This window comes from Carcharodon carcharias, chromosome 14 (genome assembly GCF_017639515.1).
Source record: "Carcharodon carcharias isolate sCarCar2 chromosome 14, sCarCar2.pri, whole genome shotgun sequence".
NCBI classification, from domain to species: domain Eukaryota; kingdom Metazoa; phylum Chordata; class Chondrichthyes; order Lamniformes; family Lamnidae; genus Carcharodon; species Carcharodon carcharias.
Window position 1 is genome coordinate 38521835 of NC_054480.1, and position 288358 is coordinate 38810192.

The 288358-nt window shown below is 42.3% G+C and overlaps 1 protein-coding gene and 1 long non-coding RNA gene across 4 annotated transcripts; one reads left to right on the forward strand and one right to left on the reverse strand.

The window, feature by feature from the left end:
- Positions 1-37306: 37306 nt before the first annotated feature.
- Positions 37307-198791, reverse strand: znf512b (zinc finger protein 512B). 3 transcript variants are annotated; one of them, XM_041204067.1, is made up of 17 exons: positions 198693-198791; positions 183623-183733; positions 117815-117894; positions 107877-108005; positions 101599-101771; positions 98961-99175; positions 86688-86780; positions 85917-86045; positions 77422-77546; positions 62294-62386; positions 61934-62032; positions 61397-61564; positions 60116-60310; positions 57160-57261; positions 53015-53077; positions 46088-46186; positions 37307-44981 (listed from the first exon to the last, which is right to left on the reverse strand). In XM_041204067.1, exons 2-17 carry the CDS (start codon positions 183729-183731, stop codon positions 44712-44714), a joined length of 2142 nt encoding a protein of 713 aa, XP_041060001.1. In that variant the 5' UTR covers positions 183732-183733; positions 198693-198791; the 3' UTR covers positions 37307-44711. The 3 variants fall into 3 exon arrangements, with proteins under 3 accessions (XP_041060001.1, XP_041060002.1, XP_041060000.1); XM_041204068.1 differs by lacking the exon at positions 198693-198791 and adding an exon at positions 198375-198426 and having other exon boundaries at positions 86709-86780; XM_041204066.1 differs by lacking the exon at positions 198693-198791 and adding an exon at positions 198375-198426.
- On the forward strand, positions 198717-199730 carry LOC121286875. Its single transcript, XR_005945095.1, has 2 exons — positions 198717-198796; positions 199514-199730. It is a non-coding gene; the product is annotated as an uncharacterized LOC121286875 (long non-coding RNA).
- Positions 199731-288358: the final 88628 nt, after the last annotated feature.

A 288358-nucleotide genomic window follows, 5' to 3' on the forward strand; every position in this document is an offset into this window, starting at 1 on the left:
ATTATTTTTAGTAACATCTACAAGCTGAGCATGCTACAAAAATGGGCCTGACTTTTGTCTGGTGGTGTATCTGTTTTACATGTCTAACCACCACTGCTAATCTGGCTCGAAAAATATGCTAATTGCACTGGAGTTTGGGGGGTCAACTTCTTTGTATAAACATTCACGGATCTAGGTGCAAATTTGGGTGGGTGCATTCCAGAAATTTGGATGCAAGTGAAATCTGATGGGATAATGCCAATGATAAGAAACCTTTTCCAGAGAGACTTGACATAATGGGACGACTTCCAAATGAAACAACCAGTTGATTTGGTAGCAGGTTTGAAAATTAAGACAGGTCAGAATTTGATGTCAAATTAATGATGAGGCGAATGGTACTCACTGCTATATATGTGTAAATGATAGAGCAAATTCAGGAGACAAAAGGTGATTGGTTAAATGCAAGAATTGAAAAGTTGCAACCCAGGTTGCATTATTCCACCATCAGCTTTGCAAATACACCTTTTCACTGTCTGCCTCATCATTGACACATATAGAATGGTACGAAGTTGCTGTATCTGTGTAATAGGTAAAAATTAAACATGCTGCAGAGATTTAAGGTTAGTAATTAGTCAGGTAGGAGGTCTTGTGGCGCCGTGATAGGGTCCCTACCTCTGGGCCAGAAGCTCCCTTTCCCCCTTTCCTATTTCTACTTAGTTCTGTCAAAGGGTCACGAGGACTCGAGATGTCAACTCTTTTCTTCTCTGCCGATGCTGCCAGACCTGCTGAGTTTTTCCAGGTAATTCTGTTTTTGTTTCGGATTTCCAGCATTCGCAGTTTTTTGTTTTTACCCTGTTGGCTGCCCTGTTGTCCTCGCTGTGCTATTATAGGTTGACACTTTCAGCAACTTTGTGGGCAATATTGTTTTGAATTGGAGGTTGCAGGGGCATTTCTAACGAACAGCAGCTGCTGTTAGATTCCCTGTTGCAGCAAAATCCAATCCTGTGACTTTTGAGAAGGTGAACAAGGAAACATTATTTTGTTTGGCTGAGAAATTAGTGAAGAGCAGTGATCAATTTAAAACTGCCCCTAAGAAAGTGGGGAGATAGAAGAAATTTCTTTTTTCTGAGTATGCCTCACAGACAATGCAAGTAGCTTGGTCCCCACAACAAGTAGAAAGGGAATCCTTTGCCAATGTGAAATTGAAAAAATTATCTGCAGTCTGGACTCCACCCACTGTATTTTCCTATGAAGGAGGAACCATGTGCAGTGAATCATTTGGTCATGAGGGTGGACCAAATTATCTTCTCTCAAGGGCTTTGTGCAATCAAGATGCTGGATAAAGGATTTCTAGGGTGCCTGGAGGGTTGACCACCTGACATCTGATCATGTGACAGTTGATCACATAACATTTTCCCCACAGTTTGTAAACATTATTGCACTGGTCAGCCTGCATGTTAGTGCTCGGCCTGTCTTGCTCATTGACAGTTCTACTGGACATCATTTTGTGCCAGGGTTATGTTGTTGTGGTTCACAAACTTTTTGGAATGCATGCAAACTAATGGAAAGGAAACACCCAACAGGTTTCAGCCTGATCCCCTGATGATTTTTCTCCTCCATAGCAAAAACTCTTTGCTGGTAGAGCGAGAAGTCCTGCAAGCACAAAACAGCCCTTGAAACAATAACTTCTTCACCTGTAACTCTATAGCAAATACCGAATCAACAGTTTATTTTTGGAGGAAAATAGAATGAAATATTAAACAATGATTCTATATGATCACAAGTTAATGGTGAAGTAGAGCAACAAAGCAGGACACTATGAACATTGTTACAAGCTGCTAAGGCAGAAAGGAAAGAAATGCAAGCAGGAGATTGTAACATTCCCTTACAGTATATTGGAATACCGTGCAGGCAAAGATGGGTTTGGCTCCAGTATTGTTAATATTTGGAGTGAGGAAGTACAAAATTGACGGGAAGGCATAGGTGGATGGACAACCCTGGTTGTAGTTAAGGCTAGCAGTCAACTTCTGGTGCAGGCATTGAAAATAAACTGATGGTGAACTTCAAACCTGAACCTTACACTGTGGTGTGGAGAGAAGGGGAAGTCAGCACCTAAGGTGAAGTTTAAACAGAATGGGTCACTTGTAAAGAAGTTGAAAGGAGAGGCAAAGTACTTGCAGGGTGGTAAGCCTGAAATTGAACTCTTGGTTTACAACACATATATACATTTCGCACCTTTTATATAATGAAACATCCCAAGGCACTTCATAGGAGCATTATAAAACAAAATATGACACCAAGCAACATAAGGAGATATCAGGTCAGATGACCAAAAGTTTGGGTGAAAGACTCTTAAAGGAGATAAGCGAGTTGGAGAGGCGGAAGGGTGTAGGGAGGGAAATCCAGAGCTTGGGGCCTAGGCAACTTATAATAATTATAATACTAATCCTTGGAAATCCCTACATCAGGTATTCTTGCTAATTAATGAAAACTCACTTAAATAAAATGCCTGGTTGTACACTTAATTAATTTCATTGTTACACTGAGCACTTTTTAAAAAATGCTCATGGGATGTGGGTGCTGCTTGTCAGGCCAGCATTTGTTGCCTATCCCTAATTGCCCTAGGGAAGGTGGTGGTGAGCCATCTTCTTGAACCACTGAAGTCTAGTGTTGTAGGTACACCCACAGTGCTGTTAGGAAGGGAGTTCCAGGATTTTGACCCAGCGACAGTGAAGTAATGGTGATATAGTTCCAAGTCAGGATGGTGTATGGCTTGGAAGGGAACTTGAAGCTGGCTGTGTTCCCATGCATTTTCTACCCTTGTCCTTCTAGATGGTCGAGGTCGTGGGTTTGAAAGGTACTGTCAAAGGAGCCTTGGTGAGTTTGTGCAGTGCATCTAGTAGATGGTACACACTGCTGCCACTGTGTATTGGTGGTGGAGGGAGCAAATATTTAAGCTGTTGGATGGGGTGCCAATCAAGTGGGTTGCTTTGTCCAGGATGGTGTCAAGCTTCTTGAGTATTGTTGGAGCTTCATTCACCCATGTAAGTGGAATACGCCCTTTATTTACTAAATGAATAAAAGACAGACTTCAATGGAAATCTATCAAGATTGAGAACGACTTGTTGACTGGGAACAAGAAGATAAATAGCTCCCAGTAGACAGAGAAAACAATAGTGCCTTGAATCCTAGACAAGACAGCTGGCTGTCAAGGTCGCCATGTTTTCACTACTTGGTATTGATCTTAAAAGTTTTACATAGCTTGGGCAGACACAAAGTGTTCAGTGACAAGTTTTGTCATTGATCCGTTTGAATGATAGCTAGGCAATGGTTGGATTGAATTAGTCTCCATAGACTTTGCTGTTTAAAAATGGCACAGAGATTTGTGGAGGTTTTACATATGCATTGACTGGTACCATGGCATCTGGGGCAGACCAGGGAGTATGTACATGGAGATCACGCTTCTATCCAAAGCAAAATGATAATACTGCTGCACTTTGATACTACTAATCAGCTATTAGAATGTACTAAGTCTTATTAGTACTGGATAAATTATAACCACTGTTACCAATAAGGGTTATCACCTCAATCATTTCAGAGTTTGGGAAAAGGGATGAAGTGTCAATTGACTTCCTGAAGCCCATTTTCCAACAGCACGGCAATGATTTTTGAAGATTCGGATTTAGATATTTGTGGTGACAACCAGTTTGTTTCTTATGGGATCTGGTCATTTATTTCCTGATAATCAAGGCACTGAATGATGATAATCAACAGTCTGTATTAATTGGTTTGCTAAATTTCACAATCAGCATTGTGCAGCTTAGAAGAAAGTGCAACACAACTGTGTGCTCATAATATTTTTGCCTTATGCAAACACTTCCTCCATAAATGACTGAAACTAGAATATCAACTTTCAAGTACTGGACTCCTCTTACCTAGTAGATAAAGGACTATATCATATTTCTTTTCTCCACTTAACCATAGGATATTATCATTGCCCCGCCTTCTCTGGCTCATTCTGGACTAGAGATGAAGCATTGTCTGTAATCTGTAAATGAGTTGAGAAGAATCTTGATGCACCGTTTGCAAGAGCAAACATCAGAGCATTTCCCCAATGAGTAAGAAGCAACAACAGGAGAGATCTGTGAGGTTTTTTTTTCCATTTGTCTGGATTCCCTACAGTCCAGGTTGTAAATTAGGACACATATAACCCTTTATGTTCCTGCATACAGCAGTTAGGTATTTGTGAATTGCAAATTCCAGTTGTCTGTGACCATTTGCGCAGGATAATGCATGTGAAATTCATGTAGGAAACTGATGCAAAATAGGCATTGCACCTGGAACACTAACCTGAAGCTATCGAAAATTGCATCTTGGGCCTTGCTTCCATAAATCCAGTGAGCTGCAGATGCCAACCGGTTGCTCTGATGCAGCTTGCCAGTCGCATCCTCAGGACAATCAGCTGCCTCTGAGATTGAGCTGGCCAACAAATAGATCCTGGAGTGGGGAGGCTAACATGAGGGGATGGGCCCACTCTGGCAGCAACCCACAGTATGGCTGTCAAGTCAGGAGATTGTGTGTTCAAGTCCCACTCCAAAGACTTGAGCACAAAATCTGGACAATACTCCAGTGCAGAACTAAGAGTCTGTTGGAAGTTCTGTCTTTTAGCTTTCGTGTGTCTCGTCTGTCCCCTTGGCTGAATTAACTCTGTGACATATTTTGAAGAACCGTAGGGGAATTCCCCTTGTGTCCTGGCCAACATGTGTCCTGTCCCTCAAATTAATGTCTAAAACAGATCACCTGGACACATATTTGATTGATGTTGTGGGACCTTGCTGTGTACAAATTTGCTGCCCCATTTCCTACATTACAACACAAGCACTTGATAGGTACTTAATTGGCTGTAAAGCACTTTGGAATTTCGTGAGGGCACAAAAAATGCTAAAAAATGTATTTTTTTCTTTCTTCTCCTGGTTCTATATAAATATAAGTTTTAAAAAAGTTACTATCTTTTTGGTGGCGACCTCCAGCAATCCCTTTAAGGAACATATTCATGGTTTATGCTGAATCTGGTGATAGTGTCCTAAACAGGCATAATAAGCACATGATTAGCATAGTTAAGGGGCATAATAGTGATTTAAGGTGAGCAGCGGTGTTGCCTCTTCCAGTATAGCAGCTGGTACCCTTCTGGGCCCACAATGCAATTCTTTGCCCAAAAGAACAGGTGGAATGGAGATTGATTCTCCCCTTTCAACTTCAGTCTGGCCATCCGCTTTTCAGGAAATGAAAATGAGAAGGAACCTTCTTTCCAGACATCATAGATCAGAACAAAGGAGCTCTGAAAGTACAAAATACAGGCTGTGCACATTTTTCAGATTTCATAATTACTGAGTTAGCAACAAAATAAACTATGATAGAAAATTACTTGCAGATTGCCCACAATTAATTCTAAGTGAGATTTTAACGTTTTAAACTTTAGTGTCTGTTAAGATATCTAAAAATAACAATGCTTGATGTTATCCTCAATTGCTTATTAACTATTTTTAATCCATGTGTAAAATATACATCCATCCATTTCTGGTTTTATAAATACTGGCAAAGAGTACAAAAAAAAGGAAGTTATGGGGACTATTTATAAGACACCGGCTTGGCCTCCATTGGAGAATTGCGTCCAAATCTCTGCAACACACTTTAGGAAGAATGTTAGAGAGGGTGCAGAAAAGATTCAGGAGAATGATTTCAGGGAATAGAGACTTCAGTTACATGGGTAGATTGGAGAAGCTGGGAATATTCTCCTTTAAGGGAAGGTTGAGAGAGATTTGATAGAGGGGTTCAAAAATCACGAAGGATCTGGACAGAGTAGAGAGGGAGAAAGTGTTCCCATTGGAGAAGTGTCAAGAAACCAGAGAACACCAACTTAAGGTGAATGGCAAAATAACCAAAGGCGACATGCAATTTTTTTTTTGTGTGTAGCAAGTGATTAGAATGTGCTGCCTGGGAGTGTGGCAGAGACAAATTCTATCATTGTTTTCAAAAAGGAATTGGATAACTTTCTGAAGAGAAAATGATTTTCAGCACTATGGAGAAAAGTTGGAGGAGTCAGACTAGCTCAGTTGCTCTTGCAGAAAGCTGGCATGGACACAATAGGCTGAATAGCCTCATTCTGTGATGTAAACATTCTGCGATTCCATAACACATATATGGATGTGAGGAGGATCTGGAAAAGATAGCAGCAGACTTCAGATGCACATAGACTGATAAAGTGGACAGACTCACGGTAGAGATCAAAATGGCTCCTGTGGCATGCGCAAATTGTGCCAGACGTCAAAATGAGGAAGTTAGTGCACGTGCTGTGAACAGCTGCAAGATGCATGCAAAGCAGGAACAGCATGATGTCAATCAGTGTGCAATGCAGTGTGTCTGACGATCCATCCAATATGTTCTCTTAACTCATAGCTGAACATGTGTTCAGCAGCAATAAGGACCCCTCCACACACAACTTAAGCACAACTTAAAAGGATCACCACTTACAGTTAGGTGCTGGTTGATTTCTTCTGGTTGTGCCTATGATTCTGCAAGTGTTTGGTGTTTTCAATAATTGTTTCAAGCTGCAGAACTCTACTGGGAGTGGTATGGCTGAAGGCACTTTTGTTGAATTCAAACTTTCTGCACAAACCAGTGGTTCCCAGACATGGGTGCACTATTAGGGATTTCCCTCGGAATAGAGCATGACTTGGAGAATAAACAGAGACCATGCTGTTGCCGGAAGTCACCAGTAACGGTTATTGGCTTAGTACACAGAGAAGAGTCAATTCTTGCTTAACGCTAAATTCGCTTTATTCACATCGTTAGATCATCTACATATAGCTTACACATCTGCTTAAATATAAACATGCAGTTTACAGCAGATTATACAGTTTTATACCCAAAACTAGGGTCTAAACGCACACCCACTAGGTTTCACTGACACTCTCTGAGTGGTTACAGAATACAAAAGCTAATACCCAAAAAGGAGAGCTGACGCAGGCCAGGCGTTCCGTCCTCTCTCTCTTGCATCTCTACATTGCTGATGTAGGTTCTTCTGCTTCTGCGATGGTTGGTCTCCTGAGTTTCGCTGCCCACGTCCAAAATCCTCTCAGTATTATACTGAATTGTATCTCTTAAAGCTGTGCTGTCTCTCTTCCCGTTGGTTTAGGCCTGCTTGCCTGATCTGTGACAGCTTCTCCATTGGCTCTGTTCCAAGACTTCAGGATCACCTCGTTTCCCCCTTTTCTAAATAAGGACTCATCACATTTCCTTTGTCTTCAAGACAGTCAGCTACTTTAGAACTAATTCCAGCCAGTTCGGACCCAGTGACTGGAGACAGGTTGCAAAAGTCAGGCCAGCAACTGGACTCAGGTTACTTCACGTCAAATGTTGCTTTTGCCTGTGTCTGGCAGTTCAGCTGCAGCCCCTGGCCAACAATGCAAACTGGGACAAGCTCTGGAAGAGTGATGAGGAGGATGGGAGAAGTGTTCTCAGCAGGAGGACAGATCCACCCAGAAGTGTTCAGGGAGCAACTCTCCAACCTGAACATCAGTGAGGAACAATGTGTGAAACATCCATGGTTCAATAAGGATGTCCTCACTGGAAATCTGCCACCTGTCACAGCCACAACTGCAACCTCAGAGCATAGCAAGGAGTGCATTGCCAGTGACTGTGAAGTAGAATGTAATGATGGGCTTTTGTGTGCCCAGATTCTTTTAGGATGGAGCTGGAGATATTTGCAACACTTCACAGTTTGTCACCCATTCTTGTATAATGAAAGTCAAAGGCTTTTTATTCAATGAGAGTTAACAACATTTCATACTCATTTGCTAGAGAGAAGCAGGCAGAGCAAACATGCACATCACAAGGATTGCATGTTTACCCATGATGCAGGGTGCCATTGACTAAATGTCCATCTTTGAGGGACTCTGCCCTACACTGCAACCCAAAGGGACTCCATTTCTTCATTGTTAGCTGGTGTGTGACTTTTGTGCAAAGCAATGCCCAATATCCTAGCAGCAATCATGATACCTTCGTTCTGTGGCAGTTCACTGTGCCAGCTGCATTTGAGCCACTACGACAAACTGGCAACCGAGAGACAAGGGCTATTTGCTGATTACATTGTTCTAATTCATTGTTCATTCACTGAGCAAAGGAGGAATCTGGAGCCAGGCTTTCCTTAACATAGGTTTATTCACAAAACCCAGAGAACACAAGTATGTTTCTCTTTTCCTTCCCCCTCCACAGGTGGAAACCATTTATATGAGGAGGAATTACTATTCTCAAAGGGTCTTGAACCTGTGGACTTCACTACCTCAGAGAGCAGCAGATGCCAGGACGCTGAATAAATTTAAGGAGGAGAAAGACAGATTTTTAATTAGTAACGGTTATAGGGAGAGGGCAGGAAATTGGAGTTGAGGCCGAAATGAAATCAGCCATGATCGTATTGAATGGCGGGGCAGGCTCAAGGGATTGAATTGCCTACTCCTGCTCCTAGTTCTTATGTTCTTATATATAGTTAAGAATAATGCCCCAACCTTTCCCCTATTTGTAGCAGCTGCTCTCGCTTACAACTAGACCATGCACTTCATTGTGACAGGATTGCAATATTAACAGACTCCTTTCTTAAAAGATAAAAAACAAGTACATATTTACAGATGTAATTTCAAAAACACTGAAGAAAGAAAAATAAATCGTTTACTCTTGAGACTCACATCATGAGTTGTTCTTCTTCTAAAACTCCCAATAACTTCTCAACGGAAACGTTCCTTTTGGTAAAACAACCAGACAATTGATGGCTTGTATCTATCCATTTGAATTTGAAGATTTCCTTTTGCTCCAACATTTGTTTCAGACTCACGATATCAATTAGAACATAAGAAATAGGAACAGGAGTAGACCATTCGGCCCCTCGAGCCTGCTCTGCCATTCAATAGGATCATGGCTGATCTTTTTGTGTTTCAATTTCCAAGTTCCCATCTAACCCCATTAATCTTCGATTCCCTTGCCTAACAAGAATCTACCTCTGCCTTAAAAATATTCAATGACCCACCTCCACCACTCTGAGGTAGAGAGTTCCAAAGTCGCATAGTCCTTAGAGAAAAAAATTCTCCTCATCTCTGTCCTAAAAGAGCGACCCCTAATTTTAAAACAGTGCCCCCTAGTTCTGGACTCACCCACAAGAGAAAACATCCTTCCGACCCCCACCTTGTCAAGGCCATTCAGGATCTTGTATACCTCAATCAAATCACCTCTCACTCTTCTAAACTCCAGTGGAAACAAGCCCTGTCTGTCCAAATTGTCCTCATAAGACAACCCACTCCTTCCAGGTATCAATCTAGTAAACCTCCTTTGAACCGCCTCCAATGCATTTACATCCTTCCTTAAATAAGGAGACCAAAGGTGCGGTCTCACCAATGCCCTGTATAACTGAGGCCTAACATCCTTACTTTTAGGCTCAATCCCTCTCATAATAAAGGATAGCATTCCATTAGCCTTCTTTATTCTTAACCTCTTCTCATTCACACACTTTGTGGAATGTACATTATCCCAAAGGAAACAGTTATCAATATAACATTCCATTTGTATGGTTTCTTTGGCATCTCCATGATACAGAATTTCCCCTTTTTTTTAAAAACAAAGAATGCCATGTCAACTGCCATGACAGGTGCAAGAGTTTCAGCAGCCAGGATACTTTTTACTATTCCCCTTTATTTTCTTGGCTTCCCAAGTCAAGGGACAACATTTCCCACTTTCTCCCATAAGAAATATTATAAAAATGGCAGCGACCAAGAACCCATCATAAAGGTTTACATAAGAGGCAGTACTAAAAGCAATCAATTTTATACTCTTAGAGTCACCCAAAGATGGAAATTTCAGCACACACTTCTCCATCTTTAATTTTCTTTTATGTTTTGTTTACGGGTAAAACGTCCTCGACCTTGGGACGTTTCATTACAGTACTCAGGTTCTAAGACATCAAAACTTGCATCCAGCCTTGTCTACGTGCTCAGCCAATTCAATTGTCCAATTAGACTTCACAGCTGCTCCATCTCAGCTTTGGAAGCATCTGCATCATTTTTTTGTGAGGACCTGGCACATTTGACTGTGATAGGGTTAACACTTTCTAAAGAAGATCAGCCCCATACTTATTTCCAACCCAATATATTTAAAGGCCCTAGAATCCTGACTCCCAAGCTTGAATTTTGTTCTAATCCTGTCAAAAACATTGTTTTGGAACTCGTTAGCACCACCTCATAAGAAGTCATCAACATGAATTATAAAGATGCCTGAGGGTTTCTGGCCATACCAATAAAACTTGGCAGGATCTTCCTTCAGCTGGAGACAATCCAACTTAAACAAAACTGATCAAACTGAAAACTACCATACTCTGGAAGCATCATTCAAAACATAGACACACTTATTTAACTTCCAAATCTTCCTTCGACATCTGGCGTCTCCTTGGGAGGTTGGAGAAACATTTCCCTCTGGAGCTGATCTCCTGCAGAAATGCAGCTTTTATGCCCATTGACTTACATTCCCAAGAAAATATTGCTACAAGGGCCAAGAAAAAAAATGAAAATTATCTTTCCCGCTATGGCTAGTCCACTCTGACCTCATTATCTCCTAAGGGTTCTTCAAAGCCCTGGGCCACTTAACCTAGCCTTGGCCTTATAAGTTCAATCCAGTAGGATTTTTTCTGTGCAGATCCATCTATGCAATAATGCTGGTTAACTCCCATCTGGGACCTCTGAATACATGCCAAATTCTCTCCAACTACCTAACTCTTTCTTTTAACCTCCCGCATGGCCTTATCTCCTAATTTGTTGGGAGCTACAAAACATCTCAGTCACGGAGACTTCTACTCCTGCTATTTCGTTGAGATGGTTCTGCATTCTCCATTCTACTGTATCATCTCATCAGACTGCAACCTTAACTTGCCTGTTAAAATCTTTCCGGGCTATTACTGTTAGATCCCCTGTATACCCTCTCTGAGGCCCTTTCCACCATATGTGAACATTTCCTCAACTGAGATTCATTGCCCAACCCATTATTGGAACTTGAACTATGCTTCCTATTTTGCATTCTTATACTCCATTCTCCCAGTCCATAGCTTTCACAGCTTGTTCATCATCCTGGACATTCAACTAAATCTTATATTTTCCAGTAGATTTCCCTGCCAGTCCCACTATTGTTGCATCTCTCCAGTTATTCAATCCTTCTAGACAGTACAACAGACAGGAACCCATTATAGGCAGTTGGCCTCTAGACAAAATGTCCCTTTCCTGTCATCACAATCAGTTTCTCTACTGACATCTAACCACTGATCTATCATATCTTGTCCCTCAGGCTCTACCCTGCAAAATATATGAGGAGGCGATGCACAAGGTCACATTGTCAGTATCCGAAAATTTATAATTCATTCCGATAACCCATGAGGAATGGGCTATTATTGTTTGATTTCCATGTTGGATAATCATACCACTCCTCATGTTTTCCCCACACATCCTATAACATGCCCTGGGCCTTTCCATTCTCTATGCCCCTCTCTCTTGTAATAAACAAATCATTGGAAATAAAATCTGCCTCAGGCAGTCTTATGTGATGTTGCATGCTCTCCAAATTCTTTCTGAAACTTTAACCTTGATAAAAGCTTTCCTAACTGCATGTAATGCATTCAAGTGGGCAGATAAAATAGAACTAATGGCAGTTCCTTCGAGGTTAGGGGGAGCATCAGACAGCACCAAAGGCAACGTCAGATTCCTTCCATGTACCAGTTGGAATGGGCTATACCCCCCAACCAATTGCAAAGAATTTTTGGCATGGGCCGTCCACACCAGCACTATTTGCAACTTGCAGGCCGGGTGGTTGGCCAGTATCTTATGCAACATCTTGTCAGTTACTGCACGATTCCTCTCACATAAATCATTGCTGAGTGGATTCTCAGCCACAGTATTCGTGACTCAAATTCTCGCACATGCCCCAAAATTCATCATTTGCGAATTTTCCTCCATTATCCGTCAAAAACTTTGCTGGTGATCCTAGTCGAGTCGCATTTTTCTATGACTTTGTCTACAATGGTCTGTTTGTTCTTGCCATTTATTACTGTATGTAGGCCAAATCTAGTTGCCATATCCACAAAGTGTAACAAAAAAAACCTCGATCCTGGTCCCATACATTTAGATCCATTGCCAATACATCATTAAGTTCTCTGGCCAGTGAAAGACTTACAACAGGATGTGTTGGTATCCTCTGATATTTGACACATATGTCACATCAAGATGCAGCTTGCTCAATAAGAGTTTCACATTCCCTATCAACCACTCCCAATATCCCACAGCAGTGCTTTTAATTTCTGTGATGAAGGATGTGAAAATTGTCTATGTAATTTTAAAATAATAATTTTCCCCTGTGAGCAAACTGTTATCCCCAATGTCAACAATACTGCCTGAACTTCTCAATGAGAAACATTTGGTTTCCCCAATGGTATGCAACAATGTTGATCAAGAGAAATACAAACCCATGGGTTTCCATGTGCTTTGTCAGTATCCATATCTCATTTCATCTGTGCTTTTTTCACTGAGGACTTGCTCAACAGTAAAGGTGTCACACCTGGAAACCACATCGGAATTAATAAAGAGACTTATCCCAGCTATTTGGCATGAGATGAACACTCTTGAAAGACTTTAGTGTATTTTCGTCAGGTGGAGCTTTCATATTCTTTAACCTTAGGTCGATCTTCCTTGTCAAGAGATTTCAAGTACAATTGAGCCAGTCCACCTCGCACATTGTAGAGGTGTAAATGTATTCCAACACCACACAGTTAGATGAATCAGCGACCAAAATGCTCATCTCCAGACTCAAGCTTCCAGTGACCAATAATTCCTTCAGTCCAGTCATCCTCATCATTCTCAGCATTGGAATTGTCCATTTCAAGCGTCACCTCAAAGATTCAATTTTTGTGCTTTGGCCAATTCATTATGTAATGATATTTGGAATCACAACAAAAACACGTGTTAATTATTCCCCATGCATTTCTATGGTTCAAGCACATGCGGTCGCCATCCCAGCCCCATTTTCGTCTTGATTCTCAAATTGGCTAAAAGTGCTTCAGACTGCCTATCAGCAAACTTGTCTTTGCCTGAATACTAGATGCAGATATCAGTACAATCTCAAAATTCAGCAACTATAGAGACCTCCGCTCTTTGAATCGCAGCAAGGTTGCCTGTTCTGAAAATGGCTGGAAACAACTGCTTTCCCAAATTATTTTTAGGGCAGCAGCCATTTGGTCTAAAAGAGAGTCTTCTCCATGAAACTGAACTCCCGTTAGTACCAGTCTATCTGTATGTGAAATCTGTTCACAATCCAGTAACTTGAATGCAAGCAGAGACTCAGGGATCTCTAGGTCAAACTTTGTCCAACTCTTACACAGTCTATAAATCTATGGACTGATTGTCTGCCTTAAATTTATCAAACATTGACCATGCTTCATAGGCTTCCAACAGATCATCTTTCTTGCAAATCTTATCCATAAATTTTAATAGAAGAGTCAATCCTTCTTCAGTATCCAAGTCACCCACATCCAGTTCCAAAAATATTTTACTTACAATCTTACTTTTTCCAGGTAGTGACAAAGCCAAAGCCATACCTTCCATCCTCCTGGATAACAAGGTAACTTGAATGCATATTTCCATCTCATTTTTCCACTGCTCACATGATTCAGATTCTGAGAAAACCAGTAGATAATCAAATCTTGAGAATTTGCATCGGGCCTCAGCCATTTCACACCAGAGATTGCTAGGAGCAGTACTTTTTTCAGAAGATAGAGACAATAATTCCTTATTCAGCTTCCAACCACCACAGCTCAATGTTCATCCTCTGCTACCATGCTCTAATTTGTTGTTCATTCACTGAGTAAAGAAGGAATCTGGAGCCAGACTTTCCTTAACATAGGTTTATTCACAAAACTCAGAGAACACAAGCACAGACTTGGAAACTTGTCCTTGTATGTACTTAAGAATAATGCCCTAGCTTTTCCCCAATTAGTAACAGCTGCTGTCACTTACAACTAGAACATGCACTTCATTGTGGTAGGATTACAGCAAGAACATAAAATAAACATTCAAAATCAAGTTTATAAATGGAATCATGCCATATTTCATTCAAACGTCAATAATTGCCTTCATGTGTTCCCTAGTTTCTGTCTTCCATGTGGCCTTGCCTGTTCTGAAGCTCCTATGTTGTGCTGCCTCAGTGGCTGCAGCATGATTGATGGAAGCCTGCTGACTTTCAATGAAGGACACTGCAGATGACCTAGAAAAATGACCTTGAACAACTCTGGCCCTAGAAGGCCTGGCCATGGATTGCACCATACCAGTATAGGCTACGATTAGATAAGTAAGAATGGAATCAGCTGAGAGCAGTCTCACCCAGTTGGATGTCAGTGGAGAGGAGTTGGAGGAGGCTGGTGTGATCAACTGTGTCCAAGGCTGCAGGTAGGTCAAGAAGGACAAGAAAGGACAATTTACTTTTATCACAATCACACAGGGTGTCATCTCTATCTTTGGTAAAAGCTGTTTTGGTACTATGGCAGGGTAGAAGCCTGATTGGAGGGATTCAAACATGGGGTACTGGGAAAGATGAGCACAGATTTAATTAGATTCCACCTACGAATATGTACATTTTATTCAGCTTGGCAAAAGGACAGTCAGGTCTTAATCGGAAAACCAGAGTTTGGAGAACTGCTAGCAGCTACTGCTTACATGTTCGAATTCCTTTGCTGCATTTATTAGCAATTCACATGAAATGATGCTTAAGCAGCTCATCAAACATGAGAAAAGGATGATCTGTATATCTGGCGACAAATGAATTGTTCCTGTCAGGCAAAATTATTGCATTAATGAGGTACAAGTGTTACTAAAGAAAATCAAGTCCATCTAACAAGAAAAATATTTGGTGATTGTAGAAAGAAAAAAGTCAGTATGTCCATACACATTTAACTGCAGCCACTATATATTGTCAGCTAGGTTTTCTGTGGTAGCTCTATTGGGATGCACCTTCAGTAAAGCAGGACTTATGCCTGCCTCAAAGATTCACCACAGATCTTGGCTCCTATGCCACCCTCAGGATTATTTTCATATTGTAGCTGGACTCCCTGTTACCCAATGGAACTTCTGCTGGAATTGTTCCCCACTTGCTGTCTCCCATTAAATGAATCCCACAGTGAGTGTTTACATAGGATTCGGCACCAGATAAAACTGACCAACCCTCCCTTCACTTCATAACAATGCTGAACACCAGGGACTAACACAAGCCTCTCACATCCACCATTGCAAACATGCAAGTGATCTCCCATTGAAAGATGGGATTCCATCATTTTCATCTTTTTATATTACAACCAGCCAAAATGGGTCAGCATATTGTACATTGCCAGGCCTGCACAGTGCAAAATGGGGAGGGAGGCTTCAAAAAAAGAAACGACGACCTAGCAAAGTGTGTTAACCCCAAACAATTTTCTTCCTCCACCCCTACCAATTCCACTGAAAAGTCAATGGATGGTAGGCAGGAAATCAATCCCAAATTTCATGGGTGTTGTTGATAAAATTGCCTACTGTATCATGTGAACTATAATGTACCCAAGAGAGTGGGAGTGGCATACTTACTGATAACATCATATAAGTTCTCCAAATTAGATACAGAGAACTATGATCCTTTGTAAGGGTGTTTAACCAATTTATTAGAGTTCTTTGAAGGAGTAACATGTGCTGTGGCAATAGGGAAGCCTGTAGACACACTGTACTTGGATTTCCAGAAGGCATTTGATTAAGGATTTTTCAAAGATTAATGTGGAAAATAAAATCTATGGTGTAGGGGGTAACATATTAGCCTGGGTAGAAGCTGGCAGAAAAAAAAGTGTACATAAATGGATCTTTGTCTGATTGGCATGATGTGACTAGTGGAGTCTATTATGACACAGCCGATGGTAAAGGCTGAGTTGTTCAAATCCCAGAGGGAAAATTGAAACAACTGTCATAACTCATTTTTTGCAAATTGTATGTTTCGAGTTGCAGGCTTTGAATTGAATAATAATAAGACCACCGAGTCTCAAGAGGTTTTATTAAACTAAATCAAACATTTAATTATACAAGAAGATGGTCGGAGAGTATGTTGTGAAGAAGATATAAGGAGTTTGCAGACAGGTATAGATAGGTTGAGTGAGTGGGCAAAAATCTGGCAGATGGAGTATAATGCGGGAAAATGTGAAGTTGTTCACTTTGGGAGGAAGAATAAAAAAGCAGAGTATTACTTAAACAGAGAATGACTGCAGGATTCAGATGTGCAGAGGGATCTAGGTGTTCTAGTGCATGAGTCACAAAAAGTTAGTATGAAGGTACAGCATATAATCAAGAAGGCTAATGGAATGTTATCCTTTATTATGAGGGAAATTGAACATAGAAGTAAGGATGTTATGCTTCAGTTATACAGGGCATTGGTGAGACCACATCTCGAATACTGTGTGTAGTTTTGGTTTCCTTATTTAAGGAACGATGTAAATGCATTGGAGGCAGTTCAGAAGAGGTTTACTAGATTGACACCTGGAATGAGTGAGTTGTCTTATGAGGGTAGGTTGGACAGGCTGGGCTTGTTTCCGCTGGAGTTTAGAAGGGTGAGGGGTGACTTGATTGAAGTATGTAAGAACCTGAATGATCTTGACAATATGGATGTGGAAAGGATGTTTCCTCTTGTGGTGAGTCCAGAATTAGGGGGCACAATTTTAAAATTAGGGGCTACCATTGTAACACAGAGATGAGGGGAAATGTTTTTTGTCAGTTGGTTGTGCGACTTTGAAACTCTGCCTCAAAAGGCAGTTGAAGTGGAGTCACTGAAAATTTTTAAGGCAGAGTTAGCTAGATTCTTGTTAGGCAAGGGAATCAAAGGTTATCGAGGGTAGATGGTAATGTAGAACTCAAAAAACAAACAGATCAGCCATGATCTTATTGAATGGTGGAACAGGCTCATGGGGCCAAATGACCTACTTCTGCTCCTATTTCATATGTTCGAATGTGTGCATTTTTTCTTGCTGTGTTCAGAGGCAGCTGCTGCATTGCAGAAGTGGTTTTTATAGCATCAACCAGCAATAAAAAGTTCATCAGCAAGACAGATTGTAATACACAAGTTGCTTTTATTCTACAACAATACAAAAGCAAAATACTGTGGATGCTGGAAATTTGAAATTCAAACGAAAAATGTTAGAAATACAGCATTTATTGAGAAAGAAACAAGAGTTAACATTTCAAGTCGATGACTTTTCATCAACCCTTTTCCCTAAATCCTTTACAAATAAAAAGGACCTTTATAACATATTTTGTTTCATAAAAGTAAAGGCTGCTTCAATATAGCTTTATTGTCAATATACCATTAACAGACCATCAGTAATTGTTACTTCAATCTTAGGGCTGATGCTTGTTTTTTACATTTAAATGCACAGATCTATCCATCTCAATGCTGTCGTATCATATGAACATCTCAGTGATCTTACTCTGCTGTGGGAATTATGTGTCATTTATTATATCAGTTGTATTTTATGATTCACTGCAGTATTAATTTCCTAAATTACTAAATTTCAAATATATCAGAAGACCTTGCTGTAACTGTAATCGCTCTTATATTCAGATAATTACAATGGCATTTGTGGACAGTGATGAACTCCATGGCTGTGATGGTCTTTAGAGTGCTATAATTAATTCACTTCAAAATACAGCAATATTGCTCTAATTAACAGTTAATCTGTAATCATGATGATGTTCCCAAATTAAATGAATATAAATCATAGGTGTACAAGTTTCTGAGGACCTTGATTTTACTGCAGCCTTGTAAATGCAAGTGTGCGCCTTAATGTTTTTTCATATCTTTACCCTCTCTGGTTTAGGTTTCAAACTGATCCCCAAAAAAATTTGGTTAAATCTGTGTGGATGTATCTTCCTGTCATACTGGTGGCATACATTAGTATTTGAAAAATTTGCGATGATTAATATGCAATTTCTGTTTTTAACCTTCCACCTGCCTTATTTATACATATTTATATTGAATTACATCAGGGAACATAGTGACAAAAAAGTGTGATGGTTTTAGAGGCAGGACAACTTGTCACAAAGTAGCTTTTTTATCCATGTTGATGATGAGTAAGTCACATGACAACAGTCATTACTTAAGTTACAAAGCAACTTGAGGTGTTAATTCTCCTGCGTTAGAAAGAATGAGAAAAGGCTTGCATCTGTATTGCTTCTTTCACATCCTCAGAGACCCCTAAAGCACTTAACAGCTAATTAATTAATTTTGAAATATTTGGTGTTGTTTAGTAGCCAATTTGCAGACAGAAGGGTCTCACAAACAGGAACGAGAAAAATTACCAGTTGATTTGCTTAATACAATAAATGAATGTTAATAGAAAAAATGAATGGAGACCAAGGTTGGGGAATAAATATTTCACGGTACACAATATATCAAAAGGACAGAATGGCAAAGGAAGAAGGGTAGCCCTGATAGTAAAGGATGACATAAGGACATTAGTGAGGGCAGATCTTGGCTCAGAAGATCATGAAGTAGAATCAGTATGTGTGATGATTAGGAACAGCAAGAATCAGAAAGCACTGGTGGGATTAGTCTATAGGCCCCCTAGTTACACTGATGGACAGAGCATTAAACAAGAAATTATTGAAGTCCGTAACAAAGGCAATGTAATAATTGTTGGGGACTTTATTCTTCATACAGACTGGACCAATCAAATTGGGGAGGGTTGTCTAGAAGGTGAGCTTGTGGAATGTTTTTATGACAGTTGCCTGGAGAAATACATTGTAGAACCAACTAGGGATAAAGCTATTTTAGATTAGTACTGTGTAATTAAAGCAGTGTTGATTAATAATCTCATAGTAACGGATGTGCTGGGAACTAGTGAGCATAATACAATTGAATTCCATGTTAAGTTTAAAAGTGGCATACACCAACCACAAACAAGAATCTTAAACTTAAACAAAGCTTCTTACATAGGTATTGGGGGGAGAAATGGCTAAAGTTGATTGGGTAAATAGTCTAAAAGGTATGACCATAAATAAACAATGGGAAACATTTAAAGAAACAATTCAAAATGTTCAAAAAAAATACATTCATTGAAAATCAAAAACTCAGCAAGGAAGATCCATCCTTAGCTTATTCAGGAAGTTAAGGATAGTATTAGATTAAAAGGAGAGAGTTATAGGGCAGGATTTTACTGTCGGTGAGTGGGGAAGGGCCCGCTCGTTGACGTGTAAAATGACTCGCGGTGATGTCGGGTGGAACTCCCAACGTCACCGCGCCCCATTTAAATTTTCAGGTAGGCGGGGGCTCAGCAAAATCAGCTGTGTGCCCACTGACCTGTCAATGGCCAATTAAAGCCATTGACAGAGTCAATTAAATAATTAAAGGACCTGCCCGTCCAACTTTAAGGTTGGTGGGCAGGCCAGGAGCCCCGGCGGGAATTAGAAAACGCATGAAACCTCTTCCACGGGCAGGATGAGGTTCCATGTAGGTTTTAAAAAATTTAAATAAAGTTTTTGTAAAAATTATGGACATGTCCCAACTCATGTGACAGTGTCACATGAGGGGACATGTAAGGGAAATTTTATTATTCTATTTTTAGCTTTTTTACATTTAGAGCTGATCTCCCTGAAGCAGCACTTAGCCTCAGGGAGATGAGTGCACTCTTTCATGTGGTTTTGGGATTCCCCCCTCCCCTCCTTGCAGGGGGCGCATAGCGCTTCTGTGCGGATGTCATGCTGGGCGGGCCTTAATTGGCCTGCCCACATAAAATGGCACTGCGCCCCCAACTGGGGGCACTGATCGTGCCTGACCTTCAACTGCGCCCCCGATGGGTGGAAAATCCTGCCCATAATGTTGCAAAGCATAGTTGCATGTCTGAAGATTGGGAGTGTTTTAGAAACCAGCAAAGGGTCACCAAAATGCTGATAAAAAAGGGAAAAAAGAGAATATCTAAGTAGCCAGGAATTTAAAAACAGATTGTAAGAGCTTTTGCATGTATATAAAAAGGAAGAGAGTAAACATTTACTTAAAGTAAACATTGATTCCTTAGAAGCCAAGACAGGAGAAATTATTATGGGGATCGAGGAAGAGAATTGAACGAATATCTTCATAGTAGAAGACACAAGTTACAAAACAGAAATAGAGAGTAACCTAGGTGCTAAAAATTTGACGAAATTAAGGTAATTAATATCAGCAGAGAAAAAGTACTGGAGAAACTTAAGGGACTAAAATCTGACAAAATCCCAGGGCCTGAGGGCCTACATCCTAGGGTTCTAAACGAGATAGCTGAAGATAGTGAATGCACTGGTTATGATTTTCCAAAATTCCTGAGATTTTGGAATAGTCCTAGCAGATTGAAAGTTAATAAATATAACACTGTATTCAAGAAAAGATAAAAAGAGAAAACAGGGAAATACAGACCAGTTAGCCTGACATCAGTGATCGGCGAAGTGCAAGAACCTGGTATTATTGAAAACTTAACAATGCAGTTGGAAAATCATAGCATGATCAAACAATGTCAACATGATTTTATTAAAGGGAAATCACATTTGAAGAAAATTATTAGTTTCTTGAGGATGTAACTAGTATGATAGATAAAGAGGAACCAGTAGATGTAATATATTTGGACTTCCAAAATGCATTCAACAAGGTACCGCACAAAAGCTTAATAGGCAAAATGAGGGTTCATGGAGTTTGGACTAATATATTAGCATGAATTGTTGGGTTAACAGACAGGAGGCAGAGATGGGGCTTTTTAAAGTTGGTAGTGACTAGTGGAGTGCCACAAGGATTGTTTTTTTTCATATTCATTCATGGGATGCGAGGCCAGCATTTATTGTCCATTGCTAAGTGCCCTTGTTCAGAGAGCATTTAAGAGTCAACGACATTGCTGTGGGCCTGGAGTCACATATAGGCCAGATCAGATAATGGCAGCAGATTTCCTTCCCTAAAGGACATTAGTGAACTGGATGGGTTTTTACAACAATTGCCAAGTGTTTCATGGTCGTCATTAGACTTTTAATTCCAGATTTTTTATTGAATCCAAATTTCACCATCTGCCATGTGGAGTTTGAACCTAGGTCCCCAGAGGATTACCCTGGGTTTCTGGAATACTAGCCCAATGATACACCATTATGCCACCGCCTTCCTAGCTGAGGTCTCAGTTATTTACAATCTGTATTAATGACTTAGATGAAGAGGCTGAGGCCCAGATTTTCATCCTCATGTCGGGCTCACTGAGATTTCCTGGCTCAGCAAACCTGACCTTTGGAAATGGCCATCAGCAGGTAGGATTTTTGGTTGGGAGGGGATGGGGGAGGCAAGCTGAAACAGGAGTTGTTGTGGGTGACCCCGGAATGAATCTTCAGGCTGCCGGTCGCTGAGGTAGGCTGACCACAATACCTGCCTCTGTGACCCGGCCCTGTGTTTAAATAAATTAAAAATAATAAAACAAAATACATTCCTCCAGCCCTCACCACCTAATCCCCCCACACATTCCCTATGCCCAGTCCATGCCAACCATGACCCCCCCAACCACCCCATGGACCTGTGCACCCCTATGCCAACATAATTCCTCTCTACCTAGCCCATTTCCACCATACCTCCTATGCGAACTTAATGTCAAATCATGCCAACCCATGTCTCCACAAGACCTTGCCCTTACCCCCTCCATACCAACTCACCTTGTATGCTTGGACAGTCCCTTGACATCCTTGACACTTCCTAGGTAACTTAGACAGATTTGACAGCTGAACAGCTCCTCAACATCTTGACAGCTGGATATTTCCATGGCAGCCGGACATCTCTTGGACAGTTGGGCATCTCCTCAACAGCTGGACAGTTTCTGGGCAGCTGGACACTCTTTACTTCATTTTAAGTTATTTTACAAGTACACTAAGAGTAAGAGGATAACTAGGGAAAGAATAGGGTCCATTAAGGACCATAGTGGTCATTTGTGTGTGGAGCCGGAAGATGTAGGTAGGGTTCTAAATGAATACTTTGTGTCAGTGTTCACAAGTGAGAGGGACGACGTGGATATGGAAATCAGACAGAAGGACCGTGATATAATTAAAGAAATTAACATAGAAAGGGAGGAGATTCTAAATGGTCTGGCAGGCTTAAAAGTAGATGAATCTTCAGGCCCGGATGAAATGTATCTCAGCCTGTTGAATGAGGCAAGGGAGGATATAGCAGGGGTGCTGGCAATGATTTTCAATACCTCTCTGGCCACAGGAGAGGTGCCAGAGGACAGGAGGACAGCCAATGTGGTACCATTATTGAAGAAGGGAGGAAGGGATAAACCAGGGAACTGGGACAGGCCAGTCATTCTAACCTCAGTGGTGGGAAACCATTGGAAGCAGCTCTGAGGGACAGAATTAATCTACACTTGGAGAAGCAGTGATTAATCAAGGACAGTCAGCATGGTTTTGTTAAGGGGAGCTCATGTCTGACCAATTTGACTGAATTTTTTGAAGAGGTGACCATGTGTGTAGATGAGGGCAACGCATTTGATGTAGTCTACTTGGACTTCAGCAAGGCTTTTGATAAGGTCCCGCATAAGACCATAGGACCATGAGACATAGGAGCAGAAATTAGGCCATTTGGCCCATCGAGTCTGCTCCGCCATTCAATCATGGCTGATAAGTTTCTCAACCCCATTCTCCCGCCTTCTCCCTGTAACCTTTGATCCCCTTACCAATCAAGAACCTATCTGTCTCAGTCTTAAATACACTCAATGACCTGGCCTCCACAGCCTTCTGTGGCAATGAATTCCATAGATTCACCACTCTCTGCCTAAAGAAGTTTCTCCTCATCTCTGTTCTAAAGGGTCTTCCCTTTACTCTGAGGCTGTGCCCTCGGATCCTAGTCTCTCCTACTAATGGAAACATCTTCCCCATGTCCACTCTATCCAGGCCTTTCAGTATTCTGTAAGATTCAATCAGATCCCCCCTCATCCTTCTAAACTCCATCGAGTATAGACCCAGAGTCCTCAAACGTTCCTCATATGTTAAGCCTTTCATTCCTGGGATCGTTCTCATGAACCTCCTCTAGACCCTCTCCAGGGCCAGTACATCCTTCCTGAGACACGGGGCCCAAAATTGCTCACAATATTCTAAATGTGGTCTGACCAGTGCCTTATAAGGCCTCAGCAGCATATCCCTGTTTTTATATTCTAGCCAATAGGAGACTGATAACGAAGTTAAGAGCCCACGGGATCCAAGGCAATTTGGCAAATTGGATCCAGAATTGGATGAGTGGCAGGAAGCAGAAGGTGATGGTCAAGGGGTGTTTTTGTGACTGGATGCCTGTGTCCAATGGGGTTCCACAGGGATCAATGTTGGGTCCCTTGCTGGTTGTGATATATATAAACGATTTAGACTTGAATGTAGGAGGGTTGATCAGTAAGTTCGTGGATGGCATGAAAATTGGTGGGCTGGTAAATAGTGAGGAGGATAGCCTTAGATTACAGGAGGATATAGATGGGCTGGTCAGATGGGCTGATCAGTGGCAAATGGAATTTAATACAGATAAGTGTGAGGTGATGCACTTGGGCAGGACAAACAAGGCACGGGAATACACAATGAATGGTAGGATGCTGGGAAGTACTGAGGATCAGAGGGACCTTGACATGCATGTTCACCAGTCCCTTAAGGTAGCGAGACAGGTAGATAAGATGGTTAAGAAGGCAAATGGGATACTTGTCTCTATTAGCTGAGGCATATAAGAGCAGGGAGGTTATGCTGGAACTGTATAAACATTGATTAGGCCACAGCTAGAGTATTGTGTGCAGTTCTGGAATCCACATTATAGGAAGGATGTGATTGCACTAGAGATGGTGCAGAGGAGATTTACCAGGATGTTGCCTGGGCTGGAGAGTTTTAGTTATGAGGAGAGATTGGATAGACTGGGATTATTTTCCCTGGAGCAGAAGAGATTGAGGGGGGACTTGATTGAGGTGTTTAAAATTATGAGGGGCATGGATAGGGTAGACAGGAAGGAACTTTTCCCCTTGGTGAAAGGATCAATAACCAGGGGGCATAGATTTAAGGTAAGGGGCAGGAAGTTTAGAGGGGATGTGAGGAAGAATTTTTTCACCCCGAGGGTGGTGGGAATCTGGGACTGCCTGAAATGGTGGTAGAGGCAGAAACCCTCATAACATTTAAGAAATATTTGGATGTGCACTTACGATGCCATGGCATACACAGCCAAGGGCCTAGTGCTGGAAAATGGGATTAGAACAGTTAGGTACTTGTTTGACCAGCACAGACTCATTGGGCCAAAGGGCCTTTTTCTGTGTTGTAGACCTCTGTATGATTCTTCTTTCAAAATTCCACTTCAGTGGAGGCAGCTGGTGATTTAAATAGCCAGCTGCCTTTGCAAATGATGCATGCGCAAACCCAGCCCAACTTCAGTCCTGTTCCCACAAAGATGGGAAATTCAGGGTTCAGGGATGGGACTTAGAAATAAATCAGGGCCAGACGGTGTTGTATCTAAGTTTGCTGATGATGCAAAGCTAGGTGGAAATGTAAGCTATGAGGAGGACACAGAGAGGCTGTGGAGATATAGAATGGTTAAGTGAGTGGGCAAAAAGTTGGCAGCTAGAGTATAATGTAGGGAAGTGTGAAGTAAGAAATAGGGGCCTTTAAGGAATAGTATTTTATAGAATTGTATAGAACTCTAATGGAATTAACTGGCACAGCATTAATTCCCTAAACAATTCTAAGGAGTCAGGGACCAAGGCAATGTAGAGATAAAGGTCACAAAGATTGTGCTCCACACACTGAGGCCACTAGACTCCATAAACGTTCTGGAACCACTATCAGGAAGCCTTCTGGCAACCTGTCTGCCTCCACCTTCACCTCAAGTGGATGTGAAGTGCCGTCACCAATGTGCACCGAGATACTAGATGGTGATATGGTATCTGCTCTGTGTGTGCTTCAGAGAGAGGATGTGACGTAGGTACGTGGGGAGCATGATGGTCCTCCAGGGTCAGGGCTGGCCCTTCAGGGTCCTCAGTGTGAACACCTGCTGGTGAGCCTAAAAGGAAGAAGGAGAACATGTCATTAGTGAGAGTCATCACATTGTCACTGTGCTTGCTAGGCACCCTTGTGAGACAACAGACATCTGCATCATGGTCCCCTCGTCTTTTGATTATCAATGGGGGCTCCAGGTTTGAGGCTCACATCAAAATAGATACTACATTAGAATGGTTGCAATATCTGAAATTCTCACCTCAGTGCACTGCACTCTTACCTTTGTCTGAACACCCCAAGCTCACCGTGGCCAGTTGATTGAGGTGCATGCTGCTCTTAAGCTCCAGTGCCTCCTGCTCATAGCGGGTGAGTATGAGGTTCCCCGCCAGTCCTCATTGTGGCTGTTCACCCAGGCTGCCACCTCCTCCCATGCCCTCTTGGTGAGGTATGGTGGCCTCCTCCTCCTATCTCTGGGGACAAGGGCGTCCCTTCTGGCAGCCACCTCCTCCAGGAAGGCCGCGAGGCACTCTTGGAGAAATGCCCCGCCGACCTTACCTCCTGCATGGATTCTCCTTCGCGGATTGCAGCCGTGTCGCTGCTGCAACTCCGACGCAGGCAGCCTCCCAGGGGCTGCCTGAGCCGCTTTTGAATCAGCCGCCGGGTTGCCATTGTACCCAGCAGACAACACGCCCCCGTGCCTGCCCGCCCCTTCTTGGAGCTACCCAAGCTGCCTTTCGCCCTGGGTGGGCCTTATTTGGCCAGTATGAAATTGCCTTATGGCCCCAATCGCAGGTGGCAGGCGGCTTCCCGACCGACCCTCCCCACCCCGCCCCCCAACCCCTGCTAGCCCGCCTGCCAAGGGCAAAATTCTGCCCTTAGGCTAGATAGCAGAATGCTACCATCACAAGCTGCTGAGACCAACACACTTCGTGCCAACCATCTGTTTGTCCTCTGGGACCAGTGAATCATTCTCAACTGCCACAGGTTATATACTATTTACGTCTATTTAGCTACTGCATCAAATCTAAACTTTTGCTTAATAAACTTAAGTAATTTTAAGGTAGTTTATTATGAACACCTGACTGCCTGTCTTAGGTAACTGTGGCCCCTGAACCCAAAATCTTTCAGGTTGGTGTCTGAAGTGGGACTCACAGTAGCCAAAGTATTATTGGCTTGAAATTTGAGAAGCAGCAGTTTTGGGTTATAGTTAAATGCGCGTGGAGTAGTTATCAAGTGAAGCCAGGGGTCACAACGCATTAACATAGGCTAGGAAACAACTGATAGAGAGCCTGATGGAGAAAACAGGCATGTGTGGAACGAGAGATATCCTAGGAACTGTAGAAGAAGGTGACAGAGATCACAAGTATATCTTTGATAGGTCTTGTAAAGAAGTTCAGAAAGGAAATAAAGTTGAAAAATGTCTGGAATAAGTTGGCCTATGGTGCACATGTGCTTGCCTTAGAGCTGAATAAAAATGTACAAGGAGTTGAGGGAAGGGGTCAATAAGTTGCAAAAGGTAAGTGCTGGCTGGCAGGAGAGCATTGCTTTCCTACACAGTCAGTTATGCTGGGAACAGGAGGCACATGATAGACCTCTTTACACAAGGGAAAAACTAGACCAAATACTGGAGCCTGTGAGGGTTTAAGTGACTCAGGAGAAGACACTTGAGTCAAAAGAGGCTGAGACTAGACCAGCCAAGTTAGAAGAGGTCATGATAGAACCCAAGGGTGTGAAAGGGGCCAAAATCAGGCCAGTAGAATTAAAAAAGGTCAAGGAGGGACCTGTGGAATTTAAAAAAGATAAAGGGAATGACCCAGAAATTGGTTTAGCAGAAACTTTATTTTCAGAGTTAAACAGGGACAAGGGAAGTTCCAAAACAAGCAGAGAGACAGTCGGAAAGATGCCCCACTTAGCTGAAGAGTCTGAGGGAAGTCAAATGGTTAAACCAGGAAAGATATTGGTTGAGGAAGATTTGCCTGAACTGTTACTCACGGAAACCTTTCCAGATTTAGAGGGAGGCCAGGGGAATTGTCAGACAAACAGATATTGACAGAGATGCCTCACCCAGCTGAACAGCCACAGGGCAGGGCAGCAGAACATACTCCACCACCTGTGAGCAATGGTGTCCCGAAGGGCATAGAACAGACGGAGGACCAACCCATTGCCACAGTAACTAAACTGAGAAAATCATTACTCCTTAAACAAAGCCACACTTGTAACAGCCCAAAAGGAAATTCAAGTGTTGCTGACACTTTTCAAAACTTCAAAACACCAACAGGGCATTGCTAAAACAGGGTGCTCTGCGAATACAATGAAGTTACTGGGTGAAAGTATGACTTTAAGTGTGAATTAAAATGTACTTGTACAGCTGTGAGAAGAAACCCTACGGCTTGTTTCCCAAAATATAAAGGTAAGCCTGAAGTTTTGAGGAAGTTTGGCAGGAATCCAATTTGAAATTTTAAAAACATTTTCACCAGAATTAAAGAACTGCTAAAATTAAAGAAACATTTTACTGACTGTTTCTTTCAAATTTGGCTAAGTAGCAAACATTAGAACTTGAAACTTGTTTTAAAGAAGGAGAAGGATAAACAAAAGAGAAATGGGAAAGATTCTGTTCCTTTTCTACAGTTAGTCTCTAAGGCTGTAGTGTTGTCTTGTAAGAAGCTGGTGTCTTTCTCTTTAACCCTTTTGGTCTTAAAATCCTGGTTGTACCAAAAAAAATAACCCTGGGTAAGAAACATCTTACAAAATATAAAAGGTTTTGAAACAATTGGAATTTAATATAAAGTTGGGCAAAGTTGAAGTAAAGATAATGAAAGAATTTAGTAAAGCAAGTTTAAAATGGAGTTTGGTCCTTTCAATGGGAAAGTTTTTGAAAAGTTACATAAAGTGATGCAATTGCATTGCAGGTTTTCTCCAACCCTTCCCCCACCCAAAAACAAACAGCAGAGTTAACCCTTTCTGCTGATAGCTGTTTTTTTTAAATTCACCACACAATTTTCGTATTGTTAAATGTATATATTTTGAACATTACTAACTATTAAGTTTCTAAATTTAGAGATGTGATTCAATATCACTAACTCATTTGGTTTTTTACACAGAGCCTCATTGGATTTTGGTTTTGTGTTTATTAAGAGGTTTCCAGGATCACTTGTGTACTAGTACCACAGCAAGGGACCACAGTCTTGCAAATTCAAGAACTTATTTATAGACAGCAAATTTGGACTTAATGGCTTTGCCTTTCATAGACTTGGCTTTAACCATTCAGACCATTTCTTACCATTTGTTATCTTCTGAGACAAAGGGCAAATTTTACGCCTCATGGGCGGGCGTGTGCCCGACCCAATTAGGCGTAAAATAGTGTGAGAAGATGTGGGACGAGCGTCATCCCACACATGCGCATTCTTCAGGTTGGCGGGTGTGTGCGGGTGTTGGAGCCGAGCCCACCATCAATTAAAAGGCCACTTAAGGCCATTAATGACCCAATTGAACCTGATTTTACATTGCCCATGCGATTTCATGTTCATCACATGGGCAAAACGGGCAGGCAGGCAGCCCACTTTTAACGAAATCTCATCCAAGGGCGGGATAAAAAGGGTCAGCAGCATTGCCAATGTGAGTAGTGAGGAGTTTAGGAGATAGTTTGCTGCTGAATGCTTATTTGAACTTGACAGCTTCATATCAGTTATGAGCTTCATTCTTAGCAATTCGAGGCTTCATTTCAGGACTTGTTGGTATCTCCAAGACCTCCAGAGGATTTTGACCATATGGACCCTTCCAGGTATCAGGCAGCTGGCTGTTACCCTGGTAATGGGGATTGTAGTCTCCATTGGAGGAACCTCATTTGAGGAGGAAGAAAGGGGCAGAAGGGAGAGGAGGCCAGGTGTCCCTATGCACCTTCCAGGGGAGTGACCTGTGGGAGGAGAAGCATAGGCACAATGGGCGGAGGGCCTGCAGGTAGTCCAAGGTGGAAGGGGCTGCAGAAGACACCACTATCTTGCTGCCAGGGTTTACAGGCAGCAATGTAGCTATCTCAATATGTCTGAGGTGCAATGCCGCAGGAGGCTTCGCCTCTCCAGGGAGACAGTGACTGCATTTGTCAGATGATTGGGCCTGAGATCACCTCCAACTGTGTAGGTGGACACCCCATGCCAGTGACTCTGAAGGTCACAGTGGCCCTCAACTTCTGTGCCTCTGGCTCTTTCCAGGGGTCAGTGGGGGATCTGTGTGGAATGTTCCAATCAGCTGTCCACTGTTGCTTCAAGCTGGTGACAGAAGCTCTGTTCAGGTGGGTGAGGATATTTATTCATTATCGTACAGACAAGGACAGCCAGGCTGAGTGAGCCAGAGGCTTTGCGGCGATTGCTGTGTTCACCCGTGTCCAGGCTGAAATCGACTGCACACGTGACCATCAAGGCGCCAGTGGGTCAGCCAGGTGCCTTCATCAACAGGAAGTGATTCCTCTTGATGAATGTGCAGATTGTGTGTGACCACAAGACACAGATTCTGCAAGGCTGTGCAAGGTTCCCTGGCAGCTCCCATGACACTTATATCCTGAGGCACTCCCAGGTGCCGAGGCTATTCAGTGCTCCAGCCTGACTGGATGGGTGACTGCTGGGTGACAAGGGCTATCCGTTGAAAAGGTGGCTTATGACACCTCTCCACTACCCAAGAACAGAGGCAGAGCAGCGTTATAATAGGAGTCATGTCTCCACAAGTGATAGGGAGGACCATAGGTCTTCTGAAGATGCATTTCAATGCCTTGGCCGTTCAAGGGGAGCACTACATTACCTCCCAGAGTCTCCAATGCCACTGCCAGTGAGGGGGGGAGGTGGGTGAACCAAGACGTAGCACTTGAAAACGTAAGTTTAAGGCACCATGAACACAAGAGGGACTGGTCACGGGTGATCTTCTGTTCTCTAATGTTTTGTTTATGTCTACTGGTCTGGAAATGAAGACCAGAGAAGATTATGTTTCTTTGTTTGGATTGTGAAAATGACATAAATTTTGTTTTTGTTGTAATGGCCTGAGGATGCTTCACCTTTTCATTCCCAGGGTGGTTGCATGCTGCACTCTCCACATTCTGGCACTGGCAAGGGGGGGCCCACTGGAGGGACAGGATCTTGACGCAGCTGCACAGGCCACAGAGGATGAATCTAGTAATAAGTCAGAAGAGGTTAGGAGAACACTGAGAGCATGGGGGCAGACCTCTGTATCCTTCAGGGAGTCAGGGTCGCCTTGATCCAAAGCTCCTTCAGCTAGGCTGCCAAAGATCTGCTTCCACCTCTTGCCAGGGCTGCTGCCTCCATCCCGGATGTTTGATAGGACCCTTTCATTGAACCCGAAGTCCACTCAGTGCCTGTGCAATAAAGTTTGGAGCCATTCACATCCAGCATTACACACTGGTGTACCCTACACCAAAAAAATGAAAAGGTGAAGCATACTCAGGCCATTACGACAAAAACCAGCTGACTGAGGTGAATGGTGCCTCAACAGCTCCAAGGCCTCCTGCTCAAATCTTGTAATGATTAGGAGTTTTGGGAGACCTCTGCCTGTCTGGGACCTCTCAATGTTGTTATGGGCCATCTTCTCCTGAAAGGACAGAGGACTATTGATTAGTCCACTCTCCACCCGCAATGCCACTGTAGGCTGGCCAACCCCACCCGAGGAACACTTTGCAGGACACATCAGATTCGTGATCCTCAAGCTGCAAGGCACTCAGCCCAAGTAGCCAGGGCTCACCCCCTTGGCCAGCTCCGGTGTCATTGACAGTTGGCACTCAGACTCTAACACCCCTGAGCTCCACAGGGGGACTGCCAGACATTAACACTTCAACACACATGCCAACACAGTACTCACCCTTGCCAAGCACAGCAGGTTGCTAACCGTTTTGCGGCACTGCATCCATGTGCGTCACACAACGTCATGGTTGCTGGCCTCAGTTGCCACCTCCTCCCAAAGTCTTTTTGTCAGGTATGGTGGCCTCCTTTTCCATCTCTGGGCACGAAGGTGTCCCTCCTGGCAGCCACCTCCACATGAGGACCACGAGGCACTCGCCTGAAAACTGAGGGGCCAAGTGCCCACCCGACCTGCCCTCCCACCAGGTGTCTCCAGCCACATTTGAGGCCATAGCTTCGATCTTCAGCTCACAGAATGTATGTTCTTCCCCGGCAGCCTTCAAGGAGGTGCTTACGCCGTTTTTAAACTGCCTGCCAGGTCGCCAGTGGACCTGGCGCCCTACAGGCCCCCAGCCCCACCCGTCCATTGGGAAAGAGCAACTGCCAAGGGTAAAATTCAGCCAAAGTGTTTCAGTATGGGAGATATGGAGAGGCTTACCTCTAAACTGATTGCAAGCACTATTGGGTGGAATTTTCCATGCCCGCTGGCATTAAGCGTGCTGGCCAAAAATCGGTTTCACAATGTCCTGAAACCAGTTTGCGATCGTCCGCTCAGCCCGCCAATGGTGGGCTGCATTTCCTGCCATCGGATGTTGGGAACTTCATTGTAATAGATCTGCATATCATTATAAAGCTAGCCCACGAGACTCATCCTCTCATGCTGGATCATCCGCCCACGTTGGCATGATGCACACTGATGTGTCTCACAACTGCACATTCAAACAGAAATTTACCTGAAATTTAAAGGGATTAACAAATTCTAACTTTCCAAAAAAAAAGTCCAAAAAAAAATTGATTTTTTGGCCCAGCCTGCCACCGGGATTGTCCAGGCCCACCATAAATCCATGGACTTTTGGTTGGGCTGCCACATCCCCTGTGTTGGGTCCACTACAGCAGGATTGGAGAATCCCGGCCTAAGTGGTTTCTGTGTAGCTTAAAAAAAGTTTGTTTTTGGAAGAAATGAATTGAACACTGACAAAACCTATCAGCCCAACATTGCTGCTATTTGAATTTTAGATAATATTGAAATGCCAGACAAAAATGTCAGGCAGAATCTAATGGGTTACTTTTGGGAAAATAAATGTTAAGAGAAAGAACAAATCAGCAAAGTATACTAATGTCAGCAATCAAGTGGTATGTTTAATTCTGTTTTAAAGATATTATGATATTTTATTGCACTGTAAAGTTTCTCCAGCACTCATGAATGAGTAGAGATGCTCATGTAAAATGGTATGAGGAAGTGATTAAGGGTAGTAGGTAAAGTTAGGGAACGAGTAACTACCAAATGGGTATATGGATTTTATTACAGAAAATTTAGATGAGACTAATAAGTTGGCAGCTTTCTCCTCAAGATCTTTGTGTTTTTGCCTAAGTGAACTTTTAAGAGAACTGAATTTGATAGTTTGGCCACCGCTGTGCAGGGAAGGATAGCAAAGATCTTGAGACAGAGACCCCCTTTGATCTTTTGAGAAGATTACCTGAAAGTCAGGTAGGCTTAGTGCATGGAGCATGTGTGGTTGGATATGGATAACTTCAGCCCAGAAGGAAATAAATTGGATGATGAAGTTGATTGGCAGGATACATGGCACAATCCCTGTGGACCTGATAAACCTTGGACAAACACAAAACAAGGATTTGTGAGAAAGGGCAGAGAGATTACCACCAAGCATGATGGATGAAAAGGAGCTTTTCAATTGAAACTTTGGAAAAAAACACTAAAGATCGACAGATAGGGAACCGTGAAAATGACTTAAGAATGTGACATTCCAACAGACGATTAAAGAAGGAATTGGGACAACAGTATGAGTGTGCAGAAGTGATTTGTCATGTGTGAAGTATACGTGGGAGTGCATGGTGAAGCTGCACTGAAGAACAGGTTTCCGACATGCTCAGCTACCTGACAAACAACATGACATGAAATGGTTAATATGACCTGAAGGGTAAGAAGACATTTTAAATGATCGAGGCACTGACACATTTTCCATAGAGAAACTGACTTTAACACAATTAGGTGGTAATGGTCAGAAAGAGTAATATTAAAGTAAAATGAATTTTGGGTTGGGACAAAAGATGGCTAAGGAGAAATAACACTTAATCAGAATTATCCACAAGATAGATATAGATGAATGGAGACCTGAAGAATCTTTTAAGTCCATTCTTAATCTATTGCTTTAATAGTTTGTACTTATACTGTTAATAGCCTAGAAATTAACAGCACTCTTGCAAAAGAATAAGAAATTAGGAAAATGAGCTTATGCTTTAGAAATAACTAAGGAATACCTCTAAGTGAGGTGATCTGCAGGTGGGGAGTGCTAATCTAAGTCAATGGTGATTAGATAATTCTAGTAGCTTTAATATGTTATCTATGATATATAACCAAGAAATTAGAAAAACAGCTTGTACTTTAGAAATAATGTTAGTTAAAAATTAATTGTGAGGAGTCAATAAGGATATTTTCTTTTCAAAAGGGTAATTGGAAGAAATGGGGGTCTTTAAGAAATAATATTTTTTAGAATTTTATAGAACTTTAATGGAATTAACTGGCACAGCATTAATTCTCTAAACAATTCCAGGAGTCAAGGACCAAGACAAGGTAGACATAAAGGTCACAAAGATTGTGCTCCCCCCCACCCCCGTTGAGGTCACAAACATTTCTGAACTGATAGCATGAAGCCTTTTATCTTGCAAACGACCCTCAGCATGAGATAAACTAAAAAGCGACCTTGAGTTAAATAGTGGACGGGGGTGACCATTCTGACATCATGAGTATCTGTCCTGTATTCATTGGTTAGAAAGGTTCAAGCAAATGATTGACATAGGGTAAACTACCAGCCTCTAGAAATAAAGTATATCACTGAGTCCTCATCAGTTGGTAGTCCTTGTCAGGCATTTTTTAGATGGAAGATGGACCAGGAAAGAGTGTGGAAGATGGGTGAAGAGTTCCCAAACATTTTGGCTAGAGACCAGAATGCTGCCATTGCAAGCTACTGAGATCAACATACTTTGTGCCAACCATCTGTTCATCCTCTGGGATCAGTGAACCACGTGCAACTCTTCTGGGTTGTATATTATTCCTCCTTATTTAGCTAATGCATCATATCTAAACTTTAACTTCTTAAACTACCTTAAAATTACTTACGAGTGCTCAACTGCCTATCTTAGGTATCTGTGCCCCACCCCCACCCCGAACCCAAAATCTTACAGTGAGGTTATTGACTTTGATCAGAAGAATAGAAAAGTAGAACACTTTTAAAAGGCTTGAAACTTGTAAATGTTGTTTTCAGAGAGACTTTGGTATGCTCATGCAAGGAACACAGAAAGCTACCATGGAGGTATAGCAAGAAATTGGGAAGGCAATTGGATGTTGGCCTTTATTGCAAGGGGATTAGAGTACAGGAATAAAGTCTTGCTACAATTGTATGGGGCTTTGGTGAGGCTAAACCTGGAATACTGTGTGCAGCTTTGGTCTCCATATTTAAGGAAGGATATACTTACATTGGAGGCAGTACAGCAAAGGCTTGTCAGATTGGTTCCTAGGATGGTTCCTTTGATGAGATGCTGAATAAATTGGATTTATTTTTTCTGGAGTTTAGAATAAATGAGCATTGATTTCATTGAAACATACAAGAACCTGAATGAGCTTAACAGGGTAGACACTGAGTTTGCTTCCACTGGCTGGGAACTAGATAAGGGACAATCTGAGATGAGCAGAAATTTCTTCATTCAAATGGTTGTGGATCTTCAGAATGCTCTGCCCGAGAGAGTTGTGGATGTTCCATTGTTGCAGTGTCTTTTTTAAAAATTTTCATTCATGGGGTGGGGTCTGGGCATCACTGGCTATTATTGCCCATCCCAAATTGCTCTTGTTCAGAGGGCATTTAAGAGTCAACAGGGCAGACCAGGCCACGTAAGGACATCAGATTTCCTTCCAGTGAACTAGGTGGGTTTTTACAGCAATCAAAAATGATTTCATGGTCATCATTAGACTTTTAATTCCAGATTTTTATTGAACTCAATTTCCAACATGATGGGATTTGAGCCTGGGTCCCCAGAGTATTACCCTGGGGTCTCTGGATTACTAGTCCAGTGACAATACCATGACACCATTGTCTCCCCCAATGAATGAAATCCCTATTTGTTACTAAGAGGTTGCTTAGAGAAAGGCTATACAAATCTCTACTCCATCCTAGGTTCACCCATTTAGTCTGTAAATTCACAGCATACAACACAATTTGTGTGACAGATTCTGGGGGAAGGGGAAACAATCCAGTTCTTGAGTTAAGACTGTACTGAATTCATATACCTTGTACCATTCTTCTCTGGAAAAATTCTGAACACAATTCAATCTACTTTTTTATGAGCTGCTGGTAGAGGTCTGATTGACAAATCCTGGGATAGTGTCATTTGCATAAAAGAAGCAGTTGCCATTTATGATAAATTGTGGAGTGACACCAAAGAAGTCAGAATGGTAAGGTTGTATAAGCGACATAGTTGAATTGCTTTGTATATTTATTGATTTCTTTGTAGCCACTTTACTAACATCAGTTGATTGTTCTGTGATTAATTATCCTTAGAGAATCAGCATTGGATATTCAATTTCACCATTGCTATAATCACTCTGCTTACTGCATACAAGTGTAATGAAAGAAAGACAAAGCCTACATTTATACAACACCTTTTATGATGTCTCAAATCTCTTTACAACCAATGAAGTAATTTTGAATTATAGTCACTAGTATAATGTAGGCAATATTATCAATGGCGGAGCAGGCTCAAGAGGTCTGCTCCCAATATGTACATTTGTATGTCATTTGGATGGATGTGATGAGCTGTTCCAGATGGCCTTTGTCATCCATAATTATCTTACAAACAGAGGGTGGAATCATAGCAACAAAATAAACGGAACTCCAGCTAATGGAAGTTTACTGTGAGCAGGCTCTGTGGGGTGAAATTACCAGGATAAAAGTGCATAATGGGCTCATAGTGAATCAATAGTAACCTGTTTTACAATGCACATGATTCTCAAGACTCTTTTCCATTGGCTTCAATCTTGTGTCTACTTACCTGTTATCCTACTTTATCTTGGTGCTTAATATGAGTTTTTTTGAGGTATTGTAATATCGAGGTAAAGTTGTGGTGCATAGTAGGAATTGAAAATATATTCTAGTGAGCAGCAGTCTTCAGACTTGCTAACAAAGAAAACACCAATACAATTGTGAACCATTCAGATTTTTGCCCCTTAAAAGTTGTTTTGCACAAAGTCATCTGAGGGCTCCAACACTCCTCACTGATTTAGTAAAGACCTATGTTATTCAATCATTCCACTTGGTTGCCCAGGAATATCTGATCTTTCAACCTTGTAAAGTTACTGATAAAATAGAATCCAAATTACACCTCATGTATGAAATAATTATATTGAATAATATCATGCATCCAGGCAGCAGAATGTCTTCCACTACTTCTACAGAATGGAAAAGATCTTGTGCAGTTTATCTGGGTTGCAAGAGTTGAATCTTTCCCCCCAAAGTGAATTTACTGTCACCATGTCCATATAGTACAATGTAAAGAACATTTAATGAGAGCTGATGCAGTCATCAAAATCAATGTTACTGTCCTCACAGTGATATAAATAACTAGTGGGATATTTTCCTGTCAAATTAACAATGTTGCACGATGCTGTTAAAGTAATATTTGTACTCTCTGGTTTAATAGTCACAATGGGATCACCTATACAGCACACGCAAACTAACTCTGCGTTATATCATTGCTGCTCTTTAATATTAATGACTCATGCTGTATATATAATCAGATAATATTTGTAATCAGATGCCAGCAAAAGATGTTATCATTTTACTAGGACCTCTCTGTGATGGTTTAGTGAATCTGAAAGGAGAAAAAATATCATGCATGATTGAGGGGGGTTAAATGGGGATGGGTGGGGAATAAGGGGCCTGGAAACAGGAGAAGCACCAGGGCCTATGATTCTCTCCCTGGCCCTGCTTCCCACTGTCAATGATTATTTTCCATACCAACCTTCTGCCTAAGATTCAGCTCCATTAGTTTTCCAACCTCACATAGATCATTCTTCCAACTTGTCTAGGCTTTCTTCCCTCTTCAAGATTGACTTTGCATTTATAGGAATCTAGGGTAGTTGTGGTGAATAGTTTACTTATGATGCTTCTTTTGCTATTCATTTTTTCACAGAAGGTTATTACAAAGGCAAGGTACAATCACCCAAATAAAATGTTGTACAATATTTAATGCAGGGAAGGTTTGTAATATTTTCAAAACAGGTTCAAAGCAGTTGGGGTAAGTGACCATTGAGTGCAATATGCAAGTAAAGAAACATTCTCATTATTTAACATCACTTTATTAAGGAGTTGTGATTCATAATGTAACAGAAAACTATTTTATGATTTTTGAACAGTCTTGAAATTATGACTTAAATGTATTTAAAAGAAAATGAACAGTATATTGGTCACAATTTGTATGCCACCCTGTAACCTAGCACTATCACAATTATCTTTCATTTTCTAGCTACGCTTTAGAAACATACATGACACAGTAACATCAGTATAAATTGTTATGAAGTAAAATCTTTTGTGTGCACTTGTTTTGTTGCATATAAATAAACATACATTTTTAACAGGATACAAAATTGTGGTTAAAAAGCAATGCAGACTAGCAAAGCAAACTATGGGAACACAGAGCCCACTCAAATGAAATACTGTCTAATGGCTATAGCACAGGCACTGTTAATGATTTTAGCCAGTGCTGTCAATATCCTTTGACATTCTCTGACACTAAAGATAAACACCATTTCATTTAACAGAAAAGAATCTTTAAACTCAAATCACCTTGTCTTCAAACTTTAAGATTTTGATGTGTCCTCTTGATGAAACTCTGACTTCCCTATATATTTGGGTATTCCAACAGCATGGTACTTGCTCTTATATATTTAGATGCAAAAAAGGGTTTCCCATGTCTTAAAAAATTCATTCAAAAACAAAGTTAGGCATGTACAGCATTATATATCATCAAGCAGTACTATAAACTAAATTGTAGGTAGGAGAGGATCCAGTACTCTTTTCACAGTTGGAATTAAGCAGGTAGAAAAGATCAGAAACTAGAGTTGTGTGATTTTTTAAAAAAAATCAGAGCACAAGTTCACAATACAATATATACATCTCAGTTTGGCAGTAATTGGATAAACACATTGAGACAAGTTCATGAGCAGTAAAGTGGAAGTTGATGACAGAGGTAACAAAATTTGATGCTCTAAGAGATTCTCTTAAGTTTGATGTGCATTATAGCAGTAATGTGGATTTTATGCCTTAAGTATGCATTAACTACCCTAGAAATGTTAGATGGTGTCAATTGAAGAATAATGTCAAGCAATTGTACCCAACCTGTGGCCTGTCACCAGAATTTTATGTCTATCAGTCAATGTGAACAGAACTAATGAGCAGCTGTGTATTTGAGTGAAGTGAACACTCTTCATGAATAGCACTCACCTATGTAAAATTCATCATCAGAAACAATTGGTCTGCTATTGAAAAATAAAATAATCAATCCATCAATCAGACAGTATTGCAGCTTCTCCCAGCAAGAGGGCACCAGGCTGATACACTCTTCTGCTTCCAGCAGCATTCCTCTGCTCCTCCACTTAGGACTTGTGCTAGCGATCGAGATTACTGTGTGTCACAACTGAAGGGATATTGCAGCAATGCTTGGAGAATTAAGTGAGTATTACAATAATGTGCAATAAAAGGGTCCAAGGATGTTGTAGTTTATAAAATAATTCGTAGCTGAAATTTTTGCTAGCAAATTATAATCACTAATCGGTACAATACTGTGCTCTTTACGTTTTTTCCCAACTCAATTTATCGCTATCTCTTTTCAGGAAGGTTGTTACTTTTGGGCGGACTGAGTTCTAGTGGCAGAGTGTTGAGTGGATGAGAGGGTATGATGGCACTGGGAGTGAGTACACAAACGGATACTGCAGTACGGAAAACACAACAAAAGCCGATTCCATGACAAAAGCTCAGGCACACTGACCCTTGCTAAATGGTCAGGTTGGTTCCTTTGCATTGTGCAGAGAAAGAGTGTTTGGGGCAGAGGGTCCTGAGAATTTACCAGCTGAGGTAGAAGGAAAATAGAGATTTGTTTTAAAGAGGCTCTAATGGACTATGCTGCCAAGTCTCTCAATGGGACCCCAAACAATTGCCTCTTTCTTCCATCTACTCCAGAGGGGAGAGTCTTGGTAATCCAGTGTACTGCAGGTCCAAAGTGGAGGGGAAGAGTAGCTCTGCAGAAAGCAAGAGGTAGTTTTCAGCCTTTTTCATCCCACTGAGCAAGCAGGCAATGCTGCCTGCTTTATTATCCAGTGGGTTCTTCTGAAGCTGAGTGCTTTTCATCTATAGTGCTCATTCGTACTACTCTGTGGCTCTTTGCTGGAAGCAAGAAGGAAAGCACCCCAAGAGAGCAGCAAACTTTGAAAAACAGCCTTGAAAAAGGCTCACCTAATGATTACATTGTAGGTTATTCAGCCCATCCAGTCCATGCCATTGCTAATGATTTACTTAAACATCCTCCCATCTTTCCTCAAATAAATCTACTATCATAACCATCTATTCCCTTGTCCCACATATACTTATCTAACTCCCCCATAAATGCATCTATAAAAATCTCTCCAAGTCTATTTGCTATATCTGTTCTCTCATTCCATCAATTAATCCTTTCTTGAGTGTGGTTGTACCCTAGGCACCACCAATAAACCACATCCTCATAGAAAACCATCCACTCTCACAGGCAAGCAGCAGAACATGGCAGAGATTCCAACATCCTTTCACATTAAACCTGAGAAATAATAACCTCTTACTTGCCCACCCAAGTTGTTGATGCCACTACCTGTGTTGCTGCTTCTCCCTGCTTATTGCTGCAGAAAAAATTGGGAGACCGATGAAACGGAAGGTTAAGAAAGTGAAAATAAATAAAAGATGTAAAATAGGAGGGAGAGAGAGAGAGAGAAATGGAGGAGAAACTAAAAGGTTGATTTTTTTTGGTGGAAGCAGCTGATAATCCCATGTAGGAGTTAAAAAATATTTAAACATTCTTAGTTTAAGCTATTTGGTGCTGAAAATTACTAGGTAGATTCCAAATACATTTATACTGAGAGGGATCGAAAATGAGAGAGATTCATCATTACTGGCTATCTCATCTTCTTCCCGGTGTTAAAGCCAGAGTGGCAGTAGATAGCCTGTCACTATCAATGCAGGATTAACATGGCCTGAGAAGATCACAATGCAGACAAAGCAAAATGAGACAGCTGAATACTCCCCAAAATAAAAATGACTCTGGATCCACTCAGCTAGGCTCTGAATGTAACAGAAGCTAGCAAATGTCAAGAGGACCAATAAAATGTTTCGTTAGAACACCCATTATTAATGGCTGATAGTGGATTAAAGGAGTAGTAAATATAATTTGAACGAAAAGACAGTTAAATTTTCTTAAAGATTCTCAATTCCTATCATCGAAACATTTAAACATCTTTTCTGCATTTTAGGTGCTTATGCTATGACTCTTGACCAGATCTGTTTTACTTTTAAATTTTCATATGAATGAGGGAGATAATGTGTTCTAGGACTGAACAATATCCCTATTCTTTGTGTTTGAGTACTGAAGTTATAGTTATTCAGCAAGAGATAGGTCTCTGGGTTCTGAATGCTGTGTTCACAAAAATCAAAACTAGTAGAACTGGAAAACAATATTGTCTCAAGTACTTGTAATACAAGAAACTTTCAGTTTTTTGTATTTAGGTTTTCAAATTTCACTGTTATGCATTGCCTTACACTTCAGTGCTATAATATTTGTAAACCCTGATAAAAAGGCAATTCTGCAGAGAAGTAAATTGTAGGTGTCTTTCCATTTGTAAATTGGCAGATTATTTTTCTGAGCAAAATCAGTTTTCAGAACCTGTTGATTTTAATTCCGTGATGAAGGTAATCCTTGGCTTTTCACTTTCCTCTGCAAGGAAAAGCCTGAGTTTCACTCAATCTGATGTTGTTCCCTTGGCACTGTTGAGTTTAGAATTCAACATGTGAAGAATCACAGGAGCAATTCCAACTATCAATCTTTGGAGACCGATGCACTGCATCAGTGCCTCATCTTATTTCAATCTCATTTTTAAAATCAAACATGTACTATACTTTATTTAATAGAAAGTGCATTGATTAAAACTTGTACATGAGATTTCAATTTTATTTTACACTAAAGCCTCTCTTAGGCCACAATTAGGTAGGATAATATATTTAACAAACAAAGGCTTTATTTAAATTCTTGGCAATTTACTTAAAATGTTAGTAGGTTTACAACAGACACAGATGGAAACCTATTGATTTGGCAGCAGTGTGCATTTCTATCCAGCAATAAATCTAATCAGAAGAATGTAGCTTAAAGTGCATATGCTATGTACCCATTTGGACTAGGATGTGTATGACCCCAAACTTAATATATACATTCGTATTCCAGCTTTACACCATATATAAAACCACATTTATCATTCTAAATTGACGCTTTCACTGACTAGTTCCAACTGTGGACCAGTTCTCAATACAACATTATTACAAGTGATGTATGTTTATACTTGAAGGTGTTGCTGTCTATGATTTTACTTGTAAAATATTTTTTCTAAAATGCTTAATCAATCGGCATAACAGTATGTACAATTCAATTACTGAATCAAGGAGTTTTAAGGACTTCACGAAACACAAAGACGTCAGTCCAAAGAAATACATGTTAAGATGAGTTAAGATGTGTTGTTTTGAAACTTTATTCTAATGAAGCAGTATGGGGCGTCAAGTGTACTGGAAACCAAAGTGTTTTCTCATGCTATTTAACTGCATTAAATATATTTTCTTATAACTGTTACAATGTTGCATATTTTCTTAAATTAATTATTGGAATTTATTTCTTAAAGCAGTAATTCAATAATACATATACATTTGCACTGAGTGCCTGCCTTATTCCTATTTTCAGTGCGTGTAGAAGTTCTTCCATATGTTCCAACTCACTGTGTGTCTTCCTCAGCTGCTGACTGGTTTCAAGAGTAATGACCAATACAGTGTCAACATCAGGAATTTCCATACTTTTAGTCTTTGTGAGCTGCTTACATGACTACCATGGAATATAGGGGGCCACATAAGGCTTACAGTTTCCTGCTCGGCACAATCTGGAAGTTGCACCCAAAAATTACACCCAAAGTTGCATCTAATTTGATGTTAAGTTACATAACTTCCCAATCTCATTAGAATACACCTAAACTTAACATGGGTGTAAATGAGCATAAATCAGCATAAACATTCCGATCTCAAAGAAACACCAAATCCGCACCGGTATATTTCTTCTTTATGTCTTAAAATTTAACTTTCAGCTTACTTAACCATCATTTATATGCACATTAGGCACATCATTTTTAAAAACCTGTTATCGAGGAAAGTTTGTAATTTTTAATGTGGCTTATGCCATAATAATGCATTAGGAGAACTGTAAATAACAGAGCAGATCAGAGAGCGGAGGGCTTTTTAAAAAGATGTAAAAAGAAGAATTGTAATTAATTTCCTGTTGCACCTGAAACTCTGGCCGGAATGTTGACAAATGCACACCACCCCTAATATCCAAGCCCACCACTTGCAAACAATTGCAATTGGAGGAAACTCACATTTCAGAGTTGGGTGTGTCCATTTTGGGGATGGCGATTCATCCAAATAGAAGGCTCAGGAAGACCTGAGCATAGTGCAGTTACGTGGTAGACTCACTTAGGCTCAAGATTCTGCAATATTTTAAGCCCATAATTTGTTTGTGCTCAGGTCATGGGTGTATCTGCAAATGCAAAGGAAACTCCAGGCCATAAAGTTATAATCCAATTTCTCATTATTTTCCAAATATCTCAAATTGCTAATACCATCCGATCTTGGCTCTATGATTTAGAATTAAATCAACAATGAAACAACAGAATCAGAAACAACTCCTTGCAAACCTCCATACCTACAAAATTCAAACAAGACAAACCAATGAATAAGAAATGTAACGGCAAATAGAACTGTGTTTCCAGGGATTTAAGGACCAGTTTGCCTGGCGTCCCCATGTGGCCTACTGACTTTGGCCTATTATGATTCATACCAAATATTTGCATTTGTCTCCGACAAGGCATACCATTCTGATTCAAGACATTAACACATGATTTCATTGTGGAATTGCAGAAAATTACTAATTATTATCTTCCTGATGGAATAATTCAGTCATCCACAGAAAATTTACAATACCAGATATCAAGATTACACACAAGAAAGGTAACACCTATTTCTCATGTCTAACTTTTGCTTCAAATAGAACTAAATCAAGCCGTACAAATAAAACTCATTACAAAGCCAATTAAGAGTTGAGACCAGAGCCTAGATTTTCTGATCTGCAGCCACTGCAACTATACAATTTCCTGTGCTTTGGCCCTGGTGGATGCTCCAGGTTCAGGCTCATTTAAATGATTGCGGTGGCCTCCCAACAGTGTTTCTGATTGGGATGAAGATGGGGGAAGGAAAATCACTGCAGGCATGTGGGTGGCTGAAAAAAGTTTTCTTCCCATTTTTGCTTAAATCTCTTGCATTGCGTTATTAACTTGACTGTTCTGCAATGCACCAGGTTAATGAAAGAAAATGTCATATGATGCATTTCCATCGTTAACCTAGCATTTGTAAAAGTCTGTCCAAATGCTGAGGTGTTAGTGGAAGCTTGGGTCTCAGACTGTCTCCCTGTCACATTTCACATTCCTGCCTGCCCAGAATCCCCTAAAAATGGGCAGTAAATTATTAGAAAAAAATCCGTTTATGAGTCAAAACATTATGCAAGTATTTCAATGCACTGAAGGAAGGAATATGGAGAAACCTACATTTACCACATATAAGGGGTCATATCACAAGTCCACATTACCATCAAGGAAATTTGGATGTGTGCTACCCACAATTATTGGTACAAACATCGTGCATCAGCTGTGCAGACCTATAAAATTACCCCTACAGTCTTAAGCACCAAATCATTTTTTTATATATATTTATATATATAATATATGGATTGTAAGATTTATTTTGGAAATATATACATAGCCCAGACTCTTATATATAAACATTAGTTTATATTGATAAATAATTATAAATATAAACTAATAGATATGGATTGCAGTTTGTTTATTAAATTTTTTTATTAAATAGCAAAGGAATTTGAACAATATAAATAAATAACCAATTTGATTAATCAAGGTGCAATCCAATACTACGAACATACTACCAACATCTTTAATCTAGTTAAAAAGCATAACAAATCTTTTCATTTGACACCTCGCACCCCATAATAGTCTACTTTATAAAAAAACATAAACAGTAAAGTCAAATAGAGCAGTATATAGTAACAAAGCGGTATTAAATAGCCATATAATTCCTTGTGCTAAATGATTGTGTCTTGCTTGTGTTCAATTTTAACCCAGTTACAAGGATTGGCTTTTATCTGCACATAAACAGCTTTATTCCCGGGCCAGTTTTTGGACCCATATATATTAGGAAATATAACAAACTTAAGAGCTACTGGTAGGTAGTGCTATCTTATGTTAATCCATCATTCACCACTTACGATATACGAAGGCTGATGTAATACTCTTCCAGATTATAGAAGCTTTACCTTCACATTGGCTTTCATTTGCAGCTCAAGGCATTTAGCCTGACCCTCCTTTTTTGCTACTTGGTAATATATTCTTCCTTTTTATTTTGCTATTTCTCTTCAAATCTGCAGGACATTGTGTGGTTATTTGATCAGCAGTCTTTGTTCCTGCCACCTCCTTGTCTTTTATAGAAAGCTCTGAAGTTCTTTCCTTGGGTTTTCTTCCTCTCTTCTTCCCAGTTGTGTTTTTCTTCCTCTCTGATTTTGTAACCTTCAGTTCTCTTTTGTTTCTTGCAGGTTTTTCTGCAGAGGCCCTAAACCAGTTCTGTCAAAGGACATTTTAACCTTTAAGTGTTGATTGTGTTTTGAAGTTTGGGAAAACTGCATAGCTTAATTGTCACTCCAACTATTTTCAGGATAAAACATGAAGTATTAGCGCAGTGCGTGTATTTCAATTACATCTTTTTGTTCTTTTTTTAATGCAAAATTGTGATGGTCCAAATTCCTCTAACTTTTCCCCCAATATTTCCAGTCTCCCTCTGACTCACACTAATTAAAGTTAGGTGCAGGTGGGAAGACAATCTGTTCTCAAGCATTCACCAACACTTCTCTGATCTACCCAGGCATATCATTTTCCCCAGTTTTCCTTCCCTTTTGATAGGTAGTGTTTAGCCCACTGTGATCACCACCGCTGTGATCACACAAGCTTGTACATCAACACCCAATTTAGTTTGTCATTACAGGGTCTTGATGAATAACGAGGCATTTACCGGTAAGAGCTGTGCAAATAGTCAATAAACAAACAGCTCAGAAACTATGCCAAACTAAACTTTAACAAATGGGAAAGATTAAAGTAATATTTGTTCTTTTCAAAATATTTAACTGTCATTAAGAAATTAAAATGAAAAATCATTTTGGTGAATCCCATCATCCAGAGTGTAACATTTCAAGTCAACAATTGTGGCAAATGAACCAGTTAGGTGTCCTGCCTGTCTAAACTTATACTGGATGATAAAATTATATAGCGGTACAGCTGTCAGTTTTGACATTCATCTTCCTAATACCATTAGAATAGTCAACTCAAGACCACATTGTCAGAATATTTGAAGGAAGCTGAATTTTGCTGGTCTAATTAACCTACATGATGAGGCAACACTTTTCCCCTTTTCTCTCATGCATGGTGGGTGCACTCAATGCACACCCAAGAAAATGTCAAGTGTGTTGTGGTTTAACAGCAAATTTGCTGTAGTTTTTATTATCAGTCATAAATGTAGTCCTTCAATTCAAACCCCTTTTCCTGTGATGGTGACTTCAATGTGTTGAAAATGATACAACAAAAGCAGGGACAATTGTTACATTAATACTGAAAGTAGCAATTCTTTTTGCTGATTTTCTTGTTTTAAGACTTTTTGTGAAATGATGTTAGCTTACCTCAGAATGAGAGTTGTTGATGTGGTATTTTACTCCACTTTCCGAGCTAAACTCCTTCTGACAAATCAAACACCTGTATTTTCCAACTAGATGCTCGCCCTGTCATAAAACATTATGTCATTAAATCTCAAAGAGTGGCTATTGAAAAGAAAATGGCAAGTCTTCACTTCTCAGGAGAGGCTGCATTTAAGAGGCAATTTCCTAACTTTGCATTTTGGCAGGGGTTATGCATTCAAATTTCAATATGTTCTCTTTGTTGGCAAGGTTCACCACTAGCAGCATGAAGTCAGAAATTTACCTCTTATGTGTAATACAAATACAAAACCGCAGTCATTTACAGTATGTTTTTGAACAGTCCAGCCACAAACTGTATTTATATAGTCATATTTACACAGGAAATGTGCCAAAGTGTTTCACAGAGGTATACACCAATCCATGACAATGAGGAGCTGAGAGTTCAGCAGTACAACGGCATAAAGGGACACAAGTTCAGTCTCCAAGCCATTAAGTTTTGTTTTCAGCAGTGCATTACAGAAAGGTGCGAAACACAGTCCAGACACAACAGGAGTTGAGTGAGTTGCATGACCAGACCATTGTCATGTGCCTTCTTGTGGCTGGTGGGAGGGACACCTCTTAAATATTTCTTTACACAGAGGATAATTAGAATGCGGAATGATCTACCATAAACTGTGCATACTTTTAAAAGAGAAATATATAATTGCTTGAAAAAGCGGGATGTTTAGAAATTTGGGGCATGAATAGAACAGTGGGATTAGACCAAGTGTGGCTCAATGGCCCGGATCTTCTGTGAAGCAGCAATCATCATTGGATTGCCGCTCCACTTGAACTTTTCCATGCCTAGATGCTGATTTGCTTTTCTTGCCAGATCTCTGGCTTCTCCAGAATTGCAGAGTGCAGTGTCTATTAGAGAGCTCCATCACAGTGCTGTAGCATCGGAGAAGAGGAGAAACCCCTTTTTACAGCACTAGCTTCCATAAGTTTAAGTGTCCAATGTAAATGTTAGTGAGTGGATAAATGGGTCAGTGGATGAATAAGTGGGGTGGGTAGGTGGGTGTGGTAGGTGGAAAATTGGGTAGAGTGGCAGATGGATGAGGTGGTAGGTGGATCAGGAGGGTAGTTGAGTTGGATCTGGAGAGGTAGTCAGGTCAGGGCTAGTCAGGTATGGGTGGGGGGGTAGTTAGGTGTGGTTTGGATAGGTCAGCAGAAGTAGTTAGGTGTTTGCAGGATAAATTGTGGGGGGGGGGGGTTAGCCTAAGTGATTGGGAAGTCAGCTCTGTAGTTACTCAGGAGTTAGACGAGGACTCTTCTGTCTAACATTTCCTGTGTAAGTTGCACGGAACTGTCCAAAGTCTCCGATTCTAGAGTCTGAGACATTAGTGGAGGGTCCCTGGGAGCAGGTAAATTGCCTGTCGGAAGTTCAAACTTCCTGCGCAATTCCCACAGTGGTCAGTGTGTCAGGACTTCTGCGTTGTCCCAATGTGCATCTTGGGTTGTATGTCTGGTCTCCAACGATCTGGAAATCAGAAGATCTGGGCCAAAAACAGAAAATTACTGGTGCAGATTTCGTAGGCTGAATGGCCTGTTTCTGTACTGTGACATCTTATAATTCTGTGGGTGATATAATACTTTAGGGGCACCAGCTGTCATTAAAACTAAAAGGCCAACAAACTATCTGAACATTGTCAGTATGTTTGTCACTTTTCCATACACCCTATGTCACAGGAACGTTCCTCCATTTATAAATATTAGGAATGTTTTTCTTTATTCTTTCATGGGATGTGGGCGTCATTGGCTAGGTCGACATTTACTGCCTATCCCTAATTGCCCAAAGATACTTGGTAAATGCGTACAAAAAGAACTGCGGTTCATTTGTAAGAGAATCCAAAGTTTGCCATTTTAAGGGACCCATTCAAATCAAATGAAAAATCGGGAATTTCCTCAGGGTGTTTCCTGCTCTCCAAATCTAACTTTGGCATAAATCCTATATATCCCACGAACTTTACACTGAAGTGACAACAGTGGAACAACACGATTCCAGAGAAAACTCCCAGGAAAAGTGTTTCCAATGGTGAATTTATACCACAGTTTGAACCAGTAGCTGCACTATAAATTCCAGTTGATTTATACTGCCTATCCCAATTGTATTTTCCCAACAGGGAGAGAGTTCTGTATAAACATCCTCATAGACAATTGCAGAGCTACACTAACAATGGTTAAAAATTACATTAACATTTCAGTATACATACATCTTAAGGTAGTTTTTAATCACTCAACAGGAAGACATTTAGAATAGAGCAGAACCCAAATCTCACCACGAACGGGGGAATGCAAAGTCTGCCAATTGACATACATGCAACTGAACAGCATTTAACCCACGAACTGTTAGTGTTTCTTAATGATGCATCAATTAAAAACAAACTTGCTTAAAAAAAAGAACAAAGCAAGCTAGTCAGTAGGCAAAGACCTGATTGGAATAAAATGCTCACATTATTTGTGGGCGAGGAAAGTTGAAAAATCTCCTTGGGTTGCACATCAGTGCCACCTACTGGTGCGCAATACAAGAGCCGATTCTGCAGAAGTGTCAGTGGTCATCCACCTGCACAATCAGCTGATGTCCAGCATGAGAAGGGAGAAAGTATATGATGGAGAGAAATAGAGAAAATAACGGGTTAAAAAAAGAACCCTTGTTTGCTAGGCATTGTTAATTTGTTTATATCCATTTTTTCTGCATTATCCATTTAATTCATAAAACACTTCCATCAGGGAGCACTACAATGTCAGAGGTGCCATCTTTCATTTAAATCAAGGCCCCACCTGTCTGCTTGGGTGGATGTAAAACATACCATGGCACTATTTCAAGGAGGAACATGGAAGTCATCCCCAGTGTCCTAGCCAATATTTATTCCTCAATCAATATCACAAAAAAATACACTATTTGGTCATCATCACATTGCTGTTTGTGGGAGTTTGCTGAGTGCATGCAAATTGGCTGCTGCATTTCCTACATTACAACAATAACTACATTTCAAAAGTTCTTCATTGGCATAAAGCACTAGAGACATCCAGTCGCTGTGAAAACTGCTATACAAATGCAAGTCTTTCTCTTTAGCACAACACTACAGCTATGAGTTTGAATGTCTATAAGGGCCAAGTCATCCTGCAGATCTACATCAGGAAAACGGATGTTTATTAGTCTGTATGAGGGAAATACTTGACAGCCAGCATCTTAAGGAATACTATCAATGCTCACCTGAATAGGGTAAAATCTATAAACAGTCAACATTAGGTCAAGCTGTACTGTTATAGTGGGATTCTAAATTCATGGAAAGAAATATCTGGTAAATGAAGTTTACTTTAATTTTGAGAAGAAATATGATGATCTGCATCAGAGGTGTTTGAAGAAGGTAGAATTAATGGGAAATTTAGTGAGCTTGATTGAAAATTTGCTGGCAACATAAATCAGGGATATGGTAAAGGGCAGAGATTTCAATAAATAATTAATCCTTTATAACTCCTTGATAAGGTCATATTAAATGTAGTTTTAGACACAGTTGCCAAGGACAATTTATCCATTGGGTAGATTTTTATTTGAATGGGAAAGAAACAGGAATAATGTGGGTATCAGCAAAATGCTTAACTGATCATATAGCAGGAGGACATGAAGATATCATTAATGAACTTCAAATTAAGTCAAACAGCAGAGGATTTTTTTCCAATGGAATGGGTTCCTTTTATTAATTCCTTTAAAATTCCTAGTTAAGAATGGAATAGATAATTTAAAGGCTATCTACTGTATTTGCTATCGAACAACAACTTACACTTTTATGAAGCCCTTAACATAGCAAAAGACCCCAAAATGCTTCATAAGGAGTCAGATTTGGATGCAAACAGGAATGGAGGAAAAGTTAAAGTAAGTGACTGAAACTAAATTTAAAGAAGTAGATTTCTGAGCAGGCGTTTGAAGGTGAAGAAAGATGGACCAAGATGAACAGCTGAAAGGAATTGCAGATCTATGGTGGCTGAAGGTTCTACCACCAATGGGAGAGCATAGAGTTTTGGACAGTAGAGTGTCCTTGCAGGGATAACATGGCTGGAGGCAGAGACAGAGAGAGGGTGGACAATATGAAGGACTGTGCATTCTGGACAAGTAGTGAGGGCTGGATGATTAGTGAAATAGACTTTGTGTGGGATTAGATATGAGATTCAGAGTTGTAAATGGGTTGGAGTTTGTATAGGATTGAACTCAGAAGGTTACCCACGAGTGTGTTACAAAGGGTGAGCCTGAGGGTTTCACAGTGATGGAAGCAAGGCAAAGATGAAGGAGGGTGACAATTCAGAATTGCAAATGGTCCGGCTTAATGATCAGTTGGAACAATGTGATTGCTATACTGCTGCAAATCATAATCAATGGAAAACAACTAGAGATAGTTAAGTACTTTAGCTTGTGAGGTTAGATCAATACTCTTTGGTTTTGTTTGATTAGTTGGTGGGGTCATGCAGAAATTACATAGAACTACCTTCACAATGTTAAGTGGGTTACGTTGATTACACGTTAATACAAATAATGCCCAAGTCTGTAGGGTGGGGTGGACAGACTGCAATTTGAAAATGGCCTTTAGTGTTTGTTTTTTGAGTCCTAATTGGAATTTTCAATTGACTTCAGTCTAAGAAATCAAAAGGTAAACATTTATAGATCAGCATGGCTCAGTCTAAGAGCTAAAAACAGAAAATGCTGGAAACAGCAGGTCTGGCAGCATCTGTAGAGAAAAAAAGAGTTAACATTTCAGGTTGGTGACCCTTTGTCAGAGCAGATCAACTTTCAACCCAGGACACCCAGTTCTGCCAGAACTGCTGAGTATTTCCAGCACATTCTGCTTTTGCAACTTTCCAGCAACATCAGTACTTTGCTCTCATATTAGGGGAGCTCCCTCACTCACAACCACCTAAACTCTCTCCAACATGAACTGGCTCAGAAAATTTGCAAGTGCCTCTAAACTAGGGTGCCAGTAGGTTGGGTTGGTTTGGGGGGGGGGGAATAGATTTGATTAAAATTAACCAGAATGTATATTTGTAAACTAAAAATTCTAAATTTAACATGGAAATGTGAAAACAAGTAGTTATGTCGGTCTGAATTTTCGTGGAGGTGCAGAAGCAGGTGTGCCAGCACGTGCTACCAGCTGATGTGATGGTCTGCCAGCATAATCCTTCTCTAGTGTATTTTCATGGGCTGCTTCAGAGGGTTGATGGCTACCACCTTATTAGAGGTGGTAATCAATTAATATGCCTATTAAGGGCACTCATCAACATCGTCTGGAAGTTTTGCTGAGGCCAAAGTTTGGCTGAGTGATGGAGACAGCCTCCCGTCAGCAGGTTAGAGGTCCAGCGATGCCTCAATTAGTTTCCACACTCCCGTAGATAATTGCCAGAGGGTCACAGAGGTTTTCTCTCTACAATATGGGCATGGCAACTCTGGCCACATTTTATTTTTAAATATTGAAATGTCTTTAAAGGGTGCCTCCAATTTGAGGCGCTCTCATGGTCTCCCACCTACTTCAGCAGTGTTCACCTCTGAAGGTGGGGCTGCCAATATTTCAGTGCTGGACTGCGTCTTGTTGGTTCGCTACTCTTAATTAGATGGGGCTCCTGCTGAAGGCCACTTAATTGGCAGCCTCCTCCAAAATCTCTCTCTGAATGCCAAAGCCAGTATTTGTGTGTTTCCAACACACATTTCATTCTAATACAGGATTGGGACTCAGGGAACACAAATCCTGCCTATGGTACCCCGCACGCCACCAACTGAATCTTCAGGCTTTTATGCACTTACTTCCTTTTTCTCCAATACCAGTGAAGGAATATTATATACAGTAAGTCCTTGTTTAACGCTGTAGTTGCATACCTGAAGAGTACAACTTTAAATGCAACAACGCAAATGCAAATAAGATTTTTCCAATTATAACCAATGTAAAAGCTGCAGTTCTGTAGGATCTCTCTCATCAGAAAGAAAAAATTAAATCATTATACCCTGTCAGTTGAAATACATTGCTAAATTTCTATCATCATAAACTAAATAACTTTTTAAAGAAAATAAATTTTAAAACATAAAAGAAATATGCTGACTCTTTCTACTTACCTCTGGCTCACCATCTCTTCTGCATGCCAACTCTCCCACTCCCCAACCCTCTGGTTTGCTGTATTTCCCACTCACCGATTCTCTTGGTTGCCACCGATCATTCTTGCTGACCCGCCCTCTCACCGACATACCCTCTCGCCGACCTGCCCTCTCACCGACACACCCTCTCGCTGAACTGCCCTCTTACTGGCACTTCTTCTCATTGCATCTCCCTCCTGCTGCCGAGGGCTCACGAGATGAGTGGCAAGAAGCAGAGGAGCAGCTTCGAGTTGCAAGATTGCAGAGCTGAGCCAAAAGCTGGAGGGTCAGCGAGATGGAAAGTCGGCAGCGACCCAAAGGATCAGCGAACAGGAAAGTCAGCAGTGACTTGGAAGGTCGGCGAGAGGGAAGATCAGCAGCAACTGGGAAGGTCGGCAACGACAGGGGGTTGGGAACAGGAGAGGCTGTTCCAAAATGGCACTGATTAAAAAACGCCCCCACCCCCCAATTAACTGACTGACACTAAAGTGGAATAACTTAAAACGCAGCAACTTAAAACAGGGACTTTAACAGTATACCTAAAATTCAAGCTGCAAATTCCATGTTACCACTTAGCATCACACATCTTACGTTTATAATCTGTTCTTGAGCTGTCAGTCTTTTGGGGACCGTTCATATATTTTTGCCACTGTTACTCAGTTGTCGTTTTCTCGGTTGGAATATACGCAACTGAAACAAGTGAACACTTTTAAACAACTCAACTGCACATTAGCCATTAGGGTATCTTTCCAACTGACCTTAGTACACGTTGCTAGATGAGCTTTAAGTCCAGAAAAACTTGAGTAAATTGCTTCACAATGCTGTAAAACAGAATATGTAAGTGAAAGACCTATTTCTTCACAGCAACCACAATAAGTACAGGAGAAACACAGTGTGGCTTAGTGAAGCAGTAAATAGGTGAGGCAGAAGACACTTTCCTCTGCTCTCTGACTCTAAAGCCAATCCGAATGTTGAAGGGAGCAGCACTGCAATAGCTAATGATACCAGACTATAGATTCTAATGTACCATTAAATCTGCTACCTGTAACTGACTGGATTATTGATTGTATTAGTTAGGGATTATAAATCTCAAAATAATTCTAATATTATACGTTCAAGATTTTGGAATGTGTGCACACCTTTTGAGTTGCAATAATAATATTGTAATATGAAAAATGCCTAAAATGTAATTCTGGCTGATTTTTCATGCATATATTTCATATTACTAGTTATTTCCATTGTTAACAGTAAAATAAAAGTTTTCACTGAAATACTTGGCAACATAGTCTGAATATTTCATCCAATATATATTCAAATAAACATAATAACTGCACTCACGCTAAATTACCTTAGTGAGATAACTAGCAATGGGAGGTTATAGTTAAAGAAAGGCTTGAAAAATTGCAGAGGATGGGGAACTGAAAGGAACTAATATTTTCAGAATTTTGATAGATTTTTGGAGGGTAAGTGCTAAAAAGATTGTTTTTATAGGTTATCAAATCAATAAGGGTATAGGCTGAAGATAATCAGAAGAAGAATTAAAGTTGAAATTAGAAGAATATTTTTCACATTAAGGATTATTAGAAAATGTCACAAATAGCTAACTAGGCAGAGGCTATGGGGGGCAGGGGTGGATTTTAAACCTCTGGCTGTTAAGGATGGTGGGGGTGGGGAGGGGGGCATTAAAATGGCAGGTAAGTTGTTTGCACCAAATACCCAAGGTCCCCAATCAGGCAGGGAAAGGCCACATAATGGCAAAGTCGTATCCCAAATGTATAATCAAAACACGCGAGTCATTTTAACTGTAGGATAAATGCTAAAATGAATCATTTGGGCCAAAAATGCTCTATTTCCATGCTGTACTTCAATGTATTTATATGTATTATGGGGGAGCAAGCTGATCCCATGTTCACTGATGACACAACCAAGAGGCAACATGCATATGAGGTAGAGGATCCATGGTAGACTCCTGAGGTGATTATCCTGGGATTAGTAGAGAAGACATTGGGAGAAATGCTCTGGTTCTGAATGGATACGTAAGATTGGAACTAAGAGAGAGCAATCTGATCAAGAAAATCATGTAATCAAGTGTGTTGAGAGATGGAGGATAATGGAGGAAAGATAATGCACCACAGTAACAGATAATACTGTTTGTGACAGGTTTAGGATTATTTTGCCACAGCAGAAATTATGGAAACCTGACTGGAGAGTTTCAAGCAAACTGGCAAGGATCTGGGAAGTGACAGTGAATTCAAGTACCTAGAAGAGGAAAGCAAAAGGGAGTGGAGGTGCAGTAATTGTTTACAAGTATGGAGTGGGTGCAGGTGTAATTTTGGGGGCAGGTTCATGTCAGCATTCTTGAAAGGGGAGGTCGGCGTCTAGGAAAAGGAAACTATTTACAAAGTTAACTGGGGAAAGAAGTTGTGTGGTCAGCAATTTATTTATTTATTTTTTTATTCCATCATGGGATGTGGGCTTTGCTGGCTGGACCAGCATTTATTACCCCATCCCTAGATGCCCTTGAGAAGGTGGTGGTGAGATGCCTTCTTGAACCGCTGCAGTCCATGCGGTATAGGTACACCCACAGTGCTGTTAGGAATGGAGTTCCAGGATTTTGACCCACCAGCAGTGAAGGAATGGTATTATATATCCAAGTCAGGATGGTGTGTGGCTTGGACAGGAACTTCCAGGTGGTGGTGTTCCCTTCTATCTGTTGCCCTTGTCCTTCCAGATGGTGGTGGGCATGGGTTTGGAAGGTGCTGTTTAAGGAGCCTTGGTGAATTCCTGCAGTGCATCTTGTAGATGATACACACTGCTACTACTGTGCATTTGTGCTGGAGGGAGTGAATGTTTGTGCATGTGGTGCCAAACAAGCGGGCTGCTTTGTCCTGGATGGTGTCAAGCTTCTTGAGTGTTGTGGGAGCTGCACTCATCCAGGCAACTGGGGAGTATTCCATCACACTCCTGACTTGTGCTTTGTAGATGGTGGACAGGCTTTGGGGAGTCAGGAGGTGAGTATTCATCGCAGGATTCCAAGCCTCTGACCTGCTCTTGTAGCCACAGTATTTATAAGGCTAGTACAGTTCAGTTTCTGGTCAATAATAACCTCCAGGATGTTGATGATGGAGGATTCAGTGATGGTAATGCCATTGAACATCAAGGGAGGATGGTTAGATTCTCTCTTGTTGAAGATGGTCATTGCCTGGCACTTGTGTGCCATGAATGTTACTTGTCACTTGTCAGCCCAAGCCTGGATATTGTCCAGGTCTTGCTGCATTTGGACATGGGCTGCTTCAGTATCTGAGGAGTTGCGAATGGTGCTGAACATTGTGCAATCATCAGCAAACATCCCCACTTCTGATCTTATGATGGAAGGAAGGTCATTGATGAAACAGCTGAAGATGTTTGGGCCAAGGACACTACCCTGAGGCAGTGACACTACACCACAGTGATGTCCTGGAGCTGAGGATGACTGACCTCCAACAACCACAATCATATTCCTTTGTGTTAGGTATGACTCTAATCAGTTGAGAGTTTTCCCCCTGATTCCCATTGATTCCAGTTTTGCTAGGGATTCTTGATGCTACACTCGGTCAAATGAGGCCTTGATGTCAAGGGCAACCACTCTCACCTCGGGGGTTCAGCTCTTGTGTATGTTTGAACAAAGCTGTAATGAGGTCAGGAGCAAATGTTTCAGCCTAATCTTTTGCACTGATGTGCTGGACTCCCGCATCATTGAGGATGGGGATGGGGATATTTCTGGAGTCTCCTCCTCCAGTAGAGTTGTTTGACTCAGGACTGGATGTGGCAGGGCTACAGAGCTTAGATCTGATCTGTTGGTTGTGGGATCGCTTAACTCTGTCTATCACTTGCTACTTATGCTGTTTGGCATGCAAGTAGTCCTGTGTTATAGCTTCATCGGGTTGGCACCTCATTTTTACGTATGCCTGGTGCTGCTCCTGGCATGCCCTTCTGCACTCTTTACTGAACCAGGGTTGACCCCCTGGCTTTATGGTAATGGTAGAGTGGGGGATATGCCAGGCCATGAGGTTACAGATTGTGTTCAAGTACATTTCTGCTGCTGCTGATGGTCCACAGCACTTCATGGATGCCCAGTCTTGAGTTGCTTGATCTGTTTGAAATCTATCTCACGTAGTACGGTGATAGTGCCACACAACACAATGGAGGGTATCCTCAGTGTGAAGGCGGAACTTTGTCTCCACAAGTACTGTGCAGTGGTCACTCCTACTGATACTGTCATGCATAAACGCATCTGCAGCAGGCAGGTTGGTGAGGATGAGGTCATGTATGTTTTTCCCTCTTGTTGGTTCCCTCAGCACCTGCCGCAGACCCAGTCTAGCCGCTATGTCATTTAGAACTCTGCCAGCTCGGTCTGTGGTGGTGCTATCGATGGACATTGATGATTCCCACCCAGAGTACATTCTGCGCCCTTGCCACCCGCAGTGCTTTCTCCAACATAGGGGAGCATTTATTCATCAGCTGAGGGAAGGCGATACGTGGTAATCAACAGAATGTTTCATTGCCCATATTTGACCTCATGCCATGAGACTTCATGGGTTGCAGAGTCGTGCTGAGGACTACAAGGACAACTCCCTCCCAACTGTATACCACCGTGCCACCACCTCTGCAGGGTCCATCCTTCCGGTGGGACAGGACAAACTCAGGGATGGTGATGGTAGTGTCTGGGACATTATCTGTAAGCTATGATTCCAATGAGAGCGGGAAAGGTTAATGAAGCAGGATCTGGGGCCCATGTACAAGATGAATTTGGAAACAGCATGAGAAGAATTGGAAGAGAAATTTAACCCTTCACAAGACATACTATACAAGAATAGTGCTATGGGAAAGATCTAAAATAACACTTATGGCTGCCTTTACTTACATTATTAGGGCAGCAGATCTGACCATTTTCTTTGACCTCATTTTTCCAGCTTTCCAGCTGTTTGGGGTTGAATGATGGTAGCCCAGGACGAGTATATTTAAGCTACATCAAGAGAGAAAGACTTGGATAAGAACAGTCTACATAGCTTGTTCTCAGACAAACAATGTCTAGCCTATTAATCATGCAATAATTTTTAACGTTATGTGATTAGGGCTGCAGCAATTCTATTGAGGTTAATATCACACCAGCTGTTACAATCATTTCTGTGACTTCTTCAAAAGCTTGACAATAATTCTTTTTGTCCAAACTTTTGGTGTTACTTCTTTTTGAAATAGAGAAACCAAACGTGCATACTGTACTCCAGATGTGATCTTACCAGAGCCAAGTATGACTTTGCTGAATTTAGATGTTATACTCCTTGCTATGTACCTCAACATTCTGTTTGTTTTTTTAAGCAGCTTGGGAACATTATGTTGATGGTTTTTATGACTGGTTCGCTAAACTCCCCAGATCTTTCTTCTCCTCTGATACCACAAGTACACCTTTTCAATTAGGTCAACTGCACTGAAATGTTGCAGGAAATTTACCAGGCTAATGTCATAATTCCAGCAAGAGACTAGCAGAACCCCAGGAATGTGGCAGTTTCCAGAATTTTCTTCAATGTCTTGTAACAGAAGAAACTTCTATCTATTCCTCACAAAGACCTATGTCAATCCTATCAGTGACGTCAAGGCCCACTAAGTTGACCCTAAGGACTACCTAAATTCTTCTTAAAAAATACTTTTATAGATTGGCTCTCTGTTCAGGAGGCAATAAAGTGATAATGGTCAGGGCCAAGGAATTTGAATAACACCAATCGGTGGGCAGATATCTGGATTTCCAGCTGGAATGCATAATTAAGCATTGAAGATGCTCCCAAAGAGACATTTTTGCTCACTTGCTGCATGCAAATGGGATGCATTCCCAGTGAGTGCACAAATCCTGGCAGAATTTCTGGAGGTCATGTATGATTACAACCAGAGGAACTTCAGGACCATGTGTTGAGCAGTAGCAAGCTAACAGAGGTCAGCAAAGGTAATGGTGATAGGTGATTGAGCTCTAGAATGGGATAGGATATAGATGGCAGAAGTCTGGATGATTGGCTGTTGGTGTGATAAACCATTTTGCATTCCTTGCTGACTTTAGGCTTAGCTCCTCTGGTCCTGTGTGGGACAATATGCAGCAAGGCTCCACCACTTGCCCCACCACTGGCCAAAACATTGCAACCTCTTTCGCTTCAGCTCAGGTGGTGTCCTGTTCTTGAAGGTCCTCCTTAAATGTACTTCACCAGGTCTTCATTGGCTGGCCCTGTTCTCTTCTTCCATCTGTGATGTCCATTCTACTGCCACTGTGGCAGTACGTCTGGAAGGCGGAATATGTGTCCTGACAGCTGTCATGATGTCCCACAGGCATTTCGGATCAGTCCTCTGTAGTTTTTCCTCATTGGTGATGGTCTCCCCATGTTGTGCCCAGGATCTTACATAGGCAGCGCCGGTTAAAGCTGTCCAACTTATGTGACACCTTTGTTATTTTCTTCCATGTCTCGCTAGCATAGATTGCAGTTGGTACAACTATGGACATGTAGATTTGCAGCTTCATGGCTGTTTTGAAGGTCTTGGCTGCCTACACTGTGTAGAACTGCTGAAAAACAGATGCTGCTTTGCCAATTTTTGTGTGGACATCGATTTCTATATCATCTTCACTGAGGAAGTTGTTTCCTAGGTAGGGGAAGTGTCCAAAGTCCTCGATGGTCTGTTAACTGTTGGTGACAGGAGGCCTTTGTTGCTGTCTGGTTGTCGTTATCTTGGTCTTTTCACAGCTGATGCGTAGACCAACCTTGGCACTGCTACTCTCAAGACTGGTGATCATATCTTGGAATGCGCACGATTCTTTGGCAAGCAAGGCAATGTTGTTTATGAAATCCAGGTCTGTTAACTGGTGGTTTTGCCATGGGATGCCAATGGATACCAGTCTGCACCCACCATTGCATCCCTCATGATGAAATCAATGACAAAGAGGAAAAGGAACGGGGAGACTACACAGCCTTGCCAAACTCATGATGATGTCGAAGGAGTCTGTGGTACCCGTGCTGGTCTTGACGCAGCAGATGAAATTTCCAGATCAGAAGTCGAAGGAAGCATAAAAAGTTTGAAGAAAAACAAGGCACCTGTGATTGATAAGATACCAGCAGAGCTTTTGAAACATGGCAAGAATACTATCACAACAGAGCTCACGGACCTTGGACTGCAGAGGACATCCTGGATGAATGGAGGCAAGGAGTAATCGTCAAGCTGCCAAAGATAGGAAACCTCAGCGATTGCAACAACTGGAGTGGCATAACACTACTGCCAGTACCTGGCAAGGTCTTCAGCAAGGTGTCCCCCAACAGAGTGAAAGCAGAAGTTGACGGTACCCTTTGTGAAAGATAGGCAAGTTCCCAGGGCGGTAGATCATGCTGTGCGCAGATCTTTTCACTCAGGAACATCATAAAGCAGAAACTAGAGTGTCAGAAGCCACTTGGTAACAGCTTAATTTATTTCAAGGAGGCTTTGGATAGTATCCATTGGCTGTCACTCTGGTACATTGCAAGACAGTGCGGCATCCCATCAGGGTATGCTAACATCTTCAAAGCCTTAAACCACAACTCTAGCTGCTGCGTCAAAATCTTTTATTAAAATGAGTATAATCACATAGCTCTCTGTGTAAGAACTGCTGCTTCTTTCAATGTTTTTTATTGCATGATAACTTGTATATAGAATTAAAGACTTCTACAGGAAATAATGTGTGTAACTACTGAGAGGCACCACAATCCACATCACAATGTAAAATTACAAAAATAAAGATGTCAACACAATTTCAGTAAAAGGCCTTCAATTTTCTTCAAAAGTCACTTTCATTGAAATAAATATTCCCTTACCCTCTTAATGTCAGGGACTAAGTCATCTTTATTTCTTCTTCTGGTCCAAAGTTTTGATAGTTCGTCTTCTGCAATTTCCTGGAGATGGAAAACAGCTACTTGCGCAGATCTTCGGCGGATGCGCCCGCTTGGTGTTTTCTCAAACAAATTCTCGAAGTCTTCCTCAGCTGATTTCTGATCAGAATCTTCAGTTGCCTAAACAATATTTTGTTGGTGTTGTTATCATCAATGTTATGGTTAAAAAGATGCAATTGTCCTTTCTCCCTTTTTACAATCCATGAATTGATACATTACAACAAATGTTAATGACTGCAAAGGAGAAGGAATGTAACTTTTAGAAACATGATCCTTCCTTGAAGTAGACAGTTGAGAGTAAAGAAAGTTTACAAGAATAATGACTTCAGAAAACTTCCTGCTCTTTTAAACATGCACTTATGTGTGTCATCAGGGACTAAGGTGGGAAAGGATTTATAAAGAATATATATGAAAGAAGCGGAATTAACTGTGCAGGTAATTGTACAAGTTGTACAATTTGTGCTCTTGTCCTGGAGTACGGTTTGAACCAATAAATTTCTGATTCAAAAACAAGTACTGCCAATTCAGACAAGGTGACATAAACACGTACTTATGTTTTTGTTTTAAGGATAAGGCTTCAGCAAGGTAAACTCAGAACTGCCAAATGTAAAAGCTCCTTATATTCTCCAGAGTCAGCACTGAGTAAAAAGGTTGCAGATTCGAGCCATACTTAAGCACATCATCTAGGCTGACATTACTGCAACACTGAAGGAGTGTTGCACTGTTGGGAAAAGATGAGACATTAAGCCAATGCCTTGCCTTTACAAGATTCTGAGGCACTATTCAAAGAAGAGCAGGGAAGTTCTCATAGTTCCCTAACTAGCATTCACTACTCAACCACCACCAATAGAACAGATTAGCCAGTCATTTATTTCATACTTTTTTGCTATACCATACTGTGAACAAATTGACTGATATAATTCCCTAAAATACAATACTTCAAATGAACTTAATTAGCTGTGAAGCCCTTAAGGGCTTTCTGAACACTATACAAATGCAAGTTCTATTTTTATGTAATGAACCCCTAATAGTAGCCTTAATCATCACCAAAGACATTCACAAAAACATCAGATGAATGCTTGGGTATACTGAGGCTAAACTTAAAGAAATGTTTGCACTATAACATTTACACATTGCTCATAAAAAAGTATGAGAGAAATGAAAAGTTTTTAAATTACATATTATTTGAAAATCATGAAATCTTACCATTGTATGTTCTGATTTTACATGATAGTCATGACCAGCCTTCGATTTATACTCCTTCCCACAATGCTCACAAATGAAAACAGCTTTTTCAATATCGGCAGGCTCTTTCCCACATCTTTTTAAATGGTACTGGTAGCCCATTAGGCTGGCAAAAGTAGCTGTGCAGCCCTAGGTAAACAATAATTACAAAGTTTATGTACTAAATCAAGCAGCAGGGATACACTCAATTTCTCAAATTACTGTTTCATACAGCTGTTATATATATTTCCACAATGGTATCCAGTTAGGAACTACCAAATGATGAAAGAGCATAAATCTCCAAAGGGTTAATTTTACAGAATATCTCCTATTGCGTGCACATGTCAAGAAATCATGCGTGAGTTTTCATTATTTTCCGCTATGCACTTCCAACAAACAAGACTCTGTACCAGGAATGCATGGTTGTAAAATTAGTCCTAATGACTTATCAAAATAAAAAACTTAGGGAGTAAAATTCAGCTTCAACCTGCCAATATTAATATTTAGAATGTATTTAACCTCATTAGGACACTTCAATTTTCCCATTTGTTTAAGCACTCTCCGGAGTCTTTCACGCTCTTGCTGTTCATCCAGCAGCTTCTCTGCATTCATCACAGGCTGCAAGATAAGGGACAAGAAAATGCTATTTTATTTGAAGTTCATAAACGCCATCAGGTAACTTATATTTCTGCATAGCGAGGAGCCTTGTCTACTGTAAGCTCATGTTGGGAAATTCTGCACACCTTTGACTTCCTAATATGTATTCCCAACAAGTAATATTCCTTATTGGGTGCCAATGTTTGTGAAATAAAAACTCAGCTGTCAAATTGGAGTTGGAGCTTTAATTAGTGTAATCAAGAATTGAGGTCGTTTACTCACCTTATTGTTGTGCTCTGCCATTGTGTGATACTTTAGCCCAGCTTTGGATTTAAACTGCTTAGCACAATGTTGACACTTCAAAGCATCTTGCAGCTGCAAAGATTAGAGTGGAGTCAATCTTTCTGAATTGATAAAACAGTGCTTAATATTACAAAATCTTAGGAAGTCACCTCAAAGGATTAATTTTTATGTAAATAAAATTTTAGAGAAAAGACATTGCTTAAAAGAGCTAACTTTTAAAACATCTAGTTAATTTGAATATTATATATATGTTTATACATTAAAAAACAATTGTGAACGTCTGATGCAAAACGCCATGTAAGATCCCCTGATAGCTTAGTTGGATTACACCAATGAGTAACTGAATTACATTACTTCTTTTGATCACTATCCTGCTCAGCCTTCACAAAGGAGGTGGATTTTCAGACCATAGAATTACCTGAGATGTGCATAGTGATTGTTTTCTGTGGCCAGCAAGATAGCAATAGGACAACACAAATTGAAGATAATCTCAAAAAGGAGGAGTTGAGAAAAAATTTCCTCAAGCAGAGGACAGTTGGAATTTTCTGTGTACTGTAGTCCTTTTATGAACTGGAGTTGCTTAAAAAAGAGAAATACCAAAGGATATGAGGTAGCAAACAGGAGACAAGATTGGATTGGGAAATCTTTGTGGAGAAAACACCTGCACAGACTAGATAGATCCAAGTCCTCCTCCTATGATGTGAAATTCATTTCGGCTGTTCCCGTTGATCCCCTCAAATGATGTCCATTCTTGTGCGTTTATAATCATAGCATAAAGTGTGCAAGAATGGATATCAAGTGAGGCGTTCAACGGCAACGGCTGAAACAGTTCCTTAGTCAAATAGACAACATTGCTGAATGTCCAGACTGATGCAACAGGAATGGCACTTCAACAAGGTAAAGAAATCCTCTGGTGTTGAATAGCATGCAGAGGCGTATTGTCAAGGTTTAAAATGTATTTGAACATGGAATGGGAGGGTGACAGACATCTATGGTACCACACCTCAGTGATGTGTGAAAGCTTTCAGGAAAGAGAAGATATGAAACAGTTGTCGAGTAAAAGGTTATGGGGGACAAATATATAATGGTTCACAGAGACAAATGCACATGCAAAAGTGCAGCTGCCATCAGTCAGATCCAATTTTCATTAGTGGGATATCCAAAACACGACTTGTGCACTTTAAACCTATCAAGAGAAGATCTAAAGTTAATTGAATTCTTTGAAGAGGTAAGGTAACCTTTTGGTGAGGTAGGGTACTCTTTGTGATACGTCCAGGGACAGCTTTGGGAGAGGTCAAGTGCCCTTTGGGATTGTTAAAATTAGACATGAATCTGTGTAAGAATTAGATAAGCTCAGTGGAACTGTCAAGGGAGGTTTCAAGCTGTCAAGGCATTTAAATCTCCGGCCTTTTAAATATTTGTTAAAAAAAACTGTCTGCAGTGTTAAAAGAATCAGTACTTACTATTTCACTCCATCTGAGGATTATCATAGGATTAGTGCTACATGACTGGTTTCACAACTTAAAATTATCACATTGGGGTGTCTGTCTGTTCACAGTTTGATTGACAGCTCCAAACGCTTATAAAGTCTTTGAAGTGAGACTACAAACAAAGAAGAGGAGTCGGTAATTTTGCCCCTTGAGCCTGATTTAATAAAATCATGGCTGATCTGATAGTAATCTCAAATTTGCATCTGCCTACCCCGATCACCTATCACCCCCTTGCTTACCAAGAATCTATCGACCTCTACCTTAAAAATATTCAAAGACTCTGTTTCCAATGCCTTTTCAGGAAGAGAGTTCCAAAGCCTCACAACCCTCAGAGAGAAAATATTTTGCCTCGTCACTGATTTAAATGGGAAATGCCTTATTTTTAAACAGTGACTTCCAGTTCTAGATCCTCCCACAAGAGGAAACATCTTCTCCACATTCACCAGGTAACCTCTCAGGATCTTATATGTTTCAATCAAATCACATCTTACTCTTCTAAGGTCCAGCGGATACAAGCCTAGCCTGTCCAACCTTTCCTCATAAGGCAACCCACACATTCCAAGTATTTGTCTGGTAAACCTTCTGTGAACTGCTTCTAACGTATTTACATCCTTCCTTAAATAAGGTGACCAATAGTGTACATAATATTCCAGATTTGGTCTCAATAATGCTCTGTATAACTGAAGCATAACCTCTCTACTTTTGTATTCAATTCCCCTTGTAAAAAAAGAAAACATTCTATTAGCTTTCCTAATTACTTGCTGTACCTGCATACCAGCCTTTTGCAATTCCTGCACTAAGGCACCCAGATCCCTGTACATCTCAGGGCTCTGCAATCTCTCACCATTTAGATAATATGCTTCTCTTTTATTCTTCCTGCCAAAATGGACAATTTCACGTTTTCCCACATTATACTCCATTTGCTAGATCTTTGCCCACTCACTTACCTATCTATATCTGTTTGTAGCTTCCTTATATCCTCTTCACAACTTACTTTCTTACCTAACTTTGTGTCATCAGCAAATTTGGCAACCATCCCATCCATCCCTTCATCCAAGTCATTTAGATAAATTGTAAACAGTTGAGGTCCCAGCACTGATCTCTGAGGCACACCACTCATTACATCTTGCTAACCTGAAAAAGATCCATTTATGCCTACTCTCTGCTCCTGTTAGCCAGCCAATCTTCTATCCATGCCAATATGTTACCCCCTATATCATGAGCTTTTATTTTCCACAATAACCTTTGATATGGCACCTCATCAAATGCCTTCTGGAAATCTAAGTACACTACATCCACTGGTTCCCCTTTATCCACCAGACATGCTACTTCATCAAAGAACTCCAATAAGTTAGTTAAACATGATTTTCCTTTCACAAAACCATGTTGACTCTGCCCAATTACCTTGAACTTATCCAGGTGCCCTGCTATGGATTCTTTAATAATAGGTTCTAACATTTTCCCTTTGACATGTTAAGTTAACTGGCTTGTAGTTTCCCCCTTTCTGTCTCCCTCCCCTTTTCAATAATGGAGTTACATTTGCCGTCTTCCAATTTAACGGGACCTTCCTCGAATCTAGGGAGTTCTAACGTATCAGAAAATTAAAACCAATACAATCAACTGTCTCATTAGCCATTTCTTTTAAGGCCCTAGGATGGATTCCATTATTACCCAGGCACTTGTCAGCTCACAATTTCAACAACATACTCAGTACCACTTCTCTGGTGATTGTAATGTTCCTGAGTTACTCCCTCCCTTCAATTTCCTGAGTTATACCTGCTTCTGGCTTCTGTATCCTTTATGGTAAAGACTGAGGCAAAATACCTGTTCAATTCATCTGCCATTTCCTTGTTTTCCATTATTAATTCCCCAATTCACTTTCTATAGGACCAACACTTACTTTGTTAACTCGTTTCTTTTTAAAATATTTATAGAAACTCTTACCATCGGTTTTTATATTTCTGGCTAGCTTTCTCTCGTACTCTAATTTTTCCCTCCTTATTAATCTTTAAGACATCCTTAGCTGTTCCTTATATTTGGTCCAATCTTCTGACCTTCCACCTATCTTTGCACAATTATATGCTATTTCTTTTAAGTTTGATACTATCTTTAACCTTTCTGGTTAACCACAGATGGTGCGTCCGTCCCTTGGACTTTTTCTTACTCGCTGGATTGTATCTATTCTGTGTATTCTGAAATCTCCCCTTAAATGTTTACCACTGCATCTCAATTGACCTATCCCTTAACCTAATTTGCCAATTCGCTTTAACCAGCTCTGCTTTCATGCCCTCATAATTGCTCTTAATTAAGTTTAAAAACATAGTCTCTCTCCCTCAAAATGAATGTAAAATTCAATCATTTTACAGTCGCTGCTACCTAGGGGTGCTTTCACCATAAGATCATTAATTAATCCTATCTTGTTGCACAATACTAGGTCTAGTATAGCCTGCGCTCTGGTTGGCTACAGGACATGCTGTTCTAAGAAACTATCCCGGAGTCATTTTATGAACTCTTCACCTAGGCTACCTTTGCCCATCTGACTTTTCCAGTCTATATGTAGATTAAAATCTCCCATGATTAACACTGTGCCTTTCTGACAAGCTCCCATTATTTCTTCCTTTATGCTCCACCCTACCATGTGGATACTGTTACGGGGACTGTACATGACTCCCACAAGTGACTTTTTGCCTATACCATTTCTCATCTCTACCCAAACTGTTTCCACATCCTGGTTTCCTGAACTTAGGTCATTCTCACTATTGTGCTAATACCATCATTAACAGAGTCACCCCTCCACCTTTTCCTTGCTTCCTGTCCTTCCTAAATGTCCTATACCCTTTAATATTCAGCTTCCAATTCATGTCCTCCTGCAGCCATGTCTCTGTAATGGATATCAAATCGTACTTATTTATTTCTATGTACACTCTCAGTTCATCTGTTTTGTTTTGAATGTTTCATGCATTCAGATACAGAGCCTTTAGTTTTATCCTTTTATTCTTTTTATAACCTCCAGTCTCATCTATCGATTTACTGTTCGATTTGTACTCTCTGTCCCTTCCTGTCACAGACTGTTTTTCATTTCCTGTAATAATACGTTTCTCTTTGACCATGTCTCTACTCTTTGATTTACCCCATCTTCCCAAATTTGATCCCTTACCCACACTACTTAGTTTAAAATCCTCTCTGCTTCCCTAGTTATGTGGCTTGCAAGAACACCGGTCCCAGCACGGTTCAGGACTGATGCTCCTGCACTCCTGCCCGCTTGGTCCCCTCACCTACCTCACTTGCAATCACACTCTCCTGTCCTTGACCACTGACCAAATCAGAAGACCCTACCCTAAGGGGTGTGAGCATCTCCAGGAATAAAGTGTCCAGGTAATTTTCCCCTTCCCCGATGTGCTGCAGTGTCTGTAGCTCAGCTCCAGTTCAATAACTTGGAGCCAAAGTTCCTGCAGCTGCAAACACTCCCTGCAGCTGTGTTTGCCCTGGATCACACCGGTATCCAGAAGCTCCCACATCCTGCAATCACAGCACATCACCTGCTCCGCCATCTCCAATATGCTAATTAATTATTAATTGCTAATTAATTAATTATAATAATAAAGTCTACACTTCCCAATAGGTTTTGGCACTGCTAGTAAACTTTACAATACTGATAAAACAATACAATACTGAGAATACTGATAAAATTAATAATACCAGTTACTGGTTCACCTGCTCCTTCTGCTGCACCAAAGTTGAAATCAAACACTGGAGGCTGAAAAAGAGTAGAAGGAAAAAAGCACTTCCTTCCTACCGTTCACCAAACTCCCCATTCAACACACTTTACCTCTTGCTAAACCTTACCTTAAGCACCTTTTTCCCCCTATGCAGCGAATTTTCACTTTGAAGCAAACTCTCAAATAATCTCACTCAGTCTCTGTCTTACTCAGGCCAAAGTCTCCCCTCACTGAACATGTGCGCCTTACTGTCCATGCGCTTTAAAAGTCCCTTTCTTATATAGAGCTGTGATGATTCACTCTCAAGCTTAAAGTTCCTGCTACAGTAATCAACACCTATTCAGGCAAGGGCTTTCAGGCGATTGACAGTTAACTGTCACTAAGGCAGTTTCCTGTTTAACCGGCTATTTAACTTACTTAAAGGCTGCTAGTTCTAGGTTGGAATCTGACTCTTAGGGCAGAATTATCCCAGATTTGCACAGGTGCGGTAGTGGGTGACTAAAATGATGGTTTAACTGCTGGCTGCGATGGCGGGTTTTCACGCAGTATCATCCCAATCCCGACACATTATTTATGCATTTCCCGAGAAACACGCCATTTCAATGGTAGACGGGATCTCATTCACTCCCCGCCATCACCTCACCGCTTCATTATGCCAGGCGCCATATTTAACGTGCAGCCGCATGCACACATCTCAGTGCTTCCAGGTCACCACTACTGCAGGGAAGGTGTCCATGAAAGGCAAGAAGACTGCAGCCCCCAAGTTTAGCAACACATCACTGGAATGTCTTTTGGATGCCGTGGAGGCCCGTCACGATGTCCTTTAGTCCCACTCTGGCTACAGGATGGGCAGCAGTATTACCAACCAGGGTAGGGAGACGATGGCAGTGGTGGTCAGCGCCAATGCCCTGCAAAAGTGGACGCCACCCATTGCCACTACAGGATGAATGGTCTCATCCATTCCAGCAGGTTAACTCCCTTTTCTCATCACTCTCAACTCTCACACTCACAAACCCATCACACACCCACAGGGATCTTGCACCTCAAAAGGACAACAAAACTAACTCTCACACACGCACTCACATCTCCATCAGGCTTATATCCTCTGGAGCTCACATCCTCATTCCTGTCCATGACGCCGCTCACTACACAAACATTCCGTGCAGTGCCATGCGTCCTGCTCACACTCCCTCCATCTGTTTTCATGGAGAAGCCTGCTCACCATCTGCAGGGAGAGGACCCAGACCGGGGGTGAAGTGGCCCACATTAGGCCCCTCACTCATTTTGGAGAGCGCGCCATCGTGCTGATTGGTCAGGATGTGGACTCTGCCTGCAGCGACAATGAGGTTGGCAGCGAACACACACCTGAAGATCCTGCACCACATCATCCCTCCGTCAACGCAACTGTGAGTGCTCTCGCTACTGCTTTTGACTCTGCTGCCATGTACTTCTTATTTCTACTTTGGTTCACAGGGAGCTCTACAAACAGACCAACACCCTCAGCTAGCCAGTCCGTCAGCTCTATCCATGTCCTCATCTGCAGCCAAGAAGACTCCTCCTCCAGTGAAGAGGGAGAAATAAGCAGCCCAGAAGACCCATCACCACTGAGGGAGTAGCCGGTCCACGAGTGATTCTGGAGGGAAAAGTTGTGTGTGTGGCAGGGCCTTTCGGAGCCTCATGCAAGCACTCTCCCATGCATGCAGATCCTTCAAATTTCACACTCATCTTAATGTCCTGATCATTTTGAATGCTGTCTGCTGGTCGTCCATGTGAGTTGACCTGTTTCTCCACCCACTCACTGAGTACATTCCCATGCAGCACATGATCTCTCCCACCATGGCTCTCATTCCACTTTAGATTTAGTAAGCATGGTCTGGTTTCACTGTATTGTGTACTCCCCTCTCCTGGTCACCCATTTCCTCTCTCCCATCACAGTTGACGCCCCCATCCCGGCATCACCTACCACCTCCCCTCTGTTACCCACCAGCCACAACCCTTTTCCATTGGGGATGTCCAGGTGAACGTGCACATTCCCTTCCTTCCTGAAAATCCCAACCCCATCCACATTCACCTCCCGAACCTCCTCCTTCCCATCCCAGATCTGTGTCTGCCTCCGGGTCCCCACCAACCACCCTCAACGTCCCTTCTATTGCTACCATTGAACCCTCACTCGACCACTTCACTTTTTGCCCTCGGTCATTCTCACTCTTCCTCCATACCACACCCTCCCTCAGTTCACTCCCCAGGAGTTAGACATGGACCTATCTGACCCCTCCTGTGCACGTTCACCTGCACTTCCCCCCCGCCTGCACCCCTTCCCCCCTGGAACACCTTACACCCCCACTTCTTCCACCATCCCCCTGGACTCCCTCCCACTTAGTTCCTACCCTTTCCTGACGCCTTCCTCCAGAATTATCTGTTCCTCCAGCCTTACTCCCTCTCCTGTCCATACCCCTTCCTCCCTCTGGACACCCTCCCCTCTTCGCATGCCCTCCTCCCCCAGGACACTCTGCTCTCTCCACATCCCTTTGTCCCCCAACCTGGACACCCTCCCCTCTTCGCACCTTTCCTCTCCCCCAACCCCTGGACACCCTCCCCTCTCTGCACCCCTTCCTCCCCCACCCTGGACACCCTTCTCTTCGCACCCCTTCCTCTCCCCCGTTGCCTGGACACCCTCCCCTCTTTGCACCCCTTTCTCCCCCCAGACACCCTCCCCTCTCCTCTCCCCTTCCTTCCCCTGGACACCCTCCCTCTTTGCATTACTTCCCTTGCACCTTCCACCTACCTCTCCAGTTGTCATCTTCTCCCCCATTTCCCCCGCCCCACCTCCCCCCCAGCACCTTCATTCCCCCTCCCAAGCTAACCCCATCTTGACACCTTCATTCCTTCCTCCCAACCTCGCCCCACCTGACACCTCTTCCTCTCCCAGCCACTTCTAGCCTTTCCTCTCCCACCCTCTCAACCATCACCCGTTGTGAACATCAATGGTGATTATCCAACTTCTGTGCGCTGCTTCACAGCAGAGACATGTCCATGAGAATCCACCCAGCATGCCAAGGACATTCCTCTAGTGTGCCATTGGTGTCGGGCTCCAGCATCTTCTGCTCCTCGGATGTCCGCGATGTTAGCAAAGTCCTCGCGGCTAAGTCCCGACTTCTGCATGTCACAGTTGACATGGTGTGTTCTACACTGGCATGCTTTCCCACCAATGTGGGCAGACGATCCAGCGAGGGGTGGGTGGGGGGCATGATTCTGGCGGGGCATGCCTAATAATGGTATGCTGATGTATTACAATGAGGTTCCCGATGTCCGATAGCAGAGAATGCGGCCCGCCATCAGCGGGCTGAGCGGACAATCACAAACTGGTTCCACATCATTGGGGAACTGGTCACACCATATTGTCTGTTCATGCCACCGAACATGCCCAACCATGACGGGCAGAGAAAATCTTGGCCTTACTCTAAAATTGAACTTAAAAAGTATTTACCAGTTGAATTCCCACTTTGAACCAAATTCCCAATTATACTCACTCGGTCTCTGTCCCTCCCAGGCCGAAGCCTCCCCTCACTGACAGTGTGCCTCTTACTGACTATAAATACAGGTGCTTGTTGTTATAAGGGATTAAGTGATTGAAGGAATTTAAATGTACTGAATGGGTTTTTATCAAGGAGAATTTTTTTTAAAATAGTGAATTTGTCAATAGACACTTACAGCATGATTTTATTTCTCCTCAGCATTGGTCCTGAGGTCTGCCCATGGTGGATAGTGGGTGAGTTAGCATGGAGGGTGGAAGGACAAAGGGTGGTGCAATGAGTTGGCACTAAGTTAGCATAGGTGCTATAAAGGGCCAGGGATATGTAGAGGGGCATAGGTTGGCATGGAGGGTATGAGGGACCATGGGGGATGTATGGGGGAATGAGGTAGCATGAGTTGGCATGGATGGGGCATGGGAGTTTTTGTGAGTGTGAGGGGCTGTGAGGATGTGAGGAGTAGAGGACTGTTTTTTGTTTTTTTTTACAGCTGGAACAAAGAGCCTGATAACTTGGCCTTTCGCTCAGAACACCTCCGCATCCAGTAGCTCCTGTATTACCACCGAACTTTTTCTGGGGTCTGTGGGCACAATTCCCATTACACCCTGCCCCTTAGGAATGAAAATCAGAACTTCTGGGGCAGGTTTTCAGGATTTGGGTTTGCAGAACTGGGAGTTCTTCCGACTCTGCACTCCCAACCCGAAAGCGAAAATTCAGGCCAAAGAGTAGGGGCTTCTCCCAGAGGTCAGGCCAAAAATGATCCCTTAAGCAAAACCACTAAGGGTTGGGATAGGGTTAGGTCATTCATCCATTTGCTGTATATGAAACACTGGTGTACATAACTGATTACTATATTTGTCTTTGTATCACAGTGACTGCATTTCAAAAGTAATTAATTGCTTGTGCAGTGTTGTAAGATGCTCTGAGATGTGATAAAGCACTATATAACTGCAAGCCCATTCGTAGATCCCCTTGCTTCGGCCCACTTTAGGCTGGAGTTTTTCCTTTGCGTCATGAAAGATTTTCATGTGTGTTGGCTCACCTTATTTACTTTTCTGAGTTCCTTTCTCTCATCCTAGTGGCAGAATCATAGACCTACTTTTTGTTGGATAGAGAAGCCAAATTCGGCAATAAAAACGTGTGGAGCTGGGTATATGGATAGCAATTTTCTGTGATTAGAAGCAAACAGGAGCGAATATAAAAGTTAAACAAATAATTGCAGGATGCCATAAAGGAGCCCAATAAATTAGAATATCAACCTGTCTGATTAATTCAAGAAAAACTGAGATTTATCCCTGGACAACTCTACTTTAAATACTCATTAGCTTCCTGATATTCCGTCCCCCTATTTTCTGAAGCCTCTATTTCTGAATGAATCATTGCAGTGTTAGAGATGAGGCAGGGTGTAAGTTCCACCTATCAGAAGATTATGGCAATGACCTTGTTGTTTATTTAAAAAATAAGGTGTGTGGGGTAGCATGGAAAACACCTTGAGGAGAGACGGGGTCTCAGCACAGCAGCAGGATATAATATCAGCTGCTGGTTAAAGGGGAAATGGCAGAATTGGAAGAAACAGATAACCTGGGCATTAAAGATGGCAGCCAATTTATGACACACAGCAAGCCAGAGCCAGCAGTCCTCCAAATCTGTTGCCTTTAACCCTTACTTGCAGTACGTAATGACATTCTTTCTTCCTTAATTTCACAGCATCAGAGATGAAAGTGGGATAAGAAAACAGGTAGCTGAGACTCTGCAGAATTCAGAAATAAAAACAGATTGCTGGGAATATTCATCAGGCCTGGCAGCAGTTGTGGAGAGAGAAACAAAACTCTTGTTTCTCTCCACCAAAAAATGCTTCCAGCCCTACTGAGTATTTTCAGCACTTTCAATTTTTCAGGTTTCCAGCAAAAAAAATGTCCCTTTTTCACCAATAACAGGCATTTTGCTTCCATTTCTGCAGAAGCCAGACCTGGCTCCTAAGCCTGAAGATCCACATCTCTGGGATCTTGCTCTAAAAAGGATATTGAATGAGTGTTCCACCTACATGAGACACGTGGGATGATTTTGGAGGACCTGAGACAGATGTCACAGGTCATGGCACAACTCAATGCTATCCGTGGTGTCAATATTGAAGTATTCAATATAAGACAACTTGACTGGAATGAATGATATCATTTAACCCAGTGGTAAAGAGGCCTCCAGAACGTTCAGAAAATGCTTTGACCAGTTGTCTTTAGGCCTTGGAAAAACACTTGGAGAGAATGATAGAAAGTGGCTTTCCTGAAATTTGGGGCCCCATCGCTCAAGGTCTGGTATTTAACTGATGCCGTTAATTCTGGCCTCCCATGAGCCAGTGGGCATTCAGATCCAAGATCTAGCACAAGTGGCATAGCTAAAATGTGCTCTTACAATGCTTTTCTCTCTTAATGACAGTTGATATAAACTTTAAATCTATGTCAACTCCTTATATGCCTCCTTTCATTGGTGTCAAGATACAGATCCAAATTGCCCACGCACCTTCAATGACATCACAGTTTGCCTGAAGAGTGCTCCCGGGACTCAGAAGCCTAGACAAGGACAACCTCAGTCCCAAGAGGTTCTTGATACCATAAGCACAAGCAAGCATAACAGATATTTGGTCATTTGGTATAGTACAGAACTTGAATATTGCTGAAAAAAGAGACATTTTTTGTCAAGGCTTTTCGTCTTGCACTCATCAGGACAATTCGCAAGAAAATACCAATATCAGGGAAAACAACATATTCTCATACAGTAAAATATATGTTGTTTTCCCAGACATTGGTATTTTCTTGCAAATTGTCCTGATGAGTGCAAGATGAAAAGCTTTGACAAAAAATGTCCCTTTTTCAGCAATAACAGGTGTTCTCAGCCTTCAGGTAGCACCCTGCCATTGCACCATGAAAGGTTTAAAAATAGCACAAAGAAACACCGGGGTAGAGTTGGTGGTAGAAAGAAGCATTTTTGTACCCATATACATATGTGATATGAAGTCCAGTGATCCGAGGTATGCCTGTTCTTTGCTGACTGCTCAGCAAAGGACTCAATTTCATATCCTTACGCCCTCACCTCAATGAATTTCGGGCTTGGCACGATGCTGAACTCTTCTTCCGCCGCCTTCGTCTCCGTGCTCACTTCTTTGGGCATGAGTCCTCTCCCTGTTCAACGGATCCTTTTACCCGCCTCCAATATTCTCCCTCCACCTGGACCCCTCTCTCTGGATTTTTACCTGCTCTTGATCTTTTCATTGAGAACTGTCGGCGTGACATCAGTCATCTCAATTTCTGTGCTCCTCTCACCCACTCTAACCTGTCTCTTTCTGAACTTGCCGCACTCCGTTCTCTCAGGTCCAACCCTGACTTTGTCATCAAACCCGCTGACAAGGGTGGTGCTGTTGTTGTCTGGCACACTGACCTCTACCTCACAGAGGATGAGCGTCAACTTCCTCCTACCTCCCCCTGGACCATGACCCCACTGAACATCAAGCCATTGTTTCCAGGACTGTCACTGATCTCACATCCTCTGGAGATCTTCCCTCCACAGCTTCCAACCTCATAGTCTCCCAACCTCGGACAGCCCGCTTCTATCTGCTACCCAAAATTCACAAATAGGACTGTCCCGGCAGACCAATCGTGTCAGCCTGTTCCTGCCCCACAGAACTCATTTCTTGCTATCTTGACTCCATTCTCTCTCCCCTTGTCCAGTCTCTTCCCACCTACATCCGCGATTCCTCTGATGCCCTACATCATATCAACAATTTCCAGTTCCCTGGCCCCAACCGCCTCCTCTTCACCATGGACGTCCAATCCCTCTACACTTCGATCCCCTACCAAGATGGTTTGAGGGCTCTCCACTTCTTCCTCGAACAGAGGCCCGAACAATCCCCATCCACACTACTCTCCTCCATCTGGCTGAACTTGTTCTCTCACTGAACAATTTCTCCTTAAACTCCTCTCACTTCCTCCAAATAAAAGGTGTGGCTATGGGTACCTGCATGGGCCCCAGTTATGCCTGTCTCTTTATGGGGTATGTGGAACATTCCTTGTTCCAGTCCTACTCAGGCCCCCTCCCACAACTCTTTCTCCAGTATATCGATGACTGCTTCGGTGCCGCTTCAGGCTCTCATCTGGATCTGGAAAAATTTATTAATTTTGCTTCCAATTTCCATCCCTCCATCATTTTCACGTGGTCCATCACTGACACTTCCCTTCCCTTCCTTGACCTCTCTGTCTCAATTTCTGGTGATAGACTGTCTACCAATATCCATTAGAAGCCTACCAACTCCCACAGCTACCTCGACTACAGCTCCTCACACCCCGCTTCCTGTAAGGACTCCATCCCATTCTCTCAGTTCCTTCGCCTCCGTCACATCTGTTCTGATGATGCCACTTTCCAAAACAGTTCCTCTGACATGTCTTCCTTCTTCCTTAACCGAGGTTTTCTACCCACTGTGGTTGACAGGGCCCTCAACCGTGTCCGGCCCATCTCCCGTGCATCCACCCTCACACCTTCCTTTCCCTGCCAGAAACATGATAGGGTCTCCCTTGTCCTCACTTATCACCCCACCAGCCTCTGCGTTTTCTCCGCCATTTCCGCCAACTCCAGCGTGATGCCACTACCAAACACATCTTCCCTTCACCCCCCCGGTGGCATTCCGCAGGGAGCGTTCCCTCCGAGACACCTTGGTCCACTCCTCCATCACACCTTACACCTCAACCACCTCCCATGGCACCTTCCCATGCAACTGCAGAAGGTGCAACACCTGCCCCTTTACTTCCCCCCTCCTCACCGTCCAAGGGCCCAAACACTCCTTTCAAGTGAAGCAGCACTTCACTTGCACTTCCCTCAATTTAGTCTACTGCATTCGCTACTCCCAATGTGGTCTCCTCTACATTGGAGAGGCCAAACGCAGACTGGTGGCCGCTTTGCGGAACACCTTTGGTCTGTCTGCAAACATGACCCAGACCTCCCTGTCGCTTGCCATTTCAACACATCACCCTGCTCTCATGCCCACATGTCTGTCCTTGGCCTGCTGCAATGTTCCAGTGAAGCTCAACGCAAACTGGAGGAATAGCACTTCATCTTCTGACTTGGCACTTTACAGTCTTCTGGACTTAATATTGCGTTCAACAATTTCAGATCATGAACTCTCTCCTCCATCCCCATCCCCTTTTTCCAATAATTTATAATTTTTTTACAACTATATTTTTTTCTTTTCCCTCCTATTTTTAAATTTATTTCGATCTTTTGTTTCATCTCCACCTTTTAGCCCATTTCGATCCCTTCCCCCCACCCCACCCCCACTAGGGCCATCTGCCACTAGCTTGCTTCCCTTAATGTCCCCATTAGCACATCTTTTAGATAATATCACCACTGTCAACACCCCTTTGTCCTATTTTCTATGGCATCGTTGGCAGTCTCTTCTTGGCATCCACCTATCGCTGGCCCACCTATCGAGCTCTCCTGACCCACCCCCCTCCACCAGCTTATATTTCATTTAATTTCTATATGTAACAGTCCTGATGAAGGGTCATACGGACTTGAAACATCAACTGTATCCCTCTCCGCAGATGCTGTCAGTCGTGCTGAGTTTTTCCAGGTATTTTTGTTTATGCCTGTTCTTTGCTTTTTATATTTGAGAGGATGTTTGCAATGAGACAAATGGTTCCTTCTACTCAAAAGAACATTTGCCTCCTTAAGGAGGTTTCATCAGGGGAAATGCGTGATATATAGACTCAGCTCTTTTCTCTTGCAGCTTTATCCTCTGTGACCCTCTTATTTCTTCTCTTGTTCTGTGTATGCGAATGTCCATAATGAGTCCTATGGTAGGGGCTTCATGACGGAAGAATGGAAAGCAAAAGATTTCCCTGATGAAATTGCAGAAGTACAGCTTGTCGGTTCACTTCTTAGTTGCAAAGCTGAGTAAAGTTATTTTGTATTTGCTCCAGTCAAAGCTGATGTTCCTGATAGAGTTTATCAGCAGTCAAAGCCTGTGAGCTCAACCACTTCCTGGTGTGACAAGGCAAGTGGGTAACTTACCAATCTTCTACAGGCTTAATTCAAGTCAAGTGCAATTCCTGCTTAAATGGGTGAACTTTGGAGCCAGTAGATTTTGTCGTCATTATCCCGTCATTTGCAGACATGCACCATGGGGACAGGCACATCTTCCACTGACAAGTTCTACTGGAATGTAGTGTGTCTCTTAGAATTGGTGTTAACTCTGGTCTATTTGACCTGTACCTCAAATGACAGAACGACTCGATTTCAGCCCTCCTCTACACCCCCATAAAAAAAGCAGAATTATAGGTTCTGTGTATTTTCTAACATTAGTAGAATTAAATCTTACATACCTCTTTGCAGATTTCCAGGTGTTTCCTTAAACCTGTTACTGTCTTTCTGTGCACAGTCATACAGTTTGGACAGACAACCTCTCCTTTCTCTGTAATCTCCTGATGCCACTTCTCTTCCTGGCTTCCTGTTATCAACGGTATGAGTATAAAATTAAAAACAACAGTGAAAGACCTAGTTCCAGAACTTTAACTGGTTATCACACATTTAATGTCACACTATTCATAAAATGTAACATTGTTTGGAATCTCCCAACAATGGGAGTCTCATGCTATTGAAAATAGAAGGCATTTTCAATTCTATTCTAGCGTAAGACAGCTTTTACCACAACTACTCTTTGCAGTTTCTGTTGCAACTGTTTAAAGCTGTTTATTTTACTGGCCTTTGTGTGTGTTCATACTGCAAGTTGCCAATAAAAACACAGTTCTTTGCAGCAGCCAGATTTAGCATGGTTATACCGTCACTGCCTCTGGTTCCTCGAAATCAGAGCATTGGGAAGCAGTGGCATTAAGTCCAATGCAAATGCAGCTTAACAGCCTGAAAAATCTATTTCCACTCTAATAAATCCATTAAATCAAAGCAGCCCTTTTGTAATAGCTATTAGTATATCTGATTCTCGAGGGATGATTTTAACTCTAACTGCTCGGTAGAATCCAGGAAAGCAGTTAAAATGGCTGACTTCCCACAGGTTACAATCTTAACCTGCTCTTTTGACAAGGCATATGTTTGGAACCCAGCAAAAGGGAATGGATTCCTTCTTTAAATATGGCAACCTTGCGCCGTTGGCATCATCGGGGCTTGACAGCAATTCTGATGTCTCTGCAGGATAGTCATCGTGGCCTCAGAGCCAGGTCAGCCTGGTGGCAAGTGGCTCTGGGAACCTGGGAGCCGTAGAATGGTAAGTTATTTTAAATTGTCTTTTGTTTCCTGCCACCAGCTGGGAAAAGAACTTCCCTGCTTGCCCTGAGCTCTTACCGCAGGACCTCCAGAAAGAACCTGGGGGCTTGCCTTTAACTCAGCTCAGGCTTCTTGTTATAGCACTCCAATAGCAAAATCTTGCAGAAGAGTTTGCATTCTTGCTTTAAATAGACCTCTGCTGACTGACTGCAAATTGCACTCCAGAAGTGGGTGGGCTGCCTGCTGGGTCAGTAAATCAGCATAAAGTAACCAAAGCTTATTTTTGGAAGCAAGCCTGAATTAAACTCCACATTAGTAGTTTTGTTACTGTTATATTAATATTTCAGTTTGCGAGCTGGAAACCTACAAAGCAATCCAGTCCTTTCTCTTGCCCTTCCTGCAGCTGAAGGCACAACATTTACACAGCACAGCTCCAGCAAGCAACAATAAAAACAGATCTCTGTAGAAATCTATGGATTTTCACTGCTCTCTAATGCATTTGCTGGAACCTTGGGCTGAATTTTATCAGTACATAAGTGCGGAATCATCTGGTCCCATTGGCAGCGGGCATCATGGAGGGCTTGAGCAGACAGTATGGTGAGAAGGCCAAAAATCAGTGTCACACTGTCGTGAAATCAGTTTGCGATCGTCCACTCTATCTGTCAATGGTGGGCTGCGTCTCGCCACCACACGCAGGAACCTAATTTCAATACTTTAACATTTCATTATAAGCCTGGCTTGCCAGAATCATTCCCACCTCTCCATGTCAAATTTACCATCTATGTTGGCGTGACTTCACAATGGCGTGCTTCACGGCTACCTTTAATAGGCATGCACCTGGTGAGCTGAACTTTGAGGGGAACTTGGAGATGAGTGCACACAACCTTGCACAGCACCTGTGAGCATCGCCCATAGGGCATCAAGGAAGAGGCGCTGCATACTGGGCGGGGGGAGCGGTGTTGGTGGGAGCAGGCAAGTGACTTTTTCCCAGCTGGCTTTCAGTATGGTGCTGGGGAAAGGGCTCCAGGGCGGGTGAGGCTGAGGGAGTGCGGGGGCAGGCAGCAAAGACTGAAAGAAGTACACAAGCACATGTTTGGGGGGGGGGGGGGTGTAAATGGAATGGTGGGGGGAGGGGTGAGTGAAGTGGCCACACACTTGGAAAAGCTTGTCAAAAGTGAGCATTATTCCACAGCTAAGACTGTTCAGCAGCAGCTCCATGGACATGCTTGGAGTTGGGCCTCTGAAGTTTTTCTACCCACTAAAGCAATACAAAAGCATGAATGTGCCACCAAGTGCTCCAGAACTTTTCAACTCTCAAGTGCAGATTGCAAATTAATGTCCGTTTTAGGGATCAGCATATTAATTGGACGACTGGGCAAGTTGTAGAAACCCCTTGAGGAAGGTGGCCATAGCGTAGTCACTGGCAGAGGCACTCACAGCCCCTTGCAATGTCTTTATTAAAATTTGGACTAGTATCCCTCATAGTTCAAGCTAACAGCGCAGCCTTGCAATGCGAGTTAGCAAAATGCCTGCGCCTGAGCTGAGAGCACAACGTGCAGTCCAGTGGCCGAAGCTGCCCCCAGTCGGTCAAGTGGAGTTAGGTGGAGGTGGGTGGTGTTTCCATCAGCTAATGAGCGCACTACACACTGGCTATCCAAACGATAACCAGCACTCTCTTACATGCACAAAGGAGCCTTCAGACTTAATCGAGAGAGGTTCTTAGGACACATATGCTAATCCACATGTCTCCATCTTTGATCCTGCGGGAGGAGAACATCAGGATCATGAAGCCTGGTGATTTAGCAGTGTGTCTCATGGCTTACAGTGAGCAGAGAAGAAGAAGAGTGCAGCAGAGGGGCCCACCTCGGCAAAGGGAGGAGCACTGCCCTCAAGATGAAAATGTTACAGGACCTGCTGTGCACACAGCTGAAGATCCATTGCTCGTAGGCCTTTTGCTAAACCCAGTGTCAAGAGACAGCGGTTGTCATTCCTGCAGATGACCGAGAACCAGTGTCGCTGAAGACTGTGTAAGTCCAGGGAACTCAGCAGTCACATATGCCGCCTGCTGCAGGGTTTGGTGCCACGGGGACATGGAGGGCATCCACTGTCAGTGACCTTGAAAGTGACTGTGGTGGTCAATTTTTACACCAGTGTCTTCTTCCAGGACTACACAGGTGATCTGTGTGGGATCTCGCAAGCCTCCGTGCATAAGTGTATCCAGGAGGTCACGGGCATCATCTTTGCGAAGGCACAGAACTTTACACATTTTGACTGGGATCAGGAAAGCCAGGAAGAAGACCATTGGGATTTGCGCAGATCTCATGTTTCCCACAGGGATAGGGTGCCATCGAATGCACTCACGTGGCACTTAGATCTCTATGACAACAAGCAGTGAACTACATCAACCACAAAGGGTTCAACTCGCTGAGTGTTCAGCTGGTGCGTGACCACCACAAAAGCATCCTACAGGTCTGCGCACAATTTCCAGGGAGCGTTCATGACTCCTACATCCTTAGGTCTCAGATCCCTGACATCTTCCAGGGTCCAGAGAGGCTGCAGGGTTGGCCCTTCGGGGACAAGGGCTACCCACAGAGGATATAGCTGCCTGTGCAGCAGCCTCAGATACAGCGAGGCTCATGCTGCGATCCAGACTTTTGGTGGAGCAAAAGATAGGCATCTTGAAAATGAGTGCCTCAACAGGTCTGGTGGAGCACTGAAATACACTCCACACAGGGTGTCGTACATTGCTGTAGCTTGCTGCATGCTACACAACCTGGTGTGCAATGCTGGTGGGGGAGGTCCTGGCTGAGGAGCAGATGGGAGAGCTGTACATATCCTCCGATGAGATGGATGTTGAAGGGGATGACGATGATGAGATCCTCGAAGGCAAGGATGCCTGCGATGAGGCCATTCCACTGGCCACATGAAGCAGGCACACTCGGGAGGCCCTCATAGCCACAAGATTTGTGGAGGATGATGACAAGGTGCAGCGAGGACAGTCTTGACATCCTCACCCATGCATCTGTGAACGTTTGATTCCTCTGTCGCTAATGGTAGCGCACATACCCTCAGTGCTCAGGCTCATGTCATAGAGACGCAGCGGAGGCCCTAATAATCACTAGATTCTAGCAGGATGATGACGACATGCAGTGAGGACACTCCACAGATCTTCACATTGCCTCTGTGAAGGTCTGACTCCTGTCTGGCTGAGGGCAGCTCGCTTGCCACCTGTGATCAGGGTCATATCATGGAAACACATCACTGCGGAGGGTGTGGGTGTGCGCCGTGGCGGGTCTTCATTGGTGCTGCCTTCAGGGTCCTCATCCGAGGTGCTCTCGGCACTGGGGTTGGGCTCAAGGTTGCCTGAGGGCTACATGTCAGATGTGCCGAGACGAGAAAGTGGAGATTATTAATGCTTGGCAGCCATTTTGAACACAGAACAGTGGACTCAGAATAGCATTGAGAGAGGAATGATGTGGTGCAGGATTCTCAAGTGGCTGTTTGCCACCAACCTCACCATCGCTGCAGGAACGGTCAATGTCCTCTCTGGCCAGCTCCAAAGAGCGAATCTCGAACAGAGTGAGGACTTTGATGTCCGGCACTCCAACCCCGGTCTGGGACCTCTCCTGGTGATTGTGCATGATCTTGTCCTATATAAAGACAGGTGTGAGTGAGTGTGAGCAAGGCGCATGCCAGGCCAAATAAGAAGGATGTCAGGCATGCTTGTGTGCTGAGTGGAGCCATGGATGAGATGAGGAGGCGATCTCTAGAGGAGATGAGGCCAGATGTGATGGGTGTGTGTGTGAGAGAGTGATTGGTGATGTCCCTTGAGCTGGTTGTGAGTGAGATGCCAGTGAATGTGTGATGGGCTTGAGAGTCGGTGAGTTCAGGTTGATGGGATAGTTCCCTTACCCTGGCGGCGTGGATGAGATCATTCATCCATTTTCTGAACTGGATGACCGATCTCTTGTGTGCAGCATTGGCACTGACCACCTTTGCCACCACTTCCCAAGCCAGAGTGGTGAGACTGATGGGCCTCCTGCGGCCAGGGTAGAGTTACAGGACTTCGTGGCAAACCTACATGGTGTCCAGAAGACGTCCCAGGGATGTGTCATTGAGTCGGGGGGGCAGAATCTTTCTGGCTTTTGGGGCCTTGTCTTCACTGGAGCAGTCTTGGGCTGTAAGCATTGAGAAGTGGGCACACGGCTGCATTTAAATATGGTGCCCTGCCTGAGGAAGCGGCAAGATAACGGCTTGGTGAGCCAATTAGAGGCCACCCACCAGCAATCTGGTGTGTTTCCTGTGACTGAATAATTTATGAGGGGGGAAGGGGATGGTACAACATGAAAGCTCACCATTGTGGCTGGCGGGCAAAATGTCTTTTTTCAAGCCCGCTAATGCAAATCTGGGATGATTCTGCCCTAAGCCCAGCCACCAGAACCAAAAGCCAGACTTGACCCCGCTCCAGCTGGTGCCATTTTACCGATAGTGGTCTGACTGCTGTCCAATTGAGGACAGCAGCCTTCCTCCCAGATCTGCCAGCCCGATCAGAGGGTCAGTGGCTTGGCAGAGCCATCATTCGAGGTGAGCACTGCTGAGGCTGGAGTGCGTAGTGAGGGCACACTCAAGGACCAGGTAAGTTTTCTCTTTAGCCTTGTCAGGACCTGGTAGCCAGGCCCCAGCAATTGGCAGCAATCCATTGTTCCACTGGCATTGCCATGGCCACAGGGACAGTCAGTGCCACTGAGGAGCCAAACCCCAGCCCCCAGCTCCCAGGAACACCCTAGGAGGCCACCAGGGTTTACTTGGCAGTCTCCAAGTGGCTATGGCCCCTTCAGATGTTGGTAAAAAGCCGTCGGGGGCAGAAGTGGCCCATTGTTGGACTCTTCATTGCCCTAATAAAAATCAGGAGAGATGCAAAACAGGCTGCCGATTGGTAATCAACCATTTTACATTAATATTGCGTACACTTGTCTTCAAAGATCAAACGAAAACCTTAAAAATGTCGCAGCCAAAACAGTCTTTTTGAGAAAGAATGCTGTAGAAAAGGATCAACTCAACCGTGCCGCAAATTCTTATGATTATTTATTAGAAGGTGATTAACTATTACCAAATATGGGAATTACGTGAAACTCCCTTCCTTATAGGATTATGGGAGCACCTTTACCGCACAGACTGCAATGGTTCAAGTGAAAGAAAAAGCCCCATCTTATGAAGGACAATAAAAGCCTTGCCACATACACCCACATGTCAAATGAACAAGAAAAAAGACTCCATAAACTTTGAATTCTAGACACATTTTAAAAAAAATATAAACATTCCTGGCATAACCGTATTTTTGAAATTGGCTATGGTTTATTTTAAACTGTAAATTTTCTTCATGCTGTGATGGCTGCCTATAAGAAAATACTTGTAAAATATAAGCCATGGTTATAATTGCTCTGTCGGCTTTACAGGAACTCATCACGACTAATCATTTAGGACTTGTATTAAGGGTATCAGAAAACTAAATAAAAGTATTTCTCACTGGACACTCTCGTGATGACAGGAAACTATAACTGAGTGAAAGCTACCTACAACAACATCTGCTAATCACAGCCCTAATGACCTGTTTAAAGACCTATTTTTTTAAAAACATGTGAGAAAAGACACTGATCAAAAATTGACTGCCACTAATCTCTTGATGGCTGATACTGTAAAGTTGACCACTTTCTGGAAAGTTTCTATATGAGTTGCACTGCAAACCTGTTGCACAGAATTTCAGGCCTTGGGGGTGTCGAGGGTCACTTCAAACTGGGACACTCTTGAAAGGAAGGTATTAAAGATGCAAAGTGCTGGACTTTGATCAGTTGTCGTTCTATCAACATAATGGGAACTGCTAACCAGCTAGATGCTGATCAGACATTCAAAACCCTGGTGGGGAACAAAATAACCCCCATCTCCTGTTGATTTATATCTTGAAATGTGTCAAAGGTTTTGAAGATGAAAAGATCAAAAAATGGGATAACTTGGTTTACAATAATGACTGTAAGACATACTAATTTAATTCCTTTCCAGGAATATATAGAGAGGGGTTTTAAAAACTGGTTCTGTCAAGCAGAATCAGAGAGAGAAAGCAGGTGGAAAAGAAACATGACAGTCTAAAAAAGCGTGTTCAACGAAGTGCAGACCTGAACAAAGTCAACTCCAGAATTCTACAGGAAACCGCTCAACTTCAACCGGCCGCAACATTCAACAATCTAGACCTCAATGACAAGCGAAGGACTTAATCACATATTCCTGTAGCTTTTATTGGGCTCTAACCTTCTGGGGTGTGTGTGTTTGCGTGCGTGAGTGTGTGGCATTTTTTTTTTCCTCCAGTTTACTAACCAGTAAACTTACTCTTTCTTTGACTCAAGAAATCCTGGTTTGATTGGCTCCTTATTAACAAATAAATACATTTGGATTGGAAAAGGCATTTATGGAGCAAATAAATTTTAAAACCTTTGTTGTGACCAACCAAGGGCGCTGAATAGAAGGGGATCCAGCTCACTCCCCCTCACCCAATCGTAACAATGGGTGGAATTTTATCTAGGCAACAGGGGTTTCACTTGCTGGCTGGAGAGCTGGCAAGAGCCTTGTGTTGCATGCTATGGGGAAGGTTTGCCATATTAAGTGCCAGTCAGGCACTTAAGTGGCCAGCAGTGGGCCTTCCCTAGGATCAAGGACCTCGGGAGCAGAAATTTCATCCCCCAAGAACTGCTAGCCAATCAGAGGCTGGCAGCTCTCCATTGCAGACAGCACCACCGGGAGCAGTGTGACAGCTCCTGGCAATGCATCAGAGGTCTAGGAACAGCGAGGGAACTAGGTTATAGATAAGAGAGGGCGGGATAGGAGAGGGGGTTGTTGCTTGAGGGAGGAGGAAGGGGATGGTCAGGAAAAAAGGGCAGAGGGTGGTTCTCAATGGGCCTCCTCCCCATTCCTGATGCCAGGTCCCTTGATCAGGCACTGTGTCACAATGAGAGACTCTCCTCCCTCCTGCCTCCTCAGGAGCATGCAAGCAAACCCAACAGGTTGTTCCTTCAGTTATTCATAATAGGCAGAGTACAGACCATACTCAACCAGCCTGTGCTTTCAAAACCCTAAACAAAATGTTAAATGTGATTCTGCGATTGGGTAGCACTTGCTTAGCAATCCTAGGTGCGCTAATAGCTACTGTAACAACCAATTTAAGGTAATCAGTTGAGCTTGTAGCATGTGATAGACTTTCAAATGCGGGGATCTGTTCTCTTGAAACAAGAGGAATATGTTCACACCTTGCATCTTTTTTGAATTATCGGAGCTTGGGGAGCCTATAGTTCATTGCTTTCTCCATGCCAATGCCTCAGCCAATCAGAGTTGACTTGTCAACCAATCAGTACCTTTTTCTCCTGTGGCATAAACTGTTGGGATCATTTGAAATTTGGCATTCTTGCATTTGTCCTGATAAGTGCAAAGTGAAAAGCTTCGGCTACATGTCTCTCTTTACAGCAATATAAAAAATTTTAATACTTTAGTTTCACAATGTTGCTGAATAATTTTGGAACAGATTATAGATGAAACTTTGAATTTTTTATTTTACCTGGCAAATATGTGACAGCTTCTTTTTTTATGTGAACTCCCAAAGGTTTCCTTTGCAATTCTTCAGTGCTTGTGATATTATTTTTCTTCTTGCCTCTACCCCTTCCCTTGTCATCTGGTTTTGACAGGCCTTTAATTAACAAAGTAATTAATTCAGGGAGCATAATGAAACCACCACAGGAAAATCACTGTCTTTCATCCAACACAATGATAATTAATTAGTCTTTTTGCTATTTTAAGGTTTTTTTTATTCTCTACCATGATCAGATATAATTTTCAGCAGACATATTTGTTAATCTTGTTTACGATGCATCTTGCTGAGTCATGTAATGATATAACATTTAAGATGTTCCCTTCATTGCTCTTTACTAACAGTCCTCAATTCGAGTTGACTATCTACCCACCAACAAGTGGAGGGGAAAAGAAAACTGTATTAAACTCTCCTTGCAATAAGTAAATGTACCTGAAAAATCCCACAGTAACACAGAAATCAAGGAGGCAGAAAGAAATTAACTCTACGTTGAATGTGTAATAAAAGTTTCGCTTTTTCAAAATAATGAGGAATATTTAAAGAAAAAACACCTTCCTGAGAAGCTGTTTACCCAAAAAGGGAAATAGTGCATTTTTCTACAGTTGCACCACAAATTCAATATTCTACATGATTGGTTTCGGTGGGAGATAAAATTTCCAACATGTTATTACTGTATATCTTCATAATGTTTCTCAAATGTAATACTGTTCAACTAGATTATTTAAACTGTTTTTTAATTACCTGATTGTGGTGTTGGTTTACCTTTTAATCCAAAGGTTCCTGATATAGATGGTTGCTCCCCTGTAAACTTCTTAGGTGTCTTCTGTTTCCTTCCTAGCTCAAACAAATTATTGCAAAATATCAGACTGAATTACTTAATTTTTAGAATAACCTGCATTTGACCTAAGGAGTACTGAAGTATGATTTGGGAATTAATGGTCAAAATTGCAGACAAAAGCTTGTTATAGTATGATGTTCTTTGTCTATTTAACTAGATCCGTTAAGCTATTTAAAATAAACCATCTTAAAATAACAGACAAAGGAAAGTCATCGCCAATATCAACTGTAGTTTTTTTCTCTTTGGAATTGGTTTTGTGGAATAGCACTTCTCACATAACACGCCGGCTTCAGAAAATTGAAGTTAATTACATTTCCTGTGATTCAAGAACAGCAGGATATAATTTCCTGAGATTCCCAATCGGGAGAACAGTGGACATTTTAACTGGCAGCCGAGAATGTGGGGAGCAGATCCGAGGTTAAATTGCTGGCTTTCCACCAAATTGGGATCAAAACAGCATGGGAAAATATAGTCAAAGGCAGTTGTGCAAGATCTGATAAAGGACGCAGAGAGAGTGAATAGACCATCGTTTAAGACAAAGTCAATTAAGTTGGACAGAAACCATAGACCAGAAAAGTGATATTGAATGCACTAACAAGAACATTGTGGCATTTTATTATTTTCTTCATGACAAAGAGTCCAATTGGATTAAATCAAAGCACAGCGAGGTTTACTATAAATCTTACAATTCTCGTTCAGTTAACATTTGTTAAAGAAACTAGCTTATTGGTTATCATTGACCAACCTCTTTCTAAAATGTTAATCAGTCCACCATTTGGGAGACTGGAGAAACAAATATAGGAGACTTGCGAGATTACAGTGGCCAATTCACATACCAAAATGTTTTATTGTTACAGACCCAAGACCTGCTGTCTTTGGACTAAACATTGTGCAGGAAAGATAACTCATGACCGTAAGGTGCATAAACTCTGCTCATAGGAAACACTGGTCAAATTGAGAGGTTTTTTAAATGATATTTTGTAAAGCCAATGCACAGTTTTGCCTAATTAATTATGTATTCATTTTTCTGAAAGAAAAAAGGTAAAAACTCTTGAGATATTAATTCTGGCCTCAAGTACATTTTCTGAAGAGTGCCATGTTTATGTTGTCCAGAGAATGCCATAAATATTGTCATTTTCTGCAGTTTTATATGATTGTTTAATATGTGTATAATATTCAGGCTCATAGGAATACTTATGTTCCAGGTACAAATCACTGTAATAGCAGAGGAGGCTGGTTATGCCAGAGCTTTGTCCCTTGTTATTGATGCAGGACTTCCCTCAAAGGAAGGGTGGAGTGCATCTGCAAGCGCAGGCAAAGACTGGCCAATAAATAATGGGGGAGAGGGCATTGTTTGCACCCCTGCAAACATTTTTGTCAAAGCTCATTGGGATGGCAACCTGGGCAGAAGGTATGAGGCTGCAGACAGAAAGGGAAGGAGAACCTGGAAAATTGAGTTTCTCTTCCAGCTTCATCATGGATTTTCAGAGATGTGAGGTCTTGTTGCTAAGCAGAAAATTGTAAAAGCCCAAAGGGCCTACACAGGGAATATGAGCAAAGCCATTTAAATCAGTGGGCTGACCAAATTTCAGCTTGGTCAAGCTGGCACAAGTTTAATATACTGCAGGCATGGTGCCTTATCCAGTGTCAGGGGAAAGGGATATGGACTGGAGGGAAGGGGAAGGAAAACTGAGGCTGAACTTTGTTTAACTTGAGGCAAAATTTTTGCATCCTCCCATTTTTGCCCCTGGTCATCTGGAACTGGACACCTAGATGTAGCCAATTAGAAAATAGAATTAGTGACTTTGTTGCTACAATTGCTGATTTTGCTCAAAGCAAGGTGTAAGGGAGCCCAAAAAACTGCTGGATTAAACTCGAGGGACAGGTTCTAATTTACACATCCAAAATTCACAGAGGCAACTGCAACCACCTCAATCAGATCTGATTTTGGCCAGTGGTATCTCTAAAACATGACCTGTGCGATTCAGACCAGATAGAAGATCTAAAGCTGCTGGAGTTCTTTGGAGAGGTAGGGTACACTTCTGGATGTGGCCCTGGGGCACCTTTGGGAGTGGTAAGGTGCCCTTTGGGAGAGGTAGCGTGCCCTTTGGGATAGGTAGCATGCCCTTTGGGATTTGTAAAATTAGACATGAATGTGCGTAAAAAGTGCATAATCTCATAGGAATTGCTAGGAGAAATATCAAGATAGCTGGCAAGGTAACTGCCAAGGAATTCAAATCTCCTGCCCTTTAAATTAAAAAAAAGTCTGCAGTGTTGCAGACACTATTGCTTGCTATTTCACTCTGCCCATTGGCATAAGTCTGAACATTGCCATTATAGGATTAGTACTGCACGGCTCTTTCTATAATTTTTCATGACAGCAGCTATTAATATCAGTTGGCATAATTGATCTGGTCAGGTTCCAAAGGAATTTTTCTACCCAAGCAAGAGTTCTTTAGGCTTGCAGGTACAAAGCCCATTTGTCAATGGTTAAAATTTACATATTTTGGTACTGGGATGAATGCATCTATACTCTTTGAATATTTAAATTAGTAGATACCCAATTGCCTTCCCATAGTTTTCCAAGCTAACTCCGCTGATTGCTTTCTGCCACAAGGCTCTGTGAGGATCACTGTAGATTTCTTCCATGGAGCTGTTTTTCCCTCAAAATCCAAACTGAGATTAAGCCCTACCCACATTCCAGGCATTAAACAATGAAGGGAGTGTTTTCCCACTCACATTCCATGCATTAAATAATGAAGTGAGTATTTTCTCTGCTTGACGTGCAGGCCTAACTGTCTAGCATCTCTTCCTGGCTCTGTCAATCTGGTGAGATGCAATACACAGCATGGCAAAGCTGCAATGCCTCGGCCTTCCCCAAACTGAACTGCTTGCTTCTGTCAGCAAACACACACATAGGGCAGAATTTTCTGCTTGCCGGGCGGGCGGGCCCGACCCAATCTCTGGCGGGCGGGGAGACGATCCCCACCAGAGAAGCCAGCCCCACTGCCATTTTCGTGGGCGGGCCAATTAAGGCCCACCCAGCGTGACATCTGGCGGGAAGCGCTATGCGCTTCCTGTGCGGAGAGGGGGTGGGGGGGGGGGGGATTCCCCAAAAGCGAGGGTGCACTCTTTCGCGCATGCGCACAAAAGAGCACACTTCTCCCTGAGGCTAAATGCCTCAAATTTATCTGCAATTAAATCAAATCCCATAAAAAGTTGATGACTCAAAGGACTAATCTCCCAAAATCAAAAATAAATTTATTTCAATAATATCCTTTCTTAGCTCGGACAAAAACAACAGAAGCAATTAGTTTTATAAAAGTCCATTAGGCTGACTTCATGGAAATAGCTGCCATTGGATAACCTAAAATGTTGCAACTAAGGGTCACTGCTGCACAACCATATCTGACCTTGAAATTTCCTTAGAATGTTACATGAAAGTTTGAGGGAAGAAAAAATATTCAGGAACATAATACAGATTATAATCAGTTCAGAATCCATTGTATGTCTTGTTTATTTTTTTAATGATGCACACAGTCTGTCGACATTGTAGCTGAGCTAACTTTATTGATAACACATTTCCTAACATGAACACATATCCGCAGTATCCACTCTATCAAGACGTGATCCAACATGTACTATCTGACCTTCAACCCTCAGGTCAGGTGACTCCGTATATAGTCCAGAGTACCATATAGTATCTAATGCTGCAGTCACAGAATCAAGGCATCACACAGTGCAGAAGAGACCCTTCGGCCCATCGAGTCTGCACCGACACGTGAGAAACACATGACCTACCTACCTAATCCCATTTAGCAGCACTTGGCCCATAGCCTTGAATGTTATGACGTGCCAAGTGCTTATCCGGGTACTTTTTAAAGGAGGTGAGGCAACCCGTCTCCACCACCCTCCCAGGCAGCGCATTCCAGACACAATCAGCTATTAGCATGGTACTTCCCTTTTTCAAAAACAAAACTTATATGCAACTCAAGTACACAAAGTCTCTTATCTATTCTTTCTCACTCTGTTTTGATCAGTCTGTTTTGTCTTTTACTCATCTCTGTATCTCTTTTTTTCACAATTCTTCCACTGGATGTTCTGAATGGTGACAGAGATGATTTTGAAGGACAAGGGGCCTTCTCTAGCTCTTGTGTCACTATCACCCCTTGGATAGTTTTCAGGACACTCAGGCTTTGTTGGGTTATCTGTTGCTTCACTGGTGCATTCTGGTTTTTGATCTTCAGCTACACTTCCTGGTTCAGAACAGGGTTGCATTTCATTTGTTTTCCATTAAGAATTTCTGGTTTCTCCTGTACTATTGTCCATCTGGAGTCTGCACTCTATGTAACACCTTGGTTCTCCTGTGATTCCTGTGACAACCCCAGGATTCCAGATCCCTTCATGCTGAATCCTCACTGTCTCTCCCATGTTCAGGTCAGGCAGAGGTCGGGCGCCTCGATCAAAGTACTGTTTCTGCTTCTGCTGTTACAATTTGAGCAGGTCCTGCACATGTAGCTCACTGGTTGCAAAAATAACAGTTGGGGCACAGTTGGAAGCTTAGTTCTAAGTCTTCTCCTCAACAGGAGGTCTGCTGGAGATGATCCAATGCCCTCTAATGGAGTATTCCTGAAATCCAGCAGAGCAAGGTACGGATCTCTTCCATCCAACTTTGCCTTCTTCAAAGGCTGTTTTAAGGTCTGCACGGTAGGTTCCACAATTCTGTTGGATTGTGGATATTTGGGACTTAACGTAGTGCAGCAAAACTCCCAGTCCTGTGCAAATTTGTGAAACTCAGTGCCTGAAAATTGTGGGTTATCTGAGATGAGCTGTGTATGCCGTGGTGAGCAAAAATTGATTTTAATTGATTTATTACAGTGATGCTCTTACAATCATTTCTCAGCGGCACAAACTCAAAAAACTTTAAGTAATAATCTACTGCTAGTAGGTACTCACTGTTGTCACATGTGAACAAGTCCACTCCAATTTTCTGCCAGGATCTCTCTGGAACCTCTCTGGTTTTTTTGTTGTGATTTACTGTACTTTTGGCACACTGCACACACATTCACCATTTTCCCGATTTGTGCTCCCACTCCAGGACAATACATTACATCTTGAGCTCTTCTCCTGCATGTTTCTATGCCGAGGTGACTTTCATGTATGCACCGCAGCATTTTTTCTTCAGTGTTGCAGGAATTATGATCTTTTCTCCCTTGAAAAGTTTCCTTCTGCTACATGAAGTTCCTCACAAAAATTCCACGACTCTTGTAAAGCAGAAGGGGCTCCGGTCCGATGTGTGGACCAGTCAACTTGCACAATCTACTGCAGTTTTCTCAGGGTGATGTCATTCTTGGTCGCTTCCCTGATCTCATCCGGTTTGGACACAGCCACAGGTGAGTTCTTTGTCAGCATGTGAACCGGTGCTTCTGTTTCTTGATCCTCTTCCTCGGTGATGGGTAGGTATGCACATGACAGAGAGTCTGCCCGGTTTATATTTAACTCTGACCTGGTACTTTTGCAGATGCATTAGTAATCTTTGAATACTTGGTGGTGCAAAGTTCAGGGGCTTTTTATTTATAGCTTCCAAAGGCTTATGTTCAGACCCTACCTCCACGTCTTTGTCATAGACAAACTGGTGGAAGAGTTCTAAGCCAAACACAATTGCTTGCAATTCTTTCTCTATTTGGGCTGTGTTACAGCTGCTGTGTTTCAGTCATTGCTTTTGAAGCGTATGCACTGGATCCTTATTTTACAAGAGGACAGCTTCCAGGCCAGTCTTTAAAGCATCTACTGAGATATTGACTGGCTGACTGACATTGTAATACTTTAATACTGGTGCCTGGGTCAGTATTCTCTTCAGACTGGTCACTGACCAGAAACTGAACTGGATTAGCCATATAAATACTGTGGTAACAAGAGCAGGTAAGAGGCTAGGAATCCTGTGACGAGTAACTCACCTCCTAACTCCCCAAAGCTTGTCCACCATCTACAAGGCACAAGTCAGGAGTGTGATGGAAAACTCCCCACTTGCCTGGGTGAGTGCAACTCCCACAACACTCAAGCAGCTCGACACTGTCCAGGACAAAGCATCCCGTTTGCTCAACACACATCCACAAACATTCACTCCCTCCGCCACCGACGCACAGTAGAAGTAGTGTGTACCATCTACAAGATGCACTGCAGGAGCTCACCAAGGCTCCTTAGACAGCACCTTCCAAACCTATGCCCACTATCCTCTAGAAGGACAAGGGCAGCAGATAGATGGGAACACCACCACCTGGAAGATCCCCTCCAAGACATTCACCATCCTGACTTGGAAATATATTGCTGTTCCTTCACTGTTGGTGGGTCAAAATCCTGGAACTCCCTTCTTAACAGCACTGTGGGTGTATCTACACCACATGGACTGCAGTGGTTTAAGAAGGCAGCTCACCACTACCATTTCAAGGGCGACTAGGGATGGGCAATAAATGCTGGCCCAGCCAGTGAAACCCACATCCCATGAATGAATAAAAAAATGCTTCTTGGTGACTTTGTTCCCAGTACCATTGCACATTATTTTGTAGAAGTTCTGTGAGAGGTGCTGGCAGTTCTGACATTTGGAATGAATTTCCCAAGATAGTTCACCATTCCCAAAAACTTCTCCAAGTCTTTCTTACATTCTGTGGGTGGCATGTTCACTGCTTTGATTTTACTCTGGTCTGGCTTCAGCCCCTCGCTTTTTAGTACATGAATCAAGTACTTGATTTCATGAAGACCTATTTTGCACTTTTCCTTCTTCAACTTGATGTTCCTTTCTCTAGCTCTGGCCAGCACCTGTCTCAGTTTGTGGTTGTGTTCTTCTCATGAGGCTCTCCAGAGCAGCACATGATCGATATTGCTTTCCATGGCCTCTAACCCTTCAAACAGCTGCTTCATTTTTCTTCAATACCTCCGGAGCTGAATTAATACCAAAGACTAAGCGTAAAAACATGTATCGCCCACATGGTGTGTTGAAGGTGCAGAGGTAGGAGCTACGTTCATCCAGCTTGACCTGCCAGAAGCCTGAACTCGCATCCAAGACTGAATAGTATTTAGCATCAGCTAGCTTATACATGATCTCTTCTACTGTGGGCAGCTGGTAATGCTCTCTTTGTACTGCCTGGTTTCGGTGTCTGGGATCCAGACAGACTCGCAGGTTCCCATTGGTTTTTCTACAATTAGAATACGATTTACCCACTTTGTCAGTTCTTCAATTTTTTTGATGATGTGAAGTTTCTCCATTCTCTGCTTCCAATCGGTCTCTCAGCATTACTGGCATTTTCCTGGGCGGGTGTACTTTGGATGTCACAGTTTCGTCAATCTTGATGGTGTGTTTTCCTTTTAGGCAGCCAATCCCCTGGAACACAACTTTATACTCGCTCAGGATGTCATCAGTGGTAACAGTCATTATCCTCTTAATTAGCTTCAGATTTTCACAAGCTTTGTTTTCAAGAATGGAGTTTGCATCAGTTTTCACCACTATGAATGGAAGTGCTTGAGACTGTTTTTTTGGAGTTCACTTTAAGTGTGCACTTGCCCTCTACAGCAATCTTTTTACCTGTATAAGTAGACAGTTTCACTTTTGTTTTAGTTAGCTGCTTTTCTTTGCTTATTTTACAATATGGGCTTATGGGAATGACATTTGATTGTGCACCTATTTTAAGCATGAAATTCACTATAGCGTTGGCAATTTTTAAATCAACCTTCCATTCATCTTCTTTGGAATTTGTTGTTACTGCAACAACGAAAAGTTTTGTTTCAGTGTCTGTGTCATCATCTGCAATTGTGTGCACTTTCTTCAATTTACACATTTTAGTGAAGTGATTTAGTTTACCACAGTTTTTACACTGCTTTCCATAGGCTGGACAACTATGTGGTAAATACTCTGTTCCACACTGGCTGCATTTAAATGTTTTAATAGCAGTTTTGTTCTTTTTACCTTCAGGCGGCCTATTTGTTCTTTCCCAGGGCTGTTTCTGTTTAACTGCATCTAACTGTTTGACCATGTGCAGCTTACCATCTTCTGTCATCTGTTTAATCTGGCATTTCGTTGTCTCTGCCACTCTGCAGATATTTATTGCCTTTACCAGTGTGAGATCAACTTCTCTCAAAAGCCATTATGGAGGAGCCAGCGGTGTAGTGGTATTGTCACTGTACTAGTACTCCAGATACCCAGAGTAATTCTTTGGGGAACCAGGTTCAAATCCCACCACAGCAGATGGTGAAATATGAACTCAATGAAAAATCTGGAATTAAAAATCTAATGATGACCATGAAACCATTGTCGATTGTTGAAAAAACCAATCTGATTACTAATGTCTTTTAGGGAAAGAAATCTGCCGTCCTTACTTGGTCTGGCCTACATGTGACTCTTGACCTACAGCAATGTGGTTGACTTTTAAATGCCCTCTGAAATGACCTAGCAAGCCGCTCAGTTCTCAAGGGCAATTAAGGATGGCCCAGCCAGTGACGCCCACATTCCATGAACAAATTTTTAAAAAATTCTTTCAGAGAGTCATTTGTGATTCTGCAAATTAATCCAACTCGAATGAGTGACTTTTCAAGCTCTCCAAATTCACACGATTTAGCTTGTTTTCTCAGCTCAGTTACGTACTGACTAATGTTGTCACTGCCTTGCATGCATGTAAAAAATCTGTATCTTTCATATGTGATGTTTTTCTTAGGGCTGCAGTCAGCTTCAAATTGTTTCCATTATTTCTTTCAAGTCATTTTGTTTCTCATCACTTTCAAACATGAATGTGTTATAGAATTCTAGGGCTTCTTCCCCTGTTGCATGAGGAAAGATGGAAGACTGTACCTGAGGCTCTTTATTATCACTGCCCATCGCTGTGAGGTACAGCTCAAATCGCTGCTGGAATCTCCTCCAGTTTTCAGCAAGATTGCCTTCCAAACTGAGCTCTGTCGGTGGTTTCAGAACCTCCACAGTTGTGTTTACTTTACTTATGACACCATGCCTTGTTTCTTTTTTTCATGATGCACACAGGCCAGCGACATTGCAGCTGAGCTAACTTTATTGATAAAACATTTTCCTAACATGAACACATATCTGCTGTATCTGTGCTCTATCAAGACATGTTCCAACCTTCTAACCCCAGGTCAGGTGACAGAGTACCATATCGTATCTAATACTGGAGACCACAACAACAATCAGCTTTTATCATGATATTGTAGAACAGTAACTCCTTCAAATGGATTAACCCCATCTCATTCCTCTTAGATTCCTGAAATTATAGGCAGTCTGCTGGTCAACAGAAATATCTAGAGCTGTAAACAGAACATTTGGAAAATGCTATTTTCCTTTTAAATACCTTGCTGCAGATAAAATATGAAGGAATACAAGGCAGGCCAGGCAAAATTTCTAATTAGAACAAACTGAGGCTGCACTGTAGGTTACCACCACCAAGACCGCCTATTTCCACCTCTGTAACATGGTCCGACTATACCCCTGAAGCAGATCATCTGCAGTTGAAGCCTTCATCCATGCCTTTGTAACCTCTGGACTTGACTATTCCAACTCACACATGGATGGCCTCCCACGTTCTATCCTCTATAAATTTGAGGTCATACAAAACTCTGCAGCTTCCTGCCATATGATAACTTGCACCAAGTCTCATTCATCTATCACACCTGTGCTCACTCTCTTACACATCCTCTCCATTAATCACCACCTCAAATTTAAAATTCTCATCCCTGTTTTCAAATCCTTCCATGGCCTGGCCTCGCCCTTCCCTGACTCTGTAATCTCCTTACAACCTATTGAAATATCTAAGCTCCTCTAATTCTGGCTTCCTAGGCATCCGCGATTTATTCGTCCTAACATTGGTGGCCTTTGGACTTTACTAATATTAAAATGACAATACAAACCACCAAACACTTCTACTAATTCAGCGGCTGCCAGTAGAAATTATTCAGATGTTAATTGTATATTAATTGCATTCAATTGTATGCTGGTGGTGAGCATTAACTGGGGATTTACTTGTGTCCTATGTTGTTGTTATGATGAGTTAGGAGATGAATGCTGGTAATGTGTAAATGCTAATAAAAGGGTGTAAAGATCAACTTCACCAACCGGCTTTCTAGAATATAACATCAGCATCTAAACCGGAGTGATTGATAATCCCTTTAAATAGCACTGGGGGATCTTTTCCGATGCATTCAGCATGTCTAGCTGTGTGACGCTAAGAGAGGGCAATAGCTAGCGCATTGTGGTTGAAAATAGAAAACTAGTGTCAAATCAGCATTACAATTTGCCTGCTTTGTATATTTCAGGCACATGATGCTGATCTACCCAAAATGGCATTTGGCACCTCCCATTTGTCATGGCTGCCATTCTGAACATGAACCAGCATTCTTAGCGCTGAAAATGTGGGTAATATGGACCCAAATTCTGTGGCTCAAATTCCTGAATGCATACAAGCCTTTCCTGTGTAATAAATGCATCAATTATAGGTATTATATTTAGTTAAGCTTAATGAAGAATTTATCCACCTCAGGGACAATGGGCAGTCATTTTGACCTTTACATTGTTATCCTAGAAGAATTGGGGCAACACCATGAACCAGCATAAATCAGTAATTGATATGAATTGGCCTATTATTGCCATGCAAAACAACAAATAAGAATGTTTTGGCAGGCACTGGCAACTTTCTTGTTCATAGAAACAATCAAAGGACTCATCCTGTGTTTTGAACATGAGCTGCTATGAAACCATTGCAATAGTTGGACAGAAACATTCTTAGCTGGCCATTCTATTGTCATAAAGCCTTCAATAATGTTAATTTACACAGTGCACACTGAAACCACAGGAACAATCTAAAGTCTGCCCACTTGTTCAGTTCAATGCATCCCAAGGGAGCTTGAGAACTGAGATAGTAAAAATCATTTGAGCTGTGGCCAAACCTAAAGAGCAACAAGGGAAACCAGAATTTCCACTTTCATTGGGTCATTTAAAAATTTCTCATCCAAGATCCTTGAACAATCAGAGGACACACTCTCAAAGTTAGCAACGGTGTCAACAATAATAATCCTGGTAATAATTTAACAATCACTGAGCTGAATGCAATGGTATCTTTAATCCACAAAAAATTTAATAAGAAGCCGTTAGTGTCAAATATGTTTGGTCACCAATACATAAATCTCCATGATAACAAATAGATTCAATACTGTACACAAGTAGGAGATCTTATGAACATGGCCAAGGACAAATTCATAAAAAAACACAAAATCAATATTATCGAATCCAAGGGTATAATTCCTACCAGAGATACAAACACAAATCACTACTTCAAACCGAAGATAAACTGATAAGACGTTTGTTCCCTCATTATTGAGTTTTAGATCATATTAATACCTAAAAAAAACTTACAAAATTGTTTAAGGGCCCTGGATGATCTCAACATAGAAATCAAATAAGGGAGATTTTGCCAGACAAGCAATGGCCATTTAATATTCCAACAGTCATTATTTGGTTGTCCCAAACAGTAACATTGGGTTACATAGAATTGCTTTAAACAGAAGCAAGCTTTTAGCCTCTTTTGTATTGGTGGTTGCTTAGATTGGCTTAAAGGTGGCAAGAGTTCATGCATCGACACAAATCTGACTAAATCTGACTCTTATATCTTGGAAACAAAATTATATTTACTTTTCATGAGTCTACAGTTAATACTACATATTTGTATGATACAAGTTTAAGTGCTTGAAAAACATTCATGTTGTTAAAGAATTCAGCGGTTGCTTAGTCATCATGAAAGTCACCAGAAGGAAAGCTCACTGGGAAAGGGTGGATAAAAGTGAGAGAAGATTGGGAATCGTGGAAATGTTATAGGTCACAGGAATCACAGGTGATGATTGGAATATGGGAAGGAGGTGTGAGGACTGAGGTGTGTTCAAAGCTAGCACTATAGCACCAGTCAAAGCATACAGCTTATGTGAAGACAAGTAGGCTGCATGTGAGGCCCAAAAGTAGGCAACTATAAATTATCATTGAAGTATCAAATAAGATAGCCTTTGTTACCTCCTGATTTTTGTTACATAACTGGGGCATTAAATAGACCCTAATTAAAAAAAAATCTTTTCCCAGACAACAGCAGTGAAAATAAATATCAGACTACTATTTTGAATTGTTGTAGGCTTACTGTGTTTTGTTCGCTCGGGATCTTCCTCAGGAAATGATATCTGTTTCTTGCCTTTGCTTAGTTCATTAGATGTCAGAGTTCCTTGAGCTTCTGTAGTGTTTGTTAATTTGTTGTCTCTGTTCTGTGTTGCACATTCCCCATTCTCAGAGTGCTTACTTAATTCCCTCTTCTGTTGCTTAGACTTTTTAGGTGAAGTTTCTGCATTTTCAGTAACTCTGAAACATAAATAAAATCTTTGCCCATTAGGTCACTTATGCAAATAGCAGACAGCTCAATAACAGTACTTCCACTCCTGGGCTTATCAGATCTAAGTTTCTTCACAAAAAGAGCATATTAATTAATATTCTGTATTATTGCAGAAAAACCTCAAGACCAAGTGAAGTATTAATTTAGAGGGGGAGTGGGGTGGTGGGTTGGGGGAGGGGTGGGGGGTGGGGGCGGTGTTGGTGGGCAGTAACTGGACCTAAACAGGGAAAAGGAGAAGGCAGATGGGAGGAAGAGAGGATGGAGAAGAAGATGTAGGAGGAAGAAAATGGCGATAGGACAGTAGCGGAGAAGTGCCGGAGAACCATCAACCAGTGAAAGGCGATCTTTGGTATGCTCAAAATCTCGCTGGATTTCCTGTGCAAAAAGCTGTTGACAACCGAGTGTTGCAGAATGACACATTCCAAGGTCCAGGACCAAGTGCTGAGGGATGCACTAATGCTGCTGCAGAGGCTCAATGGGATAATTCCACTGTCTAAGAACCTCCTGCCATAGCATACCAAAGGGCTGGAAACCATGTAAAACACCTCAGGCTGTATAGATCACAGAATGTGTGATATGAAATGCAAATGTACATCGTAAATATAACTTGCAACGACAAATGTAGTGAGGCACCTCATGTATTATATTGAAAGAAGGTGATCTGTATTGCATTTAAGGTGATGTCAAATTTGGACAGTTATGTAATGTACTTCTACAAATTTTATGAATAAAGTATATTTTTGGGAGGGGTGAGAGACAAAGGAAAACATGGGAGAATGGGAGGAGAGGGAGGAAAGGGAAAGGGAATGGGAGAAAAAGGGAGAAAGTGATTGAGGAGAATCAGTAGATAAAGAGGATAGGGAGGAGCAAGAGTGGGATGGGAGGAATGGATGTGGAGGGGGCAGTGGCACAAGAGAGAGGAAAGGAGGAAAGGCATGGAAGAGGGAAACTAGGGTGCAACAGCCAAAACATTGCTCACTGGACAAGGGATTGGCAAGATCCAAAGGTTTAGTCAGTGAAGGCAGTCGTAAGTGCTGAGAGGCCAATCAGTAGTGGGGAGCAAAGACTGAAATGCTGTAAGGTAATGGATGGGCTGAAATACTCCTCAATACTCGGTCACTGTGGGAAGGGAATGGACCAAATTGCTGATCTTTGGTGGCAGGGTAAGGTTTTGGGGCCAAAATGTTGCTCAATGGGGAGTGGGATATCTGCCAAACCGGGTGGAGGCGGCGCAGGGGAGGGTGGGCGTTAGGAGTTGACATTGTGTGATATGCTACAATGTGGATGGTTTCAGGGCTCGAAAAGCTGATCGGTGAGAAAGGGTAGGGGCCAGATCTTAGCACCACTAACCAAGAGAACCTAAACGTGTCTGAAGGACATCTGAGGTTAGCGGACCGTAACGCATGCAGTCATCTGATTAAAAGGCCAGCAGAGGAGTGGGATCGGATGGAGAGTGTAACTGCTCGAGGTCTAATCATAAAATGAGCTAATGAGATTTTTTTAATCAGGTAGATGCTGTGGTGGACCTTGGGATCACAGGCCAACGGTTGTTCTGAAGAATTATCAATGTGGAGAAGAAGGCCTCTTTAATTACCTTTACCAAAATAGCTGCTGGTTGAGCCAACCATGACTCAAACAGTTAAGGGTGCTCCACTGTGGCACTCGATGGTCAGAAGCTCCAATCATATGCAGACTCAACTTTTTTGGTCTTAACTCTCCATACATTATGTTGGGATTGGTGAGATCAGGTTAACTTTGGCGATGGTGTAAAACTGCCAATATCAACAAGCTGCCTATTATACACCCTACACAATGTCACTTTTCATTGACTTCAACGGAAATTCATCCAATATTGCCTGTTTTACTCCCTCACCAGTCTTTCAGCTACTAATATTATGTGACATTTAGCATGGAAAAACTCTATAAACAGTAATGCAATTAACTATTTACAGTTTTATTATAAGTTTTGCAGTGACAGATTTTTCAAAGCATTTTGAAATGGAATGTGCATCCCAACTTAGCACTTTTAATACAATAGATATACAATACCATCTGATTAAATGTCAACTATACTTTTGTGAAATGCATTAAGCAAGAACATTGTTACTTGAATATTAAATTAAAACAGAATATATAATTTAAGTAGAGGATCAAGACAAAAGTTGTGATTATGAACATACACTCATTTTTATTTACTTTACATGAAATGATTTTGACGATATGTAAAGTCCCTTAAATATATAATAAGCATAATGGTGCATTAGGCTGCAATTATGTTATGCCTCAAAAGTTTAAAAAAGATAAGTATTAAACCCAATAAACCCATTTCCAACCCATCACAAACCTTATAGAAAATTAGTGTGATACTAGATGCTCTCCAAAACGAACAAACCTTTTTCTACCTCTACCACGACCAACTGCTTTTGTAACTTTCTCATCCACTTCTGTTGCCTGTGTTCTTTTATCTTCATGTTTCCACTGTTTATGCTTTTCCAGTTGGGATTTAGATACAAAGGAAGCTTCACACAGAAGACACTGATGATTATACTTCTTTGAACCAACACCCTACAGTAAGAGAGTCTGGTTATAACAATTTCTGCCATTATTATAGATCGCTCAACAAACAGATTACTACAGTTTATTGGTGTCAATAGGGTCAAATCTCAAGTACAGCAGTTGCACCATTATGAATGAAAATAATACTGAACGTGAATATAAAATATTGAATGGTTGCGAAAATACCTGAATCTTTATGTTAATGCTATGCTTTTAAATTCCCCCAACCATTTCACCAAAGTGAAAATCTGTTACCTCTGAATTTACTTACATGAAATAAAGTTAGATTAAGTAACTGAAAAAGCTCAACTTCTGGAGCCTGCATCAATATAAGTTATGCCACTGCCGGTGAAAATGATGGCACTCAATTTACTTTCCACAGGTTCATTTCAGGTTCAGCAAACGAAGCTGTTGCAACTTAACAGAGTGACAGAATTCCACAGGTGCAGAGGGTTATCGACAGGACACATGTCTCCACACATACACTCTTCCAGAATCCAATAAACCATGTGAACAGGAAACAGTTTGACCCTTAAGCTCCAGTTTAAAAGCAATGCTTGGTACAATATCATGCATGCAAATGCTTGCAAACAAGGAAGCAGTTATGATTCATACACTTTCAAATAATCAAGAATCTTAACACTGTGCGCTATCCCAGGCCAGGTGTCCAGTTGTCTGCCTGGAGAAAAGGCCTATTGCTTACAGCAGTAGCTCTTGACTGCACTGAAAAATCCCAGAACACCTGAACAGGAACAAGTTGTGGGTCTGCCTAAATATCCTGGTCATGCCCTTAAATAGGCTGAGTATGCCCATACTGCCTAAAGTAACTATGATACTGTAACCCAGGGATGTAATAACATAAACCCCATGTGATCTTAATTGGATAGAGACCCGGACTTTGCTGTAATAGGAACAGCGAAGCTTACGGTGCTTGCTGTTATTGCAGGGTAAATCTGACAGCAAATTCTGGCGTCCATACATAAGCAATTAAATGTAGAAATCCAGAAGTTAATGTCAGAAATACCCTGCTTCTCCAAAAGGTGTGCTGCTGCAGTGTTTGCTGATTGACTCATCACTGAAGTCCCTATAAATGCATGAACTTAGGATAATTCCCACTAGTCTTGCATGAAAGACAGATGAGAAAGATAGGGCTAGTGGATTCAGGAGCAAAACTTTAAGTGTAATAAGTGATAATTACTCATGAACAACATCTCCAACTCTGCAAATGTAATCTTACCAGTGTAAAGTCTCATTTCTTTGGTAGAAAATTAATGGCACAAATTTAAAAAAAAATTACAGGTTTTTTTGTTTTTCTGTTTTTTCTTTTTATCTCTCTCCTTTAATCCATGTGTATGTCCCAATCTTTATTTTACTTTCTGAATAAATTTATATTTCTGTTTTTTTCACTTCCAGGTTTGCAGTCTGCATCTCTCAGAGAAGTTTCTTCAATCTGATTGGCTGAAGAGCCTCCCCGCTGTTTTTCTTGCTCACAGATATATATATATATATATATATATAAAATGATTCCTAGATCTCCTGTGGAGGGTGTTGCACTGGATCAGATATAGGATTTGTGGAAATTATCTCTGACATGCTGGTGAAAAGTCTCTGGGCAACTGTACATGTCACATCCTAAATTACATCCATAATATTTATGAGTCACTGTCTGTCTGCAGTGGAGGATCTCCACACTCCTGAAAGCCTGAGAGTTAAAATTGCAGAGGGCGAGATTCTGCTGTCTGCAATTGAAATAGCCTCACCCAGGTGATTCTCATCAGGCTGGCAGAGCTAAAGTTGTACTTATATAAAAACAAAAAACTGCGGATGCTGGAAATCCAAAACAAAAACAGAAATACCTGGAAAAATTCGGCAGGACTGGCAGCATCAGCGGAGAAGAAAAAAGTTGATGTTTTGAGTCCTCATGACCCTTCAACAGAACTAAGTAAAATAGGAAAGGGGTGAAATATAAGCTGGTTTAAGGTGGGGGGGGGGGGGGCGGAAAGAAGTGGGGGTGGGTTGTTGGGACAAGCAAACAGTCATAGGAGTAGATAACCAAAATATGTAACAGACAAAAGAACAAAGAAGTGTTAAAGGTGGTGATATTATCTGAAAGAATGTGCTAATTAAGATTGGAGAGCAGGACGAGCAATGTTGCTCTAGTGGGGGTGGGGTGAAATAAGACTAAAAGGGCATAAAAGGTATAGATAAATGATCGGTGGAATACATTACAAATAATGGAAATAGGTGGGAAAAGAAAAATCTATATAAATTATTGGAAAAAACAAAAGGGAGGGGGAAGAAACGGAAAGGGGGTGGGGATGGAGGAAGGAGTTCAAGATCTAAAGTTGTTGAACTCAATATTCAGTCCGGAAGGCTATAAAGTGCCTAATCGGAAGATGAGGTGCTGTTCCTCCAGTTTGCATTGAGCTTCACTGGAACAATGCAGCAAGTCAAGGACAGATTTGTGGGCAAGAGAGCAGGGTGGAGTGTTAAAATGGTAAGCGACAGGGAGGTCTGGGTCATCCATCTCTTACCCACATGTCTGTCCTTGGCTTGCTGCATTGTTCCAGTGAAGCTCAACGCAAACTGGAGGAAGAGCACCTCATCTTTCGACTAGGCACTTTACAGCCTTCCGGACTGAATATTGAGTTCAACAACTTTAGATTTTGAACTCCCTCCTCCATCCCCACCCCTTTCCGTTTCTTCCCCCTCCCTTTGTTTTTTCCAATAATTTATATAGATTTTTCTTTTCCCACCTATTACAATATTTTTAAATGTATTCCATCCTTGGTTTATTTCACCCCGCCCCCACCAGAGCTACCTTGCTCTTCCTGCTCTCCAATCTTAATTAGCACATTCTTTTAGATAATATCACCACCTTCAATACCTCTTTGTTCTTTTGTCTGTGACATCTTTTGGTTATCTGCTCCTATCACTGCTTGCTTGTCCCAACAACGGCACCCCCCAACTTCTCCCCCCCCCGCCTTAAACCAGCTTATATTTCACCCCTTTCCTATTTCTACTTAGTTCTGTTGAAGGGTCAAGAGGACTCGAAACGTCAACTTTTTTCTTCTCCGCCAATGCTGCCAGACCTGCTGAGTTTTTCCAGGTATTTCTGTTTTTGCTAAAGTTGTACTTAATGTATCAGTACCAAATATGCTGGAAGTTATCATAATCCATTGCCTTCACTTTGCACTTAAGGACATGTCTGAAAGACACAATGACCCAGATTTTGCTCTAAGTGCATAGAAAGGTCTTTTGCCATTTACCTCAAAGTTCAATCTTGGAGCTGCCAACAGAAACAGTCAGCAAGCCTGGTCAGGTCAGCAGAGGCCCATGTCAGTTTTTTAAAAATCTTTGTTCCTTGTAACTCCAAAGGAGGATGATAGGTCGTTCCAAATCCTCCATCTACCCCATCCACCTCCACATAATTATTTACTTGCCTGCAGCCATGTGATTTCCCACTCCTACCAGCTAGCCTCTATGTCAGCCTTGCTGGGTCTGACAGGAGTCTATGACGTTGGATTAAAATGAGGCTGTAAGCTAAAATTGTCCAGGTTTCAAGCTCCAAGGGCCAGAGAGATTGTCTCCGCATTCTGTTCCACATCAGCAATTAGTGCACCAGGTTAAAATTGAGGCTCCTTCGTAATATCTTCTATATATTGAGGGAGTGAAGGTTGAGGGGAAGTTCTGTAGGACCATGCAAAGTAAAGCGGATGCTATCAGTCACACCCTGGCTCTTGATCCGGCCTGTAAACTAGATTATCCTGCCTTGCTGCAATGCCGAAAATGATGAATTCCCCAACTTTACTGTGAAGTGCATCAGTCACCCAATGAATATATATCTATACTGCAGCATGGCTGGTAGCTTACGGCAGGCTGAAAAAGTCTGACTCCTCTTTGCTTCAGCCTGATCATCCTCCTTATCTGTGACAGTGTCATATAAGGGTATGCCCAAAGGAGTGTCATACCTGTTCCTGAGATAACCTAAGTGTGATTAAGGGGGTGGGAGCTGAAAGTCTGCCAAGGGTCTGACTCATTCAGAAGCAAATCCGAATCTGTGTGGGCAGAATGGATTGTGTGGGGGTGATGCACAGCTGCTAGTGCAGGGAATACTGCAACAATTGTTAATGCAACTCCCCAGCTTCAGAAATTCCTCACTTCAATTTTTCTTAGCTGGCCCTGGGAGCATCCATAATGTTTAATTGCCAGTCTGAATTAAGCTGAATGCATTGCGTGTGTAAAATCAAAAAATACAGAGCTGCAGTACCACTGGTCTTTGTTATAACACAGAATATACAGCACAGAAACAGGCCATTTGGCCCAACCAGTCCATGCTGCATTTATGCTCCAATCAGTGTTCCTCCCATTCTGCCTCATATAATTAACAGCATAACCTTCTATTCCCTTCTCCCTCATGTGCTTATCTAGCCTCTCCTTAAATGCATCTAAGCTATTCATTTCAATCACTCCCTGTAGTAGTGAGTTCCACATTCTCAACTGTCTCTGGTTAAAGAGTTTCTTCTGATTTCTCTATTTGGTGTCTTGGTCAATCTTATATTGATAGTTTTATTCTTCCCCACAGGTTGTTTGTGTTTACTTTATCAAAACCCTTCACAGTTTTAAGGATCTCTATAACGTTACTCTTCAGCTTTCTCTTTATAAGCTAAAAAAGAAACCCATCCTGTTCATCATCTCCTGATAGGTATAAGTAAATAGGGACACTCAGGGCTTGGCGGATGTATTGCAGGAAAGAGCAAAATGCACAAATGAAATCAGGTGTGTGATTGTATGGCAGAAAATAAGCAGCAAAAGCTTCTGTAAATATTCCTGCCACAGGAGATTTACTTGTCCCAATCATGCCATGCCACAAAAACAATGTGGGAATACTTATGCAATCTTCTGTTCCCCCCAACTCTATCAGGAGAATGCAAACAATACCTTGAGTTCAGCCAAGTGAACTCCAGCTGGCAGTAAAAAGCCTCCATTCAGAAAAAGCCTCTTGGCCGGATGGCTATTCTGCTAAGTTCTTCAAGACCCCACTCCTGTCCCGTACATTCTGGGCTGGAGAACTAGACAAATACCATCAGGGCAGCCACAATGAAAAGTACTTTTAAAGCCCAATATTAAAATTTAAAAAAAAACTCAAATCCAACCCCGAACCACCTCCAACCTGCCAACCTATGGGTTTAACAGGAGGAGGATAAAGAGCAAGTAGCCAAATTACTTCCAGAAGGTGGAGTGGCAATTTAAATATTTTAGTTAGGCTGTCAATCTCTGATTTAACTTGTTTCACTGTGGCCTGTGAATTGGCCTTCACATTCAGAAATCATAATCCTAACCATAATCAATGTCAACTATAAATTGCTGTTACACTTTAGCCTCCAGACAAGATGTAATCAAATCTGGGCCAGTCCATGCTGACTAAACAGATGTTGTGGAACTGCCATAAGGGAAACAGGAGGCACCAACACACTTTCCTGGATGCAGAAAAGGCACTTGACTGAGTGGAGTTGAAATTCCTCCTGGCAATAGTCAAGAGACTAGGCTTTGGTAACACAATAATGAGGTGAATTACAATCCTGTTTTCACACTCTGTATCCACAGTGTGCACCAAAGGCCTTAGCTGTCCAGCATTCCCATGATACTGGGGAACCAGTCAAGAATGCCCTTCTTATTTTCCCTGACCATAGATTCTCTAGAAATATGCACCAGGTGAACTTTGGCATCGACAGAGCACAGGCAGAAGGGAATGAAAATAAAATACGTTGATGACATACCATAACCAATGTAATTATATGACAATTCTGTCTAGTATTATATGGGAGTTTAATCCATTTTAAAAGAAATTGGCTCATGGCAGTCTCCAACTATAAATGAAAGGAATGTAACATAAAGGCATTCAGTACTTGACGGCTAATATCAGCAGCAGTAAAATCTACACTCAAGTGTGAAGATTCAAAAGTTACTAGGCCTACCTCATCCTTAGTTCTTCTCCTTCTGTAATCCAGCCTACATCCAATTCAAGGTAGCACATTACTGGCTCATTATTGTTTAAACACAAGAGTAAATTTATTTTTTAAAAACGATCTACCACAAGAAAATATTTCTTACGCTCTGACAACGCTGGTAATGGCACTTCAATCCATAAATACTAGGAAACTCCAGCCAGCAACCAGAGCTAGGACATTTAACTCGAGAATGTATCTTGAACTCTTCCTTCCATTTCGCCATCACACCTGCCTAGAAGCAGAAATGTTCTATTAGTAAATTTAAGCTTTGTGCGAAATAATCAGATGCAAAAGAGTCTCTCTGAATGGAATTGTTTGAAACTTGACAAAGATATGGTGAACAATGGCAAAACACTATTTTTTTTTAATACAGTCTATGCCCATTGTGCAGCTTTGATTTAATTTAACAGTATCATTTAAATGATGATATATTGGGAAATGTGGATGTACATAGGGATCTGGCTGTGCTTGTACACTAGTCAATTAAAAAAGCAGGTGCAGCAAGCAATTAGGAAGGCAAATGATATGTTGGCCTTCATTGCAAGAGGAAGCTTGGCTTAAATAGCCAAGTGGTTATGGTACTGGGTTTGTAACTCTAAGATCAAGAGTTCAAATCTCACAATGGCAAACTATGAAACAATGTAACTTCATCTGAAACAGATGGAAATGGGTTTGTACTCGAAAGAGTTACAGATCAAGAGTTCATTGCAAGAGGATTTGAGTTCAGAAATAGGGATGTCTTACTGCAGTTATACAAGGCTTTGGTGAGACCACACCTGGCATATTGCATGCAGTTTTGGTCTCCCTACCTAAGAAAGGATATACTTGCCACAGAGGGAATGCAGCTAAGGTTCATTAAGCTGATAACAGAGATGGCAGGACTGTCATATGAGGAGAGATTGGTTCAACTGGACCCGTATTCACTGGAGTTTAGAAGAATAAGAGGGGATCTGACTGAAACATATAAAATTCTAACAGGGATGGACAGACTAGATGCAGGGAGGATATTTCCCCTGATTCACTCAGAGGATGGTCAACCTGTGGAATTCTCTACCATAGAAGGCTGTGGAGGCTGGGTCACTGAGTGTATTCAAGAAAAACATTGATAATTTTTTGGATATTAGGGGCATCAAGGGGTATGGGGAGAAAGCGGGAATATGGCGTTGAGATAGAGTATCAGCCAAGATCATATTAAATGGTGCAGCAGGTCCAAAGGGCCGAATGGCCAACTCCTGCACCTAGTTTCTATGTTTAATTGCATTGGTCCTGAAATTCAATAGTATTTTTTGGCATGTCTGTAATGTTAATCAGTGAAAGTGCTTTTTACAGACAGTAAGTTGTGACATAAGCCATTTATAGCAGTTTTCCAAAGCAAAATTAATCTCCCTGAATTTCTTAGCACAATTTGGCTCTTGCCACAATCCGATTGGCAAGTTGTATGCTTCCTATACCCCTAATTATCATGTATTATAATGACAGCAGTGACATTGCAACTTTAAATTTCACATTTTATGTTCACAATGCATTAGGGGTGAATTAGAATGAAAAATATTCAGACACTATTGCCAGGATCAGCTAATAATGAAGGAAGCCAGGAATTTAAACCGAAGGTTTATGCTGTGATTATTCCAACTGGAAACAACTTTTTCAAGTTTTTTTGGGGGGTTGGATTTGCTTCTGACTTTCTGTGGCGTGGAAGATCACCAGGAGATTTTGATCCCCTCTTTCACCATGCAGCTTGTCATGAGCAGACTTCCACATGGGCATACTTTTATATGCCATTATCATGGAAGAGGAAGAGAAGGAGCAGGAACTGGAGAGAAGAAAGGAGAGTGAGGAAATATTAAAGGAAGATGCACCAGATATACCCTCCTCCTTAGTAGCGTGCACTTCACCAAAAGTGCAATGGGGAGGTCTGCTAGCTACTGCAAGGAGACCTGCAGTTACAGCCATCTGCCAACACTGCTTTTTCCTGTGGCTATGAAGATGAGCTCACTCTCAATCTTCATTGCACCAAGCTTATTTCAGGCAACATAGGAGATCTCTACTATCGGTCAAGGTACAGTACAGGCATGTATTTGTCAGATAATTGATGCATTTTTCAGGAGAGCTGTGAATTCATCATCTTTGGCTCTGCAGCAACAAGAAAACAGTATCTAGTTTTACACAAATCTTTTCTCTCAAGTCCACGGGTGAAATGGAAGGGACACAGGTTGCTTTTTGAGCTCCTTTAACTTCCCCGACAGAAATGGTTCCCATTTCATGAATGTACAGATTCAGAGAACATGCAAAAATTCTGCATATCAATTCAAGATTTTCTGGTAGTGTGATGAATTTATTGCTTAGAATTTAGCCTTGCCTGAGCTCTTCAAGGTGGAAATGAGATACATCCAAGCATACTGTATGAAGTGAGAGTGGAAATTGTACAAGTACTAGCCATAATTTTCCAACCTTCTTTAGACTCAGGGGTGATGTCATGTTTAATAGGTGGATATCCATTTACAAAATCAAGCAACAAAAGACATTCTGTGAATCACAACTGTTTTCTTGTTAAACTATAGTTCAGTACAAATATCAGTTTCTATTCTTCCCTTCTGGATCCTTTCCCTGTCCAGAAGCAAAAACCCCCTTAAGCTCTTAAGTATAGATTCAATGAGCATCACCTGCTCTCAATTCACTTTGAAGCTTGTCCTGGCTTACTCTTAAAGGGACCTACATTTCTAACATTGTCATAGCAGAGGAGTGGAGAATTGCAAATGTTACACCCTTGTTCAAAAAAGATGTAAAGCTGAGACCAGAAACTATAGGCCAGTCACTTTAACCTCAGCGGTGGGGTAACTTTTAGAAACGATAATTCGGGACAAAATTAATAGTCAATGTGGATTAACTAAGGAAAGCCAGCATGGATTTGTTAAGGGAAAATCATGTTTAACTAACTTATCTGAATTTTTTGATGAGGGTACTGCTGTTGACATGGTGTACATGGACTTTCAAAAGGTATTTGATAAAATGCCACACGACAGACTTGTGAGCAAAGTTAGAGCTCATGGAATAAAAGGGACAGTAGCAACATAGATACAAAATTTGTTGAGTGACAGCAAACAAATAGTGGTGAACAGTTCAAAAACAAAAACAGAATTACCTGGAAAAACTCAGCAGGTCTGGCAGCATCAGCGGAGAAGAAAAGAGTTGACGTTTCGAGTCCTCATGACCCTTCGACAGAACTTGAGCTCGAGTCCAAGAAAGAGTTGAAATATAAGCTGGTTTAAGGTGTGTGTGTGGGGGGGCGGAGAGAGAGAGAGAGAGAGAGGTGGAGTGGGGGTGTGGTTGTAGGGACAAACAAGCAGTGATAGAAGCAGATCATCAAAAGATGTCAATAACAATAATACAAAAGAACACATAGGTGTTCAAGTTAAAGTTGGTGATATTATCTAAATGAATGTGCTAATTAAGAATGGATGGTAGGGCACTCAAGGTATAGCTCTAGTGGGGGTGGGGAGAGCATAAAAGATGTAAAAAAAAAAATAAATAAATATTTTTTTTCTTTTTATAATGGAAATAGGTGGGAAAAGGAAAATCTATATAATTTATTGGAAAAAAAACTCTTTCTTGGACTCGAACTCAAGTTCTGTCGAATGGTCATGAGGACTCGAAACGTCAACCCTTTTCTTCTCCGCCGATGCTGCCAGACCTGCTGAGTTTTTCCAGGTAATTCTGTTTTTGTTTTTGTTTTGGATTTCCAACATCCGCAGTTTTTTTGTTTTTATCATAGTGGTGAACAGTTGTTTCTCAGACTTGAGTAAGGTTTATAGTGGAGTTCTCCAGGGAATAGAGGCAGGACCCCTACTCTTTTCCTGATACATATTAATCACCTAGGCCTTGGTGTTCACGGCACAATTTCAAAATTTGCAGATGATACAAAACTTGGAAGTATTGTGAATTAATGAGGAGGATATTGTAGAACTTCAAAAGGAAATTGATAGGTTGGTGGAATGGGTGGGCAAGTGGCAAAGTTAATGCAAAAAATTATGAAGTGATTCATTTTGGTAGGAAGAATGCAGAAAGACAATATAAAATAAAGGGTAAAATTCTAAAGGAGCTGCAGGGGCAGAGGGACTTGGGTGTATATGTGCATAAATCATTAAAGGTGGCAGGACAGGTTGAGAAAGCAGTTAAAAAAGCAACCTGGGCTTTATCAATAGGGGTATAGAGTATAAAAGCAAGGAAGGTATGTTAAACCTGTATAAAACACTGGGTCAACCTCAAATGAAGTATTGCATCCAGTTCTGGGCACCCTGCATAGGAAGGATGTAAGGAGATGAGGGCATGCAGATAAGCTTCATGAGAATGGTTCCCAGGATGAGGAACTTCAGTTATATTGATAGATTGGAGAAGTTGGGACTGTTCTCTTTGGAGAAGGTCTGTTCAAGGAGCATTTAGAGTCTTTCAATGCCCTAATTCCTTCATATACTGCCTGTGCCAAATACTCGAGGGGAAGACATTCTTGAAAAACACATAGGCCAGAATTTTCCGGCCCTGTCGTGGTGGGACCCACCGCAGGAGATTCAGTGGCGCAGCCAAAAGTTCGTTGACTTTGGCGGGGCTGGAAAATCCTGTCCAGGGTAGGCCTCCAATGCAGCTGCCTAACAATGAACTCAATGCTTCACTTTCCTACTTAAATTTTGCACTTTAATTTCCAAACACCCCAGCACATTACTCCTGCTGTACACCAGATTTGGACTGGAGTTACTGCCATTAATTTTTAAGTAAGTCAACCAATAAATTAAGGCACATTCATTTCTGCAGAGCATCTGCAGACAATCCCCAGACCCAAATTCAATGGAGTAAAACTAGCACAATGTATGTTGATTGTATATTAAGTGTGTTTAATTGCAAGCATTAACTGCTGCCCAAGTGGTTATGGTACTGGGCTTGTAACCCCAAGATCAAGAGTTCAAATCTCACAATGGCAAACTATGAAACAATGTAACTTCATCTGAAATAGATGGAAACGTGTTTGTACTCGAAAGAGTTACAAGCTAGGGTTGTAAGCTTGGCCTAAATAGCCAAGTGGTTATGGTACTGGGTTTATAACCCCAAAATCAAGAGTTCAAATCCTACAATGGCAAACTATGAAACAATGTAACTTCATCTGAATAGGAACAGATGGAAATGTGTTTGTACTCAAAGAGTTACAAATGGGACTGCAACTGTAATAGTTGAAGCTAGGAGGTGCTTGTTTGTAACTTGTAACTGTCTAAATAAATGCTTATCAAAGTGTGCAAGGATTATCCTTAGCCAACTGGCATTCTGGAATATAACAACCTGCTGCATAGAATTGTGAAGCTACTAAATTTTCAGACGTCTTTTTGTTTGAGTTTAGTTTTCTGAGAACTCTCAATGTCTCTCAAAATTAAACACCTTGCTGGAGAATTTCTAAACTTATTCACATTGTCTTTTGTGACGAATATCCACTTCATGGTTCATGCTAATATTTTAGATGTAATTTTTAGTTCTGGGAAGGTTAAAGTTTAACTGTAGAAAATGGGATAAATGCAACTAAAGCAGACTGGAGTCTATTATGCTTAAAAGGTTGGGACTTAAGGAGTTAACATTTAGAAAGATAAGAACCATAAAACAGCTAGAGAACTGGAGATGTGGTGTCTACACTGCTTGCAAAGAAGTGCAGTATAGAGAGATGTTTTGTTTTGGGACGTAAAGGTAAATTAGTTTAGAAGCATTCTAAAGGCTGCATCATCATGGAGATGGGTGGAGCTTAAGAAGGTTCCCTGATTTCAATATTGGTGTGCTTTCTGGGAGAGTGGGTGTTCTGCAGCAGGGGAAGAGGACACCAAAAAGCTGCTATTAGAAGGCTCCAGGCAGTTAGGCCTCAGAGAAGTCCTGGGCAGCTGAGAAGTAGGTGGAAGGTCACTGGTGCCATGCTGAAGGCAGTCAAAGCTCAGGAAGCCCTGCAAGCCATTTTTAGCTTGGTGCAGCCATAAGAGTGGAGTTCTGAGAAACCCAGGGGCAGTGCCAGCATAGTAAAGCTAGTGGTTTGTGTAAGAGCTGGAGTTGTGCTGGTTATTAGAGGCAGGAATGCAGCTTTGTGAATCCTGTGGAATGTAGTCTCAGGTGAAGAGACTGAACCCTCAAGAAGTGAGCAGTCATTGAGGCATACAAGCAGGAATTAGGAGCATGAGTAGGCATTTGGCCACTCAATCCTGCTATGCCATTCAGTAAGATCATAGCTAATCTGATTGTGGCCTCAACTGCACATTCTGTCTACTCCTGATAACCTTTGACTCCCTCAATAGTCAAGAATCTGTCGATCCCTGCCTTAAAAATATTAATTGACCCTGACTCCACCACCCTCTGGGGAAAAGAATTCCAAAGACTCACGGTCCTCACAGAAAAAAATTTTCTTCTCATCTCCATCTTAAATGGGAGGCCCCTTATTTTTAAACTGTGTACCCTGGTTCTAGACTCTCCCACAAAGAGATACATTCTTTCAGCATCCACCCTGTCAAGTCCCCTAAGGATCTTTTATATTTCAACATTCCTTCTTCTAAACTTCAATGGATACAGGCCTAGCCTGTTCAACTTTTCTCATAAGATAACACCCCCGTAACCCAGGTATCAGTTGAACGAACCTTCTTTGAACTGCTAACATATTTATAACCTGGATCTTTCGGTTCACCAAACTCAATGGACTTTTGAATGGCTCACTGCATTTTCCGGCCCCACCCCTACTGCGAGGGGGCCATAAAATTCCGCTCCAAAACTGTACACAGTACCCTAGATGTGGCCCAACCAATGACCTGTACAGTTCAGATCAGGGCAATCTTTGAGGGAATTTAAAGGCTAGATCTTTGAAAGTGAGAAGTTGAAATCTTTCAGAAGGGAGATATAGTTTTATTGGAATTTTGTGACTCAAAATGGTCACTGACATCTTGGTGGGTTGCTGTGATCTGTCTTGGTTATTTAATGTGCCGTTGGTGTGTTCAACCACAGTTTGTTTGTTAATTTGTATTTACTTCATGTTAATTCTGAATTTTAGAGTCTAAGATAGATATTGTAGATTGTTTTACATTTCTGACTTTCTATAGTAAAGTTTATTTTGTTATTTAAAACCGTGGAATCCTGTGGCTTTATTCTTTTAGTGGGTGACTGGGGTTTCAAACTTTGTCTACTTTAAACAAGTTGTTAAAGGTCCCTAACTGGATCTTAATATGTCTATAAACACATTCAATAAGGTGCCACATAAAAGGTTATTGCATAAGATAGGAGCTCACAGTATTGGGGGTAATATATCAGCATGGATTGAGAATTGGTTTACACACAGAAGACAGAGAGTCAGGATTAATGGGTCTTTTTCAGGTTGGAAAGACGTAACTGGTGAAGTGCCACAAGGATCTGTCCTAGGGCCTCAATTCTTTACTATCTATAGTAATTACTTGGAGGAGGGGACAGTGTAATGTATCCAAATCTGCTGACGATACAAAACTAGGTGGGAGGGCATGTTGTGATGAGGAAATAAGGAATCTGCAAGGGGATATAGATAGGTTGAGTGAGTGGGCAAAAACTTGACAGATGGAGTTTAATGTAGGAAAGTATGAGGTCATGCACTTTGGTAGGAAAAATCAAAACGCAGACTATTATTTAAATGGAGAGAGACTCCAGAAAAAGTGCAACACAGAGGGATCTGGGTGTTCTTGTGCATGAAACACAAAAAGTTAGCATGCAGGTGTAGCAAATAATTAAGAAGGCAAATGGAATTTTGGCCTGTATTGCTAGGGGGTTGGAGTTTAAAAATAGGGAAGTCTTGTTACAACTGTACAGGGTGTTGGTGAGGCCGCACCTGGAGTACTGTGTACAGTTTTGGTCCCCATATTTAAGAAAGGATATACTGAGCATTGGAGGCAGTTCAAAAGAGATTCATTAGGCTGATTCCTGGGATGAAGGGGTTGACCTATCAAGAGCGACTAAACATGTTAGGCCTTTATTCATTAGAGTTTAGAAGAATGAGGGGTGATCTTATTGAAATATACAAGATTCTGAGGGGGCTTGACAGGGTAGACGTTGAGAAGATGTTTCCACTAGTGGGTGGATCTCGAACTAGGGATCGTAGATACAGAATAAGGGAACACTCAATTAAAACTGAGATGCAAAGCAATTTCTTCTCTCAGAGGATAGTGAATGTCTGGAATTCTCTAACCCAGAGAATTGTGGAGGCTAGATCACTGAAAGTATTTAAAGAGGAGGCAGATAGATTTTTGAAATATCGGGGAATTGAGGGCTAAGAGGAGCTGGCACGAAAGAGGATTCGAAGCCTGGGGCAGATCAGCCATGATCTTATTGAATGGCGAGGCATGGCCTACTTCTCCTATTTCTTATGTTCTTTTGTTCAGCACTTATACATATCCAAATCACATCCTCAGAGGTGAATAATATTCTACTGAATCACTTGAAAATGAAAAACATGTGCTGAGATTAAATGTATTTTCCAATAGAACTTATATTATTTACTTGTGTAAAACTCCATGATTAGGAGTTTGGAGCTCAAAAGAATATCCAGTTTCCATGCTCCTATTATCCATCAACCCACTTATCTATCAGCATTGTCCTCCTGTCTTTGAATACTATATAATTTTTTGTTACTTGTATTGTACTAATCTTTATTCTCACATCCAGAGAATTATTCTGCTGTTTGTTTAATAGCACATTTTGGGGACTCTTGATTATCTATAAATGTCTATTAACCATAGAGGCTGTCCTCTACTGAAGTGAGTATTAGAGGTTCCATTATATGAACATTTCACTAATCTGACATTCAATTCAATTGGCTTCAACTTAAACATTATTTTTGTTGAGCAACATTTGTATTTGTGTGTAAGTTGTGAACATTGTGTTAAATTGTGTATTGTCAAATATTGCATTATCTGAAAAACAAGTGAAAAAAACTGGGATCAGCTCTGAAAAGCTATTTTATATTCCAAATCTATTTAAATTACCATATTCGCTCTGATTTATCTCAATTGGTTCTGTTGGGCTCTGGTCAGAGACACCAATCCTTAAAAAGTCAGTTAAGGATTGTAGTTTAAAAAAATCTTGACTTGATCTTCAGAAAGGATTACAATAAATGGATATTAATATCCAAATTCAGATTTACTTGGCAACTATTATTATTTACCAGACATGCAAATCTTTTGTCTGCTTGTATAAATTATTGAACAGCACCATATGTCTGAGTGTTGCCTAATAATTTGGTGCTTTATTATTAGATATATGCCATTTCACTTTCTGGTCAGTTTTGATAATTATATTTTATGTTTTGTTTAGAAATTATTAGTTAAATGGCGTTCTGGAAATTATTAGTCAAATGCTTGAGGGAAATCATACTTTCTAATTATTCTTCTCTTTCATTCCAAATATAACTAAATTCAAAGAGTTAATAGATGAAAGATGTGGTAATAGTTCTATCATGTATAGGGATAAAACAACAAAGTGGATGGTATCTTGTAACACAATTCACAGCTGGACTGTGAATTCATCTGAAGTGTCCCTTTAAAACTTACAACCCTACATATTTGTGTTCTAGGTTTAAAAGCTCAATCTTACTAGACTAAGAGGTAGAACATATGATAGGCAAAATTTAAGTGCAAACATTTTGGTATGCCCTTGTGAGATACTTGCCAGTAGTACTTTTATGCAAGTGTTAACCCATTTATTTTAAATGCCCATTTATTTTAACTAAGTTACTACCTGCGTTAAAATAGCACACACAGGGATGCAGTGCAAACTTGTTCAATGTTCATACATAATCTTGACTGAGTGAAAGCTATATCCTTAAATTATTATTTAGCAAAAACATGTAAAGTTAAGAATGATGTAATGCTTACACAAATGTAATTATCATTATTAATACAATTTAATGTATTTCTATCAATATCTACAATAAATTGATAGTATAACAATCTCAAAGAGCAAAGTATTTATGTGTATGTTTAGGTTTACAATACAAGTGTAGCTCAAACTACCTACTGGGATTTCCTTAAGTTCTTGGTCCTCTGATTCATGTTTTCCTTTTTGTCTGCTTTCTATTTTATCACTTTCAGCACGTCCTAGACAATAAAAAAAAACAATGTTCAGACAACAGTTACTTTCATCAACCTCAAACATTGCACAACAAACATTTATTGGCATCCCTGGAGACATTTACTGGCAGACTCAGTTTGCTGATTCAGTGATTAAGCCACTGACCCTTTCAGATTATTGGACCTTAAGACTTCTGTTCATTTTTTGACTCAATTAGAATGAAAATGTGACAGGATAGTTCTATGTTTTCTACAGTACTGAAATATACATTAAAAAGGCCAGGCCTACAAAGAGAGCAGTTTGTGATAATTAAAGAACTGTATGCCACACTAATAGAATAAGTGAGAATTTTAAAACTTTTATATAATTGCTCCTTACAACTACTTTCTGAAACTTCCCATAACAATAAAATAATAATTCAATTGGTGAATGCACTTCCCTGTGTGGAACACGCCCACACAAAGCAAGAAGATTCCAGCTCTGATTGTGGCCTGTGCTGCGTTCATTGATCTCAGCTGAGATGGGCAGTTGGATGAATGGTACAACTGACCTTAATGCAGCATTTAGGTGAAAGAGGAGAAAATAACCACAGCTGTTTATGATTACTGTCTAGTGACTCATGCGAGAAAGTGCATATGTGTATATATTGGATGGAAACAAGATCACCCTTTATGATAGAACAGTTTGCTGACATTTAGCATCTTAGAATGTTAGGGCAGAGAAACAGTTTTTTTTGGATCAATCAAATTATTTAGCATAAGGTAGTGATTTTTAAAGTGTAAATATTTATATTCAGGATGCACCAGTTGCAAGTTAAAACAAACTGGCAACTCAACTGGGATTTTTGAAACATATTGTTAGTGAACATGGATCCAAGTGCAAAGGATATAACTCTCAAATTTGAATAGTCTAGTAGCACCATACCATTCGTAAACAATCTCTGTCTAAAAGTTGCAATTTTAAGTGTCTGGCCATAGAGGGAGACCACACGTAACTAACCATGTAATGTTGGGTGGAATTGCACTCAATTTAGTGGGCCACATAATGTTAAAGTTACAGCTTCTAGTACATAATAGATATGTATAAGCACACCACTGAAACTGAGCAGTGCTCCACATTTGACACTCGGGGGGTAATTTTCATCTTGGCTCTGGGTGGAAAACTGGAAGTTACAGATTATACTTGTTGTACCCCTTGCCCAAATTTTTCCCAACTGACTGATCCATAACCAGCAGTTTTCCACCCATGCCTAAAGTGAAAATTAATCTCACTTTGTTACTCCCAATAAGGCACAACACAGATGCAGAACTCACACCCTCTCTGTCCCAAAAATGCATTTAACCCAAGCCACAAAAGGTCCTTTACTTTTATTTCTGATAAAAGAAATGCAGAGTGATATCAATTCAATCATATCATAGAGCCTCAGGAGACTTGAGCCTCACATTGGAATTTGAATCAATGTCCAAAGTTCAAATTGAGATTTCTCAGTGTATTTTCCAATTTTATACATGGGTTCACTCAATATCTGTCTCATCCTATCACACTTGTTATATGTAACAAGGGAAGTTATCCATTAAAATTCATTATAATCCATGTCTAACAAATTGGTTCTTATCTAAAATGAGCCAACCAATGTTTCAGCCACTGTTCTTCACCACTCAGATCTATAATGCTGTAAGTTGACTAGTAATGCTCAATCCAATAAACATATGAAGTCAGAAAAGGTTTCAAAATTTAAGAAATCACAAAAAGAGCATGAAAACACAGTGCAAATCTGAGACAATACTGCCCTAATGCAGTAGTGGGCGGGTACTATTGCAATGGCAGCTTTTCACGCCGTGTCATCCCAAACCCGCCTCATTATTTATGCATTCCTGGGAAACATGCTGTTTCCATGGTGGGTGGGCTCTCGCCACTTCATCACATGGAGCGCCACATTTAAAGTCCAGCCACATGCACACCTTTCAGTGCCTCCAGCCCAGGACTGCCTCACGGAAGACAGGATGGCCCCGAAAGGCAAAAAGACAGCAACCCCCCACTTAAGTGACGTGTCCCTCGAGCACCTTTTGAATGCTGTGGAGGCCTGCCATAATGTCTTCTACACCCACTCTGGGCAGCTGCATCACCAATCTGGCATGGGAGGCAGTGGCAGCAGTGGTCAGCGCCAATGCCCTGCTAAAGAGGACAGCCACCCAGTGCCGCTACAGGATGAATGGTCTCATCGGTTCCATGGAGGTAACTCAGTCTTCTCATCACTCTCAACTCACACACTCACAAACTCACAAACACATCCACAGGGATCTCACACCTCAAGGGACAACACCACGAACCCTGACATCTCTATCAGGCTCATACCCTCTCGAGCTCGCGTCCTCATCCTGTCCATGTCTCCACTCACCACACAAACATTCAATGCAGTGCCATGTGTCCTGCTCACACTCTCTCCATCTGTTCTCATGCAGTAGAAGCCTGCTCACAAAAGCAGAGTAGTGGAGTAGCACACATTAGGCCCTTCACTCACTTTGAGGAGTGTGCCATCGCACTGACTGGTGAGGACACGACCGTGCCTGTGGTGACCGTGAGGTCAGTAGTGAACACCCTTGGAAGGATCCTGCACATCATCCTCTCTCAACGCAAATGCATGTGCTGTCTCTCTCCTGCTTTTGATTCTGCTGCCATGCACTATTTATCTCTACTTCGGTTCATAGGGAGCTCTGCCAAGCAACCGACACCTTCAGCCAGCCAGTCCCTCAGCTCCATCCAGGTCCTCACCTGCAGCCAAGATGACACCTCCTCCATTGAAGAGCTGGAAGTAAGCAGTCTGGAAGACCCATCACAGTGCTTATCCACACCCTTCACCAGCACAGAGATACACCTTGATGGGACCTAGATCTAGACCAGGCTTGGGTTCACAATCTCGTAGTCACCGCAAGGGTACCTGTCCGCAGCTGGAGGAGGCAGGTTCAACCAAGCTTCCCGGCTCTCAGAGGACTGCTGGGGAAGAGTCATCTGTCAGGTCCGAGTCAGATGAAAAGTTTCTGGATTTGGCCTCCCAACTCATCCTTGAGAGTCAGTGGAAGGTGGGTGAACATCACGCAGAGCTGTTGGAAGCCCTCAGCACTGGCACGCGAGTCAGAGGAGTGCATCCACCAGCTCTCTGATGAAGTGGTGCCTACAAATGCATGTATGGAGGTCTCCATACAGAGGATGGTGGACACCATGGAGACCCTAGTCCAGCAGAACACAGAGATGTGTCCCAGACCTGCACTCCATCACGGGAGCTATGGGTGAGTTCCTGCAGAGGCAACGTGAGACATCCCCCCAGATGCTCCTTCCTGTCAAGCAGTCAGGCTGGGGCCCCCAGGCACCCGAAGGGAGGCGGAACAGCATCTGGACACCTCTGGGTCATCCAGTCAGGAATCTCAGAGGTCCCCCCTTGGAACCCCTTCCTGTCCTGCCTCCAAACTCCTTACCTTACACACTCCACACCCCTTACACCTATCTCCCCAGTTGCCGTTACTCCCTCATCTCTCCATACTCCCTTCCCCCTCCCATCCTACACCCTGATACCTTCATTCCCCCCCTCTCAACTTCACCCCATCCTGACACCTTCATTCCCCCTCCCAAACTTACCACATCTTGACAGCTTCATTCCCTGCCTCCCAACCTCTCTCTCTCACCACCTCTTCCTTTCCCAGTCGATCCTAGATCTTCCTCTCTCCTACCCCGGTACATCTTTCTCTCCCAAACACAGCTGGACCTCCCTCTCCACTCCCTCGACCATCATCCGTTGTGAGCAGACCCTCAGTGGTGGCTTTCCAACTTCAGTGAGCTGCTTCACAGCAAAGCCAAGTCCATGAGAATCCACCCAGCATGCCATGCACATTCCTCCAGAGTCCCGTTGCTGTTGGGCTCCAGCATCTTCTGCTCCTCGGATGTCTGGAAAGTGAGCAAAGCCCTGGCGGTAAGTCCCGACTTCAGCATGTCACACTCGTCAAAATGTATTGTGCACCGGCGTGCAATCACATCAATATGGATGGACGATCCAGCTGGAGGGTTGGTGGTGGGGGGGTGAGGCCAGTGGGCTGGCCTTATAACGCTCACGCTGCCGACCACGCTCAACGCCAGTGGCACAGATGATGCCACCCTGAGTAATGATAAATACAATATTTTCTTTTTGGAAATAAAGAAATATCTGTTTATTACCTATGCATCTTCCAGGAAGATTTAAGGTCATGACTATCCATAAACAAACTAACTTCTTTTGCTAGAATATCTATCTAGGGCAATGTGTGAAAACAGGCCAATGTGTCTCTCAAGGTCATAAGAAAAAGTCAATTGTATAATGATTTTTTAATTAAGTCTGACAATTACACATGCTAAATTTGCTCAGATTTAGTGACAGGAGACAGTGACTTATAATATGGTACATTCTATATTACTGGTTGTCGAGAGTGAATTCCCCCCCAAGGGACAAGTATTTAAGAATATGATTAAATTACTGCTAAGTTCATTTCATGCATAGCTATAATTAATCAGTTCTGACCAGTCACAAGTAATATACCTATCTTATCTGCAAAGTAGAGAAATCTCAAGTGGGCAATTGTTATCTGTGCAAACAGAGGGAGTATTGCTGACAACAAGGATTAGACCTCGACTCCAATCTGTTCAGATGCATGACCATCGTTTATACATGAATATTGGGTCCAATTTATACATTGCAGGGTAGGATCACTGCATAAATTGCCCTTGATTGGAAAAACAGCAGCAATGGTTTTGTAGCATTGGATTGTTATTAATAATTTTGTCTACTCTCTGACCAAAGCCAACATTTTCATTGCAATTCAGAAAAGATACTTCTAATGTTTTAATTTTGTTTATTTTCCTTAAAATTCTGCACCAATAAATATAACCTAAGCCTTTGTTAAATATTTTTGTCTATAGTCACATTGTGAAACATTGTCAATAACCATAATTGTATGAAACTTCTCTTTCACAAAAGCATTTGTCATTTATTTTAACTATTTACTTCCTTTGCTAAAATAAAATGAGTCAATTTCTTGCTATTACCTGTAAAGTAAAAAGTTAACATCAGAAGCATACATGATGTTGATGTAATAATGATCTCAGATCACATGACTGAGAAGAAAGCAAGATCTGGAAGGGGGAGAAGCTCCAACCTTGTCTAGAGGCCCAAATGTACAAATACTTGCTGTGAATAGAGTAATGGTTTTGAGAAACTACAGGTTCGAGCAATATATTTTGGTAGAATAGACAATTCCCAAAACCTCCATCTAGACCCCAATCACACAATGAAATATTATCACATCGGGTCATGTTAAAGTATTTCTTATATTCTAAATAAATCTGGTAAAATAGTCAACATTGGGTGAAGATGTAATTCTACCTTTTAAAGTAGACTGGCATGGAATTGCTCATGTTTAGTTGAACGGACACGGATAGAAATTCACTTCTGCTGCTAGGGTAGTACAAAACAAATGCAGGGAACCACCCATGCACCCAAACAGATATGACAAAGGCCTAATTAAAATTGGGCCTTGTGCCTCATTTGGATAATTGGGGCAAGCAAACAGTGCTTCTTCAGCTTCAGCTGAACAATTCCTGCTCCCCATATTAACAGTTAAGTCCAATATATCTCCAGTTCTTCCACCCTCCAAAGACAAAGATTGACATTCATTTCAACTAAGATCACAGGGTTGCTAGTTCCTCATGAGTACTCTCTGCATACAGCATACAAAGATTTCAAAAATGTTTTTCGTATTACTGGCTTACAGTAGGCCACATATAATGAAAGAACATACGTATGAACATACAAATTATAAGCAGAAGTAAGCCACATGGCTCCTGGAGCCTGCTCGACCATTCAATAAGATCATGGCTTATCTAATTGTGGCCTCAAATCCACTTTCTGCCCAGTCCTGATAACCTTTGACTCCCTTGTTAGTCAAGAATCTATCTTCCTCTGCCTTAAAAATATTTATTGACCTTGCCTCCATCACCCTCCAGGAAAAAGTATTCCAAAGATTTATGACCATCAGAGAATAAATTTCTTCTCACCTCCATCTTAAATGGGAGACCACTTATTTTTAAACTGTATACTCTAGTTCTAGTCTCTCTTACAAAGAGAAACATCCTTTCAGCATCGACCCTGTGAAGTCCCCTCAGGAATTTATATGCTTCAATAAGAACACCTCTCAATCTTCTAAACTCCAATGGATACGGGCTTTGCCTGTTCAAACTTTCATCATAAGATAAACCCCACCCACCCCACCACATCCCAGGTATCAGTTGAGTGAGCCTTCTTTGAACTGCTTTTAACACATTTATATCCTTTCTTAAATAAGATCAAAACTGTACGCAATACTCCAGATTTGGTCTCACTAATGCCCTGCACAACTTTTATATTCTATTCCCCTTGCAATAAATGACAACTTTTCATTTGCCTCCCTGATCATTTGCTGTATTTGCACACTAACCTTTCCTGATTCACGTACCAGGACACCCAAATCCCTCGGTACCTGAGAACTCTGCAATCTCTTTTTAAATAATATGCTGCTTTTCTATTCTTCTTGCAAAATGGACAAGTTCACAATTTTCCACATTATACTCCATCTGCCAAATTTTTACCCGCTCACTTAACCTATCCACGTCTCTTTGCAGTCTCCTTATGTCCTCTTCACGAATTACTTTCCTACCTATCTGTGTGTCATCAGCAAATTTTGCAACCATACATTCAGTCCTTTCATCCATGTCATTTACATAAATTGTAAATAACTGAGGCCCAGCACTGATCCCTGTGGCACTCTGCTCACATCTCGCCAACCTGAAAATGATCCATTTATGTCCACTCTTTGTTTCCTGTTAACTAACCAATCCTCTATCCATGTTAATATGTTATCCTCTACACCATGAGCTCTTATTTTACATTCACAGAGCATCAATGTGGACCTCTAATGCTCTTTTATCTAATCTAGTTCTTCTCCAATGGCTGCAGCATGGAAGCTAGAAGACTGTTGTGGTTCAAGGGCTTATGAGATGCTCATGGTTGGTGACATCCAATGCCCTAAGACAAATCACCAGAGAAGCAGAATTCATAACATTTTTCAGAAGATAAATATTTGAAAAATAAATATAAAGGAGGGTGTAAAAGCACAGCAGAATGGGGCTAAGTGATCAGCTCCTTCAGAAAGCCACTACAGCAGTACGAACAAAATGGCTGTCCTATATTCTGTAAAACTCTATGGCACAATTTTCATCTGCTTATTGCCTTTTCCAACTCAAATTTTGAGTAGGCTTTGAAATGGATAGCCAGCGCTCACAACTTTAAGACTTAATAAAGTATTTCACTCGGGGTCCTAGGATTGCTGTACTAGATAAGCAAAAATTTCCTCCAATTAAATATTGGGAAGACCAAAACCATGACCTTTGGTCCCCACCACAAATCCTGCTTCCCAGCCACTAACTCCATCCCACTCCCTGCCAAGAGTGTGAAGCTAAACCAGAATGTGCGCAACCTTGGCATCATATTTGACCATGAGATGAACTTCCAACCACATATGTGAGCCTTTACTAAGACTAACTCTGCTTCAGCAGGTCTGCTGCTAAAACCCTCATCCATGTCTTTATTAGGTCTAGACTTGGCCATTCTTATATATTCCTGGACAACTTCCCACATTGTATCCTTGTAAACTTTATAGCGCAGAGAGGATCTCTGTCATAACAAAAATAGTGGAAATGCCTGAAAATTGGAAGTCCCAACCCCAAACACTGTATTTCTCATTTTCATGGGGGTAGGAATGGGGTTGGGGTGCATTTTGCATATGTGTGATTTACAGATGTAGTTGGCCATTTAAGTCATCAGCTTCCACCACTGAAGTGGAATTTTGGTAGGCTACGAGTGTGAAACCCAACATGTACAGATTAGAACAGATAAGAACAGATCTAAACTTAGTGGATTCATTTGGACAGCAAGGGTACCTTTGCAGAGGGAAGGTACCCTTTTGGGTTTGGTCCCTGGACAGCTTTGAAGGAGGTAAGGTGTGCTTTGGTAGAGGACAGGTGTCCTTTGAAGTAGGTTAGGTGTCCTTTAGAAGTGTTAAAAGTAGGCATAAATGTGTGTAAAAAGTGCATGAACTCATTACTGTCAAGCTCATTGTTCCTGTTACCGGACCTTTCAAAATCAACTGTCAAAACTGTCAGAAGCACCTTTCAAAGGGGCCTGTCAAGCTGTCAAGGCATTTAAAAGCCCAGTCCTTTAAATCTTTGGAAAAAAAAAATCATTGCTTGTTGTTTCAATCTGTCTATAGGGCTACAATTTCTGGATTACTGTTGCATGACTGATTTCACAACCATCCATTATCACAATAGAGTGCCTTCTATTTCACAGTTTGATTGACAGCTACAAGTGATTATAGATTCTTTGATGTGAGACTATGAATTCCAATGCTTGTTGTTATAAGAGATTGTGCAGCTGGATGAAATGTTAATTATTATAAGGCTTTATTTAGTTGAAGGAATGAAAATGTAGAAAATGTTCTTTTATGAATGAGCGTTTTTTTCAATGTAGTAGTCTGCAATAGACACTTAGAACTTTATTTTGTAGAACATTATTTTACCTCATCTCTGCATTAGTCCAGATGTCTGCCCATTCTGGGTACTTGGCATGGTGGTTCTGAGGGAAAAGAGTGGTGGGTGGGCAGGCAAAGGTTGACAGAATTGGCACTAAGTTGCTATGGGGGCTATAAAGGTACATGGAAGTGGGTACAAGGACATAGGTTGTCATGGAGGGCATCAGGAGCCATGGAGGTGCTACAGAGCATGAGGTAGCATGGGTAGGCATGGATGGGGCATGGAGAGTGTATGGGGGGGGCGTAAGTGGGTGGCGAAGTCTGGAGGGTTGTTTTATGTTTTAATCTTTATCTTTTATTTTTGAACAGAGCACAGGAGCCCCAAAGCAGGCCTTCCACCCAGCCTGCCTCCGCACTTCTCCTGGAGTCACCCCTATTCTGGCCCACACTCACCCGGACCAAAAATTGACAGGCGGCTGCCATTTTTAAGGGTTGGGCTCGCAGAGCTGGGAAATCTCCCAACTCTGTGCACCCAAACCGAGAACAAAAATCTGGGCCTAGGTCATCCAAAACTCTGCTGCCCATGTTCTAACTCACATCAAGTCTGTTCATCTGTCACCCCTGGCATACACAGGCTTCTGGTTAAGCTGATTTTACATGATTTTAAAATCGTCATCCTTGTTTTCAAATCTCTCCATGACAGCGCCTCTCCATTTCTCTGTAATCTCCTCCAGTCCAAAAACCCTCCAAGATATCAATGCTCATTTACTTCCAGTCTTTTGAGCATCCCAATTTAATTGCTCCACAATTGGTAGCTGTGCCTTCAACTGCCTGTGCTCTGAATTGCTTGAAATTCCCTCCCTAAACCTCTCTGCCTCTCTACCTCACACCCTTTTTTTAGGATGCTCCTTAAAATCTACCCCTTTGACCAAGCCTTTTGTCATTTGCTTGATATCTCTTTATGTGGCTCAGTGTGATATTTTGTGTTATAATGCCTCTGTGAAGCACCCTGAAGGATATTGTTGTTGTAACACTAATGTGTACAATTTCAGTACCACAATGTGCTCTTCATGGAGAAATGAAATTAATCCCCTTAAAAGTACACGACAACACCACTGATGTCCTTTATATCTTGTCATTTTCCAATATTTTTGCCGATTAGGCCATGGAAAAAATTGAGAAAATTTATACCAGAATATTACCATTAAGTTAAATTCCGTACATAGGATTTAAAATTTTGGTCCTTGTGGATTAGATCCAGAGGGACAGACTGGAGAAATGCTACTTACTACATACCATATTTGCTTGAGACAATGAGACTCATTAAGACGCTCTTTTAAACATTCACACATATGTTGAAATGGCTTCATTCTGATAAGGCCATCAGCTGCTAAGAATCCACACTTAGAACAGGTATTATTAGCAGCTTGGCTGGCCAATTTCTGGACATGACATGCTGGCAAAAGGTCAGAGCTCAGATGTTCGGCTCCCTGCCTAGTTTGGACACAATTCAGTCTAAAGAAAATAAAGCATGTCAGCCCCTAAAAAGTATAATGTGGTGTGCTCTGTTATTTTCTATATTATGACAATCGTGTGAAAGAGATTTACATTCACACTCAGCACTAATTTATTCATTTATATATTATTAATATATATATTTTTATTAAATATATATATTTACACAAAATATATATATTAATAATTTATATTTAATATATATATATATAGTGTAAATAAAGGTATCCCATGTAGCAATGACCACAATATGATTGAATTTTACACCCAGTTTGAAAGGAAGAAGAGTGGGTCTAAAACTAGTACCTTAAACTTAAATAAGGACAACTGTGTCGGGGTGAAAGCTGAGCTAGCTGAAGTGAACTCGGAAACTAGTCTAGAGGATTGATCAATAGAGAAGCAGTGGCAGACATTTATGGAGATATCAGAGTATTCAGAAAAAGTACATTCCTACTTTAAAGGAAAATGCTAAGGGGAGGACCCACCATCCATGGTTAACTAAAGATGTTGAGGAAAGCATCAAACTTAAGGAAAAAGCATACAGCTCTGCAAGGATGAGCGGCAGGACAGATGACAGAATACAGAGAATAGAAGAGGATGACTGAAAGGTTTATCAGGGGACAGAAATTAGAGTATGAGAGGAAGCTAGCTAGACATGTAAAAACCTGATAGCAAGAGTTTCTACAGGTATTTAAAAAGGAAAAAAGTAAAGTGAGTGTTAATCCTCTAGAGAGAGACAGTGGGGAGTTAATAGTAGATAATAAGGAAACGGCAGAGGAAGTGAACAATATTTTGCTTCTGTGTTCACTATAGAGGATACAAAAGACATTCCAGCAATAGCTGCAAATCAGGAGATGAAAGGGAGAGAGAAACTTAGTGAAATTGAAATCACTAGGGAAATTGTACTTAGCAAATTGATGGAGCTGCAGGCTGGCACATTTCCGGGTCCCGATGCCTACATCTAGGGTCTTAAAAGAGTTGGCTAGTGAGGTAGTTGATGTGCTGGTGTTAATTTTCCAAAATATGCTAGATTCTGGAAAAGTTTAATCAGATTGGAAAGTAGCAAATATAACCCCTCTATTCAAGAAGTCGGGGGGGGAAGGCAGAAAACAGGAAACTATAGGCCAGTTAGCTTGGCATCCGTCATGGTAAGTTATTAGGATCGATCATTAAGGAGGTTATAGCTGGGCACTTAGAAGAGCTCAAGGCAATGGGGAAGAGTCAGCATGGTTTTGTGAAAGGAAAATCATGTTTAACCAATTTAGTGGAATTTTTTGAAGGAGTAACATGCACAGTGGATAATGGAGAGCCTGTAGATGTACTTACTGTACTTGGATTTCCAGAAGGCATTTGATAAGGTGCCACATCAAAGATTATTCCAGAAAATAAAAGTGCACGGTATGAAGGTAACATATTAGCATAGAAAGAAGATTGGCTGGCTGGCAGAAAGCAGAGAGTATCCATGAATGGGTCTTTTTCTGATTGGCAGGATGTGACGAGTGGAGTCCTTCAGGGGTCTGTACTGGGGCCTCAAGTTTTTACGATTTACATCAATGACTTAGCTGAGGGGAGTGAAGACATGGTAGCTAAATTTGCAGATGACACAAAGATAGGTAGGAAAGTATGTTTTAAAGAGGACATGAGGAGGTTGCAGATGGATAGAGATAGGCTGATTGAGTGGACAAAAATCTGGCAAATGGAGTTTAATATGGGAAAATGTGAAGCTGTTCACTTTGGCAGGAAGAACAAAAAGGAGAGTATTACTTAAATGGAGCACAGCTGCATAATTCTGAGGTGCAGAGGGATCTAGGTGTTCTAGTACATGAGTCACAAAAAGTTAGTATAGTCGTTCAGCAAGTAATTAAGAAGGTTAATGAAATGCTATCCTTTATTGCAAGAGGGATTGAACATAAATTTTATGCTTCAGTTATACAGAGCATTGGTGAGACCACACCTCGAATTCTGTGTGCAGTTTTGGTCTCCTTATTTAAGGAAGAGTGTAAATGTATTAGAGGTGGTTCAGAGGAGGTTTACTAGATTGATACATGGAATGAGTGGGTTGTCTTATGAGGAAAGTTTGGACAGACTGGGCTTGTTTCCACTGGAGTTTAGAAGAGTGAGGGGTGATTTGATTGAAGTATACAAGATCCTGAATGGCCTTGACAAGGTGGACGTCAAAAAGATGTTTCCTCTTTAGGGTGAGTCCAGAACTAGGGGGTTAAACTTAGGAGTTGCCCTTTTAGGACAGAGCTATGGAGAATTTTTTTCCTCTCAGAGGGTTGTGTGACTTTGTAATTCTCTGTCTCAGACAGTGGTGGAGACGGGGCCATTGAATATTTTTAAGGCAGAGGTAGACAGATTCTTGTTAGGCAAGGGAATCAAAGGTTATCGAGGTTAGATGGGAATGTGGAAATTGAAACACAAGAAAATCAGCCATGGTCTTATTGAATGGTGGAGCAGGTTCGAGGGGGTGAATGGTCTACTCCTGTTCCTGTTTCTTATGTTCCTATTTAAGTCAGTTTGTTAGTTTACAGTAGGCCTTATCTCACCAGAGCTTTCAATCGTCTGCCTTCATGGCGAGGGCAGAAACACACTTGAGGGTGTAGTATAAGGTTTGGCACATATAGGGTTAATTAGGACTGAGTACAGTACCGCCCACACAGTGATGTAAAAGTACACATGACCACACCTAGGGGTCAGTTTCGTGTTGGACAGAGCTGTGTGTACAAGCAAGCACGGAGGCAGCTCCTAGCTTGAACCCTTTACTGTATATATGTACATAGTTCTTGTATTTAATAAATGCATATACTTAACTTGTGTAAGACTTCAATAAGGCATACCGAATGGTATCCAACACCCTACAACATGGTGACAGCGTATGGAAAAACCCAAAATCTTCCAAAAAATGCAGAGAGAAGTGAAAATTTTGTAAGATTAAAGAAAATTCGAAAAAGCATTCTGACCTGAAGAAAAGCTTGAGAAACAGACGCGTGAAGGAAAATCACCAGGAGAAGCTCCAAAGAATGATTTGGAAGCTATAGGCTGAAGTTTAAAATTTCTCACGGCAGCAGGAGACTTAGAGGTCCATCTTCAATTGCCAGAGTGCACAGTCAGCAGACCTAGCAGATGTCAGCTAAAACTTTTGAATTCCGGGATACAGCAAGTCCTGAGAAACTTTTAAATAGCTCAGTGGTCAGAAATTGCTGTGTAAAAAGTCCGCTGGAAAAACCTCATTAACGAGTCGGCACCTGCGCCTTTGGCCTCCAAATGTTTTTTGCTTTTTGGAACAAAAGCAAGTTAATTAAGTTGGAAGAATCGTTGCTAAAGAATCAGCTTTAAAGACCAGCATTCGACGCTGTTGCAACGCTAAAGAAATGGCGCTGAAACAGAGAAGTCGCAGCCAGTCAATCCAACCAGCCACTGTTTAAAATTTTCCAAGGCCAAGCACGAGCGTCATTACAACGGAACCCGCCAAAAACTGGCGAGCACAGGTAAACCCTTTGCCCTCAAAATGAACAGCAGCTCCAACTTGAATTTCAGCAATTTCTTAAAGCTGAACCTACGTTTCAAAATTTTTTAACCATGGATCAGAAATCCACTCTTCCCGATCAATTTGGACTTATCCAGATCAATCACATAATTGAGGAGTTTGAAGAAAAAGATTCCTTAGATACAGGATTGCTTCAGGCCTGGATAAAAAGACAGAAACTCAACAAGTTAACACATTGCTTTATTCAGTAGGCCCAATAGCAGACCATGTTATTCCCAGACAAGGAATCAACTAATCATCTGCTAAATTTGAGAAGTACTAAAATCAATTAACATTTATTTTAACCTGAGTAGTAACAAAATTCTCAAAAGAGCTAAATTTAATAAGCGTGTCCATCAGCCAGGAGAACCTGTCAACTCATTCATTAATGATCTGTATAGAAAAGCTAAAGGCTGCAAATGCAGAGACCTAAAATCTGAACTTATCAGGGATAGAAGTAGCAGTAGCAGACAATGCACTGATAGGTATGGTGCAAGCAAAGGACAATCTAACCCTCTAGAAAGCTACCCAGATTGTTAGGCAATCTGAACTGTGCGCGCAGCACAGGCCCATTTTAAGAAGAGAAAGTAAACCTTAACAGAAAGGAAACCCCACAGTCCAGTTAGTTAAACAGCAAAGACATAGGGACACTCCAGGCCAAGGGAAGCAATACCCTAACTGACCAGTAGAGTGCCAGACAAGATCAATGTCCTGCAATTTTAGTTCAATGCTTTCAATGTAACAGGATTGGAAACTTCAGCAAACTGTCCAAGGGCGAAAAATCCAAACACACAGGAGACCCAAAGTTGATTCATGAGGACACACTGCCATGCTTTTTGGATGAGGTCAAAGATCCAGCATTTTCATATTGGAATGCAGATATTTTGGTTAACGGTCATCTCACAAACTTTAAATCGGACACAGGAGCCAGTGTTATGGTTCAATTGGACAAAGAACCGTGGCTGAGAGACTTCTGGCTTTGAACAGCAGACACACCATTCTATGGTCCTGGCTTCCGGTCATAGGCATAATTCTGGAACCACTAAGGTACGGCGGTAAACAAATCTTCGAGCTGATGTACATCTTCCGTAACCAGTCTTTTACTCTCTTGAGCAGAGATGCCAGTGGAGCCCTCAATCTCCCCAAAGCAGCAGAAAATATCAAGACAGCCCACTGTCGTAAATTATACAGAACTGCAAGCTCAAGAGCTCAAACAAGAAAGAGAATCCTGACTGGGACTTCAGCTCTGAACTGTCTTCTTTATTTGCAGAGCAGGTTTGTCCATCTTCATTACATTCAATGGGAATCCCTCATTGGTCAGACCAGCCAACCACTCAGATGGTTACCATGATGCCTCCAGTGGAGGATGGACAAGAGAGCAACCAACAACCAGAAAAGCCTCAACCTCCAGCTCTGATGACTGTTGATGAGGACCACAGAGCAAATGCTGCAACTCCCAGACAGCATAAATGGGCCACAGACAATGCTGAAACCAAGTAGCAGCTGTCCATTGCCATCAGCACACCACACAGCCAAACACAAAGGTGAGCTTACTAAAAAACCACATCCTCATAACAGGAATGGCCATCATCCGTCACAAAAGGCATCACAACAACCCGCACGATGAAGGAAGAAGAGGAAAAAAATGAACAGAGAGAAGCACAATGTTCATCCACCCCACAAGAAATGGGACTGAACAACAATCACCCATCACCACAACTACTGAATCAACAAAGAGTGGTTCAAAACCAAGGAATGGGAAAAGAGTATAAAATGATATCCAGATGCCAGAACAACCTCCAAATCAACAGAGTTTACCTGCAATGACAGAGCCTACTACTCCTCTGATAGTAGTGTGAACAAGATATGGAAGGGTTATAAGATGTTCAGACCGCCTGAACCTATGAACTCAGAGACTTGAAGGGGGACATAAGGTAGCAATAATGATGTAAATACATGGGGTAAACTAGAATAACGTGAAATACATTGGATAAAGACTTAGGGGAGAGGTGTAGGACAAAGGGACGAGCATATATATATATATATAGGATTAATATGGGACTGAGTACATTACTGCTCACACAGTGATGAAAGAGAAAACATGACCCACACCTAGGAGACAGTCTAGTATTGGACAGCTATGTGTACAAGCAAGCATGGATATACATATACAAGTTCTTTTAGTTAATAAATACAGTTAACCTACTTAAGACAATGAACACTTAATTAAGATCTACGAAATGATATCCAACACCCTACAATACAACAAGAGGCAAGTGCAAGATTACAAGATCCAGTTCACATGAAGAGTGAGCGCAGTTCATAAAATCTCCAGATCACACTGTTAAATGAGTGGATGCTGGGGGGCAATAAAAGCAATCTCCTAATCATAGGGAATGTGAGATTCACTTACAGGAGATACCCAAGAAGCTAAACATGATAGAGTATCTATTTAAGACTTGAAATTTGCAATACTTGTATTCAATGATTCCAGTTGCTAACACTTGTAGTGTACCAGTGGGACTGTCATGTGATGTATAATTGAAGAATGAAATCAGATTATTCCTTGTTCTATACATTTGTATCTGTGCAATGGCTAAAATAATGAGATTTTGATCTGTGATCGATATTGTACTGTCAATTAAGTCTTTTTAATGTTTTCCCACGAGATTTTGGTGGCTTTTGTATTGGGATAGTAAAATTCTTTCTCAAAATTAATGAGGAATGCTCTTGCAGAGCATAGTGAAAGAGGGGGATTAAACAAAATATTCACAAAAATATAACTGGAGGTCATGATAATGGCCATTTTAATGACAAAGACATATTACATCATTTATAACAAGGTGTTATACCATTTTAATGTTGTTCCTTTACCTCTCCATGAGCTGCTGCAAGTAATATGTGCTGTTACTAAAGAGGAGAAAGGTATACATCATTTGTATGGCATGCAGCTTCGCTTGAACAAATGTGATGCTGCACAGAAAGAGAACCCTTTGTATTACAAAAGTATTAATATCAATCTGCTTTCTGTAAAGCAAATGCTCTTTCTCTTGATAAACAAGCTTTCTAACTTAATTTGCTATGTCACGAGCCTCACCAAATTGCTGCTAATTAAAGACATAATTATACATAATACAAAATCTTTTAGGTTTTTAATAAGCCTGACCTAATAGTGACCACAGGGGGAAAAGTAGCAGCACTGGAGCAAGGCTGAATGAAAGTGAACATGTCTACGATGCAATGTATTGGAAGTTACTACAAATCAGCCTGATTAAAATCATCTCATTAGCAGATGTAAGTATAAAGCAATGAACAAAAGCAACAGTGTTTAACCAGTATGTAGTTACCAGAACTATCTTTATGAAATAAAAAAAAGCTCATGCTTTAGAGGATTTAAAAAAAAATTATCTCATTTTTTTGTCAAAGCCACTTTCAAATTTGCTTGTGATGGCTTCCAGCATTTGTGATCTTACATGTTCCAAATTCAAAAGCAGCTAAGGAATCATTAAGGTTCTAGAGCAGCTTGGGGGGAAAAATAAGTGGAGTGACAATAAGTAAGGTAATAAGGTTGGCTTCTTAACGAATTGACCACTTAAGGGTTTCAACAGGCCCAAGGGCAGGCTGGCCACCTGACGACCACCCCCACCCTACCCATTTTCCTCATGTTTAATTCATGCATTTCCTACCTCTTCAGTAATAGTTTGATGCTGTTTTATGAATATTTAATTTGATTTAATCAGATACAAGTGTAATGCATTGTTTTCATATCAAGTGTGACACAGGAAATATGACTTCTGAAGCATGAGGGACAAAACACACACCCAATGTATACAAACCAATGGATCTCCCATGGTATTGCTCAAAGCAAGCTGGATTATGCATTACTTTGTGAGAACTGAAGTGCTATGTAGCATAAAATGGATTATTCTACTCAGTTCCCTGGGCTGTGCCACAGGGAAAGGAGTCCACATCTTTCATGAAGGAATCTAGAAGGGAATTTTTGCATGTTTCCCCACAAGTGTTGAAGCAAGTTTTTTTTATAATGGTTTCAGGAAAAAGGCATTTTCCTCACACAATGAGCAGCAGCAAAAGCTACAACAATAATATGTACTATATAACACTGTTAATACAAAGATAAAAAAGCAAGGAAGTGTTACTTCAATTATACAGAGCACTGGTCACATCTCAGTTGGAATATTCTTTCAGTTCTGGACATTCACCAAGGGAGAATACAGAAGTTTTGGAAGTACTGTAGCAATAATACAACAGGATGATGCCTGAGAGGATACAATATAACGATGATCAAATACTGGATGCCATTGGGTTTTATATTTTTACGATTAAGACTTAATGAGTGATCTGATCAAGTCATTTAGAATAATGAAGAGATAGGCAGGGTAGACAGGGAATGTTACTTCCACTGAGTTGGGAAATCAAAAAAAATGTGTCCAGATACATCACAAATGGAAAATAGATGACTGTTGCCGGATGCCAAAATATAGCGAACAACAGATTGGTAGATATAACCAAAAGCTGGATTGAAAAGATGATTTTTGAAAAAGGAAAGTGGAATTTATAAGTTTAAAAGTTTAGGCAGGGAGTTCCAGAGAGTTGAGCCAATGATGAATCAGAAAGAGATGGGATGGGTAAAAGATCTAGTCAGATAATGAAGTGGGGTGGGGTGGGCATAAGTTTGGAGAAGATTACAGAGATATGGTGCAGTGATGCTCTAGAAGGATTCAGACAGAGGTATGGGGATTTCAAGATTCATTGGAGATAGAATGCCAAGGTAGGTTAGCAAGGTTAAAATGATAAAAGGATCTGATAGAGTGGATATAGATAAATTATTTTCCATAATTTCAGAACAAGTGGCATAACTAAGCATTGGAGCTGGGCCAATTAGGAGTGAAACCAGGGAGTACTTATTTGACACATTGGGCAATGGAAATATGGAACTCTATTTCCTTCAAAGGCTGTGGATGTTGAGTCAATTTAAATTTTCAAGACTTGAAATCAATTGAGTTTTGTAAGATAAGAGTATCAAAGGATATGGAGAAAGGTGAGAGAATGGTGTTGAGGTACAGATTAACCATGACCTAATCGAATGGCTTGAGGATATCAGATAGCTTAAAAGGTAAAAGATAAAATGGGAGGATAAAAGATGGGAGACTATTAAAGAACAGCAACATTAAAATATTAGATAAAAACATGGCTAAGATTTTCAGTGGTGGAGAGAGGCAGATGGAAGTAGAAACCAATGTTGCAGAAATAGAAATGAGTGATTTTGGTGATTGCTATGATGTGGGGTTTAAAGCTCAGGACAAAGGCACATAAAATTTGCATTAATGTGGTTAAAAACGAATGCAATAGAAACTTATTCACAAAGGAGTTGTGATGTCACATAAACATTCTACCACTGACATTGCTGACAGAAAACAGATCAAGCCTTTAAAAACTTAAAAGAACAATTCAAATAAAAGTAGAAACTGCAATCAGGTGTCTTAGGCAAAGCGGACCCGGAGGGAGAGGACAGGCTCTGAGATTCCTCACCCATGGCTCCCGCGATTGAGTGATGGTCTGCATACATCTCTACGTTCTGCTGGACCAGTGTCTCCCTAGCATCTGCCATCCTCCCCATGGAGACCTCCATACACATATGTGGGTACCACTTCATCAGAGAGCAGGCAGATGCACTCCACTGCCATTCTGTTGAGGGCTTCCAACAGCTCTGTGATTTTCCCCCACCTTCTGCTGACTCTCCACAATGAGTTGGAAGGCCAAATCCAGAGGCTCATCATCTGACATGGACCTCACAGATGCCTCTTCCCCAGGAGTCCTCCAAGTGCTGGGAAGCTCGGCTGACCTGCCTCCTCCTGCTGTAGACTGTGTCCGTGTAGTGACCACCAAATCGTGAACCCGAGCCTGCTCTAGAACTAGGTCCCACCAAGGTGTGTGTCTCTCCACTGGTGCAGGGTTTTGGTAAGCACTGTGGCGGGTCTTCCACTGTGGCTGCTTATTTCCAGCTTTTGGTTGGAGGTGAGGACCTGGATGGAGCTGAGGGACCGGCTAGCTGAGGGTGTCAGTCGCTTGGCAGAGCTCCCTGTGAACCAAAGTTGAGATGATTAGTGCATTGCAGCAGAGTCAAAAGCAGGAGAGAGAGAGCTCTCATGTTGCGTGGAGAGAGGGATGAATGGGTGCAGGATCCTCATGTGGGTGTTGGCCGCCGACCTCATCATTGCCGCAGGCATGGTCCACGTCCTCACCAGTCAACGTGATGGCACACTCCTTAAAGTGAGTGATGTAGGCCTGGGTGGCTGTCCTCTTTTGCAGGGCATTGCTGCTGACCACCATTGCCACCGCCTCCCATGCTGGATTGGTGACCTTGCTTGCTGGTCTTCACCCAGAGCAGGGATAGTGGACATCATGACGGGCCTCCACTGAGTCCAGTAGGCGCTTGAGGAAGGCGTTGCTAAATTTAGACGCAGCATGTTTCCTCCCTTTGGCAGCCATCAATTCCCAGCAGATTTCTATCCCTTGAAGAACGCTAGCTCTGTGCAGGGGCAGCCTTTAAATATGGCACCTAGATTACTGAAGGCCTGAGATGATGTCGAGGCGGGCAAATCAGAGGCCACCCTGTCAGCGACCCGGAGTGTTTCACGGGAATAGATTATTAATAAGGTGGGACATGCTGGGGATGGGACGATAAGGCATGAAAAGCCACCACTGCAGCCAACGGGTAAAACATCCTTCTTCCCGCCCACTACCACACTTAGTGCAAACCTGGCATGATTCCATCCGCCGACTCCCCCCCTCCAATCCTACTTGACTGAACGTCATCCTACCCACCCTTCTATCCTACCACCCAACCATGCTATCCACCCTGCCACCCTGCCTCCCAACCCACCCTGCCACCTTACTCAGCTGGCACCCTACCTGCTCTATCCACTTACCCCACTCATACTCATTCATTAATACAGTAAAAAGCTACTTAAACATCCCAAAGCTTTTCAGTTAGTGACTGAAGATTTACCAAAATACGGCAGCTAGTGTTGTAAAAAGGCATTGTGACTTGGCTTCCCCCAGTGGTCCTCCACTATGAAGGATGACTCCCAGAATAGTTATGCTCCACATTTCTGAAGAGGCCTGTTTTGGAAGTCTGGGCCAGAAATGCAGCGCTCCAGCTTAATGTAAAAAAAATGGAGCGGATTGACAATCCAACGGTGATTGCCATGCCTCAGAAGATTCAGCCCATTGTTATGATCCTGTTAGGGACCTTGAACATTTAAAAAAGAAATCCGAACAACCATGAATTAACTGACAGAATTATGCACAAGATTTCATGTTTTTAAGCAAAAATGAACTTAGTTGTGTATGTAAAGATAGGTTAAACAAAACAGTCACTATTAAATTGACACTATAGCTTATAAAGACTTAGGCTATAAGCTTAGTTCAGCTTTTTACTTCCCCCCCCAAGAGTTCTTTTGTGCATTACACAAATCTTGAAGGTTGCAATGTGATCCAGATTTGCCTGATGAGCAAGCGGGGGCCAGGAACTCCAAGTCCAGACAGGCCTCAGGAGTTTTGCGCATGTGTGAACTAGGAGTGAGCAATCCGGCGTCTTGTAATTCTTCGGGCCGAGGGTAGGCCAAGTGCACCTACATGAAAAAAACAAATGGCACCAAAACCCAGATCATGTGACTGGGGGCGGAGAGCCAGAATCAAGAAAAGTCCCAGGCAAGGGGCAGGGAGAGAGAACAAGGGGCGGTCCCAAAGAAGAATCCCAGGCAGTGGACAGGTCGAGGGGACAGGGAGAGGTCCAAGTAAGAAGGAGGAGAGAGTAGAGCAGAGTAAGAGGCTCCAAGCAGTAAAAGGGCTGTGGCTGGAAGACTTTAAGTAGTGAAGGCTTGGGAGAAGCCCTGGAGATCGAAGAAGGCAGCAGAAGGTTGGTGATTCTGTGCTGCAGGCCTTTGGGGAGAAGGTAACCATTTGGAGCAGTAGTGTTCTACTCAGGGCAGCTGAAGAGCTGAAGTTGTGCTTGTGATCTAGTGCTGGAATGCAGACTCAGGAATCCAGGGGAGTGGAGTCTCTGGAGACAAAATTAAAACCGTGCAATGTAGGCCATTGTTGAGGCCAGCTGAGTTGGACCAGCTTTTCAAGAGAATTCCAAGACAAGATCTTCAAACATAAAGACTGGAATCCCCTGTGAGAGAGACAGAATTTCAATGAGATGGTTGGCTCACAGTGTTTACTGATGTCTGGGTGGGTTGTTGAGGAATCTGTGGAATCTGTCCTGATTGCATCTGCTATTTATTGTGTAGTGTGGTGTGTTCAACCACAGTTTGTCTATTCATTTGTACATACCTCATATTAACTCTGAACGTTAGAGTGTAAGAGAGATTGTGAATTGTTTTATTTTTCTGACATTGTATAGTAAAGTTTGTTTTCATTTGAAACTCACTGAATCTTGTGGGTTTATTCTCTCAAAGTGTCTTGGATCTCAAACTTTGTCTATTTTAAACAAGAAATTACTGCTGCCTAACCAGGTCGTACCAAAGACTTAGGGGTGTGGTCCAAGATCATAACAAGGTTCATTAACTTATTCTCTGGGAACAAACCAAAGTTTATTCACAGCTTTCTGGAATTTACTCTGATTTCACTTCAGTGTTCCACCTATTCTCCAAGGTATAAGATTTCATGGGGAACATTCCATTAGCTTTTGACTAAGCGGCTCTCCAATTTTGTTACTGATTCATGACTCTGGATTCCACAGCTCAAGCTCGGGCCTCTCTGTGACTCCCATGCTGTGACTTAAAACATCAGAAAACACCTTGGATTCCAATAGTCTGCTGCAATGGTTTCAAGTTGCAACCTAGATGATTACTTCCAGAACTTCAGCTGCACTCAGGTCTTTTATTGATAGGATTACTGTAGATTTTTTTTATTTTAACTTCCAGCTAAACAAATCTTCCAGTCGTTATTCCCCAAACCAACTTTGTCTTATACAGAATCCCATCTCCCACCCACAGACTGCATCATGGACGATGGATCTAGCATTTATTCCACTACAGATGTAGGTCTGGTTTTATACTTCAACTTCCAAGGATCTACAAGCTACGCAAGACCCAAAGCTGATATAGTCTCTTAGCTACTTTTCCAAACAACAACCTGTCTTGCCTTGTGGCCCTGCATTAATTGAAAGCAAAGAGATAAAACTCAAAACAAAGGGCAGACCTTTCGGTGCCCACTGGCAGCAGGCATGATAGGTGACGAGTGTAGACAATATGGCGCGATCTGGTTAATGTCGGCGGAAAGGCAGAACGCGATCGTCCGCTCAGGCAGCTGATGGCAGGCCGCGTTTCCCGCCAACGGTCGGCAGGGAGCTCATTGTAAAACATCAGCATCGCATTAAAAGGACATCCCGCCAGGCTCTGGACCCCTGCCTGATCGTCCGTCCACGTCGGTGGGAAAGCATGTTGACGTGCTTAACAACGGCACATAGGCAACATGCACTTGGTAGCCCTCACTTTGGTGGAACTGATGTGAGTGAACAGCATCATTTTCCACAGCTTGCCAGGGTCACCTTCAGGGGCGCTGGGGGCCTGGGTGAAGGGGTGACTGTTTTCGGGGAGGGGGGGATGGTTGGTGTGCAGGAGCAACTGCTGCTTGGCCCCAGAGGTGACTGTGCTCAGGGTGGTGGTATACAGGGACAACTATTGCCCTGGCGTTTGATCCCACGCACAAACAATCGAGGTGGGGGACAGGGTAGATGAGGGAAATGGCCACAGTAGGTTCACCTGTATAAACTGACCATCTCTCTGCAACTGAGACAGTTCAGGCTCAGCCACAGTGAAATGATTGGGGTCAGGCTCCTAGCCTGCCCGCCCATGCAAGCAACGCAGAGGCACCAATGTGCCACCAAGTCCTCCAGACCTTACCTCCCACCACCCCAGCACAGACTGTTTCACTGGACCACGCAGCAGTTGGACTACATAAGTTGTACAATCTCCTTGCCAACGCTGGCCATGTAGCAGTCACAGCTGAAGGCGCTCACAGCCCCTTGCAATTTCAGCATCCCAGTTTGGACCAGTGTCCCCCATGTCGCGGGTTGACAGGGCACTATGCAGCACACTCATCTGTGGCTATCCGAGGGTTGGCCAGCACTCTCCGGGAAGCGTTAATGGGCAATCACACAGGGCCAGGAAAGGATGCTAAGCATAACCATGCTAATCACGTCTCTCTCTCTCTCTCTTTCATGCTGCAGGGGAACCAGATCAGGATCATGGATTCTGGTGACCTGGCTGTATGCCTCATGGCCTACAGAGAGTGAAGAAGACCAAAGAGACAGCGACTGAGGCTCCTGGCCATGCAAAGGCAGGAACAGCAAACTCAGGAAGAAGGGGCTGCTGGGGCTCCCACACATATGCTGCCCAGGAGCGACTGCAAGCCAGGGCTGGTGTGCACCTAGCAACATCCAGGGTCTATGGATGCCGCCTGTCATTCTTGCAGATGACTGAGAACCTGTGTCGCCAAAGATTGCGCATGTCTAGGGACTTGGTCGCTCATATCTGCCACTTGCTGCAGGACTTGGTGCCATGGCATCCACTGCCAGTGACTGTGAAAGTAACTGCGGCACTCAGTTTCTATGCTAGTGACTTCTTTCAGGACTCCACAGGTGACCTCTGTGGGATCTCACAAGCCGCCATATACAAATGTATCCATGAGGTTGCGGATGCCACCTTCTCAAGGGCACACAACTTTGTGCATTTCGCCTAGGACCAGGTCAGCAAGGATGCAAGAGCTATTGGATTCACCCAGATCTCGGGATTCCCACAGGTGCAGGGTACGACTGATGCACCCGTGCGGTGCTCAGGTCTCTGTCACTACACAAGGTGTACTACATCAACTGCAAGGGCTTCCACTCACTGAACGTGCAGCTGGTATGTGACCACCAGAAGCACATTCTGCAGGTATGCACACGGTTTCCAGGGAGTGTGCCTACATCCTGAGTTGCTCGCAGATCCCTGCAGCCTTCCAGCGTCCACAGAGGCTGGAGGGATGGCTCCTCGGGTACAAGGGCTATCTGCAGAGGCCATGGCTGATGACACCCGTGCGGTGGCCTCAGACTGCAGCAGAGCGACAGTATAAAGAAGCTCATGCTGCAGCTCAAAACTTGGTGGAGCAGACCATTGGTATGCTGAAGACATGGTTTCGGTGCCTGGACCGGTCTGGCGGTCCCCTGCAATACAGTCCACCGAAGGTGTTACGCATCATTGTTGTCTGCTGCGCCCTTTTATAACCTGGCGCTCCAACGGGGAGACGAGCTGGCTGAGGAGGAGATGGAGGAGCTGGAGGTCTCCTCAGATGAGGAGGACAGCAGCGGGGATGAGGGTGAGGAGGTCCTCAGTAGTGACGATGACAGGGATAAGGCTCTCGCACTGGTTAGACGAGGCAGGCGCGCTTGGGAGGCCCTCATGGCTGTTGATCTGTGGAGGATGATGACAATATGTAGTGAGGTGTACCCATAGATCCTCACATCGCAGTCGTGTACGTTTGACTCCAGTCTGGCTTATAGCAGTGCCAAAAGCCTCTGTGAGAATGCTCCGGTCATGGAGACGCAGTGGAGGCCCTAACAGTCGCCCAACCGCAGGAGGATGATGACAACATGCAGTGGGGACACTCCAAGAACCTTCACATAGCCTCTGTGAATATCTGACTCCTGTCTGCCCGAGGGCAGTTCACTTGCGGTCCGTGATCAGGACCATCTCATAGATGCAGCCATGAAACTTAAGATGCATCTAATGCTGTGTCCACCTTCACCACTTGAGCCCTTCAGGAGTTGGTGCACAGCATCACTGATCACAGATGCTGGTGCAATGGGGGCCAGCCCCACCTTAAATGTCCTGAGAGCACAGAAAGATAATGCGAGAACTATGTGGCACCTGCCCACTACATTCTAGCTGCAATGACCAGCACCGCCAAGGTGCAGGCATCAGTAATGTTTCCAGGGAGTGAAGCCGAACCTCCATTGAGGTCTGAAGGCTGCACAGGGAAGAGGACCTGGGCTGAGACACCTGCCTTTATCTTGTGCAGAAAGGTTTCACATCTGAGTGACAAGAACACTGCTCATCAGAACAAGGAGCCACAGGCAGGGAGACACTCTCAGGAGTTTATTGACAACAATGAACAGTATGTACAAGTGATTAACACCTGTGCCCAGGCTATGCAACTACTTTTTCTTAACTTTCATAACCCTGCCATTACGTCTTGGTGCTCCCCGGGCATCCACAGTGGAAGTGGAGGCAGCCTGCTGACTGTGATATTCTGTCTGTGATGACTTTGGTGGGCGTCCTCTGCAGGGCTGAGATTTTGAGGGTCCAGGCCTGCTTTCGGGCTCCTGCTGTGTGGCAATGGCATCCTCTTCAGCCTGTGAAGCTGAAACTGTGGAGGTCACAGGAACAGGGGATTTGGATGGGCCGGACAATCCGTGAGTCACCAGGGTGGATGACCCTGGGGTGTGCACCTACTGATCCTCTTCACTATTTTTGCCTGAGGGCCCTGGCTGACTCCATGGAGGAAGGGGTAGCTGGTGTGAGATCAAGCTGCCCAGCACTCCTCTCGTGTACACACTGTTGGTGGCCAACTATGGCATCAGTGATGGAGTTGAGCCCGCTCAGCAGTGCAGGGGCATTGTCTTGGACCAAGTTCTCCATGGCGCTGCCATCCTGCCAATGCTGACCTTGGTGCATTGCAATGCCGGCACTATCACCTCAGCCTGAAGACGGACGGACTCCTCCATTGGGCCTTGCAATCTAAAGAATGCAGCAGACATCCCTTCCTGATGGCCCCTTGCTTACCTTAGCAGCTCCAGCAACTGTGACATGAGCAAGTCCAGAGGCTTGTCATCTGACTCGAACTCAACAGGTTCTTGGCCTCTAGCAGCCCTCCGATGCCAGGAACCTGGGAAGTCCCTGCCACCGCCTGCTGTGGATCAGACTGTGAACTGTGTTCACCAGAATGTGATCCCATGGCTATTCTACAGCTAAGTTCCACTGAGGTGTGTGTCTCTGTACTGGTGGAGGGTGTGGGTGAGCGCTGTGATGGAACTTCGAGGAGGATGCCTTCAGATTCCTCTTAAGAGGTTTCTTCGGGGCTTGATTGGGGCCTGGGTCATGGACTCTGTGAGCTGTTTGGCAGATGTGCCTGCGAAAGCAAGGAGAGATAATTAGTGCACGGCAGTGGCTGTGAAAGAGGGCGCATCACTCACGGCATGGTTGTCTGATGGATGTTGCACTGCTGGATCCTCACTTGGTACAGCAGCGCCGACCTCACTGTCAGCGCAGTGCTGGTAAAGTTCATGGCCAGCCAGCTAGATGGCTCTATTTTCAAAGGACCCTGATTTCAGGCATTCCGCCACCAGTCTGCGACCTCTCTCTCTTGTTGTGTGCCAGCTTGTCCTGCATGGAAAGGGATGGAGAAAGTGTAAGCAGAACGCCTGCTGGGCCAGATGATAGATGTGCCTAGCCTGCGCGGGTGGTGAGTGGTCCCATGGACAGGCTGAGGACAATGACGGTGAGTGTGAGAGAGTGAATGGTGATGTCCCTTGAACTGGCAGTGAGTGAGGGCCCTGTGGATGTGTGATGGGTTTGAGAGTGTGTGAGTTGAGAGTGATGAAAAAAGTGACTTACCCTGGCAGAAACGGAGGAGATCATTCATCCTCTTGTGGCACTGGGTGGATGTCCTCTTCTGAACAGCATTGGTGCTAACCACCACTGCCAACACCTCCCAAGCCGGATTGGTCACATTGCTGCCCATCCTGCTGCCAGAACAGGGGTACAGGACATCTGCGGGGGGGTGGGGCGGTCTCCATAGATCCAGCAGTTGCTCAAGGGACCCGTCATAACCAGCTGGGGGGGAGCTGCGGTCTTTTTTCATTTGCTGGCAATGTCTCCTGGCAGCAGTGGTGAGCTGGCAGTGATGAACGGTGTGCTGGCTGCTGCCTTTTAAACATGGAGGCCAGTGTGGTGCAACAGCTGGGTGATAGAGGGAGGGCCAAAGAGAGCCCGCTTGCCATGGAAACGGTCTATTTCCTGGGAATACATAAGTAATGAGGTGGGTTTGGGACAATATGGCGTGAAAACCTGCCATCACAGCTGGTGAGTAAAACATAATTTTACCCGCCCACTACCGCACTTAGCGCAAATCTGGGAAAATTCTGCCCAAAGAATCTCACTAAACTCCACTCACGTCCGTGGCAATGTGACACACACTTTACCTTTTCCAGGTAAAAATGAAAATTTAATACCTTTTAATTCCAAAGTTTTCCTTAGTTCTGGGAAACCACATGAATACATTATATTCAACTGAAATAACTGCAAATGTAATGTCTCCAGTTCTTTAGCTAAGTAAGTCCACTTGCTGGTTATGATCTTAGCTTTCTAGCTGTTAACTTCTTAAGTCAACATGGCCCCAAACTTTTAATTGAAGTAAACTCCAAGTTTGTTTGAATTGCATTTACTTCAGGGTCGCTGATCAGTTACTTAACCAGGTGCCCCCATTTTCTACAGACAAAATTTTAATTACTAAACTAAAAACCATATTCTAATTATGAACTATATATTTGCAACATATTCTTCAACATTAAACATAGTGACAGAGATACAACACTTAATTAAGCATGGGAAAATGTTCCAGAGTTTGATCAATAATGTAAATTGAAAGTAAATACAGTATCATACATGAATAACACATACAAATATACAAAGCTCAGGTATATCCAGGTTAAAAAATCTTAAACTGAGTTCAGCTAAGCCCTTTACAATGGTTTAAAGCAAAAAAAAGGCATGGAAGAAATGAAACTCAAAAGAGGCTGCACATTTATTGGAACAGCCAGCCATGTTTACATTATGGCCACCTGGAAGGACAAGGGCAGCAGATGCATGGGAACACCATCACTTGCAAGTTCTCCTCCAAGCCATACACCATCCTGGCTTGAAACTACATCGCCGTCCCTGCACTGTCTCTTGATTAATATCCTGGAACTCCCTCCCTCACAGTACTCTGGGTGTACCGGCACTCAAGGACTGCAGTGGTTCAAGGAGGCAGCTCACCACAACCTCTCAAGGGCAATTAGAGATTGGCAATAAATGCTGGCCTAGCCAGTGACATCCATATCCCATGAAAGAATATAAAAATAATTATATTCAATTAGTTGATGGAGTCCTTCAACTGTCTAATTTGCCCTTGCTGAGTCTGCTGACCAAGGAGTGAAGAAGTTGAAACTGATTAATTATGCTATTGTCAAAAATATTTCAGTACAGTAGAGCACATTAACCTGAACACTGATAATCAGCATAGATCAACAATCCAGGAGAAGTGTGCTTAGTCTTGAGCAGTTCAAATTTGTGGCTTTTTACTGAATTGAGATTCCTCTCTGTGAGATCAATGAATCAGTTGCTGGACATGTAAAAGTATAATACATTAGAGCCGTAAATTATATTAATGCCAACTGATCTCGCATGGCATTCCTTGTGGCCATTTTAAAAATAATTAGAGTAGCCTTTAGCAACTGACACATCTAACAAGGGTTCCTGATAGATTACCGGGTTTGACTTGGCTTGACTAGACTCAGTCATTCAGCTTAATTAAAATTTCAGTTGTTTTAACTTATTTACTTATGCCTACAGTTGGTTGGGAACTGAGTTGTGGAACTGAGTTATAACTTTTTTTTAAAATTTATTTTGAATTTGGTGTTAGTATTAATATTAATGGTGAAATGAGGGCAAGAGCCATAAGGCTGAACTGAAGAAAGGCAATCTGATGGTGGCAGTATGGATGATGGGAACACATGCCTGTTCTTGGGTGTGATTTATCAGATATGTTATTCTTTTCTACTCCAATGTGAAGGAGGGAACACAAAGTCTCAACCAAATCACAGACCAAGGGCTGGATTTTCATCCGCGAGTTGGGTGCACAGAGTCAGGAGAATTCCCAGCTCTGTGAACCCAACTTTAAAAAATGGCTGTCCAAATTTCCAATTTTTGGTATGGTGAGTGGGCTAGATTAGAAATCAAGGCAAGTGACCCTGGGAGCAGTGAGGGGTCGGAGGTGGGCCAGCATGCCAAGCTCCAGCTGCTCACAGTGACTGGCTTCAACAGCCTGTGTGTGTGAGAGAGTGCCATGCCCATCTTCTATCTTTCTTCTCACAAAGTGCAATGCACCATTCTCAAGCACAAGGTTCATCCTGGCACCTGGGTGCATGACTCAGCAGGGGCAAAACAAATTGCTCTGCAAGACAGCAGCCCCACCCTCCTACTTCCTTGGGTTAAGGGACGACTGTTGGAATTGATTTTAAGTCCCTTCAGGGGCAGTGAATAAAAGTTTCAAAGCAAATTCCACAGGGGTATTTGACCACTCCCTGGCTATCCAAACAAATACACCAAGTTCAGATCAGCTCTTCAGGTCTATTCTGCACACCAGGTTCCACACTCCTAGTATACCAAAGTCTGACTTGAGTAGAGACAGTCGATGATTTAATTGGCCAGCTGGCTCTGTAAGATGCATATGCTCGAAACCCACCTTGCCTCCATTCCCACCCACGAAAATGGGAAGTGCCGTGTTCAGGGGTGGGACTTATGATTTTCAGGCTCCGTCATGGTGAAAATCCGGGCCCAAGATATGCATGGTCTGTAATCCAGTTAGATACCTGCTACTGTGACCAGCTAAATGTGGAGATGGTTACACTCAGCTGTGAGCTGATATCATGACTCAAGTATGAGTATATCCAGAACCAGTTTAATCTCAATTCACCCATGCTAACATTGCATTGGTTTTATGAAACTACATAAGATTAAACTGATTTGTCAATATGGAGAATTACGCACAGGGCAGTTTAATCCATATGACTGCGTTGAAGCTTGTTTATTTCTCAGATGCAATGCAATTTTTAATTGCTGGGTGATATTTTCTTTGCACATCATGATGACAATAAGTCCCAGAGCTACAATGAAAATTTTCCAATGGACCTTCAAAAAAAAACCAGTAAATTATATACAAAAACAGAATTACCTGGAAAAACTCAGCAGGTCTGGGAGCATCGGCGGAGAAGAAAAGAGTTGACATTTCGAGGCCTCATGACCCTTCAACAGAACTGGGTGAATCCAAGGAGAGGGGTGAAATATAAGCTGGTTTAAGGTTGGGTGGGGGGAGAGAAGTGGAGGGGGGTGGTGTGGTTGTAGGGACAAGCAAGCAGTGATAGGAGCAGATAATCAAAAGATGTCACAGACAAAAGAACACAGAGGTATTGAAGTTGGCGATATTATCTAAACGAATGTGCTAATTAAGAATGGATGGTAGGGCACTCAAGGTACAGCTCCAGTGGGGGTGGGGGGGGCATAAAAGATTTAAAAATAATGGAAATAGGTGGGAAAAGAAAAATCTATATAAATTATTGGAAAAAACAAAAGGAAGGGGGAAGAAACAGAAAGGGGGTGGGGATGGAGGAGGGAGTTCAAGATCTAAAGTTGTTGAATTCAATATTCAGTCCGGAAGGCTGTAAACTGCCTAGTCGGAAGATGAGGTGCTGTTCCTCCAGTTTGCGTTGGGCTTCACTGGAACAATGCAGCAAGCCAAGGACAGACATGTGGGCAAGAGAGCAGGGTGAAGTGTTAAAATGGCAAGCGACAGGGAGGTTTGCGGACAGACCGAAGGTGTTCTGCAAAGTGGTCGCCCAGTTTACTTTTGGTTGCTCCAATGTAGAGGAGACCGCATTGGGAGCAACGAATGCAGTAGACTAAGTTGGGGGAAATGCAATTGAAATGCTGCTTCAGTTGAAAGGAGTGTTTGGGCCCTTGGACGGTGGGGAGAGAGGAAGTGAAGGGGCAGGTGTTGCATCTTTTGCGTGGGCATGGGAAGGTGCCATAGGTGGGGGTTGAGGAGTAGGGGGTGATGGAGAAGTGGACCTTGGTGTCCCGGAGGGAACAATCCCTACGGAATGTCACCAGGGGCGGTGAAGCGAAGATGTGTTTGGTGGTGGCATCATGCTGGAGTTGGTGGAAATGGCGGAGGATGATCCTTTGAATGCGGAGGCTGGTGGGGTGATAAGTGAGGACAAGGGGGACCCTATCATGTTTCTGGGAGGGAGGAGAAGGCATGAGGGCAGATGCGCGGAAGATGGCCGGACACGGTTGAGGGCCCTGTCAACGACCATGGGTAGAAAACCTCGGTTAAGGAAGAAGGGTCATGAGGACCCGAAACGTCAACTCTTTTCTTCTCCGCCGGTGCTGCCAGACCTGCTGAGCTTTTCCAGGTAATTCTGTTTTCATTTTGGATTTCCAGCATCCGCAGTTTTTTGTTTTTATCTCTTTTTTTAAGTAAATTATATAAACCAATGAGAGGACAGAGATTGGGTGCCCTTATTTACAAACCATCTCCCAGAATATGAACAAATAAGGTAAAAGTGCCTTAAAATATTTACTTCAAAGACCATTTTAAAAGGTGTCAATCTAGATCAGTACATATCCTTTTAATAGTTTTTAATTAATAAAGACAATTGCAAAAGATAGTGGGGGTAAATTTCAACCACTTGTTATTATCCTGGTAGCCAATTGGTGTCAGAAAAAAACAGAGCCAGTCTTTACTTGGAATAGAGTAAAACATTACAGATATATATTTCCTAACTCTATTCCAATCCTGTGTCAGTGAGTGTCTTTTATTTGTGCTCCAGTAACCATTCAATCAATGTCCTCCAACTCTGTACTTAACATCAATTGATATAACTAACATTACTCACACCTATTTCTCATCTGAAAAATGAAAAGCAAGCAAATGAAAATATAGAGAGGGGAGGGGGCGATGATGACTGCACAATGTTCAGAACCATTTGCAACTCCTCAGTTACTGAAGCACTCTGTGCCAATATGCAGCAAGACCTGGACAACATTCAGGCTTGGGCTTATAAGCGGCAAGTAGCAGTCGCATCACACAGGTGTAGGTAATGACCAAATGTAACAAGAGAGAATCTAAACATCTTCCCTAGACATTCAATTATATTACCATCGCTGAATGGCTCACTGTCAACATTCTGGGGGGAGGTGGTGGTGGGGGCGGGGTGACCAGAAACTGAACTGAAACGGCCACATAAGCAAAGTGGCTATAACAGCAGGTCAGAGACTGGGAATTCTGAGATGAGTAACTCACCTCTTGACTCCCCAAGATTTGCCCATCATTTACCACAAGTCAGGAGCAGAATGGAATACTCTCTAAATGCCGGGATAGGTGTGACTCCAACAACACTCAAGAAACTCAATGTCATAGAAATGTAGAAACATAGAAAATAGGAGCAGGAGTAGGCCATTTGGCCCTTCGAGCCTGCTCCGCCATTCATTATGATCATGGCTGATCATCTAACTCAACAGCCTGCTTCTGCTTTCTCCCCATATCCTTTGATCCCTTTCGCCCCAAGAGCTATATCTAACTCCTTCTTGAAAACATACAATGTTTTGGCCTCAACTACTTTCTGTGGTAGTGAATTCCACAGGCTCACTGCTCTCTGGGTGAAGAAATTTCTCCTCATCTCAGTCCCAAATGGTCTACCCTGTATCCTCAGACTGTGACCCATGGTTCTGAACTCCCCCACCATCGGGAACATCCTTCCTGCATCTACTCTGTCTAATCCTGTTAGAATTTTATAGGTTTCTATGAGATCCCCCCTCATTCTTCTGAACCCCAGCAAATATAATCCTAACAGACTCAATCTCTCCTCATATGTCAGTCCCGCCATCCCAGGAATCAGTCTGGTAAACCTTCGCTGCACTCCCTCTTTAGCAAGTACATCCTTCCTCAGATAAGGAGACCAAAATTGCACACAATATTCCAAATGTGGTCTCACCAAGGCCCTGTATAATTGCAGCAAGGCATCCCTGCTCCTGTACTCGAATCCTCTCGCTATGAAGGCCAACATACCATTTGCCTTCTTTACCACCTGCTGCACCTGCACGCTTACCTTCAACGACTGATGTATGATAACACACACGTCTCATTGCACATTCCCCTCTCTCAATTTATAGCCATTCAGATAATAATCTGCCTTCATGTTTTTGCTACCAAAATGGATAACTTCACATTTATCCATATTATACTGCATCAGCCATGCATTTGCCCACTCACTCAGCTTGTCCAAATCACACTGAAGCATCTCTGCAGCCTCCTCACAGCTCACCCTCCCACCCAGCTCTGTGTCAAGTGCAAATCTGGAAATATTACATTTAGTTCCCTCATCTAAATCATTAATATATATTGTGAATAGTTGGGGTCCCAGCACTGATCCCTGGGGTACCCTGCTAGTCACTGTCTGCCATTCGGAAAAAGACCCGTTTATTCCTACTTTTTGTTTCCTGTCTGCCTGCCAGTTTTCTATCCATCTCAATACATTAACCCAATCCCATGCGCTTTAATTTTACACGCCAATCACTTATGTGGGACTTTGTCGAAAGCCTTCCGAAAGTCCAAATAAAGCACATCCACTGGCTCCCCCTCATCAACTCTACTAGTTACATCCTCGAAAAATTCCAGTAGATTTGTCAAGCATGATTTCCCTTTCATAAATCCATGCTGACTTTGTCTGATTCTGCCACTCTTTTCCAAGTGCTCAGCTATTAAATCTTTTATAATGGACTCTAGAATTTTCCCCATTACCGACGTCAGGCTGACTGGTCTATAATTCCGTTTTCTCTCTACCTCCCTTTTTAAATAGGGGGGTTACATTATCTACTCTCCAATCTGTAGGAACTGTTCCAGAGTCTATAGAATCTTGGAAGATGACCACCAATGCATCCACTATTTCTAGGGCCACCTCCTTAATACTCTGTGATGTAGATTATCAGGCCCCGGGGATTTATCAGCCTTCAATCCCATCACTTTCTCTAACACCATTTCCCTACTAACACTGATTTCTTTCAGTTTCTCCATCTCACTAAACCCTGAGTTCCCCAACATTTTCGGTATGTTATTTGTGTCCTCCTTTGTGAAGACAGAACCAAAGTATGTATTTAGTTGGTCAGCCATTTCTTTGTTCCCCATTATAACTTGCCCTGTTTCTGACTGTAAGGGGCCTACATTTGTCTTCACCAATCTTTTTCTCTTCACATACCTATAGAAACTTTTACAGCCAGTTTTTATGTTCCCCGCAAGCTTACTCTCGTACTCTATTTTCCCCTTCTTAATCAATCCCTTGGTCCTCCTTTGCTGAATTCTAAACTGCTCCCAATCCTCAGGTCTGTTGTTTTTTCTGGCCAATTTGTATGCCTCTTTCTTGAATCTAATACTATCTCTAATTTCCCTTGTAAGCCATGGTTTAGCCACATCTCCTGTTTTACTTTTGCGCCAGACAGGAATAAACAATTGTTGCAGTTCACACATGTGCTTTTTGAATGTTTGCCAGCCTATCCACCATCATCCCATTAAGTAATGTTTCCCAATCCATCATAGCCAACTCGCGTCTCATACCATCGTAGTTTCCTTTATTAAGATTCAGGACCCTCGTCTCAGAATCAACTACGTCACTCTCCATCTTGATAAAGAATTCTATCATATTATGGTCACTCATCCCCAAGGGGCCTCGCACAACTAGATTGCCAATTATTCCTTCCTCTTTACACAATACCCAGTCTAGGATGGCCTGTTCTCTAGTTGGTTCCTCAACGTATTGGTCCAGGAAAACATCCCTTATACACTCCAGGAATTCCTCCTCTATGGTATTGTTACTAATTTGATTTTCCCAAACCAAATGCAGATTAAAGACACCCATAATTACAGATGTTACTTTATTGCATGCGTCTCTAATTTCCTGTTTAATGCCATTCCCAACATCATCACTATAGTTTGGGGGTCTATATACAACCCCCACTAATGTTTTTTGTCCCTTAGTGTTTCTCAGCTCTACCCATATGGATTCCACATCGTCGGAGCTAATATCCTTCCTCACTATTGCGTTAAGTTCCTCTTAAACCAGCAATGCAACTCCACCACCTTTTCCTTTTTGTCTGTCTTTCCTAAATACTGAATACTCCTGGATGTTCAATTCCCAACCCTGGTCACCTTGCAGCCATGTCTCCGTAATCCCGACTATATCATACCTGTTTACATCTATTTGCGCGGTTAATTCATCCATTTATTTGCGAATGCTCCTCGCATTAAGGCACAAAGCCATAAGGCTTGTCTTTTTAACATTACTTGTTCCATTCCCACTATTTTTCACTAAGGCTCTGTTTGATTCTTGCCGTTGATTTCTCTGCCAATCACTTTTCTTATTCCCCTTTCTGACTTTTGTTCTTGTCCTTGATTCCTCCTCCTCTGACTCCTGGCATAGGTTCCCATCCCTCTACCATATTAGTTTAAACCCTCTCCATACACTCCAGCAAATATTCCCCCACGGACATCAGTCCCGGTCCAGGATAAAACAGCCCGCTTGATCGGCACCCCGCCCATCAACTTAAAGATTCACTGCCTCCACCACCAACGCACCAAGCCCCCTTCAACAGCACCTTTTAAACCCGCAATCTCTACCAACTAGAAGGACAATGGCAGCAGATGTGTGGAAGCATCATTACCTGTGACATAGGGAATGAAATAACTCGATATTAAAACTCATATTAAGATGTGCATTAACAGCTATAGAAATAGGCGAATGTAGTTTGAATATTGAAGTTTTAAAGTAGACCAGTGCAGCCATGGGAGCTCTTTTCAGGCAAGGTGGGAAATATAGCTAACACATAGACATGATGGGTATGGTACTGTGGGAACCCTAACAATCACAAGTCATAAAACTTAATGGCCTTCACAGCTTGGGTAAACAATGTGTTAAGGAGATAAGGAAACAGTCAGAGAGTCATTAAACCACAGACACTAATGCATCCCTGTTGAGGTAAAAATGCCACAACTGTTGAGATAACAGGGGATATGTGCAGAAGATTTTTGATGTATGTGTAAGAGCGTTTTTCTATAGCCAAGAGCTATAAATTTTGTCACAGGCTTCATATTGTGAGAGAGGTCCTTGAAAATGAGGACTGATCTCTCAGCATATGCTTGAATAAAGACCTTGGTAACTCAAACTCTCAGGCTCAAGTGGTCTCATCTTTGTACCACAACACCTGCAAGTTCCCCTCCAAACCACATACCAACCTATAAAAACAAAAAAATAAAAACAAAAAAACTGCGGATGCTGGAAATCCAAAACAAAAACAGAATTACCTGGAAAAACTCAGCAGGTCTGGCAGCATCGGCGGAGAAGAAAAGAGTTGACGTTTCGAGTCCTCATGACCCTTCGACAGAACTTGAGTTCGAGTCCAAGAAAGAGTTGAAATATAAGTTGGTTTAAGGTGTGTGTGTGGGGGGCGGAGAGATAGAGAGAGAGAGAGGTGGAGGGGGGGTGTGGTTGTAAGGACAAACAAGCAGTGATAGAAGCAGATCATCAAAAGATGTCAACGACAATAGTACAATAGAACACATAGGTGTTAAAGTTAAAGTTGGTGATATTATCTAAACGAATGTGCTAATTAAGAATGGATGGTAGGGCACTCAAGGTATAGCTCTAGTGGGGGTGTTTTTTTTTATAAAAGGACTGTCACTGACCTCATCTCCTCTGGGGATCTCCTTCCCACAGCTTCCAACCTGATAGTCGCCCAACCTCGGACGGCCCGCTTCTATCTCCTACCCAAAATCCACAAACAGAACTGCCCCGGTAGACCGATCGTCTCAGCTTGCTCCTGCCCCACAGAACTCATTTCTCGTTATCTTGACTCCCTTCTCTCTCCCCTTGTCCAGTCCCTTCCCACCTACATCCGTGATTCTTCTGACACCTTACGTCACATCAACAATTTCCAGTTCCCTGGCCCCAACCGCTTCCTCTTCACCATGGACGTCCAATCCCTCTACACCTCCATCCCCCCACCAGGATGGTCTGAGGGCCCTTAGCTTCTTCCTCAAACAGAGGCCCGAACGATCCCCATCCACCACTACTCTCCTCTGTCTGGCTGAACTTGTTCTCACGCTGAACAATTTCTCCTTCAACTCCTCTCACTTCCTCCAAATAAAAGGTGTGGCTATGGGTACCCGCATGGGCCCCAGCTATGCCTGTCTCTTTATGGGGTATGTGGAACATTCCTTGTTCCAGTCCTACTCCGGCCCCCTTCCACAACTCTTTCTCCGGTACATCGATGATTACTTGGGTGCCGCTTCATGCTCTCGTCGGGACTTGGAAAAATTTATTAATTTTGCTTCCAATCTCCACCCCTCCATCATTTTCACGTGGTCCATCTCTGACACTTCCCTTCCCTTCCTTGACCTCTCTGTCTCAATCTCTGGTGATAGACTGTCCACCAATATCCATTACAAACCCACCGACTCCCACAGCTATCTCGACTACAGCTCCTCACACCCCGCTTCCTGTAAGGACTCCATCCCATTCTCTCAGTTCCTTCGCCTCCGTCGCATCTGTTCCGATGATGCTACCTTCAAAAACAGTTCCTCTGACATGTCCTCCTTCTTCCTTAACCGAGGTTTTCCACCCACGGTCGTTGACAGGGCCCTCAACCCTGTCCGGCCCATCTCCCGCGCATCCGCCCTCACGCCTTCTCCTCCCTCCCAGAAACATGATAGGGTCCCCCTTGTCCTCACTTATCACCCCACCAGCCTCCGCATTCAAAGGATCATCCTCCGCCATTTCCGCCAACTCCAGCATGATGCCACCACCAAACACATCTTCCCTTCACCCCCTTATCGGCATTCTGTAGGGATCGCTCCCTCTGGGACACCATGGTCCACTTCTCCATCACCCCCTACTCCTCAACCCCCTCCTATGGCACCACCTCATGCCCACGCAAAAGATGCAACACCTGCCCCTTCACTTCCTCTCTCCTCACCGTCCAAGGACCCAAACACTCCTTTCAAGTGAAGCAGCATTTCACTTGCATTTCCCCCAACTTAGTCTACTGCATTCGTTGCTCCCAATGTGGTCTCATCTACATTGGAGAGACCAAACGTAAACTGGGCGACCGCTTTGCAGAACACCTGCGGTCTGTCCGCAAGAATGACCCAAACCTCCCTGTCGCTTGCCTTTTTAACACTCCACCCTGCTCTCTTGCCCACATGTCTGTCCTTGGCTTGCTGCATTGTTCCAGTGAAGCCCAACGCAAACTGGAGGAACAACACCTCATCTTCCGACTAGGCACTTTACAGCCTTCCGGACTGAATATTGAATTCAACAACTTTAGGTCGTGAGCTCCCTCCCCCATCCCCACCCCCTTTCTGTTTCCCCCTTCCTTTTTTTTTCCAATAAATTATAAAGATTTTCCTTTTCCCACCTATTTCCATTATAAAAAAAAACACCCCCACTAGAGCTATACCTTGAGTGCCCTACCATCCATTCTTAATTAGCATATTCGTTTAGATAATATCACCAAATTTAACTTTAACACCTATGTGTTCTATTGTACTATTGTCGTTGACATCTTTTGATGATCTGCTTCTATCACTGCTTGTTTGTCCCTACAACCACACCCCCCCCTCCACCTCTCTGTCTCTCTATCTCTCCGCCCCCCACACACACACCTCAAACCAGCTTATATTTCAACTCTTTCTTGGACTTGAACTCAAGTTCTGTGGAAGGGTCATGAGGACTCGAAACGTCAACTCTTTTCTTCTCCGCCGATGCTGCCAGACCTGCTGAGTTTTTCCAGGTAATTCTGTTTTTGTTTCACATACCAACCTGACTTGGAACTATATCACCATTCCTTCACTGTTGTGGAATCAAAATAATGGAACACCCTTCTATTACATGTGCAAATACCTAGTTCATAATTCATATGGTTCAGGTTTAGTTTTAGGAATTAAAGATTTAATTGTAGAAAATGGGAGTATCTAGTTGAGAAACTGGTAAAAAGAACTGATGTAAATGCAATTCAAACAAGCTTGGAGTTAATTGCAGCTAAAAGCAAACCTCTGTTTATCTTCAAGATTAAAGTTAGAAATATAAAAACTGAACAATAAATAACCCAATTCTGCGCCTCTGGGTAGAGCCAGGACGTCTATAGTTATCTCCATAAAGGAAGATAAAAGCTAGCAATTCTGGGAAAGAGGATCATAAAACTCCAGTAGAGATAGAAATTATTCATATCATTTCCCAGAATCAAGGAAAACTTTGGAATTGAAAGGTAGCTAATTTGCATTTCTTTCTTTTATAGTTTGTCCCTGTGAATTCAGTTAGGGCATAGCCAGCAGTCAAGATTGGTTGATGTTTGGAAAAGCAACTGAGAGACTGTGTCAGCTTGTAGCTCCTTGGAAGTCAAGAGATAAAGCCAGACCTGCACCTGAAGTAGAATAAATGCTAGATCTATCATCCATAATGCAACCTGTGATTGGGGCTGGCATTCAGTATAAGACAATGTTGGTAAGGGGAAAAACAACTGGAAGCTAATGGAAGAAATTTAGAGTAATCTTCTCAGTGAAAGGCAGTTATCCTTGTTGCATTTGGAGTTCTGGAAGTAATCACCTTGTTTGCCATTGGAAATCAAGCGTGTTTTCTGATGTTTTAAGCCACTGCATAGGAGTCGCATGGAGGCCCGTGCTTGAGCTGTGGAATCCAGAATCATGAGGTCAGTAAAAGAAGCTGGGCTTTGCTTACCCAAAAGCTAATGCATAGATCCCCATGAAATCTTGTACCTGGGAGAATAGGTGGTACACTGAAGGGGAATCAGCAGGAATTCGGAAAGCTGCAATATACCTTTTGCATTGGTTCCAGGAAAAGTGAATACACAAAGATTTAATAAGTTAAGGGAACTTTTTTGGGGAAAATAGAAAGTACAACTGAGTTTATAGCATAAGTGTTTATAAGCTATGGCTTGTCCAACCCATGCCATGCAGGCCACTATCTGGCCCACCATGACTCTCTATTTGGCCAATGGGGCAAGTGTTAAAAATATAGGTAAGTGAAGTGGAGGATTCTGCAAGAAGCTGCTCCTCCAATCACTAGTGAGGCTATTAGCAGAAAATGCGGGAGAGAAACAGTCTCTGATTGGAGGAGCAGCGAACAGTGTGCTTCATTCAGCCTAAGGCCTGAACACAGCGGGCGACAGGACATCTGGCAGGGGAGGGAGAGAGCCTTTCAGGGAGTAGGGGAAGAGAGAAAGTGAGAGAGAGAAAAAGAGAGAGAGAAAAATAGAGAGAGACTGGCTGCTGGGGGGTGAGAGACAAGGCGCCCTACACAATTCAAGATGGCAGAGTGGCAGTTAAAGTGACAGTGGGACCCGGGACAGCTGCAGTGTTAGACAGGATGGGGAGAAAGAAGTGTGCCCCAAACTTATCCTCACCATTTGCAATCTCCAAACCACTCAGGCCCAACTGGCATGAGCGAGTACCTGTGTGTGAGAGTATGTGTACAAGTGTGTGAAAAAGTGAGAGAGTGTGTGTGTATCTGTGTAAGAATGAGTGTGTGTGAGAGAGAGAGAGAGAGAGTGAGACAGTGTGTGTGTGGGGTGTGTGAGGGCCTCTGTATGTGAGAGTGTGTGAGTGAGTGAAAGAGAGAGTGAGTGAGAAAATGAGAAAGATAGTATGTGAGAGAGAATGTATGTGTGTGAGAGAGTGTGAGTGAGTGTGTGTGTGAGTAGAGAGAGTGACTGAGTGTGTGAGAGTGTGTGTGAAATTGTGTGTATGAGTGAGAGAATTAAAGAGTGAGCGTGAGGGAGAGAGTGAGAGTGTAAGTGCATGAGCGAGAATGTGTGAATGTGATTGAGAGTGAGAGTGAGCAACAGTGAGAGAGTGAGCGAGTGAATTGTGTAAGAGGGATTGTGTGTGTTTGTGTGTGTGTTGGGCTCACTCCCAGTCTCAGGGTTCTCACTTACCCTTACTCCCACACACCAACACTCACTCACACCCACACCCACTCACATAGTGTGTGAGTGAGGGTGAGTGAGTGAGCAGCCTGAAACTGGGAGTGAGCCAGCCACACACACTCCCACCCTTTTACACTCTAATGGTCATCTCTATTACTTACTCATTTTAAAAAATTATCAACTTATAGCTTAAACATTATTTTCTTTTTTTGCTCAGCAAGTTGTTTTGTCTTTTCGTACCTCAAACTTTCTTTTGAAATTCATGTTTAATTTGTGCCAAACCTCATCTTCCCAAAATTGGCTCATCGGCCCCTTGAGTGAGAAAAAAAATTGAAATGTGGCCCTTCAGATGAAAAGATTGAACAAGCTTAAGCTATGGTGTTAAATTAATGGTGCAACTTGTATTGTGTATCACAAATAATTAAACAAAGTTTATTTTTGTTAAAACATGAAATCTTGTCGCGTGGTTCTGTCGGTTAATTGCTGAGTGTTTGGATTTTCTCCTTAAATGTTAACGGTCCCTAACAGGATTGTAACACTTCCCAGCAGCACTGAGGGTGCACCTGCACCAGATCGATTGTAGCAGTTCAAGAAGCTGATTTACCACCACCTTTTCAAGGGCAATTAGGGATGAACATCAAATAGACACCCACGCCCCCTGAAAAAATGAAAAAATAAACCATTGATACCTAATGTCCAACCAATGTAATTTTCAAGTGTGCATATAAATGGGTTGAAGTCCCACCTGCCTGTTTCAGGTACAATCCCGTTGTAGGACCCTATTTGTAATTTCCAGGTACAAACAGGCAAAACATACACCATGCAATTCCACCCATTTGCACCAAGCACTGTGGTCATTAAAGGGATTTTTTTTCTAGTGAAAGGGTATAAAAAACCTGGAAGAACTTCTATGAGGCCAGGAGGAAGAAGAGTATTCCACAACAGCCTGCTGCTTTCCTATGATTAACCCGCTACTGGATCAGTTCACCTGCCCCTCCTCTGTGGCCCCAACCTGCTGTTAGGTTCAGTATGAGAGCTTAGATGATATCCTGCATTTCCACAACCAATGAGCTGCAATTGAGTGCATCTCTGAGACCTGTAGCCTGCTGAATGAGGCCTGAACCTCCAACTCTGATGTCAGATGGGTGGCATGGCCATTCTGTTGGCTTGCTGCCTATATTGGCAGAAGCCAAAACTTTCTGCCGCTCCACAGATTGTTCTGGGATGTTTTCACTCAGTGGCCTATACGACACACATGTTTACAAGTAGGAACAGGTTGAAACTGTGGTTGTTGGGTTAGGGGGTTCACGTTTGTAATGCGTATCTCTGTAAATTACAGTCTACAGTCCCTTTAAAAAAATCCTGAGAAAACAGTCATTTTCTTCAGCCTTCATGAAACAAATTCTATAGTGACACAAAGAATGGAAGACTCAATGATTGTGAGCTTTCAAAACAATCCAGACACTAGACACAGGTGCCAATACAACAGGTGGATTAAGGACAAGCAGAATGAGGATGAAAGTACCATGAGCAGATCTGGCTATTACAGAAGATGACAAATTGGGACCACTATAATAGGTGAATGAATCCCAAGAATGCCCATGGAACAGTTATTAGATGCTTTTGGTATGGCTCTAATTATCATTATTGGAGTGAACTACTCAAAGCGAAGCAGGATCTTCAAAACGACAAATGGCAAAGAGAACTCTGGGGAAGGAGGTGAAGATAATGATGAATACAAAAAAATTATACTGGTCACAACAAATTTCAGTCCTGAGGTGAGTATGTTAGCTGTGGACTCATTTAACTTTGCAGTACAAGATAGTACTGGCACTTCAACATTATGTGGAACAGGCTAATAAAAATGGTAAAATCAAAAAGCAAAAAACCAGCTTATATTTCACCTCTGTTTTATTTTTACTTGGTTCTGTTGAAGAGTCATACGGACTCGAAAATTTAACTGTGTTCCTCTCCGCAGATGCTGCCAGACCTGCTGAGTTTTTCCAGATATTTTTATTTTTGTTTTAGTAAAAATGGTATCCTGATTCACTAAGTTCTGAGAATCATGCGAGGTCAAAGAATATAAAAGTACTACTTGCTTTACATTTACCAATGATAACACATTGAGGTCACTAAAGTGAGTTTTAATTCCAAGAAAAAATAGCTGGAGTAAGCCATGTTATAAGTACTGATGTAATCTGTAGGGAGATACTTACGCTCTTGTTTAAACCTTCTATGAAAAGGGCACAGATGAAACTTGACAGAGTATGATGGAGCATTTTATTGACCTGACAACCATATTTAATCTTTCTACAATAATAGTTAGTATGGACAAAAGGGTTATTATAGACAAAATCATCCAGCACAAAGCAACCGCTTGGTCAGCACCCCAACCACCACCTTAAATATTCACTCCCTCCACTACCTCACACAGCAGTGTGTACCATCTACAAGATGCACTGCAGCAAAAGAAGTTAGATAGTTGGAGAGAGTTTAGAGTTTATTATGAGGTATCAGATAGAGATCAACCAGCTTTGTTGCATAGGTGGATTTGACCACTGGCAAAGTCCTGTCAGGCTAAAGCAAGGTTGGTTGGTCAGGGATTTGAAGAGCAACTAGATAATGCAATATTAGAATGTGTTCTCCCACAACTGGAAAAGAAATCTTAAAAATCTTTTTAGCATTTTGGTCACATATTCATGGAAGTGTAGATCAATCAACTTTTACTGCAGGGAGCAGCTTTTCAGAGAAGCTTCCCAAAGAGACAGCAGATGCAGAAGGAAAACTATGGAAATTAAACAAATGCATCTATAGCTGAGTGATGCTTACAGGGTATGGTATTTTTCGGTGAAAATATCTGCTGAAAATAGATTTGTTTTCAACTAAAAGTAGATCCTGCCATGTTTTATTGATATCATATGGGAAAATGTTCAGGCATCTTTGTGGTGCATGTTGATGATTTCTTATTGGGTGGTACTGTGGAATTTCGGAAATGTATGCTGGTAGAATTAGTATAGAATTTGAAATTGGGAATCAGGCTTGTGGGGCTTTTAAATACATTGTTTAGATTTTAAGCAAAGTAGGTCTGGAATAACTTTAAATCAACAATCCTAATTAGAGAGTGTTACTCCCATCCTGGTTAATTGGTCATCACAGAAAGATAATGTTATATCTAAAGACAAAACAGAGTAATTGTGAAGCTTGACTGGCCAGTTGAACTAGCTGTGCAGACAAGCTGGACCAGATCCTAATTTTGATATGCTGGAATAAAGGCTAATGAAGACCATGAGGCCATTGTTGATTGTTCTAAAAGCTCATCTGGTCCACCAATGTCCTTTAGGGAAGGAAATCTGCTATCCTCACCTGGTTTGGCCTACATGTGACTCCAGCCCCACAGCAATCGACTCCTAAATGCCCTCTGAAATGGTTTAGCAAGCCACTCAGTTGTATCAAACTGCTAAAAAGTATAAGAGGAATGGAACTGGATGAACTACCTGGAGTCAACTTAGGCACCAGAAATGATAATGGCAAACTCAACCCTGTCAACCCTGCAAAGTCCTCCTCACTACACGGAATCATACCTTAGAGACAATGTCCCAGACATTTCCATCTCCATCCCTGGGTATGTCTTGTCCCACCAGCAGAGGTAGCAGCACAGTGGCACACAGTCAGGAGGAAATTGCCCTCAACATCGACTCTGGACCCCAGAAAGTCTTGTGGCATCAGGTCAAACATGGGCAAGGAAACCTCCTGCTGAGTACCACATACCACCACCCCCTTCCCCCCACCCCTGATGAATCAGTACTCTTCCATGTTAAACACCACCTGGAGGAAGCACTGAGGGTGGCAAGGGCCAGGGGCTTCAATGTCCATCACCAAGGCCTGAATTTTCAGCGTGGCAGGCAGGCACAATCAGCAGGCCCGGGATCGGCCAGGAAACAGAACCCTGACCGCGATCGGCCCACGACCATAATTTCAAATTGGCTGGCCAATTAAGGCCCACCCAGCGTGAAACGCAGCTTCCCAATGGTCGGGAAGGGCCAGGTGGGGGCGTGTCGTATGTCAGGTCCAATGGTGATCCAGTGGGCAGTTTAAAAATGGTACAGACAGCCCCTTGAAGGCTGCCAGGGAAGAAGCATACAGTCTGCTTTGTGGAGATGGTACATATGGCCTCAGCAGCAGCTGGAGACGCCAGGCAGGAAGGGAGGTCAGGTGGTCACTCAGCCCCCCAATTCTTGGATGAGTGCCTCGCTGTGCTCCTGGAAGAGGTGGCTGCCAGGAGCAACACGCTTGTACCAAGTGACGGAAGGAGGAGGCAACTAAACCTGACAAAGAAAGCCTGGGACGAGGTGCACATGGGTGCAGTGCCACAAAAAATTCAATGACCTGCTGCGCTCAAGAAGGGTGAGTACCATGTTGGCATAGATCAGTGTGCAGTGTTGAGGGCTGGCTGTCCCCCCATGGATCTCAAGGGCATTAGAGTCTGAATGCCAACTGTCAACGATGCCAAAGCTGGCCAAGGGGGTGAGCCTTGGCAGCTTGGACTGAGTGCCTTGTGGTTCGAGGACCACGACTCCGATGTGCCCTGCAAGGCTCTCCTCAGGTGGGATCAGCCAGGCTGCAATGGCGCTGCAGATAGAGAGTAGACTAATCAATGCTCCTCTGTCCTTTCAGGAGAAGACAAGCCATAACCAATTGGAGAGGTCATGATGGATAGGCAGTGGCCCACCCTACCTGCTGCTGCTGACCAGGTTCGAGCCGGACATCCTGGAGCTGGAGAGTCGGTTCACTCACGATACATCCGGAGAGGTGGGGTGTGAGACGAAGGTAAGAGCACAGTGCATAGAGGTGAATGTTTCAGATTGTGCAAACATTCTTGTGTAGTTTTGTAATTGATGGGAGTCCCCATCGATCGTTGAAAGACAATGGCAACATGATGCAGATCTCCACTGTCTTCACCAGGGTGCCTGGCATGCACAGTGACAAAGCGATGCCTTTAACGAATGACATGTCCTTGTTCTCCCTTAGATTCGCCAACATGCATTCATTCTCAAGACCCCGAAGGGCCACCCCTGAAGCCAGAGGATCACCAGGCTTCATCTGCACCTGCGTCACACCTGCACTCTGAACCAGACACCAGCACGGATACCAGCACCTCGGTGGACATTAGATCATCAATTACATTGCTGGTGCACATTGATGAGGGCACTTCACATTCGCTTGTGGTGCAGGCGGAGGCTAAGAGTGCCCAGGGCACCGGCAGACGGAGGACTGCTGGAGACCAGGACGATGCTGAGTTGAAGGCAGATGATGAGCCTCTGGAGTTTTAGGCAGCAGATGCTGAATGTCCAGCAGGTTATGCGGGAGGATCTGGCGGAGATCCATGAGGGTATGCGTGCCATTGTCGCTGTTCTGGAGGAGTCCATGCGGAGCATAAGCACTGCGTGGACCCTCGTGGCTGAGGACACTGCCTCCTCCATTGAGAGAGTGGTGACTCTCATGGAGAGGCAACTCCAGGGACAGAATCAGGGGTTCCTGGGGTTGCGCTCCAACCTGAAAGCCCTCACACAGGCAACGAACTCAGGAGGTCAGTGCTAGTGTGGGAGATGGAGGAGACACCCAGTATCTCAGCTAGCTGCCCGTCCATCAATGGCGAGCAGGGAGTTCCACAGCGGCCTCATGTTGGCACTCAACCTGCTTGTCATCTCTTCGGGCTCCTCTCAGGGCACTCCAGATGACAGCAGCAGCTCCTTCACCCCTCAGCCAGTGACTTGGCATCTGATGAGGCTGCGATGACTGGAGAGTTGCCAGCCATGGCACTGGACGCTCCCTCCCAGGTGGGGCTAGCACAGGCTCCACTAGCCAGAGGACGACGGCCAAGGTCATCAAAGTCAACAAGGCAGCAGAGTCAGCCGGCTGCCTCCAATACCGCTGCCAGCAAGGGAGGGGGGGATGCTGGTGGTGGTCGGGGTCACCAAGAGGCAGCACTCGCAAACGTAACTTTAAGGCATCATGAACACCAAAGGGACGGTTCACGGGTGAACTTCTGTTCAGTTAGGTTTGGTTTATATGTCTACTGGTGTGGACATCAACACCAGTAATGATCATGTCACTGTGACTTGAATGTGACAATGACATTAAAGTCACTTTTGTTGTGATGACCTGAGTATGCTTCACCTTTTATTTTTTGTGCAGGGTACGCCAGTGTGCAATGCTGGACGTGAGTGGCTCTAAACTTTATTGCACAGGCACTGAGTGAGCTTTGGGTTCATAGGACAGGGGCATTCTGGACATCCTGAATGGAGGCGGCAGCCCTGGCATGAGGTGGGAGTGGATCTTTGGCAGCCTAGCTGGAGGAGCATTGGATCAATGCATCCCTGGTGGCGCTGCCTCCCTAAACGTTAGAGACGGCTGCCTGCACACCCTTACCATTCACCTCTTCTGACTCACTACTGCATTCACCCTCTGTAGCCTGTGCAGCTGCCTCAAGATACTCTTTCTCCAGTGGGTCCCCCTTGCCAGAGCCAGATTGTGGAGAGCGTAGCATGCAACCATTATCAGTGACACCCGCTCTGTGGGATATTGTAGTGCTCCCCTGAACGGTCCAGGCATTGGAAGCGCATCTTCAGAAGACCAATGGTCCTCTCTATCACTGCCCTTGTGGAAGCATGACACCTCTTATAACACTGCTCTGCCTCTGTTCTTGGGTGGTGGAGAGGCATCATAAGCCACCTTGTCACCCACGGGCCATCCATCCAACCGAGCTGGAACACTGAAGAGCTTTAGCACCTGAAGTGTCTGAGGATGTAAGCATCATGGGAGCTGCCAGGGTACCTTGCACAGACTTGCAGAATATGCGTCTTGTGGTCACAAACTATCTGCATGTTCATGGAGTGGAATCAATTCCTGCTGACAAAGGCACCCGGCTGACCCGCTAGCGCCTTGATGGCAACATTTGCAGTCGATTGCAGCCTGGATGTGGGGGAACCCAGCAATTGCTGCAAACCCTCTGGCTCGCTCAGCCTAGCTGGCCTCGTCCGTACGAAAACGAATACATGTCATCACCCACCTGAACAGAGCTTCTGTCACCTGCTTGACGCAACCATGGACAGCTGATTGGGACACTCCACACAGATCCTCCACTGACACTTGGAAAGAGCCGGAAGCATAAAGGTTGAGGGCCACTGTGACCTTCAGAGGCACTGGCATGGGGTGTCCACCCACACAGTTGGAGGTGATCTCAGGCTCAATCATATGACAAATGGAGGTCACTGGCTCCCTGGAGAGGTAGAGCCTCCTTCGGCATTGCATCTCAGACATAGTGAGGTAGCTGCATCGCCACCTGTAAATCCTGGCAGCAGGATAGAGGCATCTTCTGCAGCCCCTTCTGCCTTTGACTATCTGCTAGCCCTGCGCTCCTTGTGCCTGCACCTCTCCTCCCACAGGTTGCTCCCCTGGAAGCCGTATTGGGACACTTGGCCTCCTCTACCATCTTCCCCTCTCTTCCTCCTCAGAGGAGCTGCCTCCAGCAGAAAGCACAACCCCTATTACCAGGGTAACAGAAGATTGTCTGATGCCTGGAAGGGTCCACACGGTCAAAATTCTCCAGGGACCTTGGAGGCACCAAATGAGTCCTGAAATGAAGCCTGGAACTGCTAAGAATGAAGACCCAAACAGAGATGAATCTGCCAAGTACCAATAAGCAACCAGCAGCAAACTATCCTCACTACCCACAATGGCAATGCTGCAGGCCCTTTTTATTGCGCCCTTGGATGAGGTTTTGCAAAATGTCGGTTGGCCGCCTGCCCATTTTGCCCATACGACAAGTACAAAATTGAATGGGAAACATGAAATCTTGATCAATTGCCATTTTAATGGTCTTTAGAAGCCCTTTAATCGATGGTGGGGGTGGCTCTGATGCCCGCATGCGCCCGCCGAGGGAAATGTCGCACGAGTGCAGGATGACGTCGGGACGCTCGCCCAACGTCATCTCACGCAATTTCATACCTGAGCGGGCTGGGCGCCCACCCACAGGACGTAAAATTCTGTCCTAAGAGTGGCTCGCAAGCACCACAACAGACAGAGCTGGCCTAGTCCTAAAAGACATAGCTGCTAGACTGGTTCTGCGCCAGGTGGTCAGGGAACCAACAAGAGGGAAAAACATACTTGACTTCATCCTCACCAACATGCCTGCCACAGATGTATCTGTCTATGAAGGTATCGGTAGGAGTAACGACCGTACAGTCCTTGTGGAGACAAAGTCCTGTCTTCACATTGAGGGTACCCTCCATTGTGTTGTGTGTCAACACCACTGTCCTAAATGGGATACATTTCAAACAGATCTAGCAACTCAACACTGTGCAACCATGAGGCACTGTGGGCCATCAGCAGCAGCAGAATCAACCACAATCTGTAACCTCATGGCCCAGCATATCCCCCACTCTTAACACTACCATCAAGCCAGGGGATCAATCCTCACACAATGAAGAATGCAGAAGGGCATGCAAGGAGCAGCACCAGGCATACCTAAAAATGAGGTGTCAACCCGGTGAAGCTATAACACACGACTACTTGCATGCCAAACAGCATATGCTGCAAGCAATACACAAAGCCAATTGATTCCACAACCAACGGATCAGATCTAAGCTCTGCAGTCCTGCCACATCCAGTCATAAATCAAACAACTCACTGGAGGAGGAGTCTCCACAAATATCCCCACCCTCAATGATGGGGCAGTCCAGCACATCAGTGCAAAAGATAAGGCTGATGCATTTTCAACAATCTTAAGCCAGGAGTGCCGAGTGGATGATCCATCTCAGCCTCCTCTGGAGGTCCCAAGCATCGCAGATACCAATCTTCAGTCAATCAGTTCACTCCACATGAAATCAAGAAACAGCTGAATGCACTGGTTACTGCAAACGGTATGGGTCCTGACAATATTCCTGCAACAGATACTCTTGCTAAATCCCCCACTATCACCATCCTGGGTGTTGCCATTGACCAGAAATCGAACTGGACTAGCCATATAAATATTGTGGCTACAACAGCAGGTCAGAAGCTAGGAATCCTGTGATGAGTAACTCACCTCCTGACTCCCCAAAGCCTGCCCACAATGTACAAGGCACAAGTCAAGAGTGTGATGGAATATGCTCCACTTGCCTGAATGAGTGCAGCTCCAACAACACTCAAGGAGCTTGACACCATCCAAGGCAAAGCAGCCTGCTTGACTGGCACCCCTGCACAAACATTCACTCTCTCCACCATCGATGAACAGTAGCAGCAGTCTGTACCATCTACAAGATGCACAGCAGAAACTCACCAAGGCAGCACCATCCAAACCCACAACCAATACCAACTAGAAGGACAAAGGCAGCAGACAAATGGGAACACCACCACCTCCAAGTTCGCCTCCACAATACTCACCATCCTGATTTGGAAATATATCGCCATTTCTTCACTGATGCTGGGTCAAAATCCTGGTACTCCCTCTCCAACAGCATTGTGGGTGTACCTACACCGCAGGGACTGCAACGGTTCAAGAAGGCAGCTCACCACTACCTTCTCAAAGGCAATTAGGGATGGACAATTAATGCTGGTCTAGCCAGCGAAGCCCACATCCTTGAAAATGAATATTAAAAAAGTACTAAAGACTTGTGTTCCAGAATTGCTGTGCCCCTAGCTAAGCTGTTCCTGTGCAGCTACAACACTGACATCTACCAGCAATGTGGAAAATTGCCCCCGTATGTCCTGTACACAAAAAGGACATGTCCAACCCAGCCAATTCCCGCCCCATCAGTCTACACTCCATCATCAGTAAAGTGCTGGAAGGGGTCATCAACAGTGCTATCAAGCGGCACTTGCTCAGCAATAACCTACTCACTGATACTCAGATTGGATTCTGCCAGGGCCACTCAGCTCCTCATTACAGCCTTGGTTCAAACATGGAAAAAGAACTGAACTCCAGAGGTGAGAGTAACTGCCCTTGTCATCAAAGCAGCATTTGACCAAGTGTGGCATCAAGGAGCCCGAGCAAAACTGGAGTCGCTGGGAATCAAGGGGAAAACTTTCTGCTGGTTGGAGTCATACCGAGCACAAAGGATGATGATTGTGGTTGTTGGAGGTCAGTCATCTCAGTTCCAGGACATCATTACAGGAGTTCCTCAGAGTAATGAGTTGGGCCCAACCATCTTCAGCTGCTTCAACAATGACCTTCATTCCATCATAAGGTCAGAAGTGGGGATGTTCACTGATGGCTGTACAATATTCAGCACCATCCATGACTCTTTAGCTACTGAAGCAGTCCATGTCCAAATGCAGCAAGACCTGGACAATATCCAGGCTTGGGCTGACAAGTGGCAAATAACATTCACACCACACAAATGCCAGGCAATGACCATCTTCAACAAGAGAGTATCTAACATCGCCCCTTGACATTCAATGACATTAGCATCACTGAGTCCTACACTATCAACATCTTGGTGGGGTTACTATTGACCATAAACTGGACTGGACTAGCCATATAAATACATGAGCAGGTCAGAGGCTAGGAATCCTGTGGCAAGTAACTCACCTCCTGACTCCTCAAAACCTGTGCACCATCTACAAGGCAGAAGTCAGGAATGTGATTGAATTCTCTCCATTTGCCTGGATGAGTGCAGCTCCAACAACACTCAAGAAGCTCGACACTATCCAGGACAAAGCAGCCCACTGATTGCTACTCCATCCACAAACATTCCACCATCGATGCACTGTAGCAACAGTGTGTACCATCTACAAGATGCACTGCAGGAACTCACCAAGCCTCCTTAGACAGCATCTTCCTGAACCACGACAACTACCATCGAGAAGGACAAGGGCAGCAGACACATGGGAACACCACCACCTGGAAGTTCCCCTCCAAGCTACTCATCATCCAGGCCTGAAACTATATTGCAGTTCCTTAATTGTGGCTGGGTCAAAAGCCTGGAACTCCCTCCTTAAGCGCACTTTGGGTGTACCTACACCATATAGTTTGCAGCAGTTCAAGATGCAGCTCAACACCACCTTCTCAAGGGCAATTAGGGGTGGACAATAAATGCTGGCCTAGCCAGCAACGCCCAAATCCTATGAACGAATGAAAAAACAGTACTACAATTAAACATGCTAAACTAGACTGGCAGCATCTTTGGAGAGAGAAACAGAGAGTCACATTGGACTTGAAACATTAATTCTTGTTTCTCTCTCCACAGATGCTGCAGGACCTGCTGGGTTTTTCCAGCACTTTGTTTTTATTTCAGATCTCCAGCATCTGCAGTATTTTCCTTGTATTTCACCCTAAACTAGAGACTGATTTAAGTGCTAATAAACATCTATTATTCATTTTTTAGTGATGTTTCATTTACTAATATTCTAGTGCAGCCAGTTTCAAAATATTTCTGGAGCATGAAAATGGAAAATGTCCTTTTTTATTTTCTTAGTTTCCCAAGCAAAAGGTTATTAAAAGTAGTCTGTCAACACATTGGCTCTTAGGGAGGCAGTGGATATGGGGCTCGATTTGTCAATATTTTAAGTGAGATTCTGTACAATGGGCATACTAAAGTTAGTATACCCATTGAATGTTATGTTGACAATCATTTATTGTAGGTTTGTGTACTCTCTACAAAAAGTGTGAATGAGAAAAGGTTACAGATTGACCTTGCTGGCTTGAAACAAATGCTGGGAGAAAGAAAATCTCTAAAATTAAATGGGCGGATGAAAGTCATCAACTGTCAGATTGTTTTGCAAAAAGAAATGTACACATGAAGAAATTGTTAGGAGTCCTACAGGAGGTGTGTCTTGCAATGTATGCTTTGTACAGAATATAGAAGCCTGATTTAATTTGTTTTGACATTTTAGTTGTACATATAAAGTCTAATTTTTATTTAAACAGAGAGAAGGGAATCTGTTAATTGTATAGTAATTGTGTTTAATTGTATGCAGGTGGTGGGCATTAACTGGGGATTCACTTGAGCTGCTTTAAATAGAAAACAGACTGACACTGTGGTTGTTAGGCCAAGCGGTGCATGTTTGTAATCTATATCTTGGTAAATAAAAGCTTATGAGTGCATGTTAAGATTGGCTCCAGTTCTATCATTCACTGTCTAGCTTTCTAGATTAGAACAACTTGAACTCTACAATCCTGGTGTCAGGGCCTCAACATAAAAATGTTGATCTTTGGTTCTTGTGCTGATAGCAAATGTTTGGTACGCATTTAGTTGCACGGAACTTCTCTGGCATTTGACATTCATTACTATATAGCAAACAACGAAATACAATAATGAATACTTTATTTAAAGAGGAAAATTATTATATTAAGCAAACCTTACCTGTAGATATAGAAAACTGAAGCAGATCAGTACTATAAACCATCAGTCTCCACTTGGAGTCATATCTTACAGAAAGTCATATGTAGCAAAAAGGAAAATGGCTATGTTTGTTGGAAGCCAATCATCTCAGCCCCATCAATGCAAAAGTCCCTCAGGATAGTGTTCTAGGTCCAACCATCTTCAGTTGCTACATCAATGACCTTCCAACTATGATAAGGTCAAAAGTGGGGATGTTCACTGATGATTGCACAGTGTTCAGTTCCATTCACAAATCCTCAGATAATGAAGCAGTCCTTGACTGGAGGCAGCGAGACCTGGACAACATCCAAGCTTGGGCTGACAATGGCAAATAAAATTCACGCCACACAAGTGCCAGGCAACAACCATCTCCAACAACAGACAACCCAATCACCTCCCTTTGGCACTACCATCTTTAACTCCCCCACCATTAACATCCTGGGGGTCACCAGGGTGATGGAATACTCTCTGCTTTCCTTGATGAGTACAGTTCTGACAACACTCAAGAAGCACAACACCATCCAAAGCAGCCCGCTTGATCGGTTCTTCAACCACCAGCTTAAACATTCACTCCCTCCACCACCAATGCAATATGGCTACAAAGTGTACAGGATGCATTATAGCAAGTTACAAAGGCTTCCTATCAGGACCTCCCAATCCCTTGATCTTGGTCACCTAGAAGAACAAGAGTAGCAGGCGCATGGGACACTCATCACTCAAAGTTCCCTCCCAAGTCACACACCATTTTGACTTATTTCTTCATCATCGCTGAGTCAAAATCCTGGAACTTCCTCACTAACAGCATTACAGGAGTGCCTTCACACATGAGCTTCAGCATTGAAGAAGACTTGCTTACCACCACTGTTGCAAGGACAATTAGGGATGATGAATAAAGGCTGGTATTGCTAGCAACACCCACATCCTGTAGATGAGTAGATAAAAAACAAAGGTTGAAATTGCTCCTACAAATGTTTTAGATCAGTAGTCAGAGCAAGAAGATGTGGAAGGTGGGACAGTAAGATAACGGACACCAATGCATAGATTGACCTATGCCACAAAGCCCATCAGTTAAACTGGTATTATATAATTCATTAACATGTTTACAGCATTGTAAATGATTTTATAGAAGCAGCATATTACTAACCGCCCTGCCAACATTTACTAAACAGGCTGACCTGCCTTTATCATGTCATGATTATATATTATGTTGCAGAAGAAAGAAATTGAAATTCAAGACATAAGCAGTCCTGTGAATTTGAAGGTTGAAATGATTATGACTGAAGAAAACACAGGATATAGCTGCTGTTTCATGCTTTGAACTTGCAAATGTACCAGTAAAACATTGTTCAGTACTGTAGTGTGCTAAAATTTTATGCACTGAATGTTGAGCTGCTTTGACAGCTTCTGTTGGAAATTTGCAGAGTCTCATGTCAACCTTCATGATATTGTTGTAATTCATGGATTGTCTGCATGAAAATTTCAAGGTAATGGTCTTAGGTAAAAAATATTACTAATTTCCTGTTCCTAGCTAATTATCAATACTGCAACCAAACTTTCAGGCATCTCAACCTGAAGTATTAACATTTTCTGTATTGTAGAATTTTGTACCCTGTATTACACATTTGGATTTTTTATGCTAAATATTTTTTTGGATTCAGCATCACTGCCCTTGTCTTGCCTACAAATTTGGTGTGATCCAAGGACTTAACAGAACTTTTATCACCGACTTCCTGGAATATATCACATGCTGGCACATGGGTCCCTTATCTTCACAGTAGAATGTATGCTCAATTACAGTGACTGAGATTGTAAGCCATCACACAAATTTACTAAACATTAAACAGGTAAATGTACATTAAATGGCATAAACAGTAATTATAAACTTTACTGAACTCCTTGGACTGTCAAAGAACAGATGTTCTCTCTGACATGCCATTCAAAATTAAACAGGGCCTTGAAGTGTGGTTTCCAACTTAAATGATGATCTACTTGCCTCATTACCTTATTGCAGTGGTGAGCAACCTATGGCCCGTGGGCCGCATGCAGCCCATCAGGGTTCTGAATGTGGCCCACGAGACATTTTGTTGACCATTGCCCATGCGCAGGGTTGTAAGATTCTGTCCACAGTTTTTTTCCTGCCAGTATTACTAAAGTGATACTCACACAAAGCAAAGCCACATGAAGTGAGATGCGTGCTGATTGCACACAACATTGATTGTGGGAGCCATGTAGCAATCAAAGCACTGCTATGGTTAAATCCGCATGTCCCCAAATTCTAGATGTGCAAGTGCAGTTAGCAAAATTACCCTATCCCAGGAGACCGTCTTGGTCACAACACCGGTGGACATGGGAAGCTGTGCTGCTGGTAGTTTAATTTGCCCCTAATTATATTATGGATTGCTTTGTGTTGAAGTGGCGTGATAAAGAAGGAGAATCAAGTGCAAAATCAAAAAGTACAGAGGAAGAAATAGTCACCAAAAAGAGGAAAATCAGTGATGAGGGCAGAATGATAGAAGAGACAAATCACGTGCAAAAAGCGCAACAGACTAACTGATGGAAACCTCAGTGCTGAATTCCAAAGTGTCTGCACACCCCTGAGTTCTAATCTAAGAAAGCTTGTGGAGGACCAATCCAACCAGAAGTCACACTGAGTATGATGTAAGGGAAGCGTAAGTATTTACTTTGTTTTTATCATTTGAAGTTGATAACAGTTCTATTAATATGTGAATGGTTAAGCATTTTCTATAACTTATGAAATATTCAGTGTGTATTAAATGTATTTAACCTTATTCATGGAGTCATGGTTAATGCACATGTCCAATTTCAATCTTGCGGCCAATTGAGATGAAGGAGGGCCACTCATGCAGCCCACTCACTAGCCTTGTTGCCCATCACTGTCTTAATGGATCTAGACTAACTGCTGTCATTGTGTAATGCTTCCAAACATGTAGCTCCAATTTCCTTTGAAAATATCCCAAAACAAATGGACATTCAAAGTTATTTCATCCATTACTAGATTATGTAGTGAACCATTCAGATTATTCAAAAAGGCATTTTCCCAGTTGAAAACAGCTGCTAAATATTTGCTGCAAGCAGCCCCACAGGATGCTTCTATTTGAGATGAAAGCCCTGAACCATTAATCTGTTCCCATCACTTTAAAGTGGCTTGTTAGATAGGTCCCATCCAAGAACAAAAGTGGTAATTAATCAACACATATCCTCAATTATGCTGCATCATGGCTCAGTCTTGAGATGTGTAATCAGTCTGACTGGGATGCGCATGTTGCCTGCCAGCAACAGTTAGTAGTAGCCAATTTTATTCTTGTGTGTGCTGTGACCAGTAAGAACAAAACCAACGGATAATCCACCATGGATCAAAATGTTTCATTTTGTTGCACATTGCCACATTATTCCTTTTGAGTGACCTGCTCTCATTTCTTCCTCACAGTTAAAAGTAATGGCCAGGATCTTTCGAGGAGCAGCAATCATCATCGGGTTGGCATTCCCCTCAAAAATTTGCTCAACTCAACGCTGCTCCATATTTCTTCCGTGACCTTCTGAGCCCAGCTTTTCCAAAAGTACGGAGTACAGTGTCCCTCGGAGCGCTCCGTTGAAGCAGAATACAGTCAGAGGAAGACAGGACAGGTCCCCTTTTTATGGCATCAGTGGCTGTATGGTAAGTTTAAATATCCAGTTTGAACGTTAGTGAATGGGTGAGTGGATGAACGTTAGTGAATGGTGGTAGAGTGTAGGTATGTGACGTAAATGGGTGGGGTGGGTGAGGTTGCAGTCGGGTCTCAGGGGAAGTAGTCAGCAGGGTCAGAGGGGTAGGCGTGTAGTCAGGTCAAGCGTTGTCAGATCGGGGGTAGTTGAAGGGTCAGTTTAAGTTATTGGGTGGTCAGTTCTGTAATTACCCAAGAGTTAGACTAGGATTTTTCGGTCTAACCTTTCCTGGGTAACTACCCAGGTAAGCAAAGAGGAACTAACTCTGATCCATGGTGGGTTATCCATTGGTTTTGTTCTTGCTGGTCACAGCACACAGAAGATCAAGATTGGTTACTACTAACTGTTGCTGGCCGGCAACATATGCATCCCAGACTGCTGATGTTCACATCTCAAGACAAAGCCATGATGCAGCATATTTAAGGATATGTGTTGATTAATTACCACTTTTGTTCTTGGATGGGGACCTATCTAACAAGCCACTTTAAAGTGATGGGGACAGCTCAATGGTTCAAGGTTTTCATCTCAAATATAAGCATCCTGTGGGGCTACTTGAAGCAAACATTCGATAACTGTTTTCAACTGAGAAAATGCCTTTTTGAATCTTCTAAATGGTTGACTACATAACCTACATACTGTGACTCAGTTAGAGTTGGAGATATTCACGGATCAGGGGAATTGCCCATCAGAAGCTGAAACTTCCCAGGCATTTCGCTCATAGGTCCTAACATCAGGACTTCAGGAGGGTCCCAATGTGCATCTCAGTCACACATCCAGTCTCCAAAGATCCAGAGACCAGAAGATTTGGCCCAATGACTCACCTGTTCCAGGAGGTGGTGAATGTGTAAGTAAGAGCTGGTAATAAATCCCATCTTATGGACAGCAAGAGTATTCTTGAAAACAACAATGCCAATTGAGGCTGGATTTAATTACAAAGATCAGAGGTACTGCCGGTATCGGGTCAACTGTATGCCAGGTGTTGTGCATGCATCAACATTTTCATACTTTCAGTTAAGCCATTAAACACAAAAAAAATGTTCACTACATAGATACATTAAGAATGTTTTAGAGACTTTAGCTCATTAAGTGCCTCGTTAACTGCTCAACAAGTGGCTTAGAATCATTATTGCTGATGCATTTAAATTAGATAAATTGCTATTTCTGATTTCGAAAGAAATATATCTTGCCACAATTATTCAAAATACTGCATTCTTGCACAATTATTAGTAGAGAATGAATGTTATGAGTATACATTATCATATAGTCAGAAAACTCAATATTTCAATGAAAACAGCAGGATATGGTAGAGCATATAATATATTTATATTTTTGAAATCTTGGCAATCTAAACAATATGTATTTGTATATCGCCTTTAATGCAATAAAATGTCCCTAGGCGCTTTACAGGAGTGTTATCAAGCAAAATTTGACACTGAGTCACATCAGGTGATATTAGAGCAGATGGCCAAAAGCTTGATCAAACAGGTTTTAGGAAAGAGAAGTAAAGAGGTGAAGAGGTTTGTTGAGGGAATTCCAGAGCTTAGGCTGGAAGTACAGTCATCAACAGTAGAGCAAATTAAAATTGATTAAAGTAGAATGTTTGGCCCACAGAGGAGGTGAGAAAGCCAGAGCAGCAATGGCTCAGGCTGGCTTTGTGGAACCTGGAGGTACCATTGATGTCACAGGATCCCATTTTAATTATCTAAAATTAATTGTGTGCCATCTTCAACAGCTGCCCAGGTAAAATAGAGGCAGTCATAGTGAAACCATGTGATAAGTTTTCTACACCTTTTTCAGGGTGTTATCATGCCATTTCCACCAGGTGACAGGCTTCAAAATCTTCAACCTCTACACAATTTCAGGAATTGTGTTACCATTGTCTTCCAGTAGCAATGTTGAAAAACATGGTTAAACTCTTTTTATAGAATGATAGGCCATACCATTTGCTCAGTAACACTTGTTGTTCCTGCGCAATGGATACTCGTTTAGGAGAAAAATTACATTCTTGACCACTTCCGGCATGGCCCATGCTGAATGTTGAGGGTGTTAGCACGAGAGTTACGTCTGTGCGGTGGCAGAGTGATTAGTAGGAAGTTCTTGAAGTCGGTCAGCATATAATGCTGATCTAATGCCAAATCTGCTATTTTCAGCCTTGCCACTCCAGTTAATGCCCCCTCTTAAGCCTGCACAACTTAACATTTGTTCAGGAGCATGAAGGACCCCCTGCCAGTACTAATCAAATGTAGCAGCATCCAACTTGTAGGTTGGTTGCTTATTACTTTTTACTGTCTCTTGCTGTGTTTTTGAAAGGAATTGTGAAAAATTGGTAAAGTTTTGCAGGGAGTGATGCTGGATGTTGAAAGGCTGTGGTTGCTACTAAAAGGCCTCTGAATTCATCACTTGTTCCCAATCATGGGGGCTTTAGTTGCTGTTCCCCCTTGGGGTGCAGAAACAAAGGGACATGAAGCAGGGTATCAAAAAAGACAAACTACTCACAGAGTTAGGAGGAGGGCAGCACTCAGCAGGGGACCTTACCCATCTAGGGTCATCACGGAGCACTTATTCTACTTGCACCTAAGTCAGGAGTATTGTGCTTGGTGGGTGAGATTCCTTAAGGAGGTGGTCACAGAACTGTGCCAGCTCTTGGGACCAGACCTACAGCCTCAGCACGCTGTCAATGGTCCTGAGTTTTTTCACTGGTGGATCCTTCCAAGCTAGAACAGGCAGCATCCACAATGTGGACAGCTGTTTCTGAGCTTTTCATTAAACTCCAGTGCCCCTGAATTAAACCTAAGATCCCCATGTTCAACATTTTTCCACCTTACCATCCCTTTGTGACAGACTACCACAGCATTCACTTGACCACAATTCTGAAATTAAATCTATCACAAAGCAACCATTCCATAACAACTTCATCCACCAACACATCCAATACTGCATACATTAGTCAACTAATCACTCTTAGTGCTTGATTTGCAGATGCCTTTGCCTGGTCCAATGTTCCTTCACAGTGCTATCCCAGTGCAGTATGCTTAATGGAAGACTGCTGACTTTCAATGGGGTAGACTGCAGATGGCCTTCAAGCATTTCTTGGCCTTGAAGGCCTGGCTTCAGACTGCATCACCCCAGCGTAGATGATAGCAGTCTGGGCTGGATGATGAGCAATACCAAGAGCACTAATAGAGTGGCAGTGGTGGGATCCCGAATGCTGTCATCCTGAGACAGGACAGCAGATGTGTGCACAGAGGCACTGCCACTCCTCCAAGGTGCTGCCTCAGCAATCCTAGTAACCTGCTGTAGTACAGGCTGCTGGACTGCAGTGAGACTCTGCAAGCCCCTTTAAGCATTGATATCTGCTGTCAGGTGGCAGCAGTTTGACCCTGTTCTGAGGCACTAAGCTGGGCTTGCATGGCAAGATGGAAATTCATGACTTCAGTCTGAACTTCCACTGTAACACTCAGACATTGAGAGGCTTCTACTTGTACTGACATGGAAGTTGAGACATTGGCATCGCAATTGAGTCTACAGATGTTCTCATGGATTGGTTACCACTTCTGCATTGAAAAAAATGGGCTACAAGCTCTCTATGAATCCCTCTACCTGATGCCTCCATGCTCCTTGACAGCAACATCAGGCTCTCTGCCAGGTCTGCAATTGCACCAAGCATTTCCATGCATATGTCCATCAGCCTTTTCCTATATATTGTCCTGGCAAAGTCAACTGAGTCTTCTCTCAACTCATGTACAACCTCACTCTCCAGGGAACTGGCACCTACCCTATCCCCCTCTGCCCTGGCTGCAGCCCACCTCTATCCCATGATTCATCACACCTCTATGCTATCCTCTAAACTACAAACTGTGACAGTATCTGAGCTGCTGGCTGTGATTTTCAGATTGAGTGATGGTGTTTCTAACTTCTCAGTCCCTTCTTCCTCTTGACCTTCAACCTTCCACACCAATGGCTGGCTAGCAGTCCTTGAATATCTAAAAGAATAAAGGCACAAGGGCAGGGTTAGGGAGATGGATGTGGGGTGGGTGGAAAGCATTAACTGCATGGTTATACCATCTGAAGCTTGTAAATTGTAACAGATTGTGGGATGAGGGTGAAATGAGATTTGACAAGGTGCATTATGCAGGAACATACCATCATCGTCAATGGCTTCAGCAACACTGTTGGCCATAGCCTCAATGATGGTCACTCCGACTATTCCCAGCACTTTCTCTTCCATGAGAGGTGTGAGTATGCAGCCATGCCTGCTCCTCACTGGTTAGCTGTTGCTGCCGCTATTATGGACCACCCTGCAAAAGAGGGAAATTGTCAGTCAGTGTGCTACCATGTTTGGGTGATGTGCCTGCCACAGTTGAATAGCTGGCCGTGTGTGAAAGCTGTGGGATGTGTGTGCAGCTTCTAGCTGTGCTAAATGTGTGAGGGTGAGATAAAGATTATGAATATGAGGCTTGAGTCATGCTGGTATAGATCGTTGGTAGGCAAGTGAAGGGAGTGCAGTGAATGAAGCAGTGTGTGAAGCTAGTGTTAGGATATGGCATGGAGGGATGCATTTACTGATTCTTGACCAATTGTGTGAGGTCATGGAATTTCTTGCAGCTCTGCATCCAGGTCCTCAGGTTTGAACAGGTGACATTGGCTGCTAGGGCCATCTGCTCTCACTACCTTCTTAGTACTGGTCTTGGTGTCTTCCTGCGCCCTGAGGGAAGAAAATCTCTCTCTTTCATCTTGTCAACCTCCAGTTCAGTATTCGAGAACCTTGGAGTGCCATTTCTGTTCCTTCCTCTGGGTCTTTCCTTCTTCCTCAAGTAGTTTATACCCTGTTACAGCCAGAATATACCTGGTTCAAAGTAGAGCAGGCTAGCTTTAAGTGGTACTAGCCTCACATAAACATGGGAGCTCCTGCTGATGCATGTAGCCACTCAGCAGTGTATTCAGCACTGGACTGCACACCAAAATCGTGCAGATGAGCAAGTAGCATGAAGCTTACAAGTTGCCTGCGTCACTCTGAACTGTGCATCATGATTCCCACATCCAATTTTGCTGCTATCCATTTTTACTCCCATAGAATCTTCTAGCACAGAAAAAAGACATTCAACCCACTACGCCTATGACAACTTTTTGACAGAACAATCCAATTTGTCCCAGAACACTTATTTCCTCTTCAAGTAACATTGATGCGGAGAGATATAGAGACAATAATCCCAAGAGAAAATTATTGGCATTTGGAAAAATATGGCGTAATGAATGAAAGTCAGGATGGATTTGTTAAATTGTGTTTGACAAATTTGATTGAGTTCTTTAATGGAGTATGAGAGAGAGTTGATAAGGGTAGTATGATTGATGTTATGTATATGGATTTTCAAAATTTGTTTGACAAAGTACTACTAAATGGACATGTTAGCAAATTGAAGCTCGTAGGACTAAAGGAACCTATAGCTTGGATATAAAATTAGCTAAGGGACTGAAAGCAGAGAGTAGTGGTGAATAGGTGTGTTTATGTCTGGAGGGAAGTGTACAGTGATATTCCTCAGGAATAGGCATTAAGACCACTGTTCATTTTGATATATTAAAGACCTGGACATGGGTATACTGGGCTCCTTATCAAATTTTTCAGATTACATTAAAAACTCTGAAATGTAGTAAACAATGGGGAGGGTAGGAATAGAATTCAGGAGGTTATAGGACAGGCAGACAGATGGCAGATAAAATTTAATGTGTAAGTTTGATACATTTTGATAGCAAGAGGAAAGGCAACATAAAATAAACTATACAATTTTAAAGGGAGTGCAGGGCCTAAGGATATGTGTACATAAAATATTTGAAGGTGGCAACACAAGTTGAGAAGGCTATTAAAAAACATATGGCATCCTTGACTTTATTAATAGAGGTACAGAGTAAAAAAGCAAGAATGTTATGCTGAATCTTCAGCTGAGGCCTAACCAGAAACCATAGAATGCAGTACTCAATTCTGGCTGCTACAGATCAGGACAGATGTCAAGGCCTTGGCAAGTGTGCAGAAGAGATTTACTAGAATGGTACCAGGCTGAGGGACTTTAATTATGTGGTGAGATTGGAGGAGGTGGGAATGGTCTCCTTACAGCAGAGAAGGTTAAGAGGAGATTTGTTAGAGATGCTTAAGATCATTACTTGCTTTGATAGAGTAAGCAAGGAAAAACTGTTTCCAGTGGCAGAAGGGTCAGCAACCAGAGGACACCAATTTATGGTGATTGGCAAAAGAACCAGAGGCAAATTGAGGAACATATTTTTACACAACAAGTGGTTAGTATTTGCAATGCACTGCCTGAAGAGCTGGCAGCAGATTCAATCTAACTTTCAAAAGGGAATTGGATAAATACTTGAAGGGAAAAAACTTTATGAGGCTATGGGAAAAGAACAAGGAGAGTGGCACAGATACAATGGACCAAATGGCCTCCTTGTGTGCTATATGACTCTACAATATATTCAATTCCCTTTCTGAGACAATAAATTCCAATTATTAAGTACTCACCTTATATGGGCATGTGAGGAACATCACAGGTGGACAAAAGAGGGCATCATGACTGACGACTGCAATTGAGAGTTCCAGTGACCAACTAAATATGACTCTATGCTTCAAACTGTCCTGTCTTCCGTCATAATATAACACGGTAACAACACAAGGAAAAACTGTTGTCAAATAGTAAGAATTCACTATCTCTATGCTGGACTCCATGATATTCACCAAACATTAAATGGGCAGCTATGCTAGCAACAGGCATGAGCTGTTGGTAGGATAGAACAATATAACAGCGACAACTTATATTTATATAATGCTTTCAATGTAATAAAATATCCCAAGATGCTTCACAGGAACATTATAAAACAAAATATGACACTAAACCACATAAAGAGATATTAGGTCAAATGACTAAAAGCTTAGTCAAAGAGGTAGTTTTTAAAGGAGTGTCTTAAAAGATGAAAATGAGGTAGAGAAGCAGAGAGGTTTAGCTAGGGTATTCCAGAGCTCCTGGTCTAGGCAACTGAAGGTGCGACCACCAACGGTAGACCAATTAAAATTGGGGAAGCTCAAGAGGCCAGAATTAGAGAGCACTGCAGATATCTCGGCGGGTTGTGGGCTGTTAGAAATTAGAGATAGACACCATGGAGGGATTTGAAAACAAGGATTTGAATTTTAAAACAAAGATGTTGCTTGATTGGGAGACAATGTAGATCAGCATGCACAGAGATGATGGGAGAACAGGATTCGGTGTGAGGGCACCAGAGATTTGGATGCCCTCAAGTTTACGGAGGGCAGGATGTAGGAGAGCAGCCAGCAGTGCGTTGGAATAATCAAATCTAGAGGCAACCAATGCTTGAATGAGGACTTCTGCAGCAGATGAACTGAGATAGGGACAAAGTCGGGAGGCATTAGGATGGTGTGATGGCATGAATTTGAGGTCATAAGCTCATCTCAAGATCAAATGAGACACCAAGTTTGCACAGAGACTGGTTTAATCTCAGACTGTTGCCGGGAGGAGGGTTGGAGCTAATGGTTAGGGAACGGAGTTTGGAGCAGGAACCAAGAACAATGGCTTCAGTCTTCCCAATAATAATTTAAACTATAATCTCTTGTTGCTACCTTAGCAACCAGTTACAGAACAACCTTATTATTTTTAAAGAGGACTTTTCTATTTGCCTCATGTCCACTCTTCAGCTGATAATAGCCCCAACATCATAACTGGGGCAAAGCAAAGGCTCTGCTTCCTTACAGTATTTTACTGCTTTTAACTTCAAGTGATAAATATTGCCCTTTTGTTTCCTTATGGAAATTTTTTGATCTACCTCAACCTAAAATACAATATGAATTGTTTAAAAGCTTGCTTGTTGTTAGAAAAGCAGCTAAATGTAATATTCCTGTAACACATCCTTTATTATAACACTTCTTCTATAATCACTTCTCATAAGTCTCTTTAAGAATATCTGTTATACCCCTAAATAGTACAAAAAAATCTACTGCTCACCTGTAGTATTAGCATATGAATTACATTCTATTCATTTTAGCTTTAGTATACATTGTGTTATACAGTGGTAGGAGAGGGTCTTTGGAGGGAAGATATAGGAGATCCAGAAAGCGGATACAATAAAGAAAAAAAAGAAACAATTCATACCAAATGTAATGCTGTCAGCAGATGCTTTAACCTTAGTCACTGTGGCTTTACTCCGATCATTGCGTCCTTTACTTCCGCGAACCTTCCCAGCAGCACTGGAATCTGCCATTTCTATAAGACAACAATACTAGGTCAACTATGTTTACCACCCAAAAAGTTGTGCTAGAACTCAGGTATTATCAATGTCAGCACTGAATTTTGTTACATGTTCACCTAACAAACAGAGAAATGTACAGAGGAATGTACAAAAAAAAAACAACTGTAGTCCATCAAGGCATAGCGTCTTAGAAATCTCATATTCCATGATACCCTTATTGACCTCCATTGATTGCTTCATCAAATACTTTTCATAGTCTTTTGTGAATTTGCACTTACTTCCAATAACTCAATGTATCAATTCGGCTCTGTTGGTAGCACATTTCCTCCTGAATCAGAAGTTGTAGGTTCAAGTTGCACTACAGTATACAAATTGGATTAACATTTCAATGCAATGCATGGAAAGTGCTTCAATTTTGAATGAGATAGCAAACCCAGATCTTGATGTTTCTCCCAATGTTACAGTGGGACATTAAAAATCTCATAGCACCATTTGAAGAGCAAGAGCTTTCCTCAAGACCTGGTCAGTGTTATTTCTTCAACTAACACTATCAAAACAGATTAGCTAGTCATTTACGTAACCACATTGTTAAAAGGCCCCTAAATTTCATCCCTCAATCCCTGTCACCCCACCGTGCCCCCTCTGATCACCCATGCCACCTCAGATTTTTCATGCCACTTCTATGCCCCCTCACTTCCCACCCACCCCCATATTACCCCATGCCCCCTCAGATCCCCTATGCCACCTCCATGCCCCTCCCCTCACTAAGTATCCTCTATAATCACTCACTCAGTATGCACTATATACAGTTCTCAGGAGCTATGAGGCTCAGGATGCGCGCCCAACCCAATTGTGCATAAAATCGCATGAGATGCTGTAGTTGTGCGCAAAAGTCAGAAGATCACCCACCGAGAATTAAGCAGGCAATTAAGCCCATAAATGGCGCAGTTGTCTGATTTTTCATGGCCCGTCCAACCTTACAGTTGGTGGACGGGCAAATCGGCCAGGCGGCATTTACATTTTTCATCAAACCTCATCCAAGTACGAGATGAAATCTCCATTAGGAAATAAAATAAAAATAAATATCTGTGGACAGCATTTTTATGAGGTAAGCTTTCAGTTGCTTGATTTGCGATGCATTGACATTTTTTTGCAGCTTTTTACAGCTTTATTTCATTATTTGCAGGTCTACAGCTCCCTAAGGCAGCTGTCTGCCTTCAGAGAGCTCTCTCACAGCGCTCTTCCTGCCCCCCATCCCAGCAGCATGAGCTTTTCAGCATGTGTTTCATGCTGGCTGGCTTTTAAGTGCCCAGCCAGTCTGAAATCACGCTTGGGAATCCATTTTGCAGCCCCTCCCGGGCCCACTGATCCTGTACACCTGTTATGACACAGCAGTTGGTAATGGCTGAGTTGTTCAAATCCCAGAGCAAAACTTGAACAACTGCCATAACCTATATTTTCAATTGGTATGTTTGACATAGAGCTCTGAATTCAGGAATAAGACCACTGAGCCTCAAGATGCTTTTTTTTTATATAAAACTAAACATTTATTAATTTAACAACAAATTAAACACATACAAATGTCTACAAATTACTACCATAATAACTTTTAAACAAATCCCCAAATTAATCACTCCCAGGTAAATCTTCACCAAGGCAGCAATAACAGACACCAGGCAAAGCACATCTGACATTACAAATTCAAAATGAGATTCCTTGCAATTTGGTTCCTTTGCAGACACAGTTGTAGGCTTACAGGCTGGTTAGATCTTAAATGCCTCTGACTTAAACACACAAATTCCTTTGTTTATGCCTAGCTTTTCCTTTGAATATAAATTTTCCATGGTATCCTAGACATTTAATGTCATATCTTCCAACAATAACATTTCTATCCGACTAATTTTATTAGTAATATAAACATATTGCTTGGCGTCTCCCAGCTGGGTGCAAGATTTTACTCCCACTCTTGAATGCTTTATTAAACAAATGCAAATTTACACTTTACCTGCTATCCTCCTTGCTGTTTACCCAATTAACATCTCAAACTACTATACAGCAAGCACCCAGACAAACTGGTTTTAATCCAATTAAGACACACACAGTCAAACATATAGACACAGACCTGCTTACAATTCAATTTTTAAAATAATTTCCAGTAATATTATAGACATTAATATCGCTTCATGATATCCCCCCTCCCTATCAAAGAATGAACTGGCATAATTTTTTTAAAACTGCTTCATTTCTTAGTAATCCATCTCACTATCTCCTATACTTATTACACTATTACATAGCTAGGTGCATGCATTAACATAATATATATATATATATATATATACACATATATACACACACACAAGTACTTGCTATCAATAGAAATCACTGAAATCAGTATCCAGGTTTTTAAAAATGTTCAATTTTCCCTTTAAGCTTTAAACTCTTGATAACGCATCTGCGATTTTCTCTACCAGCAACATGCATAATCCATAGATTAAATAGAATAACAGAATCCACCTGAAAAGTCCTGCACTTTTGTTTCGAAATTTGTCTAAAAGCTTCAAAGGATTGTGGTCTATATGAATAATCATTTCTGATGAATTACTTGCAACATAAATTTCAAAATGCTACAATGCTAACTCCAAACCCAAGGTCTCTTTTTCAATCGTTGAATATCTTCTCCCTTTTACATTCAGGCTGCGTGAAAAATACCCTATCGGTTTTCAATTCCAGTGCCATCCTCTTGTAACAATATGGCCCAAATGCCTGTATTGCTCGCATCAACGGCCAACTTAAATTGCTTGGCATAATTGGGTACTGCCAAAACTGATGTCGTAGTTAATACAGTTTTCAAACTGTCAAATGATTTCTGACACTCCTGTGTCCATTGAAACTTCTTGTTTTTTTTAATAGTTCAGTCAGTGGAGCAACCACACTGCTTAAATTTGGTACAAATTTTCAGTAAAACACACTCTATGCCCAGAAATCTCAAAACTTCTCGTTTTGTTGTAAGCGCAGGGAAATCCACGATAGCCTTGACTTTCGCAACTCTTGGAGCTACCTTACCATAACCAATGGTATGGTCTAGAAATGTAACTTGCACTTTTGCAAATTCACCTTTACTCAAGTTCATCAGCAAATTAGCTTCTTGCAATCAAGAAAATATTTCTTCCAGATGTTGTAAATGCTCATCCCACGTCAGCCTAAAAACTATCAGATCATCAAAATAAACAATACAATTGCTTAGACCTGCAACTACTTTGTCAGTTTTTGAAATATCGCAGGTGCATTCTTCACACCAAACTTTAAACTGACATAGTCCATTTGGCGTCACAAAAGCCGATATCACCTTTGCTCTTTCCGACAATGGCACTTGCCGTCAATCTTTGTGATAAATTTAGATTGTCCCACTTTCTCAATGCAATCTTCCAACCGTGGTATAGGATAGGAATCCACTTTTGTCACCACATTCACCTTTCAATCGTCCACACAGTCTTTGTGTCCAATCCAGTTTCTGTACCAGCACAATAGGCCAACTCCGGTTACTGCAACTAGACTCAGTGATATCATTTTGAAGCATGAAGTCAATTCCTTTTTGTACTTGTGATAACTTTGCTGGATTTAATCTATAAGGATGTTACCTTATTGAAGATGAAACTTGTACAGATACATCATATATAGCTAAATCTGTCTTTCCCAATGTATTCCCACAAATAGGTTTGTGTGATTGCAATAGCTTTTCCAAATCACTTTGACACTTGTTTGGAAAGTAACTCAATATTTCATTTAAATTTTCAAGCACCTCCTCATTATCCAATTTGATTAGAGGAAAATCAATTTCAGGGACCTGCACTTCTATGTCTTCCTCATCATCATTAATACCTCTTTTTTGTACCTCTTCCCTGTCAAAGTACTTTTTAAGAATACTCACATGACACACCTCTGCTTCTTTCTTCTATATGGGGTATCTATTAGATAATTTACTTCATTCAATTTCTTTTCAATCCTGTAAGGTCTATTAAACCTTATATTTAATGAATCACCTAGTACTGGTAACAGAACTAGGACTTTCTCTCCAGAAACAAAACCACGAGCTATTGCTTTCTCGTCTGTCTTCATTTTCATTATTTAAATGTTCCCTAGCCAATTCACATGCTCTGTTCAACTTTCCCAGAAATTTTATACATAATCCAGAAGAATAGTTTCTGAATTTTGACCCACCAATTTCTCATGAATCAATTTCAATGGTCCACTTACCTCATGACCATAAACTAGTTCAAAAGGGCTAAAACCAGTCGATGCATTAGGAGCATCTCTAATATCAGATAACAAGAATGGAATTCCTTATCCCCAATCCTGTTGATTATCCTGACAGTATGCTCTTATCATAGTTTTAAAATTTTGATGGAATCTTTCCAAAGCTCCTTATGGCTCCGGATGGTAAGCTGTTGACTTAAACTGTTCTTTCCCCAAACTGTTCATTATTTCCTTAAACAGCTTGTGACATGAAATTTGCCCCCGATCCGATTGTAGGTAAACCATATCTTGTAAAAATTCAGTGAAGTCCTCTCCAACCTTCTTGGTTGTAATATTTCTTAAAAGTATCACTTCGGGAAACCTGATAGACACATCCATTACTGTCAGTGAGTACTGATTTCCACTTTTAGTCTTAGGGAGGGGTCCTAGATAATCATGAACCTGGCAAAAGGTTCTTCAAATGCTGGAATTGGGATTAAAGGTGCCTGATATAACTGCAAAATTGCAAATCATTTTTCTGTAACTCAACTAACCTCCTTGAGTTAAACACTTCAGCTGAACTGTCATGTTGTATTTCTTCCTGAACAATGTTATCAAACACAGTGCTAGCTAATTGGATTTTGACACCTTCTTCATGCCTTTGAACTGCCTGCCCTTCTTGTTTTTTCTTCTTTCAACCAATGATCCTGTGATCTCGTTACCACACAATCTGGAAACAATCCAGGATGCTCTCTCTGTAACACCTCTGTTGAAACCACCCTGCCCAGGCTGTTTTCTCTTATTCCTAAATTTCTGTCTGGTCTGCATGCCTCAGGGACCAACTCATTTGCACTCAATATAGCCTTTTTCACAATCTCAGAATTCACCAATACTTCTACAGCTAGCGAAGCATATACCTCTTGCACTCTACCCAACAACTTGGATTGCAACAACAATGTCCAGTACTCCTGTGGCCATTTCATCTGTTTAGCTATCCTCTCAAATGAAACAAAGAATGCTTTCAAATCTCTTCCTTCAAACTGTGGAAGAGCTTGTACAAATCTAAACATTTCCCCACTGGGTTTTAGGTTAAAAGTTTCTTCATCATCAGAACTCCACTCAGAATATGAGACCTCTTTTAAACTTCCAACATTTTAAGCAGGTATTCTTTTTCTCTTTCTTTCTCTCTTTCCCTTGCCTCTCTTTCCTTATCCCCCTCTCTTGCCCGAAATTCCAGTTTCCTTTCCTTTCGTTCTCCTGGCATTCTGCTTGCTCCCTTTGAAATGTCATTTCTCTTTCCTTTGCTTCTAATTCGAGTTTTTTCAGTTCCTTTGCTTGTTCAAGTTTCTTGTGTCTTCATTTGTAACTGAAGTCTCTCTATCCCCAGCTGTTACTCACTGTCCACCAATATCCATTACAAGCCTACCGACTCCCACAGCTACCTCTACTACAGCTCCTCACACCCCGCTTCCTTTAAGGACTCCATCCCATTCTCTCAGTTCCTTCGCCTCCGTCGCATCTGTTCTGATGATGCTACTTTCAGCTGTTTCTTTCCATTGTTACTCACTGTCAGGTTTCACTTCCAACTATGGATGCTGTGCTATGCCTTTAATTAAATCTGCTTTCTTCGCCCCTACAGGTTTTAACTTAATTTTAACTTATTAAACTTACTTAACTTATTTTTAAAATATTGCTTATTTTTAATTTTAACTTATCTGTCAACTCTGTTAACTTATCCTTGGATACTTTTTCAACCCCAATCAAAGTTACATCTTCTATTTCCAGGCAAGTCATAGCAATTGCCAAAGCCATCTTGCAGAGTCACCACTTACAAAAAACCTCAACAACTCCTGAATTCAAAGTGCTTCTCATACTCATAATCTTAAGATTAACCAATTCCAAACCAATCAAGGAATTACAAATATTATCCCACCAAAAGCCCCCAACTATTATGACTCAGCAGTTGGTAGAGGCTGAGTTGTTTAAATCCCAAAGCAAAACTTGAACAACTGTCATAATCCATATTTTCAATTGTTATGTTTAAGATGCAGCTCTGAATCCAGGAATAAGACCGCTGAGCCTCAAGAGGTTTTTCATATAAAACTAAATTAAACATTTATTAATTTAACAACAAATTAAACACATACACATGTCTACAAATTACTACCATAATAACTTTTAAACAAATCCCCAAATTAATCACTCCCAGGTAAATCTTCACCAAGGCAGCAATAACCCATAGACTTTAAACAGACACCAGGCAAAGCACATTTGACCTTATGAATTCAAAATGAGGTTCCTTGTAATTTGGTCCCTTTGCAGACACAGTTGTAGGCTTACAGGCTGGTTAGATCTTAAACACCTCTGACTTACACACACAAACTCCTTTCTGTTTATGCCTAACTTTTCCTTTGAATGTAAATTTTCCATGGTATCCTAGGGTTTTAACGCCACATCTTCTAACAATAACATTTTCATCTCACTAATTTTATTAGTAATATAAACATGTTGCTTGGCGTCTCCCAGCTAAGTGCAAGATTTTACTTCCACTCTTGAATGCTTTATTCAACAAATGCAAATTTACACTTTGCCTTCTATCCTCCTTGTTGTCTACCCAATTAACATCTCAAACTACTATACATCAAGCACCCAGACAAGCTGGCTTTAATCAATTAAGACACACATAGTCAAACACATGGATACAGACCTTACTACAATTCAATTTTAAAAGTAATTTCCAATAACATTATAGACATTAATATCTCTTCATAATACACCCAACAACCTAAAAATTCAGGCCATGGGGTCATGGGAACTTCCTGAAATCCTTGAAAAAATTAAAACTCTAACACCATAATAAAGCCCTAAATTCAAGCACACTATCACTGACACAGAAAAGAAAACAATACTGCAGTGAAAAAATTGTAATCTTTTAAGTGCCTATTAGGTTTGTAAACAAACAAGAAACTGCATCAAAGGCATATTCTGTTATTACAGCCTCTTAAAAGTTTCAATCATTCTTGGATAAAAAGGCCATCTGATGATCTGCAGGCTTTTATTAGAGTTTGAAATCCAGCCAAGAATTCATAATGGCTACAGCTGTCATAACAGCATTCAGCACCATTCACGACTCCTCAGATACTGAAGCAGTCCACTTCTAAATACAGCAAAACCTGGACAATACCCAAGCTTGGGGTGACAAGTGGAAGCTAGTATTCACGCCACACAGTGTGTCAGGCAATGACCATCTCCAATAAGAGAGAATCTAGCCATTGCCCTTTGACATTCAATGGCATTATCATCACTGAACCCTCACTGTCAACATCCTGGGGGGTTACCATTGATCAGGAACTGAACTGGACTAGCCTTACTGTTAGGAAATAGGGACAGTTTAAGTAAGCTATATTTGTATTTGTGGGTGTTAGGATTGAGTTTTAGCTTTAAAGTTTAAGTTTGATTTGTATTTCTGTATTTGTGTGTTAAGAAGAGGTCACGTTGAGTTTTAGGTGAAACTGCGATTTAGTTTCATTTTTGAGGGAGATAGCAGATCTAAAGCTGTTTGTATACCTGCATTTCTAAGGAGTTTTATGGCTCTGGAAGAGAAGTTAAAACGAACACAAGAGTAGAAAAAACTGTGCTGTTGTCTAGCAATAGGAGTCCAGGTAGGGATTTGCATCCACACACACAGACAGGAGAAAACTAAAGAATAGCAGTTGGAGTTCAGTTGAAAACAGCTGTGGGGAGAGACTGGAGCAGAAGAGCAGATAGCAAGTCCCAAACTGAAGTTGAAGCCAGGAGTCCAAAGAGACTGGACACTGGGGGAGGGAGCTACAGAGTGAGAGCAGATTTCCCAAAAGAACCGAAAGGTCCCAAGGCCAAGGAGTGGAACAGAAGAAAGTCCCAAGAAGACCTTCTAGTCAAAGGAAGGACAGGGACCTGGAAAAGGTCCTGTTAAGTGAATTTAAGAGCGAGGAGCAGAGGAAGGCTCCAAGCTTCAAGCTTAGAGAGACGAAAGCTGCAGGAAGCAGATTCAAATCGACATAGGCTTGTGAGAAGTCAGAAGGTCCGAAAAGACGGCTGAGGTCTGTAACTCTTTGCTAAGGGCACGTGAAGTAGTGGTGTACTGTTGACTGCTGAGTCAGCGAGAGAGAGTGCATGGAAGAAAGCTTGAATGCACGTGATGACCCAGGGGAGAGGAACATTGGAAGGAAAGCTCAAAACTATGCAGGTGGACCCCTGTGGAAGAAAGTGGAGATTGGAAACCCTCATGTGAAAGATGGAGTTCAGTGAGACTGGTTGGCTCACAGTGTGACAAGTGTCTGGGGGGGGAGCTGAGGAGAGATCCACAGCATCTGTCTGGGGTGGCATCTGTCACTTAGTTTCAGAATGTTGTGTGTCTGACCACAGGTCACCTATTGGTTTACATGGACTGTGTATCTGCTGTGAATATTAGTGTAAAGAGAGCTTTTGCAACTTGTGGTACCCTTACAAATATGTATACATCTGTAAAGATATAGTTGTGGGTGAAGGAGTATTGTACTTTGTTCATCTTTTCTTGTGTAATAAATGTGGTGTGTCTGTGTTAAAAGTTCATCAGCTGACTCCTGTAACTCTGTTTGGTAACTACTCTCCACGTATCTAAAAGAGAATAAAAGTTAGGACCTATCAAGCCGGGTTCCACCCTGGGATCAGGCTTGCCAGTGGTAACATCAGCTGGGATCGTAACAATATAAATACTGTGACTACACGAGCATTTCAGAGGTTAGGAATACTGTGGCGAGTAACTCACCTCCTGACTCTGTAAAGATTGTCCATCATCTACAAGCCACAAATCAAGAGTGTGATGGAATACTCTCCACTTACCTGGATGAGTGCAGCTCCAACAACTCTCAAGAAGCTAGACACCATCCAGGACAAAGCAGCCCGCTTCATTGACACCCCCTTCCACAGACATTCACTCCTTCCATCACCAACGAACAGTGGCAACAATTTGTACCATCTGCAAGATGCACCACAGGAACTCACTAAGGCTCCTTAGGCAGTATCGTCCAAATCCACGACCACTACCATCTGGAAGGACAAGGGCAGCAGATACATGGGAACACTACCACCTGCAAGTTCCACTCCAAGCCACTCATCATCCTGACTAGGAAATATATCGCCATTCCTTCACTGTCGCCGGATCAAAATCCTGGAACTCCCTCCATAACAGCACTGTGGGTGTAACTACATGCACAGCTGTTCAAGAAAGCAGCTCACCACCACCTTCTCAAGGGCAATTATGGATGGACAATGAATGCTGGCCCAGCCAGCGAAGCCCATGTCCCGTAAATGAATTTTTAAAAAAACAGCAATATTGCCAGCTACATTACCTGAAACTGACAAAACAGAATAGTGTCCCATTTCCATTTCAAAGCAGGGTGTCTAGCAATCAATGGATGGGGGCAGGTGCAGGGAATTTTTCAACTTTCAAAAGCAGAGTCTTTTTTAAAAACAAACAGACCTGTCAGTCAATTTAAGCAACAACACAAAGCATGACAGTAGAGACTAACAGTTTATTTTTTTCACATTTCTAATGTATTGTGGCATTTTCTCCAATGGAAAAAATACGATAATGCATGACAACACTTACATAATGGTAGTCAATGCAAGGGTCAACGTATCTTTGTAGGACAAGCCCCTACGATGAATCATTGCATTAAAAACACATCTACATTACAATACAGCATATATTATTGACATTTGAGGGTGTCAAAACATTTTATACTTACACTTTGGAATTTTCCTGCCTCATCAGCAGGCTGCCTCTAGTCTTCACAAACTCTCCATGGAAGTGCATTTTTAGGGCTTCCAAAACTCACACCAGCTCACCAAATTGTGTGCAAGAGGAAATACAATTTTCCTCTGGTCCTCACAATGGGGACCTGGACCTCAGCAGAGGTGTGTGTGGATTTTGAACCTAAGTCCTTCCTGACCCATGAAAGGGCCACATAAAAGTGGTGTGAGGTTGGGAAGGCAGAGGGAAATAGTTTCCTTTTGCTGGAAAAACTAAGTTCAGCATTTCGTGATCCCATGGAGACAAGACTGCGTAGGTTTTCGAGAAGTTTCCTTTCTTAAATGCCTGCTGACATAAACCTGCTCCTTTCCTTGACTATGATCCCTAGATCTTGCAAAATTGATGACATCAACCCTTCTTTTACAAAATTGTTGACTCTCCATTCTCCCTAACCATAATTACATCTTTATTTTTCCCTTTCTCTAAAGGCAAAGAACACTTTGATTCTTGTAATTATCCCATCTCTCGATTTGATGTACTGTTTCAGCTTTCATTCATCTACAGTAAGGAGCTACAGCATGTGTGATTGTGATTTCTGTCCTTCCTCATCCTCCCAGAATTCTCTATTTATTCTTGTCAACACCATTGATCTCATCTTGCACAAATGCTTCTTCCTCCATAGTCCATCACTGTGGCATTGCTCTCCCATGGTTACAATCCTACTTGTCATTTCATGGATGCTACATCACCTTCAGTGGCTTTTCCTGCCTTGTCCATGCTTCCTCTGTACCTCAGGGTATTTATATGCCAGCTCCTTGGCAGCATCATCTGTAAGCATTAGGCAAGCTTTATATGTATATGCTTAGACAGATGATTGTGGGTTCAAGCATCATTCCACGATTTGATCACATAATATAAGCTGACACTACAATACAGCAATGACAGAATTCTCTGTTGTTGGAAGTGCTGTCCTTCTGAAGAAATGTCCATGTGCATGTTAATAATTCTATGGCACTATTTGATGAAAAACAGAATTCAACGTTCTTCTCTCAATCAACATCACCAAAAATAAATTAAATGGTCATTCATCTCATTGCTGGTATGAGACCATACTTTGGACCAAATCTTTGCTGTAATTGCCCTTGGATATGTGGCTGCGTATCATGCCATCTAACTCATTAACAAATACAATGAATAGCTGAGGCCCAGCACAAACCTTTGCACAATGTAACAAATTACATCCTGCCCATTATCACTAATCTCTGTCCTCAGCCAGTCTCCGAACCAGGCCATTAAGTTTCCCTTAATTCCATGAGCTTCAGCTGTAGCTAACAGTCTCTTATGAAAAACTTCTTGAATGCCCCCTGGAAGCTCAAAAAAATAACATCCATAGACATTCCAGTGTTCACTACTTTTGTCACCTCTTCAAAACATTCCATTAATTTTATCAGGAAGTTCGCTCACAATTTCCAGGAGAGTGTGTGACTGACAGCTGCACCATATAATCAATAGATAAGTGGTGAGAAGCTAAATATGGTAGGTGGATGTGATAATGGGCTGGGAATATTAATTGGGTTGCTGAGAAGTTGAGAAAGTTAGCTGAAGGTGAGGAGGAGCCGAGAATATTAGGTGGGGTGGGGAAGATTTAAAGAATTTAGCTGCATAAAGAGGTACTGAAAGACACACAGAGAATCTGAACAATGTTTCCGTTAGTTAAAATAAATAATAACTTCAACTTCTTCACAAAGCAGCAGTACAAAGTGACAAGGAATTTTACTGTGCAATAATTTATCATATTATCTAATAATATTCCTAAACTTTCTACAGTTGGAGATGGCTGCCTTATTTATTTTTAATTTTATTAAACAGCTGCTTTGCTTCAAATATTGAAGAAACACTTCTCTAAACAGAGACATTTGAAATATTGAAGACTGCGCACTTAGGTGCAAAAGCATTTTAATATAGATAAATCAAACTGATGCACTTTGATCAGAAATTAGAAACATCATGATGATAGTGTAGTTGATGTTGTGTATATGGACTTCCAAAAGCCATTTGACAAAATGCCACATACTATTTGTAAAATTGGAGTCCATGGGATTAAAGTAACAGTGGCAGCTTGGATACAAAATCAGTTAAGGGACAGAAAGCAAAGTGTAGTGGCGAACGATTAGTTTTCAAACCTGCAGGGAGGGATACAATAGACCACCCCAGGGTCAATATTAGAACTATGGCTGTTTTTAGTGTATATTAATAATCAGGGCTTGTGTATATGTGGCATAATTTCAAAGTCTGCTGATGATACTAAATTCAGAAATATAGTAGAGAGTGAGGAGGAAAATAACTGACTTCAGAAAAACATGGACAGACTGGTCAAAAGGGCAGACAAACAGCAGATGCAATTTAATGTACAGAAGTGTGAAGTTATATATTTTGGTTGGAAGAACGAGGAGAGGCAATATTAACTAAATGATACAATTTTAAAGGGGCTGTCGGAACTGAGAGACTTGAGGGTGCATACATACAAATCTTTGAAGGTGGCACAATAAGTTGAGAAGGCTGTTTAAAAAAATATGGAATCCTTAGCTTTATTGTTAGTGGAATAGAGTACAAAGCAAGGAAGTTATGCTGAACCTTTTTTCAAACACTGGTTAGGCCTCAGCTGTAGCATTATGTCCAATTCTGGACACCACACTTTAAGAAGGATGTCAAGGCCTTGGTGAGGGTACAGAAGAATGGAACCAGAGATGATGGACTTCAATTATGCGGAAAGATTGGAGAAGGCGGTGTTGTTGTCCTTTGAGCAGCAAAGGTTAAGAGATTTGATTGAACTGTTCAAAATAATAAATGGTTCTGAAACAGTAAATAAAGAGACCTGCACAGAGGTGATTCGGTAACCAGGGGGCATTGATATAAGGTGATTGGCATAAAAAAAGAGGCAGCACGAGGAAACAGTTTACACATATTGTTTTGATTTGGAATGTATTGCTTGAAATGGTGGGGTAGCAGTTTTAATAGTAGTTATCAAAAAAAGTTGCATAAGTAATTGAAGGAAAAAAATATAGGGGAAAAAGCAGAGGACTGGGATTATTTGGATAGCTCTATTGTGTGGTGAATGCTGGCATGATGGGCTGAATGGCCTTCTTTAGTGCTATATCATTCTATGATTCTGCAGAACAGTTGCTATATATGGAGTGCTTTGGGACATACGAAGTGCTATGAAAGTAGCTATATAAATACATGTTCCGCCTTTGGCTCTTACTCCATTCTGCTTCCAAGCCTTTCTCAACAACTCAAAGTTGTCGCCACCTTCTCCAACCTCACGTGTGATGTTGTGCCACAACTTCTTTGACAAAACTGAAGTCATCCACTTTAGCTCCCACAAACACCCAAACATCTCTAGCTCCTTAATCCAACATGCACAGCCCTGTGGAACGCTCTTCCCGGCACCTCCACTTTATCATTTACCTACCTGTAACACATTGTTTGAGATCCTCCACTTCAATGTGCTTTTCCCTCCACTTTATCCACTCTTTAATATGCTCCTGTCTTTTTAAATTATGTATCCTGTAATTTACTGTGAGAAATGCCATGGCTAATCCACATATAAACTTACAACGCAGGAGGCCATTCAGTCTGTAATGCCTGTGCCAGCTCTTTGAGTTGTTGAATTTGATCTCATAACCCAGCTTTTTCTCATAAAAAGTCTAATGGCCTTTGAAAGAAACTGCTTCCACTACCCTTTCAGATTTAAAAAAAAATCTTTCATGGCATGTGGACGTTGCTGGCAAGGCCAGCATTTGTTGTCCATCCCTAATTGCCCTTGAATCAACCTTGCTAGGTCATTTCAGAGGGCAGTTAAGAGCCAGGCCAGATAAGGATGGCAGATGGGTTTTTACAACAATCAATGATAGTTTAATGGGGCCAGCTTTATATTCCAGATTTATTAACTGAATTCAAATTCCACCAGTTGCCATGGTGGGATTGAACCCATATCCCCAGAGCATTAGCCTGGGTCTCAGAGGGATAGAGAATTGTTAGGATCTGGAATGCACTGTGAAAAAGTCTCCTAATTTTCCCTTTAGTTCTTTCGCCGATTATTTTAAATACGTACTGACCCACTTGCCAGAGGAAACAGTATCTCCTCATCCACTCCATCAAAACTATCCATAATTCTGAATTAAATCTCTATTTAGCCCAAGTGACCAGGTTCCCTTTTTACAGCCCTGCTTGGCCCTGACGATACAAGTGGTTTCTGGCACACTCCAAATCCACAACTGTACCATTTGGACCAGATCAAACCAAAACAAAACCACAAACTCAAAAAAGTGGTTGGCTTTCCCTTACACCACAGCCCGTCAAAAAAAAACTCATCCAAGTAAAGACATGAGGAAAACCTGATGCTCCATGACTCACACTGAAGAGAAATGCCCATTCATGCCCACACTGGGCGGTGTAGGTGGGTAGGGGGGCGGGGGGGAGGGAGATGAGAAGACGGGCACGCGAGCGCGCGACCATTCCAAGCGGCCACGTGCCGTCCCTCAACATGGAATCCGGGCCGGCGGGCGCGCGCTAACAAGCGCGCTCCCAGTAAAAGAGAAAGCCCAAGAAGTTCCGACATTCTCCCCCGGGCTCGAACCTCTCACCTTCCTTCATTAACATACAAAGCGCCAACTTCCTCCTTCAACTCGCCGACATGTACAATGTAACAATTCCACTGCTGATACATTGTTTCTCCGGCTCGGGAGCAAGATGAGCTTGCACAGCGCTGAGGCAAAATGGCGACATTTTAAAGAAGCAGGCGAACTAAAGCTCGCAGCGAAAAAAGAGGCAGAAAAACATTTTGCACCGCCCAAAGTTGCCCCTATGCATTGACAATCGCAAGAGTAAAAGCAAAGAAAATGATGGAAAACACGAGGCGGCGCCCAAAGGGAAGGGAGGCCACCACAGAGTCGGCGTCTTACCTTAAATTTCTGTTTAGATTATTATCTTCAGGGCCTTTACAGTAGACTCTATTCCTGGGTCATGCGCGATTCCACTTGTCCTTTGACAGTTGTACAGTGAGGAGGTAAGTTTCAACTCTCGCGTTACTATTTAATGCTGCACGAATTTCAAGTTCCAGCACAAGCAGCAAATCTGCATTTTCAACGCTGCAAATGTCTGCTTGCTTGCCAAAATAGACGATAGATTACACATTTCCATCTCAATATTGTTGCATAAACAGCAACCGCAGCTCAAGTAGAAACTACAGAAGTCCTCGCCTTCAAAAATATGTAACTTCATGTTTATGCAATGCTGATGCAGCTGTTTCTATATTTTACTAACTCGGCTGAAACAATTTTTTTTTCAAAAAATAAAATTGTTTGGAGAACAAGGCCCCAAGTATCTCCAAATATTTTACATTTTTCAATAAAACATATGCTAAAATTTGCCAACGCATATTATAGCCAGAACAGCCCAATTTATGTACAGAATAAAATGTACGGAAAAAATCTGTTCAGCATGGCTTCATGTTTGTTTGCTTGATGCAGTAGATGAGCGGCGACTTTTAAAAATCATGTATTGTTCTGAACGAGAAAAATAATGATGAAAGACTTGTCAGTAATTTGAAATTTTAAAAGTTTCATTAAACTACATAATTCTACATAATCATGTAATCCAGGAAATAATGATCTCGGCCTGAAATCGGTGCAATTGGCTTTACACCTTGTCAAATATTAGCATTCTATTTAGACTATGGAACACGTGTATTGGAGGCAATTAGTACCTTGTAACTGTGTTTTAGATGGGTCACAAAAAAAAGTTGCTGCCGAGTTGGAATGACTGAAAACTCCAAAGGTGAACATAAGGCATAGCCAAGGATCCAAATAGCCAATGGAAAACGACAACATGCATTAATAAAGCACTTTCAGCTTTGTAAAACATCCTGGTTGAAGTTGAATTCATATGGAAAAGAATATATGCGAAGTAATTTTCAAGTATAAGGTACTTTTTAAAAAGACGTAAAAGGTGAAAAAATTGAACCGAGATGTCATCACTGACAAAAAAGCAAACAGGATGATCGAAAATATAGAGAAAAAGCAAAATCCAAGGGCGCTAAGTTACGCATCAATGAAAGTTCGTTTTCATCGCTGACGAAATTGCTCACAGGACTTTCAAAGCACACACTTGGATAATATCACTTGTACTTCACGTGTTGGACAAGTGCAAATTACTTCTCTTGGCCATCATTGCAAGATAACTTGTGTTGGCAAACTCAGTGTTGACTGAGACTTGTGCGAGCTATTCAGACTGTGGCAGTTCGCTGCAATATAATTTTTGAAAATGCGTGAAACGAATGTTTTAAAATGACCAAGGACGGGAGGTGAATAGATAAGCAAGTCACTACTAAACGGAGAGTTAACGTTTCAGAATGATGGCCGTTCGTCCGAACTGAGAATGAGTAACATTCATTCATCGCCTTTATTGCAACCAACGCATAAAGTGAAATAATAAAAACAAGAGAATGAAGGAAAATCAATATAAAAATAAATAGAAGTACATAGTGTATTTGATGGGTAATAACACATCTATACAAATATGCGAGTCAAGTTCCTGTGACATTGTAGGCACTGAGTCAAGAACAAGTGTGGTATTCAGATAAAGTGGGTTTAGAACCCTGAGGGTATTTGCACAAAGGGCTCACCAGTCTAATCCAGTCTCCCATTTTAGGATCATACATTTTCTTATTTTTCCTATAATAAATTCTTATATCCAGTTTATGATGGAAACTATCCATATAAACTTTCATGGCATAACTATATCCTTTGCCAGTTGGTGTTCTGCAGCTTTGCCACTGGAAGAAGGATGCATATGCAGCACCACTTTTTACATGTAGGTTTTATTATAAATGTGATCATAGAGCTTTATAAAGGGTGAAATTGATATGGAATGCAAATGAACTTAGTATTTTAATAATGCATATAAAATACAGATGAGAATGAATTTACACATGGGTACCATCTTGCAAAATTGGCAGAACATGACTGTGTCACAGTATACATACACAGTCGAAACCTGACTCCATCAATAGTCCAATAATGATTATAATTCCATTTTCCTTATTAGTCACAAGCATCAATTATCTGCATGTTAATGCCAATTCACTCTACAAAACAGTATTATCTATTTCACCTCAAGTGAAAACTACTGTTCTTAAATTGGCTTCTTTATTGAGTCACCTTCCAATTCACCCAAAGTTCGCTTTACTTCCATCATGAAACATATGTAAGAGCTTATAAATCCTGCCCATCTGTCAGATTTTTTCTTTGTTGTTATCAAATGTTAGATCCACCTGACTTGACAGTGAGAGATCCAATAGTAAAGGAGCTCAAAGCCAGGAAATATAGCAGCTGCTCTGTAACTTGGCTTATCTCCTCCCCACTTGTGTGGCTTGTCAGTCAGTCCAGTTGGCTTGGACAGCTACAGCTACAGCTACCAGGTGCTGACCAAACCTGCCTTATAGACTAGTAATGTCAAAACAACCAATTAAAATTCAATCAAACCTCCCATGCACATCAGGAATCTGAACTCCAAGCTACTCCAGGCAGCTGGCTGCAAGCCAGATGCAAACATCAGGTGACTGGTCTGAAAATTGATTATGATAATTCTCAGATTAATCCAGTTCATATTAGCACTGGCCCACAATTTGGCACTAAATTAATAATCTTACTTATAGAGTCCACATGGCTGCTTGTGTGGGACATATAAAAATATCACATTGTTCCAATGCCAAATGTTCAGGCCAGGTTGGGAGTGTGGCACACTGTTGCAACAGAATAGAGAACTTTGTTTTATATCTAACTTTACTGTAACTGTTTGATGGTAAAGGCATCCAAAATTGGAAGTTTTCCATTGCTCAGTAATGATATCCTCCATCATTACGAGCACAAAAAAAAACTTTAACAATGAACTGTTGACATTTTTTAGTTTCTTGAGGAGTATATATTTTTGATGATAGTGATGTTCACATTGGGGCAGTTTGGAGAAAGTACTGTACTGACCATTATGAGATGAATTCACACCAGTCAAAATGTAGGCTACAAAATTCAGCTCCATAGCTCTTGTATTTTATATTTAAAGAACACTTTATTCATAAAATTTGTCAAAGTACATTACCAACCAATTTGAACGTGGTATAATATAGTGTGTGTTGTGGTTCAATCTCTTTCAATACAGCACCTGGCACTCTGCGGTGCCTCACTACACGTATGGCAAGTGACAGACAGTTAACTGCCAAACATTGTTTGATATTTAAACCAGGCAACTTTACCCTGATTGGTCAAGACATTGACCTGAAGAATGAGTCAATGAATGGCCGTCATTTATTTTGTTTAGCTAAAACAGCCTTAATGTACATTCATGTTCTGTCTGGGTCAAGCTGTTTGATTTAAGTTTCAAGCAATACTTGGCAGTTAACTATCAGTCACCATCAGTGGTGCATTCTCCATGGCAATGCCACTTGCCAACTAATCAGCACTCTCTTCACATACAGTATAAATTGTTGTTTTCCCCTCATATTGGTATTCTTGCAAGTGTCCTGATGAGTGCAAGATGAAAAGCTTAGACATGTCTTTTTTTTTTCAGCAATACTTTCTCTGGTGCATACACCTCGAGGGGTTTTATGCAGGTTTCAATCCATCAGTGTGCTATGGTGGCAGGGACTAGACTGAGGTCTTTTCCTATTGAGCCTTTGCAGCAGCTGCCCCAAGCTTCAGTGTGTCCCTCAGCATGTAGTCCTAGACCTTGGAATGTGCCAGTCTGCAATACTCAGTCATGGACAGCTCTTGGTATTGGAAGACCAACAAGATTCATGCAGACCAATGAGAGTCTTTCACCAAGTTGATTGCCCTCCAGCATTAGTTGATGTTTATCTTGATGTGCATCCCTGTGAATCGCCCATAGAGCACAGAGCCATGCATTACAGAGCTACTTGGAGTGAACCTCAACAAAAGTCACCTCATCTCTTTCCAGATATTCTTTGTAAAGGCATATTCCAAAAAGAGGTAGGTCGGGCTCTCTTTCCCATTGTAGCCACCTCAATGGCAGTGTGTGGGGTGGCCCTAAGACTGGGCGTGTGCGAAGGATCTGACAGAGAGAGCTCTTCTCACTCTTCTCTCCAAGCTATGTCTTGGAGCTTATTTAAAAGTTCTGACAATGAGGCATTCTGGTAAATGACAGTCTGTTCAGAGAACCATCGGACAGGATCCATTATATTTTCTCACAGGTCTCAAGGGTATTACGTGCACCACTGCCTGGTGAACTTGTGGTCAAAGATGTTCATCTGCATAAACTTTTCCAGAAAAGGCAGCTGGTACAGCATGATCCAACTGAATGGAGAATTCCCATTAATATGGCCTGACTCATCCTTCACAAGCACAGGGGCAGATTGAACTTCAGCATATGGTGCTTGCCTACTGAGGGTCTAGACGCAGCATAATACAGCCACACACAATGGTGGCCATCAGGATGATGGATACATTGGGTACATTCCCAGTGCACCCCCTCTCCCCCACCTTTATCTAGAAATTTTTTTCATTGTGTCCCTGCAGACACAATCCATCATAATCTCCAGATAAAGTGGAAGAATACTGAGGTGACATGTCATATCACATGACCATGGGCCAGATTTACACCATATACAGCAACACAGAACACCTCTCATTTGATAACCAGGTTCTTATCCACAACAAAAAGCAAGCATTCCTCCCAAATGCCCAGTTTCTGTTTGACTCTATTTGCTCCTCTCCCAGTCCTTGTCATGCCATGGTCCTTCCAAACCACATTCCCAGCATCTTCAAGTGGTCTGACCTTACGGTGAAGGGGTCAAAGGATCAGTCAGCCCAGTTCCCAAAGAACACGGCTTTGTTCTTGTCATGATTTGCTTTTGCTCCTGATGCTAGTTTGAGCTAGTTGCAGATGCTCATCAGTCAATGGACAACAGTGGATCTAAGTATAAGAGGCTTTGACCTGATTATCTCTGCTATCTAGAATCATTATCTCTTTTATTCCTGCATTCTTCCTGATGGATTCAGAAAGAGGTTCAATACAACACATAAGTAGGACAGAGGAGAGAGGACAACTCCAAATTTGATCACAAAGCTTTCTGATTCCTCCCCATTTATTGAAATTGAACTGCTGATGTGACATAGACCAGTTGGATCCAATCATGGATTCCTTCCCCAAATCTCATTTTGGAGAAAATGTAATTCACATGAGATATTCTGTCAACGGACTTCTCCTAGTTCCATCTGTTCAGACAAGTCTCCACCCTCCTGTCCTGTATGTGGAAGATAATATCCTTGAGTAGCGTGTGGCTATTGGAAATCTTCCTGCTGGTTACAGCACAGGTCTGATGAGGGTGAATCGCCAACTCAAAAACAGACTTGTTTGGTCCATTTTAAGTAGTGAAATGGTCCATCAATTTCCGATCTCCCTCTTCCCCTTCTGCTTGTAGATAAGGGTGGTGGTGTCTTTCCTCATGGATTCTTACATGCTGCCAGCCAGAATTATTCACTTATGCATGTCCAGCAGGTTTCAGCCAATCCAGTCCCACAGAGTTGAATATAAGATGGCCTGTGAACTATTGTTTCTGGGAATTTAACTCATCTCAAAGATTCTGATGGCTTTTGCTAACTCATCCAGAGTTAGCCGTTTGTCCAGGTTCTCCCATTTATTGTTATCTACGACTTATGCGATAGCAAACAGGAAAGATTGTGAGGTCCTGCTGCCTGTAGGCTTCAAGTCATAGAGCACAGCATAATAGTGTTTGTTGATGCTTAGTATGTCTGGCTGCAATAACATTATCAAGCCATCTTCTTCCTTCAGGCTGCTGATCATAGAGCACCTTTGCAAATATTTTGGAAGAGTAAATGGGAGTACATATCTTGTTCCACAGAGCAAACTCTGGACTGGAAGATGATCTTGGAGGATTCCAAGGCAAAGAGCGGGGCTTGCTGGCATTTCACTTCGTGGAGATCTTCTCTGACATGGACTCGTATCGGCTGCAGCAGATGCAAGTTCTGCATTCTTCTCTGGAATCAGGACAATTTCCTCCATCTCTCTCTCTCTCGCACCTTCTGAATACCTTTGAGGATGAAGAACTTCTTGATGTTGGCCTCACCCCTTCCCACCAGTGCTTTGGGGACTCAAGGAGAGGTTTTATGTTTCGACAATCCCTTTTGAATTCCTTGATGCTTTCTGGGGCCAATAGTTTCATGTCTGGCTTCCGCATCCCCTGACTGTAGGTGGCAGTCAGCTAGTAGGAGGCAATGGTCAGAGAAAAATATTGGCTTGGAATCATTGGATCTGATTGTGTACACTTGGGACAAAAACAGGAAGTCTATCCTGGAACAGCTGGACAAATATGGCCTCTACCAGATGCATCTACCTGGCGCTCCATCTGCAGGGTTGCTGAAGACGTCATGCAGCTTGGCATCTTTACTGCTTCCATCAGGAGTCTGGATGTGGCATCTAGTTTTCTGTCAGCCCTGCTGCAGCCACATCAATGATACATTTGAAGTCACCAACTAGAATAACTAGCTTGAACATCACCAGCAGCAGAGAGAGCAGCTGGAAAATGGCAACCACTTGCTCTTTAGAGCCATAGTATAAACCTTGACTAGCCAGAGCAGATCATTTTTGTACATTACATTTGCTACAATGGGATAATCGTCCTCCAACTCTTTGATAAAGATGAAGTTGCTTTCCTATAACAGAATACCCAGGCTGAAGGAATAGCAATTATTACCTCCTGACCAGATTGATGGTCCAGGGGGCTGCCATTGCAACCATTCCTGTTGGTGTGCTGAGGTGTGGGAGTCTGCACTTCTGCAAGAACAGCAAGGCGATTATGTTTTGTATTTCATTGAGCAAGACATGCTCAACTGCAGGCAGCTATTATTGCATAATTTTGTTTACACTTCCCCAACAGAGAGGGGAGCAGAGAAGGCAATGCAACAATAGTACGTTCCCCCCACCCACTTAATAAAAGCAACTTATACATTAAAATGTAAAATGGTACACGTACATAATTTCCCAGAACACAATTGTTTTTATTCATTTACGGGATGTGGGCATTGCTAGCTAGGCCTTGAGAAGGTGGTGGGTGAGCTGTCTTCTTGAACCGCTGCAGTCCCTGTGGTGTTGGTACACCCACAGTGCTGTTAGGAAGGGAGTTCCAGGATTTTGACCCAAGACAGTGAAGGAAATGCCATATATTTCCAAGTCAGGATGGGGAGCGGCTTAGAGGGGAACTTCCAGGTGGTAGTATTCCCATGTGTCCGCTGCCCTTGTCCTTCTAGATGGTAGTGGCTGAGTTTGGAAGGTGCTTCTTAATATCAACACTACCCGCAATTTAACAAGTTGGATTGCATACTTGTTTTTACTGTAAATGGTATGTATATGAAACCAAAATTACCACAGTAATTTACATGTAAAATAATGTTTTTCCTTAACACCAATATGCGTTTAACAAAAATGTCATCATTTGGTAAGGAATAATGAAAATAGCAATTTTTCCTTCTTCCTTCCTACATATTTTCAATGAACCTATCTGGCTTCTTTCTCTTTCTGTCTGGGTATCTCCTTCCATTTCCATTAGTTGACTCTGCTCTCAACAGCTCTGACTGTATGTCAAACTGAATTTTGTCTTTTACTACCAACTTCACTTAATAGTTGGGACTGTGACATTGATTGATTTGTCTTAATTAAAGACCCTGGCTCACTTTGTTCTATGAGTGGATTCTGTGATACTGGCAAACTTTCAGTTTCTTTGTGACTTTCACTTGCTTTTTTACTTTCCTGTTGGGGTGGAAGAGGAATTTGGATGATGAGAGGTTTATCATGCTCTCCCTTTCTCAGATTTCCACTTTTAAGCACATAATCTACATGACACTGATGGAATCTCCCTCTGATCTTCACTAGATATGCGAATGCACCCAGTCTCTTTACAACAACTCCAATCACACACTTCTGCTTATCACCTCATGGTTTTCCACCGTGACCTTCTGACCAGCACTGAACTCTTAGACTTAGGTTTTCTGGTCCAGCCCATGGCAGAAATCATTGCAGGCGGGTGGGATAGAAAATTTGACGGACCAACCAAAGGTCCGTTAACTTAAGGGGGAATTTCCAGTACTGCAGCGGGTGGGACCAGAAAATGGCGCCTTAGTTTCATGTCTGGTGTATCATGGATCATCTTAAGTTTGTCTTGCTTTTCTTTTACTCTGCTGTTGATGTCAGGCTTAAGCAAACTAAACCTTGTCCTAGGAGCATGTTTAAACACTAACTGGTGGTCTTGGTGGTGGATGGGTTGTTGGTCTCCTTTACTGCCTTCACATTTCCTTTTCCTTCCTCATGCACTATCTTGATCCTTGCTATCTGTGCATAACTGAGAAGGATTTTTGGGCAGGCCTTGTTGAGGTGGCTGGCCTCATCACACAGGTTGCAGCCCTTACTCTTTTTGCAGTTTTTTGTCTGTTGGCTTTCCTGCTTGTGCGACAGCGTGCTGGGTTCACTTTCTGTTTAAATGCCCGCAGAAATTTCAGGCATCCTGGATCCATGAAATACCCACTGCTGGGTTAATCCTGAAAGCAGAAGATGTCCACTTGAAACCCGCAGCAGTGTAACAATATCTCCTTAATGGAGAGGGTATGGTCCATTGGCATGCCTTCTTCCAAGATTTTCACTGTCACTCTGACAGTGTTACACAGTCCCTGGCTTGGAGCTCGGGTGTTGGTACCAGCTATATTGGAAAAATTGAGCCTGCAGTATTTTTAGTGTTAGGACTGGGCCAGCAAAAAGGTGTACCAATCATAACAAAGCTTAAACGTTGTTAGGTCGAAGCCAGCATTGAGATCCACTCAGTAAAGATCAAGATATGCATCTCTGATCAAACAGAGATACTCTTGATACTACAGTTGATCTTAGCCAAAATGCCAAGAAACTCTAGCATTTTCAATGCTATGGGTGCCATTCTGTTGCGAAAAGGCATCCACAACCTTTCTCGATATTGCCCACACTGTTAGCTCCACCATGTGTACAACTTCTCTATTTTATAAAGGATGTATTCTCTGAAATCTGCAACCTCTGCAGGCAGATCTCCAACCTGCAGAGCAGGGTGAGGGTTGTGCTGCCAGTGGCTGTGTAGGTAACTATGGTCATGCAGTTCTCCTAGTCTGCATCCTTCCAGGCTGGAGCAAGTATCTCTATCTTCTCCCAGATAGCCAGCCCCTGCTGTACAAGGATGGTGATTTCTGCTCAGTATGCCAGAGGAGATCAGAAGGTCAGAAGTGGGGATGTTCACTGATGATCGTACAATGTTTAGCACCACTTGTGACTCCTCAGATACTGAAGCAGTTCATGTCCAAATGCAGCAAGACCTGGACAATATCCAGGTTTGGGCTGACAACTGGCAAGTAACATTTGAACAACACAAGTGCCAGGCAATGACCATCTCCAACAAGAGAGAATCTACCCATCATCCCTTGACATTCATTGGCATTATCATCACTGAATCCCCACTATCAATATCCTGGGCAATACCATTGACCAGAAATTGAACTGGACTAACCTTATAAATACTGTGGCTACAAGAATGGGTCAGAGGCTAGGAATCTTGCGCCGAGTAACTCAACTCCTGACTCCCAAAAGCTGTCCACCATCTATAAGGCACAAAACAGGAGTGTGATGGAATACCCTCCACTTGCCTGGATGACTGCGACTCCAACAACACTCAAGAAGCTTGTCACCATCCAGGACAAAGTAGCCCACTTGATTGGTACCCCATCTGCCAACATTCAGTCCCTCCACCACCAATGCACAGTGGCAGTGGTGTGTGCCATCTACAAGATGCACTGCAGGAACTCTCCAAGGCTCCTTCCAAACCCACAACCACTACCACCTAGAAGGACATGGGCAGCAGGCACATGGGAACACCACCACCTAGAAGTTCCCCTTCAAGCCACACACCATCCTGACTTGGTGGTTCAAGAAGGCAGCTCACCAACATCTTCTTAAGGGCAATTAGGGATGGTGAGTAAATGCTGGCCTAGCCAGCCACATCTACATCCCATGAACGAATAAAAAAAGAAACAGATGGAGGGATTATGTAGCTTAGGCAGGTTAGGAGGCTTCCCCATGGCAAAGGGTGCCATTAACTGCACACAGGTGGCTTTGTGAATACCGGACTGAAATGCTGAGATGTACCTCAAATGCAATGGGTTCCACTCCTTGAATGTGCAGTTGATGTGTTTTTATTCCTGTGAATGCCAGGACCCTGGCAGCCATCACAATGCCTTTATCCTGCATTAGTCAGCTGTACCACCACATCAAACCAGAGAGTGACTGCTGAAAGACCAGGGCTAGTTGCTGTTAACCTGCCTCATGACTGTGGTGTGCAACTCTGGCACATGTGCAACGTGCGCATATAACCGGACCCGTGCTGTCACACAATGTCACTAAGCAGAACTTTGGGGTGTTTAAGCAATGCTTCTGTTACCTGGACTCCTCTGGAGGAGCCCTGCACTACTCGCCAGTGTTCATCATGATTCATTATGATCTATTAATCTTGCTATCATGAGATGAGGACACAGCTCTTACCAACAGGTACACATGAAGCAGCTGAGGAGGAAGAGAGGAGGTAACTAACAGAACCTCTTTCCAGCTGGGCTGACCATTATCGACTCAAGCAACTGTGGGTTCAAGTGAATAAAACCCAAGTTCCCCAGTTCAACAACAGTCCTATGCCTTACCTTTCCTCTGACAGTACAGTCCTCTTGGCCATAAGGTTAATATAAAAGTCACAATAAAACAACATTCCAAACTAACCCTACCAAAGAAACATTTAATTTTCCAAACAAAAGTCAACCAGACACCCTTTGAGCCAGTCTTCCATGTGCTGTTGCTGTTACCAGTGCTCTTATGCAATGCCACCCCAGTGGCTGTGGCGTAGCTGCTGATTTTCTGTGGGGGAGACAGTTGATCTTTCAGGGTACCCTTGAGCAGTTCTGACCCCGGAAAGCCCAGCTATAGACTGCACCAATTCAATATGGGCAGCATAGCCTGGGATGGCTGGTGGACAGACAACGGCACTGCAGAATTGGGGTGGTTGGAGGATGAATGGAGTCTTCCTGAAAGATGGACAACACATTCGTGCTCCATGGAATCACTGCCATTCTGACAGTGAGCCACCTAAGCAATCCTAGTATTCTGTTGGATGATAGATTGCTGAACTGCAAGAGCCTGTAAGCCCCTTCAAGCAATGATATTGGCACCCTGACAGCAGCAACCTGAGTCTGCTTGGCAGCAAGCTGGGATTGCATGACTTCAGCATTAAACTGGTGGGTGGCTTCTGCTTTAGTTGCAATGGAAGCTGAGACATCAGCTATCAGAGGCTGCATCATTGTTGGGTCTGCAAGTGTTCTCAAGGATTTGGCTGTTGCGTTTTCTACCTAACATAAACACACACACACACACACACACACCCCATACAGAGAGGATTGGTACTTAATTAAGTAGGTTCTTTCTCTTGAAGAGATGAAACTCTGTACAACAATATCTGAGAGGCTAATTAACACATCTGCTCCTATCATCTGCCCAATGATTACATGAGTACATACACATCAAATCTTGTGTAGTGATGCATAGCAGTTTTGGATACACCCCTTAAAGGTATATCACAATATTGGCTGCCACTTGCTGGAAAGAATAGGCTACAAGTTCTGTGCAAAGTCCTGTACCAATTTGGTTCTGGAGTTCTCCATCGTTCCTTGACAGTGAGAGCAAGCTTTCTGGCAGCCTACCAATGCACCAAGCATTTCATTGTGAATGTCCATCAGCGTATTTCTGTATTACATTGGGTGTCATTATCTAAGCTGGGTGTTGTTAGTATGAGATTGTCTTCCTGCTCTTCACCCTGTTGCTTTTCCACTGCTGCCTGGCCAGGTTGCAGTTCTTGAGAAAGGAGGAAGGCACAAGGATAGGGTTCTGGTGAGGGAATTGAGGGAAGGTAAGAGGAGCCCACAGCTTCTAAATTTGGAGAAATTGTGGAATAAGTGGGATGTAAAAGTGAGGTTCAGGTATGAGGATATTGTCACCTTTTATGATTTCAGCCCTACCACCAGCCCCTGTCTCAAGCAACAGCTGCTCCAATTGTAGCAGACATTATCTCCTCCAAGGAGGTAAGGACATGCAGTAGTGCCAGGTGTCTGGCCCCCACTGGTTAGCACTTGCTGGCTCTGGTTGTACACCATCTTGTCGTGCAAGAGAGAGGGGGAAGTGCATCATTGAATGTGGTGCAATCTGACTGGGGGATGTCACTGTCGTGGGTGAATATCTGGCAGTATGTGCAAGCTGTGAGATATGTGTATGAGGCTAGCAGAAGGGCTAAGTGAGTGAGGGTGAAGTGAACCTATGAACATTAGCTATGTCCTGATTATAGAGATTGTTAGTGAATGAAATGTGTGCTCTGGTACATTGAGCAGTATGTGTGGCTAGTGGTGCAGTTGGTGGAATATGTGCTCACTGACCTTGACTACTCGTATGAGATCATTGAACTCTTTGAGGCAATGCATCCAGATTCTCAGGGCTTGATCATTGGCATTGACTGCCACAACTGTCTGGTCTCACTGCCTTCTGAGAGTTTGTCTGGAGGGCCTTCTGGTCCCCTGTAGGGAGGGCATCTCCTCGACCAAGGTCTCCTGTGCAGCACAGAAAATCTTGGAGCCCTCTCTCTCCCATGTCGTGCTATTATTTTTTCCACATCAGAATGAGTTCCACAATGGCTTCCAGCACCAACTCTATCCACAATGTGCCTCCCATTTAAAAAGTGCAGACTGGCTTTAAATCATGCAGGCTAGCTTTAACTGGTGATAGCTTCTCAGTTTTTGGACCTTCGCTGAGCCTTGCAATCACTCAATGAAGTTGTCTGCATCAGAAGCAATGGGCACCCCACAATCCCTGTGCCTCATTTCAGGTGCTATTGAATTTAGCCCTGAGCCATGACTTAGTTGTTAGCACTTACCCCTGAATCAAAAGGTTCTGTGTTGAAGTCCCACTCCAGGGCTTCAGCACAAAAATCTAGGTTAACACTCCGGTGCAGTACTGAGGGAGTTCTGCACTGTCAGAGGTGCTGTCTTTTGGGTGAGATGTTAAACTGAGGCTCCATCTGCCCACTCAGATGGATGTCAAAGATCCCATGGCATTATTTTGAAGAACAGCAGGAGAGTTATCCCTTGTATCTTGGCCAATATTTATCCCTATCAACATCACATAAATAGAATATCTGGTCATTATCACAATGTTGTTCTTGGGGGTTTTCTGTGCACAAATTGGTTGTTACATTTCCTACATTACACCAGTAAAAGTGCTCAATTGACAGTAAAGTGCTTTGAGACATCCGGTGGTTATGAAAAGCATTATAAAAATGCAAGATTTTCTGATTTTTCTTTTTTTCTCACGATTTCTGATTTTCTCTGCCACCTTGTACATAACCCTCATTTTACACTCTGGACCTTTGTATTTACTGAAAAGCTCTGTGCTGCAAGCAGAAAGTATCTAAATTTTTGTTTAGAATCCTCAGTAAGTTTTGTCTCCTTTGCAAATAATTTTGAGACAACGCTGCATTTTAAAGCAGCTTTTGGCAGACTTTCAGCTTTTCACTGAATTATAGTATTATTCCAGTCATAATATTTTCTAATAATTAACTGCCATTTGATAAACTTACCAATGGTTGTAATACAATGATAAATCATTCAGTGCGAGTACTGGCACATGTCAGCAACATGGACAGTACTATCTTTTGTAAAACAAAACAATTAGTAGTAGTTCCCTCTTCTACCTAAAACACATTAAATCTATCCCATGAACTTTAATTTTAGCTAAATGCAAAAAGCTGCAGTTACAGGCATTTTCTCTATCACATTTTTCCAAATACAAATTTTGAGGCACACATTCAACAAATTGGTTAAAATTTCATGTTCATTCAACAGAAAGATATTACATTAAACATGAAGGTAACATACAAGTAGAATTTGATCAGCAAGTAGCAAAAGAACAACAAACATGAAGTCAAAAACTCTGAATGAAAAATTGAAGCTGAACCAATCATATTGTTTTAACTTGTTTGAGTTTATTCCCTTCCAACAGCACTGTGGGTATACCAACACCACAGGGACTGCAGTAGTTCAAGAAGGCAGCTCGCCACCACATTCTGAAAGGGAATTAGGGATGGGCAATAAATGCTGGCCTAGCCAGAGATGCCAACATCCCATGAACAAATAAATAGAAAGTATCCGGTATGGACACCTTGCTTGGTGTCAGTTGCTTGCCACATTTTATAGGCCACAGGGTAAGCAATCATGATGGCAACAAAGTTTGGTACCTTGACTATGTGTTTTCACATAGAGAAATGGCAGAAAAAGAGAAGACATCACTTGGCCCAAATAATTGTGCTGGTGTTTATATTCCACATGAGTCTCCTCCCATTTCATCTACTTTATCTTAGCCTCTCATCAATAACCTGCTAATTGATCCTGAGTTTGCATTCCACCAGGGCTACTGGGCCCCAGACCTCATTACAGCCTTAGTCCAAAGCATGGACAATAAGGTTGAACTCAAGAAGTGAGGCGAGAATGACTGCCCTTCACATCAAAGCAACATTTGACTGAGCGTGACATCAAGGAGGCCTCGGAAAATTAGCACAATACAGCAATTTAAACGCAAGCACTGAAGAAAGAATCTCCAAATTGTATTTCAGTAATTTTTTTATACAATTTGTTAAAGTCCATGATATATTCCTTAATGGAATTACCTTTCGAAATGTATCAAAGTTTGAACATGCCTCATAGGCATTCAATAGGTCATCTTCCTGGTAAATTCTACATTGGAACCTATTAGAAAAGCCAAGATTCCTCAGTATTCAACTGATGGGCATCCAGCTCTCAAAATATTTTGCTTCTGATTTTACTTTTTTTGAAGAAGCAACAATGCCAAGGCCATAACTTGTTTCCTCTTTAGTAGGGATGTAATCCATATCCATTAATTCTTTCACTGATCATAAGGTTCAGACTCTGAGAACATTGGTGGGCAATCATACCCTGGCAATTTTCTCTTGCTTTCAGTCATTCTTCACAAAATTTACTCAGATTGTAATTTTATGTCTTAATTTGTTTTAACATATGTTTTCAACCTTCACCTTTAGGCATCAATTCTCTGTTACCATGTTAAACAGTTGGTGAAGGAGAAGACCAGAAGTCAATCTTTACTTTAAATTTATTCACAAAGTGAAACATAGCAAGTGTATAGCTCCTAACCCTACTCAATGTCAATGAATGTCTCTTTATATGTGCTCAAATAATGAAAGCCCTCAACCTGTTTATTCTTACCATTAACTTATACAAATAACACCCAAAGCCTGTCCACTATTCACAAAGCACAAATCAGGAGTGTGATGGAATACTCTCCACTTGCCTGGATAACTGCAGCTCCAACAACACTCAGGAAGCTCACACCATTCAACACAAAGCAGCCTGATTTATTGGCATCCCATCCTTAAACATTCCATCCCTCCACCACTGACACGCACTGGCAATAGTATGTAACAACTACAAGATGAACTGCAGCAACTCACTAAGGCTCCTTTGATATCACCTTCCAAACCTGCAACCTCTACCACCTGGATGGACAAGGCCACCAGACACATGGGAACGCCACTAGTTCCAAATTTCCCTCCAAGTCACTCACCATCCTGACTTGGAACTATAGCACCATTCCTTGACTGTCACTGGGTCAAAATCATGGAACTCCCTCCCTAACCGCACTGTTGATGTATCTGCACCACATGGATTGCAGTGGTTCAAGAAAACAGCAGTCTTCTCAAGGCCAATTAGGGATAGACAACAAATGCTGGATTTTCCAGCGCCACTCACATTCCATGGAAGAATACAAAAAAGCATATCCTTTCAGCCACTCCCTTTGCTCTCTTGTACTCATCTAGTTTCCTTTCGGTAACATCTTAAGCTATTTCTGCCAGCCGTTTCCTGTCGTCATGTTTCCACATCCTAACCACTTTCAGAGTGAAGAAATTTCTCCTTATTTCCCTACTGGATTTGTAAAGTTAATGAACAGTTGCCAGAAAACCATGCATTCTCCCCTCTGTGGAGCCGTACCATGCTTCCAGTGAAATGCTATTAAAATGCATTGTAAGACAAAATTGTTAAATTGTGCAAAATGTGAACTAATTTACCTTCTTAACCTTGTTAGTCCAGCAAACTGCTTCCTTATCAGCTTGCAGATTTGAACCACAGGTGAAACAATACCAACTGCCTATGTCATCTCATTGACTCCAAGGAATGGTATGTCCTCCATTACAAAAGATCTCTTTCTCATAACATCTCCTGAGAAGTAATTCTAAAGCTGCATTTGGAATGGAGCTATTCTACCTCTATCTCTTGTTTCTCTAATTTTTCAGAAGTGCAGTTATTGATCCTTCATACCCAGTAAGCGTGCTGGTGGCAGACATTCTACTGCTTTGACACATGTTTTTCCCCCTTGTGTCTCGTGTTGTATGCTGAAAGTACAGTACCAGCAATTTATTAAAATGAAATAACCATTTAAAAGGCATCACGCTCCCAAACTCACAGCATGGTTTAGCAGTAAGGTCCACCTCTGATTATCATTTTCAAAATATTTTCTTCATATAAAATCAGTTAAAAGAATATGTCTAAATGCATGATGTCTACCATCACTGGTCAATAAGCACTTATCATCTACATGTTAATTTAGATTATAGGGCACATGGCTACAACATTATGAAAAACAATCTCTAAGCCTCATAATGAGAAACAACCATTTCATCAAACTAGCTACTCACTTACAAGATCATGGACAGACTGTAGGAACAGGAATTCTAATTAACCCATCTAAATTCCTGTGAAAGGAATTGCTCAAACCCCTCCCAGAGATAAATCGAACAAAAGTGCAGAATGACTAATTGACTTTACATCTTTCACTATAATTCTTGACTGGTTGAATTTGTTGGTTTAACATTTCACGGCAGCATAATAGTCAACATGGACCGTCGGATTCAGTTATCTTGTTTATTCTAAAGGCGGTTGTGAAATCCAGAAGATAGGCATAAGAATGTACCTTCCTGCAAATAATCAATCTGCTTAGTTTTTGACCCCAACAAACTGAGGCTGGTCCATAACAAAATAGTTAACCATTATGTGTATGGAAACACTTTACATGAATGCAGCTAAGCAGATTACTTATGCAGTGACTTGAAAAAATTATCCCAGTTTTAGCTTTCCACTATCAGCAACTGAGCACCAACCATGGTAAGTCAAGAAAAAAACTGTACACAAGTCCAAATTAAGTAAGCGAGGGAAAGCAGGGACATATAGACATAGGGCTAGAATTTTGCAGAGTCTCCCCGACTCCATGGACCTTTAAAAATGGCAGCTGGGACCTGATTCCGTGATTCCTACCGCCAGTTTTTGCCTGCGTGGGATGAGGGCCTGGGCTGCTGCAGGTCGCAAGCTCACACCCTGCACTCCCAACCTGGCCGGCTCCATTGTGGAAACAGGCATCTCCTAGTTCTCTGCAACTTTCATGGAGTCAGTCCAGCCTTTCAAAGACTCATAGTTCACGGTCCTTTAGAGCTGTCATGAACCATAGTCTGGATGAGAGAACCTTTTGAAAGTTCAAAAGATCTCACCCATGCCCCCTTCCCAACCTATGCCCCCACCCAATCCACATGGTCCATCATACCCTCTAAGCTAACCTATGCCCCTCCACCCAATCCCCCCATGGCTCATTATATTCCCCATGCCAACCTATGGCACATCCATGCCCATTTACCTAGTATGCACTCTATACAGAATCACTGAACCCTATGTTAACAATAGCATGTGTGAAAAAGCTTTTAAAAAGGCTTTCATTCATAAAAATGCCTTTACTATTGCCTTATAAGGCATCAATCATCCTGATCTTTAAAGTATGAGCAGCAGAAACTGAAAGCACTTGAAACCTCTACATTGGTAAAGAAACATTGTGCAACTGACACAATAGAACAGAGAGAAAGTGCTGTCAATCAAATAATGCTTTCCCTGTGATACAGCTGTTTCAACAGAGTAACGGATGTCTGCGGTCTCAACCAAACCTCAATATGCATTCTTGGCTGGTTTGGCATGGATGGGACATGGGGAGTTTGTGGGGATGGTAGTGAGGGCTAGAGAACTGTTTTTTCTATTTTATTGTAACTAGGCAAAGTCTCAGAGGACAAAGGCAGGCCATTTAGCCGGCTCAGCATCCGGCAGCTCCTGTGGATGCCTCCAAACTCTTTCCAAGGGCGGCGTGCAGAACTCCAGTTATCTGTTGCCCCACCAGAATGAAAATCCAGTCCTTGTAGGCACTTTCTCCCAAAGCAGGTATGCCTAGCTGGGAAATTTCCAAACTCTCACTACCTGCCTTGATGTTGAAAATCCAACCCATAGCGACTTTCTTTTTTATGCTACATTTGATAATTAATTCTACAGCCCCCTTTAACAGGCAGTGCACTCTAAAACTCAAACATGGTTTAGCCAAAGGTGGATCTCACTGCTATCACTTGGAAAGCAGTTTTTCCTAAAATAAATCAGTTAAAATGTGTAAATGCAAGATGTCTATCATCATTGATTTATAAGTACTTACCTACATGGTAACTTACTGCCAAAGTAACTAACTATTTAGTGGTAAACAAGATGGTAGACTAACATAAAAACAGAAAATGCTGGAAACGCTCAGCAGGTCTGGCAGCATCCGTGGAGAGAAAAACATAATTTCAGGTCTATGACCTCTCATAAGAACTGTTATTATACTAATTTACTTTTAAAACCAAAATTAACCTTCACCTTGATAACAGTTTCCATTTAATTACTTCCATTTGACTAGAAAAAGAATGTTTTAGTAAAGAATTGAAAGTTTTGCATCACATTTACCATGACATTAAACTGTTGATGCACAAATTTCTATTGTACACCAAACATAAAGAATAGTCAATGTGAAGAATTCACCCAGATTTTGTGGGTCTTACCATCTGCTGTCAGCTTAATTTCCTACTCTCTGGATTACAAGCATATCATGCCAGTCCAGGGTACTATCTTTCTTGTGTCGTGGCACAAAATAACTTAATGATTCATTTATTCAGGTGTATTGAACAAACTCCAATTTCCAGCTGACCAACTCACATTTCTAGACATTTTGATGATGATCTGTGTTAATTGTTCTCTGTCAAAAGTTGTTATTCAAACAGAGTTGATAAATTATATAAAGGCAAAAGGCAGCGAAGAAGAGTCATTTGGACTCAAAACGTTAACTCTGTCTTTCTCTCCACAGATGCTGTCAGACCTGAGGTTTTCCAGCATTTTTTGTTTTTGTGTTGATAAATTATGAATTATTTTAAAAGAGAAGTATGTAGTTATTTGTAAAAAGTCAAAATAAAAGAGTATGGGAAGGGAGTGGAACAATAGGATTAGGTTGATGGGTAATGTGGAGAAAAACACTGCTATAGACTCGATGAGACTGTAGATGGATTTTAACCGCCAAGAACAGATGAGAAAGAAATGGTGAGTGAGGGTAAAAAGTTTTGAATTTGTTGTTTGAGTGGTAGCACAACCCAGATTCACTTCTGGACTTAGATGTCAACATTAGGATGTCAGCAAGAAATCCAATTGCCAAAGCCAGGGATTTCCTAATTGGATGGTGGAAAGTATTTCTGGCACAATTAATGTCCTTTGGAGACATTAGTGAGGTATTTTTAAATTGTTTTTAACTTGGCTCCAGATTTTTCTTGAACAGCATAGGGTTTCACAGGGTTCAGGAAACTGAACAGGGAAACAGAGGTGAATTTGAATAGCAGCTCAGGCATTAAATTCAGCCAATTCAATTCACTTTACGTGATATCAAGAAATGGCTGAAGGTACTGGAAACTGCAAAGGCTATGGGTCCAGACAATGTTCTGGCAATAGTACTGAAGACTTATGCTCCAGAACTTGCCTTGCCCCTATCCAGCTACAGTTTTAGTACAGCTACAACACTGGCATCTACCCGGCTGTGTGGAAAATTGCCCAGGTACATTCTGTACACAAAAAGCAGGATAAATCCAACCCAGCCAATAACCGCCCTGTGGTAATCTGATGTGTAATGTACCCTTAAGAAGAATGTTGTAATAGAAGGTACATGATCTTATTATTCAATGATAAAGTAGCCAGGGCTCTCTTAGTAGTCTGTAATCAGTGGTCAGTAGTTAGTAGTCTAGAGTAAGAGGCTGTAATGTAGAAACAGGGTTTTAGTTGTAAGAACACAAGTATAGCTGCTGAATTCCTCTGTAAATTACTAGAATGCATTCTACACAAGAACCGTCTACTGATCTGCTATGTCTACGGACCAACTTGGTCATCCCGAAGCAAGCGTGCAATCCAGATCCATTAGTCCAACTAAACTAGTGACTCAGGATCCAACAAACTGGCGCAAGGCGAAAAGAAACAAGAAAAAGCAAGGAAAGATGAAAAGAAAAGAAAAGCGAGTAAGAGAATGAAGTGAACCAAAATTGGGCCGAATCTCCCACGGTAATTGTATGTAGACTTTCGGTCCTATTTGTCGAAGCAGCCCCCTTGAAGCATGCTGCAGTTTGGAAGAGTTGATCCTTTCGACCCAATGGTGGATGATTGGTCTCATTATGTTGAATGCCTCGCGTTCTTCTTCCAAGTTAATGACATTGTGGGTCAGGAGAAGAGGCGAGTGATCCTCTTATTCACATGTGGGAGTAAGACTTATGGATTGATTTGAAGTTTAATGGCACCCAGTGCCCTGGATTTGAAAAGTTATGATTTAGTGAACCTTCTGAAGAACCATAACCAGCCCAAGCCCTCGGTGACGATGCAACGGTTCAAATTTAGCTCAAGAAATAGAATCTTAGGGGAGACAGTTGCTTGTTATGTGGCAAGTCTTAACCAGTTAACAGAACATTGAGGGTTTGGTGCATCTATAAATGAAATGCTTAGAGGTTATTAGGTGTGCAGTATTAATGAAGATTCAATTCAGGAGCGATTACTGTCTGAAACAAATTTGGATTTTCAGAAGGTGCAGGAAATAGCATTGGCCATGCAGTGAAGGACATGAAAGCCATACAGGGTGCACAAAATGGTGCCATCTTCCACGTTGGGCGGGGAGCTCCAGCCAAAAACGATGTGAAAATGTACAACTCTGATGGGAAGCGGGGAGTAGGCCCAGCTTGCAGAAAAATAAAAATAAATTACTTTGTAATGATAACATGAAATAATGGTTACAGAGCTGAAAGCAGACAACCTTGTAATGAATCGAAGTTTTAAAAAAACTAATGTTTTAACTCTCATCGAAACGGACACATCATGAGACATTGCAAGTACAGAATCAGGCAGACTTTCATTCAAAAGAATAAGCCCCGTGAGATTCACAACATGGAAGAGGCTGAAGTAACAGATTCAGATATTTATTCGTTGTATAATTTAAAGGTAGGAAGAACCAAACCAATCCATGTAACAGTGAGGGTGAATGATTGACCGATCAGAATGGAGGTGGACAGAGGAGTGTCCACTACAGTGATAGGTGAACATATTTTTAAATACCTGTCTCATGGGGAATGTAAATTAAATTGGGAAGAAACAGATGCTAAATTGAAAACTTACATGGGAGAAGACATCAAAATCAAAGGCATAAGCAGGGTTATTGTACAGTACAGTCGTCAATCAGTGGTGGGCAGCAGGTGAGGGGCCAAGTCCCCTTGATGAAACTGGTTGAAAGAAATTAAATTGAATTGGGCTGAGATCTTCCAGCTGAGAGCCACTGGATTACCTGAGCTACTACAATAATATACCTCAGTTTTCCAAGATGAACTCAGGAAGACTCAGGGGCTACAAGCAAAAATTCATGTTAATCCAGACTCTACCCCCCAACTTATGAAGGCAATGTGGGAAAAGGTAGATGCTGAATTGGATAGATTAGAGAAACTGGGAGTGATACAACCTGTGCAGGTCTCAGAATGGGCGGCACCAACGTTCCCCGTACTTAAGCCTGACCAAAGTGTTCAAATTTGTGGAGACTACAAATTGATTGTCAATAAAGTGGCTATGTTGGACATATATCAAAAACTGAAGATTTGTGTGCCGGTAGAACTGCCTACACGAAGCTTGATATGAGTCATGCTTATCAACAATTAGAGTTAGAGAAGGCCTCCCAGAAGTTTGTCACAATAAATACACACAAAGGGTTGTACCAAGATACCCATTTGCCTTTTGATGTATCCTCTGCATGCTCCATATTCCAGAAGACAATCAAAAATTTACTGCATGGATTGCCTCATGTACTTTATTTAGATGATGTTCCAGTGACAGATCTCACTGAAAAGCAGCATTTGGCAAACTTGGAAGAAGTTTTGAAGCATTTTTTTATTGGTGGGAGTGCATTTACAAAAAGAAAAGTGCACATTCCAAGTGAAAGGCTTAATCTATTTAGGTCACAGGGTAGATGCACAGGGTCTCCACCCAGGTAAAGAAAAAGTGAGAGTCATTAGAGAGGCACCAGCACCAAGGAACACCCCTAAGCTAAAATCATTCTTGAGGATGATCAATTACTATACATGCTTTTTGCCTAATTTGTTGACAGAATTGCCACCCTGCTATTACATACTCAAGAAAAACCAATGCTGGTCTTGGCAAACACCACAGAAAGAAACTTTCACAAAAGTGAAACAGCTGTTGCATTCATCCACCCTATTAGTAAATTTTGACCTAAGAAAAGAGTTAGTTCTGACATGTAACACATCTCCTTATGGAGTGGGAGCAGTGCTCTCCCATCGAATGGACAATAACTTGGAACGGCCTATTGGATATGTATCAAGAATGCTGAACACAGCGGCAAAGGGATACTCAAAGATAGAAAAACAAGGCTTATCAATTATCTTCGGTGTCAAGAAATTTCACCAGTATGTACACAGTCGTTTCAGACCACAAGCCTTTGCTAGGATTGTTCAGCAAGGACAAGGTTATATTACCCATAGCTTCAGCAAGAATACAAAGATGGGCATTGATTCTGGCGCCACAGGCCTGGAAATCAAATTGTAAACTCTGATGCACTTAGTAGTTTACCTTTGAAAGAAAACGATGAGGATGTTCCAGTTCCTCAAGAACTTGTTTTATTATTGAACTTCTTAGATGCATCACCGGTATGTGTTAGACAGATCAGAGATTAAAGAAGTTGAGACCCAGTCTTATCCAAAGTACAAGAACAAGTTCTTCATGGTTGGTCACAAGAACAGGAATCTGATAAAATGAAACCGTATTTTCACAGAAGATATGAGATAACCAGCCAGGTTGGTATCTTATTGTGGGGGGCTAGAGTGATTGTTCCTCCAAAGGGACAAAAACCTTTGTTAACTAAATTACATTGTGCACATCCGGGTATTTCCTGAATGAAGACCATAGCATATCTATGGTAGCCTGGAATGGGTGGAGAAAAAGCTTAAGGAAAAGTTGTACACAGTGTCAGCAAGTGCAAAAGTTACCTCCAACAGTTCCGTTTCACCCTTGGGAGTAGCCAGGAAGGCCATCGGTGCGATTGCATATTGACTATGTGGGACCTTTTATGGGAACAAATGTTTCTCTTTATTGTTGATGCTCACTCAAAATGGATGGACATATATGTGATAAAGTCACCAACATCTTTTGCTACAATTGACAAGCTACGTCAAAGTTTCGCCATCAATTAGACTACCAGAAGTATCAGATAACGGCACGGTATTTACAAATGCTGAGTTTCAACCGTTTATCTGCCTCAATGGTCTTACTCATGTAAAAACTTCACCACACCATCCTTTTACAAGTGGACTAGCCAAACAAGCAGTTCAAACATTCAAAACTGGTAGGGAGGAATTAACTGGAGACTCCATAGCGACCAAGTTAGCACGTTTTCTTTTTCATTATAGAACCACCCATCACACGACAACAGGTGTCACACCTGTTGATGAATCGCCATCTCAGAATGAGATTGAGTTTAGTAATACCAAATTTAGTGGGGGATGGGGGTGGGGAAGTGGAAAGGAGTCAGCGAAGTCAGAAAATGGTACATGATTGGCATAGTCATGACAGAAAGTTTACTGTCGGAGAGACGGTATATGTGAAAAAGTTTGGTGAAGGACCTAAGTAAGTTTCAGATGAAATAAGTGCAGTCACTGGACTCTTTCTTACCACGTGAAATTAGAAGACAAAGTCATATGGAGACATATAGATCATATGAAAGAGGAGAAAAACAAAGTATCAGGAAATTATTCTTCCAGTGTTCACGACTACACCAACATCCCCTATTGAAATAACTCAACTGAGTACAGATGTGTTTGAAGGATCAGCAGTAGCTGAAAGAGTTGAGGAAACAGATTTACAGATGCCCACCGAAGAACCTGGTGTTCTAATAACACCAGAAAAGCAGGTTCCTGACAAAACATCTGAAGCTGTAGAGCTGAGATTTTCTACACGCATAAGGAAACCCCCAGAAAGACAACTTATAAATTACTTATCTGTGTAAATAATTTGAAATTTTGAGAAAAATTGTAATTGTAACTGTAAAATGTATTTCTGAATAAAGGGGGAGGGATGTGGTAATCTGATGTGTGATATACCTTTAACAAGAATGTTATAATAGAAGCTCACATGATCTTATTATCCAATGACAGGGTACCACGGACTACCTTAGTAGCCTGTAGTAAATAGTCAGTAGTCTAGAGTAAGAGCCTGTAATGTAGAGAAAGGGTTTTAGTTGCAAGTATACAAACATAGCTGCTGAGTTCCTTTGTAAATAAATAGAATGTGTTCTACATAAGAACCGTCTACTGATCTGCTATGCCTATGGTGCAAATTTGGTCATCCCGAAACAAGCGTGCAACCCGGATCCATTAGTCCAACTAAACTAGCGACCTAGGATTCAACACACCCCACCAGCCTACTCTCCACCATCAGTAAAATAATAGAAGGGGTCATCAAAAGTGCTATCAAGCGGCACTTGCTTCGCAATAACCTGCTCAATGACGCTCAGTTTGGGTTCGGCCAGAGTCACTCAGCTCATGACCTCATTACAGCCTTGGTTCAACATAGACAAAAGAGCTGAACTCCAGGCGTGAGGTGAGAGTGACTGCCCTTGACATCAAGGCAGCATTTGACAGAGTGTGGCATCAGGGAACCCTTGCCAAACTGGAGTTAATGGGAATCAGGGGGAAAACTCTCTGCTAGTTGGAATCATAGCTAGCATAAAGGAAGATGGTTGTGATTGTTGGAGGTTAATCACCTCAGTTCCCAGGACATCACTGCAGGAGTTTGTCAAGGTAGTGTCCTCGGACCAACCATCTTCAACTGCTTCATCAATAAGATCAAAAGTGAGGATGTTCATTGATGACTGCGCAATGTTCAGTACCATACGCGACTCCTCAGATACTGAAGCAGTCCAAGTCCAAATGAAGCAAGACCCGTAAAATGTCAAAGCTTGGGCTGACAAGTGGCAAGTAACATTCATGACACAAAATGCCAGGCAATCTAACCATCGCACCTTGACATTCAATGGCACTATCATCGCTGAATCCCCCGTTATCAACATCCTGGGGATTACCATTGACCTGAAACTGAACTGGATTAGCTGTATAAATACTGTGGCTTCAAGAGCAGGTCAGAGGCTAGGAATCCTGCAGTGAGTAACTCACTTCCTACAGACTCCCAAAGCCACCATCCACAAGGCACAAGTCAGGAGTGTGAAGGAATATTCCCCACTTGCTGGATTAGTGCAGCTCCAGCAGCATTCAAGAAGCTTGACGCTATCCAGAACAAAGCAGCCCACTTGATTGGCACCACATCCACAAACATTCACTCTCTCCACCACTGTTGCACTGGCAGTAGTGTGTACCAACCACAAGGTGCATTGTAGGAACTCACCAAGGCTCCTTAGAGAGCACCTTCCAAACCCACGACCACTACCTTCTAGACAGGGCAGCAGTTTTATGGGAACACCACCAACTGGAAGTTCCCCTCCAAGTCACTCAATATCCTGACTTGGAAATATATCACTGTTCCTTCACTGTCACTGGGTCAAAATCCTGGAACTTCCCCTCTAACAGCACTGTGGGTGTATCTACACCATGTGGACTGCAGCGGTTCAAGAAGGCAGCTCACCACCACCTTCTCAAGGGCAATTAGGGATGGGCAATAAATGCTGGCTTAGCCAGTGATGCCCACATCCCATGAATGAATAAAAAATAACTGTTATTGCCTCATCTGAATAAATGTCACATTACGGCTGTGGTCTCAGTTCCCTCTGGTAGAGAGTGTTTGTCTGGATGCAGTTCTTTTTCAACGTTTAAAGATTTCAAATTGACAAGTTCAGGCCTGATGAGAGGTGCCTTGATGCGTTTGACAACACATCAAAAAAGAAAAACCATCACCATTCATGGCAGAAACACCGTGCTATGCTGGAATCAGTTTGTGAGGTTTGCAGTGGGAGGAGAATGAAAGGGCTCATCACTCATCCTTGGATGTGGAGAACGTAGGGGAGGAGGAGGAGGATGAAGATGGGGCATCCATCACCAGACCAGCCCCTTACATTGCTGCCCAAAATGCCCTTTTATTATCACCTAGTGTGAAACAGAACAAATGAAATCCCATGATAGATCCTACCACCAGTACTAACCCTGCACACTCCCACCACCGCTGACCCTCCCACCACCACCCATCCCCCACCCCACCAGCCCCCAATCCGCATCTTTCACACTTAACAGTTGCTCATCCGTCCATTTACACATCCACCGAAGTCCCATCACGTATTGACATTCATCATGAAATAAGTGCGAGCTGGCCCTTGGGATGCAACGATAGTGAAAATGTTAAAATGGTGTTGATCAGTACACTTTCTATGGCATTATAAAACAAGATATGTTAACCATGTAACATTTTGTCAAACATGTGCATGGGCACTAAAATAAGAACAAATACTGCAGGTGATGAGATCTGAGATAAAAACTGGAAGTGCTGGAAAAACTCAACAGGTCTGGCAGCATCTGTGGCCAGGGTGTGTGTGGTGGCACATGTTGATCTGTGCAGTGGTCTCAAGATGATGAGGGCTGAGAAGGTAGTCTCCAGAGAAGATGAGGCCAGATGGACATGTGGGGGTATATGTGTGAGAATGGATGGTGATGTCCCTTTAGCTGGCAGTGAGATGCCAGTGAATGTGTGATGGGCTTGAGTGTGAATTTAGAGTGATGAGATGGTTACCATACCTTGGCTGCATAGGTGAATTCATTCATCCTCTATCTGCATTGGATGGCTAACCTCTTCTGTGCAGCATTGGCACCGACCACTGCTGTCATTGCCTGCCATGCTAGATTTGTGATGTCGCTGCCCATCCTGCAGCCAGAGCAGGGATAGAGGACATTACAGCGGTTCTCCATGGCATCCAAATGGCATTCCATTGACATGTCACTAAACCTTTCATAGACATCTTCCCTGCAGTAGTCATGGGCTGGAAGCACTGAGATGTGTGCGTACAGCTGGACTTTAAATAAAACATTGTTTTACCCGCCTGTTACCATACTTAATGCAAATGTGGGATGATTCCACCCTAAGACTGTGTTACATGACATATTTCTCTTCTAGTGATGTCATGATGATATCCCTTAAAGGCTTAGGACAACATCCCCCTTTCTTTTTAAAGATACTATCCCCGTTCCAAAGAAGTATAACTAGTTAAAATATATGTTCATGTTTAGTTACCATTACATAAGTTATCAGAACTAATGAATCTAAGAGTATCTAAAGCGTAAAAGTAATCTGCTGGCATATCAATATCTTGTAATGGTAACCTTGTCTGAAGGTTTCTTTAATTGCTCAGTGATCTGTGGAACTATAATTCTTGGATGTTGTTCCCAGTTGCATTTAGAGTCTTGTCCAAGATGCAATAGGACTGTATGGTAGTTGGGGAGTTGGAATGGATCTGATTTGTCCTCAGTTATGCCTCACCATTGTGCCCTTGTGTGTAATGACTTCATAGATGATGGTTATAAATAAACCCTCGTCACCTTGGCTGGTTGCCATGTACCTTGTGTGGAATCTTGAATGCGAACTTGTCCCAACTGTAAACTTGGCAGTTCTGAACCTGCATTTTATCGTCTATGTTGGCCATCTCCTCTTGTAGTTTTAAAAATTTCTCTCTAGTTTCTGAGAGAGTAGAATGGGCAAGAGTATGTAAACTGGTACACACTAGTCTGCCAAACATGATCTCTCCAGTGATAGAATAATTGCACTTAAAGGCATCACTCTCAGATGTGTGAATCTTGCTTGGTCTATCTACATTTGAGAATTATGGACTTCATGTGAATCATTCATTGTGCAAATCATTCATTTGGCTAGGCCGTTAGATCTAGGGTAATGAGGAGAAGTAGTAGTGTGATCAATATGCCACTTCTCACACTTATGAAATGGCTTACCAATAAATTGTGGGCTATTATCCATAGGGTCCCCCCAGGCACAACAAATAAACTGAAAATAGCATTTAAACTGTGCACAACAGCTGTGTTTGATGTATTGTGCAATTGTCAAATAACGGGGTACTTGGTAAAGTAGTTGATGTCAATGAAATCAGTGCCAAGGACCAAAGATGGGTAGGAACTTCATGTGCAATCAATGGTGCTTTGTGCTGACTTGACATATGCTCTTGACAAGCCTCACACTTCTTGAAGATGTCATAGTCTACTGGCTGGGTATTAACAGTCCCTCTTGACAGTCTTCTCATCTAATCTTCGCCCATGTGTGAGTGATGTTGTTGTTGAAGAATATTAGGTCACAAAGATTCCAGTATGATGGTCTGGCCACATTTAAAAATGACACCACGGGAGATGCCTACCTCGTCCCAATAAGGCCAAAATGGTCTCACATGTTCACGGACATGTTGAAATAAAACAGGCCATCTTTCAATGATGGTTTTCCATAGTTTCTGTAGTGTAGAATTTTTCACAGTTTCTTCTCATAGCTGCTGGCATTTGCATTGCGCAAAATGTGCCAGATCAATTTGGATAACATATTCAAGTTCGATGTCAATGAAGTCAACTTGTAGATCTAAGGATATATCTTTTGTTTTCATTGGGTTAGACAATCTGCTAAGTACATCCAATGTGATAATCAAGTTACCTAATCTCACAGTCATAACCTTGAATCTTTATCAAGAGATGTTGTAATCTTGGTGCTGCACTGGTCAATGGTTTTCGCCAAATCATCCCCAGTGGCTTGTGATCGTTCTCCACCACAAATCTTTTGTCAGATAGACAGGTACAAAAATGCATGAGTCCAAACACTAAAGTTAATGTTTCCCCGCTCATTTTGGAGTAATTGGATTGCATTACGGACAGAGATTTTGAAGCACATGCAATCAGTTTGCCTTATAGTCGTATGCATGCTTCCAGACCTTTCTGTGAGGCATCTATCTCCAGGGTAGTTGTCTTCCCAGGATTATAAAATTTTAATGTTCTGATAATGACTGTTTCAGAGCTTTGGTCTTCCAGCTAAAAGAAATGCATATCCTTTCCCAACAATTCCCTTAGCAATGAAGATTTTTGAGTGAAGTTGGGAATGTACAGAGACAAGTAAGTAAAGAGACCTAGACTCCTTTGAAGATTGTTCTTACCTTGAGGTCTTTACATGGCCTTAATCGTCTCTATTTTACTTGGATCAGGACATATGCCAGTACTGGAATAAGTGGAACTGAAGAAATTGACCTGCAACACGTCCTCAATGCTATATGTTTTAGTTTTGTCTAGCAGATCTTTCTGGAATGTTTCCATGGGAGTGGATGCGATCACCAACTCAACAATTCTGTCTGCTAGCTCTGTGTTTGAAAAATCACAGTATGCACCTTTTTCTCTGCAAATGCTGATGAAGTGGTCTATGAATTCTGTAGGCTGTTGTCAAAATGACATGAACTCTGGTGATGGATATGAAAGTTTAATCTGATACTGAACTAGTCTTCCAATGTGGTCCATATTTTTTGGGGATCCCTTTGCTGTTCTTCTGTTAATCCTGACATGTTCAACCTGTGTAGACCTTCATTCCCAATCACTAGGTGAATTTTTTATGGCTTGCTTTTTTAGTTCAGTCACACCTGAATCAAGAAGCCATAGCTCTGAAAACTATTTAAATGTTACGAATTCGGTAGTAGGTCGGCTGCATCCTAATTCAAATTGGGGAAATTTGATAATATCCCTTTAACCTTCTTTATTCTGTAGTACCTGGGATGAGAGTCACTGTAGCTGCTTTCACAAGCTTTTCTGAAGCTCCTCCCATGAAGATGAGTTGTAGCAGGAACACACCATGGAGTAATGGCTAATTTGCTTTTTATTCAATTTATTGTTCAACAACTCCTGAAGCCACCCTGTATAATCGCAATCTCCTCTGGCCCAGTTTTTATGACTTTTTTTTTGTTTGTTTGACTCTCCCTTACTCTTGATCTGGCCCACACATTGGTCACTTGCCTTCCTTGACTGAGTTAACCTACAGTTGGAGTTCTCAATGTACTGCTCCACTCATGGAACTGACACTGCAATCTCACCTCAAGGGATCCATTTGCTTACCCGCTCTTTACTTGAGCACAGGCTTGGTGCTGTATCTCCAAAGCTTTCCTTTGCCGTCACAACGCTGCATTTTCAACACTCTCTGACACTGCAACTTTGTTGTGGCCTGACCAAAATGCCAAGGGTCCTCTCATGCCATGTAGCACAATCTAAGGCTGTTCACCATGTCATACCTGTAATTAGTATTGCTGCCACCTGTCTTAACATTGCTGATCACCATATCATGCTGTTATGATGATATAATACTTTGGGCTTATTTACTGTACAAGGTAATCACTCATAAGGGATTGGGTAAACGCATTGTGGGTTCATTTATTAAATGAGAATAGTTATACATAGGTATAGAGCTTTGTAAGGGATTCAGACAGTGCTCACTTACCCTTGCTGTTAGCTCTTGACAAGGATTTTATAAAGGACAAACTCATTGGGACACAGGGGTTTAGGCTCAACCACAAACTTATTTATTGACAGAACACCTCCACTGAACCTAATATGATGCCGCACAAAACTCCAAACCACAAAGTCATTTATAAAACTCCACTGAAAAGTAGAACCACAGGCCAAAACCCATGTTTCTGCCCCAAAACTTACTTGGTCCAACTCAAATCCCCTTTCAGGATTTAGTTACTACCCTTAAAGCTATACTTAATTCTCAGCCCCAGGATCTGTGGATCTAGCTGATACTTACAACTCCACACATGATTGGTTGTTCTGGTGTAAGCTGTAAATCCGTGAATCAGGTTAACCATTCCTGATCCTCCTTGGTGACTGCAGTCCCAGACCCCACGGCCTTGGCCTTCTTATTGCAAATCTAGTTTGTCGTATCAAAGTATAGTTCCTGGAGCACATTCTGTTTGGATGGTGGGTACTTAGCACCCCTTAATCTCTTTAGTCTGGTTCCTGCCTTGGTTCAGACAACCCATTCATTGCAATGTTGTTTCCATGACTGAAACAATGGGCCCCATTCCAGTGTGATGTCTCTGGATCTGAAGTTAATGTGCATGTGATAACATCCATTTCTTCTTAGCTATTGCTGATGTTTATTTGTGTGATAAAAACAAAAACAGAATTACCTGGAAAAACTCAGCAGGTCTGGCAGCATCGGCAGAGAAGAAAAGAGTTGACGTTTCGAGTCCTCATGACCCTTCGACAGTTCTGTCGAAGGGTCATGAGGACTCGAAACGTCAACTCTTTTCTTCTCCGCCGATGCTGCCAGACCTGCTGAGTTTTTCCAGGTAATTCTGTTTTTGCTTTGGATTTCCAGCATCCGCAGTTTTTTTGTTTTTATTTGTGTGATGGCTGTTGTCTAGGGCCATTTGCTGTGATGGTCTCCCAGTTTCTTTAATTGGATTGGCTGATGGCACCCGCGTTGTGTCTTTGAGATGATAACGTCGCAGTGTCTTTACACAGTATCAATTTGGTTTTGGTATAGACATGTTTGAAGATTAACCCCTTGTGGTACAGCCTGCCTCTGTGTTGAGGTTTGGCCTTCTTTGTTTTGCAGTGTTTATGTCCATGAAACGAGGTTTTTGGGGCTTTTATATTTAATGAAGTCCAGTTGGAGGGGAATCCGATCCTACAGCTTGAAGGCATCAGTGCTGTGTGTGTGCTCTGTTCAAACAAAAGTGAAACTAAGACTGGATCACATGACACATTTCCCTTCAATTGATGTCATGCTGATATCCCTTAAAGACATATTACATCAGAAGTTACATATATTCACATCCATGGACCTGTCCTCTGTGGGCAAAAGGGATATGTCCAGACATTGCACCTTCTTTGAATAAACAAAAGCATGGGAGATAACTGTTCCCTGGTGCATTCGCCATGGCAACATCTCAAACAATCAGAGCCAAATTGCCAACCAATCAGCACCCTTTTACTTATGTAAAAATTTGGTTATTGAGGGTAGGTGGGAATGTGGAGTTGAGGTTACAATCAGATCAGCCATGATCTTATTGAATGGTGGAGCAGGCTTGAAGGGCCAAGTGGCCTACTCCTGTTCCTAATTTATATGTTCATATGTTCCATTGTGTTCACTTAATTGGCTGCTTCAATTCTCCACTTACAGACAATTAATTAATTAATACCAAAATTTGGTATTCTTGCATCTGCCCTGATGAGTGCAAGATGAAAAGCTTCAACAGCATGTCTCTTTTTTCAGCAATACTCAAGTTCTATATTACCAATGACAAATTGTCTTTTCTTAGTAATGTATGAAATTTCCAGACTGTTTTGTTTACTATATCATCCAATAAACTTTGGATACATTAGCTTGCTTAGTTTTTAAAAGAATATCAACAAATTAATGTGCAAACCTAGTATCCTTGTGCAACTTAAAATGTAACGTTACTGAATTAAAAAACAGCTGGAAAAACACATTCGAACAAATGCACAAACTAAAAGGGTTTTAGAAGGAAGTTTGCCAAAAAATTTAGAGAACATCTTTTTCCTGCACACGATGAAAGATCAAAGGTGACTTCAAGCAGTTCTATATAAGCAAATAGAAATTAAAGCAACACAAAGAATTTTAATTAGAAACATCACTGACATCACAGAAATTAATTGCCTGTTCGTGGAGAATTGAAACAGCCAATTAAGTGAACACAATGGAACATATGAACATACAAATTACGAACAGGAGGAGGCCACTCGGCCCTTCGAGCCTGCTCCGCCATTCAGTAAGATCATGGCTGATCTGATTGTAACATCAACTCCACATTCACACCTATCCTTGATAACCTTTCACCCCGTTGCTTATCAAGAATCTATCTACCTCTGTTCAGACTCTGCTTCTACTGCCTTTTGAGGAGGAGAGTTCCAAGGACTCACAACCCTCAGAAAAAAATTCTCCTCATCTCTGTCCTAAATGGGTGACCCCCCATTTTTAAACAATGACCAAGTTCTAGATTACCCCTCAAGAGGAAACATCCTCTCCACATCCATCCTGTCAAGTTCCCTCAGGATCTTATATGTTTCAATCAAGTCGCCTCTTGCTCTCCAAAAGATACAAGTCTAGCCTGTCCAACCTTTCCTCATAAGACAACCTGCCCAATCCAGGTATTAGTTTAGTAATCCTTCTCAGGATTCCAATGCATTTACATCTTTCCTTAAATAAGGAGGCCAATACTGTTCACAATACTCCAGATGTGGTCTCACCAATGCCCTGTGCAACTGAACCATAATCTCCCTGCTTTTGTATTCAATTCCTCTCACAATAAATGATAACATTCTATCTGCTTTCCTAATTAATTGCTGTAGCTGCATACTAGCCTTTTGCAATTCATGCACAAGGACACCTAGATCCCTTTGCTTCTCAGAGCTCTGCAATCTAGCACCATTTAGATGATATGATTCTTTTTCACTTTCCTACCAAAATGGACAATTTCACTCTTTCCCACATTATACTCCATTTGCCAGGTCTTTACCCACTCACTTAACCTATGTCCCTTTGTAGCCTCCTTGTGTCCTCTTCACAATTTACTTTCCTACCTACCTTTGTATCATCAGCAAATTTAGCAACCATCTCATCCACCCCCTTATACAATTCATTTATATAAATTGTAAAAAGTTGAGGCCCCAGCACTGATCCCTGTGGCACACCACTCGTTGCATCTTGCCAACCAGAAAAAGACGCACTCATGCCCAACTTCTGTTTCACGTTAGCTAGCCAATCTTCTACCTATGTCAATATGTTACACCCTACACCATGAGCTTTTATTTTTCACAATAACCTTTGATGTGGCACCTTACCAAATGCTTTCTGGAAACCTAAATACAGTACACCCACCTGTTCCACTTTATCCACAGCATATGTTACTTATTCAAAGAGCTCCAATAAATTGGTTAAACATGATTTTCCTTTCAAAAAAGCCATGTTGATTCTACCTGATTACCCTGAATTTTTCAAAGTGCTCTGCTATAATGTCTCTAATAATAGTTTCTAACATTTTCCCCATGATGTTTGTTAAGCTAACTGGCCTGTAGTTTCCTACTTACTGTCTCCCTTATTGAATAGAAGAGTTATATTCATTGTTTTCCAATCGAATGGAACCTTCCCCCAGTCTAGGAAAATTTGGAAACTATCAACTATCTGACTACCATTCCTTTTAAGACCCTAGGATGAAGACCACCAGGACCTGGGGACCGGTCAACCCGCAGCTCCAAAATTTTGCTTTAGTATCGTTTCCCTGGGACTGTAAATTCCTGAGTTCCTGCCTCCTTTCTATTTCCTAATTTACAGCTGTTTCAGGATGTTACTTGTATCCTCTTTAGTAAAGACCTGTACAAAATACTGCTTCAATTCATCTGCTATCTCTTTATTTTCAATTATTAATTCCCTAGACGCACTTTCATAGGACCAAACCTTTTTTTTAAAATATCTATAAAGACTCTTACTATCTGTCTTTATATTTCTTGCTAGCTTTCTTTCATATTCTAATTTTACTTTCCTTATCATCTTCTGGTCATTCTTCACTGTTTTTTTTAAATTCCGACCAATCTGCTGACCTGTCACCCATCTTTGCACAATTATATGCTTTTTCCTTAAGTTTGATACTATTTTTAATTTTTTTTGGTTAATTACAGATGATGGGTCCTCCCCTTGGATTTTTTCTCTCTTCTTGGAATGTATCTATTCTGTGTATTCTGAGATATCCCCTTAAATATCTGCAATTGCACCTTTACTGACCTATCCCTTAACCTAATTTACCAAATCACTTAAGCTAGCTGTGTCTTCATACACTCACAATTGCCCTTATTGAAGTTTAAAATACTAGTCTTGGACCCACTCTTCTCTCCCTCAAACTAAATGTAAAATTCAATCATATTATGATCTCTGCTACCTAGGGTCGCTTTCACTATGAAGTAATTAATTAACCTTATCTTGTTGCACAATACCAGGTCTTGTATAGCCTCCTCTCTGGTTGGTGCCAGAACATGCTGTTGTAAGAAACTATCCCAAAATCATTCTATGAATTCCTTATCTAAGCTACCCTTACCCATCTGTTTTTCCCAGTCTAAATGCAGATTAAAATCCCCCATGATTATCATCGTACCTTTTTGACAAGCTTCCATTATTTCTTCCTTTATACCCCATCCTGCTGTGTGGTTACTGTTAGGGGGCCTGTACACCACTCCCACAAGTGACATTTTGCCTTTATCATCCATCATCTCAACCCACACCGCTTCTACATCCTGGTTTCCTGAACTTAGGTCATCCTTCTCTAATATGCTAATACCATGGTTAATTAACAGAGATGTCCCTGCACATTTTCCTAGCTTCCTTCCCTCTCTAAATGTCATGCATTATTTAATATTCAGATCTCAAATGATGTCATTCTGCAGCCATGTCTCTGTACTGGCTATCAGATCATAATTATTTTTATTTGCACTGTCAGTTCATCTGTTTTGTTTTGAAGGCTATGTGCATTCAATAAAGAGCCTTTAGTTTTGTCCTTTTATTATTTTTGTAACCCCTAGCCTTGTCTGCTGATTTACTCTTAGATTTGTACTCCCCTCATTGTCTGTCCCTTTCTGTCATGATCTGTTTATCATTTCCCATATTAATACCTTTCTCTCTTGCCTTTTCCCTACTCTTTGAGTTATTACATTTTCCCAAATTTGATCTCTTGCTCCCACTATTTAGTTTAAAACCTTCTCTATGTCCCTAGTTATGCGACTTGCTAGAACACTCGTCCCAACACATCCCAACGGTACAACCTCCACTTTCCTCAGCACTGGTGCCAGTGCCCACATTTTGGAAGCCACTTCTTCCACACCAGTCTTTGAGCCACATACTCACCTCTCTAATTTTATGTATCCTATGCCAATTTGCACATGGCTCAGCTAATAATTTACCTTTGAGATTCTGCTTTTTAATTTGGTGGCGAGCTCCTCAAACTCTATGCAGAGCTTCTTTCCTGGTTCTACCTATAACATTGGTACCTACATGGACCACAACAACTGGATCCTCCCCGTCCCACCGCAAGTCCCTCTCCAGCCCTGAGCAGATATCCTGACCCCGGTACTGGGCAGACAACACAGTCATCTGGACTTGCGCTCTTTGCCGCAGAGGACAGTGTCAATCCCCCTCACTATCCTGTCCCCTACTACCATTACATTCCTTTTCGCTCCCTCACCCCCCTCACCACTTGAATGGCTTCCTGTACCAAGGTGCCATGGTCAGTTTGCTCATTCACCCTGCAGCCCCACTCTCAACCAAACGAGCTGAGAGAATCTCAAACCTATTGGAAAAAATTCAAAGGCTGAGGCTCCTGCACTCCTGCTTCTTGGATCCCCTTGCCTGCCTCACTTGCAAATGCACCCTCCTTTCACTGACCACTGAACAAGTCAGAAGACCTTATCCTAAGTGGTGTGACTATCTCTTTGTACAAAGCACCCAGGTAACTTTCCCCCTGCCTGATGTATCACAGTGTCTGCAGCTTAGCCTCCAGCTCAATAACTCTGAGTCGTAGTTCTATGAGCCGCAAACACCGAATGCTTGCGTGTATGCCCTGGATCACACTGGTATTCAGCCTTGACACATCACCTGTCCTGCCATCCTTAATGTGAATTATATTATTCACTTATTTATTTTCCTTTTTTTAAATATATTTTATTAACTTTACCACTAGTTTATATACTTTTTTAGATGTTAGGACTGGAATAGACCTTAACCACTCACCAGCTACTAACAGAACAGGTACTTCTTTCCTTGTAGTAGACTAAAAACCAATTCTTATGGTGTGAAAAAGGTATCAAAAGCCTCCTCATTGAACTCCCCCACTCAACAAACTCCTAAGAATACATTCAGTTTCAAAGCTGCACTCATTTGTCTTAGCTGCACTCAAGAACCCTGATTTTATAGCAATATGAATTGGAGCTAGAGAAACTAGATTCAATCAGTTAGCTAATTAACTACTCAGCTCTCAGTAGAGTGTGTTTACCCTGCCTAAGGCTGGAAGAAAGGAAGAAACTTAGTCTACTTGCACAGTACTTTCCAGTTACTGCTAATTACAGCCTGGAGTAGATTTTTCAAGAACAACATTAACACTTTAAACTCCCTGACTCAAACTCTCAGGTATGCACTCAGTTCCAAAATACAAGGCCTGAAACTACCATAGAAATATCAAGCAGAAGTGGGGCATACATTTTCCATTTAAAATTCCAGAGAAATTTATTTTCTATGGTAAGTTCCTCACTCTGTTACATATAGAATAAAATAGCCCTTTCTTAAAAGCATAAAGAAATTGTGTTGTATGGAAAGATCACAAGGTAGACAAAATAAAGGAAGCTATTTGTTAAATTTTAATTCATACAAGCTCTTTTTTGCAGAATAAGAGGTTGGCATTTATATCATAACTCATTATAATGACTTTCAAAAGACGAGGAATTAACAGTACACTTGGAGAAAAAAATGTTACTGTATTTATTTTTAGTATTGGTGTTTGCACAATATTAATGGGAATTTAGCATGGTAAACAATATTGCCATTAATTAAGTTAACTTTTTCTTATTCATTCATGGGTTGTGGTGGCACTGGCTAGGCCAGCATTTATTGTCCATCCCCAATTGCCCTTGAGAAGGTGGTGGTGAGCTGTCATCTTGAACCGCTGCAGTGCATATGGTGTAGGTACACCCACAGTGCTGTTGGGGAGGGAGTTCCAGGATTTTTACTCAGCGACAGTGAAGAAATGAGGATGTACTTCCAAGACAGGATGGTAAATGACTTTCAGGGGAACTTGAAGGTGGTGTTGTTCCCATGCATCTGCTGTTCTTGTCCTTCTAGATGGTATCGGTCATGGGTTTGGAAGGTGCTGTCTGTCTAAGGAGGCTTGGTGAATTCCTGCATTACATCTTGTAGTTGGTACACACCACAGCCACTGTGCATCAGTGTTGGAGGGAATGAATATTTGGGGATAGGCTGCCAATCAAACAGGCTGCTTTGTCCTGTATTCTTTCAAGCTTCTTGCCATTGTTGGAACTGCACTCATCCAGGCAAGGGGCCAGTATTCCATCACACTCCTGACTTCAGACTTGGCGGACAGGCTTTGAGGAGTCAGGTGGTGAGTTACTCGCCACAGGATTCCTAGCCTCTGTCCTGCTCTTGTAGCCACAGTATTTATATGGCTAGTCCAGTTCAGTTTTTGGTCAATGGTAACACCCAGGGGGTTGATAGTGAAGGATTCAGCAATGTTACTGCTACTGAATGTGAAGGGGTAATGGTTAGATTCTCTCTTGTTGGAGATGGTCATTGCTTGGCACTTGTGTGGGATGAAATTTACTTGCCACTTGTCAGTCCAAGCCTAGATGTTGTCCAGGTCTTGCTGCATTTGGACATGGACTGCTTCAGTATTTGAGGAGTTGTGAATGATGCTGAACACTGTGCAATCAGCAGCAGACATCCCTAATTCTGACCTTATGATGGAAGGAAGGTCATTGATGAAGCAGCTGAAGATGGTTGGGTCAAGGACACTACCCTGAGGAACTCATGCAGTGATGTCCTGGAACTGAGATGATTGACTTCCAACAACCACAATCATCTTCCTATGTGCTAGGTATGACTCCAACCATTCAAGAGTTTTCCCCCTGATTCTCAGTTTTGCTAGGGCTTCTTGGTGCCACACTCGGTTAAATGCTGCCTTGATGTCAAGGTCAGTCACTCTCACCTCACCTCTGGAGTTCAGCTCTTTTGTCCGTGTTTCAACCAAGGCTGTAATGGGGTCAGGAGCTGAGTGGCCCTGACGGAACCCCAACTGGGCATCAGTGCTAAGCAAGTATCACTTGATAGCGGTATTGATGACCCCTTCCATCATGATCGTGAGTAGACAGATGGTGTGGTAATTGGCCACGTTGGATTTGTCCTCTTTTTGTGTAGGACATACCTGGGCAATTTTCCACCTGACGGGTAGATGCAATGTTGTGGCTGTACTGGAACAGCTTGGCTCAGGGTGTGGCAAGTTCTGGAGCACTGTTGCCAGAATATTGTCAGAGCCCGTAGCCTTTGCAGTATCCAGTGCCTTCAGCCTTCTTGATATCCCGCGGAGTGAATCGAATTGGCTAAACACTGGCACTAGTAATGCTGGTGATCTCTGGAGGCAGCTGAGGTGGATCATCCACTCGGCACTTCTGGCTGAAGATTGTAGCAAATGTAGCCTTATCTTTTGTACTGATGTGCTGGGCTCCTCCATCATTGAGGATGAAGATATTTGTAGAGTCTCCTCTCCTAGTGAGTCATGACTGGATGTGGCAAGACTGGTTGTGGAATCACTTAGCTCTGTCATTCGCTTGCTGCATATGCTGTTTGGCACGCAAGTAGTTGTAGCTTCACCCAGTTGACACCTCAAATCTAGATATACCTGATGCTGCTCGTGCGCTCTTCATTAAACTAGGGTTAATCCCCTGGCTTGGTGGTAATGGTAGAGTGGGAATATGCCGGGAGAGACCGAGTACGATTCTGCTGCTAGATTTTTTTTATTTATTTCAAATTTCATTATCTGTCATGGTGAGACTCGAACCCGCATCCCCAGAGCATTACCCAGAGTCTCTGGATTGTTAGTCCAGTGACAATACCACTGTGCCACCACCTCCTCTTATGGTAATTGCTGCATTTATCACACACCAGGTTTTTTTAGTGCTGGGAAAAGTCTCAAGTTTTGCACCCAATGTTGTCAACAAGTGCTCCCAGTTCAGTTAGCTTGGGTCATATACTTCTGTACATAGGAGTGTGGCTGACAGGAAACAAATCACCAATTATTTCCACAGTTGGGGAACATGTGGCATTATGGACTCATGAAAATGTGCCTCTAAAAATATTAGATTGAGAAACAATTTCAAGGAATTAAATTCAGGGAACCGATTCCCATTCACTGTTAGAGCAACCAGGTCTTCACAGTGCACTGAAGTGTCTGAATGCTGGTCATGCTGATTAAGGTAACCAAAGGGCAGTAATGCATGGATGTTACCCTCTGTAGGTAACAGTAAAACAACTAGACAGAGTTAAAGCATCTAAGAAGGACCACCTACTCCACCACAACAATGCTTCTGACCTGCAACCTCAGGTGAAATTCTACAGCACTTGCTTGCCACTTTGGTTTCCTGCACCAGCCTTAAGACCTTTCTGAATGAAACCATCGGGAGTGACGCATTACTGGCAGTTATAGATTTTCAACCTTTGGATTTTTGAAACTCATTTCACTTATGATCCTTACAGCCAGCAGAGGCTGACTTAAAAGAGACTTTTATTTTGAGAAGTTGGATTCAAAGTTCCAGATCTGAAAGGACAGTCTTCTATTCCAGTGCATTAGCCATTCTTCCAACTGTTCTGTGAACTAAAATATTTTGCCAATCTCTACAAACACTTGAGACTCAAAGGGGGCTTGTAGTATCCTATAAATTTTAAACATATTGAAGTTAATTGGGAGTTACACATGACTGGAAACATTTTGTCTGCTGCACATTAACAACGAAAAGGATCTCTAATGGATGCAGTGAATATAATGTCTGTACTCTACTGGACTTCAGAATCCTGATGACTGAATGAAAGCAGACAAAGATTCCACGCAAGCTCAGATATGTATATTCAAATGATTTTCAGAGGCCTTAACTAAGCTCTTACTTCCTGGAGTTTTTTTAAGCTTATGTAGTGCAGAAAGGTATTTAAAAATTAAATCTCCCATGGCGTGCCGCTTTTGAATTTCATATGGAAAGAATATAATAAAGAAAGAACAATGTTTAATGTCACCTGTCAGGCAAATAGAGAATCTGGGTGGTTAGCTGTTTAATGGAAATTGGGTTGAGGAGCTAGAGTTGGTCTCATAGATGAAATGAACATGGAGGCAGCATGACGGAGATGATAAATAAACTAGAAAGGTAGAGAATTGAAGCTTCAAGTTAGGGCTGGATGGTGTTGGAGGGTGAGGGTGAGGGAGAGCTTGCCTGGAGATAGATTTGACTTTTTCTAAATGCTCTATTTACCTAATTCACCCTTCTCTCCCCTTTGAATTAAGATGTTAAGCTGGCTTGACTCCAATTCTGCAGTACAATTTCCATAGGATTGAAAATTGTAGCCAGTCTCTGTTATCACACTTATCTGCATTAAGTTGCATTTGCCTTGTGTCTGTTAATTTCACCAGTTTATCTATGTCCTTCTAAATTCTCCTTTTGTCCTGCTCACAATTCATTACATTGCCATGGGCTGAATCTTCGGCTCAACGAGCGGGGATGGGGCCCACTCACCGAGGCGTAAAATGATGCAGGGTGACATCGGGCATGCATCCCGACATCACAGTGCGTCATTTAAATTTTCAGTTCAGCCGGATGCATGCCCGCCGAACTGTCAAAGGCCTATTAAGGCAATTAATGAACTAATTAAGCCTATTGAGAAAGCTGCTTGTCCATCCTTAAGGTTGGCCAGCGGGCGAACAGCCCAGGTGGCCTTCACATTTTTCATGGAACCTCATCCATGGGCGGGATGAGGTTTCATGAATGATTTAAAGTTTTCAGAAAAATTTTCATTAAAATTAACACACATATCCCAGCTCATGAGACAGTTTCACATGAGGGGGCATGTCATAAAAAATTTTTACAACACTTTATTAGACTGTTTAAACTTAAAACTCTGTACCTCAGGGAGATTTCTGCACTCTTTTGCGCACTAACGGCTCAGGCAACTCCACCCCCCCCCCCCCCCCCCCCCCCCCCCCCCCCCCGGCCACCCTCCACCCACATAGGGAGCGCACAGTGCTTCCGGGTACGTGTCATGCTGGGCGGGCCTTAATTGGCCCTCCCACGTAAAATGGTTGCGCAGACCTGATCGGGGACACTGATCGGGTCCGCGCCTGCCCCGGCACAATCCCCCTGATCTACCCCATGCTTTGTATTATCTGCAAACTTCAGAATTGTACTTTCTATACTCAGGTCCAGATCATACATATATGACAAGAAAAGTAATAGTCTTAATATTGATCCTTGGGAATCCCATTGCATACTTCCCTCCTGTCAGAAAAATATTGGTTCACCACTTTTCTGCTCAAGGTGCCAGAGGATTGCGAGAGGCAATAAGATATTGTGTGGTCAGACTATGCAGGAATACAATACCATCTAATTCAGGTTTACAGTGCATGTGTTTTAATGCACAAAGCATGGTAATAAAGGTTGGTGAGCTGCAGGTGCAAATAGACAGATTGGAATATGATGTCATGGCGATAACAGAAACCTGGTTGAAAAAAAGGGCAGGACTGGGTATTAAGTATTCCTAGATACAAGGTGTGAGGAGCTGCAGGTGCAAATAGTTAGATGGGAGTATGATATCATGGCAATAAAAGTAACCCAGCTCAAAAAAGGCAGGACTAGATATTAAATGTTCCTGGATACAACGTGCAAGGAAAGATAGAGAGGGGAAAAAAGTGATGGCAATATTGATTAAGGAGACTATTACAGTGCTAGAGAAGAGGTCCTAGAGGGGTCAAGGACAAAATCTAGCTAGTTAGTGATAAGGAACAAAAGAAGTGCCATTATAGTACTTTGTGTAATCTCTAGACCACCAACTAATGGGAAAGAGAGGAGCAAATTTGTAGGGCAATTACAGAGAGGCACAAGAACTGTAGAGTAGTGATAGTTGGGAGACTTTAAATATCCTAAAATAGACTCGGTTAATAATAGTGTAAAGGGCAAAGGGGCAGAAGAGCTTCTGTAGCGTATTCAGGAAAATTTTCTTGACCGGTACATTTCCAGCCCAACAAGCAAGGAGACATTGCTGAATCTGGTTCTGGGAAATGAGATGGGCCAAATGGATCAAGTGTCAGGTGGGAAAAATTTATGGAACAATAATCTTAGAATCATAAGATTTAGGTAAGCTACAGAAATGCACAAAGAGCCATTTTGAGTAAAAATAATTAATTAGAGGAGGGACAACTTCAGTGGGTTAAGAATGGACCTCTCCTGGGTAAATTGGAATGATAGATTGGCAGGCAAAACTGTAAGGGAACAATAGGTTGCCTTTAAGATGAGATGGTTTGGGTACAGTCGAGGTACACTCCCACAAGAAAAGGTGGTGCAACCAAAGTCAGAACTCCTTGAATGATGAAAGAGAGGAAAGCGTGAAGAAGCAGAAAAAGATCATAAAAACAAAATACTGCGGATGCTGTAAATCTGAAACAAAAACAGAAAATGCTGGAAAAACTCCGCAGGTCTAACAGTGTCTGTGGAGAGAAAGAGACAGAGTTAATGTTTCAAGTCCGAAAAAGGGCATGTATGACAGTTCTTAGGTGGATAATATAAGTGACAACCAGGTTGAATAGAGAAAGTTCAGAGTGGAAGAATAAAAGGAAATAAGAGATGCAAAGGGAATATGGGACAAGAATGGCAGCAAATATAAAAGGAAATCCCAAGTCTTCTTTAAGCACCTGAAGAGAAAGACTTGATAGACTGTAGAAAAAAGGCAGGGAGTAGGACTAGCTAAATTTCTTTTTCAGAGAGCTGGCATAGACTTGAGGGGCCTCTTTCAGTGCTCTAACAATTCTAGGTTTCTATCCTGTAGCCAATTTTGTATTAAAGTTATTACCATCTCTTTAATACCACCTATTCTATTTTCCAAATAAGTCTCCTATGCAGCAATTTATCAACTGCCTTTTGAAAGCTGATATATGCAACATTTACTACACTATATTCATCAACTATTATTTCATTAAGGAACCGTTAGTCAGGCAGATTAGCCTTTAACAAATCAGAGCTGGCTATCCTGTATTAACTCATGCTTCTCCATGCGAGAATCAATTTTGCCCTTGACGTGGTCTCCAGTAGTCTTCCCATCACTGATGATAAATTAATAAGTCTGTGGGTTACCAGATTTATCCCCCTCTCCTTTTTTAAGAGGAATGTAAAATTTGAAATCCTCTAGTTTTCTGGCACCACTCCCACGTGCAAGGAGAATTGAATGGTTTTGCTGAAAGCAGCTTTTATCTCTGCCCTAACTTCCCCCCCTATCTGATAGGCTTTCCTCATTTTGTTTTAGCCTTCTAATCTTGCCTTTTTCACTTGCTCAGTCCCCTTCCATATTCTTCTGCATTCACTGTAATCTTGTCATTTCTTCATATAACTCCCTTCTAATTTTCAGTTTAGTTTTAACCCCTATTTATTCAGGGAACTCCATTCTTTACTGCATCCTTTTCTCACTTTATAAACATTTTGTAGGAAGGTCCCAAAGGGAAGTCTGGGCCTTCCCACTCCTATCCCAAGAACCCAATCCCCCACCATGAAATGGCCTGATCCCCTTGTGACTTACCTTGGTGTGGCAAGCAGCTTCTGGGCCCTGTGATTTAGATCTGCTCAAAGCCGCCTCTTTTCACTTGTTTAGGGCAGGCAGTTAGGCAGTGGAATGTAAATTAGACCTCTCTGGTAAAATCCCCTAAGGCCCCTTATGGAGATTCCCAGGTCGGAAGGCTATTGCCTACCCGAAGTTTTCTACCCATGAGTTAGAATCCATTCTTTAGGTCTCTAAATTTCAGTCATGGCTACCACCATGTTACCTTCAATACTGATCTCTCTCATGAGATGTTACTGATGGTGGAATATGAATTCAATAAAAATCTGGAATTAAAAGCCTAATGATGACCATAAAACCATTGCTGATTGTTGTAAAAACCTATCTGGTTCACTAATGTCCTTTAGGGAAGGAAATCTGCTGTCCTTTCCTGGTCTGGCCTGGCCTACATATGACTCCAGACCAACAGCAATGTAGTTGACTCTTAAATGCCCTCTGAAATGGACGAGCAAGCCACTCAGTTGTATCAAACCACTACAAAGTCACAAAAAAGGAACAAAAATGGACAGACCACCCGGCATTGACCTAGGCACCAGAAACAACAATGGCAATCTCAGCCATCTCGAGCCTGCAAAGTCCTCCTTACTAACATCAATGGGGGCTAGTGCCAAAATTCGGAGAGTTGTCTCACAGACTAGTCAAGCATAGTTGTCCTCATGGAATCATATCTTACAAACACCACTGGCAGGACAGATCCAGCAGAGGTACAGACATATGGTCGGGGTGGGGGTGGGGGGGGGTGTAGGTGGTGGGAGGAATTGTCCTGGGAGCCCTCAGCAGCAATTCCGGACCCCATTAGGTCAGACATGGGCAAGCAAACCTCTTGCTGATTACCACATACTGCCCTCCCTCAGCTGATGAATCAGTGATTCCCCATGTTGAACACCACTTGGAGGAAGCATGGAGGGTGGCAAGGGCACAGACAGTACTCTGGTTGGGGGGCTTCAATGTCCACTAACAAGAATGGCTCGGTACCACCCAACTGACCAAGCTAGCCGAGTCCTAAAGGGCATACCTGCTAGACTGGCAGGTGGCGAGGGAACCAACAAGAGGGAAAAACATACTTGACCTCATCCCCACCAACCTGCCTGCCACAGATGCATCTGTCCATGACAGTATCATTGGAGTGACCACCGCACAGTCGTTGTGGAGATGAAATCCCGCCTTCACATTGAGGATACCCTCCATCGTGTTGTGTGGCACTACCACTGTGCTAAATGGGATAGGTTTTGAACAGCTCTAGCAACTCAACACTTGGCATACATGAGGCACTGTGGGACATCATCAGCAGCAGCAGAATTGAACTCAAACACAACCTGTAACCTCATGGCCCAGCTTATCCTCCATTCTACCATTACCATCAAGCCAGGGGGCCAACCCTGGTTCAATGAAGAGTGCAGGACGGCACATCAGGAGCAGTACCAGACATACATAAAAATAAGTTGTCAACCTGGTGAAGCAATAACACAGGACTCCTTGCATGCCAAAGAGCATAAGCAGCAAGTGATAGACAGAGCTAAGCAATCCCACCACCAACGGATCAGATCTAAGCTCTGCAGTCCTGCCACATCCAATTGTGAACGGTGGTGGACGATTAAACAACTCACTGGAGGAGGAGGCTGCACAACTATCCCCATCCTCAAAGACGGGGGAGCCCAGTACATCAGTGCAAAAGATAAGGCTGAAGCATCTGCTACAATCTTCAGCCAGAAGTACCGAGTGGATGATCCAACTCAACCTCCTCTGGAGGTCCCCAGCATCACAGATGCCAATCTTCATCCAATTCAATTTGCTCCACGTGACCTCAAGAAATGGCTGAAAGCACTGGATACTGCAAAAGTTATGGGCCCTGATACTATTCTGGCAATAGTACTGAACACACGTGCTCCATAGATAAAAACAAAAAAACTGCGGATGCTGGAAATCCAAAACAAAAACAGAATTACCTGGAAAAACTCAGCAGGTCTGGCAGCATCGGCGGAGAAGAAAAGAGTTGACGTTTCGAGTCCTCATGACCCTTCGACAGAACTTGAGTTCGAGTCCAGGAAAGAGCTGAAATATAAGCTGGTTTAAGGTGTGTGTGTGGGGGGCGGAGAGATAGAGAGACAGAGAGGTGGAGGGGGTTGGTGTGGTTGTAGCGACAAACAAGCAGTGATAGAAGCAGAATATCAAAAGATGTCAACAACAATAGTACAATAGAACACATAGGTGTTAAAGATAAAGTTGGTGATATTATCTAAACGAATGTGCTAATTAAGAATGGATGGTAGGGCACTCAAGGTATAGCTCTAGTGGGTTTTTTTTTATTTTATATAATGGAAATAGGTGGGAAAAGGAAAATCTTTATAATTTATTGGGAAAAAAAAAGAGAAGGGGGAAACAGAAAGGGGGTGGGGATGGGGGAGGGGACTCACGACCTAAAGTTGTTGAATTCAATATTCAGTCCGGAAGGCTGTAAAGTCCCTAGTCGGAAGATGAGGTGTTGTTCCTCCAGTTTGCGTTGGGCTTCACTGGAACAATGCAGCAAGCCAAGGACAGACATGTGGGCAAGAGAGCAGGGTGGAGTGTTAAAATGGCAAGCGACAGGGAGGTTTGGGTCATTCTTGCGGACAGACCGCAGGTGTTCTGCAAAGCGGTCGCCCAGTTTACGTTTGGTCTCTCCAATGTAGAGGAGACCACATTGGGAGCAACGAATGCAGTAGACTAAGTTGGGGGAAATGCAAGTGAAATGCTGCTTCACTTGAAAGGAGTGTTTGGGTCCTTGGACGGTGAGGAGAGAGGAAGTGAAGGGGCAGGTGTTGCATCTTTTGCGTGGGCAAGGGGTTGTGCCATAGGAGGGGGTTGAGGAGTAGGGGGTGATGGAGGAGTGGACCAGGGTGTCCCGGAGGGAGCGATCCCTACGGAATGCCGATAAGGGGGGTGAAGGGAAGATGTGTTTGGTAGTGGCATCATGCTGGAGTTGGCGGAAATGGCGGAGGATGATCCTTTGAATGCGGAGGCTGGTGGGGTGATAAGTGAGGACAAGGGGGACCCTATCATGTTTCTGGGAGGGAGGAGAAGGAGTGAGGGCGGATGCGCGGGAGATGGGCCGGACACGGTTGAGGGCCCTGTCAACGACCGTGGGTGGAAAACCTCGGTTAAGGAAGAAGGAGGACATGTCAGAGGAACTGGTTTTGAATGTAGCATCATCGGAACAGATGCGACGGAGGCGAAGGAACTGAGAGAATGGGATGGAGTCCTTACAGGAAGTGGGGTGTGAGGAGCTGTAGTCGAGATAGCTGTGGGTGTCGGTGGGTTTGTAATGGATATTGGTGGACAGTCTATCACCAGAGATTGAGACAGAGAGGTCAAGGAAGGGAAGGGAAGTGTCAGAGATGGACCACGTGAAAATGATGGAGGGGTGGAGATTGGAAGCAAAATTAATAAATTTTTCCAAGTCCTGACGAGAGCATGAAGCAGCACCGAAATAATCATCGATGTACCGGAGAAAGAGTTGTGGAAGGGGGCCGGAGTAGGACTGCAACAAGGAATGTTCCACATACCCCATAAAGAGACAGGCATAGCTGGGGCCCATGCGGGTACCCATAGCCACACCTTTTATTTGGAGGAAGTGAGAGGAGTTGAAGGAGAAATTGTTCAGCGTGAGAACAAGTTCAGCCAGACGGAGGAGAGTAGTGGTGGATGGGGATTGTTCGGGCCTCTGTTCGAGGAAGAAGCTAAGGGCCCTCAGACCATCCTGGTGGGGGATGGAGGTGTAGAGGGATTGGACGTCCATGGTGAAGAGGAAGCGGTAGGGGCCAGGGAACTGGAAATTGTTGATGTGACGTAAGGTGTCAGAGGAATCACGGATGTAGGTGGGAAGGGACTGGACAAGGGGAGAGAGAAGGGAGTCAAGATAACGAGAAATGAGTTCTGTGGGGCAGGAGCAAGCTGAGACGATCGGTCTACCGGGGCAGTTCTGTTTGTGGATTTTGGGTAGGAGATAGAAGCGGGCCGTCCGAGGTTGGGCAACTATCAGGTTGGAAGCTGTGGGAGGGAGATCCCCAGAGGAGATGAGGTCAGTGACAGTCCTGGAAACAATGGCTTGATGTTCAGTGGTGGGGTCATGGTCCAGGGAGAGGTAGTAGGAAGTGTCTGCGAGTTGACGCTCAGCCTCCGCGTGGTAGAGGTCAGTGCGCCAGACAACAACAGCACCACCCTTGTCAGCGGGTTTGATGACAATGTCAGGGTTGGACCTGAGAGAATGGAGTGCAGTAAGTTCAGAGAGAGACAGGTTAGAATGGGTGAGAGGAGCAGAGAAATTGAGACGACTAATGTCGCGCCGACAGTTCTCAATGAAAAGATCGAGAGAAGTTAAGAATCCAGAGGGAGGGGTCCAGGTGGAGGGAGAATATTGAAGATGGGTAAAAGGATCCGTTGAACTGGGAGAGGACTCCTGCCATGACACGTGCTCCATAACTTGCCACACCCCTAGCCAAGCTGTTCCAGTACAGCTACAACACTGGCATCTACCTGGCTGTGTGGAAAATTTCCCAGGTATGTCCTGTCCATAAAAAGCAGGACAAATCCAACACGGCCAATTACCACCTCATCAGCCTTCCCTCAATCATCAGTAAAGTAACAGAAGGTGTCATCAACAGTGCTATCAAGCAGCACATGCTTAGCAATAACCTGCTCACTGATGCCCAGTTTGGGTTCTGCCAGGGCCACTCAATTTATGACCCAATTCAGCCTTGGTTCAAACATGGACAAAAGAGCTGAACTCCAGTGATGAAGTGAAAGTGACTGCCCTTGACATCAAGGCCGCATTTGACAGAATGTGGCATCAAGGAGCCCTAGGAAAATGGAGTCAATGGGAATCAGGGGGAAAACTCTCCACTAGTTAAAGTCATACCTAGCACAAAGGAAGATGGTTGTGGTTGTTGGAGGTCAGTCATCTCAGCTCCAGGACATCCCTGCAGGGGTTCCTCAGGGTAGTGTCCTATGGCCAACTGTCTTCAGCTGCTTCATCAATGACCCTCCTTCCATCATAAGGTCAGAAGTGGGGATGTTCACTGGTGATTGCACAATATTCAGCACCATTCGTGACTCCTCAGATATTGAAGCAGTCCATGTCCAAATGCACCAAGACCTGGACAATATCCAGGCTTGGGCAGACAAGTGGCAAGTAACATCCATGCCACACAAGTGTCAGGCAATGACCATCTCCAACAAGACAGAATCCAACCATCAACCCTTGCAGTTCTGTGGCATTACATCGCTGAATCCCCCACTATCAACATCCTGGGGGTTATCATTGACCGGAAACTGAGCAGGACTAGCCATATAAATACTGTGGCTACAAGAGTGGGTCAGAGACTAGGAATAGTGTGACGAGTAACTCACCTCCTAACTCCCCAAAACCTGTCCACCATCTACAAGGCACAAGTCAGGAATTTGATGGAATACTTACCACAAGCCTGGATGACTGCAGCTCCCACAACACTCAAAAAGCTTGACACCATCCAGGACAAAGCAGCCTGCTTGAGTTGCACCCCATCCATAAACATTCTCTCCCTCCACCACCGACATACAGTAGCAGCAATGTGTACTATCTGCAAGATGCACTGCAGGAATTCACCAAGGCTCCTTCAACAGTACCTTCCAAACCCATGACCACTACTGTCTAGAAGGACAAGGGCAGCAGACATGGGAACACCATCACCTGGAAATTCCCCTCCAAACAACTCACCATCCTGACTTGGAAATATGTAGCCATTCCTTCACTATCGCTGGGCCACAATTCTGGACTCCCTTCCTAACAGCACTGAGGGTGTACATACACCACATGCACTGCAGCGTTTCAAGAAGGCAGCTCACCACCACCTTCTCAAGGGCAATTAAGGATGGGCAATAAATGCTGGCCCAGCCAGTGAAGCCCACATCCTGTGAATGAAGAAAAAAAATTGTAATACACTTGCTTTAAATATTGAATTAAAATCCTAAACACATGATCCCAGATGATGCTAAAGACAGCAACTTCCTGAATCCACAGCACTGAAACATACATTGCTGCAAAGAGAGAGACATGTTGCTGAAGAATTTCATCTTGCACTCTATCTCAAAATGCAAGAATGCCAACGTTCAAATGATCACAACAATTTATACTTCAGGAGAAAAGGCTGCTGATAGGTTGGCAATTTGAATCTGATTAGCAGAGGCGTTGTGTTGCGATTGTTTGAACTTTGGCATTATTGCATTTGTTCTGATGAGTGCAAGATGAAAAGCACCAACATCTCTCTTTTCAGCAATATTCAAGTTCTGTACTATTAAGCGACTGTAAGACCCATGTTGTATTTTAATGCAAATTGTCTCATAACCATTCCTTCAGGAACATTAATAGCAAGTGACTTTACTAGAATCTCAGAGTCCTGTGGCTGGCTTTCTGATCCTTAGTATACTGCCTGTCTTTATAACTTGGCCAGAATTGTTTGAACTGGAAGATCATGCTGAAACTCATCCAGAAGGAAGTCAGTTCAAAATTTTCAAATCCCAGTGAAAATCAGTAATACTGGTACAGTAATATTGGACTTCCATCTTAAGGTATACAGGGCCAGTTCAGGCAAGTTTTACTGGTACCTTTCATTTCCAAGTTTTACTGTTTTTTCTTCTGGTGTAATATCCTGGATGGCATTGAAATTCAAGAATTTTTTTTGATATCAGAAGCTTCTTTATTTTTCAAGGTTGCTTTCTAAATTAAAAAAAATCTTCTTGCTGATTAAAGTATTTCTAGGCTTTTCTCTTTTTATTTACTTTTTTGTTTACTTTTGCTTGCCTCAGTGCTAGTGCTCTAACTTCAAAGTCAGATAGTCCTGAGTTAAACACCGCTCCAGCCATAATCAGGTTGTTCTGAGGAAATGCTAAAATTGTCAGAGCTACTGAATTTCAGATGGGGTGTGAAGCATCTAATAGCACTACATTGATGAAGAATCAGGAGCTCTCCAGGTGTTCTGCTCAACATTCATCAACCAACACCAGCAATAAAAAAGATAAACTGATCATTCTTCTTGTTATTTATTGGACCTTGATCAGTGAAAATATGTCACTCAATTTTCCCACCGAACAATAGTGGCCAACTTTCAAAGTTGACTATGAACATCCCGAGGTCATGAAAGACTTCTTATAAATGTAATTTCTTTCTTTTTAATCAATTCCAGCAGTACATGTGCTTTCCTATGATGGAACATATGAAAGGGTAGGAAAAAACCATCTAACTATGGTGCAGCCTTGTACCCATCAATCTACTCTCCCGTCATGCCGTCACTTGGCAGAGGCAAAAAACATAGAGAATCCTGAAGACCATTTATCTCTAATCTCCTAAGGCAAGCAAACTCCGGGAAAGCCTGAAAAATGATGCATTTCAATATTTCCAGCTACTTCACAATTTGCCTCCTATAACTTGACATGTCATCTTTCTCAGAAACGTGCCCAACTATCTTTTTGAAGGACTGTAGAGTTAACTTCCTGTTTTCTGATGCTTTGCACCATTAAGAACTATTCTGTCATGAGGTTTTGTGTTTCCCAGCCAAATCTACCATCGGCCAAAGTTTCTGGGCAAGCTTTCCTTTGCCTGCAGTCTGTTCAAAATATGGGACTCATATGCAAAATTTGGCATGTCTTGCCATTGTATGGTAGGCACAGGTGTCTGCATCATGGGTATGCATACAGTCATAATTGTCAATATTATAAAACTGGGGCTTAGATCGCCTATTAGCAACATAAATATCTGTGCAAAGGAGTGCCAAGAGTTTGCAGAAACTCCACGTACTGTATAGAAATAAGAAAAAAACAGTTTTTTTTTTCTGTTTTGCCTTCTAGTCTCTTTTATTTTCCTTTGCCATTCTGTATCCTGCTCTCTTTCCCCTTCTCTTTTTGTATGGTTATCAGACATGTTCCCTCCAAGTTGTTCCATTTGTCTTTAACTCTTTCTCTCTTCCCTTTTACTATAATTTCTCCCCTGTAGTCATTATGGTTTTATTTAGTGTGCAAGGTGCCTTCAAGAATAATACTTGTTAAGGAAGGTCACATGATCTATAGTAACCAATAGGAGAGTAGCTCGGGCTACCTCAGCAGTCAGTGTAGAGTTAGAGTTGGAGTTGGAAGCACACGTGTAATTGCTGCTGAGTATATTGTAAATAAACTTAATGTTTTCCACCCAAGAAGTGTCTGTAGATCACTCTATCAATAATTGTACAACTTGGCCACCCTACAACAAACTGGTGATGAGGATAAAACAGGATTGAATAGAAGAAAGCAAGTTAAAGAGAAATTGGCACTGTACCCTGACCAGTGATTGTAAGTAGCAAGCTCTGTTAGAATTGAAGAAGTTATCCCCTCTCAAAATGCCACAGTTTGGGAGAATTGATCCTTTTGAACCAGCCACAGATGATTGGTCTCAATACATAGAACTTTTTTTCAAAAAAATGAGATTACAGGGGGGAAGAGAAGAGGCAAGCGAGCCCCTTGAGTATTTGTGGGACCAAAACTTACGGTTTGATTTGAAGTTTGATGGCACCCAGTGCCCCAGATTTGAAAAATGTCAATTATTGGTGGACCTTGTGAAGGATCATTTTCAACCAAAGCTCTCAGTCACAATGCAGAGGGTCAGGCTTAATTCACGAAATAGAGCCCCGAGTGAGACAATTGCATGCTATGTGGCAAAATTGAAGCAGCTAATGAAACATTGTGAGTTCAGTAAGCTTCTGAACGACATGCTCAGAGATGGTTTAGAGTGTGGTGTGAAAGAGGACTCTCTTCAGGAAAGACTATTGTCTGTAGTGAATCGGGATTTCAAGAAGGTGGTAGAGGTAGTGCTAGCCATGAAAAGTGCAGTCAGAGATTCAAAGGCAATACTGGATGCGCAAAATGGTGCCATCCTCCACGTTGGGTGGGAAACTTCTGTCGAAAGGCGTGCGAAAAAGTGAGACTCTGCCGAGAAGCACCAAACAGCTCCTGCTAGCCAAAAAATAAAGAAAAATAACTTAGCAGCAACATCGAAGAATAATTTTAATTGAGGTGGAAACAAGCCAATTTTAGCAATTGTCAGTTAAAAAGCATCTAGTGCTACTATTGTCACAGAAAGAGACATATGATGAGGCAATGCAAGGAAAGATTCAAACAGGCTTGTAAACAAAAGAAGAAGCCCAATGAAATGTACAATGTAGAAGAGTCTGAAACAACAAATTTTGACATTTACTTGTTGCTTAATCTGAAAGTTGGAAAGATAGAACCAATATTTGTCACAGTGAAAGCAAATGGCAAACCTGTCGGAATGGAAGTGGACACAGGAGCTTCCATGGCAGTAATTGGGGAACATGCTTTCAGATATTTGAATAATGCTGAACATCAATTAAGTTTAGAAGAAATAGCCGCCAAGCTAAAAACATATACAGGTGATTGTCAAGTAAAAGGCATAAGCAGAGTAACTGTCCATTATAGATGCCAATCAGCAAAGCTACCCTTGATGGTGGTAGCAGGTGAAAAGCCTCCTGGGGCGAAATTGGTTAAAGGAGATTAAGTTAGAATGGTTTGAAATTTTCCAGTTGAGAGCAAGTGGGTTACAGAGCTACTTAGAAAGTACACCACTGTCTTTAAGATTGAACTGTGGAAAATCCAGGACCTACAGGTTAGGATTCATGTGGATCCAGAGGCAACCCCTCGCTTCATGAAGGCAAGACCGGTGCCGTATGCCCTGCGAGAAAAAGTCAACATTGAAGTGAACAGACTAGAGAAACTGGGCATTATACAATCTGCCCAGTTTTCGGAATGGGCAGCACCTATAGTCCCTGACTTTAAACCTGACCAAAGTGCCCAAATTTGTGGAGACTACAAACTGATGGTTAATGAAGTAGCTAAGCTAGACAGGCATCCCATTCCAAACATCAAAGACCTGTATGCCAAGCTGGCAGGAGGGACAATGTACACAAAGCTTGACATGAGTCATGTTTATCAACAACTAAAGTTGGATAATGCCTCCCAGGAATTTGTCACAATTAATACCCACAAAGGGTTGTACCAATATATGCAATTGCTATTTGGTGTCTCCTCCGCTTGTGCCGTCTTTCAGAGAACAAAGGAAAGTTTACTGCAGGGACTGCCCTTGGTTGTAGACTATTTACACAACGTATTGGTGATAGGATTCACTGAAAAAGAGCATGTGGCAAACTTAGGAGAAGTCTTAAAATGCTTCTTGGAGTGCATTTAAAAAAAAAGAAACAAGTAGATTCACGGGGCCTCCACCCAGTTTTGGAGAAAGTGAGAGCCATAAAAGAGGCACCTGCGCCAAAAACGCCTCAGAGCTCAAATCATTCCGAGGAATGATCAACTATCATTGGCAGTTCTTACCCAAGTTGTCTACAGTGCTGCCTCCCTGCATTCTCTACTCAAAAGAACAAACATTGGTCTTGAGAGGCACCCCAGAAAGAAGTTTTCATAAAGGGGAAACAATTGTTGTATTTGTCCAATCTATGAGTGCATTATGACCAGATGAAAGAATTGGTGCTAACATGTGATACATCTCCATATGGAGTGGGAGCAGTGTTCTCTCATTGAATGGATGACAGCACAGAATGCCCAATAGGTCATATATCATGAGTGCTCACCACAGTGCTCACAGATAGAAAAAGAAGACCTGTCCATCATCTTTGGTATCAAGAAATTTCACCAGTGTGTACATGGCTGCCATTTTACAATCATTTCAGGCCACAAACCATTGCTAGGATTGAGTAGCGAGGACAAGGCTGTACCACGCATAGCCTCAGCAAGAATACAGTGATGGGCTTTAATTCTGGCAGCATACGAATACACTTTCATACATCGGCCTGGCAATCAAATCACAAACACCAATGCACTTGGTTGTTTGCCTTTACAAGAAAATGATGAGCATGTCCCAGTTCCACAGGAACTTGTTTTACTGTTAAATTTCTTTGATTCCTTGCCGGTATGTGCTTGACAAAATCAGAGGCTGGACATATCAGGACCAACCTATCTCAGGTACAAGAACAAAAGTGCTACATGGTTGGTCACAGAGGCCCATATCTCATAAAATGAAACCGTACTTCAACAAAAGACAGCCAGCTATGGTTTTCATTCATGAAATTTCTGATGGGCGCTGCGTAGTTCAATTAAAAATGCCTCCCTTCCCTTTGGAGGAACTATCACTCATGCTCCCCACAATAAGATGCCATTTCATGAATGAAAACCATAGCAGCTATTTATGGTGGCCTGGGATGGATGGCAAAATAGAGTTTAGTAAAGCACAGTGCGCAATGTCAGCAACTGCAAAAGTTGCCAGTGACAACCCCATCACACCCATGGGAATGGCCAGGTAGACCCCAAGTGCAGTTACACATTGTTCCCAGGAATGGTCCAATGTAGTTAATGTTTCTGCTCATCATTGAGGCCCAATCAAAATGGTTGGACGTACATGAGGTGAAGTCACCAATGTCAGCCACTACAACTGAGAAACTACGTCAAGTTTTGCCATTCACAGACTACCAGACGTAGTCATTTCCGATAATGGTACGGCATTTACGAGTGCTGAGTTTCAATGGTTTATCAGCCTCAACGGTATCACTCATGTGAAAACTGCACCATACCACCCTTCCTCAAATGGACTGGGCAAAAGGGCAGTTCAAGCATTCAAGGCAGACATGAAAAGCTAACTGGTGATTCCTTGGAAACCAAGCTAGCACGCTTTCTTTTTCATTACAGGACTACGCCTCACACAACAACAGGTGTCACACCTGCGCAGTTATTTTTGAAACGTTATCTCAGGATGAGATTGTGGATAATAATAGCGGATTTAGAGGGGAAGGTGGAAAGGAGTCAGGGAAGCCAGAAAATCAGATACAACTGGCATAGTCACAAGAGGGAATTTACCATGGGAGATCCTGTGTATGTGAAAAACTTCAGGGAAGAACCAAAGTTGTTAGCAGGTGAAATAAGTGTGGCAACTGGACCTCTATCTTATCATGTGGAGGTGGAAGGCCAGATCATCCGTAAACATATAGACCATTTAAGGAAGGGAGACACAAATCATTAAGATTTAGTTCCACCAGTGATCATGTCCAGGTCTGCATTTCCTGCCAAGGATAATCAACCTAGAACTGACATGTCTAATGTTACTGTAAGAGTTGAGGGTACAAAACTGCAACCACCAAAGCACCTGATGTTCAGGCAACTCTGGAAAAGAAAGTTCCTGACAAAGAATCTGAAGTTGTGGAGTTGCGATGTTCCACACATACCAGGAAACCACCTGAAAGACTGAACTTTGTAAATTCCTTACCCAGTGTAAATATTAGGTCACGAAAACTATGTACTTGTAAATATGATATGTATAGCCGAGTTAAAGGAGGAGGAATGTAGTATTATGGTTTTATTTAGTGTGCAATGTACCTTTAAGGTACATTTATACTTATTAAGGAAAATCACACGATCTGTAGTAATCAATAGGAGAGTAGTATGGGCTACCTCAGCAGTCAGTGTACAGATAGAGTTGCAGTTGAAAGCACAAATGTAGTTGCTGCTGAGTATATTGTAAATAAAGTTAATGTTTCCACTTAGGAAGTGTCTGCAGATCAACTCCATCAGTAATACTACAACTTGGCCACCCTACAACACCCACTTTCTCCTCATGCCTCTTACAGTTTCTCCATCTGTATGTTCCTCTCCCTCTGTTTCTTCCTCTCTCTCAATGTTTGTCATTACTTTGTTCAGTCCTGAAGGATTTTTTGTGGTCTGATCTAATATTTGTGCCTTTTACAACCAATGAGACAAGACTAAAATTTTAATTCTCAAAAATAAACACAAAAATTCATTATTTTTTTAATGAGGAGTAAGATGCAGCTCTGTTGACTTATAGTCAAGTGGTTTCCCTCATCCGTTAACTAAAATTAGCTGATCCTAAGGTTAAAGCAAAAACCTCTCTTTAAACTTATATGTTATGGACAGGCTGGGGGTGTAATTTAAACAGTACCAATTTCTCCTCACGCCTTCCATCCATAAACAAAAAGGTGTTCTGATTTATTTCCCTCTTTATAAGCAGTGGCATATTTCCCAACCCAAAAGCAAACTTGAAATTGAATTCATCCTAAGAGTTAGTTTATTTGCACACACTCAAAATGCAAAAAGAGGATTTTGCAACATTTCCCTTGTATGCAGATGGTAAAAAGAGGGCATTAGGAAATAGAGATAGGTTAAGTAAGTAATATTTGTATTTGTAGGTGTTAGGAATGTGTTTTAGCTTTAAAGTTTAAGTTTAATTTGTATTTGAGTATTAAGAAAAGGTCAAGTTGAGTTTTACTTTCACTTTAAAAGGTGTCTGCATTCCTAATAGGTTTTACGACTCTAAGCTAAGCAAACACAAGAGTAGAAAAAACTGTCCTGTTGCCTAACACACCCATCATCAATGAATGAGGCTGTGGCTTGAATTCACACATTTACATTAAAATTGGAGAATTACACTAATTCATTCAATTCTAATAATAATGAGATTTTATAAATATACACTCACACATAGCTATAGCAGGCTTGATACCAACCATTCTTCCTTCTGTTGGCCTAACAAACACTTGGAAGACCAGGAGGATAGGAACTTCCATTAACTGATCATTTATCAATTATATCACATGGGAAAATGTGGGCCAACCATAGATTATCCATGGCACCGTCTTTGAAGAAAAGGAAGGGGAGGCTGAGATCAGATACAAAAAAAAGAAAAACTTGCATTTATATGGTACCTTCATGAGCAAGGACATTCCAAAGTGTTTTATTGCCGATGAAGTACTTTTGAAATGTGATCATTGTTATAAGAAACACAGCAGCCAATTTGCCCACAAACATCAATGTGATAATGGCAGTTAGTCTGATTTTATCGTGTTGATTGAGGGATCATTATTGGCCAGGATGCAGGGGATACCTCCCTTCCCTCTCTTCAAGATAATGTCATGAAATCTTTTGTTTCCAACTGAGAGGGAAGGGGCCCTGGTTTAATGTCTCATTGGAAACAATCCCTCAGTACAGTACTAGACTGCCAGCTTCTTTCTGATTTTTGTGCTCAATGTCTGGAGAGGGATTTGAACCCAAGACTTTCTGATGCAGAGACCAAAGTGCCTCAGCTGAAGTCATACATTTGCAAATATAAAGAATTTAGGAATTGGACACACTGAGGGGAAAAAAAAATGGAAAATAGGGAATAGTAAAAAAATGAGAAAATAGAACGGAGGTCCAGCTGGTGTCTGGCTATTTTGGATGAAAGAGAAAAGTTATAGGTTTGCTATAATATTAACGGAATAGCAAGCAATAATATTGGAGAAGGGAGAGAGCATATTTAATACAGCTTTGTTTTAGATCCATTGCTTTAGCATGAAAGAAAAACTGCAAAATATTTAGAAAATAACCAAAGCCCTTGGAGCTGATTTTATGACTTAGTGGTTGGGAAATCATGGGCAGATGTCTATGGTTTCTTAATCCTCATGGCTGTGAATGAATGTTCCTGCTATGAGCACGCATTTATGAAATTGGCCCTGTACAATGGAAGTGTTAAACAATGGGCCAGAAATTGCTGGAAAAATAATGGCAAATTAACAGTGGAAAAAAAAACTAGCATCTTGTGGCAAAGTAGAAGTAAGTCATGAGTTCTGATTCTTCAAAAATTACTTGACAATTCGTGTCGTTCCACTGTTAGTCTTGACAAGTCCAAAATAATTGCAACCTCGCTGTGAGCCTCTCCATTGGTATTAATTGTAAGTTACTAAATTGCTGGATTTACTAAGTTAATATGCAATAATCTTGCTACAGTCATTTACATTTGCTAGTTCACATCACAAGGACCCTGTTAATTATACTATTTATAGGCCTGACATGACATTTCACTTTGAAGACCCGAAAAGGGATCAACGAAGTTGTATGAACAACAGAGAGCTCTGTATTAATTTTCCCCTTTGTCAACATTAGTATTTTTTATGCTTTCATGTGATGTGGGCATCACTGGCAAGGCCAGTATTTGTCACCCGTCATTCATTGCCCTTGAACTGTATGGCTTATGAGGCCAGTTAAGATTCAACCACTTTGCTGTGGGTCTGGAGTTACACGTCGGGCAGACCAGATAAGGATGGCAGATGACTTATCCTAAAAAAGGCATTAGTGAATCAGGTGGGTTTTTACAACAATTGATGATAGCTTCATGGTTATCATTACTGATATTAGCTTATTAATTCCAGATTGTTAATTCAATTCAAACCCCAACCGCTGTTATAGTGGGATTTGAACCCATGTCTTCAGAGCATTAGCCTGGGCCTACTGGCCTTGCAACCTTACTTTTCCCACTGTATTGCAGATACTATAAAATCGAATACACTAGGAGGCAATACAACCCCTGATAGGAATTTTACCTTCACAAACAGTTGGGGATGGAGGATGGGGCTAGGGACTAGGGGCTATGGGTGGTGGGGGGTGGATGGCATCTTTAAATGGTGGGAAATTGTGTCCTCCAACATTTTCAGGCCGGGACATGATTTCACCAGGGGTGAACAGTGAGTCAAGTGAGGGCTCCACTTGTAAAATCTAAATGAGCAGTCCGAAGTCAGTTGAGAGACAATTGACAGCAATTTTATGAGCCCCTCAGACTTCTGTGAGAAGCGCATAGGCTACATTAGGAGAGGTTGAAGCATTGGCAGCATTTAAGGGCATCAACAGGGTGGCAGTTTTTAGCATTGCTGCGCTCAGTAGACATTCACTGAGGCATTTTCATTTAATTGAAAAGAAGAAGGGCAACCATTTGTTTGACTTGAGGCCCCCTTGAGCAGTTAGTCCTTTTGGCAGGGGGCTGTTTGCAGAGGAGCCAAAGAGGAGGGTTGGATTGGGTAGCATTTCATAAACCACAGGAAGGGTGCCCCATTATAATGGCATTGCCCTTGTAGCATGGAGATCAAGCATTCCGGGGGAGGTTCCTCCAGCCAGATTGATAACCTGAGATGGAGGAAAGAGTGGGCAAATGGAAACAGACATCAGTTACCGCCTGACCACCTCCAGGGGCAGCCTCATAATGAGAAAGCAACAGAAGTCTGCAGGAGGGACCAGGCACAGAGACTGGTGCAGAGATGAGTGGCCAGGGTGTGCAGATACAGGATAGAGTGTGCCATGATAGTGGCCTCCATGATGTAATTGGAGCTCACTTGATAATGAGCTCCAATTACGTGGACAGGGTGGATAGGGAGTAGCTGTTCCCCTTAGTTGAAGGGTCAGTCACAAGGGGGCATAAGTTCAAGGTGAGGACCAGGAGGTTTAGGGGGGTTGTGAGGAAAAACTTTTTTACCCAGAGGGTGGTGACGATCTGGAATGCACTGCCTGGGAGGGTGGTGGAGGTGGGTTGCCTCACCTCCTTTAAAAAGTACCTGGATGAGCACTTAGCACGTCATAACATTCAAGGCTATGAGCCAAGCGCTAGTCAATGGGATTAGGTAGGTAGGTGAGGTGTTTCTCAAGTCAGTGCAGACTCGATGGGCTGAAGGGCCTCTTCTGCACTGTGATTCTGTGATACATTGGTAGGCATATGATGTCAGTGTCTCTGAAGATCACCATGCTGAATTTCTATGCTTCAGGCTCTTTCCAGGGCCTGCTGGAGACATGTGCAGCATCTCCCAACAGTAGTACATAGTTCAGGACCAATGCGGGGAGCCAGGCCGAGGAAGCCAGAGGTTTCTGTGCCATGACTGGATTCCCCTGGGTACAAGGTCTCATAGATTGCACACATGCAGCCAACAGAACTTTCACAGGCCAGCCAGGGGCCTTTATTAACCATATGGGATTTCACTTGATTGACCAACTCATCTGTGATCATCGTTAATGAATCCTGTAGGCGTGTTCTCGTTATCCTGAAAGCGCCCATGATGCTTAAATTCTCTTGCCGTCCCAGGCACCATAGCCTTTGACCGCACCCCACCCCACTCTGTGCACCTGCAAGGATGGATACTTGCTGACAAGGTTACCCACGAAGACATGGCTGATGATGCTAGTAAGGAACTCAAGGACTGAGGCAGACAAATGTTATAATGCGAGACACGCTGCCACCAGACGACCATTGAGCAGATCATCAGTCTCCTCAAAATAAGATCCACGTGCCTGGACTGATCGGGTGATGCTTTTCAATATGCCCCAGCAAGGGTTCCCCCTGTGTGCTGCACCTTACACAACTTGGCACCACAGTGGAGGGAGACCCTGACTGCCAAACACATACTGGAGTATGAGGAATCCTCAGATGAGGAGGATGATGAGGAAGCTGAAGAGGATTTGTAACATCCTGAGAGACATGAGGGGCTGCTTGGAGGGCACCAAGATCTAGGTGCAAGGAAGGTTTGGGAGGCACTTATACTCATGCATTTCTCCGGACCCTTACCACTTCAGCAACAGAAAAATAAAGATCCATGCTCCTAGCACACAAAAGCCACTCACATCAGCTGTAAGCTCAGTCCCTAATGTCCACTAGCAACTGTTGCTTCTGGAGTGTGCATAAGTTGAGCACACATGCCATATTCAACACTAGCCAGAGATGGGTTGACACATTCCATTCCTGCACTGCATTGAGATGCTCATGAACCAAATTAAACACTTATTGTAATATGAGTTAACACTGTTGAAAAATCATGGCTTTTATGAGCACTGAAGCCCAAGTACGTAGAGTTTCCTCTTAAATTTCTTAAGGATTCTCGCCCTTCACTGCGAGCTGTTGAGGAGACAGGCTGCTAACCTTGTCGTCCCATGGCTAGGGATGACCTTTGGCTGCCTGGAGGGCACCAGCATGCTGACAGGTGAAAGATCCTCCCCTGTCATTGTGGCAACTTCAGGCTCTGATATCACTGGCAGAGGGACTGAGGAGATACTGTCCACATCAGAAGTGACCTGAGAGGACCCTCAAATTCAGATGTCTGACTCATCTCCTTTATTGTAAGGCACATTGGCACCTCCCTGCTGACCTAAGAAGGCCAAGTCTCCTGGTGGAGACTCCAGGTGCCTTGTACCCCTCTCGCTTTGCTACTGCTCCCTTAGCATGCAGGCTCGTACGCATCTCTCACAGTCACTGACTGGCCTGCTGGAAGTGGCTTTCCATGAGGTTCACTAATCTCATCATGGATAATGCCAGTGTGCAAACAAGAGGGAAATTACAGTACTCATGACCTGGATAACTCCTCCCCATTCTGAGCCGAGGCATGGATACCACTAGAAGCTCTGACAGATCTTTATGCACCTCACGCTGAACTTCTGCCACCTTTCGGACAACTCTGGAGGTGTGTCATCAGTCCCCTGACTTCCAGGAACCTCGGCTACCACAGCCTCCGACAGCCAGTCAGGCATGCATAAGGTGCTTGAACCAGTTTGTGACCCAGAGTCTATTGTCTATACAGTCCACACAGAGCGTATGTCCACCAAGGTGACAAGATCTGAGTTTGTGGAGAGAGTTGGGGTGGTGGTGGTGGTGGTGGTGGGGGTGGGGGGGTGGTGCGGGGTGTGTGCAGGGGGTGCGGGGAAAGGTGTGGGGGGCGTGGTGGTCAAAAATCTGATGCTTGGCCCGCTGTAGTCCCCTCCTCCTTCTCAGGGGTAGATGAATGTCTCCCAGAAGATGGCAGCTCTCTGGTCCAGTGATTAACCTGTGTGAGAAAACGAAATGATCAGCCCAATCAACATTCCAGGTAGCAGTCCACAGGATTGTCTGCAGCTCAAGTATGTCTGTCAATTGGAAGGCATAACCATCCCTAATGTTCACCTGATTCTTGCCTCCTGCATCTTTCTAAGGTAACTCTCCACCCTCTGACAGAACTCCAGCCTCACCATCCACAATAAAGCTGTCACCCTGGTATACTGCCAGCTCCAGTGCCTCCTATACCATTGGGGTCAGGACTGAGATGAGCAGAATAGAATTCCCATCTCCAGATGCAGAGTTAATTGCAATCAGAGTGTTTCTATTTTATTCCAACAGTATTACAATGTATTAGAGTTCATTTATTGTACATCTGAATTATAATAGATTGATGATCTTAAGCATTCAGTAATTAAAGTGTTTTCCGTTCACGTAAAGGTTGTTTTTAGGTTTTGGTGATGTGCCACTAACCCCGGGAAAGAGACTCGTGTAGCTGGTGATGGTCCCCTATAAACTTGCCTTAGTGAATCAAACAAGTTTACTTTATGTTACTGCCACTGCATTGTAATTGTGTGCAGAGAGCCGGTGGCAGTGGGATGGCATAACACCAGTATTAAAGAAATTAAATTCCATCTATTGCCAATATAGTTCACATCCTGCAAACATAAAAGCAAAATACTGTGGATTCTGGAACTCAAAAATAAAAACAGAAAACGCTAGAAATAATCAGCAGGTCAGGCAGCAGCTGTGGCGAGAGGAACGCAGTTAACATTTCAGGTCATGATCTGGATTCTGAAGAGGTTTGGATTGACAATCAACTCAGAAAGACCAAAGTTATGGAGCAGGCTGTTGAGACTCCATCTTCCATCAATATCACCAACCTCATTCTGGAGGTCGTCAACAGCTGCACATATCAATAATTACCAGCAGCCTGTACTTGATGCCAAAGTGAGCACCAGAATTTCCAAGGCCACAGCTGTCACGTCAATAATGTAGAAGCAAAATACCGCAGGTGCTGGAAATCTGAAATGAAAAGAGAAAATGCTGGAAAAACTCAGCATGTCTGGCAGTACCTATGGAGAGAGGAACAGAGTTAACATTCCATGTCTGTATAACTTTTCTTCAGAGCTGTCATGTCAAAGTTGAGCATCCAAGTGTGGACCACTCACAAACTAATCAAAAAAGCTCCATGTGCACCAGGCTTGTGTTCTCAGCACCCTCCCTTACAATAGTGAATCATGGACAGCTTATGCAAGCCAAGGAAAGCAGTTGAACAGCTTCTACCTCGCTGCCTCAAACACCCCCCAGCAGGACAGCATGACAAATATGGATGTACACCAGCGTGTAGGGATGCCCAGCATGTTTGCTCTCTCGAGTCATCAGCGACTCTATGGCTGGGTCATGTGAGTCATGATAACAGCTGCATCCCCAAAGACATGTTCTATGATTAGCTTGCTATCAGCACGAGACCAAGAAGTCACCCAAGTCTGTAAGCGAGACTTCAAGTTGACCAGGGTTGAAGTCGATGTATGGGAAGTTCTCGCTGCTGGCCTGAGTGCCTGGAGACAAACAGTCGGGAAGGGTGTGGAAAAACCAGAGGACAAAAGAAATGACTAGATGGTGGAAAAGAGAGCCCATTGGAAGAAAAAACCTTCAGTCAACCTTAGGCCAGCGGTATTCATCCAAGCCAGCTGTGGAAGGGACTGCCATTCATGAACCAACCTCTACAGCCTCAACAGACGATGTCCAGTCTAGAAGTGACATACACCCATATGCTGTCCATCATCTCTTGAGAGAGACAGATATAATAATGATCTGGATTCAAATGAAACTATGCTGTTAGATCTATTGAATGTTTCCAGCATCTCTCTTCATTTCACATCCTAGTAAGTTCTGCTCTGCCAAATTTGCCTAGCTCACTACCTTAGCATAAATTAATTGAAATCTGAACGATTTTTGTGCTTATTCCAGATGCAAATTGCGGAGCATAATTTGTTAAGCTGCTCTCTAATTTACACAATTGGATGTTAGTCACACCTTCTGACCAACACTGCTTCTTATAAGCAGATTCCCATTTATTATGCAGCACTCTTGCACTGTCTTTTTCTCAATCTTATTTCCTTACTATACATCTCCCTCCATTTTCATTACTATTATTAATATTTTTAATAATCCCAATGTATTGTGTGTTTTTATAAAGTTCACTTTATTTCACTGTCAATTTGAGTATGACACACTTCTCCACTGGATATACCCTTTTCCTACCCAAAACATTTAAACACTTGTAATTAGAACAAGCAATTTTCTAAATTTATTTTCCTTTATTCCTTCCCTGAAAGAACATCAAACATGATTACCACACATTTTTTTATTAACAACACAAATTTGTTGGGTCTATTATGATGTATTGTTACAATAATTACAAATATTCACATATATAGGAACCAATAATATAATAGACAAGGTCCTTGCTTCAGGGGTCCGTGGACGATGGTTTGCGATCTAATGCTGCTTCACAGTGAAATGCACCAGATGCACCATTAATTAAATGCACATTAATGATTGGTTTTGTCACTTTACCAGGTTGTGGAAACTGAACATCTTGTAGTAACATTGTGTTTTACCTCAGGGCTTTGTTTGACTCCAACTGAATGGATGAAACAGGATTGGTACCACAGATTACATTTACATTGCATATACATATTTACATTTTTTATGAACTTGCAGCCGTTCATGGGGAAGTCATGATTATTAATGACACAGGTCAAGAAATCATGCCAAGGGATAATCGCATATGAATACTTAATACATTCATCTGAAATTATTCTGTCAGCTATTTTCATGGAGCTGTTAACCTATTTATTTTAAACAGATTAGTGCCTCCACCAAAATTGCACAAAGTGGAATTTTACACTTTGATATCACAATTGATAGGAACATAGGTAAAAGAATAATCATTTAGCCCCTTGAACCTGTTCCAGCATTCCATGAGATCATGGTTGATCAGTAACCTAACAGACTTTGCCCGTATCCCTTAATACCTTGGCTAACAAAAATCTATCAATTTCAGCATCAATTGCCCCTTACGAAAGAAAGTCCAAACCTCTATCACCCTTTGCATGAGCAAGTGTTTCCTAACTTCATTCTGGATGCATTTAGCTTTTGGATGCGAGCACCCAGTGGTGTAATTTCAAGGCCACGGTCAATTAGGAATTAGAAAATTTATTAGAAAGATTATTTATGTAAATAATAATAATACCAATTGATACACTGACCAATTGACAGAAGACGACAGTAGCAAGATTGTGAAAGTTGATGTAAATTGGATCAGGAAACTCTTAGCTACAAATGGAAATTTTGTTGTGCAGAAGTCTATAGCCAGGTCCACATTCCAGCCTGCTGAATAGAAGCTGTATGAAGGTGACAATTCTCCAAAAAGGAAAGATTATTCTCTGAAACGTTAGTTTATTTCATGGAGAAAAGTCAGCGGGGGAAACCTGCCCACAATTCCAGCAGCTGTCCTTGTTCTGAGATGGGTCCTTCCACCTTAGACTCTAGGCATGAAACTTAGTTCTTAGACAGTCTGTCGACATACTCTGGCTTAACATTTGTTTATTAATACTACATCTTTAAACAGGTTATAGAGTAGGCATGCTGTACTCAGGAATGATTCCAATGTCTCAAGAGTCTAACACATGACTGATTGATGTCAGTGGTATATCACTTATGTCATCCATTAGAATATCCCATCTGTTAACCCTTTAAATTACACCTCCCTCCAAGTATACTATCCTATTTCAACAACAACATGAAATTATATCTTTAACTATTTACATTACATTTCTGTAACTCCCTTTTTTACCACTATAGATTCTAGCCAACTTCAACTCCTACTCTTCCCTTCCCCAAGCCTTGGTCATGGCGGATTCAATCTCCCATAGTTTTCTCAGCCCTTAGGGAGGACGTCTTGGAGACATGAGGGTTTTCTTCTGCATCTGATAGGACACACACACACGCACTCTCTCTTACACACACAGACACATAGACACACACACACTACACACACACACACAAACACAACCACCATGTTCAGCTGCTTCATCAATGACCTTTCTTCCACCATAAGGGCAGAAGTAGTGATGTTTGCTAATGATTGCACAATGTTCAGTACCATTTGTGATTCTTCAGATACTGAAACAGTACATGTACAAATGCAGCAAGATCTGGACAATATCCAGGCTTGGGCTGGCAAGGGGCAAGTAACATTCATGCCACACAAGCGCCAGGCAATGACCATCTCCAACAAGATAGAATCTAACCATTGCCCCTTGGCATTCAGTGGCATTGCCATCGCTGAATCCCCTACTATCAACATCCCGGGAGTTACCATTGACCAGAATATAGATGATATTGATGGGCTGGTAAGATGGGTAGAGCAGTGGCAAATGGAATTTAATCCTGAGAAGTGTGAGGTGATGCATTTTGGGAGGACTAACACAGCAAGGGAATACACAATGAATGGTAGGACCCTAGAAAGCACAGAGGATCAGGGGGACCTTGGTGTACATGTCCATAGACCCCTGAAGGCAGCAGCACAGGTAAATAAGGTGGTTAAGAAGGCCTATAGGATACTTGCCTTTATTAGCTGAGGCATAGAATATAAGAGCAGGGAGGTTATGTTGGAGCTCTACAAAATGCTAGCTAGGCCACAGCTGAAGTACTGTGTGCAGTTCTGGTCACCACACTATTGGAAGGATCTGATTGCACTGAAGAGGGTGCAGATGTTGCCTGGGCTGGAGCGTTTCAGCTATGAAGAGAGACTGCATAGGCTAGGGTTGTTTTCCTTAGAGCAGAGAAGGCTGAGAGGGTACCTGATAGAGGTATACAAAATTATGAGGGGCATAGATAGGGTAGAAACTTTTCCCCTTAGCAGAGGTGTCAATAACCTGGGGGCATAGATTTAAGGACAGGGCCAGGAGGTTTAGAGGGGATTTGAGGAAAGATTTTTTCACCCAGAGGGTGGTTGGAATCTGGAACACACTGCCTAAGGGGATGGTAGAGATAGGAACCCTCACAACATTTAAGAAGTATTTAGATGAGCACTTGAAACACCATAGCATACCGGGATACAGGCCAAGTGCTGGAAAATGGGATTAGAATAGATAGGTGCTTGATGGCCGGCACAGACATGATGGGCTGAAGAGCCTGTTTCTGTGCTGTATAACTCTATGACTCCGGCCTGAATTTTTCCTGCATCGGGCAGGCTTGGCGGGAGCAGGCAGGGGCGGTCGCAGAGCCCACTATTGGCTCCACACCGCCATGCGCGCGAAAGAACACTTCAATCTCCTTAAGGCACGGAGCTGCCTCAGGGAGCTTGAAGCGCTTTTGAAAATAATAAATAAAATCGATAAAAATTTAATGAAACGTCCCCTCATGTGGCTGTGTCACATGAGATGGGACATGTTTTTATTTTTCAGGGAAACTTTTTACTTACTTCATAAAAGCTTTAGGAAACCTCATCTCAATTGTGGATGAGGTTTCCTAAAAAACGTAAAGGCCACTTGGCCTTTTTGCCTGCCCGCCAACTGTAAGGTTGGATGGGTAGCATTAACTTGACATTAATTAATTTGTTAATGGCCTTAATATCAATTATCAGGGGTGCACAGCCAACTTTGGCGCACACTCACCAAACAAAACATGACGATGATGTCGGGATGCATGCCCAATATCATTGTGCATCATTTTACGTGCCGGCATGTTGGGCCCTTCCGCACACGCTGACTGAAAAATCCGGGCCTATGAAAAACTGAACTGGACTAGCCATACAAATACAAGAGCAGGTCAGAGGCTAGGAATCCTGCGGCAAGTAACTCACCTCCTGACTCCCTAAAGCCTGTGCACAATCTACAAGGCACAATTGAAGAGTATGATGGAATACTCTCCCCATGCCTGTGTGAGTGTAGTTCCAACAACACTCAAGAAGTTTGACACCATCCAGGGCAAAGCAACCCATTTGATTAGCACCCTATCCACAAACATTCACTCCCTCCAGCACCAACGCACAGTGGCAGCAGTGTGTACCATTTACAAGCTACACAGTAGGATCTCACCAAGGTTCCTTAGACAGCACCCTCCAAACCCACAACTACTACCATCAAGAAGGACAAGGGCAGCAGATAGATGGGAACACCACCACCTTGAATTTCCCCTCCAAGCCGCTCATCATCCTGACTTGGAAATATATCACAGTTTCTTCACTATCACTGGGTCAAAATCCTGGAACTGCCTCCCGAACAGCACTATGAGTGTACCTACACCTTAAGGACTGCAGCGGTTTAAGAAGGCAGCTCACTACCACCTTCTCAAAGGCAATTAGGGATGGGCATCAAATTCTGGCCTAGCCAGCGACTTCAACATCCTATGAATTCATTTTAAAGAAGCACCTGGTAGTTGCCTGGCCCCTCAGCACCATCTCTCCCCCTGGCCCCACAGAACCTCCTCTGTACTGGGCCCCACAGCACCTTTCCTTCCTGGGCCCCAGCACACATTCTCTCCCCTCACAGGGGCCTGGAGCCTCTTTCTGTCCCCAGGCCCCACAGCACTTTCTCTCTCCAGGCTCTGCAGCACCTTCTCTCCCCCCAGGCCCCACAGCACCTTCTCTCCTCCAACCCCTGCAGCCTCTCTCTCTCCCCGGGCCCCTTTTATCCCTCGGCCCTGCAGCACCTTCTCTCCCCCTGGGCACCACAACACCTTATCTCCACAGGTCCTTTAGCACCTTCTCTCCCCAGGCCCCGCAGCACTCTCTCTCTCTTCTCCCCGTCCTGAAATCCTTTCTCTCTCCCCAGCACATTAGCAGCCTCCAGTGAGCCACTCGTGAGCCTATCAACAGTAAATGCGGGAGAGGAACAGCCTGTGATTGGAGGAACAGCCCTTGCAGAAATCTTCAACTGCACTCACCTGTCTTACTGGAATTTTGAACAGTGGCCCTGGAGGCCACATGGGGTGCTTCGAGGGGTTACAGTCCTGCCTGCGGACTGTGGGTTGGACAAGACTGATTTAAAGGGATGTACACAAATAAAGAGAAATGGTTGAGTTGGCATGAAAATTCTTACAAAATTTCTTTTGAAAAGACTCGAAAGAAATCTCAATCCATTGCAGCCTTTAGCAAGGCTGAAATTGGGGAAGACAAAGAGAATGAAGGAATTCATTCAAAAATTATTCTGTGGGCCAGTGATGGAGCAACCTTATCCTTGTTTGATGTTTGCTGAATTGGAGAGGATAGTGTATGAAGTTACTGAAAGTAGCATGAACATGTTTGCCACTCCACAATACCATCTCCATAGATTAGATTTGCTGCCCACCTTAAGGATGGTGGAGGTGAAAATTTGATGTCTGATTGTCACTAGCTATGCCAGCCTTATGCTGTTTTAGCTGCAATGGTTCTTGCAGCAGATTGCACAGCTTTCCAGCTGCTTCTGCTGACCTGGAACCTGTTACCCACATTCATTGCTGTGTAGGTGCAATAAGGTTTGATGATAGCTTGATGGGTGCAGCCCATCAGTCTATGCTGCCTAATGATCACCAACATATCTTCTTTTATGCAGTACCATGGAAAGAATTGCATACTGTTACAGGGAAGCTTCCAAAGGACTCTCCAGTATTAGCTAAACAGGCTTTCACATATCATACCTATATCATCAACCTGGTGGTTGTGAGGCTTTGTGGTTGTTTTTATAAAGCTTGCTTTATTTCGCTGTCTACCTGCAAATTATACATTTCTCCACTGGACACACCCCTTTCCTTCCCCAAAACAGTCAAAATTTTATGGCCCCGTCGCAGTGGGGATGGGGCTGTAAAATGCAGCAAGCCATCCCAAACTCCATTGACTTCGGTAGGAACATAAAATCCTGCTGCCATAAAATTCCGCCCAACATTTCAACCATTTGTAACTAGGCCAAGCAGTTTTCTAAATTTGTTTTTCCTGTATTCCTTGCCTGAAAGAACATCAATCATAACAACAAATTTTGTTTTGTTAATAGCACAGGTTTGCTGTGTCTATTAATGATTTATTGTAATTGTAATTACAAATATTATTCACATATATAGGAACCAATTATGTGATAGACAAGGTACTTGCTTCAGAGGTCAGTGGTTAATTGTTTGAGATCTGGTGTTGGACAAGGAAATACTTTAGTCACACCAATGATTGGTTTTGTCACTTTACCAGGTTGTGAAAACTGAACACCTTGTAGTAACATTGTGTCTTACCTCAGGGCTTTGTTTGATTCCAATTGGACAGATGAAAAAGGATTGGTATCACTGACTACGTTTACATTGCATATACATATTTACATTTTTTTTATGAATTTGCAGCCATTCACAGAGAAATTGTTATTATTAATGACACAAGCCAAGAAATCGTGCCATGGGATAATCACATGCAAATACTTAATAGATTAATCTGAAATTATTCTGTCTGCTATTTTCATGGAGATGTTATTTTAAACAGGTCAGTGCCTGCACTCAAATAGCACCAAGTGGAATTACACAGCTTGAGATCACAATTGATAAGAACGTAGGAACAGGAATAAGTTATTTAGCCCCTCGAACCTGATCCAACATTAAATGAGATTGTGGTTGATCAGTGACCTAACTCCATATATATATATATATATAAAAACAAAAAAAACTGCGGATGCTGGAAATCCAAAACAAAAACAAAAACAGAATTACCTGGAAAAACTCAGCAGGTCTGGCAGCATTGGCGGAGAAGAAAAGAGTTGACGTTTCGAGTCCTCATGACCCTTCGACAGAACTTGAGTTCGAGTCCAAGAAAGAGCTGAAATATAAGCTGGTTTAAGGTGTGTGTGTGGGCGGCGGAGAGAGAGAGAGAGAGAGAGGTGGAGTGGGGGTGTGGTTGTAGGGACAAACAAGCAGTGATAGAAGCAGATCATCAAAAGATGTCAACAACAATAATACAACAGAACACATAGGTGTCAAAATTAAAGTTGGTGATATTATCTAAACGAATGTGCTAATTAAGAATGGATGGTAGGGCACTCAAGGTATAGCTCTAGTGGGGGGTGGAGAGAGCATAAAAGATGTAAAAAATAAATAAATAAATAAATAAATTTTTATACTGGAAATAGGTGGGAAAAGGAAAATCTATATAAGTTATTGGAAAAAAAAGAAAAGGAAGGGGGAAACAGAAAGGGGGTGGGGATGGGGGAGGGAGCTCACGACCTAAAGTTGTTGAATTCAATATTCAGTCCGGATGGCTGTAAAGTACCTAGTCGGAAGATGAGGTGTTGTTCCTCCAGTTTGCGTTGGGCTTCACTGGAACAATGCAGCAAGCCAAGGACAGAGATATGGGCAAGAGAGCAGGGTGGAGTGTTAAAATGGCAAGCGACAGGGAGGTTTGGGTCATTCTTGCGGACAGACCGCAGGTGTTCTGCAAAGCGGTCGCCCAGTTTACGTTTGGTCTCTCCAATGTAGAGGAGACCACATTGGGAGCAACGAATGCAGTAGACTAAGTTGGGGGAAATGCAAGTGAAATGCTGCTTCACTTGAAAGGAGTGTTTGGGTCCTTGGACGGTGAGGAGAGAGGAAGTGAAGGGGCAGGTATTGCATCTTTTGCGTGGGCATGGGGTGGTGCCATAGGAGGGGGTTGAGGAGTAGGTGGCGATGGAGGAGTGGACCAGGGTGTCCCGGAGGGAGCGATCCCTACAGAATGCCGATAGGGGGGGGTGAAGGGAAGATGTGTTTGGTGGTGGCATCATGCTGGAGTTGGCGGAAATGGCGGAGGGTGATCCTTTGAATGCGGAGGCTGGTGGGGTGATAAGTGAGGACAAGGGGGACCCTATCATGTTTCTGGGAGGGGGGAGAAGGTGTGAGGGCGGATGCGCGGGAGATGGGCCGGACCTAACTCCATATACCTGACTTTACCCATATCCCTTAATACCTTAATAAACAAAAGTCTATTAATCTCACAATACTCATTGGAGTTTAGAAGAATGAGAGGTCATCATATTGAAACGTATAAGGCAAAAGATCCTGACAGGGCTTCACTGTGTAGATGCTGGGCGGTTGTTTTCCTCTGTGAGGAAATCTAAAACTGGGATTCTAGTTCTAGAGGCTTGGCAGCCTTTGGTCCTGTTAGTTTTCCTTGCACTTTTTCTCTAGCAATAATGATTGTTTTAAGTTCCTCCTTCCTTTTTGGCCCTTGATTTTCTACTACTCTTGGGATGTTTTTAGTGACTTTTGCCATGAAGACAGATACAAAATACTTTTTCACAGTCTCTGCCATTTCCTTGTTTCCCATTATTAATTTCCAGGCTCAACCTCTAAGGGGCCAATATTTATTTTAGCTATTCTCTTTCTTTGTATATACTTGTGGAATCTCCTACTGTCTGTTTTTATATTTCTTGTTAGTTTACTCTCATATTCTAATTTCTCCTTCTTTATTTGTTTTAGTGATCCTTTGCTGGTTTCTAAAGTTTTCCCAATCTTCTGGCCTACCACAAATCTTCACAGTATTGTACACATTTTCTTTCAATCTGATAACATCCTTAACATCCTTAGTTAGTCATGGATGGTTCATCCTTCTTGGACAACCTTGCTTTCTCAATAGAATATATCTTTGTTGAGTGTTATGAAATATCTCCTTAAATGTCTGTCATTACTACCATTTTATCTTTTAACCTATTTCCACAGTCTACTTTCGTCAGCTCTCTCCTCATACTTTGTAATTGCTTTTATTTAAATTTAAGTCACTCACTTTAGACTCAGAATTTCACATTCAGTTTAAAGGTGAAAAACCAACCATGTTATGACCAATCTCCTTCCTTGATGTTCATGAACTATAAGGTAATTAATTAATTTTAACCCATTTCACATTACCAGGTCTAATATAACCTATTCTATGGTCAGTTCCACAACATATTTTTCTAAGAAACCATCCCAAATACACTCTATGAGCTTATCTTCAAGGTTATCTTTGTCAATTTGATTTGTCCAATCTATATGAAGATTAAAATTGCCCACAATTATTGCAGTACTTTTGTGACCAGCCCCCATTATTTCTTGATTTATACTCTGTCCTACAGTGTAGCTACTATTACGGAGCCTACAAACCATTTCCACTTGTAATTTCTTTTGCTTACCTCCACCCAAACTGACTCTACATCTTGATCTCTCAAGCCAAGGTCTTGTCTCTCTACTGTAATGATCTTGATCTTTATGAACAGAGCTACTCTACCTCCTTTTCCTTCCTTCTTATCCTTTCAAAATGTCAAATACCCTTGAGTAGTCAGTTCTCAGGTTTAACCACTTTGCAACCACGTCTCTGTCATGGCTATCATATCTTCCCCATTTATTTATATTTGTGCCATCAATTCAGATAAAGAGCCTTTAATTCTGTCTTTTTACAATTTTTGTAAATGTTGTTGACCCTATTTGCTGGTGCACTCTTATGTGTGTATGCTCTGTCCCTTCCCGCCATATTCTTGTTATCATTACATGTATTATCACCCTGCACTATTGCTTTGCCTTTTCGCTTTAATTTTCTAAATTTTCCCTCACCTGAACCCTCCTCCCCACTATTAATTTTAAAACCCCCTCTACATCCCTAGTTCTTTGATTCACCAAGACACTGTTCCCAGCGTGGCTCAAGTGAAGCCCATCCCAATGTAATGGCTCCCTCTTTCCCCAGCACTGATGCCAGTGTCCCATGAATTAAAACGCATTTCTCCCACACCAATCTTTGACCACTCATGCAGGTCTCTGACCTTATTTATCCTATTCTATTTTTCTCCTGGCTCAACTAGTAATCCAAAGGCATTTCTGCTTTTTAATTTAGCTTCTAACTGCTCATATTCCCTCAGCAGAACCTTGTTCTTAATTCTACCTATGTCATTGGTAGCCACATTGGCCACAACAACTGGATCCAACCCCTCCCACTTCAAATTCCTCTCCAGCCCTGAAGAGGTGTCCTTAACCCTGGCACTGGGCAGCCAAAACAGCCTTTGGGACTCATGCACTTGGCTCCAGAAAATAGCACTTATCCTCCTAACTATACTGCCCCCTAATATTACCATATCCTTTTTGCACCCGCACCCCCCCCCACCCCACCAACTTGAATAGCCCCTGTACCATAGTGCTGTTGTCAGTTTGCTAATCCTCCCTGCAGCCCCTACTCTTGTCCATACAGGCTGCAAGAACCTCAAACCTGTTGGAAAAGTGCAAGGGCTGAGGCTGCTCCAGTGCTTCCTTCTGGGTCCTCATACCTTCCTTAGTCATAGTTGCACCATTCTACCCTTGACCACAGACCAAATCTGAAGTATTTAACCTAAGGGGTGTGACTGTCTCCTGGAACAAAGTGTCCAGGTAACTTTCCCCCGCTCTGATGCAGCACAGTGACTGAAGCTCGGACTCCAGCTCAACAGCTGTGAGCCGAAGTTCCTCGAGCTGCACACACTTACTGCAGATGTGGTTGTTATGGATTACACTGGTGTCCATGAATCCTCACATGCTACAGCTGCAACACATCACTTGCCCTGCCATCTCTATTGTATTTTATTTAAATAACTAGAGCTTCAAGTTTTGAAATATTACTCAATGATTATTTCTAGTTATATTAAGTTATTAATCCATACATTTAATACAGTACTAATATATCCCCAACTCTAGTTTAAAAATACTTCCCTAGTTTAAAGAAAAAATAAATAAAATTCACTAACCAATCACCTACCTCATCACCTAATTAATGTTTCTGGACTTCAGCTCTCAGGCCTTGCTGTGTTTCACTTCCTCTCTCGGTTCAGTCCTTTTCTTATGAAGGACCACTGCATAGAGCTTCCTCACTCATCAAATTCCCAAGTTAAGTACTCTGTCGATGCTGTACTCCATTGAGATGGCCTCCATGCTACTTATTCAATGCGTTAGCAAAAGCTTCCTATGTTTATACTAGCAAATCAGCTCCTGTTGACCAGGTAACCAATTCCAACCAGTCACTGTGCAGCTGCCGCTAGCAGGCAGCTTGTTTACCACTAACACTGTGACAGAAACTACAAGTTAAGGTTAGAGTTAAATTAAATGCTAAATGCAAAACTTAACTAAGTTTCAGAAAGAGATCAACCCTTAAACACTTGGAATTCCTTCACTCATCAAATTCCAGTGTTAAGTACTTTGTGACGAAAGTTCAATAATTTTCATATTTTTCTGGCTTATTCTGAAGTAGGTTTATGGGGACTAAGTACAGTTGGGTCTATGTGATTTAATTATATTTGCAGTTAAGTAGACTGTAAGCTTGAAATTATCAAAAGAAGCTAGGTGCTTGACATGCTAATGAGTAAACATGGATGCTGGCTTAGCATGTAAGATGTGAAGGGAATTTGCATTTTTAAATGAAGCATTTATTGGATTTACAACTAGCCGGATAAACAAGTCTAAGGAATGTGTTTATTTTTCCCAAAGCTTACTGACAATATTGGCAACATGAAAGTTTTTATGAGGAAGATATAGTTTCAAGGACATATGGAACAATAGGCTTAACATACTAAAAAGAGAGAAATATATGTGGGAGAAGGCTATGTAAGATCTAACAGGAGTGCATGAAATAGCCTTAATGAAGCCTCCAGCCATTTGTGCATACATCTGCTATACAACAAAACTGAAGTTGGGAAAAAGCCATTTGGAATTCCGTTGTCAAGTGAGTATTATGTTAACTTGCTGAGTTTGTTTTAAATTTAAAATTTATTTTGGACTGTTGCCTTAAAGGGGGTGTAACTGGGAGTTAGGTTAATTAGGAATTTTAGGAGCTATTGTAGTCTTACAATTGCTTGAAATTTTTTATTTCATTAATAAATATTTTGATTTAATTTTTAAAATCTCTCAAGGTCTTTACTTTTGAATCCAGTGCACATATCCTCTAATAAATACAAACTGCAAAACTGTTGTGATAGCGCAATCAAGTTTTTCTCATTGATTTGGTCTGCCTGGTACACATCATCTGCCACATCATAACAACTTTGTCTGTACTCCTTTGTGCTGGCCTCCTTGCAACTGACCATTTCTTCATAGTGCCTCTGTGAAACATAGTGGTATGTTTTTCCATGTTCACGGTGCTATATAAATGCATATAATTGTTGCTGTTTCATTCTGGTCTTTGCACACATTGGCCTGTAGCCTCACCTTCAGTTTTGTGACTACTCACATTTAATAGCTTCAGCGTTTATGTTAGAAACAACTAACACCCACTCTTAACTCTTAGATCATTTGAACAATGTGCCCCAAAGTTGACTTAATTGCAAATGAAGGATAAATTAAGTAACTAAAGTAGTACATAAACGAGGAGCAAATGATGGTCCATATTTACATCCATTGGTAATTGGCTTTTACAGTTTATTACTTTAGACAAAATGCTTTAAATATGATACAACTCTTTAATTTTAATTCATTCAGCTACAGTTTTCAAAACAATGCTTGTGACCATTGCAGAAGAAACACAAGGTAAAATTTTATCACCTCTAAACATCAGAACCAAGTCTGAGGTGAATAAAAATTGATGGCATAATGATGCATTTGTACCGTGACACAACAAGGTGGATGGATGAATATTTACATGTGCTTTTTTCACGACTGCTGCTGAATTATAGACAGCAATTATGAGAAAAAAATGCATATACACCATTCAGACCTGCTAGTATTTTAGCTACGGACAGCTAAAATGATGGTCTGGCATCACTCCAATGCCTCTTCCAAGATGGAAGGCAAAAAGAAAAAACTATTGCCATCAACACCACTTTTGGTATCATGTTAAAGAAGGTTTCCTTACCTTCCCAACTAATGATACAATATAGCACTGCCATTAATCAACAGTCCCCCATAAAAATAAAATTTTCCCTGTGCTTTACAGAAAAAGCAAAACAAATATGGTATGAATAGTTTAAAGTGAACCTGGGAGGCTTTATACATCTATAAATTGTATAATACAGCACAGTGTAACTTCCATAGTTTCACATTGATATTAGGGGGTAGGTTTAATGAACTAACAGTCCTGGCACTAAGCTTTGCATGACAAGACTGCATATCTGCAGACTGCAAAGCTCATGTGGCTCCCCCTTCCTAATTTTACAGTACTACTTAAATCCCTGATGTATGCTCCCATTGTGCAAATCACTAATTCATAATCTCCACCTTTATACATATTCTAGATTATAGCAGACATATTGATACTGTATATAATTTGACATTACAGTTCTAGTTAAAAGAAAAGCAGCAAAAACATTTAAAGAACATTTTTAGTTATACATTTTTGCAATAATGGTTATGAAATTAATATCAACTATGAGTTAAAGTTTGAGCTGCAAAAAAGTAAGAGAAAACAGTTTATTGGTTTTCTTCCTCTACTGAAATAATCCTTATGATTTTGAAATGTGCATTTTCTGTGAATTTAGGATGAGAGAACTAGCAACCAATTAGAATGCACGCATAACAATATTCATTCAATTGCATTACAGCTAACGTAACTAGTATAGAACATTCCATAATCCAACTGCAAAGTGCATATAATTGCGATAAATGTCTCAAAAAATTAGAGAAGTTTGCATTTTAACCTGGAAACGCTGCATTCCCAGGCATACATCTACTATCCTGTAGGTTCAAATAGAGTCACAGATAGAGCAATAGAAACATTTGTGGAACAGAAGGAGGACATTTGACCCTTTGAGTCTATGCCAGCACTTCCATGGAACAATCCAGTCAGTTCCATTCCAACCTTGATCACTTATGATGAGCAATACACAACTCATGTAATCTGACAAAGGATTTTGTTTCCAAAAACTGATATTGTCAAATAAAAAGTAAGGCCTTGAGAAAAGCTACATCATATTTACCATTAAAGGAAAGTGAAGTTTTACAAATACCATTAGAAATGTTTTGACTCAATGTATTGTGAAAAGTAGTCCCATTCTAGATTTTTCATGAACTCTTGATAAATGCAGGTTCTGTACATCTACTTCATGGGAATGTGCAATGGTTATTGCATGTTCATAAGTCTTTATGAAATAGTAAACTCATTTCTGCTTTTTCTACAAATACTAAATGGCACTAAAGAAAATTTCCCTTATATTTTTTCCTATAATAATACTGAATTTACTTCTGCCCGTTAACTATAAATAAGCAATTTAATACTTGACATCTTTTGATGATCTGCTTCTATCACTGCTTGTTTGTAGACATCTTTTGATGATCTGCTTCTATCACTGCTTGCTTGTTTACAGCCTTCCGGACTGAATATTGAATTCAACAACTTTAGGTCGTGAGCTCCCTCCCCCATCCCCACCCCCTTTCTGTTTCCCCCTTCCTTTTTTTTTCCAATAAATTATAAAGATTTTCCTTTTCCCACCTATTTCCATTATAAAAAAAACCCCACTAGAGCTATACCTTGAGTGCCCTACCATCCATTCTTAATTAGCACATTCGTTTAGATAATATCACAAACTTTAACTTTAACACCTATGTGTTCTATTGTACTATTGTCGTTGACATCTTTTGATGATCTGCTTCTATCACTGCTTGTTTGTCCCTACAACCACACCCCCCCCTCCACCTCTCTGTCTCTCTATCTCTCCGCCCCCCACACACACACCTTAAACCAGCTTATATTTCAGCTCTTTCCTGGACTCGAACTCAAGTTCTGTCGAAGGGTCATGAGGACTCGAAACGTCAACTCTTTTCTTCTCCGCCGATGCTGCCAGACCTGCTGAGTTTTTCCAGGTAATTCTGTTTTTGTTAAGCAATTTAATAGCCCAATATTATCTATTGTGAAAAGTATTTTGAATTGTAATAGTGTCAACTGGGGAGGCAGTGGCATAGCGGTATTGTCACTGCACTAATAACCCAGGTTCGAATCCCATCACAGCAGATGGTGAAATTTGAATTCAGTAAGAATCTGGAATTAAAAGTCTAATGATGACCATGAAACCATTGTCGATTCTTGTAAAAACCCATCTGGTTCACTAATGCCCTTCAGGGAAGGAAATCTGCCATCCTTACCTGGTCTGGTCTGCATGGGAAACCAAGTCCACAACAATGTGGTTGACTCTGAAATGGCCGAGCAAGCCTCTCAGTTGTACCAAACCGCTAAAAAGTCTAAAAGGAATGAAACTGGATGGACCATGTGACATCGACCTAGGCTCTGGAAGCAACAATGGCAAACTCAGCCCTGTTGACCCTGCAAAGCCCTCCTTACTAACATCTGGGGGATAGTGCCAAAGTTCGGAGAGCTGTCTCACAGACTAGTCAAGCAACAGCCTGAAATAGTCATACTCACAGCATCATACCTTACAATGTCCCATACAGCACCATCACCATCCCTGAATATCTCCTGTCCTCCTGGTAGGATAGGCCCAGCAGAGATGGTGGCAGAGTGCTTTACAGTCAGGAGGGAGTTTCGCTAGGAGGTCTCTGGACATCATGAAGTCTCATGGCATCAGGTCAAACATGGACAAGGAAACCTCCTGCTGAATACCATGTACTGCCACCACCGCACCACTGCACCACCCCCCACCCCCCCACCCCCGCCTCAGCTGATGAATCAATAATCCTGCATATTGAACAACACTTGGAGGAAGCACTGAGGGTGGCAAGGGTGCAGAATATACCGTGGGTGGGGGACTTCAATGTCTACCACCAAGAGTGGCTCGTTAGCACCACGTGACTGAGCTGGCCGAGCTCTAAAGGACATAGCAGCTAGACTGGGCCTACGGCAGGAGGTGAGGCAACCAACAAGAGGGAAAAAAATACTTGATCTCATCCCCACCAACCTGCCTGCCACAGATGCATCTGTCTGTGACAGTATTGGTAGGAGTGACCACCGCACAGTTATTGTGGAGTAGAAATCCCGTCTTCACATTGAGAATACCCTCCATTATGTTGTGTGGCACTACCACCATGCTAAATGGGATAGATTTTGAACAGATCTAGCAACTCAAGACTGAGCAACCATGAGATGCTGTGGGTCATCAGCAGCACCAGCATTGTACTCAACCTCAATCTGTAACCTCATAGCCCAGCATATCCCCCACTCTACTATCACCACCAAGCTAGGGATCAACCCTGGTTCAATGAAGAGTGCAGGAGAGCATACCAGGAGCAGCACCAGGCATACCTAAAAATGAGGTGTCAATTTGGTGAAGCTACCACACAGGACTACTTGCATGTCAACAACATAAGCAACAAGCAACAGACAGAGCTAAATGATTCCACAACCAACGGATCAGGTCTAAGGTTTGCAGTCCTGCACATCCTGTTGTGAATGGTTTTGGATAATTAAATAACTTACTAGATGAGGAGGCTCCACAAATATCCCTATCCTCAATGATGGGGGAGCCCAGCACATCAGTGCAAAAGATAAGGCTGAAGCATTTGCTACAATCTTCAGCCAGCAATGCTGAGTGGATGATCCATCTCAGCCTCCTTCAGAGGTCCCCAGCATCACAGATGCCAGAATTCAGCCAATCCATTCACTCCACATAATTTCAATGAACAGTTGAAGGCACTGAACACTGCAAAGGCTATGGGCCCTGACAATATTCCATCGAAAATACTGAAGACTTGTGCTCCAGAAGTTTCTGCGCCCCTAGCCAAGTTGTTCCAGTACAGCTACAACACAGGCATCTGCCAGGATATATGGAAAATTGCCCAGCTATGTCCTGTACACAAAAAGCAGGACAAATCCAACCTGGCCAATTACCACCCCATCAGTCTATTCTCTAGCATCAGTAAAGTGATGGAAGGGGTCAACAACAAGTGCCATCAAACTTGATTAGCAATAATCTGCTCACTGACGCTCAGTTTGGGTTCCACACAGGGCCACACAGCTCCTGACCTCATTGCAGCTTTGGTTCAAACATGAACAAAAGAGCTGAACTCCAGAGGTGAGGTGAGAGTGACTGCTCTTAATACCAAGGCTGCATTTGACAGAGTGTGTTATCAAGGAGCCTGAGCAAAACTGGAGTCAATGGGAATCAGGGGGAAAACTCTCCACTGGTTGGAGTCATACCTAGCACAAAGGAAGATGGTTGTGGTTGTTGGATTTCAACCATCTAAGTTTCAGGACGTCACTGCAGGAGTTCCTCAGGGTAGTGTCCTAGGCCCAACCATCTTCAGCTGCTTCATCAATGGCCTTCCTTCCACCATAAGCTCAGAAGTGAGGATGCTCACTGATGATTGCACAATGTTCAGCATCATTCGCTACTCCTCAGATCCTGAAGCAGTCCACGTCCAAATGCAGCAAGAACTGGACAATATCCAGGCTTGGGCTGACAAGTGGCAAGTAACATTCACGCCACACAAGTGCCCGGCAATGACTGTCTCCAACAACAGAATCTAACCATCGCCCCTTGATATTCAATGGCATTATCATCGCTGAATGCCACACATTCAACATCCTGGGGATTACCATTGACCAGAAACTGAACTGGGCTAGCCATATGAATACTGCAGCAGCAAAAGTAGGCCAGAAGCTGGGAATCCTGCAGCGAGTAACTCACCTCCTGATTCTGCAAAGTCTGTCCACCATCTACAAGTCACAAGTCAGGAGTGTGAATACTCCCTGCTTGCCTGAATGAGTGCAGCTCCAACAACACTCAAGAAGCTTGACACCATCCAGGACAAAGAAACCCATTTGATTAGCACCCCATCCACAAATATGCACTCCCTCCAACACGATGCCCAGTGGCAACAGTGTGTACCATCTACAAGATGCACTCCAGAAACTCACCAAGGCTCCTTAGACAATAACTTCAAAACCCACCTCTGCTACCATTTAGTAGGACAAAGACAGCAGACACATGGGGACACCACCACCTAAAAGTTCCCCTCCAAGCCATTCATCATCCTGACTTGGAAATATATCTCTGTTCCTTCACTGTTGCTGGGTCAAAATCCTGGAACTCCCTCCTTAGCAGCACTGTACATGGACTGCAATGGTTCAAGAAGGCAGCTCACCACCACCTCCTCAAGGGCAATTAGGGATGGGCAATAAATGCCAGCCTACCCAGGGATGCCCACATCCCATGAATGAATAAAAAACGTCAATTAATGACAGTTACGTTGGACATCCCAAGAATTCTGAAGAAACACAGTATTCAATACAAATTCCAGCTTCATGCTCAAAGCTGTATCTTAGCAAAAGGTTGACATTTATTACTGATAGAAATTATTATTCCATTTTGTTGATAGTGAGGGAATTCTTACAAGGCTGTAGCAGGGAGACTTTGGAAATAATACAGAGGTGGCTTTGGTAGTGGGTAGCGGTAGGGTGGTGGGGGGAAATGTTGGAAATAGCGTGTTGGACCAGCTAACCAATGGAGTCCCATCTCCAACCAATGTTGCCGGAGGAAGGTGATCAATGGAAGTCTGGAAGCAATGCATGGCAAACTAGTGCCAATTAATTGGCCACTTGAGCTACATTGTGGATATCGCCAGCATATTACCCTTGGCAGATGGGCAGGTGAAGCCTGGTGGGTCCCAGGAGACAGCCTCCTGGCAGCAGGCTGGTGAGGCCAGTGAAGCCTCATTTATTTATCTCCCATTCTCCCCACTTCATTTGGAGCCTCCTCTGCTACAGGGCCACAGCTACAGCTACAGACCATCCTGTGGATGGGATCCCCTCCAAATGATGGCCTGGGAGCTGTGGCCCAAAATAATGTAAAAACGTTCCTACATCTTCAGAGGGCACCTCCATTTTGAGGCACCCTCACATTCTCCTGCCTGGTGCAACAGTGCCCACCTCTCTGCTGACAGGCAAACTCAGTGGGCCCTTCCATTGGCCCAGCAGGGTGCATGTCCCACCCACCGTACTTAATTGATGGCACTACCGGATTTAGCCACTTAATGGGCTGGGCATCACAAGGGTTGTCAGGACCCGCTTTTGCTTTTGACATCTGAAAATCTTTAAATGATGTAAGATTCCGCCCAAAGTTTTAAATAATACATCAGTTTTTTTTTCAGGATGAAGGAGAATCCAAGTTCAGATTCTTCTTTTTTCACTTGTGAAAAATCTCCTCATCTGGGCTTGCTTCTCTTTCTCCTGTCCATCTTAAAATTTTTCTTTAAACTTGCCTTCTGCTTTTTTGCATATCCTTTTTAACGGGGAAACTTTAGCACACAATGTCCTAAAGATAGGCCTGTCCATGAATCCTTGAGGTGCGATTTTTAATTTTGTCATCGGTCAGCCATTTTTTGCAGCTGTATATTGGGCCAATTGTCTGTCCTCTGTTCAGTAGTCACAATGAGAATGGTCTGGAATCTAAAAGTAAAATTGGCTGCTGGTAATACTATTGGAAATGTTGCACATTTTAAGACAGCACTGGTGAAAATGGTAAACAGGACAGAAAACTACACATGGGGCTGGATTTTACACTGCCCACTGGTGGGCTTAAGGGGGAGGGATTCGTACAATCCAGCAGCCAGCCTGCCTGCTGCCTACCCACTCTCTCCTGACTTCTCTGAGGCACAGCTGGCCTGCCCACCCTTTGGTCTATTGAAGACTTAAGCAGCCAATTAATGGCCGCTTAAGGGCCTCATCCTGCCTCCACCCATATTTTACCCACAATGGGAGGGGCAGGTGGAGGCCCATGCCATGCAGAAAGTACGGGTTGCTGTTGATCAACAGGGGAAACCTCCTCCCCACACTCCGACCCCAAATTTACCTGGGGCTGAATTCTCCGGTCAGCGAGCGGAGGCAGGGCCTGCTCGCCAACGTGTAAAACGATGCATGGTGACCTCGAGTGGGTGTCCTGATGTCACCACGCATCATTTAGATTTCCAGTTTGGCGGGCGCGCAGGTGACTCGGCAGTGCGCCCGCCAAACTGTGAAAGGCCTATTAAGTCCTGTTAAAGACTAACTAAAGCAATTAAATGAGCTGCCTGTCCAACCTTAAGGTTGGCGGGCAGGCGAAGAACCCAGCGGCCTTCGCATTTTTCATGAAATCTCATCCACGGGCGGGATGAGGTTTCATGAAGAGTTTTAAAATTCAATAAAAATTTTAAAAATAATGCTTTGACATGTCCCAGCTCATGTGTCACATGAGGGGACATGTTTTAAAAGTTTTTAAATGGTTTATTTCAGGTTTTAAATGACAAACTGATCTCCCTGTGGCACCTCTGTGAAAGAAGATTTCTGCGCTCTTTCACGGGCATGCACGAAAGAGCCCGGGCCCCAACTCAGGGAATCCCCCCTGTCCGCACAGGGAGCGCTCAGCTTTTCCAGGCGAGCATCACGATGGGCGGGCCTTAATTGGCCGGCCCACATAAAATGGCATTGCAGTGATTGGGTTTGCGCCCACCCCCACAATCCCCCCGATGGGGGGTAAAATATTTTCCCCTGGGCTCCTCGACATTGTGGGATTGCCTGTAGTCCCAGCAGTGGCCAGCGCACCCATCTGGCGCTGCGGGGTCCACAGAGCTGCTGGCCATCTGATTAGCTGGCAGCTTTCTAAGGTGGGGCTTCCTCCTGAGATTGGGGTGGAAGGCTTGCCTTACTGCAATTAACATTGCTCCCAGTGTTAAATTGTTGCGGTATTGTGGGTGGGCTTCCCCCTCCCCCCCACCCCGTCGACCTTTTAAACACGTGTGGGGAGGGGTGGGTGCAGGAACACAGCGCCCCATAAAATTCAGTCCATGGTATTGATGGTTACAGCCTATGCTTACTAACATCACAATGCTGAATAGTCTTTAATGCTCTTTTATTATTCATTTATTAACCCAGCATTTCCTTGTCTTCTTTTATTTAATGTTAGTACCAACTTTTACCCACCCAATAACTCACCCAGCCAAAGAGATTGAGTTATACTATGCAAAGTATTTCCCCATAAATGTGTGCTCTCCACTGCTGGAATCCTGTACCTACACACAAAACAGTGCAGATTAGAGCCACTCAGTACTAAATACAGATAGAAATTAAAATAAAATTTAAAGTCCTGTAGGTCCTGTTCCATCTGATACCACATTCATTCAAATCCACCAATACAACCTCATTTACCACCAACTCCTTCCCCTACAAGCTCATATTGTTAATCTTTGTCACTGTTGTAGTGATACATGATTATGTAGCCATGGAATACTGTATGAGCCCCTTATTTGTAACATTCAGCAGACCCACGATGAGCAAAATTTTCATTACATTCCTGGAGGGCTACACTTCCTCAGATGAGTAGTAAAATCTGTCAATTAGTCTGATTATATTTCTATCTTTCACAAACATCTATTGTTCTCCCTTTAAATTATTGAATTGGAAAAGGTATAGCAATAGAGAGAAAATTTGGTGAGGTGCTACACAACCAACATGGCTGCAGTTTTCAGTATCTGCTGGTTGTAAAAGCAGCACAGGTATCAGAATATTTTGCCTTATATCTATGATAGTAGTGTGCAGGAACTGCATTCTTCATACACACATCTTAGCTATAAAATAATGTAGTATTGCGCACACGTATTCTATCACAGTGTGGGAATTTTTACCTGTTGCATTGTACAATATTTTAAGTCAGCTAGATTCTTGCACAAATCAAAAATTCCACTAAGTTGTATCAAAATGAACAAAACCAGCTATAAAAAGCTGGAGACAACAGAATTATTCAGCTTACACATGGTGGTATACTGCCTGTACCAACTTCCTAGCATGCTATAAAGATCAGAAATGGTACATAATATAATCTTTGTGCCAGATTAATGAAGCATTCTCACTACTCTTTTCATCATCCATTCACTGCACAAAAAACTTATTAACCATACAATATCTGTGAAATGAAGTCCAGATTTTACAGTGTTAGCCTAAGTTTGGGGAAGTAGTTAAGCAAATGTAGGGGGGTGCAGAGATAAGTTTTGCTAGAATCAGGCCAACTTCAGCATCTGCCAAATTTTCACACTATCCAGTTGAACTGCTTGTTACTGTTTAGGCAGGCACATGTAAATGAGTGAGGCTGTAATGATATGGTGCCATTAAACATATAATTTCCTGTGATTCCGGCTTCATCTGGATGAGTTTTGATGATGGCAATAGTCGCTGTGCACCTATGTCTACAGCGTAAAACTGATGTTCAGATTTCTTTGGCAACACCACAAAGTATGTTCAAAGGGACAAGCTTATCCAGTCACTGTTGATATTCAAATCTTTTTACATTTATTTGCTTCTATTCCTACCTACTTTGCCAGCTGCCTCTGTGCTATTTGGTGAATGGCTGCCATTTATCCCATCTCTTTTCAAACAGCACAAAATGTTTCCAACTTCTAAATTATAAGATCATTCCAGGCTGCCACTGGGGGCATACAGAACAAACCAAACAGTGTGCACAAATGTATCAAGCAAGTCATATGCAAACAATGTTGTCCAGAGCTAGCAACTTCATTGGGGTTTGGTTAGTTCAGTGGATAATATGGCTAGAATATGGTGCAGGATAGCACTAACAGCACAGGCTCAATCCTCTGAAGAAGAGTCATACGGACTCAAAATGTTAACTCCGTCTTTCTCTCTACAGGTGCTGTTAGACCTGCTGAGTTTTTCCCAACATTTTCTGTTTTTGTTTCAATCCCTGTACTGGCTGAGGTAGTTTATCAAGGACTGCTTCCTTGCCTTGCCCCAGACATGATGCAGAATGGTGCCCCTCGTTGTATAAACGCTTGAACCTCTCTAACACAGAGAGATACATAAGGTCCCTTGTGGACAGTACCTGAATAATTTCATCAGATTCTCCACAACCACTGCTGACATAACAGCACTAAAGGTTTACCATACAGCAAGGTTTTGTAAGGTTTAAAATGGGATGGGATTGGACCAATACAGCCCTACTAATGTATTCCTTTCATCAATGGCTGGAGGTACATCAGAATGTAAAAAAATACAATTCGTTGAATATGCAGCCGGTTTATAAGCAGCAGCATACATAATAATATGTAAATTCATGCTTGTTTACCTGGCAGTTGTCTTTATTTGAAGAAACCCAGAAAAGGAAGACTTTGGTGGCTTCTTGGTGATCATGGCTATCCTTTACAGCCTTAACTGGTGAAGTATATGTACTTTCCCTGGACCATAATTGAGCAGCATTACAACGAAATCCATTCATCTACTAGACAATATCATGAAAAAACTTTGTAGTGTGGAAGGCACACTTCAGGTAGCCAGATCTATGGGTCCTTGCAGTATACTCTAATGAGGATCCTAGGATTGTATTGGTGTGCTGCATGCCATACAATTTTGCCTCAGAGGATGAAAGCCTTGTCAGGAACAAGGGTGTTATTCAAGTGAAGTATCAGCCTAGAGAAGGAGAGGACACCATTTTCCTGGCTACAGAAGACATTCGTGTCAATCTGATATGGGAGACAATTCTCTAACATATTTGGCCACTACATGAAGAGTTCAATTTACATTTTCTCCTTTTGCACCATAAACATGTCATAGTCTACAGACACTTCTCTGTGCTTAAAATTCACATAGCTCCCATTCACGTCACCTCAAAGCCCATTTCAAACTTGGCTAAAGAAGCAACATCTGCATGCAAATCTTTTGTTACTGCTGTAATTCAATCTACATGTTTTTTTGCAGTTGCAATAGTGCATGCCTATTTATTCTGTACTTTTCCTTGGTATCATTGTATATTGTTGGAACTTATATGGCAGGATTTTCCCATTGGTGAGCAGGCGGCGGGGAGCATAAAATGACGCATGGTGACGTCGGGCAGAACTCCGCCCCATTTAAATTTTCAGGTAGGCGAGGGCGCAGCAAAGTCAGCTGTGCGCCCGCCGACCTGTCAATGGCCAATTGAGGCCATTGACAGAGTCATTGAACTATAGACCTGCCCGTCCAACCTTAAAGTTGGCAGCAGGCCAGGAGCCCTAGTGGGCTTCAGAAAAAACATGAAACGTCATC

Excerpts from the sequence above, each read along its gene's own strand:
- znf512b (XM_041204066.1), bottom strand. Across the intron at positions 101,772-107,876 it reads ATTACCAGCGTTGTCAGAGC|GGTGTTGGTTCAAAGAAGTA; the intron begins GTAAGAAATATT and ends CTCTTACTGTAG. Across the intron at positions 44,982-46,087 it reads TCAACAACTCTCATTCTGAG|AACTGGTTTAGGGCCTCTGC; the intron begins GTAAGCTAACAT and ends GTCCTTTGACAG.